Genomic DNA, 221,966 nt, shown 5'->3' on the forward strand with positions numbered 1-221,966 from the left:
AAAATGCATGTATATTCTGTTCTTATTTAAGTATGAATATAGGAAATCAAGAAAAAAGAAATAAATCACAAAGTGAAAATGCAAGGATTGAACAAATGTTTTAAAAAAAAATAGAGAATTACCTTTGAAAGAAGCAAGTACAAATCTGTTAACGCATGTGCCTAAACTACACACACACACACACACACACACACACACTCTATTGTAAAATTGAGAAGAAAGTAGTTTATCTAAAGCCTCTCTCCTGCTCACCACATCGTCCGTTTCTCCATTCTTCAATGTAAGTTTCCTTCTCAGCACATGCTTTCACATAGTTGCCTAAAATTGTACACAGGCAGTCTTGACTGTTTTCACAAGTACAAGTGTATTTTTTGCATTCCTTAAAAATAAGAAACAAATTTATGTTACATTATGAAACTATTCAGAAGAACATGTAGACTGGGTAGAATGATTGGTTCATGACCACTTCTGTCCCCGGAAAAAAAAAATCTGTCCTTGAAACTTTCGGACTTATTTCTTTTCAAAAAAATGCCAAATAACAAATCAATTATTAATTGAGTTTTCAAAGAACTTAGAAAAGACAGAATGAGAAACTTATTGAAGATTTTTCTCAGGTGGGGTTATTTTATAGTATCTTTCTTTTTAAGTTGGTGTGTATAACAATTGATTAAAATAAGTAGAAACCAATGTTAAATTTAAACGTATATCTTAATCTACTGACAATGGCTCCTGTTTGAAAAATTTTAATATCTACATGTTTCTTTTAATATCATCAAAATATTTCTCAAAAAAACTGTTAGTGTTAGACCCTCACATACCTCATGGTACAATTTAGGATTCACAATTGGATGGCAGGAAGCAAAGGGCCCACTTGAATCAAGAAGAATTCCACAGTGCTTTTCAGCAAACCTTTCTGGAAGAAAATTAATGCACTCCAAATTAGATCAAAATTTCATAATTTTTTAGCTGAAAGAGAAGGTATAAATTTTTATTATATATAACTATTTATAATAGTTCTGTCCTTATTAGAGCAATTGTGTGTTTTTAGGGTGTTTTGCTGTAATTTGTTATCACTACATACAAAAGTAGCAGGATATAATCAGAAACAACGTGAGGCAAATCTGTATTAGCTTTGGACTTTAGTATTTAATCAGTTAATCTTCGGAAATGCAGTTTCTATATAAAAATAGGAATATAGGAATAAAGGGACCAGATTATTCATTTAGGTGTCCTTTAATTTAAAACAGATATTTATGTCTGAATTATGAGAAGTTGGTGAATGAAGCCACCACCACCTCGCCACTGTCACCCCAGAAGGTCAGATCAGTATTTTTGAAGGTCATACATTATGACAACCAGTATCAATAATTCAAATACACTGATTTTATTTTTTAATGCCTTAACTGATGGTTGGTTTATAAATAACTAGTCTCATTGTAAATTAATAGAAAAAAAAAGTCACAAAAATAGCACCTAAGTAAAAAATGTTTTGTTCAATGATTTGCAAATTCTTTAATTTGATGACCATAACTAGGACAAACATTGCTCAAATTTTTTTTAACTGTTTGTTGATTGGCTTTTAAAAGTTACTGCCACCAGGAATCAATAAAGGAAGATGACTAAATCTATTAAAAGGACATTGAGGCCAATTATTACTAAAATTTTGACAAACTTTTAACCAGGTATTACCACTTTTTATGTAAACATTGTTAACAGCTTATTGAAGTATAGTTTAATTTTCTGTATTTTATTTTGTTAAGTATATATAAAACACTGAAAATTGAGAAAGTTAATTTATATACCTCTCAGAAGTATCAACATATAGTCTACTTCACATAAATTGGCTTGGTTTCTTATAAGATATACATTCTTTTCACCTATTCTCATTTTAATTGTTTTCACTGCAACACCCACAAAACAAGATAATGACAATTAAAACCCTGAAATATGTATCACCATGCTGATATAAATGCATTTATCAACTCATCTTTCAAATCAAAACAAGTACATGAAACTTACCAAAGAAATTGCTTTAGTATTTTTAAATGTTATTATAAGCTGATCAGACATTTCTTTCAAATATGCAGATTAACATAGAAATCTAATTAACACAGCAACATGATATATTTTAACTTACCTTCCACTACATTCCATTATTTATGACAGAAGCAGCATAAAATGAAGTGTGTAATAAAATCAACAATACTGCGAACAATCAGAGCAAGACTTAGACTCAAAACACTTGAATTACACCTTATTATGAACACTATATCTAATCTCCACTATGGGCATTTACATCAGTGGGGGTCATAACATCATCCATGTCCTTCACGAGTCTCTGTGGAAATTAACTGAACTAAAATGTATGAAAGTCTTTAGTCAGCTAAAACATGAGCTGAATCATACAGGTGTACAGTTTATAACTAATACACATGATAACAGTGGTTAGGAGACCTGGATCTAGCTATGGCAGTATCGTCGTGTCTCACGGTTTGGGTGAGGCTTGCTATTCCAACCGGTGATCACTTCCACCACTAAATTAAAGACAAATAATAATAAACTAAGTGATCTGTAAAGTCTCTTCTAAACCTATTGTTCCATAACTATGGAGAAAACTGTACAAAGAGGAAGAGTTGGTATAGAAAAAGACATCTGTGTCTTTTTCCTCCCTTCCCTAATGAGAGACGTGTTTTCTGAGAGTGTCCTCAGCCAGCTAGACAGTTTCTCCGCTGTTCCCTATAAAACTGGGTCAGTACAACAAACACTGCTAAAACCAGGATTACCTGACAGTCCCATACTATTACCAGGATAAGCATATAATTCCTAGCACCTAATTTTTGACTACAGAACCTGATGTTCAGTTAACATTACCTGTTTCTATGCTGATGCATGAAGCAGAGCTTCCTTTAGGACAGGACATCATTTCCCAAGAACTCGCAAACGCCTGAGATGTCTTCTCTAATATATTCTGACTTGACATGAAATCATCCTCTGCTCTGTTGTTGTAGGAACCACAGAGTCCTGTGTAGAGCACAGAACAAATTTTAACATCCTCTCAACCACTCAACTTTTTGCATTCATATTCAGGTCTTTGCTCAAATCAAAACATGTAGAAAACACCTGAGAATTGTCTTAGTTAGTATTTACACATACAAGTAAAATTTCATGACACTTCAGATTGCTACCCCCTTTTGTAGTCACATGAGCACTGAAAGAACATCTGACTTGAATATTATGTTTTTCCTGTTTGTTGCTGTAACTTAACCTCCTTTGACAACATTGTAGGAAACATGCTTTATGACTGCGAATTTTCAGTTTCGGCCTGGAGAGGTGAATTATGTTAAGGGCTATCTGTCTATCTTATCTGGACTCTTATGACCCATGAATTACATTTTTTCCTATGCATAAAAAAGTCACCTTCTTAAGCGAAAGTATATTACAAAAGCTTAGATTGTTCTAAATGAGTAATTGTGGGATTTCTATTATTTTTTTTGCTTTGACATTCAAGACAGTATATAAGAGCTCATTTCTTTGATAGAAAAACTCAGTAAAAGATATGACCATGTAATATATCAGTAGAAAGGCAAATTATTATGTAGCTTGTGTTTGAAACTTGATTTTTTTAAAGATTTATGTCTCTAATATTTTCATTTATTCTTCTACAGGGCAAAACTTTAGTAACATATAGCAAAGTGATATACAGCAGAGTGATATATTATCAGTGATATATAATGTACATTATCAAAGTGATATATAAAATATATTATTAAATCTCACCTAATTTAAAGACCTTAAAATGGTTAAATTGTTGAAAATCACTTGGAAAAGATTTTGTAATAAATAAAGCTGTCTTCACTGTACGTCATAATTATTTTACTGCAACGTGGAAAGGAAGATTAAGTAAACATGCTTTATGATCCTAATGTCATTAATTGAGACAATTGAAAGTTGCAATAAATGATGGTCACATTAGAGACTTGGAAATAAAAACATACCTAGAGGACTTACCTACAGTGTCTGTGAATTGGTTGGGTGGCATGGAAATATATAATTGCATCACAGGAGCAATTTGTATTTGTATTTTTGTATGAAAGTATGTTTCTGCTTGAAGGTATGAGGAAGATACTTTGAAGATCTGTATTTGGTCTGTTAAAATAATTTTAACATTAATAGCAATAATAACATATTAAACAGTTTTTATTTCTTAAAATGCTTTTATACTTTATATATTTTAAAAAGCAGAAACGTTTACTATCTTAAAAATTGAATAAATTAATGTACTTTATGTTTGTTTTTTAATGATATTATTAAACTTACCTGAATAGTAATAACCTTGATTTCTAATCTTGTCATTTGTGACTGTTCCATCTCTATTGAATATATATTTGTCAACTGAAACAGACTAATAATTAAAGCACATTGTTAGTTCATATTAATTTACAATATTCATTCATTTTAGTGTAATATATGAAACTGAAATGTGTCATAAAATGTTTAATTTTATTGGATTAATTTATAAATATCTAAAATATAGAACATTTTTAAAGCATTTCTTATACCAGTTCTTTGAGCAAGATTATAAAGGACTTTTCATCTCTAACGTGTAGATGAGGAGACTGAGACTCAAGAAGGGACCTTGGATTTCCAAAGGTCAAGTGGCTTATAAGTATCACAGACCAAGCTAGGTGGCCACCCTCCCTATTTAGGTCATCTCCAATTAAAATGTCAGTTCCAAATACATGACAGTCTAAATAAATACAGTTGCCTTCTTAAATGGTTCACAGAGTTTAATAATTTAATAGGCACATGAGGTTGATCTGTGATTAGCACATTAGCTGTATGCCTAGGGTATACCTAAGAATCCTTGGAACTATCCAGCCCCTCCATGGGTTTATCAGTCTTATTTATGCTTTTAGTTTACACAGTAAAGCCTCTCTTCTCTAACCTCAAAAATTCTCAGTTTGTGAAGTAATTGATTTGATTTTGCTCTGAATAAACTTTAGGAAGCTGATTACTTACCGAATTCAAGAGGAGTGTAACACTATTTAAGCACGTTCCTGACTGACCACTCGGACATGGACGAAGCTCAACGCTAATAGACCAGTCTTCGTCCTGTATAAAAAATGCATTTCATTTAAATGTTTATTGAAATGTCATGGATTACATGCCATTACTATGTGATTCATCCACAATGCATGTTTGTCTTTTCAGTGTGCAAAAGGTTTACATACAATCCATCTGCTCTGAAACTAGAAGCCTAGTTCAGCTAATGGTGCAGTCTAGTGTTGGCCAAGTGCTTTACGGATGGTCCAAGCATCTTGCTTAAGTTATACCTATGTAATCTACAACTGGTGGATTTTCACAGTCATCATTTTTCTCTTTTCTCTTTATTTTTGTCTTCTCCTCCAGGGGAATTATGCAGAGTTATTGAGACTAACAGGATTTAGCCTCATAATAAAGAAACTAAACATAAAATATAGCTTGTTTATTCACTGGACAATCCATAACATCTATTTAAATCCAATGAGAGAGGTATTTAATTTGTAAGCCCATAACATAAGTCATCCAACGCTGACTTCCAGTTATCACTTCAAGATCTAAGAATATCTACTCTATAAGAAGCAAATATACCACATATTTGGATATGTTTCCCTCTCACTTTGCCCGTCCCCTGTCCTCATGGATTATGTGAGGGGCATACAAAGAAGGAAAGAAGATTTGGAAAACTGACTTTTAGCAACTATACTTTTCAGATTCCTGCACATTGACCCACATCTCTCTCTTTAGGAGCCACAAATTCTGCTTATCACTTTTCCTTTCCAGGAAGATTAAGTAAAATTGCTTATTCTCCTGCTAGCTACAGGCACAAGCTACAAAATGGAATCCTCCTCTTACTGAAATGTAGATTAAAATGTTAGCACTGAAAAGAGTTTAAATGTAAGGACAGCCTCTATCATAATGGTGCTATTGTATTATAAAAAATAAATTAAATGTAAAAGAGTAATAAGGAAAGAGGAAGATGCCATGTGGAAAGTGAAAGATACTTTCACTTGCGGCATGAGTGAGCACATGCAAAAAAAGTAGAAAAAGGAAATATTTTTCCAGTGTATTCAGAAAAATATTAGTTATAAAGGGATTTAGATTGCTTTTGTTTAGCAAGGAATTTCTAGGGAGTGCAGGTAATACTGATTGTCAGTGTCAATATGTGACAGAAAACAGATACTGAAATATATAACCAATAATTGAAGGGCTGTCTGCTATTTTTTTAAAATGGTAAATTAAGTAGAAGATAGTGTTCTAAGCTGATTGAAAAATATTTTGGTGTCTGTATTAGCTTTCTCAGGTGTTCTAGACTATTACATACGTGGATAGCCAGATAGTGACAGTTTCCAGGATGGTTGTATTTAACACCATCAAAAGTCGTAATCAAGCTTCCTTCCACCTTACATCTTCCAGGACATAACAGTTCAGTGCAGGACCACTTTGCTTCTTGGCACGTGCTGTTAAAATGCAATGGTTATGTTAAAGGTCATCGATTGTGTTTTCTCTATGATGAAAATAAATAACAAAACATTTAAAAAATTACAGCTTAACCTAAGACATCTAGTCAAGCTTTATTAGACCATCTTCTTCATTCCCTACGCAACATCTCAACTCTGATAAAATGTCTCATTGACAGCGGTATCCTCATATTTTAAAAGATTCTAATTCTATCGACTTAAATAATAATGTCTGCCTGCATTAAACATATAAAAACTTGTAAACTGAATTTCAGGGGGTTGTTTGAGTAGAACACATTTCACTATTACTGTTAAAACACCTGCTACGTGTCACGTTGTAGACCTGCATTGCCCAATATAGTATAGAGACGTATGGCTATTGATTACGTGACATGTGGCTAGTCAGTCCAGTCCAGATTGAGACCTGCTATGAATGTAAAACACACACAGACTTCTAAGAGTTAATACGAAAAAAGGTTGTAAAAAACTCTCTGTGTTTTATACTAATTTCATGTTGAAATGATGGTGTTTTGGATATGTAAAATACATGGTTATACTTGATTCCACTTAGTTTCTTTTTTGCTTTTTAAAAATGCATCCACTAAAAACTGTTAAATTATTTATGTGTGTTATATTTGTGGCTCACATCATATTTCTCTTGGACAGCACTGCTATCCACATTCAATAAATCACAGCTCTTGTTATTCATAATTATTATTAATATATTATTACCAGACTAATGGAACACTGCCTATTTATCAAGAAAATATTACAGTATAAATAATATATTAGTTTTCACTGAGTCAGATTATTTCCCCACAAGGAAACAGTACATTTCTAGAAAATCCTTTGGAATCTTGCAGACATTTGAAGTTTCAGAGAAAAGTCATACTGAGAAATAAAGAAATCTCTTTGGTCAGCACATTGTTCCTGAATTCAGAATGAATAATCAAGCTATTTAACTAAAAGAGAAATAATCTACACTAACTTTCAGCACATTAAAATCCACTCAGGATTAAATATATCTTCACCAGTGTAGCCACATGTAAAATTATTTGAAAAGTGTTGGGTTGTTTCTAATTGAATATTTTTAAATATTCTTGGCAATTAGCATAATTATTGTTTTATTATTATAACCATACTTTTGTATTATTCTTTACAACCACCAATTTGGTTTACTATTCAAAATGTTATTTCAGTTAGTGAAAAATATTATCTTTTAAAGATACACAGAAACTCATCTACTTTACATAAAACACACTAAACTTTCCTCAAATAAGAAAGCGTACCAACACAGAAAATGCAGTGAGGTTGCTTTTTGCTTCTGAAACGTTTCTTTTAAGTGTGGATTTAAGAATTATTTTAAGTTACATTAAAATATTTGTATGACGTCACTATCAGTAAAATGCAGACAGAAAGTACACACATACCACTCCGAACCACAAGGACCTTCACGGACTTCTCCTGCCTGATACACTTTTCCATTAGATTCACAGGGACAGTCAGCCTTCAGCACACATTTCCCTTTCTCTCCAATGTCATCCAATAGATAGCCTAGAATACATCATATAAGATTAATCTCAAAGCTATACAAAGCTCAGTCAATTCTCAAGCAACGGATTGTGAAATCACTTCTGAGATCGTCCTTTCAAGTGTAAACATGTACTTAAAATGATGATTTCTATTTAAGCAAGAACTGGCAAGAGTGGAGATAATTGTCTGAGCCACGGAGCAGTCCTGTTGAGCCCAATATAGGACTAGTGGATCATCTGTGTAGGACCATGGCCCTCAGATATTGTAGAGATACAAATGCACATTAACATGATAAAGTCTCTCTTCCCCTCCCCTGCAGTTTTCTAGACGGATGGATTATGAATAGATAATAATTTATTCATTAAATATCTTGTTAGAAACAAGAGTCCCACTATAACTGAGGCACTTCATTTTCAACTGTTTTAGTATAAATACTATTACCTTCTAGACAGGTGCAGCCACTCACACATTCAATGTCTTGAAAAGGAGCTACATTAGAACAAGTTGCAGGATTTGAGGGACCACATTCTTTGTAGATATGGTTTTCTGGGCATGTCGGTTTTTCTGGAGAAATACACAAATACGTATATATGGAAATTAGAGGAAAATGAATGTGATACATACATGATATTCTAATGGGGATCTTTTCAAATGGGATTCCTTGAGTAATTTTCAAGATATAGGTCAGTTTTTTAAGATACTAGGTAACTAAATTATGCCAATTTCCTATGCACCACATTATCTTAAGATACAATATTAATTTGGAGGAAATGTATATTATATAAAATCATTTTATCTTACTTTGAAATTGATATTCTCCTTGTGTTTTAACTTACAAAGATTGTGTTAAGTATACATGGAAACTATATTTATATCTGTATGAAACTCATTTATGTTTTTTAGTTTTTAGAATGGAAAAAACCAACATACTTTTGATAACTTGTTCAGCTATTTTTATAGAGTTTTTACAATTTTACAGAATTATTCACTTTTCCCAGTGAGTTTTACTGATTATAGGGTATAAAGTCCCTAATTAAGATCTTAACACAAAGCACTTGTGGCAATGTCACGCCACAAAATGAACCTCAGTTTCCTCATAAGTACACGTCAGAGACAAGACTATCACCTCTAAGTTTCCTTCCAGGGCAACAGGCATTTGAGAAGATTACTTTGAAACATGGCTCAACTTTAGAGCACTGTGGAGACGTCCTGATTTGGAATCTGTAATACGTCTAAAACCTACCACAAACCACATCGGAATCATCTCTCCAGGATTCATAGGTGCCAGGACCATCTGAAGCGCAGAGGCGGGACAGCTCTGAGTAAGTGTCAGCACGTGGAATTTTTGTCTCTATTTTGACAATACTCGCTGATGCAGATCATTCTGTAGTCATTGGATAAAGCGCTAACCTTCCCACACTGCTCAAAGTAGGTTCCAATAATTTTGTCACAGTACTACAAAATAAAGCACAAAGTTTTATTAAAAGATAAGAAAAATGAAGAATCAAGTGACTATTCAAGGAAAGATAAATTCAGAAGTTTTTTTTTTTTTCTTTACACAATATCGCATGGCTTTGACAGGGAGAGTTGTTGAACACGGGTTGAAATGGAGAGCTCTGAATTATCACGTTGGTACAGTGACTCCTAAGGGAAAACTTCACCTCTGGCATCTCAGATTGCTATACAACTTCAAAAGTTGTACCAAACTCATCAAAACTTTCTCTAAAAGTGACATGAAGTTTAGAACTCAAGAAAATAGAAAGAATGAGAAAAGGAAAGATTGCTGATGCCAGAGATCAGGGTGGTGAATGATTGATACCACAATAGACAGAGGGATATAGGCCCTTCCAACTGTTAGTCTGCCTGTATTTGATGGGTAAACATGAAACAGAGTGATTCTGTGCTTCCTTGGTGGGGGCCATGAGTGTTTGCTCTGAAACAACATATTTGTTCCCCTGTTGGTGAAGGAAATAAAGACACATATTATCAAGCATAAAAAGTTCAAATTTCAACATATTTTAACTACCACATACCTGTTTTCTATCTTAACTATGTTTGTTTTCAGAGAAATATAAAAGCTACTGGCAAGCAAATGCATGGTTTGCACCAATTAAGCCCTAGGAACACTGATAACCTTCTCCAAGTGACATATAAAATTAAGTGAAATGAAATCTTCAAGGGTTGTTTTTTATCTATGACTCTTTGTGTAACTTTCTCACTAGAGTGCAGGTTCCTGTAGGGCAAGAAATAGAATTTTGTGATCTCTAGGCTTAACACAGTGTCTTGCACACGGTAAGTTCTTTCTAAATTTGCGTTGGCTTTAACATATATTCATTCAACGAACATTTCTGAGCAAATAGAAGTAAGTTCTCACACACTGTGCAACTACCACAACAGATAAAACACGATCCCTGTCATCACAGGCCTCAGAATCTCATAGGAAACATGCAAAGAAAACATGGGGAGTGTTTATAGGCTGTATTTCATCGTAAGTAATAATGAGTGGCATAGGGTGTCAGAGGAAACAGAAAGCTACTCTAACTACAAAGACGAAAGAGCATTTCACAAGGAAGATAGCAGATGACCTTTCATAACATCATGGCTTAATTTGCTTTGCTAGAAGATGACAAAGCAGTTATAAATACAACACCCATTGTCCATAAAACACAAGTCTCCTCCTACCTATACCGCCTACACATATTGCGATCTTGAGAATTTTGTGCTAGATTGGAATAGGAATATGCGAAAATGCCGTCAGTCATCAAATGAATGCAAACTATCAAATTCCACGTTAACAGAATTACACAAGTGCAGAAAATTCAGAGCAAATGACGACTATTTTCAAGGGTCATCGTCAAAAAGATAGTCTGCAACTTTTTCAAAACGAAGGTCAAGTATACAGGAGGTGACAATTCAGACTGGCTATCTGGGGCAAAACTCAGGGAGTGAGAGCAGAAAGTAGGTCTTAGGAACACGGTACATTGATTTGTAAACTGTAAGAGTCAAGTCAGTCCCCATCAAGAGATAATCATGGAGAGGTGAAGTGCCTCAGTTTACCAACAAACTAAAACGTTTAAGGAAGTTAGAATTGTTACACTGATGTATAGTAAACATCATAATGTTTTAGGGAAAAAGGCACTTATATTAGAATCTACAGCTAGCCTAAAGCTTAGAAACAGACCACAGGGACACTGGAGAGGGAGCAGTTGCAGAATTCTAAGAACAAGTTGCTTAGAAGAAAATGTGGGCTCTCTAAATCGAAATCAAGGGGGAATATTGCTGAAATCTGCTCCTGGATGAAATGTTAAGTTTCTTACCTCTACTCCGTCTTCACAGACTTCATAGCTTTTACTAACAGCATTGGGACAATTACCAGGAATTTTACTGTTGGCAATGTGCTCATTGATATCGTCTCCTTAAAAAAAAAAAAAGCAATGTTTTCAAGATACTCATTATATACGTACACTATTTTCAAGATAAATGTGGACTTGACAATATAAATATATATTTTTTATTTTAACAATTTCTCATTCTTTAGACAAATGCAAATTGTTAGTTGTTAGGTTTATCTAAATATGAGTAATTACTTTACAGTTTTCTTTGGGGAGATAATTTTCTTTGACATGAAATCTTACCTGGAGTGCTGTTGAAGTTACCACAAAGACCACAAGTTGGATATTGCTTGTGAAGAGTGAGCTTTTAAAAAAAAAATTACATGTATGTGTTTATAAAATATTGAAAATATCTCAAGATGAAGTTTACCCAAACCAAAGGACAGGGGCTCTCCATGTTCAATGTCGCCTAAGCTGCTTACTTAGAAATAAACTACAGGGCCTTTTCTAAAAGATCTGGATCTAGAATTTGGAACGGTCCTGACTTCACCTCTTACTAACTGTGTGTCTTTGGGCCAATTATTTAATTTTGGATAGTCTGAATTTCCTGAGTTCTATCATCTGTAAAGTAAGATTAATAACATTCTACTTAAAGGTAGTTTAAATAGTAGACAGTGCTTAGTACAGTGATCAATACATAGAGATTTCTCAATAAACGTTAGCTCTTATTTTCCTTATATTGCATTATTTTTATAACCAAAGGTAAAAACCACAAAGCACGGGATTATAAGAAAAATCATAGATGGACTTACTGAGAGCTTGTTAATTTTGTCCCACATCAGAGACAGGATTCCTCTACGGCTATTCAGAACATTATGTTCTCCGTATTTTTTAATGTGAATCAACTTATTGTTATATGGTATCTGTACACTGAAAAGCACAAAATACAAGTACATATAAAGGTAAGAATCGCATTAATTTGACGTGTTTGTTGTGATAATCCATGTTTCTGCATTTAGTATAATAAATATCATACTGGCTAATAAATATTAAAGTTTTCTTATTCTGATCATCACAGAAGAAGAGACACAATGGCTATTGGTCCAATTTTGGAAAGACTTCTAAGAAACAATGAATAGGTCCTTGGGGCTTCGGAGGCACCAACAAGAAAAAAGTGGTTCAGTGTAAGAATAAAATGATGAAATAATTTGAAATGTCCGCAAGTAGAATATCATGCCTCATTTTCTTATCCTGAAAAGTATTGAAATAGTCATCCTTCCAAATTCAAATCGCTACTTCTGAAAATAATGGCCTAAGTTTCAATATATTGTAAAACCTCAAATTTGTATTTAGTGTTAAACATACAAATGAAAATTGAAACATCCTATTAACAGTTTTGTTGAATATGCATGTTGCCCCAAATCTAGAGACTCAAAATAGCCGAACAATAGAACCACTCTTTTTTTCCCCTTACTTGTTATAGGAATAAATATAATATCTTACAATCCCACATACCGCAAAGTCTTATACATTTAAGAAGAATTTATTAAAAATATCAACTTGAGCACCCAAAACAGGAAAAGAGTACTATCTCTTCCCTATTCAACCTTTTGTTTTTCCTTTTTGCTCGGGTTGCTTAAGTAATTCTACAGCCTTTATTCAAAACATTATGACATTCACCTTTCTCCGTTAACTAAAATGATATCGCCAAAAATAGAGATGTCGTTATTGTCAATTATAACTGCGATTTTTTCAATCTCACTATCATTGCTTCGCTTGACCTCAATATTGAAATCTCCTCCAGAGTCAATGCAGTGACGGCAGAAGGTATACGTGCATGATGACTCAAAGGAAAAGACACGGCCATTGAAAGCTTTGTATGCTCCTGTGCCCCACGTAGAAGCTTCACCTACAAAATATTCAGGGTGGAATATTCATCGTTAGTTAGAACAATTAGCATAGCTTCTAACTCTGATTTTTTAAGTGCTTATGTATCAAAAAAGAAAAAAATCACTGAAAGGTTCAGTTCTCACACTTTATCACATACTGCAAGGTGTGCTAAAAGTAACTTGGGAACACCCAGAGTTGGCTATTCCGACTAAAACAAAACATGAAGAAAAACATCTCGTTTCCCAGTGGAAAAGGGTAACTGTCTTGACTCTGGGAAGGGCCATGTGGAGGGAAGTTGTGGTCCGTTTACTAGTTTGTTTTGCTTTTTGTAGAGATAGTCTTACTAAGGTTGTCTGAGTGAGTTACTATTTCTATTAAATAAGCGTAAAGAATTTTATTATTTCTCTCCATACATATGTATGTATGTGTATATGTTTATGTATAAAACAGATGATGGGAAATTTTTTTAAAACTGATTTCAAATTTTGGTTATTTTGAAACCTCACTAGGTACTGGCTGGCCTAGGCATAGAAATATGGGTAGAAATCAGTCATTTAAAAAAAAAAAAAAGTCAGAGTCATTTTTACTTACCAACAATTGCATTTGTTTCTGAGTATTTCGGGGTTGCTTCTGGAATATGGGATCCTTTTTCTATTTAACACAATGCATAGATTATTTAAATTTCAAGATACATATTGACTTTAAATACACAGGATATTGTCTTCTACATGGGAATTTTAAAAGTTGATATTGAAGGCCATCAATGGGTTTTTTTTTAATCCAAAGTGTATAATTTGATTTTGTGAGAGCTGTGATTTGCCAAAGTCATACGCATTATTATCTCTGAAATCCGTGATTTTTCTTGTAGCAATCAGCCACAGTATGTTCAGAAATCTTTTAGAGCTTATTCATTTGGGGTCACGTACAGTTACTAACATATGTGGCATCCCTTACAAAACTATTTCTTCAACTTTAAAAATAGCATTTGGTAGCCTATTTTTATCAGAAAACCCTATCCAAACAAGTCCAAGGTTGATTTTACTAAATCAGTCTACGATATAATACTAGTAACTCAATTACCTATATATGAAAAAATTAATTCACCTCATCAAAGGGAAAAGTTTGTATACTTCGAAACTTTAAGTTTCCCACAATTGTTTATTTCTAATGCACTGACCCTTTTATGTAACCAAGTAAACACATGCAATCTTAGAGCAAGTCTAAAAGCAAGCAAAATAGAACAGCAACAATTTTAAAAAGTGAATTATTTTGATAGAATTTTAAAATATTTTTCACAATGCCATTTACTGTGTATCTTGAGGTCACCTCTCTATTACGTGTTGTCTTCACTCAACTTAAGTGCAGACAGATTAAACTCTTATTTATAAAGTCATTCCTTAAATATTATATCTAAAATGATAAAAGAGAAGTTGTATTGTTTTATTTAGGTTCTCTTAAAATATAATTTAATCTTTCTTATTCATAAAGTTGTTTCAGATACCCGATTGGTCATTTAAATTGAATATTCAAAGAGAGGAAGCACCTAGAAGCTCAATTTCACATGGGAAACACATAATAATATCAAGTCCTAATAAATCAATAATCAACAGAAATTTTTCTTTTAAACATTGGATGTTATAAATCAAACTACCTGGAATACTGAGTGGTCCAGAAGTACTGTTGTCAGATGAGCCTGTAACACCTATTTAATACAAAATGATTAGGCTGTTTCCGGGTATAATCTTATTTATTAAAATATAAAAAAAAAAAGATTTAAATCTGATGTATAAACCATCGATCCAATTTCGGCAGTGCTCATGTTAGCAGACTTAGAATGATGTGAAGCTGTATGAGAAAAAAAAATCATTAACTCAAAAACCTGCTGAAGTAACAAAATTATAAGCCTCATCACTAAATTGATTTATTCCAGATCAGTTGCCTGAAAACCTGTTCAGGGAAAGAGAAAAGAGTTATACAGACAGGGTTCCAAGTCTCCTATTCCAGGTTCAACCAAACTTGCTCCCACTTTGAACTGTTACTGTACATTTGGGAAATCTAGGCGCCATTTCAAGACGTCAATTGAACAAAGCATTCTGCGTTAAGAGAAACTGAAAGCATTAAAACCACCAATCTACATAAACTGAGATGTTCAATCATAAGGTATCTAATGTCAAGAGACATTAATGTCAAGAAGTCCAGAACCTGCCATTTCAAAGACACTAGATTCAATACCATTAGATCCACTACCAGAGAGAACACTAATTAATAAACGTCTATCATCTCATTTGAAAAAATGAAAGCAGTCAAAAGCTAACATCCAAAAAAAATCTCAGATTGGTAACTACCCCACAGTAGAAAAAGAGACAATTACTTCTTAGCACATTTCTCAGGAACAAAAACCTAAATTTGAATACCTGAGCTAATGGCAGCAGATCCGGGGTTCATAATTTCAGTGTCTCTTAAACCACCTGTATCAGCTGTCCTTAAACAAAATCAGTGGCAATGAATCATGAATAATTAAAAAATTTTCAGTTTCATTAAGTTTTGACTTCAAAATTTATGTCCAAAGGTTAAGAACAACAAAAAACAAAATTGCGATTTCTGTGTGACCAGGCCTTTTCAGAACAGATTCATTCATAGTCAGTCGTGCCTGAGGTTAACCATTACTACACTACACTTATATTTCTTACTAATTCAATTCTATTTCTTAAAAAGGTGTTAATTATAAATTTAAGTTCCAAGTACGAATCATGAATATTTTTCAGAACACTTATGTCATTAGAAAGGAACCTACTGTCCACAGTTCTGTGATCGGTTCCCAAGACCTTCCAACATTACAAGCAGCATCAGAATAGTCCCCATATCATTTTTCTTTTAACAACGTGTATCACAAATTTGAAGACTATTTAATCTCATGTTTCCATTAAGTGGAAATACTAATTTTATCAGATTTTTTTTAAAGGATGCATCTTATTTACTCTTTTCAGGAATGAATCTGCCAAAAAAAAAAAAACTTAAGCCACCAAGACGAGATCCAAAATACAAAGTTCAAGCCCAACAAGTCAGCTGCTACTCTTCACCTTATACAACTCCAAATCAATTTCACATGAAGGCAACAAAAATTATTCCACATCAACAGATCCACAGCAACAAAACTAGTTCCACATCCGATGCCAACAAATATTAAATGACTTCTGCCTGATCCTGTCCATCATTTCAGGATTCTGCCTTGCTTTTTATGTTATTAGGAGTATTCATGATTTTCGCTGTTACTTTAAAATGTATGTTAGAATCCTGAACTTCTAATTAACGGAAATAAATCTAACTTCCTAAGCCACGGGAAACAGATCCAGTAACATCTTTTCCATTATCACAGGTGCCTGCACCACTAAGGCCAGTTTCATCAAATGTGTTTGGTCCAGATGCCCCAACATCAAGTCCAGTTGTACCCTTCCTTCCTTCACCACTTCCAGAACCAGAAGACCAAATGTTTCCTCCTAGTGGAAAATTAAGTTGTGATTAAAAGAAATAAAGAAAGAAGAAAATAATTTGGATTTCTTGGGAACAGAGTCCAGGTTAGGGTACCTGAGGCACTGATATCAGATCCAAGACTCAAGTACTCAGCCCCAGCAGATCCACTGTTACTGTTTCCATTCCCACCAATTTCACCGACTTCAAATCCTTGCTGGTCAGATGACCCCAAACTGAGTCCTGAATCTTCAGAAATACCACCAGGATATTCACTCTCATTTTTGGCATTTGAGCCACCTGCTGAATACAAAATGATGGTCATGAGAACTACTTCAATGCATGCCATGATTTAGAATTGTTCTGTGCACAGAAATTAGCCATCAATGCCTAGAGCACTGAAACTTGAGCCTAAAGAACGACCTACTCCATTTCTATCTATGTCTGTCCCACTGTGACCATTGTCACCAAATCGACTTGAACCAGAATCTCCAAAATCAAATTGAGTTCAACCATTCCTTTCTCCCTTTCTAAAGTTAGAAAACCAGATCCTGATCTCTATCAGAAAAAATAAACTGTTATTTTAACAATAATAAATATTTGAAATATATTTCAATTTCACTGAAAGAGTCCAGGTTAGTAGAATGCCTGTGTTAAGAGCATTAAACCTGAAATTCATGGATCCAGGCCCAACAGACATTGCTGCCCCATTCCATCAATCTCCTGCCTCCAAATTTCTTTTCATCAAATGGTAAAACACCAAATTCCAAATTTCCAAAATTACTACCAGCATCTTCACCCCTTCTTGAACCAGCACTCCTACCAGAATATACTTAATAAATTTTATGATTCAGAACATTTTTTTCGAATGTCTTTCCTTCAAGTCCCAAATCAAAAAACTCAAGCTTTCCAACAAATAGAAAAATCAAAATATTATTAAAGAAGATAACAAATATTTGAAATCCATCCAGTTGGATTTCCCAGGAACAGAGACTGAATGCAATACCTGAAGTACTGGCATCAGGGGCAAAGCCTTTGAGTCCATCCTCAACAGATTCACTGGCACTCAATCCATCCCCTGCAATTTCAGTGATTCCAAATCCCTGTTGCTCAGAAGCCCCTAAATTGGATTCCGAATTTCCAAAGCTATCATCAACAAATGTATTCTGATTTCCCAAACTGATGTCACCTGGAGAATATAAAATGAGTCACAGAATACATCGAAAACATTTTATGATTCAGAAAGTTTTATGCACAAAAATAAGACATCAATACCTAGATTATTGAAAATGGATTCTCCAGATCTAACCACTCAGTTTCTTTCAACTAGTTTGCTACTAACACCACTGGCACCAAATGAACTCAAACCAGAAGCTCCAAAACCAAATGCAGCATTGATTGCCCTTCCCTGCTCCGAGTTCCCAACCAAAAGACCTGGTTCTAACCGATGGAAAAATCAAAATGTTATTAAAAATTAATCTTTATTAATTAATTAGTTTGTTGTTAAATGTTATTTAAAGAAAAGTATTTCAACTAGTTAATTTAATTAGTTTAAAATTTTCCAGAATGAGTCTTTATTGTAATACCTGAATTACTGGCATCAAGTCCAAGGCCTTTGAATCCAGCCCCAATATATCCACTGCCACTCAGTTCATCCCCTCCAATTTCATTGATGCCAAATCCCTGTTGATCAGAAGCCCCTAAATAGAATTTCAGATTTCCAGAGCTACCAGCAACAAATGTATCCTCACTTCTCAAACTGGTGTCACCTGCAGAATATTAAACGATTGTCACAGAATATATTGGAAACATCTTATGATTCAGAAGTTTTTATGCACAAAAAATGAAATATCAACACCTACATCACTGGCAGTGGATCCTCCAGACCTAATCACTCGATTTCCTTCAACTGTTTTGCTACTATGCCACTGTCACCAAATAAACTTGAACCAGGAGCTCCAAACCAAATGCAGAATTGCCTTTCCCTGCTGTGAGTTCCCAACCAAAGACCCAGTTCCAACTGATGGGAAAAGCCAAAATGTTATTAAAATTCATCTTTATTAATTGGTTTATTGTTAAATGTAAAGAAAAATATTTTAACCAATTAGTTAATTAAATAATTTTACATTTTCTGGAATGAGTCTTAGTTGGAATACCTGAGCTACGGGCTTCCAACCCAAAACCTTTTGCTTCACCTCCAGCAGATCCCCTACTGTTTATTTCAGTCCAACCAGCTCTACTGATTTCCAATCCCTTTTGACCAGATGTCCCCAAACCAAATGCTAAATTTCCAGAGGCACTGCTACTAAATCCAAGCCCCTCTTCTTGTGTTGGTGCTGTCTGCTAAAATTGAAAAGAAAGATTGTCACCAGGGAATATTTAAATACAGTGTATGACTCAACACTTTGTATACACACAACCTAAAGAATAACCCTTAGTCCCCTGGAATTTGATTTTCCAATGCTCCCTACTTTATTTTTACCAAAGCCTTTTTTTTCAAGACCACTGACATCAGCTACATGTGAGTCAGAATTACATGGTCAAATCCAAATTAACCCTTTTCTCTTTTTTAACCACCAAGTCCAAAATCAAATGGAAAAGTAAATGGAAAATTAAACTGTTATCAGGAGCAATAAACAAAGGATGTAAATCATTTGTATTTTTTCTTAATAGAGTCTAGATCAGATTCCTGAGCCACAGAAGTGAGCGCCAAAGCCCACTGATTTATCAACAAACTCCTTGCTGGTCTTCCTGCTTCTACCAATCTCCACATCTCTTAAGATAAATCACTCTGACACCAAAATACTTAGATTTACTGTATTTTATTGACCCTCACTTCTTTCACTGACTTTACCTTTCAAATATAAAATGCTATTTATCCCCACCTTTTTTGTTTATTGAAAATATAAAACAATATTGAAAAACATTTTGAAAGAAAAATCACTACAACAAATGTTATCCCTACTGTTCTGCTCATCACCTCTTGACCCTTGACCACAGATATAGATTTTTGACAATTTTGAAAGCAAACATTCTGGCATTCCTTTTCAAGGAAATTAGATCAAACAGGAGTAATAGAACTTAAAAAGCTAACATCTCAAAAGTCATACAGAAATTGAGACCACAATTCTTAGGTTCCTAATTACCTACCGTTCCCCCCCCCCCGACCAAAACTTGAAATTTTAAAGAGTTCAATAACTTGTCTAAGATCACATAGTGAAATCTGGCAAGAGACCCTTTTATCTTAAGCAAGAAATATATTGCTTTTACCTTGCTTAAAGATAGATTGTCTACACAGTTCTTAAAGATAAATAAAATATGTTCCCCCCCCTTCACAGCTTAAAGATAGGTAAAATATATTTTTTCTATTTCAGAGTAAGGTCACACTATATTTTGCATACATTTTGCATGGGTTAGCTTATACTTCAGCCCTTAGGATGCAGTAGAAAAAAATAAATAGACAGAATTCTGTTCCTCCATCGCCACCCCCTGGAGAAAAATTGCTAGATCAGAGAGGAGAATGTGGGTGAGCTGTGTGGAAGAGGGGATTTGAAAAATAATGTTGCCAAACAAGTCATGCTGTCTAAAATTGATGAATATCAAAAACAGAAAGTCCTACAGTGGCCTACGGATCTTTTTCTCAAATATGTGAGTCTTGGTCTCATTTAGGGATGATGGTTGTTGGGGATAACAGAGCTCTGGAGTGTATCCAGTTTTACGTGGGCTGGTTGAGTGGTTGGCTGGGGCTTCCTTGCTTGGCATTTTTATTCATCCAGTGCAGCTCCAGCATTAGACACCCTCATGGCCCTCCTCAGTAAGACCTGGGAGGTTCCCTGAGAGACACAGGAATAAATTCAATTGCTCATAATTTCAGAGGGTTCTCCAGAAAACTAAAGGAGAATGCTAAAGACCCACACGCTCCACTTTATTCTAACTCACAACCAGATTTTGTACACTTGGAAGTAGAGACGCTCTTGCAGTCATGACGGAGCCTAATGGGTCCTGTCCATAGTTCTGAAGAGGTGACTGCTGTCCCCAGGAGACAGCTGACCTGCTGCTTATTTTCAGTTTGTGTTTTACCTCAAAGAAAGCATTTCCCAAGGACATTTTATTGTATTAAGATTGTAGAAAGGTCTAAAAAAACAAATAAAAGTAATATTGGGCTATTTTGATTGCTGCGTACATTAGACCAGAATCAAATTGAGCCAAACTGATATCAGCAAAAATCCTATTCTTACATTTAAGAAAAACTCCCTAAAAGTAGTCGTATTTGCTATAGCTTTTTTTTCATTTGGCTGATAGGGAAACAAAATAATGGATCATAGCACCCTAGTTTCCTGCTAGACTGAAATAATGAATCATAGTCAATGATACTCAGTTGCCCAAAGGAATCTGTAATAAAACTATTGACACTAAGATCAACTTTAAAATAGCTCACTAAGAAATTAATCCTAGAATATAAAGTAAAAACATATTCTGTCAATAGATATATGGGAAAGTAAAACTTTAAATCTACATTCACATTTCTCTCCTAGGTTTAAGAAATTTTTTAAAAAACAAGTAACCAGAGCAATTTTCCATTTCAAAGGTTGCTACCTCCATAAATACCGATTAAATATTAAAAAGTCTGGCTCAGATTACACACACACAAAAAACCACCCTAGGATGTATTTGTTTGTACTAATAAGTACAAACTATTTCATTTTAAATGTTTTAATGATTTTTCCATGGAAGATATGCCATCTCCAAAGAGAAGCACTGCCCCTCTATTGTTATTTAGAATAAATAGAAGAAAAAAAAAAAGGAATTTACCTGCTTCGCTTTCAGCTGTTTCATCATCTGAAGGAAAAAGGGAGAATTGCTGTCATTAGTAGCTTCTCTGGCAGATTTGTCAACAGAAAGTAAATCTTGATTACAGCCACTTCTTGTCCTGAGAGGCGTTCCCACAAACATCTGCTCACTAAGTCAATACTCAGGCAAGAATATAGTAATCGTCCTTGACCATGGCATCTTTATACCCCTCCAGGCCAGCTCCATATAGAAGAATGGCTGGGCTAGTCCATTTTTACATAGTTTACAGAGCCCGTCTAGATGCATGAATTAGAACAGAGCAAAATATACTTCTCAGAGCACTGAAAAGGTGCTTCAAAGCATTCATTATTATTCTGTTGGTGAAATGCAGAAGTTTTAGTTTAAAGGAGTCTTTCATGTGACAAAATACTGTATACACTAAAATTACTAAATGTGAATCAAATGGCTACTTAAAACTACTAAAATTTCTATTTTACAGCTGGATGCCAAAATTCATGTACATACAACTTAAAATGATTTGAGGGTTATTATCTGAATCAAGGTGAATTTTCTTCATATTTCAATAAATAGCCTGTAAATTTGCAAACGTGTCAAGCTATGGTAAATATAACTATATTGTGAGTCAAAAACTCACGCTAAGAATGAGTACTTTACAAGTGGCACAATTTACATGTAAGCACAGATATTAAGTAAAATTTAGAGATATCAAAATATTTTTATCAAGAACATCAAAGCAGTGGTCTCCAAAAGAATTCTCATTAACAATGTGAAATAAAATATTTAACAATGGCATTAGAATTTTGCACAAATTACCAATTGATCACATATTCAAGAAACCTCCAAAAATTTGGGGTAACATTTTAATTTTGAGACTCAGTGGATTGCAGGTTTCTTTTTCATTTTTTAATGCTTCTCTATGCTCCGTAATTCACAAATCCAAACTGACTACATTATTCAAATAAAAATTCAAAGTATATGGTCTGATACTAAGATAAAATTTAAGAAACTGGAATTGTTCCAAGAAACCCAAGACTTATTGTGGTCAGCAGATCAATTTCTGAGCTCCAGGTGCAAATTAAAACAAATAGCAAATAGAGTTACTTAAAAGATAAAGGGCTTTCCATGTGTTCTGATAAGCTGTTATCAAATTGAATTGTGTGTAGTTACACACACACACACACACATACATATTTAGCCAAAAGATAAGAAGACGTGATTTACAGATACCGTTCAGGGACATGTAATATTGTCTCTAAAGTAAAATTGTTCAGTAACATTCCTCATTCCCTATTCCCCATGTAGGTTAAAGCCTGGAAAATTCTAACTATCTGAAATGTAGGTTACAGTCTAGGGTCATTCCTAAATCCTCTTGCAACAAACAGAGATGTCACAAAACCCATGCATGAACTTTACCATCAGGAAAAATCGCTGGGGTTTCACACAGAGTGCACAATTTTACCCCACACACAAGGCTAATGAGCTGGGAATCAAAGATATTCTCATCCCATCCTAGACTGAAGGCACTAAGTAGGAATTGGAATTGAGTGCTATAAGTAGACATAATGATCTTCTAAAGATATAAAGCTAGATGTTAACAGAAGTGAGGAGACAGAAAGGCAAATTAAAAGCAGATATGGAAACTCAGAAACCATTTCTAGAGTAGTTTCCAACTGTCACACATATATCAGTAAATCCCAAGGGCATCATTGCATGATATATAATATAACTGGCATCTTTTTTTATTTTTTTTTTGATGTCCTCGAAAAAAGGTTACACTATGTTCAGAAGTCGCGTGTCTTCTTGGGTAAGAAGACAGACTATCTGTGGTTCATTTCAGGAAGTTTAAAGTTTACCTTATAAAGGATTTGGTTACCTTCATACTGAAAATTTTTGTATGCAGAATAAACTGTTTATCAATGATCCTGAATTATTTTATTAATTCAAAACAAATATACCCTGAGCCCCACTGCAGCTGCTGTTCTCAGCATTGTGAATACAGAGCAAAAGCAGATCAAAATCCTCTCCTTGAGCACTTTACAATCCTGTGTGATAAATGACTGAGGCGTCCAGGTAGTTCATTCACAAAATCAAGTATGAGTGAAAATTGGATACATCAATTTTCTGTATTCCATGCTGGTGAAAATGTAAATTGGTACAGTTATTAAGGAAAACAGTATAGAGCTTCCTCAAAAAATTAAAAATAGGACTACCATATGCCCTGTCAGTTTCACTTTTGGATAATGATCCAAAGGAAATAAAATCACTATCTCAGAGATATCTTCACTCCCTTATTCATTGCAGCATTATTCACAATAGCCAAAACATAGAAACAACCTAAGTGTCCATCAGTAGATGAATGGCTAAAGAAAGTGCAATATATACATATATATGCCATATATATATGTAATGGAATATTTTATTTATACACACACACACACACACACACACACAATAGAATACAATTCAGCCATTAAAAGGAGAAAATCCTACCATTTACGGCAAAGTGGATGGACCTTGAGGATGTTATGCTAAGTGAAATAAGTCAGAGAATGATAAAAACTATGATTTCCCTTCTATGGGGAGTCTAAAAACATCTAACTCATAGAAACAGAGAGTAGAATGGCGGTTGCCAGGAGGTTGGGGGGTGGGGGAAATTGAAAGGTCTTAATAAAAAGTACGAACTTCCAACTATAAGGTGAATCAGTTCTGGGGATCTAATATATAGCGTTGTAATATAGTCAGTCATTTTGTATTATGTACTTAGAAGTCGCTAAGAGAGTAGATCTTAAGTGTTCTCACCACACATACACAATTATTATTGTGTAAGTTGATTGAGGTGTCAACTAACTTTATTGTGGTACTCTTTCTGAAATATATAGGTGTATCAAATTAACCATCACACTGTATGCTGAAAACTTATGCAATGTTGTATGTCAATTATATATATATCTCGGTACAGCTGGGGAAAAAATGTCTGTGTTCCAAAAGCAGGCTCAGAATAAACCTTGATATCTCAAAGTAAATATTAATTTCTGAAAGATACTTACCTGAGTTTAGCCTATAAAATAGGGCTTCCCCATCTATAAAAAGTGAACAAAAGTTGAAAACATTTAGGTCATTTTATACTTCTCTTATAATGGAAATTTTCTTATTTCCATTCTTTTTTTAAAAAATTCAGTATAAACAATCTGCTTTTTATAGCTAATACTTATTACATCAATTCATTATTTTGGAGCTTTCCTTTTTAATAAATTTCATCTATATAGGTATAAGTAATGCATTTACCTATCAACATATTCAAAGTTTTCAATGTCAGTGCATTCTTGGGAATATATATAGTCAAATAAATGAAACTCACAAACTAGTATTAGCCAATACTTTCTGTTTTTCACACTATCCAAACCTTTTACAGCTGCCAATCTGAAGTATTTTTTCTGATCTAAATTTCACTTGATTTTACTTTCCCTAAACATTTTCTGGTTAATATATTCAAAAGCAATGAATTAGACAAAAAAGGGAAAAGGGAAAAAAGGCAATTAACTGTACAGATTTTACTCTATGGAGAGGACAAAATGGCTTGGGAATAAAATCAGAATTGATTATGCATATCCATTTTGTGCCAGACCTTCACCTTGTATCACTGAAGGGAACTGGCTTTTTTCTTTCTTTCTATATTTTGCTCAATTTTTACTTAACATTAATTCATGATATCATCTTTCAATTGATTTCAGAAATTAATTAATTGACTTCCTAAAATATCCAGGAAAGTTGTTAGTTTAAGAAATAGTCTCCCTACAAAATTTTCTTTTGGTGATGAACCAGTCTTTTAACTAGTGATCCTTTCATGATTTGTGAAAACTGAAATTGCTGGTGTGAGTCTTTAGTCTTAAGGAAGATGCAAGTTCGAGACAGAGTCATCAAAAACTTGCTAATATTTCTAAGTGTATAGATGTAGATATCGCCTTAAGGCAAGCTTATTAAAGCTGAAATAATACCCAATAAAATGAAAACCTAGTTTTCTTACTTATCCTACACTTAGGTATAGAAAAGATTTCCCAGCAAGAAAAATATTTGAAATAGAGAACACTGAATATTTAAACAAATATATGCATGGATCTATCAAACAGGGAAGGATTCTTTCAGTTAGTCCCTTACCTTTGCAGAAGACACAAAGTGCCACAACCAAGTACAAAAACATGGTGATTTGGGACCTAGAAACGGGGACCAGTCATCCTGGAGAATCAGATCCGCAAGGGCCCCTCTAACTGGAGTTTTTATACTCACTGACCCCTCTGTCTCTCTCATCATGGGCTAGGTGTGGTCAACCTAATGATGACAGAGCGAAGGTAAATATCAAAGCACACCAGAGATGAAATCCGTCTCAAGTCAGTTTAGTGTCTCATTTGTGTGACTTCTCCTTCCTTGGATCAAGTCCATCTCACGCCAAATCCAGACCCTGCCGTCTTGCCGCCCTGTGCAAACATCAAAGGCAGGAACTAGAAGTCCTGTGCTCTATTAAGCATTGGAAAAGTCTTAATACCTCAAGAAACTCAAATACTCTGATTAAATATTGTAATTGTCTCTCCCTGAACAACGAAAAGTATTTTAAATATTAACCTACCTTGAAACAAAGAACTCTTCAGTTATTGATACATTAATAGGTATTTCCTTAGAGAAATACGTAATCATCCCATCGGTATAGGTACAGATACAGACATACTAAGACATTATTAAGTGCAATATGGCTCAAGAAAGAAGAAGAAAAATACCATATGATATCACTCATATGTGGAATCGAAAAAAAGAAAGAAGACACTAATAAAGTTATCTAAAAAGCAGAAACAGACTCGCAGAGATAATAAACAAACATGATTACTGGGAGGAAAGGGGGTGGGAAAGGATAAATTGGGAGTTCGAGGTTTTCAAATATTAATTACTATATATAAACTAGATTAAAAAAATTTCTTCTGTATAGCACAGGAAACTGTATTCAACACCTTGTGGTAGCCTATTATGAAAACGAACATATGTGTGTGTATATATATATATATATATATATATATATATATATGACTGAAGCATTATGCTGTATACCAGAAATTGACACACTGTAACTGACTACACTTCAATAAAAAATAATAATAAAAATTAAAATAAAATAAGCCGTGAACATTAAAAAAATACATTTTACCATCAACTTTGTAATCAGATATATAAATAAGTACGAGACATGGAAACAGCAACATCAGAAAATTAATGTTTTAGGACAAAAATTAAGTTAAATAGCAAACATCATCCATGAATTATATATGTAGATATTCCAGAGTAGAGGGTGGAAGTTCAAATTAGGTTCTAAGAAAAGATCCAGTCTGTGTTGAACAGGGTTGAGAGAATTGACAGAGGAATCCCTGATACTGGTCAGGTGGCCCTGAAAAACAGAAGGGCCAACTCCACAGCTCTGATGATGCCATCTGCTTCTCATCTGCTCCCAGTAACTACCAAAGAAAGACTTCAGTAGTCAGAGGAAAAATATCTTTGGTTTATTGTCTCCAGAAAGGCAGAAGAAGCTCAAGAAAGGGAAAAAAAATAGACAAACATTCCTAACTTTCCTTTATCCACTCATGTCTCCACTAAGCTAAAGGAAATGTGGTTCCCCCCCTCTTCTGGGGCCTCCTCAGGACATAGCGAATGCTTGTACTCAGGTGCTCCCTACTCCTGAAGATCTCCTGTCTACTCGCTGATTTCTCAAATCATTTCGAAAGGGGGCAGAATTCAGCAGATTTCAGTATTTAAAATTCAATTTTCTGTTTCAGGTAACCCATTGACTGAAGGCCATACATTTTTATCCTGACATCAGTGAAGGTACCAGAGTTTTCCCCGTGGGGCTAAGACCTGGAGAGTGCAGGGACAGTAGACCCAGGAGTGCTGGAGGGGAGGGCTGCTCACCCCACGAGCAGAGAAGGAGGTACAGAGGTTTCGAGGCTCAACACTGACTTCACTGACGGTAATTTTTCCAAAGCCCATCTCTGATTGTCTCAGAATTCACAAATAAAGACTATGCATGGGGGATTTTTCTCCAACACAGAAAATAAAAATGTAATTGAGAGAGAACATTGCCACCACTAACACCACCATTGATGACATTCTTTACCATATCATACACGACTTCATGTGAAGGAGATTTGGCCCTGGAGCGCCCATTTTTCAGATTATCATTATGACGTAATTATTCTGTTACATGCATGACTGTGGGCTAAGATAGCTAGGAGACCAGAATAAAACATAAAGTTACTTAAAGGCTTTTGGGGGAACCAAGGATACACGGAAGATAGAAGTTTTCTCTAAGGACTGTTCAGTCAGAAATGCTATGGGAGCTCCCAGGAAGTCAGGGTTTCTTTTAGCTTGGGAGAATCAGGGAAAATTGCCTGATTTTGTAGTCTAAGGGCTAGATCAAGACTTGGACATGCAGAATAGGGGGAGGGTTCCAAGTCATAAAGGCAAATGCAATCTCAAACTTTCTAATGTCCTCTCTCTTTCTAGATCACTCCTTCTAGCAGTCTACTGGCTCCCACGAGGCCCTATAATCCATTGATCCCGTTTACTTTTCATTCACCTTCACTCCCCTCAACAATTCAAGTACCTTCTTACTTGACTTAAAGTCTATGGTCAATCATTATCATCATTCCCCTGAATGAACCCTCAGTTCCACTGACCCTCCCTATACTTGCTTGGCAAAACCACAACCATGGCATAAATTAAATTATTTCCTTTTCCCTACTAATGCCAAGCAGATAAATATGGCAGATGGAAAATACATCATCATGCTCTCTTGGCTCCCTTAAATCCATTACCCCAAGTGGATCCTTAAGACAGTTGGGCAATCATATTTCATATTCCATGTGCTTTTATGCCCTTCCAATTCATATTTTCTCTCTTCCCCAATAGCCAACATCTCCTTCCCATCCTCCCTCTCATTAATGACCTTACTTCCAAATTTGCCAAGAAAATAAACTCCATCAGAAGAGAAACTCCACATGCCCACATAAACACGTCTAGTTGTATTTGTACCCTGATCTCTGCCTACCTTCTCATTCATACAGATGAACACTATGTCCTGCCATCTAAGCTGACCTCCCATTTATGTACTGGATTCCATCCAGGAACAATATGCCAGTAATTTGTTCATCTCTATTCATATGATCCTGATTTCCCTCCTCTTGGGGATTATTCCCAACAGCATAAATCCATGCTGTTATTTGTCTTTATTTTAAAAAGTGAATAAATATTATAAAACAAATAATTTTGTGGTTTCGGAATTATATCTCAATAAAGCCATTATTGTTTTCTAACTGTTGAAATCTCTTCCCTCCCAGCTCTACCCATATCTCCACCGCCCTTAATGTTTAAACTTCACAAGTGAGTTACTTGTGCTCATTGACTCCAGGTCCCAACTTCTCATTCTCTCACAAATTTACTAAATTCCATTCAGCTTTCATTCCAACACTGCAGAAAATGTTCTCTTTTCAAGGACACTAGTGATCTCCTTTTGTGAATCCAGGGGTCAGTTTTCAGTCCTTATTTTATTGACCTCAGCAACATTTAACACACAGTTAATCAATTCTTCCTTCTGAAGAATTGGGTACACTTGGGTACACTTGGGTACACAAGGGTACACTTGGCTTATGGGACTCCAGCCTTTTCCTGTTTCATTCGTTACTCTTACTCTCTTCTGCTGCTTCATTCTCATCTACAAAATCTCTTAACATGTGGGTCTTAAGGCTTAGATTTGGACCTCTTCTTTTTTTCTAGACACTATACCTTGCTGGAAGTTGTATTCAAGTTCTATAGATTTACAAAGCCCTACTCCATCAGCCACAACTCTGATCTCACCTCCTACTAACCTGCTCTTACTCTTTTTGCTCCAACCTCAGAGACCTCTCTGCTGTCACGGATGGAGCCCTGAAACACAACCCCAAGTCAGAGACTTTGAATTTGCTCTCTCTGCTCCCTGGAGTACTCTCTCTTCAGCTATCCGTAGACTGTGCTCCCTCACCTCATTAAAACTTAAGTTTTAATGATACATTTGGCGAACAGCTAGTGTCCACTTTTGCATGCTATAATTATTTCCCTCCAAAAATAACTCTTTCCAGGGTTATCATTAAATTTTAGCCTTAATGAGTTAAAGCCTCTCTACATGTAAGAGATTTAAATTGTGGATAATTTGCATATATTTTAAACAGATGCTCAAAAAGATGGTTAGATAACATGATTATTTGGCATGATTCATATTTTACACTACTAAATTTAATATTAATTAAAATTAGTAGTTTTATTTCAAAGTAAATTTTAAAATCTTTTAAATGTTTTCTAAGTTATTTTATACTTTTATGCAATTGCTCATTCTTCCCCCAAATATGACCCCTCACCTCATTTAAATCTTTGCTCAAATACTACCTTCTCATAGACACCTTCTTGGAATACTTTACCCCGTGGTACTTCTTCCCTCTCCCCTCTTTCTGCTTGGTTTTTCTCCATAGTTTTTACCACCATCTAATGTATACATTTTGATTTAATTTGCTTAATACATTTAATTATTGTCTGTCCTTAGTACTAGAATGTAAATTCAATTAGGACAGGTACCTTCATGTGTTTTGTTCACTGCTAAGTCCCAGGAGAAGAGCCTGGCACATACTAGGTGCTCAATAAATACTGAATGAATGATTTAATGAATAATTTTTGTTGAGTTCAAAAATAAAGATTACAGTAAATAAATATGGCAATAATAATAATCATAAATGTGTTAGTACTGAAGCTATTTATATTAAGAGATCTAATTCAACATAATATAGCATGCATTGAGTTGGACACACTGTACTAAACAGGGAAAATATTGATGGTTAAGAAAAGGTTCCCATCACTTGAAACTTCTGGTCCATATGCATTCTCAATAAATGACGGAGAGAAATTGCTATTCTAGCAGCATTAATAGTTTTGTTTGATTGCATCAACTCAGATTTGCCTAGTAGTAAAAAATAGTTATAAAGTTTTAAGATGTTCCCTAGAATTTGCTCACGAGAAATTTAAGAGATGAAATTTGGTTTATAATGGCACTAAAAGACAAGATGGCAATAACATGCCAATAAACTATATTTATATTTGTGGTCTTTCCATGAGTTTTTAAATTTTCATTAAGAATCAATAATTCAAGGATTATGTATGAAAGCATGGAAGCTACAAACCACATTTGTTTGCTCCTGGTGCCTCTGTCCCCCTCACACCACTACTTTTAGGATTTCACTCCAGGTTATTCTTTTTACCTTCTATGATTTCACAGTATCCATGATTGATATTGTAAGAGGAAAAGTATTTTTAAAGGAATTAAAACTACCAACTTAGCAAATTTTAAAAAATCATTTTTCTTTTTTTCCCCCATTTTTACTAGGGAGATAATTACGTATCTTTATTTATTTTTAATGGAGGTACTGGGGATTGAACCCAGGACCTCCTGCATGCTAAGCATACACTCCACCACTGAGCTATACACTCCCCCTCAACGTAGCAAATATTAAGCTGTTAAAAAATAATTTTTCTAGGAGGCAGACTCACTTTCATTCTGGAACTTCTCTTTATGTGGCTTGTTTTTACAAGGAAATTAACCCCTTTAATGCTTTTGTAATAATACATCGTTTGGCTATAACCCATTAGTAATACTAAAGCATATACTGCGTAGCTACTGTGCATAGCTTAAAAACATATCCATCAAAAAGAACAGTAGTCAAATGTTTCCTTCTTGATTTAAAAGGATGTGGCTTAACTGTCTGTACACAGAATGATATTCTGTCAGAGGAAAAATCAATAATTGAAAGAACAATAGTATCAGTATGGGCAAGGTAGTTTGTTTTTTCAATGTTTGTACCGGAAGCAAATACAGAAACTATTACAGAGTATCTATTTGGATCACGGAGCAAGTTGCTTACTTTCCACATATTATGATCTGAAATTATATTCAAAAATTGAGTGCCTGAAAATTGGAACATTTTTGTTATATGGGAAGCTTCATACCAAAGAAAATAGAAATACAATTAAATTTTGAATAAACGTTGTTTAAATTGACATAATCAATTAAACTGATATATGCAACATTAGATATAAATAATGAATACTTTTCTACAGTCTATTACCACCTCCAACTTAACTTTCAAAATTTCTTAACGTACTATTTAGTAAGCAGAAGAATTTGGTAATGTTGGAACAGACTTTGAAATAGTAATTTTATGAGAGTAAATGAGAAAATTTGTTAGGGTTTGGAGCAGGGTGTTATAGTGGCATCGATATTTATAGCTAGTATGTCAATTTCTCTAAATAAAATTTTAAGACGAATTTGAACATTGGCCTTTTGATAGAGGTTTGTTGTAAGCCTGACAATAGCTTTATGTCTGTGTTGTTTCTCTGTATTTGTATCAATGGAATGGCTCCTTGTGCTCAACCTAAAGTATATTTTTAAAGATCGTACTGTCATTTGTCCTTCAAAATCATCCGTCTACCCCAGGTGTTGTATCGGTTCCTTCTCTCCAGCTTTCTTCTGCTCCTTAACATTCACTGCTGTCTTTTCATGCCCGTTGCGCCTTCTTAGTTAGACAAACTCCTCTACCCACTTTCGTCAGCCATCCACTCTACAAACTCTGTTCTCTAAAAGGTCACCGTGTGCAGCGTCATCACATTTATTTGTTTTGTTCAATCCAGATAGATCCTTATTGAATGTTCTGCCACTTTTGAATCCACTGATGACCTCCTTTAAACTGTCTCCTTCTCCGCCTGTCCTCTTCTGTCTCTTCTGAATGCAGATGTGTCCCAGAGCCTTCTTTCTCCAACGTGCCCTCTGCATTGGCTCTCTGATACTCTCAGGTTTTAAATTGATGGTGTTATAGGATGAATTGTGATCCCTCAGAAATTCATATGTTGAAGCCCTAGTACCTCAGAATGTAACCATGTTGGGAGATAGGGTCTTTAAGAGGCAATTAAATTAAAATGACTGTTCCTTCAGAGAAGAGGTAAGTTTACTTTTTCCAGGCTCCCAGATCCAGCATCCTAGACTCCCCCACCTGCCTGCTTCCCAGCCATAATTCCTTTCCTTCTTTACAATCACGATCTTGATGTTAGTAACCACCATTTCTTGACTTGCTCATAGTTTTGCCATCTAGCTACGCATCCTTAACCAACGGAGGTTAGTTTTTCTTTTCATTTTTATATGAATGGAAGCTTACTGTGCATACACTTTGTGTTTTTCTTCTCTTGTTCAATGTAATGTTTGTGAAAATCATCCAGGTCTTTTTATCTAATGTTCTGTTCTTGTTTGTTTGTTTGTTTGTTGATGACATACAGATAGGTTTAGTTCTGTGCCCTCTATTCTGTTCCTCTTGTCCAGGTGCCTGTTTTGGTGCCAGTACCACACTGTTTTGGTGACTGTAGCTTTGTAATGTAGTGAGATCGGGGAGGGGGAGATGTCTCCAGCTGTGTTCTTCTTTCTCAGGATTGCTTAGGCTAGACAGTGTTTCACTTTGGTGTGTCTATGTGGAGATGTCTCTTATTTTACCCTAACTTACATGCTCGAGGCTTCTTGTGTAAATGCAGGTGGGTATCTTTCAGCAGCTCTAGCCATTTCTTAGCCATTATCTCCTCAAACACATCTCTCGTCTATTATTCCCTCCTGATACTCCAGTCAGAAAAATGTGATGCATTCTTACTCCATCCTACAAGATTCCGGCTTCTCAGTTTGTATTTCCATCTATTTTTTCCATGCTGCATTATAGAAAATTTCTTTTGACTCATCTTCCAGCTTATTACCTTTTTGTTCATCTCTAAAATGCTATTAAATCCATCCATGACACTTTCAATGATAATTATTGTATTTTTCATTTTTAGAAGGAATCCACTCGATTCTTCTTCAGATATGCTTAGTCATCCTTATGGTTTCCTGACCCCTGAAGAAATGTTCAAGTTTGCCTTTATTTCAGATTTTGTGTTTCAAAATTCTAGTATTTGGATTCAGCCTCCTTCCACTCTGAGCTGATCCTGAAGCTTCTCTCTCATGCTGTCTTCTTTTCTTGTGTTTGAACATTTGTTTATGGTATTTGCAAGAAAGAATATCTATTCCTTCAGAGAAGATGTTAAGTTTTCTTTTTCCAGGCACCTAAATACTACCAGTGGAATGGCTTTCAATAATCTCTTTGACGTTTTGGGGGGTAACACATGTGATGTAAATTTGTTCTGTAACTCTGTTATGGCTTCAGAATTACAATGTCTCAGATTCTTTTTTTCATGCCACCTTACTATGTTCAACATCAACACAATTTTGCTTGGAGGGAGAGGCTGCAAAAGTGGGAGATGAGTGAGGTCTGGTTTACCTTTATTCAAAGAGTACACTTCTTTGGAGTTGCAGCTTTGTTTGCGGAGTGCATCTCCATTTAGACTCCCCATGTTGGGTAGGACTTCATTTATATCTCCTGTCCCCATAAATCCTTCAAAATCTCATCCAATTTCACCAGAATCAAAAATGCATTCAGGTAATGGGTTATTTACACATGTGTTTATTATTTTCAGGCATATCAGGATTTTAGTGAGCTATCGTACATGCCATTCAGTGCCCCCCAGGACTGATTCCTCCAGTTGCTGGGAAGGGTGCAAACTTCCTGGCAGCCCTCTCCTAGAGAGGCCTCTGCTGAAAGTGTTGTCATGCCCAAGGTCACTCTGCCTTCTTCAGGATATCCCACATCCAGTAACTGGCCTGGACCCCTCACGCCAACCTAGGAAAACCCCAGGGGACTAGAGAAGCTTCAGAGCTCTCCATGAGGTTAAGTGAGGCCTTGTTATACTTGTGACACCATCCAATTTTTCCCTCTGCCCCATCCTGCTTCCCTTCCCCTCCCCTTCCCACCTCTGACACGTGTGGATCCAGGGAGCCCACCCTGATGAACTTCCTGCACAATAATTTCTGTCTCTGTCCCTGCTTGCCAGGGAACCCAACTTGTGACAGCTTTTTGCAATAGATTTTTATGTTAATGGCATTCTGGTGAGAGAATAAACTTGTATGGTTTCAGCCCTTTAAAATTAAATGATTACATTAATGACTTACAGGCCAATTTATGGTCAGTTTTTTAAGTGTTCCTTGTGCCATTGGGAAAAACATATACAGTAAAGATATTAGTTGCACTGTTCTTTTTCTCTTTTTTTTTGCAATGTTCTTTTCATGTCCATCCTATCAGAGTTAACTGTGCTGTGTTACACCTCTGTCCTCATTATTTTGTTCTTCTGTCTTGTTGTTCCAACAGTTACTGAGAGAGGTACGTTAAAATCTCTCACTGTGATATGTCTAATTATTCGTCATAGTTTTGCTAATTTACACTTTTATATATTTGAGAATATGTAATTGTATCAATTCTAATGCATATTGTGCATATAAATTTTAAAGTTGTAACTTCATGGTGAATTAAACATTTTGCCATTATGAAGTGATCCTCATTATTTCCTGTAATGATGTTTGCTTTAAAGTCTTTGATATTAATAACTGCCTTGGCTTCATTTTGGTTACTAATTATGTGTGTGCAACTTTGTGTGTGTGTGCATATAGTTCTATTATTTTATTTTCAACATTTATGTATATTTAAGATTTAGATGTATCACATAGTGTACAGATAGATTTTTATTTTTTATCAAGTCTGAAAATCTTATCTTAATTGGATCATTTAGTTTATTTACATTTAAGCACTGGCATGTTTGATTTTATACCCATTATATTTTTTTCATCAGTCCCATTTTTTCTTTCTATTTCAGTCATTTCTTGCCTTCATTTGGATTAAAAAATATTTAAATTTCTTTTTTCTCCTCAACTAGTTGGGAAATGACACACTCTGTACTTATTCTTCTAGTGGGTAATCTAGAATGGACAACACATACATATATATCTATTAAAATCTAAATACTTTACCCTCTTCTTAGCTAATTCAAAGGCTTTAAAACATTTTTCATTTAATGAATAACTTGGATGATTTAAAAAAATATATAGATAATATGGATTTGGATTGTAACTCCAGGAGGGACCACTTATGGGCCTTCCCAGGACCTTGCTGTCCTCCGTGGGGAGAGGGCAGGGCAGGTCTGCTGCTCCTCACCCACACGGAGATGTGTCTCAGCCTAACAGGAATACCTGTCTCTTTGACCCTAGACCTTGGAGTGTGCTGGGATTTGTCCTCTGTCCTTCAACCTTTTTGAAGCTGAGGAAACTGTACCTCAAGTTCACTAGGATCAGCAAATGCTCACAGGAAAAAAAAACATCGTCTTCTCACCCGCATCTTAATTTCGGCCTGATAATTCCCTGCCACCTTACCAGATCTTTCCATTCCTTTTACTTAGCCTTTTTAGTTTTTAGCACATGGACGTCTCCAGTCATTGCCACGTTACTGGAAACGAAGCCCAAGCCAATTTGTTTTCCTATTACTTTTACTAAAGTCAGTTTCTCCCAGCTCCCACTAAACAAATGCTAAGCAAATATTTAAAGTGTTAGTTTGATGGGATGTCAAGCTACTAGCTTCCTCAGTCTCTGATACCCATGATGTGTAACTCAGAGACCCGAGTCTGTACTAAAGTAACACAGCAGAGTGAATCATCAGCAGAATATTGTCTCCAGCCGCCAGCTTCAAAATGTAAGAATTCATCTTTCTCTCATCAACAAATGTAAAGCAGATCTTTAAGGTCAGGGGATAAAGGGAGTCTGATAAGCTATACTGCCCACAACAACTGCATGTGATATTATCTTTGTCCCTTTTGACAAATGAAGGCATTGACACAAAGACTAAGCAAGGCTAGGAGATGGGGCCCAGAGGACATGTTCCTAACTTCTGCAGTTTCTTTGATTCTGACACACAAAATGAGAAAAAGGATTAATTCTTCTGTCCGTGTAGACATACAATGGAGATTTTCCCACAGGTTTTTGACAGGTGGGCCTTCAACTAGTGATTAAAGACTTAGGTTAAATATTTTGTCACTTTTTCCACGATGTGCAACTACACTACGAAAACCTCCTTCAGTCAATGTTTCAAATTATGTCAATTTTCTTTCTTCCTATTTACATTGCCTTGAAATGTAAAAATCATTTGAAGGAACAATTAAATAATTTATAGACCAACCTATATCATGACATTTAGAAAGCAAATTGAAACTTGGAAAATCATTTTCTTTAATATAAAGTCAACAGCCCCAAAGGTGGACGTAAAGAGTAAAATGTCTGTAGTCATGCATGAAGGCCAATTTATTTTTCTGTTAACTGTCTAATTATCTTTATGGTACACCAAAGTGTATGTAACAATTGAGAGCATTTAATAAAAATGGGATTGAGTTGACTCAAAAGCTTAACATGAGTTCACTGAGGGAATTACTACATATTGCTACCACTTGTGTTTAGCTTTGAAATAAATATATAAATATAAATAAATATGTATTTCAAAATATGTATTTCAAAAGTATATATAATATATATATTATTATTTCAGAATATATATATTTGTTTCAAAATATGTATTTATTTCAAAAGTATATATTATATATATTTATATTTATTTCAAAAGTATGTATATATCAGTAAAGATATTCTATTGAATGTGGCTGAACTCACATTTATCTTTGAAATAAAGTCCCTCTTTCTAAACAAAGATACTCCCAGCTTTATTCAAGCATGCTAGTCACAAAAAACTGAAATGATCTCATTTATTTTATAATTTCCTACTGCAAGAAGAAAGAACTGACCAGAAATTATCAGCAATTCATAGAAGGTTTTGAAAGCCAAATTTAATTTCCGATATATAATTATGTGCCAGAGGCATTGTGCTAGTCAGTAATGTAACTCAGACATAGTGGGTATGAAACAGATAGATAAATTTAAAAAAAACATATTGTAGGAAGGGAGAGACACAGAGAGAGGTTAACTGTAATATATGGAAGTTTTATATCTAATATATAAAAAAATAACTCTGTGCTAAGGCAGGAGAGTTTTCATCAGATGACCTTCAGTCTCAGCCTTGCTCCCCACTCCCATTCCACTACCCCCCAACAACAACAAATCAGAGCAATCTCACTCTCTTCTGCTGCACAAAACAGCACCCAGCTCAGGATAGGGATGCACTGTTAGGAAATCGGCAGTTGCAGGCAATTCATCGGAGTAGAGAAAATCATAAATCTCATCAATTACACTATTCTTCATATTAACAAATTAAGTATGTTCATAGTTAATACCATTGATAGAGTTGCACTTAATATGTTTATTTCAGTAACTGCAAACAAACACACCAAAAAATAAAAATAAAAACAAAAAGCCTGTTAACTCTTTGCAACTACTACTTTCGTTTTGACACAAGGAAATCCCCTTGCTGTAATAGGCTGACACGGAATTTAGACCAATGTAGGATAGAAAAGTGAGTCAGTAAGTAGCAAAGGAACTGGACAAGAAGGCAATCTGTTTTGTTACTTCTGCTCTGTGTCACCAATGTATGTCTTACTGTCTTGATGAGAAGTGGTTTAAATAGTTCACACAGAATCAATAATGCTTGGCAGACTTAGAGAAGCTCCCTTTCCTTTCTATCTAAACTTCCCCAAAAGTGTATTTTCTGTTAAGACAAATGCTTATGTTTTGATAAGAATTAACAGTTTATGTTAAGAGTTCTAATCAGGAAAAAATTTAAATGACTGTGTCTATTTTTTTCAATAAATCAGTTATTCTAAAGTCTTTTTTTTTTTTGTACAGCACCTAAGAATGAATGATTCTTCTTGAGAAAATTTATATGAAAACTTGAAAATACAATATATTATGCCTATTAGGTTTTATCCTAGGGTCCTGACAACTTGTATTATAGAAAATTAAATAATCTTCAGGAGAAAACTTAAGTTAGCAATTCCTATGGTGGAATGTTCTATGCATGATTAATACAAAGTTTCATATTAGATGGAGTACAGACTTATTTGTGAAAAATGAAACATTATCAGCAAGTTTTAAAATTCATAAACATGCTTTAAAAATGTTTATTATTTCATTTAAATACAATGTTCATTTACATATTTCTCCGTAATTGACTTTTGTAAAAAAAATTGCATATAAATACAAAGTAACAGTGAGAAATATCACAGCTCCATCATTTTTGACTTTTTTTTTGAACTACATAAAAAATTAAAACATAGGTCCTTTGAAAAATGGAGAATCTTTCAGGGTTAAGAATTTAATTACCCTTAATATAAAGAATTTAATTACCTTTAATATAAATTTAAAGTCTTTATATAGTAAAAATCTCAGTTCTAAGAATATCAAATGGGTTAGTTATCCTATCAGAGGGAATTGCTTGAAATGATAAATATTGGCCAGGGCCAATGGATTTACCAAAAATGTTTTTTCTTAAAGCAGAAATGACACTTCCATTGTTACCTAAGTACTTGGCCCTGGTACTCCTACTATGCAAATTTATGCAAACAATTTAAGCATAATTTAGAAGACAAGGTTATCAGGTACTACCATCATAACTACAAAGTCCCTTCCTTCTTCAGCAAATTGAAGAGTGCTACATACTTGACCCCATGGTCTTGGTGGGATTTGTAGAATTTCTGTAATTCTGAAAATAGAGTTTCTAACTGCATCATGAAGGATTTGTAAGGTCACAAATTTAGGACGAAGATGAGTAGAAACATTTGGAGTGAAAAACATTAGGAACAAGTAGCCAGTGGTCTGACTTAGCACTGAGAATTAACATTAAATAAAACACAAAAAATATCACTTGAAGGACTGAACATTGCATTTATACCAATTATAAAACTTCAGGGTGTCCACATTAAAAGACAGAGTTGCAAAATAAGAGAAGAGAGAGTGGTTATGTCTTTCCCAGATATAAGGACTTAGACTAAATGTTACGTTTTCTGAACGGTAGGTTTCATGGCATTTTCTCTTAGGTAAGGTGATGTTCTGTGAGGTGCACTGCTTGCATCAGTAACAAAAAGAACTCACGTCCCAAGAAAGGGCTTTACTGGTGCAAATTCACTGACTATTTGCAAGTGTATATGATAACTGCACTTAAAAGCAATCTAAGAAGGAATGTATTACATAGGAAATTGGCCTGATATTTTTATCTATTTTGCAGAATATCTAGAAAGTAATCCAGCAATAGTACTATCTTAATCACAGAATTTAAAGTTTACCGCCACTATGGGTAACGAAACCAAAAAATTATTCACTTTGTAAATTTCAGTATAAGTACTGTAATTAAATACTTTTTTGATCTCCTTTCATTACTTAATTCACAAAATTAATTAAAATCTTTAGGAAATATTACATTTTAAATAGTTCTTTAAATTATACTTTCACTGGCAACTATTTTATACATTTTTATAAACAAAACTTATAAACATTCCTTCATATACATATGAGCAAACAGCATATAGTGGAAATACCCTTTTCATATGTAAACATTTTTAAAACAAATATTTACAAGAGAAGATAATTCTCCCATCCGAGGATAAAGATTTACAAGATCCCTCTTATTCAACAGATATTCTTCTCATTTTTTCAGCTAATTCTTTCCTCACTTCAATATGTTTCTCTAAATTTTGCACTTCATGTGGCAGATTGATGTCCCAAACAGACAAGCAAGACTGTATTTCTAGAAAATTAAAAAAAAGAAATCATGTTTCAAAGATCTGCCATAAGACATTTTTATTTTATTTTAATTTTGTTAATTTATATTTAGTTGCCTTAGACAAATGTATGTCTAAATACAGCTATAAATAATGCACTAAATTATTGCCATTTATAAGAAATTACATTTGGAATGTAAAACATAGAAATAACTACTAAAATTCAAAAAAATTAAAAATTAAAAAAAATGGATATAGGTAAGATATAAGGAAAAATATCTACACTTAGTTTAAATTTGAGCTAGTTCTCATAATGTAGGAGTTGATATCTCTATTTCACCAGAAAAAATATTCAACATTATTAGATAACTAAAACTTAATTTTGAAGATTTGTATCTAAATTATTTGCACTATAAAGAAACTACTAATTAAAATGTGTCAACATATAATACGTTATAATCGACCATGTCACTGCACTCTGTCTGGAATACAGTACCCCATTAAACATTATCATTAAACATTACCTTTTTGGTGTTGCATACCTTCAGTATTTTTCCGATTATATCCCAGAACCAGCATGACATTTTTAAGGTTTCCTTTACAAAAAAAAAAAAAAAGTTTTCTGTTAAAATGATATAATATGTTGGACTTTAAAGAGTACAACTGTTCATATTTTAAGACACAAAAACTTTGAAACCTAACTTATAATACTACAATTTTGGAGATCCCTCAATTACATTGAATAAAAAACTCTCCAAGATGACCAGCAATTTTTTAAAATTAGAAAATTTATGATCTACTCCTTGCTACAATTCTTATTAATTGTGTGAATCTGAGGAAATAGCTTAAGCTTTCTGCAAAATGGGTTCAATATTAAACATTACCCTTCCACCCAAACTTACATATTAAAGAAGTGTGTACATAATTGCTTTGGACACTATAAGACACTGGTCACATGTGAAGCATTTGGATGGAGATTTGCATGGATGGATATACTGATACTCTGTCACATAACCATACTTTATTCTCAAGTCATTCAGTAATTTATTCCACAAATATTCATCAGAAGACTTCTACGTACTAGATCCTAGGCTAAGCTCTGAGAATAAAGGGAGAACAAACACATGCAGACCCAGCCCACATGGAGCTTATGGTCTAGTGAGGAGATTAGTTACTAATTACTAACTAAGTTAACTGGTAAAAAATGAAACAGCACATGCAAAACCTTGAGGTAGGATGAAGTATGGCATTTAAGTGGGACTGAACTTTCTTCTAGACAAGAAAGAGCAGAGAGGAATACGGCAAATGACAGAGACTAGAAAGGTGGGGTGAAGCCAGATCGTGTTGCACCTTGTAGATTACATTTAAATTATTTTAAAAAATCAATTAAATCCATTGAAATCCCACTATATATAATATCAGCAATGAACAACAATTTGGATCCCAAAGTACATACAAATTAAATTAGGGGATATGATGACATTGGTGAACAAGATAAGACAGTCCCCTACAGACCTTCTGCCTTGCTGGTGCAGACATGTACCCTGGGTACCAATCACTAGCAGCACCTAATTCTAACTCCTATTCAAAATTTATCTTACAAAATTTCGTCATGTGAACTTCTGAGACTTCACATGACACTAGAAAGTGAAGAGAAAACTTAAAATTTAAAAAAAAAAACATATTTTTATGGTCAAAGAGAATGTGAAAAAAGAAGAAGGAAGACACAAATAAACTTATCCACAAAACAGAAACATAATCACAGACACAGAAAACAAATTTATGGTTACGGGAGGAAGAGGGTAGGAAGGGATAAATCGAAAGTTTGAGATTTGCAAATATCAACTACTATATATAAAATAGATAAACAACAAGTTTATAGTACAGGGAACTATATTCAATATCTTGTAGTAATGTACAATGAAAAAGAATATGAAAAGGAATATACGTATGTATATGTATGACTGAAATATCATGCTGTACACCAGAAACTGACACATTGTAACTGGCCATACTTCAATTAAAAAAAAAAAGAAAGATCCAAAGGAAAGAAACTTGCCTAGCTGTGCTGTCATCATAACTCTAACAGAATCACAAAAGTTGTGAATTATACGTATAATTCGACGCGTTGAGAGATCAAGGAGTAAGATGTGGCCCCCTCCAGTTCCTATCCAGAGAGCAGTGTTCTTTTGCAGGCTGAGAGTTTTCACTCTCCCAGAATAAGACATTTTGTGTTTTGATTCCTTGTTCACTTTTACCAGTTCCTCCCTAAAACCATAAAGAAAGTCTGCATTAACACTCTTTTCAAAAATAAAGAGATTAATATCCCCTTCTGTATATTAGGCACACACATATAGATATAACTTTTAAAATTATGAATACTTGACAGTATACGATGGATATCATTAAAACTGTACAAAACTAATCTTGCTGAATACAGAATGCCAAACTGCCGCATTTCTCTACTTGAAGCATAAATTATCAAAGATAATACAACAAATGCCTCTTAACTTCAAGAAATTCTGAAATAACTAGATGGGTACAATTTTTATAAATAGGCCTATGTAATTTACCAAAAGAGAATAAATTTGCCCAATATGAAGGAAAAAAAGTCAGGTTCAAAAGCTTTTCATGAAGTCTAAAAGTTATAATGGAAAAGAAAATGATAGTCATTTATATGTAAAAAATATTAATACAAACCGCTAAATTTTTCCCTGGGCTAATGAATGACTCGTGACCAAAATGAGGTATCCAGAAATCAAAGAATCCTAATAATTTTAGAACCTCAGAAATTAAAGGACCCTTTACCTGGCAGAACTGTCGGCTCTTCTGAACATCAATCTCACCACCCAGAGAAAAACTAAGAAGATTCTAGGAAAGTAAACTTCGAAATCTTATTTATGGTTATGGTATATAATCTAAATGTTCTCCAGCAGGTTAAAAAAAAAAAAATCTATTTGGTAAAACCAAAACCAAATAAAACCAGAAAATGGCTAGCAAATCAGGTTGGCCAAGCTCCCGTTCCCAGCAGCAGCACACAAGGGATGTGCCTGATAGGAAGTCCCCGACACGCTCCATCAGACTAAGCACGAGGCTCTCAGTCTGCCATCTTGAACCTCCCTCCCCAGCGCACTGGTCAATCGAGTCGGTTTTTTCACCCATATTTTATGTTGTTTTGTGACTTTTTCTTTGTAATGCCTTGAAGAAACCATATCTATTATTACTTTTTTTTTTCCAAAAATGAAATTTCTTGGATACCAACAGATGGTACTGGAAAGCATTAACAACTTTGTTTGTTTGTTTTTAATTTCTATTTAGAAGTAGAAAGGGAAAAAAAAGCTACACTTCCTCCCTCTGTGAAATCTGAAGTGTAGAGACAGCATTAGCAGGCATGAAATAACCAATGCCACTGCACCTACAGGCAACAAACACCACATTGCATGTACACTTGAAAATCTGTTAAGCAAGTAGGTCTCGTGTTGTATTCTTTTCACAATAAAATAAAACTTTAAAAAAAAATTCATTTACTTTAAAAAGTGCACACAGTCTATCAGTTCACAGAGTTTTTCAGTCTTCTTGTCCCACACTTCCACAAATGGGCTATTTTTCTTAGCAACATAAAGAACCGTGTCTACCACCACTGCTATGATGTTGGAATCACTGTAAGATGCATAAGAAAACCTATGGGGGAGAAAAGAACGTCAGCAGTAGTCATTTTTCTACTATTTCAAAATGTAATGCAGCCTTCTACTAGTTCTTAATGCATATAAAAGATTAATGCTGTTTTGAAAAAGAAACTGGCTAGAGTATTTGGCAATTATTTCAAATTCTCCCCTAACCATTCTGAACAGAATATATAACTTACTTAGGTACGTTAGTTACATTTGGTTACTTCATAATTTTCCCCTGATAATAAAATAAAGATTAACCAATGTTTATTTCTTATTTTAACTTTAATTACACTTTTATCTTATTCCCTATAGAATTTTACACTGTCCAAATATGCAAAGTATCTTGACTTCTAAAAAAACACATAATATCTGTACCCTTATGATACTCAATAAAATCCTTATTGTCAAGAATGACTGGGAAGTTAAGGGTTAGTCATTTACACCTAGAGTTATAAAACATAAGACATTAAAATCAACTTTAGTGGTAGAGTCTTCAAATATTAAATATATTAAATATATATTATATATTAAATATTAAAGGATATTTTGCATCAACACAAGCAACACAAGGTATGAAAATAAATCCACATCTTCACCCAAACATAAACAAAGAATAGTGTCATTTTCCTCCTTTGAAAATAAAGGAAAATGACAAATATTTTTAAACATCTACCTAGGACATTGGGCATTTTACACATTTTTTTACAAACAGACTGGCTACCAAAGGTGCCATCTGCATGGCAAACTCCTAGTTAGCCTTTGAGGCTTAACTTAGTTGTCAGCTCCCCAGGAATTCCTCCCTGACTTAACAAAATAGACCAAGCATTCCCTTTCCCCAACTGGTGTAGCTGTAATATCACAGACCTTATTAAATATAAAATTGTATTTATTAGTGTGTCCCTGACACTAGACTGTCCCGTTGCCATGAAACCTGCTTACTGGGAGGGAGATGTACGCAACAGGAGACAACTTCTGAGAAGCAGTAAATACTTTCAATTGTCTATGAAACTGGGTCCTAATCTCTTTTGTGAAATGAACATCTTTGAGAGCCCAGTATGTATGGACATTCTATCCGGTAAAGCATCTACTCTAAATCTTACGTGGAATTTTAGGGGGTTAAACGACACCATGACCTCGTAATATGTTCTGTGAAATAAAAGAATTGGGGTCCCTCTCTTCTTAAGTATTTTCAAGCTTGTATAGGTTGGTTAAAAGTAGAAATTACAGAATGAAAATAAGTCCATCCAAATATTTGCCAAATGTAAGGAAACAAATCAATAAACAAAACAGAAAATCCCCATGCATGAAAACTTACAATGTATGGTAGTATATTTGAACTCTTGACTAAAAAAAAAATAAATCTATTTGTCTGTCTGTCTATATCTCTCTATCGTGAAAGGGAAAAAACAGGTACATGAAAGAACAAATCTAAGGCATCTAATCCCCACAGGTGGGGATCAGACAGACATATAGAGGAAGTGACATCTGGACTGAAACAGGCAAGAGGCTAAGTAGTGAGCCAGGAAAAGAGAGAATCATGCAAGGTTGAGGTGAAAGGGAACAGGTTGTCCTCAAGAACTGAGACAAACTCAGTTTGGCTTCGGCACAGTTTGGACCCTGCAGCCAACTGTTTCAGGAAGTGGCCCCACCCACCACTGATTTGACACCTGCTCAGTAAACCCTTGGCCCTGCAACCAGAACCCAGGACCTGGCTCTGCCCACTGGTAGGCCAGCACTAGCCCCAGGGCCCCCTAGGGTTACACAATCAGCCAACTCACAACCCGGTAATGCAAACCAGAGTCCAGCAGCCTTCACACAAGGCCAGACCTGGCAGCCAAACAGACCAGAGGCCACCCAAGCCTACCAGACAACCCACATAGAGTCTGACACAGAGAGATGACCCTCACAGCCCTAAATGGGGGAAACCCTAGAGCACAGAGCTCTCGTGATGAGAGAGAAGTGCACCGCTGGGACAAATAAAATGTTACCTACAAAGGCCGCTTCCTCAAGGTCAGGAAACAACCAACCTACTAGATACTTATATAAAAAGCAAGTTAGACAAAATGATGTGACAGAGGAACCTATTCCAAATGAAAGAACAAGATAAAACCCTAGAAGAAGAACTAAGTGAAATGAAAATAGGCAAAGAACTCAGAAGTGTGATGCACAAAGTGAGAAGTTAGAAGTTGTAAAAGAGTTATAAAATATAAAAAACAACCAAACAGAGATAAAGAACACAATAACTGGGGGGTGGGAGGAATAGCTCAGTGTACATGCTTAGCATGCACAACGTCCTGGGTTCAGTCCCCAGTACCTCCATTAACCAAAAAAAAAGAAAAAAAAAAAAGAAAATAATAACTAAAATGAAAATACACTAGAAGAAAGCAACCGTAGATTAAAAAATACAGAGGAGTGGATCAATAAGCTGGAAAGGGAGTAGCAGAAATCACTGATGCTAAACAGAAAAAAGAGAAAAAGAATGAAAGAAATGAAGACAGTTTAAGAGACCTCTAGGACAACATCAAGCACACTAACATTTACATTATGGAGGTCCCAGAAGGAGGAGAGAGAGAGAAAGGGGCTGAGAACACAGCAGAAGATATTATAGAGGAAAACTTCCCGATCCTGGGAAAGAAAACAGACATTTAAGTCCAAGAAGTGCAGAATCCCGTGCAGAATTAACCCAAAGAAGAACACACCAAGACATTGTAACTAAAATGACAAAAATTAAAGATAGAAAACACTAAAAACAGCAAAGGAAAAACAACAAGTTATGTACCAGGGAATTCCTATAAGGCTATATATACACTGACTTTTCAGCAGAAACTCTGTTGGCCAGAAGGGAGTGGAATACATATCTAAAGGGATAAAAGGGAAGAACCTAAAACCAAGAATACTCAACTCAGCAAAGCTCTTGTTCAGATTTGATAGAGAGGGCAAAAGTTTCACAGACAAGCAAAGGCTTAAAGAGTTCAGCACCACCAAACCAGCCTTTCAAGAAATGTTAAAGGAACTTCTCTAAGTGAAAAAGAAAAGGCCACAATAAGAAAAATGAAAATCACAAAAGGAAAAAGGCTCATCAGTGAGAGCAAATGTATAATAATGGTAGAAAATCATCCACGCATAAAGCTAGGAGGAAGGTTAAAAGACAAAAGTAGTCAAATCATAACTATTCTCAATAAGCAGTTAAGAGATATGCAAAACAGTTAGATATAAAATATATTAAAAACAGTAATTATGAGGGGAGGAAAGTGCAAATGTAGGGTTGTTAAAATGCAGTTGAAATTAAGAGATCAGCAACTTAAAACTAATGTATATATAGAGAGACTGCTATATATAAACCTCATAGTAACCACAAACCAAAAATCTATAATATATACACACACACAAAAGAAAAAGGAATCTAAACATAATAATAAAAATAGCCATCAAATCACAAGAGATGAGAACAAAAGAAGAAAGGACAAAAAGATGTACAAAAAAACCCCCAAACAATTAACAAAATGGCAAAAAAAAAATCAATAATTATTTTACATATAAGTGGATTAAATGCTTTAATCAAAAGAAACTGAGTGGTAGAATGGATACAAAAACAAGACCTGGATATATGCTGCCCACAAGAGACTCAGTTCAGATCTAAAGACACACACAGACGGTGAGGGAATGAAAAAACGTATTCCATGCAAATGGAAATCAAAAGAAAGTCAGTGTAAGCAATATTTATTTCCAACAAAATAGATTTTAAAATCAAGACTGTTATAAGAGACAAAGAGGGATAATGATCAAGGGATAAACCCATGAAAAAGATATAACAACTGTAAATATATATGCACCCAACATAGGAGCACCTAAATACGTAAAGCAAGTATTAACAGACATAAAGATAGAATTGATGGTAACACAATAATAGTAGGGGACTTTAATGCCCCATTTACATGAATGGACCAATCATCCAGACAGAAAATCATAGATATATATAGAATATTCCATCCAAAAGCAGTGGAATATACATTCTTTTCAAGTACACTTAAAATATTCTTCAAGATAGATCATATGCTTGGCCATAAACCAAGACAGTAAATTTAGGAAAACTGAAATCACGTCAAGCACCTTTTCTGACCACAGAACTATGAGAATAGAAACCAACAAGGGGGAAAAATGCAAAAATAAACACAACATGTGGAGGTTAAACAATATGCTACCAAACAACAAATGGGTCACCTATCAAGTGGTGCTGGGAAAACTGCACAGCTACATGGAAAAGAATACAATTAGAACATTCTACATCATATACAAAAATAAACTCAAAATGGATTAAAGACATGAATGCAATCCCTGAAGGCATGAAACTCTTAGAAGAAAACATAGGCTGAACATTCTTTGACATAAATTGTAGCAGTATTTTTTGGATCCATTCCTAAAGCAAAGGAATAAAAGCAAAAATAAACAAATGAGACCCAATTAAACTTAAAAGCTTTTGCACAGCAAAGGAAACCACCAACAAAATGAAAAGACTACCTACTGAATAGGAGAAAATATTTGCAAATGATACAATTGATAAGGGGCTAATATCTAAAATATATAAACATCTCCTATGACTCAGCATCAAAATAACAAACAACCCAATTTTTAAAAATGGGCATAAGACTTGAATAGACATTTTTTCCAAAGACATACAGATGGCCTATAGGTACATGAAAAGATGCTCAACATCATTAATCATCAAAAAATGCAAATTAAAACCACAATGAGATATGACTTCACACCTGTTAGAATGGCTATTATCAAAAACTCCACAAATAACAAATATTGGTGAGAGTATGGTAAAAGGAAACCCTCATATACTGTTGGTGAGAATGTAAACCGGTGCAACCACATTATAGAGGTTTCTCAAAAACCTAAAAATAGAACTACCATATGAGCCTACAATTCCACTCCTGGGTATTTATCCAAAAAATAAAAAAACAAAAACACTAATTCGAAAAGATACATGCATCCCAATATTCACAGCAGCATTATTTACAAGTACCAAGATACGGAACAACCTGTGTCCATCAACAGATGAATAGATAAAGATGATGTGGTATATGTGTGTGTGTGTATGTTGTGTATATATATATATATATGTATACATGTACACACACACACACACACACACACACACACACACACAAACAGAATAATACCCAACCATAAGAAAGAATAAAATTTTGCCATTTGCAACAACATGGATGGACTTGGAGGGTATTATGCTGAGTGAAATAAGTCAGGCAGACAAAGACAAATACTGTGTGATATCACTTATATGTGGAATCTAAAAAATAAGACAAACTAGTTAATATAACAAAACAGACTCACAGATACAGAGAATTAACCAGTGTTTACCAGTGGGGAGAGGGAAGTGGGGAGGGGGCAAGACTGTGTTCGGGTATTAAGAGGTAGCAACTACCGTGTATAAAATAAGCTACAAGGTTAGATAGTACAACACAGGGAATATAGCCAATGTTTTATCATAACTGTAAGTGGAAATAACATTTAAAATTGTGAATCACTCTGTTGTATACCTGAGATTTATAAAATATTGTAAGTCAATTATACCTCAACAAAAAAAGGTCAAAGAAAATATCCAAAATACAAGTGTAAAGTCCACAGCTTTAGTGAAATACTGAGTTGACTGCCTTTCAAATTTCACGTTTAATTTGACACAGAGATAATAAAAATGATAAAAATTTAGATTGATAAATACTAACAAATTTTCATAGTTTATCCCAAATGTGATTTAGACAGTGATTTTTTTAATGTTCCTCTGCTTTCTAAGTTTTCTATAACGAATGTTCAAAAGTATAATAGAAACGTAAATTATGCATTTTATAAGATTGTTGTTTGGGATTATCAATAGCATTATTGACATGATTATAAAGAATACACATGAATAAAATGGCAAATTAGTTGCATAAATAAGAGTAACTTACAGCTGATTTGTCCTGCTCTCAATGAGTTTCTGAATGGTGAAATCATCAGAAAATGAAAAAATTTTTGTACCACATCCTCCCCACATGATGTTTTTTTCAGTAGAATTCATAGATTCACTCAGACACATCAGGGGGGTGCTGACATTTCCTATATTGAGTATCTTCAAAGGGGCAGCTCCTTTACACTTTGCCAAAAAGAGAAAACACATTTAGTAAATTGAGTATTTTCAGAATCAAACTGTAAAATTTGAGCTTCCTAAAAACTACTTTCTCATCTTAAATGGTTAAAGGTATTAAAATAAAAATTCAAGGTACATTTTTCAAATGATTTATAAAAATAAGATTTAATTGAAGTGGTTTTCAATGTGTTATCCTTTTATCTGTTATATCCTTGTATCTGTTCACTTCGTACTAAATTTTAAGGTAAGTAATCTACGGATTACACTATAGTTTCTTCCTTGTCTCTCACTAGATAATAAGGTTTTTTGACAACACAGGTTATAAATAGGTAGGATGCTGAATGACTAGATGGAACCACAGATGAGTGATGGATGGGAAAATTAATGCTTTAATGATAAATAAGAATCTTAAGAACAAAAATTTAAATGATTTCTTCAAGGCAAAAGAAAGGTTGGTATTGAGCCAGATTCAACACTTGTTTCCCTTGTTTTGCCTACAATATATTTATAAGAAATTACCTACTTCGTTTATATAAAAACGGAATTATTTCCATCCCTAACATAAATCAGATTTCATTTATCAATTCATCTTTAGTTCATTCATATAAAATAAACAGTTGATCAGCAAGTACTTATAGAGTCTATTGTGTATAAGACTTTCTCAAACAATAGAAAGATAAACGTCAGAATTTATGATCCTTCTTCTCAGGGAGTTTATAAACCCTTAGAAAGACAGTGGTGATGAGTAAACATAAAACGAAGAACTTAAAATAAACATTAATGTAGAATGCGTTCAACATTTACCTTAACAGTTTTATCTTCAAAAATCGCTAAGTTGCCATCAGCAGTTCCCACTAAGAGGAAATTTTTTTGCTTGCTAAAAGAAAAAAATGCCAAAATTGTTACAAAGAGAATGTTCATATTGATCAAGATGACCTTAATGTTCCCCCTAACTTAACTAAACATTAGACAGGTTTCTTCCTGATTATTGGTCCCTGACTTCCCTTTTCTTATAGCATTTACTTGTGAAAACGTAAATTGTAACTTCTTTTGCTGTCCACTAGAGAAGTAGATCTTCTCTCAGCCTCTTGCCAATTTTTCAACTCAAGAATGTCTTTCTCAAGGATCTGGGAGCCCTTCCTTTGAGATGTGATCAAGAAAGATGGCACCACTATCTCCCGGTCTTTGTGGGACCATGGGAGCCTAACTTCAATAAGCAACAATTAGCAAACATAGATGGCCTAATCACAGTGATGCTCCTCCTCCGCAAGGTCCTCCAGTACTTTTCCACTAGCTCATTCCAGGGCTTAAAAACTCCCACCTTTTATTTCAGCAGAGCTGAGTTCAGTCCCTCTCCCCCAGTGCAATCATCTTAAATATGAAGTCTTCCTTACCTATTTGATGGAATTTTTATTTGACAATAGCCAAATAATTTCAATTCCAAAACTGCCAGTGGAGTTTCTGTTCCAGCCACCAAAAATTTGCACTTTACATTTTTCTAATGCTTACTTATTTTTCAATACTGACTTAAACCGGGTAAGTATTATGGGGAATAATCTTAACGGCTCCTGGAAATCATCTTGCCCCAAATATTACAGCAACCAACCTGTTACTCAGACCTGAAATTCTGCCATTTAGATAAATTCTTTTGAGATAAGATCCTTGTGACCTATAAAGGTGAAGCCATTTTCACCTAATAACAACTTATGAATGTATTTACTGGAGTTTTTTTTTTTTTTTTTCTTTTCCAATTTGATAGTAGTGAGTTAACTGACAGGTTTTAGACTGGCACACAACAGGCTATTGATATAAACGTATTCAAAGAAAGAATGAATGAGAACTCATCTTTGAGGAGGCCCAACAAAAGTAAATTGAAGTGATGAATGACAAAGAATTAAGAGACACAGCTGAGGTAAAACCAGAAGCAAGGCTGGTGAGCCTGAAAAAAAATGACTGATCCATTTTATAACTGCCTCAGCTTGATCTGTGCACAAAAAATACAAATATCTTGTGTCCTCCTACAATTCCCTTTAATATATTGCAACCAAAGGAAAAATGTTACAAATGAACAACCTTTGCTGATACTCTTAACAATTTTGCACACAACTGAGTCATCTAAAAGGTATGTAATTCTCCCCCAGTGGTCCAAGTCACTACCTCACCTTTGCCTGGAGAAGGAATGGCAGTACAAGCAAGTAACAGAATCAGTCATCTTTTCAAGGGTATGCCTCTTTCTCTCGTCTTCAGTATTGATGGCGAGGAGCGTGCCAGACTGGGTTCCAGACACGATCCAGCTTTCCTTTTCCACTGGAAGATGCACCAAGGCCAGGCACAGTATTCTGCTGTCAGTAACTTCCTGTTAAGAAAAAAAAAACACATTCAAAAGGACTTGGTTCCAGCCTAAGTGACTAGAACCTATGTAAAATGAAAATATTATCCTATTCACATACATCTCTTCTTTACTTTCTGGCTTTTAATTCTAAAAACAATGCCAATTTTGTTTTTTTCAACAGCCAATGAGTCAAATATTCTGCCTGTCTAGAATGCATCTGAAATTAAAATTAAATATTGAAAATGATTTTTCAATGTCATTACTCATTCCACCAGATAAAACAAGAGGATTGTTCAACCTTAAGAATAATGTTTAAGCACAACATTTATTTCAAAGCAACAGTCAAAATATTAGGTATTTTTAAGTCCAGAAATGTTCCCTTATATTTCCCAATACACTGTATCGATCCATCTTATAGAAGCCACGCCCAGATGGCCTCCATCACTCAGAGGCACCCACTCCCCATCGCTCTGAGTGTTGGCTACTCACAGCTCAGACCTGCACCCTTCACTGCAGTTCTGGGAGCTGGTTTGCTCAGAAATGGCTGAGAGGTTACGCCACCCCTACCCTTAGGCAAATTGCAGCCAATGACTAACTGCTAAGTGGGAGTGAAAAACTGCCCCTTTGCCTGGTGAAGTGATAAATCTATGCCGCTGTTCAAACTCTAGAGCTTCTTATGGGTAAAGACTGAGGCTAGACTTCCTCAAAAACTACATTTTTGCTCCATCTGTCTTCTTGTACCTCCTTAAATTTTCTCTCTCCTTAAATCACTCGCAGAAGATTCTCTATTTCAGGCTCTGTTTCTAGGAATCCTGACCTAAGACACACATACAGTGTGATTTTAAAACAAAACACATGCTGCTTAATTTCATGTGAATACACTTGTTTTAACAGGAAGCTAATTTAATAATATTCCAATATTAGCTCTTATTTAATTTCTTTCTAAGTAACTTTTTAAATGGTTCATGCTTTAAAATAATTTGCAAAGTAAGTTTTCTAAAGTATCACTAATTTAAAAAAATAAAAATAAAAAAATAAAGGGTATTCGGATTTACCTCAGAAATGTATCTTTCAGTATTTAAGTCAAGAAGTGAGAGCAGTCCTTTGTCAGTGTGCCCACAGCCCAGCCAAATGCTTGCATTCTTGCTAATATGATTTGAAGCAACCATGCATTCAACAGTGAAGTTTTTAGGTATTGATATACGTCTCATGAGACAGATTAACTCAGCTGAATTCAAAATGTCAAAGACCTGAGAAAGTTTAAAAAAAAAATAACAAAACAACACATATCAAGTTAACACATGAGCTCCTGAAAGATCATATTATTGTGTATAATAACATGCTAAAGGTTATAGCTCTATCCAGAAAAACCTAAATCTGTTACTCACCCAGAGCAACAAGATTAATAATCAAACTACAGATACAATTACATTAAAATAATATTTATTTTTAAACTGTGCAGGATGCATGCTCTTTTGTATGCCTGGTATGTTTTGTTAACTTGAAAAGAAAAATCTCAAAAATGCCAAGTGAACAGAAACCAGGGAGCAGAGCCAGGAACTATTCCTCACTCAGTTTGATGCTGCAGAGCCACATCACGTTGGAGATAAACATGAGCACCAAGAACAGAACAGACCAGCTACCAGGTGAAGGGAAAAGAAATTTTGGTCTTTGGTAACAAAATCCACAAATCACCTCTAGATTCCATTTTTCCTTCAAGCACCAAAGAACTGGAGAGATGGTACAGAATCACGGTAAGGAAACGGAACCAGGAATCAGGGAACTGGAATTAGACCCCCGTGTCACAGCCACTTGCCTGCCACTCATGAGACCCCGAGAAACCTCCCCTTCTCTCAGAGCCTCATCTGACAAAGGTGATGAGTTTACCCATCTTGCTTAGTGGACACTGTATTTTAAAGGTTAAACAGGAATGTGGAAGTTATTGAATACTGTCATGTACGGTATTTAAAAAACCCTCAAGATCGTTACATAATCTATAAAATACAGGTGAAGTATAAGTGAAAATGAAAGGAAGAAAAAGTAAAATAAAAATTAAGCTTTGGAAAATGTCACTGTGATACCATTTTGAAAAAGTCTGTGTGATGAACATCAGTAGTAATCAAAATTAATAAGCCAGTAGGTTAAGTAGTCAAGATGACTGTCAAGTTTGATAAAGTCAGTGTATACATGTTCTCTGCCACTTTTCAGTAGGAAATTTAAAGTTGAACAAAATGCTTTCAATGGTTTATTATACAAAACCAAGAGTCCACAACATAAAAACAGCTCTTACTTGATCTATTAAAATCTGTTTCATTTAAAACATTCATTTAAAACATTCTGATGATTTGGAGAAAGAGGTATTTGGACAAAACTTCCTGCTGAAAACAACTTAAAATGTTGACGAAGTTATTTTCTTTGAATGTCTTAAAAACATTAAAGCTCTGACAACACCATACAGAATTATCAGGCCAAAACATTCATGAAAGACAGAATCCAGAGAGGTCAGAGGAACCCTAAAGCCAGATCTGCCCTTAGGGCTCTTGTCTACTGAAGCAAAGCTGATGTGTGGTTTTTGAATATTTTATGGGGCCAGTGGGAAAGAGTTAAAATCCAGGGGACAGCTCAAAGTGGAGAATCTAATAACAGTCCTGTTCCCATAAAGCTAGGACCCCAAAGGGCTGCATATTCAGAGTAATTAAGAACCAGGAATAAAGCCATTCCACGCTCCCACTCTCACTGGTCTATAAGGAGAGTTGTCTTGGGACTTCACAGACAAAGGGGGAGAGAACCAAAGAACCTTGAGAAGTTGTCATTCATAAGCTTGCTCTCAAGATTTGTAGACCAGATTCCCATCACTGGGATGGTTCAAAAAAAAAAAAAAAATCTGAAGCCAGGAATTCAGTTTACAGCAATTTACAGCAAGAAAATCCAGAAACAGATGTGCAAGACCTGTACGCAGGATTACAAAACTTTATTGAAAGATATTTAAGAAGACCTAACTAGAGAGATGACCCACATTCAAGAATAGAAAGACATTACGTCACAAGGACATTGCAAGTCCAGTCCAAAGCACAATTGGATTTTTCTAAAAGTTGACAAAGAGATTTAAAAATTTACATGGAAAAACCAGATGAGTAACTAAAGCATTCCTAGAGGATAAAAATAAGAGGGGAAAGGAGACTGTTACAAAGCTACAGGAATTAAGACAGGACAGCACTGGAGGAAGAATAGGTAAACTGACCAATGGAAGAGAATGTGCCTGTATGTACCTTTGTGTGTATATCTTTGACAATTACAGAGTGGAAATGGAAAATAAAAGATCAATGGGGAAAAAAGAAGAAACTATTTCATATATAAAGCTAGAGAAACTGATTACACATACGGAAAAAAGGAAATTAGATCCAGATGAAAATGTCAATTCCTGATGGATTAAGAACTTAACTATCAAAAGCAACACTTTTAAGTTTTTTAAAGAAACCATAGGTAAATATTTTTGTAACTCTGGGAGAGATAAGGCCTTTTTAAAACAGGACCCTAAAAGTAATAACCATAAAAAGAAGCACTGTCAAATTTATCTCAATTAAAATTAAGAAAATTCTGTTAATCAAAAGGCACTCTATAGGGAAAAAAAAATTGCAAACCACACATTGGGAAAAGAAATTTGCAGCATATATAACCAACAAAGGATTAGTATACAACGCATAAAGAATCTCTTTTTTAAATTTCATTTTTACACAAGTAACCCCATTGAAAAATGGGCAAAATGGTCAACAGGCATTTCCCAGAAGAGGAAACATACATATGACCAATGAATATATAAAAAGATGCTCACCTTTATTAGTAATTAGGAAAATGTAAATCAATACACAGACTGAGTCTATTTAGAAAAAAATTAGGAAGTCAGATAGTATAATGTTTGGGGAGAAAATATAAAAAATATCTATCTTGATATATAGGTGATGGAAGTGTTAAGCTGGTAGAGCTTCTTCAGAAAACAGGTTAGACGTCCCCATATCCTGGGATTCTGCACTTCAGCCCCTAGATACAGACCACAAAGCAGCTCTCACACAATGTGCACTAGGAAACATGTACAGCCAACGTGCACAACAGTTCTGTTTACAGTAGGGAAAAAAACCAGAAGCAATATCAACATCCACTGACACGATCAAGGGTAAATACGTTGCGCATTCAAACAAGGAAAGGGAAGAACAGGAAAAATAATCAACAGCTGTGTTCACAGCCTGAATGAAGCTCACGCAGTACTGCTGGGGAAAAGCTCAGAACACTACATGACCGTGATTCTATTTTAATAAATTATGAACACAGGAAAACTAAAGTCAGTAATACGATCATAAAGAGACAAAAAGCAATGATTATCACGAAAATCAGGAGAGTGGCTACATCCATAGGGAAAAGAGGGTGATGAAAGCGGAAAGAGGGCTATGTGTGCTGCTGGGGTGTTGGCCATCTTCTTTATTTTGCATCTGGGATGGTGAGAGGACACAGGAGATATATACACTCACACATATATACATATATATGTATATACATATACACACACACATATATGTATACATATATATGTATAAAGAATCTCTTTATACATGTATGTTCTGTAAGAAATACTGATAAATTTTGGCTATATGAATACCTGGGCAGAAGTAGGTCTTTCTTGAGGATTTTCTTTCAAACACTTTTTAATTAACTTCTCAACCATGGGCCATGGGGCACAACCATATTCTTTAACTGGATCTAGAACATTCAAAAACATATGATGCTAGGACACTGGACAAATCAGAACAATGATTTTTATTTCTTCTCAATGTGTATGAGAGGTCCAGACATTGCAAAGAAGAACACTGACCTCTATAATCCTGTATTTATTATGAACCTGCTTATCACTCTTAAAGCTAATTTTGTTAACTCTGTCTCCACTAGAGACATCAAAAGAGTTCTTAAGTCTTTACAGGATAGAAAGAGTCACTAACACCAAATGAATAAAAATAGATTTTCATTTCATAGCTTCATTTCAAATAGACTCTGAAAACACTTCTGTTCATATAATAATTACACTCCTTTGCAATTACTTTTTATTTTAATATTCAAAATAGGCAAGCATTTAATCCTCATATCCCCATAGTCAATTTGTGCACATTGGTTTTATAAGAGGTATGCCATTCTTCTGCTCGGTGCAGAATAGAGACGTGAAGACTTTCACTGGAGAGCTAACTGGTAAAGTGAGGAAGATGACCCAGACTGTGCTCAAAGTTTATCCAAGTAGTGGCAGACTTCCCTCTGCTGGGAAACTTTTAAAGGTTCCCCAAAAGGAGAGAGTTAAAGCTATACTCCTCGTAGCTGGCCCATAGTATACACTCAAAACTATTTTTTAGATGAAAAGGAAAGCTGAAAATATGAGAAACAACCAAATATACTTAAAAGAAAACTTTAGAATGAAACTAAAGTAATAGTTAAGGAATGAATGACAAAGTCCTAAAATTTCTTAAAAGCATTCAAAATGAGACTTAATGACCTCATTAAGTAATCACTAACTCTTACTAATATTTGCGACTAAAAATTATTATTGTAAATAATTCAAGCTTCCAATCCTGCATAGCAATTATTTCGCTCCAAGAAAATAAAAAGACTCCAAGCTAATGGACACTTAGTAGCTCTTTATGAGAAGAAAAGTCACTATATTTGGAGTTTCAATAGTATTTCCTTTTCTGAGCATTCTAAACATAACACCAAATATGTAAATATTCATTTGTGATACCAAAAAGAAACCCTGAATCTGCCGTCTTTCTCCTATGATTTGTCTTAATGTGTCACAGAATTAAAGAATATTCATGCATTAAAAAAAATCAGCTGTGAAATCAATTGGTATACAATTATAATTAAATAACTGGGAAATGAAGCTGCTAATATTTAAAAAATAGTAACTGATATTGTAGATAACATAAAACTTACCAGGTAATTTTCCTTGTATTGCCAATTCATCAAACTCATTTGGAAACTTCAAACCCTCTGCTATTCTGCCTCCAGTTGTCAAAATGTCATAGAGAAGCAAACCAAATGAATATACATCAGCTTGCTGGTTATAAATAACATTTCCTCTAGCAACTTCAGGTGCACGGAACCCTGAAAGTAAGCAGACATATTAATAAATATGCCCACCCCCAGGGTTCATCCACCCAAAGAGGTGTCTATGTATTTAGGCACAGATGCTGACAAAGAGTCAGGAAGGTGAGTTCTAAACAGGCGGTATCATCTCTACAAGGAGCCCCTTAATCAAGCTGATTAACAGCCCTGTCCCAGGACGTTTCGCCCCAAGGTCAATCTTGAAGAATAATAAGGATAAATATTCAATAAAAATGATTAAGAAGGGGGAAAAAACCCTGCATCATTCTTAATAATAACTTCCCAGGGCAGTGTTTCAAACAGAGGAGGGGTCAGGAGGGAGATTTCCAAACTTTACTCTACATCTCTTTAACCCGGCTAAAATTTTAATGGCCTCGTTATCTTAACACCATGTGACCCTGTTCCTTCTACCCAACTGAACACTAGAGAGAAAATCATGACTAAAACAAATGAAAGCACTCTCTCTCAGCTGTTGGCTCACATCTGAATTTTTTTTTTAAAGGGAAATAAAGTCTTTTATTCCAGAATAGAGATAAATCACTTTTAAATTCTTCAGGGGTAAAAACAAGAGTAATTTGAACATGATTTATGATAGTAAAAATATCAACAATCTAAAGAAATCCAACTAAAAAAAAAATCAATCAAACCAAGAGCTGGTTCTTTGAAAGAGTAAACAAAATTGACAAACCTCTGGCCAGGCTCACCAAGAAGAAAAGAGAGAGGACCCAAATAAAGAAATCCAACTATAAAAGGAAATCAGTTAAATAATGTGTACTACGCAGTAACTTAAAAGTGATTTTAAGATGACACGCTGCAATGTAAATGAAAAGAAAATGAATGTTGAACTGAATTCTGAATAGACAGGAAGTTACCAACTGAATTAATTTTCTTAGCTGTGATAACAGTATGGTGTTTATGTGAGTAAACATCCTTCTACTGAGGAAAATACATGCAAGTATGTTTTAGGGATGACAAAGCATGGCACCTGCAACTTAATTTCAAAGACTCATACCCAAAGAGAGCAAGAGACAGAAAAATTGTGTGGCAAAAAGTCAATCATCAACAAAATATGCGAAGGGTACGTAAGTACATGTTGTGCTATTCTTTCAACATTTCTGTAGGCTTAAACATTTCCAAAATAAAATGTTAACAGGAATGTGAATAATTAAAGACTATAAAGAAATACATCCAAATGTAATAATAATTATTTCCATGTACTGAAATTATGGGTAGCTTTCATTTTCCCTTATGCTTCCAAATTTTCTGCTAATGAACATATATAATTGTTATAGTAAATCTACAGCCAGGAAAATATAACAAGTGTGAATTCATACCCTCCAAGGAGGAAATGACTGCATTGAGAAACAGTGCGCTGTAACAGAGAGCTTCCCAGCAAAAGATGAAGCTCAGCCATCCTTCCCCAGACTAGAAGGAAGTGAAGAGTCAAAAGGATAGAGATGTCAGATTTGAGCATGATCGCTCCTGCCGCACTGTTAACCTTCTCCAGTGAACATTTTGCCACATTTATTACCTCTCTTTCTACACACACACACACACACACGCACAGAATTACCATCTTCCCACATCTGTACCTCTGTCTTCTCCCTCACTTTTTCTCTCATTCTCTCTTTCCCTCCTTGTCTTCGTATGTGTATATATATAATTATATTAAAACTATATAAAATATTTGATATATTATACTGTCAAATTGCAGTAGCAGATACAATATTTCAGCCCTAAGTATAATACACATCCTTAGAATAAGAACATTTTCCTATACAGCCATAACATCATTCTCACACCTAAGCTCAAGAATTGCATAAGTAATTAAGATTGTCCTAAACTGGATCCTTAATAAACTGTACCTAGGACATAATGTAAACATATCACAACAGTTCCTAATTCTTATCACTACAGCATTTTACAGACACCTTCCTGAATATTTTATTCGCTATGCACAAGAATCACCTGTGGTAGGCAGATGAGAACTTTCCACTTCACAAATAACATAATCCTTTCAAAGTGTTACATGATTTCCTAAGGTCACACAGAAAATAAATGGTAAAGTCAAGAGTACTTAAAAATTGTGGCTGGACCTCGCAGTCAGGCTGGGGCCAGCCCTGCCCACCAGTGTGCCTCACCAGCTGCAATTCTCCTACAATAGGAGGGTTATGCAGTCCACAGAGGGGACACCCCTTTAGGACCTGGCGCTGGGAACTAGGCAGGGTTGCAATTTTGGGACAGGACAGGGACAGGGACAGGACATCTCCTAAATAAGGCTACTCCTTCAAGAAAACGAGAGATCACTGACTTACCTAATACATAGAAACAAACATAGAGAATGAGGCAAAATGAAGAGACAGAGGAATATGCTCCAACTGAAATATCAAGACAAAACCTCAGGAAAAAAAGAAAAGAAACTAAACCAAACAGTGACAAGCAATCCACCTGGTGAAGTGTTCAAAGTAAGGGTCATAAAGATGTTCACTGAACTTGAGAGAAGAATGAATGAACACAGTGAGAACTTGAACACTAGAGATAGAAAACATACAAACATACCAAACAGAAGTTGTAACTGAACTGAAAAGTCACTAGAGGGGTTCAACAACATACTGGGTGAGGCAGAAGAATGAGGCAGTGAGTTGGAAGACTGCAGTGGAATTCATTCAGACAGAGCAGCAAAATTATAAAAATGTTTTTCAAATGAACACTCTCTAAAGGATCTTTTAGGACATCACCAACCAGACTAACATCCACATTATAGAGTTTCCAGAAGGAGAGGAGAGAAAGGACCAGAAAAATTATTTCAAGAAATAGTGGCTAAAAATGTCTCTAATCTGGGGAAAACCTCCTTAATCCAGGTCTAGAAAGCCCAGAGAGTTCCAATAAGATGAATCCAGAGGGATACACGCCAAGACACATTATAATTAAAGTGGTAAAAGTTAAGAATAAAAGTAGCTAGAGAAAAACAACTTGTTATATACAAAGGAAACTCCATGAAGCTACTAGACTTTTCAGCAGAAACTTCACATGCCAGAATGGAAAATTCAAAGCACTCTAAGGAAAAAATGTCCAACCAAGAATTCTCTACCCAAGGTTATCATTCAGAATTGAAGGAGAGATTGGAGTTTCCCAAATAAGCAAAAGCTAAAGGAGTTCACCGCAACTCAACAGGTCCAAAAAAAATGTTAAAGGAAATTCTTTGGGCTGAAAAGAAAAGACACTACACCTAAAGGGAGAGAGAGAAAAAAAAAAAGAACAAACAAAATCCAATATTGTAGAAGGAAGGAAATAATAAAGATCAGAGCAGAAATAAATGAGATAGAAATGTAAAGAAACAGTGGAAAAGATCAATGTGGTAGGCATATATAATGGAATACTACTTGCCCATAAAAAAGAATAAAATCCTGCCATTGGCAAAATGGATGAAACTTGAAGGTATTTTGCTAAGTGAAACAAGCCAGATGGAGAAAGACAAATACCATATGATTTCACCCAACAGGATATAATATAAACATACCCATTAGATGGAGCTGAAGCTGAATCTCTCCAAATTACTTGAAGTTGAAAGTTTCCATCCCATATTCACCTTTCAAAACCTTGACAGCTACTGTGATCCTTGCTAATAACCGAGCTGTTTCTACCTTTGCATTCCTGCTGTGATGGTACCTGGCCAGGGGCTATTCTCTCAGGATGCTTGGATTTGCATCTTGCACGACCCTGTAGACATTTTCAATGGTCCCTAAGCTTCAGTGTCCTTATCTGTAGACCAGGAATAGTAATAGGACTTATGTCTGATGGTCATAAAAGATTAAATGAGCTAATCGACCCACACAAAGCTCTAAGCATGAGGCAGACACCCTGTCCGTGCCATAGAAGAGATTTTGTTTCCATCACTCTCTTCCCTGAGACCACAGTAATAAACTCACACTCAGCTGTCCACACAGGGTGAATGCACCACCGTAACGGTTAGTATAAAAATTCACTGAAGCCTAGTAAACACACGGTCTTTTGTTTCTCTGAAAGTTTCCAAATTAAACATTACATTTTGTTTCTCATAAAGTTTCCAAGTGTAACATTAACAGGAACATCCATTACAAAGGGAGGGAAGGAGAGAACTAAAAGCATACGTGAGGGAATGACTTTCTTCTTAAATGTAACTGCTTTGGGGAAGGAAAAGTTTGGTGATGATGGTAGCGGTGGTGACAATGACTGTTATTCAACATTTTAAATCTGAGTTTCAGGCAGAAATGAGAACAGAAGTGCTGTAATATATACAGTCATGATAAAGAGAAGGTCCGAGACACAGCGAGGAAAAATGTTTACCGTGGGCTAAGCAGCCTGGGGGAAGAGAGGGCAGAACAGCCAGGACCAGGCTCTGGGTTTTGCTGTCATGATCCTTCTCATATTTGCGCTACTGCGCACAGCTAGAGCAGATCACAAGGGATCAGGAACAAGTATCTAGCTTGGCACGAAGAATTGGTTGGACATGAAGCTTTAGACAGGTTTTGACCCAAACCTGGAAGTCATACTTAAAGGACCATGAGTTTGAACAGAGCTGAAAAGAGCTGGCTGCTGGCTGGCCCAGCCCACTGAGGGAGGTGGCAGGCTCCAGTCCCGGAGCACAATCAACAAGGACCAGAGGGATCCGCTGCCAGGGAAGGGGTTGAGGCTTCCACAGCAGGATGTCCTGTCCATGAGCCGAGTGCCTGGGCTGGGGGATGGTCAAGGAGAAAAGTGCAGGCCCCAGATGAGCGGCCCAACTCACCTTCACGAGACAGGACAACGCATAGATCTTCCAAGCGAAAAACCCTCATCACATGCCCACGTTTTCTAGGTGGGATCCCATCTTCTGAGATTATTCCTCCAAACCTGTCCTTGACAATATTTGTGGTGGACAGCCCTGTCATTTTGCTTTGCTTATCTGGATTTTAATAACTAAAATTGATTACATAAACTTCTTTGAGTACATGTTAGAGTTGCATGTGAACCAGGAGAGCGACTACAGGTGTACCCTTGGAGATGTTGCCGGTTTGGTTCTGGACCACCTCCATAAAGCAGGTATCACAATAAACTGAGTCACACAAATTTTTTTGGTTTCCCAGTGCACACAAAATTTACATCTACGCTATGCTGTAGTCTATGAATGTGCAACAGTATTACATCTAAAAAACAATGTACATACCTTTATTAAAAAAGGCTTTATTGCTTAAAATATGCGAACCATCATCTAAGCCTTCAGCAAGTCACACTCTTTTTGCAAAGGCAACATCAAAGGTCACTGATCACAGATCACCTTAACAAGTATAATAATAATGAAAAGGTCTCAAATTTTGGAGGAATTACCAAAATGTGGCACAGAGACACAGAGTGAGCAAATGCTGTTGGAAAAATGGCAACGACAGACTGGCTTGATGCACAGTTGCCACAAACCTTCAATTTGTTTAAAAAAAAATAAAAAAAATACAACATCTGCAAAGCATAATAAAGTGAAATAGAGTATATAAGGTCTGCCTGTATAGGATTTAAAGCCAAATAGTGCTGGGCTCAATTGTCATTTAGGGTGAGATTTATCTTGGCCACCTACTGCGTGACTTTGTGCAACTTATTAATCTGGCTGAGTCTCAGCTTCCTCATTTTACAGAGGAGAAGAGAAAAGCTAACTTTGGGCCCTGGCATGAGGATACAATTCCATGCGTTTAATGAACCTGGCCCTGATCCTGGTACACAGCCGGCTGAAGAGATGATAATTTACTATTATTGAACCACCCAGAGACACTTGCAGCGAGAAAATACACTTTGAAATGTTTATGAGAATGCACACTCTACTTCCAACATATAGCTACGTAATATGAAAGAGAGGATATGTGTTTGGAGCAAAAATAAAACCAGACATTGGAAGCTGGCGCCATCTGCTCGTCTAAGGACATAAACGGGGGAAGGGGAGGAGGAGAGGGAACAACCTGGATCTTCTGTCTACTCAGATATCCTCTATTTTCTTCTGCCTTAGGAATGTGTTTTAATTGGGCTTCAATCATCTGGATGATGTCAGGACACCTGTAATTTTATTTACAAACAATCAACCAGGTCAGATATCTCTAAAGATGGAGCTGTCCCCAACTAAACAGACGTCAACCCTTCAATTTCCTATTTCCACTCAAACAAATCCAAAAGACAAGTTGCCTGCACAGATTGCTCGCCCTATGGCAACCAGAAGCTGAGATTCTGAAGAAGCTCAGTCTAGAAGAGGATGAAGAGCTGAGAAAGGAGGATTCCATGTGGAAAGAACGTATCTGAGCCTAAGACCATGAAAACACAAGAACACAGCGAACAGAACTTTCACTGGTGGGAAGTCAGTTAACGGTAAAAGTAAGAGGAGTATTACGACAGGCAGGACAAAAAAGGGTTAGGAACGACCCTGAAAAGCAATATTATAATCTAAGGTAAGTAAAGGATGCCTGTGAAGTTGGGAGATCATACATAGGAGGGTGTACAGAATGGCTATGTTTCACTGTACAGAGTAACCATGACTCATCTTGCTTAACAGGGCCAAAGAGAGATGCTACATTATTTTTAAATATTGAAGTATTAACAACTTATGAATTATGAAGAAAGGAAAATGAAGTCCAGTGTTTAAAGGTTTAAACTCCTGTACCAATCAGTAAGAATAAGACAGTACATTTGTATCAAGAACAGTACAACTAAGATCTCCAGTCCCCAAGCCCTTATCTGAAACTCTTGGCACCAGAAGTATTTAGGAATTTATACTTTTTCATATTTAAGAAAGTTAATAATAATATATATATAACAAATTACATAACCCTTCAGTGGGCTCAGGGCCAGCACCCTGTACTCAGACTTGTTTCTTCTGCCACAAAACATGCAAACATTCACAGTGAGTGTGAGAAATAAAGATCATAATAAGCTTCAATTCAGTCTGACCTCACTTAGTATGCCACCAAATCGGTTGTAAATAAAACTCTGGGTTTTTCAAAGGTATTTGGGTTTCAGAGTTATGAGAAAGGGTCTGTGAACTCTGTGAACTTGAACTTGGTTTGCCTCACTTTTAGGCAAGTGTTAACACCACCTAGATGAAAACTTTGTTGTTCCTTTTCTACCACCTCTGGAGCCTGTCAAAAGTTTTGTTTTTTTTTTAATCCAGCTTTTAAAAATGTAACTTGACATCCAACATACTCTATTTTTTTCATTTGTCTTTTTTTTCCCTAGAAAAATCACATCAGTTGATTTTTTTCGCCCTACCGGATACAGTGTACAAAATCACAAATGTACTGGTCGCGGTCAATCACACAATACACCCCTGTTTGCAGTGTGACAGGCTACTGTGTTCTCTTGACTCTGCTGAACTCACAACTGAAGTCGGTGGGTATTCATCCTGAAGAGGGAATTATTAAACATGCCGCATCACCCACCTGGTGTGCCCTCGGACGTTTTTATCCCCATTCTACAGCAGTACTGGGCAATCCCGTAGTCAGCAATCTTGGCAATGATGGCAGCGTTGGGATACAGGGTGAAGAGCAACACGTTGTGGGGCTTCAAGTCACGGTATATAATCATGGCTGAGTGGAGGTATCTGCCACAAAAGGCACGGGAAATCTTACCAACTGTGATTACATCATAATACATTTTCTCATGATTTGGAAAAATATATGTGTCCATGATGCAAAGCATCAAAAATTCTGTGCTAAGTGTGACCTTCAAAGTTAAGAGATATTGCAGAAGGAAATCAAAACATTCAAGTCCAATGTTACAAAGCAAGCTTATGCTTTTAGAACAAACAAGACATGTCAATCCTTATAAGTGATTTAAACTTTTAAGACACAACTACTTCAAGCAAAGTATCAATTTTTGGAGATTTTTTTGTGTGTGTACTTTAATAATTAACTGAAAGGAATTCTGAATTCTCTCAATGATCATCTGAATATTTTAATTAGTTTAAAATGGGAATATGCTAAATAAGCATTGATAGTAATTTGTTATAACTCTCATTTGTTTAACAGTTTTGATTTCCTTAAAATCACAGTTTATCTTAGTTTTTATTTTTATTATTTTTTACTGAAGTATAGTCAGTTTATAATGTTGTGTCAATTTATGGTGTGCAGCACAATGCTTCAGTCATATAGGAACATACATATACCCATTTTCATATTCCTTTTCACCATAAGTTACTACAAGATATTGAATATAATTTCCTGTGCTAAACAGTATAAACTTGTTGTTTATCTATTTCATATATATTAGTTAGTATCTGCAAATCTTGAACTCCCAATTTATGTCTTCCCACTCCCTTCCCCCATTGGTAACTATAAGTTTGTTTTCTATGTTTGTGAGTCTGTTTCTGTTTTGTAAAGAAGTTTGCTTCTCTTTTTTTTTAAGATTCCACATATAAGTGACATCATATGGTACTTTTCTTTCTCTTTCTGGCTTACTTCACTTAGAATGACAATCTCCAGGTCCATCCATGTTGCTGCAAATGGAATACCATATTCTTTTTTATGACTGAGTAGTATTCCATTGTAGAAATATACCACAACTTCTTTATTCAGTCATCTGTTGATGGATATTTAGGTTGTTTCCATGTCTTGGCTATTGTAAATAGTGCCGCTATGAGCACCGTGGTGCATGTATTTTTTGAATTAAGGCTACCTCTGAATATATGCCCAGGAGTGGGATTGTTAAGTCTATGTTTAGTCTTTTGAGGAATCTCCATACTGTTTTCCATGATGGCTGCACCAAACTACATTCCCACCAGCAGTGTAGAAGGGTTCCCTTTTCTCCACAGCCTCTCCAGCATTTATCATTTGTGGGCTTCTGAATGATGGTCATTCTGACTGGTCTGAGGTGATATCTCATTGTAGTTCTGCTTTGCGTTTCTCTGATAATTAGCGATATTGAGCATTTTCTCATGTGCCTATTAGTCATTTGTATGTCTTCCTTGGAGAATTGCTTGTTTAGGTCTTCTGGCCATTTTTGGATTGGGTTGTTTCTTTTTTTGTTATTAAGTTGTATGAGCTGTTCATATACTCTGAAAATTAAGCCTTTGTCAGTTACATCATTTACAAATATTTTCTCCCATTCCATTGGTTGTCTTTTTGTTTTGCTTATGTTTTCCTTTGCTATGCAAAAGCTTTTAAGTTTAATTAGGTCCCATTTGTTTATTTTTGCTTTTATTTCTATTACTTGGGTAGACTGCCCTAGGAGAACATTGCTGAGATATATGTCAGATAATGTTTTGCCTATGTTTTCTTCCAAGAGATTTGTATCTTGTCTTATGTGTAAGTCTTTAAGCCATTTTGAGTTTATTTTTGTGTATGGTGTGAGGGAGTGTTCTAACTTCACTGATTTACATGCTGCTGTCCAGTTTTCCCAACACCATTTGCTGAAGAGACTGTCTTTACTCCATTGTATGTTCTTGCCTCCTTTGTCAAAGATTAATTGGCCAAAAGTTTGTGGGTTCATTTCTGGGCTCTCTATTCTGTTCCACTGATGCATATGTCTGTTTTTGTACCAATACCATGCTGTTTTGATTACTGTAGCTCTGTAGTATTGTCTGAAGTCTGGGAGGATTATTCCTCCAGCTTCATTCTTTTTCTTCAGCACTGCTGTGGAAATTCTGGGTTTTTTGTGATTCCATATAAATTTTGGGATTATTTGTTCTAGTTCTGTGGAAAATGTCCTAGGCAATTTGATAGGGATCACATTAAATCTGTAGATTGCTTTGGGTAGTGTGGCCATTGTAACTTAGCTTTAAAAATACTCTCTACTACATTTCTCCTTTGATATTTATCTTTTTCTGATGAAAATCTTTCCTAATTTTTTGAAAAATAATCTTCACTTTGTTCAATAGGGACAAACAGAATAAAAGACTTCTAGATATCAATACCATACCATTTGAAGATGTAATTTACTTTAAACCCAATTCTATTATAAATTAACAAAGAAAATTTTGGACTGAGAGTTGGAATGAATAAAACATTGTCTTAGGGAAGGTGATGTGGGGGATTTTAAAGTCTTTCCTTTTATAAACTGATCTATTCAACCATAAGCAACTAGAGCTGGAAACTCACTGTAAGTAAAGAATAAAAATTAGTTAATATAAAAAAGAACAAAGTTTTAATCTCAACCAGGTCTTATCCATTATGGAAACATGGCCAACGAGCTATTACCGTGCCCTAACTGCTAAAATAATTCAATTGCCTTTCCTTACACATCCACAAAATTCAGATTCTCCCCAACTCTGTTTCTCCTGTCCCCTGATGTCAGCTTTGCCATAACTCTCTGCACGTGATCTCACAAATATATCTTGACCTACGTAGAAAGAACAATTGTTCATAGAACATAGAGGTAAATTTAAATCCTTTGCTTGGGGCTTTTGGTTTTGATTCACATTACATCAACCAATATTTACTCCATTACCCAGTACCAATCACTGCTAGAGGGACTGGGAGCAGCGTGGCAGCAAAACCCTGAACTTCCCATTGATTGAAGGCCTACAGTGAATCATTTAATTGCATCAGCTAATGCAATAGAAGATTCTTTCTCTTCCAGGATGTAGTTATCACATTTGACATTTGGCCTATTCCTTTCGGTAGACATATTTTTGGCTGAAAAGTAAGATAGATGTACTAATGAAGTTGACCTTAACAATAAGTAATGGTCTTAGAAGAAAAATTTACCAAGGGCTTACTGAAAGGCCATTAGCTACTCCTGCCCTTCTGAAGAGAAAAGCTGGGAGATTAAGAAGAAAAATAGTTAAAGCCAAGTCATGCATAATTGAATAGCAGCCAAATCCTTCATAACGCATGCCTCTGTCAGAATATTTATAGAACAGACTCTCTTGGAACACTTTCCAAAATTACAAAAATCAGTTAAACTTAATTTGAAATCATGTCAGTAGGAGGAAAAGATTATCTGGATTAGTTAAAATGTTCAATTATAGAATTTAATCTTAAAAGTGCAGTTTTAATAGCTTTTAAGAGGACGGCAGAATAGCTCTCGAAATATTAACAAGTGCAGATCTTGCCTTACTGAGAATCATTCAGCCATAATTCATGTATCATATGACAATGAGCATTGTCAAATATTTTATTAAAATGAACTGGTCGAAACTCATTTTGTTTATTGTGATTGTCATCAATGTTGCTAAGAAACCCCTTTCTTTATAACTTAAAGTTTGGGTGGGAAGGGATAAACTGCAAGTTCGAGATTTGCAAATGTTAACCACTATATATAAAAATAGATAAAAAAAACAAATTTCTTGTGTATAGCACAGGGAACTGTATTCAATACCTTGTAACCTTTAAAGAAAAAGAATATGAAAATGAATATATGTATATATATGCATGACTGGGACATTTTATTGTACACCAGAAACTGAAACATTGTAACTGACTATACTTCAATAAAAAATAATAAATAAAATAAAGTAAACTATTTCATCCTACAGAGAATTATTCTAAAAATAGAATGCATCCATTCATTTTAACAAATATATATGGTGTATCTATGAGGGTCTGTCACTGGGGGTCTAAAGCCATCTTTGTGTCTCTGCTTTTAAGGGCTCACATTCTAGAAAGAGAGACAGCTGTTTGAACAAAATCGCAGAAATGTGGTGAGTACCAGACGCTAGAGACGTCAGAGGGAGAAAAGCAGAGGGGTACAGATAGAGAAACAGACTCTCCCACTAGCCTGTAAATGTTCAGCCTCAATCTTTCCCTCTTCATGGGCCAGCACAAAGTCCTGCCTGGAGCAGACTCAAGAAACACGTGTTGCTGAGGCCAAGTCCTCAGGGTGCAGTCAGGCATCATTGTGGAGCTGGTATGTGCGGGAAGTTCTAGACGGAAATGAGTTCTCCAGACAATTTTGTGAAAAGAGAGGAAGGACCAACGCAAAGATAGACATGGATGCTGATGAGAAGTCAAGCCCTTCCGCGTGGATGGATGGCGGAGACAGGACAGTGGAACAGCAAGGAGGCTGGAGAGGCAGGCACGAGGCATCCGTAAGGAGTTCTGACGCTGTGCCAAGGACTTTGGATGTACTCTGCGGATAACTTGGAACTGCCAGGGAATTTCAAGCATAAGGGGATTTTATTTTAGAAGAAATATTCTGATAATCCCCTGAAGGGACAGGACAAAGGCCGTAATAGTGGCATAAAAATAAATGAATGGATTGGGGAGGGTATAGTTCAGTGGTAGAGTGCCAGCTTAGCACGCAAAAGGTCCTGGGTTCTATCCCCAGTACCTCTGCTATAAATAAATAAATAAATAAATAAACAAACAAACAAACAAACCTAATTACCCCCCCAATAAAATTTAAAATAATAAAAACATTAAGAAAGAAAACAATTTTTAAAGAATTTTTAAAAATGAATGAATAAATTAAAAAGACAATGTAAAGTAGTCAAGGATTTGGTGGACAAACTGAGTACTTACTTTTGGAGGGTAGAGGTTGGTCTGGATGTCACTACAAAGATTTTTGCTAGCAAGATAAAGAACAGATTCATGGTGGAAGGAAGTAGCAGAGAAAGTAAATTCAATTTTGAAAATGAATGAAATGGAAACTTATGTGAAATATAGGTGACTATACCTTCATAGGTAGGTGAGAATTATAATAAAGAGCTCAAAGGAGCGGACTGAATCAGAGACGTCAGCTAACAGTTGAAGGCAAGACTGCAAAAGAGGGAATACGTGACATGAAGAAGGTGTGTGACTTTGCTGTCTCCTTCCACCTCTGCAGTTACAGCTCTATGCTACAGTATGTTCGGGAAGACAAACCTTAATGCTGAGTTTTTAAAATACATTTAGAGGACTGATAGCTCCTGAAATCCACCAGCCTCTTGTGGCACAAGACCCAAAAAGCTGTCCTAGCTTTTGCTGAGAACAAATCAGGCAAATGATAGGAAAATATGCTGAGATTTCACTTACTTTACCAGAAGCTGCTGGATTGATTATTTTAAAGGGTCTCCAAGAACCAGATTAAGTTATTTTAGAGATGAGGTCTTTTAAAAGCAGTGATGAATTTTTCAAAATCAATTATTAATTTTATGAACGAGCACTTTGGGAATTACGTGGAAGATTTCGGGGAAACCCAGGACCGGGAGTTAGGTAAATTAAGGAAGGTGACCCATATCAGCTTTTAAATATATAAGACATGGCTGCACTTTATCTAGATTGATTTAGTACATGGTTCCCCCTGCTGTTCAAAAGGAATTATAGCAACCCAGATCCAAATCTTTGCTTTTCTGTTCCATTTAATAATCTGTATGTTTTTCAATAGCTTCTGGACTCTTCTAGGAGAGAGAATCTGCTTATTTTATTTTCTCATTGTATCTCCTATACAGTATGAATAATTATATCCTATATCAACAGTTTGGTTTTCATTGTTTATGAGCAGTGTTTGTTTTCCTTCCCATCTATTCCATTTACATTTCTGGTTATTGTCAGAAAGGAAGAGACACAATTCGAGTAGGGAAGGAAGAGAATGAAATTCGCACCCACTTTGTGGCTGCTCTGCCCCAGGCACTGTTTCCTTCCTTCCCCTTTTCTCCTTCTGTCCCCAATGCCGACACGTATTTACCGAGGACGCACTGTTCAGAGTGCTGGGGTACAATGGCGAACAAGATGAAAAGTCCCTGCTGTCGTGGCACTTAGACTCTGGCAGCACAGACAGACAACAAAGAAAGGTTTTAAATGAAAATGTAAAGAATACCGGGCAGTGATAAGTGCTACAGGTGCCAGAGAGATGGAAAGTAGTCGGGGACAGCCTCTCTGAGACCAAACCTGCATGAAATGAGACATTAAGAACTCGGGGTTAGACATTAAGAACTGGTATAAAGGTTCCGGCACAGCCAGGAAACCTCAGGGAGGCGAGTGGCTGAGCACAGTGACCAGAGAGCGCGATAGGAGAGGGCCGACAGCAAGAGAAAGACTTGCTCCAACGTCCACGTTAGAACAATCCGGCTGCCAAGTGAGGGACGGTCTGTACGGGGCAAAGGTGAAAACAGGGAAGCCAGTCGGGCGAGGAGAGACGCCAGCGGCTCAGACTCTGCTGGGAGGGAGAGAGAAGTCATGAGAAGGAGCTGCACTGAGACGTATTTTGATGCCAGCGCTGAAAATACTTGCAGGAGGGTTAGGTGTGGGATGGAAGAGAAAGGAAAGAGTGGAGGGTGACTCCAAGGTGACACAGCTGGGTGGCCCGGGGAGGGGGAGCAGTGGAGATGGGGAACACCAAGAGTTTAATTTGGGATGTCTTCAATTACTACAGAAGTCCCAGAAGTAATAATTGAAGATTAAGTATCAGTCACAGTTTAGAGATTAAAAAAAAAAAAAGAATCCAAGATACAAAATCAGAGGTAACTAGGTGTATGGAGGGTGATTTTTCTGAGTCCCTCTGACTCCAAGGGCCATGGTCTTTCCACTCCATTGGGCTGCCTCTCCACAGCTCCGTCTGGGTGCCTTGTGGCCACGGGGCTGGGGGTCACTCTGAGACTGCCGTCTTGTAGAACAACCTGACTCGAATCACGGTAGTGCCTTCAGAAATATGAACTGGTCTTTCCTTACTAGGATTATCCATGACACCTGACATTCTTGCTACTTTGAAGGCTCGCCTGCATTTCTTAGGGAAGGGAGGTCAACGCAAGGGGAAGAACGTGGGCTCTGGAGCAGAACTCCTGGGTTCAGACTCTACTTCAGCTACCTATGAGGTCTGCAGGCTCTTCCTAGTCTGATTTGATAAAAATGACAAAATCTGATCAGGGAAGTGGTGCTTTTACACCCAAAAAGTTGGTGAAATACTTCCGGGACACAGTGTTACAGGGAAGCGCTGTTCTCCGAGCCCAAGAGTAAGTCTGGGCTCACACTCAGCACGCGCTGAACGGCAAAACGCAGGACCTGATCAACTACCTCAAGCCATCAGCCACGTGGAGCGCGATCCTGTGCTGCAGCGTCCTGGTGAGGCTGGCTTTGTCTTGCTGAAGCAGGCGATCCAGGGACCCCTTGGAGGCCAACTCCATCACCAACATTCGAGGACGAATCCCAGCCGCCAGCAGAGATACTAAGCTGGGATGGTGGAGGTGGCAGAGCACCACCAGCTCCTGCAAGGTCAAAAACCAATTTAAGAGCAATGGACCGTCAGCTCTTACCCAAGTGTCTCTTCCCTGAAGCTCGTCAACACTCTGAGCACGGTCTTCTCTGGGTGACTGGACTATGGGCAAACTTCCCATTTCTTCTTTGAGCTTTTTTTATATTTTCCACATTTTCAGAAGTAAACCGTGGGTTTTGCAGCTATATTCTGAATTAAAATGTTAAGGTCTAGTTTTCTCTTTGCTTTGCTTTATCAGTACATTTAATGCTGGCACAGTACATGCATTATGGTCACAATAATGGGTCATGTCACTCTTACCTACTGAATCCTGCTTAGCCACCGAATCCTCAGCCCAGCATCCTGAGCAGCCAGGACTGATCAGCTACAACTGGCCTGTGAGGTTCAATCTGCCTATCATTTCTGGCTTAGTGACCAGAAAGGTTTACGAACGGTAGTGTCCAAGTTTAACAGAAATACACGGCATTACCCCCACTGAAAACTCTCTAATGACTTCCCATTGCTTTTATTTTTTTTAAATCTTATTTTGGGGGGGGGGGGCGGGGATGGTAATCAGGTTTATTTATCTATTTATTCTTAATGGAGGTGCTGAGGATTGAACCCAGGACCTCGAGCATGCTAAGCACGCACTCTACCACTGAGCTGTACCCAACCCCCACTGCTGCTTTTAAATTAAAATCTCATACACGACTATTATAGCCTTCATGGCCTGACCTGATCTGGCCTTAGCCTATCTCTCAGACCTAATCTCCTTTCTCTCTCTTCCCTATTCACCAAACTGCTGCCACATTGGTGCTCATTAAAATCCCCAGCACCGCACACACCCAGCTCCCTCCATTCCAGCCCCGGGCTATCTATGCCCTTGCTGATCCCTCTGCCTACAAATCCCCTCACCCTTCACATGGCTGCTAAGGGCTTCCTGCCATTCGGATCTTAGCTCAAATACTCTTACTTCCTCAGAGAGCCCTGCCTTGGACCCCCTCTTACTAAAGAAAGCAACCCCTAGGTGTAACAATCCCTCTTGAATCCAAGAAGTGAGCTGGAACAGAAAGGTCTCCATCCTGATTCCTGGGCCACATTACGCGAGACTTTACCATCTCTCTGAGGATACTGCTGCTTTTGAATTCCCTATACACATTATTTGGTGTATTGAACTCTACTCTGAAACGGTATGTCATGGAAATTTATCACTTACGTGACAGCAAATTAATTCCTGTTTTAAACTGTGATTTCTGCAGAAGCCCTGCTTCTTAAAAACCAGCTTCAAAGATGGGGATTATGGGTGCCAGCTGCCTTTATCAGGGAACTGAAGTGTGGAGAATTCCACAGGCTGAACAAGAAAGGGTCAGTGCCCTGAGAGGGAACTTTCCTAGAACAGGAGCTTCAGACTGCAACCATATTTCCTTGATAGATAAAAATCTTTCTTTGGTCTCTGTCTGATTAGCTCAGTTGGTTAAAACTGATGAGAAAAAGTCAAGTTAGCTCTGTTTTCTTTCACAGGCACAGACAGAAGCCTAAGCCTAATTTCCTATCCTAGAAAAGCAGTTTACTGACTGCAAAGATAAAGGAGCCGGAGAGTGAAACAGATCAGCCCTGATTCCTGACCATGGGTAGAATGACCCTCCAAATGCAGCACCAAACACTGAAGTGCTTTCCTTTCCTTTCCTTCCCTTTTTTAATTTTTTAAAGAAGCATATTACACACACTCTACTGTTTCTGTTTCTTCTACCATTTCCTTGGTTCACCTAGCTGCCTAGACACTCATCAGTCCCACATACATTCTGAGTGTTCTGATTTCCAACCGGGTTCCCTGAGCACATTACATAAAATTTGAAACTTACGTTGAAGACGAATGACCAAGACTCAAAAATCAATTTAGACAACAAACTGCCTACAGATAGAAATAGACTGTGCCCAGATTTGGTTCACAGTCTTACTTCGACATACAAAATGTTTATTAGCTTATTCTTAGAGCTCCAGTGTAACTTTTGGTAGTAATAATCAAAATTACTGCAGGATATTTTGCACAGACATGGAATTATTTTCATTATTCAGAGTAATTAATGTAATTGCAACTGTATTTTTTGTTGTTGTTGACATTAAGTTATTTAGAGTCAGATTCAGGCACAAATTTTTTTTAATAAATTGAGAAAAAAAAATAAGAATGAATAGATTCAAAAACAGAGTTGCATTCTGGTTGTAAGATTGCAGAATTCACATTGAATTTTACCTCTCCTCTCACCCTGTCTCTCTCCCTCATCCCTACTGTCAAGAAAGATTCAGAAAAAAAGACATGAATCCCCACCTGTAGTTCAAAACGAGAGGGTATTCGTGACCACTCTTGGTTATTCATTCACTTTCCATTCAACTTTCTTTCTTCCTAAGGGGACCTTGATTCTGCTGAGGTATCCAACCCTCACCCAGGCAGCCCAGGAACTTTAAGGGGAACTGACCCCAGCCTCAGCCTCAGGGAGAGGATGGAATATTCTAAATAATACCCTCCTCATCACCAGATTGGATGGTTCGTAACACAGGTGTAAGCCAATCAGCACTGCCCTGAACATACGTGGTTGCTGAGCAAAGAACACGTGACTTAACTGAGGCCGAGAAGTTTCTAAACGGGTTAATGTTGCAAGGATTTTGGTTCTTTTGAATCACAAAAATGTGAAAAAGACACCCTCTTTTCTTCTCTACTTGTAGTCTCTAACTGTGAAGCCTGGAACAAGAATTCTCCAAATACTACTGTCTTTGATTTTCAACAGGAGAAACAAAACAAGACTTTTTTACTCCACAGAGAAAGGACAAAAGTGGGATTTCATAACTAAACTCAAGTTGGCTTTGGGGGGAATCATCATTTTGTGTTCTCACAAACGCATGCAAAACAAGAGGTCCGGGAGACTGACGATGCACGATTCAACGTAATAATGTTATCAGATTCCTTACTTGTCTTAGCAGTCTGAGTGATGTATGTTTATTAAAGATCTTCACAGCCACTTCTTCTCCTTCATAGGTTGCTTGATAAACGGATCCAAAACTGCCATCGCCTTTTGAAAAGAATGTACACAAAGCACTTAGGTTAATCTGTGCAAGCAGAAAAACTAAACAAATTGTACCTGGTGTAATTATATCTGTTTTGATGAGAAATCTGACCCCCCAGTGTCACTGAATCAAGGCTCCTTTAATGCCTCCCTCTTTCTTCTACTCCATGAACTAAGATGCACCTAAAGGTTTGGTAGCCAGCCTCCCCATCTTCCATTTACACACTCCTCACTCAACTACCTCATTCACTCCCCGACTTCATCAATCTTTATATGTGGGGAATTTTCACATTTTCATTTAGAGCCACAAGCTACCTCCCAAACTCTACCCTATATTGACTACTCTGTGTGGGAGATTTCCACCGACATGCTCCTCTAAATCTCAACTGCAAGCAATCAAAAGTCACATTCATCATATTTCTCCAAACTGGTTTTCATCCCACCTTCCATATATCTGATAAAAACAAAACAGGGAGGAGAGTATTGCTCAGTGGTAGAGTGTGTGCTTAGCACGCACAAGGTCCTGGGTTCAGTCGCCAGTACCTCCATTAGTAAATAAATAAATAAACCTAATTACCTCACCTCCCCCCACCAAAAAAAAAGAATCAAAAAAAAAAAAATTAAAACTTGGTGGGAGGGTATAGCTCAGTGGCAGAGCACATGCCTACCATGCACAAGGTCATGGGTTCAATCCCCAGTACTTCTGTTAAGTTAAAAATAACAGTAATAAATAAACCTAATTACCCCTCCAAAATAAAAAAAAAAATTTTAAAGTTCTTTCAAACCAAACGAATTACTTTACGCCCATAAGATAACTTGCCTTTGCCCAGCCCCACAGCTAACCGGCTCCACTTTGCTGCCTCTCCCACGCCCACGCCTCCCCTTCCATTCCCACTGCCACTGAGCCCCGTGGTGCCTCCCTGTCTTCTTCCTGGACTGTGGGGGCCTCATGAGTTCATTACCTCCAACTCATTCTATCTCTCCTACAAAATTAACTGCCCTATAATTATACTTCCTGTGGCCCTCTTGCTCAAAAGCTAATTATTCTATATTGTATGCCAAACAAAATTCAAGATCAAGTTCATGTTCATACTGTGGCCCCGAATTCCCTTTGCGCTTCCCCTCCTTCTCTGTTTCCCATTCTCTAGGCTCTAGGCCAGTAGTTCTCCTCCCAATTTTAGCTGCACAGTGTATCTGAGGAGCTGTTTAAAAATACTAATGGCTGAATCTACTCTCAAAGATGGTGCTGCCCTAATTAACCCCAGGAGGTACTGGTCATTAGGAATTATTCGTCTTTTAACTCTGTTGATGATAACAGTAAACAACCAGGGTTGAGGACAACTGATCGAGACAAACTGGAATAGCCAAAATTTCTTGAATGAACATGCTTTGTATCTTCAGGCCTCCGTACCTTTGTTCTCCAGGACTTAAAAGAGTTCTGTTAGTCCACCATCTCAACCTCTGGGCTGTTTGTCAAGTCTATACAGCACAATATGCACTGAGAAGCCAAAGCCTGAGAAACAGACCTGGATCAACGCTACAGACTATCACTCCTCACTGACACAGAGTATATCCTTATTTGTACAGTATTTATGTTCTCAGAGAGCATCCTGTAATACAGGCACTTAACTAATAAAAGTGAATGAACCCAGAAAAATCAACAAGGAATATAACAACGTTAAAACCTGTTATTCCTAAGTGGTGAAATTATGCACCGAGGGGAAGCTTCGATATTTTCTATTTTTAAACACTTTTGTATTTGTACCAATTGCATACTTTTAAATCTCCATAATAAGTATGTATAAGCATAGATTATTGTATGCTTGGAAATAATGTTCATTAAAAATAAGAATAATAACTTCTTTATTTGCATCTATGTCGTAATTTTGCTAGATTGTAAACATGTGGAAAGTATTTTCTGTATATTATCAGTCTTGGTATCCCCCCATCCCTTCCCTCCAATATTCAATATTCAACTTTTAAAATACTTAGATAATCTTGTTGGTATTGAGAGAGTTTCAGGGGAAAATGAAGGCTACAGTAACAGGTAAGTATTGGAATCAAAATAGGATTGGATAAACAAGAGAGGGGAAAGAGAAAGAAACCAAGCGGAGGGAAGGGAGAGAAAGGACAGAAGAGACAGAGACTGAAAATAAGAGATGCACCTGTTCTGGTTCCCCTCAATCTGAACAGCTACTGATGACAAAGGAAAATGTAAAGGGCAGAGAAAAGAAATGCTCTACAAACATTTCAGGTGGGAGTAGTAGAGAGGTACAATTTTTTAAAGCCCTTCCCTATTCCATAACGACTGCTGTATTAAAATGAAGTGTGGGCTGTCGTATCCTTCAGGTAATTTGGAGCAAAAATAAAGTTAAGGACTGCTATTGTGCCTTTTTGACAAGAAAATGTTAAAAAGAAAAAAACTGACAAATAACACCAGTGAAGTACCTTTCTATTGTGGCTCTCTGGAAAAAAACAGTCCTTCAAAGAGAAAATCTTCAAAGAGAAAATCATCTCCTAACTCTTCAGAGAGACACACAAAACCTCATACATGTGTATTTTAAAGTATTCAGTGGGCCCTTGAACAACACAGGGTTAGGGGTACGGCAGCCCTGACTGCAGTGGAAAATCCACAGACTGCTGGCTCTGCCTCTGGACTCAAACCCTAGTTCTGGCAATTAAATCAAATGCAAGGACAGATTTCATAAATACGTGTGCTTCCATGGTGGTCCCATACCATCTCAAACCCAGCCTACAACAATGTGTGCAAAGCAAATTCCAGATATGTAACATCATCCGACCTTAAAACAGATTTTTTCCAAAGGAAAAACATTGCAAAAAATACAGGAAGACACTAAAAACTATGACAATATAATTATATTTGAATATTTTCTAGATTATAAATAAAAACTGTACCCTACTTTTGATTCTCAAACCAAACAAAACCAGTTACCTAAGAGAAACTCTGGAGCTTGTTCAAATTCCAGTTCATCATTGTTCAACATAATGCTTCTAGGCAGGTCAGCCAAAATCAAGTCAGGGGCAATCTGAGATATTGGAATGGTGAGCCTTGGTTGATCTGGATTTATTAGAAGGTCTCCTGAAAAGTACATAAAATATTTTTTTAAAAGACAAACTTTTAAGGTTGTACCTAAGTTTGTCCTTTGGATTTACAGAAATAATCACATATGTTCTATGATTTCTAATCACTCTTTAGGTTTTCTTACCAATCTTATCTTTTCTCTAGGAAATTTTAGGAAGGTTGAAAAGTTGAATTCGTATCTACATACTTGGTATTTTAAAAGCTCATTCCTAGGTTCACTCATTAGAAAGTAGAATTTAGAACTGCCTTAGACTATTGACACATGAATAGGAGATTATCCATCCTTTATTTTATCACATTTATACTGCACTTAGCATGGCTGACACGTTGCTAAGTTACTTCCATGTATCATCTATTTTAATGCTGATAACAATTCTATGATGTAGGTTTGGTAAGTATTCTCATTTCACAGAAGGGATTATGTTACACAGCAGCCAATATTTAAACTGTCAAACTGACATTTTTCTGAACTTATCAATACAAGATCTTACTGGTAATAAATATAATCTATTTTTGTGAACTCTCACTGCAACTGGATGCAGCATCCTTTAACTCATCCCTATGGATAAGAATTTTTTTTTTAGTTTATTACAAAACTCACTTCGCGAATGTTGAAAGGATCACTTAAAAACATCTGTTAAGTTGTGGCAACACATACCTTCTTCTGCTTTCTTCATCAAGTCGTCAAGTAAGATTTTTTGATGCTCTTCCCCATCGTTAAAACTATACAAGGCCCATTTCTTCAACAGAGTTTCTCCTTCGCCACAAATATCAATCTCCAATAACCCAGGAAACCACTCTTCCATGAGAGAATCAATGTGGTCCACAACTTGGCCCAAAAGAATACAGCCTACATAATCCAAGAAGAAGTCATCAACACCCTAGCAGACCCTTACCCTTCACAGAACTGGAAAGGGGAACTCTCAATTAAAAAAAAAAAGTTTAGATTTCTTTACTGGTACAATTCAAAGTTTTGTACTCATTTCCTTACCTTTTCTACAAGAAGGAACTGTAATTTTTAAGAAACTCTCCCCGTGATTGTCTAAGACTTCAGATCCTACCAGGCAGTAAGCTTCAGGAGACCAGATCAGGTAGATGCCTTGTCGCCAGTACATTCTGTTTGGGCGAAGTGCTTGCTCTGAAAGAAGTTTAAAGGAACCCCAAAATATCCCTGAATTAGTAACTGCTCCATAAATAAAGCAGAAAAATCACTGTGTACACCACAAGTGATGGTAATAGAGATACATTTCTTTTGAAAGAAAGTTTTGGTGGGGAGGGTATAGCTTAGTGGTAGAGTGCATGCCTAGCATGCACAAGGTCCTGGGTTCAATCCCCAGTACCTCCACTAAAAATAAATAAATAAACCTAATTACCCTCCCCCACCAAAAATTAAAAATTAAATAAACACCTTCTTAAAAAAAAGGTATTGTAACCATTAATGGGTCTTCATCCATGTATATTAAATCCACTGGATCTATTTAAGTCTATTAAATGTTTTATTCTCAATTTTGCAGTGAAGTAAACAAAATGACCAGGAGATAACCTAAGACAGATTTCAGGTTCATGCTGTTAGGTAGCTTAATATGTTTAATAGGTAAAGAAAGAGAATCGTAAATAAGTTCCCATAACTTTTAAAAAGAGGTCGGTGGTCATGCTAAAACCAACACTTTGATGTGATGTAACTACTTATATGTTGATTAATTGCAAGCTAGATAAGGTTTATTTCAGAATACAATACCACCTCCATATAGCTGATTTTTTAACCACAAAACAAAATTATATTTTCCCTTTGGACCATTAAGATCTCTCTTTCTTCCAGGAGGAAGAGCTAGCATTACAAACACCCATTTTTATTCTTTTCTGTAAACCCCTCAGCGATTGTGCAGCAGAAGAGAGCTATTATAGTGCCACACTGAATGCTCTGAATGGTCAGGACCTGTTACACTGTTAAGTAAACTCCTTGACTCTGCAGTCGTGGTCCTTTCTAGTTTTTCTCTGATCGTGGGGGGTGGGGGTGGGGCAGGGTTGGTGTGTATAAACCAATGACTCAGAAATGTCACCTTTTAAAACTGCTATTTCTAACAAGTTCATGCTGTATAGCACAGAGAACTATATTTGACATCTTGTAGTAACTAATGGTGAAAAAGAATATGAAAACGAATATATGTATGTTCATGTATGACTGAAGCACTGTGCTGTACGCCAGAAACTGACACAACATTGTAAACTGATTATACTTCAATTAAAAAATACGTATATATACACAGAAAACCCCTGCTATTTCTAGTCACTTTAGCTTGAAAAGCAAGATACTCATACTCATTGTAAATATGTCTAAAATAAGTACACGTGAGCTTTGAGGAGTATCTGAGAAACTTCCTTCTTAACAAATTGCATGAACTTATTTGAGCAAATGAGGTCTTAGGAGCTTATTTTCTGATTCTCAACTGTCTTACAAATAAGTCAATTCTAGGAAAATGACATAGGAATTTTAACATTTTAATATGCCTTCCTCCTAACTTCTCTAAATATTAAGTCTTCATTAAATAAATACTTACCTCTTCCTGAAAGCATGTAAGGTGAAATTTCAAGTAATCGATTGATTAATCTCGACCAAAAGCCCATTGGAAAATAAGGCATTTCGTAGAGCCGAATGATAATTTCAGAGTTCTCACAGTGCGGGAGCTCTATCACAGGCCTTTGGTCAGACAGACTAAACAGAAAAGGACACCGGCATTTTATGGCTACATAAAACACTCAACCATGTTGACCAAAGAACTTTACTACCTGCAGTCAGTGAATTGAAGATAAAGAGTCTAAGGGACTGAATTTTTTTTTATAATTTTTTTTGCTACATGGTCTTCCTACTTCAAAATTCAATGGTTATTTAATCAATTCAAATGCATGCTCAGATGTAGACGATCTATGAAGAATTTTCAGCCATTCATTTACACTAAAATAAATTACTACCGTTAGTTATGCATAGACAAAGGGATTATATAAAACTTGAAAAAAGTGCACGTCTTAGAAAAAAGTGTGTATCTATTTTTAGAATTAGCTACTGGCCACCCATCAACGCAACTGGCACTACTGAATGTCATATTACTTTACAACATTTCCTAGGTGCTTATAAAGCAATAAAAAGAACTTCTACAATACAGGGCGAGAACCCACACCTCCACTGTGTTGCCCTTCTCCTCTGAAAATTCACAGCCATAAATTATGATAAGACTTTCAAAAACTCACCATCTCCCCAGAATCTGCCTAATAACATAACTCTTTCAGTACCATGTAAGGAAACACACACACACACACACACACACCTCCACTATTAACCTTTCTTAAGGAAATTAAGCTGTTGGTAAATCAAACAGTAATTATATACATGAAATCCGTCATTTATGGCAAATACCATATCTTTAAAATGTCAAATGCAGTGTTTTCATTGAAAGGATACTTCAGCACAAAATTTACACAAGAAGAAAAAAAAATCACTACATTTATCATAGACTAAAGTTACTTCGACAATTAAAACAATCCAATATAAGGTTGAATTTCCATAGGGTAATTAAATGTTCAAGTTTTGGCTTACCTGCTTGGGACCAGCAAATTTTCTTCACCGTTTGGCAAGGCAATCTGGAATTTCTCTAGGAGTTTAAAGTATTGTGACATGTAGTTCTTTGGAAATCTCTTTTTCTTCGAAAGAAACTTCTCCACATCTCTACGTGAAATAATTCCCTTAGGATGTTTGGGACAGCCTTCCACTTTCACTGTCAAAATCTGAAAGATTTAAATGTGTAAATAATCACTGGAATTCATTTTCTGGAAGGTTTGGAATTTAAAGCATCTCCTTCGCTCAGTAAAAACGATCAAACAATTTTAGTGTTGGCAAGTACAACCCAGGACCTAGTTTCTCTAGCTAGCCGCTATGCAGCCTAGAAGCCCAGTGAGGCATGCACTCCCCCCCCACACAAAAAAGATTATTAAATTAAGGGAGTGAACTCAGCTCAGAAATTATGGAGATCCTCTGAAACCAGCGAACCACAAGCCAGCCTCAGCTCCAACTAACACATCAGCTCCGTGCCCCACATTCTTATTACAGTCTAACCAACAATACATTCCTAGGGAAGGTATCTTCCAGACTGTCGTCGCTACGGGTTTGCAGTAGAAATAGAACTTTGTATGTACATAGTAGGGGATGGTTTCCATCAATGGGAAGAGAAGCAGTGGAGCCCAGTTCAGTGATTCCCAAAGTCACCACTGAACTTCACTGGACTCCACTCAGTCTGGATCAACAGGTCTGGGATGAGGCTTGAGAACCTGCTTTTTTAACAAGAAACTGTGGTGATTCTAATGTGGAGAATGTACTTTGAGCTTTGATCATCATCACAGCAATTAAAAAATACAAGTTCATACTATAATGTGCCAGGCCCTGTTCTTTTTTGTTACTCTTATAATTGAGGGGAGACACACATATGACATACATTCAAAGCTACTTGTTCGTTTCAAAATTTTTTAAATCTCTATTGTAAAGTTAAATATATATATATATATGCGTGTGTGTGTGTGTATACATATGTGTTTTTGTATATATTTATATATGTATATATATAAAGTTCAGAAGAACTCAGGTTCAAATCCAGGCACCACTACCAACAGTGTGACCTTGAGAAAGAAATTTAACTTCTTTACCCAATTTCCTTCTCTGTAAAATGAGATAATGTAAGTGACTGTCTCTTAGACTGCTGTAAGAACAACACACATAAAACATGAGAAACACATACGACCCTTTTTAGCAAATAGCGAACCCTCATATATTAGCCACTTCTGTGTATTCCTATTCATTTTACTTCGCCACATTAATTTTAAAAAGAAGTTTGTGCTTAATTTTCTTTAGTAGATCTACAATGTTTAAGGGATACTGAAATAGGAACAAATATTATTTACATTATCATGTAGCTGGGTAAAATAATGGACTGTAAAATCTTTAGGCCCAAGGACTTGTTCTCTCATCTCTATATTTCTATTTTATATGTATGATGTTTATTGAATCAATAAATGCATAATTGATTGAACATAAGTGCAATGTATAATGGGTCTTAAATAATAAAAACCATAATTTGGTACTTCTCCCATATTGTGTACTTTATAGCCCAAACTGCTCTTACAATTTAAGTAGTGAGGAAAACTACCTAAGTGCCTGTATAGTTGCTAAGACCTTGACAACCTGCCCTCTATCCCCAACCATGGTTCATATTTCCTTTGTAGCACTCTGTACCACCTAACACATTAAGTGTTCACATATCAGTTATTTCCTCTCATTTGAACATCAGCTCCACGAATGCAGGAACCTTGTTTTGTCTACTGCTATAGTCCCAGCACCAGAAAAATACATGGAACATCGTTAGGTGCTGGATAAATACTGCTGAATGTGTTCATTTGGAGAAAATAAAGTTTGGAGCATTTTATCCTAGGGTTAGGTTTATAGGCACTGGAGTCAAACCGCTTGGTTTTAAATCCTAACTTTACTACTTCCGGAATATGTAACTTCGGATAAATTGTTTAACCTTATTGTCCATCAGTTTCTTCATCTTCAAGGTGGGGGCTAATAAAATACCATTTAAAAGAGTTGTTCTGAGAATTAAATTAGATAATTTTGAAAAGCGTATAAGTAACCTCTCATATGTCAGCCATTACTATATAGTTAGTCTAATTTATTTTACTTAGATGAACAAACTGATTTTAAAATCGAAGTTGGTGTTTGACTTTTTTACTAGATCTATGGTGCACTACCACTATTTGTAGCATATAGTTTCCAGAGATGGACACATTGATTTTTTTTTCCTCTCCCTACACATGCGGGCTGCTTAATCCTTCAAGAGAACAGAGTCCATCCATTTCCCCTCCCCTTAAATCTGAACAGGACTTGTGGTTGCTCTGCTCACTAGAACGCGGCAGAACTGACATTTTACCAGCTTAGCCTTTAAGAGGACTAGGCATACACAAGAGGCCACACGGAGGTGCATCAACACACCAAGAACGTGAGTGTAGCCTTCCTGGGCTTTCTAGCCCAGCTCAAAGGAGGAAGACCAGTGAATGGGCCCTGCCAACGCCACGTAGAGCAGAACCACTTGGCTGGACCAGTCAACCTATAGAACAGTGAGAAACAATAAACTGTTGATGTTTTACTCCAAGTTTACTTGTCTACTCTAGGTTTGGGTACATTTTTGTTAGAAAGCAATAAAAAAAAAATACCTGAAACTTTATCTTAATTTTATCACCTTTAAAAGATCTCCTAATATTCCTCCAGCCTGGTAACTTATCAGCCTAACTTGTGCTCTTACACAAGGAAATAGAATTTTCCAAATTCCTCATACAACTTTTTAACAGGATTAAATGGCCATGCAAGCTTTTACTGCTCCAACTGATTAATCCAATAAATCCCTTTCACATTTCTTTTATCATATAGTTAAATGAGTTTTGCAAACTTCTCTGTGTGTTGATGGAAACATCTTTAATAAGCTTAGTGACCTAACAGCTCAGAGCACAGAGAGGTAGGTGGGCTCCTTAGAGCTTCTGCACCATGAAATTATTTCTGCCCTCATCTTGGTGATTCATGGAGGTGAATTCCCCTATTTATTTTTGCTGATCTGGCGTCAGGCAAGTCATTCTTGTTTTCAATTGAGTAGCCTTCATTCTCATTAAACCTTAGTAAAAATGACATTACATTTCAATATATAAGCATAAATAAAAATAATGGCATTTATTTTTAAGCTAATAAGAAATTTGAATTATCATTTTACTGACCCTTTCAATCTTGCAAAATAATTCTGAACTTTTCAAATTCTTGACTTAATTTTCAATTAAATGAACATGTTTATAGTACAATCATGTTAATGAGAAGAACTTTCATGGCGTTTCAACTTAATTGCTCCACAGACTCTTCAGGATTTTATGGCAGCCATGGTGGGAATTTGTTTCTGTTAAAAGATAGCTATTCTGTATGCAAACCACTTCGTTACTCTGTTGAATAGGACATACCCATCCTAATACTATCCACATGTGTGCAACTCTAAGTGTTCCCAATTCACATGGAAACACATCACTTTGTGGTGCAGCTTTAGCCTTTTCTTGACTATATAGAGTTTACTTATTTTCTGATACAGTGCGCCACCTAGGACAACAAAATCTGCAGGGTATCATTAACACTCCCTTTTCTCTCCAGAATGCATATACCTACACATCTGAAGATTTCTTTTCACATCCTGAAATAATGTCTTTAATTACCAAATAGGTCAAATATAAAATTTCACTAAAATGCTCTGCTCACTTGTACTGAACTAGGGAGGCAATGTAGAAAGTAATATTGTTATTTTCCACATTTTACAAGTGAAGAAACAAAGGCTTAACATGTTAAGAGATGTCAAAGCCAGTAAGGATTTAGAAGAGAACTGGGCACAGGTCTCGCTGACCCTTGGGCTCTCGACCACTATGCTTCCTGGGCTCCACTCTTATTTAGCAGGTGAGTAAAATCACACTTTCCACGGCATACACGTAGCAGAATGAAAAGCTACTTTAAAAATATCTACCAGATTAGTAGTAACTGCCCCATTACAATTAAGTGCCAATTTCAATGTTCCAATACGTTCTCAAGTTCCGTGGTATAGGATTTTTGCCCCAAATGAGTTCCCTCTTCAAAATAGCTTTCTTTTTCCCTTTAGAATGAGATACTATCATTCAAGATTATCGGAGGGAACTGAATTACTGTTATGGCTTGATTAGAAGAGAGATTTCTAACGTAAAAAGATATAATCATTTTATGGACTCAGGGAGCCACACGCCAACTACGAATTACACTCATAAACAGACTAGCTGCCAGTGAGCACACATGCTGGAGATGCCCCCCACCCCCAGCCCGGCCGCGGGCTCACTTCAGTTCACGATTAAGTCAGAGGCAGCTGTTCTCACCCAGGGTGATTCTGCACCCCCCAGCAATATTTGGCAATGTCTGGGCACATTTTCACTTGTCACACTGAGAAAGTACTATTGGCATCTAGAGGATAAAGGCCAAAGAGGCTGCCACCAACCAGCAAGGCACAACAAGGAATCACCTGGCCCCAAATGCCAACTGTGCCAACGCCGAGGAACCCTGAGCTAGCATGCTCTGTTTGAGTGCTCTTCTCAAGAGGAGGATTAATGCTAACGAATTACCATCAACTCGCTGGTAACTGTTATTGGGAGAAGAAATAATTTTCCATATGAAATAAAACTAGAGAAAAGACAGCCATAATCACCACCATCCAGTTTTTAAAAGGGTAAACATGTAGAGCTTCCAATTCCACTGGACAGAGATTTCACAGGCTCATCAACCCAATCTTCTTACATGTATTTACTCCAAGGTTTTCACAAAGCTTCCATTCAACTGACTATGTCAATAACTCAAAGCTAACATCAGGGTAGAAAAAAGCAGTCCGCAACAGAGTACAGACACCTGCCTGTGACTTGAAAACAAAGACTTTAAAATAAACTCTAAAATACCTTCCCTTCTTCCATGAAGCTCTTCTTTTTAAAATTTTTTTAATTCTTTTTTTAATTTTAGCTTTAAAAAAATTTTTTTTAATTGAAGTATATAGTCAGTTATAATGTGTCAATTTCTGGTGTAGAGCATAATGTCCTAGCCATACATATACATACATATATTTGCTTTCAAACTTTTTTATTAAAGGTTATTATAAGATATTGAATATAATTTCCTATGCTATACAGAAGAAATTTGGTTTTTCTCTATTTTTATATACAGCGACTATCACTTACAAGACTCAGACTCCCAAATTTATCCCTTCCCATCCCCTTCCCCACCGGTGACCCAAAGATTGTTTACTACATCTGCGAGTCTGTTTCTGCTTTGTAGATGAGTTCATTAGTGTCATGAAGCTCCTCTTTATGCAGTCTTGTACAGAGATTGCTCTACAGTGTTCTGTATTGACATCAGTTTCTACCTTAATTGAACACAAACTCTATAATGCTCAACGCACCTAGAGCTTTCTTTTCTTTTCTTCAACCATTATCCCCATGCCACAAAAACATAATACACCAACCTGTGCCATGACTTTACAAAGCCACCTGGGTTCCACAAAATATAAATCACTTAACTGCAGTGCTGGGTCTTGAAAATGAAGAAGAACCCCTGTAGTAAAAAAATCAAGCAGTGAAACATGGAATTTAGAATATACAAATATCAAAAGGCTTTAGAGAGAAAGCTAGTCTAACCTCTTTATTTTACAGATGAGGAAATTTCAATCTTGCTAGTGGCAGAGCTGAGACTAGAACCTGGGCATTCTAGTTCCAAGCTCTAAAGTCCCAATATTATTTTTTTAAAAAAGTATCTTTTGAACTATATAAAATGATCATATGTATAAGCATATTTGCAATAAAGCCATACACTGCACAGCATATACTTACAAGTAAACTGAAATTCATAAATATTTGGCTTTCTAATTGAACACTATAAAGACATACTTTATTTTCAAATATAGGTAAGAAACAGAGTATCACAGGAAACTACTTGTTTAAGAATGATGGGGAAAAGGAACAGATCAGGTTCAATCCATCTGAGGATTATTTTTCATACAGAAGAATCGGCATCAACAGCAACTCCCCAGCCACTTACTCTAGTACTACAAATCAACTCAGACTTTTCTAGCCAGGTTCTTACTGATCAAGTTCACAAGGAGCACCAAAGTCGCTTTGCGAGTGTTCATCTGTGAGACCACGCTGGCAGTGTGTGATGTAACAGAGTAAAAGATCATCCACCGAGGAACTGCACCATCTCAGGGAACCACTGATTCTCCAAGTGCCCAGTTGAATCATCCCAATAAAAATTCTCCTTGACAGTCTGCATACACTAGATTCATTTGACAAAATGAAAAGATACGGCTTGTGCTTAGGGTCCCGTAGTTCCTGAAGAGTCAAGTTCTAGAACCCACATGTTTTAACTCCTCCTCAGAGACTTTGTCCACTACTGCCCTTAAATGATTTCTAATTTTTTTTCTTATGATGTGACATATGATTCAGCATCAAGGTACATGATGATCTCTCCGAAAGAAAGAAAAAATCAGTGACCTATTAAAGAATTTTGTAGATATCCTGTCAAATTTTGAATGTAAATTCTATACAAGATTCAGGCACATTTTCATAAATTACCGCAGCAGAGTTTTGAAAAAAATACACCATAAACAAACACACAAACCTGATTCATTTAGGAAGTGAACTGCATGAGGGAGCTCATTTTCATCCAACTGCAGCTGATGGTCTTCCACGAGCTGTAATAATCGTTTCCGGTCAATTACAGGAAATTCAGTTGGCACATTTTTACGCTCCGATAAAATGATTTTCTCAAGTTCTACATAGCAGTCTGGAATCAGCTGCCCAACAACAGGCTGATCTCGGATCTACAAAATTACAAATGACAAGCTGTAAAAATCCATTTTATTTATCTCTTGGGCCAGGAGGTTGGTAAATTCAGTGCTAATAGTTTTTACAGAAAGGGGTATATCATTCAGAATTGTATTCTTTAATCAAGTCAAAATGTTATGTAAAACTAAATTGTGAGGAAAAAATAAGGTGATCTTAAAATAAGAAAAATATGAACACAGAAGCCAATTTGGAAAGAATGATCAAATAATATAGTATGGAAATATTTATGGAGCTATTCAGAAAATCCATGGCAAAACCCAGGAAAAGTCATTAACCATAAATAAAAGCCTTAGTTTTCTAAGACATTAGATAGATACGGTAGCATAAGAAGTCAGTCAGTATTGCAAGAGCTTTTGGACCTTATTTATTAGATGAAAATATCCACACCCCAAGGTGAAACATTAACTTTTGTTCTTGTTGTTTGCAAAATGTTGTACGAGTGGAATGTACATAGCAGCTGTGAGGTCTGGAGAATGAAGTCTCCTCACCCAAGCTAGGCTTTTTCATGGAAACTCGAACTTAGGAAAACAGAAATCATCTAAACCCAAATGACTGTGACACAGGAGGATAATTTGAGGTCTGTTGCACTTAGAATCGAACAACTGTCTACTCATTGAGAGATACACAAAATAAACGTCTTAAAAGAATGGCCTTAAGATGATCATTTCGACAACGAAAATCTTTTCCAAACTAATTTTTTCTGAAAATCTAATTTTAAATAGAAATGCAACTCCAATAGTAACTAAAATGCCTTTGAGAACCACCAGGTGGCAAACTCTACCCATGTCTCAACCCAGGAATATATTACTGTATTTTCTTTTTATCTGACAATAACTAACAAAATTTCTACTTGAATTCTTAAACTTATTACAAACAGAAATTGGTTTTATTCCACACGTACACACACACACACACACACACACACACACAATTTAACTTGCTGTTTTTCTTCTTTTAACTGGACCTTAAGGAACTTGATTTACAACAGCCATAACCATTTCTTACATATTTACCTCCAACCATTCAAGACTGTTTCGATGTACCCCTTGAACTAGGAAATTAAATATAATTTCACTAACCTCCATGAACCTTTTCATATTCCCTCTCTTCATCGTTTATAAATTAAGATAAAGTAGAACTTCAGATTGAAGTTTATGCCAAAAAGGGAAACCCACCTATAGAAGTAAACTAGAGTTCCCAAGAGAGCAAATCAAGTCACAAAGGGATGAACTTTACAGGGCGGATTAGGGGCCAGCAAGGGTCCCACTCGGCTAAGGGGCTGGGCAAGACTGAAAGGGACCTTGGTGGCAGAGAATTCTGTTTTGTTCTACTTCTTTTAGCTTTATTATCAGGTCACCAACAGCCAAAAATTAAAAAAAAAACAAAAAACCCTTTATTCTGAAACCTGCACAGACATGTTAATAAGGGTGAGACAGAGAAAGATTAGAAAAGGGCCAGATAAAAGGAAAAGATGAAAAACAATGAAAGGGCAAAAAAAAAAAGGTTTCTAAAAGGTTTCTAATAGATTAAAAGCTGTTGTTTGAATACAGGTTGAAGCACCCCAGGGAGGAATGAATATTCAAGTTCTGGCAGGCTTATGGTTTTGGGGTCATTTAAGTCACTTAATTCTGCAAAGCAACTGAATGGGTTTTCAAACCCATATGCCAGAATGATGCATCCATTAGCCATAATACCACCATTTCTCAAAGCATTTTTTTTTTTTACTTCTTTATCTGGCATTGCCTTCGAGTTCATTTGTAAGTGCAGGCAAAAAAAACAAAAAACAAAAAAAAAAACCAAAAACTGGTCTTCAGGACTGACAGTGATAACTTGCTGTTAGACTAAAGCATTAGCAATCATGCTTGATGAACCAAGCACTCTATCCTCAGACCCTGCTTCAGCTATATTCAGGCTTTCTCAAAATGAACTCACCCTCCAAGAAGTCTTTGTTAAAGTATGACATATGTTCTGACATTTATGATAAAAAGAGAAACCATTAAAATATTGCAAGTGAAAACAAAATTCTGTAAGTACAGGTATAGTGTCAGAAGAAAATCACCTGGGTAAAGAGAGTATTTAATTGAATATATGGATTTTTGTATACTTGTTTCTTAAAAATCATACTACTCTTTAATCATACGTCTTACAAAAGAGTAGGAAAATATATAAATTCTTCTTATATAAAATGCCACTGATCCACCACTGGTAAAAAAAAACTTTTAGTGACTGTGATAAATGTGTCGAAAGAGACAAACGTGCAAATCCCCTCCCTGGGCCCACCAAGACCAGCACATTTATAAACGGCTCATTAGGTTTTGGACAGGCGCATAATCTGCGGAAATGGAACGGAACTAAGCTAGCTGGCCCCCACGCAATAACCAAGGTGACCATGTAATTTATCATCCAAACTGGAATGCTTTTGAGACTAATTATGCTGAGACTGTCCAGGCAAAACAGGACCCTTGTTAGAAACCATGGTCCTGATCATCAGTGCTAATGAGCTAAACCTACAGGGACCAACAATGAAATCCACCATTGTGTTTGTCACATTGAACTATTCCAGGTGTTTTTCAGTACCATTTACACCACACTCAGGTAAAATTTCTCTCTCCTGCAATTATTAAAAACAAACGTTCTCACTGATAACCAATTTATTTGTGTTTTATGAACCCTATGAATTACATCTGGCATACCAGAACTCTGGAAAACACACACATAATTCCTAAAAATGAAAAACCCAGTTTGTAGGAATTAGAAAAAAATGCTTAGACATTGTTGAAAACCAAGTTAGTGACCTTGGTGACCAGACGAAAGAGCCTCCTCACAACACTGAGGAAAAAATATTCGGAATGGGGATCACAGTGACAAGAGACATGAAGGAACAGCAAAGAAGGTCAAAACGAACACAAAGTAAGGACTCCAAAAGAAAGGAGGAGACAGAGGAACAGCAGTCAAAGAAAAAGACAAAAGATCACCCCAAGACCCCAATATTCATCTGCATCATTCTCACTGAATCAAAACTACAGAAAGCTGGGAGACAAAAGGCAGCAGAAATATTTCCTCCGATTCTCTCAGGAACATTCTTTCTGCCTCTCAGACAGTCTCTTAGTGTCTCTCAGAATCTTCTAATTATTTTTATTCCCATTTCTATGAGTTTGAAAAGAAGTATAGCATAAAAGAGTCATTTTAAAATTGAAAGTACTTTAATAATGCCAACAGCTATGAAAAAGACATCTTTTTTTTTTGGTAGTATAGTCAGTTACAATGTGTCCATTTCTGGCGTACAGCATAATGCTTCAGTCATACATATACATACATATATATTCCTTTTCATATTCTTTTTCATTATAGATTACTACAAGATATTGAATATAGTTCTCTGTGCTATACCGTTTAAAGTTGTTTTTTATCTAAGGCTGCGATTTTAAGATAGCTGGTCTCTTCTCAACACTTCTGACATTTCTGAGCAGTTGCACAACATGAGAATTAATAAATTCTATTTATCTCCTACTTGCAGTGGGCAGTGAAACACGTTACCTTGAAATTCAGGCTCTCATTAATGATGGTTTTCCGAAGTTTTGCCAAAGCGTCGGATTCCTCCGTGGCATTTACAAAGTGGTAATCCCGTATGGCAGGAAACCCTCGCTTGTTCAAGAGCTCCTTGGTGATTTTACCTATACAGGCTTTGCGCTGCTTCTCATCAGAAACATCCAAATGTGTGCCAACAAGAATCACGGGCGAAGAAGAAGCACGCGCCTTCGGGAAAAGACACAAAATACTTTGGTGTTTGCTTTAAAACCAAGGCTGCTTACATTTCCATTGCTATTCATTGCTATTCATGTTCTATGAAACTCACTTGAGTGGAAATGGGAAATTAAAAGACTTCGAGAAGAAGTAAATAACAACTGTCTTTCCTACCTAAAATGTAAGAAAAAACATAAACTTAAGAAATTTTTAAAAGTCATTTTTATGTCCCTTGCTTAATCCAATTAGTACTACTTTTCAGATGGCCCGTGTAACAGCAATAGTGTATTTTTCTTTTCTTTTTTTCCCATGCCTTAAAATGAGTTACTCTTTAAGTATGCCTTGGACTTCTAAACAAAATAAACATTTAATAAACCCCCAAATTATACCAGAGTAATACAGTTTTTTTTTTTAACATTTTCTCTCCCTCATCTGTGAATTCAATCTTCAATTCATATTAAAGTCATTCAATTTGGAGTCTACAACAGAGAAAAAAAAAGGCACGAAAAGCAAGTATTACTGTGACTATGATATTTGCTCACTTTGGCTATAGCTTTAATAAAGTCAAAAAAAGGAAGTTAAAAATTTATCAAAATGACAAAACAAGCTGCTTGTATGCAGCCAAAATATATGCCAAAATGTCCTGATGTTGGGGGAGAATAGCTTCTTGCCTCAACGCAGGAAAGAATTCAAGAGCAAGACATGGTAAAGTGAAAGCAAGTTTATTTAGAGAGAGACACACTCGATAGACAGAGTGGGGTCTGTCTCACTCAGAAGGGAAAACGGCTTAGGAGAGACACACACTCCACAGGCAGAATGCGGGCCACCTCAGAAAGGTGAGAGGGGAGAAGCCAAGAGGTGTGGGGATGTTTACTTTAAAGTAAAAGCAGATACACACTTCGTAGACAAAGTGTGGGCCGACTCAGAAGGCAAGAGAGAGAGGGACCACCAGGTGCGGAGTTGTTAGGTTTCAATGGGCTCGGCAATTTCATATGCTAATGAGTGGGATCATTCCAACAACTTTGGGGAAGGGGTGGGTATTTCCAGGAATTGGGGCCCCTTGCCCACTTTTTGACCTTTTACGATGGTCAGCCTAGGAGCCATCAAGGCACCTGTGGGTGCGCCATGAGGCTCAAGGTCTACTGGGAGTTGAATCTTCCGCCATCTTGGTTCTAGCCAGTTGGTCCTGTCCTCAATGGCTGTGTCATTCCCTCAGTGGTTGTGCTCTGTCCCCTTTCCTCCCACTTCACTGACAAATCTTTCTAAGGGTTTGCCTCACAGAAAAGCCCCCTGGGGCATCATTCAAAGATCATTCACTTCTCACTCTAGTCTCCATTTCTAAGAAGTCATATATATTTAAAACCATATATACATAAAGGAATAGCCAAAAGCAGGACAGCAAGTGACAAATTGGAAAAATTACAGAATTCCAAACATAAGAACGTATTAACCTGGAACAATTTAAAACTGTAAGATCTGAAGGACTTCACACTAATTGCCACGAGGACATAGCTGCTGGTAAACAGATTGCTTTTCTTTAATAGAATGTCCTAAAGCAAAATTTTAGAGCTTCTAACTTTTAAAAATGTATTTGAAGAGACTCTTTGAAGCAACTGTTTGCCCAAAGTAAATTACCTTATATATAAAAAAAAGAAAACCCACAAGAATTATTTTCTATTTTCAGATGATTAGAACAGATCACCTTTATATTGAAGAGCCAAGGCTTCATGGCGTCCACTTCAGCTTGCCCTTTGCTGAGGTCATAGACAGCAAGATACAGGGCTCGCTGGGTCATGAAGTGGGGATGAGTGCTGTAGAACTCCTCACGACCTGAGCAAAGATTGGAGAGTGTGTCAGCCTTCCAGAAAAGAGGCAAGAGTCCTTCTTCCAAAAAAAAAAAAAAGGTCATGCCATCCACTATTTAGCATACGCAAAAGAGGAAAACAATCAAAAGATACTGGTTACAAGACAATACTGCATTTTCACTAGGAATTGAGAGCTTCGCAGATCTGTCCGCTACCAACCAAGAATTTAACTTCAGGGGCACCTAACATATCCTTCCATGACTTCTCCATTCTGGTGGCAAGGGTAAAATTAGGAGAAATATAATGGTTTTGGAATAATTCCACAGGCTCCACCAGGTCTCTTTGCAGTATTAGAACAGAAAACTCAGTTTTCAAATCCCTGTTTTAAAAAGAAGATACATGTGAATTTAAAAATTTCTAGCAAAATAAATACCTGCAAAATCCCACACGTTTAGAATAAGGTCTTTCTTCCCTTTGCCTCTTACTTGGATGGGCCAGTCTTTCACGTCTATGCCAACTGTGGCACCTTGCATCCCAAGATCTGATTTCTTGATTTTCATTAATTGCTGCAATAAGGTGGTTTTACCGCTCTCAGTATTTCCCACAATCATAAGCTTCATTCGGTTATAAGGCACAGCCTTTTTTAACCGCTGCTGAAGGAACCTGGTATTTGAAAAACAAAAATAAAATAAAAAACTGCTTAACAGTGTACTTACGATGTAGGTGAATTCTTACATATTGAATTCTTTTAAATATCACACTGTTCTAAAATACAGTATGCAAACGAGTGCACAGATCATACAGCTAATAATGTATGCGTCTTTCAATGCACAATTAATATGTATATTTTGTAGTGATGTTGGTGTAGTTGACGATGACTGTTAGTATTATCACAGATGACACTCTATCACCAGAAATAATCAAAATGTCAAAATGTTTGTAATATTTATTAGAATTTTATACATACATATACACAATTTCTTTAAATAACACAAATAAACCTCTGAAAATTATGAAGTATAAAATTCGAGATTTGCAGATACCAATATATAAAAAATAGATAAACAACAAGTTTATACTGTATAGCACAGGGAACTATATTCAGTATCTTGCAGTAACTTATGGTGAAAGAGAATATGAAAACGAATATATGTGTGTTCCGATATGACTGAAGTATTGTGCTGTACACCAGAAATTGACACAACATTGTAAATTGACTATACTTCAATAAAATATATATATATATATAAATTTTTTTTCAAAGCCCCATGACAGAGAACCGAGATAAAGTATATAAGCATACTGCTAATCTAAACCTTGACAGTGAGGTCATATTGGGTACATTATGTATGTGTATGTGTACATATATATGCATATATGGTATACATAACACATATGTGCATATATAATATATATGAAAAGGAAGAGGATATTGGTTACATTATAAATTAATACATATAAGTGCATAAATACAAAACAGAAATAGACTCACAGACATAGAATATAAACTTGTGGTTGCCAAGGGGGTGGGGGGTGGGAAGAGATAGACTGGGATTTCAAAATTGTAGAATAAATACATATAAGTGATTATACTATCAGCAGATAATATGTTGCTACTCCTAATAATCTTAATGTAAAAACAACTGAAACTAATTAAAGGTGACTAACAATACCACCTCTAAATTGATAGTACATTTTAAATGTTCTCAAAAATAAAATGGATATAGAAAGATATACTTCAACTATCTTAAAATGTTGCCACAGCTTAAAATTAGAAAAGCAAACTAAATTGTAAGTGAATCTCAGGGAATACCGACTGATTCATTCCCGCAACTAAGAGGACTCTGACCATTCCTGATGCACAAAAGGCAGCATTACATTTCTTGAATTATTTGATGCTTCAGAAAACAAGATCTGACAGATGAGATCTTGTACCTGCTGTTACTGAAATCAGTCATTGTCTCACGTACAAAACTTAAGTTCTGTTTTCATTACCAATTAAACAAGAAAATCAGTGGTCCCAATGCCTATTTATTAATAATTCACCACTCTTTGTCACTCTTTAAAAGAGCAAATGAGGCCTACAATTTCTAAACTACTCTACGTCTATGTCCTCTCTAAAACTATTAAATACCTTTAAAACCTTTTGTTATATAGTAGCCTGATAATATAGCATAATACACAGAAAACTAGTTCTATTAAATGTTTAGTAAGAATTAAACACATTTTTATAGGACCATATTTCCCAGGTTCAGGTGAAAAATCATGTAGGATGAAGGGTAATGTTTATTTAGGATAGCTGGTGACAAACTCTTTTTTTTAAATTCAAATTAAATCAAGCTCAGGAGAACAGAAAACCAAATCTTTGGTCATAAAAAGAGACAAAAAGTTGAACATAAATTTAAGGAAATTTAAGTAGAAGAGAATCAGGTAACTGTGCAGTTCACTGGTAATTCGACACTTACTAACTGCATGTCAGACTCTGAGTTTGGTGCCAAGAATTGAATAGTGAGTAAACGCAGCCATGCTCCCTGACTTAGTGGATATTATAGTCACATCAAGGATACACCGAGATGTGATAATTGAGCTGAAACATATAAGATTAAATATAGATAAACACAGATACTGAAGTTCATAAAACCAGAAACGGTGATACGTGGGAAGTTACGGTGGTTTCAAAATTGATCAAGTTGACTAGGTTATCCGTTTCAGAGACAAAATTGAAGTTAGTAATTTTATATCATTTAAGTAACTATAATGTCTTAAGATATAATAGACCTATAGTAACTATTTGCTATATGAAATGCAGCTTGAGAAGTTATTATAAACCAGGGTTTATTTATTTAGATTGAATAATTGGTAACAAGAGACCCAACAGTAATAATCTCGTTCTAGAGTCCATTTGTACTGAAAAGCATGAAAAAGAGGACAAGCCATTCTCTCGACATTAACTTGGCTGGGAGGAAATGAAAAGCCCATTTAATAGATAAACCTGTTTAATAAGTAAAATGACACATAGTATATCAATGTTAGATAGTACTACAAATTTTTTCCTAAATTGCAACTGTACATCCATCAAAGTCACAGAAAGAGGAACTCTGAAGCAAATTTAATAAAAACAAATAAAATTATCAAACCTTATGATGTCTTTGGCTTTACATCCTATATGTTTAAAATCAAAATTAAGATGCAGTTCATCCAAAGGAAGATCCCATATTTTGCTTAATTTCCCCATTTCATTGGGAAAAGATCTCAGTTCCAAGTTGTAACTAACATCAAGAGATGTCAGGTTTTCCAGACAGCCAATCTCGGGAGGAATCTGAATGAAATAAAAAAGGGCAAATCCTGTTGATGGGAAGGAAGACATGTGTGCTGCCAAAAAAACAGATGTTGACAGGAAACAAGAAAGGCTCAGAGACCCCATCATCAACTTGTACAACCTTTTAAAGGAGTTCTAAAACTTTCTATTATAATTTGCATTATAAATCTGTAAAAAAAAAAAAAAAAAAAAGCATAAAGGAATTACCCAAAAGAGTCTATGTCACTTATTCATCATCTTTAAAAACCCATTCTCCCTGAGTAACATATTTCATCTCTTCACAACAGTGAAAGTAAACAAGTTCTTTATATGAATCCAAATCCAAATATCTGTGGCTTCAGTTTATTCCCTCACACTCCGCTCTTCAGTAAAACTAAAGATCTAGTCCTGACGAATTTATATGCAACTTCCTGTCCTTTAAACACAACTAAATGTTTATACCTTCGTTGGCATCCTAATTGGAATTACTTTTTCTGTTCCAAATTTTTAAGCCAGTAGTCATTACTTTTATAATAGCAAACATTAATTTGCTGGCAAAAAAATAAAAAATCAGGCACTCAAAAATATTCACAGTTATTTTGAAAATCATGGTTTCAGACACTTTTTTTGGCTTTTATAGGCAACAGGCTTGGACTTGGCAAAAAAATATATTTTCTGGTATACATGGATAATCAGTTTCAGATTTATAAAAGAGATTGGCCCATTTAGGTGAGGGTAGCATGGTGAAGGAATGCAGAAATTTAAGAATGTAGACAAGAAAGTCAGCTGAAAAACACTGGCTATATTTGGCCTGGTGACAACTAGAGAAACACATCATATCTGAGAGTCTGTTAACAGATCAAAGATTTTGAGAAAAACTGGCACCCTTAAAGCACTACACACATTCATAACTAAATATATAGAGATATTCAAAATAAAACAGAGCACAAGAAGTGGTATCTTTAAGGAAATTAAGCATTGCTAATATAACCCGGGCAGGATGAGATCTTATTCAAAAGGTAAGCAATATCAAATAAGATTTTGAAATGATAAATGTAATCATACAAATTACGAAAGCGTATTTTCAAGCTGGCAATCATTTTAAACAAATAAAGGTGACCTCTTTACCTCTTTCAGTTTATTATGGGAAAGATGTAGTTTCTCTACTCTAGACCAGGCACAGGCTTTTTCACTCAAGTCCAAGACACTGATCCGATTATGGCTAAACAAGAGTTCCCGTAAGTTCAGAGATCTCCAGTGCACAGGACCCGGCAGATACTGAATATCATTGCTGCTCATATCTAAGGACCGCAGGCTGAAACAATACAATGTGGCGATAAAAATCCAATGAGCAGTTTCAAACACATGAAATAACATCACAAGTAATTTTCACCCGAGTGAGAATAAGACATAACTTTAAAACTAACATTATCTATATGTAAGTATGCATGTGTGGTATTCTGTGCACATAAAGGTATATGTGGCCTAGGAAAAAAGGCATGTCTCAGTAGGAATGACATTTAAATAAGGACCGTTAAAAAAAATCGAGGCCTAACTTCCTTACTTCAGATGCAAAAAAAGTCAATCTCGGAATACAAACCCTTATGATGCATGAAAAATCATAATTAACAAATGCAAAAACGGTCATTAAAATGCCTTCCATACAAGATTTACAAATATGTAGCCCCCATTTCTCTTTTCAATTTCAGTCATGTCTGGATTCTTCAGAGGTTGGGTCCTCAAGTTTAGTATCATTTTTACCAGCTTGTCTCTGTGAAAAATAACATATTAAGCATGGTGTCTTGTATATAGTAGGCCCTCAGTGCAAACTTGCTTTCACACAGGAATAGCCACCCAAACTTAGCAGGAAATAGCAGAAAAACACATGTCATATATAAGCATACACGTATAGGAAGAATAAAGACAGTCAGTGCTTGTGGTATAATGGACTACGTAAAAGGTTGCCTGGACGTTTACAACTGTATACTGATCCCTTCCTCCGGCATATTTGAAGCACGATGAATTAACTGTAAGCTCACAAAGCTGTACTGCCTGCTAGACCAAGATTCAGATCTGCACAGCAACATTTTCACTCTTATTTTCAAACAATACTAGATTTGCCCCAGTTATCTTATAAAATGTGTGAAAACACAAAAATTAATTTGACTGCATTAAAGATAAGACACGTATGTCTAACAAACAATGCCACTGAGACAAAGTTGAGAATCATCAGGTTGCTCAAAAGCAGTGCCTCTTAGCTTTAAGAAGAAGCTTGGAGACTTAAGCTGGCCAACTGCAAGCTCATTGGTGAAACAAAAGAATGCTTTTGAAGAAACACATATAAAATGCTGGAAATGTATGCCTGAAGATGGCGTCTAAAGGTATAGAGTAATTAGGGACAGAATAATATATTTTTAGTTCTCTGGGAAGAAACTTTATTTACAGCATGGCTCTCCTAATCAATATTAGGCTTCCAAACACATTTTTAGGAATATATTATATTTAAAATATAGGACTACCTGTATTCTATAGTTGCCTGTATGTCAGAGTTAAGAGTCTGAAATCAAACCACCAATGTTTAAGAACTATGACTTTTGATAAGTTACTCCATTTCTCTAATGAAACAGTGTTCTCATTATACAGGGGAGATGATAATAATAACTATTCTGTAGGATATTAGGAAGATTAAAGAGATGATCCACTATGTAAAAAAAAAAGCAGTTAGAACAGTCTGACACATTCTAAACCTAGATTTACATGAACTATTATACGTCTGTCTGACACCATCTATGGCTAGCTTATAACTAAGTATTCTGTGCCTGTATATGTATGTGTTTGCAAAGGTACATTTATGGATTTTGTTTATAATATATAACACTAGTGGAATAGCATTTAAGATGACAACACATTTGAAATCTAATTAATGCTGGAATTTGCAGTAAGCAGGAAGCTTTTTTTTTTACTGAAATTAAGCAAAAATATCACCAAATACCTGCAACTACATAAATTGTCCTAATCGTCACCAAAAATGTCACTCAAACTTAAGTATAATTTCAAAGTGAACAGTATCTTAGCAACATAATGCCCAAGATCAAGTGAAATTTTGAAAGTTAAAGTGACAGCCAGTACAATCTCATTTGATTATAATAATGCAACAGTGAATTAATCTTAAATTGTTTCTACACAAAAGCACACTAAATTAATATAAAAGTTAAAAAGTCCAAGTAACAACTTAGGTCTTTTGTCTAGTAAAAGTCAAACGTTCACAGATTTTAAAACATTAGGCTTAGTAGGGTTAGAAATCAATTACATTTAACTGTCTAAGTCAAAACCATATTTCTGAAGGTTCTATTCCAGCTTGCAGTTTATAAAATTAAAATAATAAACTTACTGTGGAAGACTTAAAATTGCTTCCGGAACACATGTGAATCTGTTCTGAGATAATTTTAGGCTTGTCATGGAGGAAGGCAAAAAAGGCATAGCAACTGAAAAAAAAAAAAAAAAAAAAAAAACAGGAGTGAGATAACGGACACTTTAATCACTTTGACTAGATTTCCATTAAATTCTACACTAAGAATAGCTACCACAAAGATTTGTCACGCTTTAATTTCCAGTCTCACACTGACAGTAAAAAAAATATCTACTTCTAAATAACACAGCAATTCACATCAGAACAGCGAAAGATTCAAACCCCAATAGACCTTGAGGCTCAAGACAGTGGGAGATTTGACTTCTAGTAGACCTTGAGCTTCATTATATGTTCCTTGTAACATATTAGCATGATAAACAACACTCCCACAGGCGCCATGACAGCCCCAAGGCTAGCCACAAAAGGTCAAAGAGTGGGAAATGGCCAACTTCCTGGGAATCTCAGCCCCTTCCCCAGGCTAGTTAGAATGGTCCTTCCACTTACTAGCATAAGAAGCTACTGAGCCCTTAAAAACTGACAGCACAGCGCCTCCTGGTGCCTTTTTGCTCCCTCCTCTTCAGAGATGGCCTGCACCCTGTCTGTGGAGTGTGTACCTACTTTTACTCTAACCTGAGCACCCATCCCCCACACCTCGGGGCCCTTCTCTTGCCTTCTGAAACCGCCTCCACTTTATGCAGTATGTATCTCTCTAAATCTACCTTTACTCAAAAAAAAAAAAAACCTACTTTTAAAATAAGTCAATACTATCACTAAACATTAAAACAATACACCAAATTACAATACTCTTTTAACCTGAAAACTGTATACATGTCTAAATATAAATTCATCTGCTGGTCTGGACAAAGTAGAAATTTTTAGAATATTCACTTCAAATTTTGTGTGGATTTTGTGACATACATTATACATTAATTCAAATTACTCTGAAGAAAGTCCAACAAAACACTTTGGAATATTTTACTAATCCACAATAGAATATAAAAACAAAAATTCTCTACAATACCATCTTGTAAAGAGTGTTCTATGGAATAGCCGTTATGGATGTTACTGAATAAAAGTATTCTTTGATCATGTGATCTTACGAGATTGCAGAAACACTAGGCAAACTAAAGTGAAATATCTCAGAGTTCTCAATATTCTGGTATATTTTATGAATTTCCAAAAGGAAAATACAGTGTGAGGTACCTCCAAGGAATAAGATTCTACGGAACACAATTTTGGAAATTGAGCAAATCATACAGCCTGTTTTCTCATCTGTAAAAACAACGTGGCTAGACCAGATGAACTCTGAGATTCTTTAGAGATCTAAGAATCTGGGTTCTGTGCAAGTGGCTTGAGAAATTATTTCTTAGTATTTTCAAGGTTAAAAATATGGGTTGGGTTATGCCTTATCTACAAAATCTTCCGGGGTCAGAATGTTCCACGACATTACTAGAAGCTATTTCCAAAAAGTATTTGTGGCAAAATAAATTAATTGAAATGATTCTCCACTTAGGAATCAAGAGTCTGGAGGTTCAGATTCTATATGGAAAAGACTTATAAAATCAAAGAACTGAAACTTCATTTCACATGGGATTATCTGCCATGGTTAGTGGTCCCACTCAGATATTACCTCCACATGGCATCTTTCCAAATATAAGACCACTTCTAAAACTATTCAAGTTGTGTAGTGCAAAGCAAATGGATTTTTTGAACCTAGGTATATTCAAGGTTTCGCAACAGCTAATTAATTAATTCTATGCCCCTGAACATGTCCCACGAAAATCTCAGCACTTCAATTTCCTCAATTAGTCAAGGAGAGCTCATACCTGTCCTACCTTCTAAGATTTTTGTGAGACTGCACTGAGATGACATATTGACCATAAGCTAGCCTCAGGCTCCCTCGGACGCTCTTCTTCCCAGACCCAGCTTAATTAAATGTCACAGACACAGAGATGCTTCCCTGCCTCCACAGTCTGGACCAGATCCCCTGGAGGTACCCTCGCAGCGTCCTGAAACTTCTCCGACATCTATTTGTGCCATCATTATTTAATGCCTGTCTTCGGAACTTAACTACTAAGGCCAGGGACTGCACTTGCTTTGTTCACTTGTGAGGAAATCACTCTATCCCCAGTTACAGGCTCATAGTAAGAACATGGCCAATACCTAAGAAGGTGGAAGTAAGGGAAAAAGGAGGAAAATTCTACACAAATTAATAAAGATTTTATTGTTAGTAGTTTTGGAAAGTTCTGGAAAACCAAAATCTTTTAAAATAAGTGATCGAACTGTATTCTGCGATTAAACAGTATTAAAAGTTGTTTTACCACATCAGGTATAGGACAGCCACGTGGGTGGCAAGGTGTACGTGGCCTCCAGTAAGAAAGATAAAATAGGGCAAGTTTCCGTTTATTTCTGTAAAAGTATTTTGCCCCTCATTATCAGAACTTTCAGGTAGGCTACAACTGAACATGGTTCCCTGTTGTCTCACACAGAGCGTTCCAGGACTTTTACTAAAAACAACAATCATATTGAGTATTACTGTAATATTTTGCACAGAGCAAAAGCCCAATGACACACATTAACCTTAAAAATTTGAAACTTTCAAATGATTAATTTTATTTCTAAAAAAAATTTTAATAGTACTTTAACCCAAAAAAATTGCTGAAACTTCAGTAGGAAGCTCAGTATTTCTGCTTCAACCAGCTCACGACAGCTACATGAATTTTTAATAGAGTAAAAGGAACCACAGTTTAATGACTATTTGTAGTCCAAAATAGTGACATTTTAGCCTATGATAATAACGTATTAAATATTGTAATTAAAATTTTAATGTTTTAATATTTTAAAAGTAGACTAGTTTTAGAGCAGCTTGAGGTTTATGGAAAAATTGAGCAGAAAGTACAGAGTTCCTACATCTACCTTCTCCCCTCACCACCACCACCCCACACACATACATCTTTTCCCTCTAGTGAACAAATGGCATAGTTTGGTATAAGTTATAATTGATGAGCTTATATTAATACATTATTAATAACAAAAGTGCACAGTTTACAATAGAGTTCACTCTGTGTACTGTATTCTATGGGTTTTGACAAATGTATAATGACATGTATCCACATTACAGTATCACCCAAAATAATTTCACTGTCCTAAAAAATCCCCTATTCTCCACCTCATCATCACTCTCTCCCTCCTTCCAAACTTCTGGAAATTACTGATTGTTTTACTGTCTCCTTAGTTTTGCCTTCCCCAAAATGTCATATAGTGGAAATTATTATACAAAGTGTAGTCTTTTCAGATTGGCTTCTTTCACTCAGCAATATGTATTTAAGTTCTCTCCGTATTTCATGGCTTGACAGCTCATTTCTTTTTATCACCAATCTGCTAACTTTGTATTTAAATCTCCAGCATAATATTTAAACTGAAGCATCACATTTAAATCCCCATCTAAAATGTCTATATATCACTCATCCTGTAACAACTCAAAGGTATCGGAAGGGGAAGGCTCACATAAAATGCTTACCAAGAAAATTCATCCTGGCACTTAAACTCTCCACTTTAGGACAAGTCTCCAGAAAGTCCTCCGACAGAGATGAAATGTGGTTTTTACTAAGGTTTAAAATCTTCAGTTCCTTCAGGCTCAAAGGGGAACATATTTCTGATATTTTATTGCTACTCAGAAGAGACAAAATGAGGATTAAATTGTATAAATTCACACGCTTTGAGTGAAAAAAAAATTAAAACAAAATGCCTTCAAAGAATAGCATCAAAGCAGATTTATTAATTTTCAAATTAGTTGTAAAAATGTAAATCAATTGATAGGAAGCTATATTATGAATGGCCTCGGTCTTTTATCACATTACCATGTAAAAAGCCATGGCTCTGGAAACATCATTGTATGTCAACTTTATGAAACTTCAATGTGAGGCAACCTTTCTGTCTGCAAAGTACCCTTTTCTTTTCTTTTAATCATTATTATTTTTTTTTTTTTGCAGGGGAGGTAATTAGGTTTATTTATTTATTTTAATGAAGGTACTGGACTTGAATCCAAGACCGCGTGCACACCAAGCATGCACTCTACCACTTGAGCTATACCCTCCCTTGTCTTCTTACCCTTCTAAAATGAGCTGCTCCAGTTTCTCTACCACATCACCAAGGTTCTCAGGAAGAGAAGACAGCTGATTATAGGAGAGGTTAAGCTGTTTCAAGGTCGGGCACTTCACAGCAGGATCCAAAACTACTGAGGGTCCAATGTCGTTTCGAGAGACATCGAGGTTGGCAATACAATTCATTTTCAACAAGTAGGGAGGAAATGATGTAAATTTATTACTGTGCAAGTCCAAATGTGTCAAACACTTCAGAGTCTGGAAAGACAACACGTTAACATTCTAAAATGAACCGTCTGCAAAACTTAAGTTCAGCTCCTATTTCTGCCTTCCATACCTCAGGTAACTAGAATCATTTAAGAATTTTCCAAAAAACTTGAAAACACAACCTATTGAAGGAGAACTTCAATAGACTGACTGGTCCTACCAGCTCTGCTGTAAAATAAGTAAACCCAGGAAAAATTTAACAGATAGACTGGCAAAAGAAAGATCACAAAAATAAGGCTTAGAGTTTAATTCAGCTTTTTGGTAAATGATTCCTGCAATGAGTAAACTGGAAGAATAATACACTCCAACAAACATCTGAACTGATAATTTAATGAATAAGCAGTACAATATAACCCTGGGAATACATTTTCTTAACACTAGCTTTTGGAAATTGAAATACATTCGAATATAAGACTTAGCCTTAAAACAGTCATGTATATAATAATACATGTTTCATTTTATAGCCTTCTCTTTTAAATGGAACTTTTTGTTTCAAATCTCTATTTTCTCTTTTGAAGCAATTTCTAATTCTACTATGATAATAGCAAAATTTCCCTATTCTCCTTTTTATATATCAATATATGTATTTATCCTCACATGGAATTCTAAAGACATGATTATAAAGCTTATAAATGGATCTTTGCCCCAAAATTGGTTTCAAAATTTCTACCACTGTTTCAGATCCTACTGGATTATTCACAGGAAAGATTTTTGCATTATTTATTCCCAAGGTTTAATCAGCAAATTTTGCTTGTAAAGAGACACAATTAAAACCAGTAACAAAAAGTTCCGTCTAGTAGTGCTGATGTGAAATTTCCTTAAGAGCAGATGAGCTGGTCCAGTCTTTGAATGCCCTGACATAGCTCACTTTGCCAAGCTCTCCTCAAATTCCCTTTGTTTTAGCTAGGCTAAATCTAGTTTTCTTTTACTCACTCTCTAGCAAATATTTACTGAAGATCTACCAAGTATCAGTCAGTACTCCCTTCACAAATTAGTTCGGTAATCATCTACTGAGCTAGTAATGACCATCGGAGGAAAAGCAGTGGGTGCCATGGAAATGCAAACCAGATGGTAGCCAAGCTAGTCTGGAGCGGGAATGAGGAGAAGACAGGAAGCAGAGGGTAAGGAAGTGACATTTAAAGTGAGGCCCTTGTGGGGGGAGGGTAGAGCTCAGTGGAAGAGCACATGCATCGAGGAGGTCTTGGGTTCAATCCCCAGTAGCTCCATTAGAATAAATATATAAATAAACTAATTCCTTCCCTCCCCCAAAAAATTTAAAGTAAACTAAAACAAATTTTAATTAAAAAAATAAAATTAAAAAATTAAAATGAGGCCCTTGTGACTCAAAGGACTTAAGAAAAGAGGAGGAGAGAGAGGACACAGTGTAGACACTGGGCTAGGGGTAGGGGTCACCTTTCTTCTCTCTCTCCAGATATACAAACTGTAGGGGAAAGACACCACTTACATATATTCTAAAATCATACAATGTTGCCTTTAAAATATGTAAAAATTATGGTCAATTTTATAAGTTAAAAAAGGGGGAAAATGCATTTACAATAAAACTAGTTTAAAAAAAAACAGGTATAATCCTTTATCAAACTTTGCAGTTAAATCCAAGAATTCAATTGAATAATTTAAAATTTGTAGTAAGATCATTTTAGTTTGTCAGGATATTTTTGTTGACTTCTGACAGTATATAAAAATGAATGACAAAGACAATCATCAGAGGACTACTTGATCAGCAAACTGTTTTATACTTTAATTTTTATGAAATAACCTTGAGCAAAATAAAATCAATTTTTAAGTTGTAGATAATATTAAAACTCAATAAATGCCTTGTGGATAGTTCAGTTGAGCCTCTGTATTTTGCAGACAAGAAAATGAGGGCCTAGAGCAGTCGGGATAACACGTTCTTATTGTCACACGGTTGGTAGCTAAGGAGAGCCGGTACCGCCAGACCAGGTCTGATTCTAGTCTGCTTAATTGAATTTAAACAGTTTAAGTCGTCTTCCTAGAATTAAATAATGGAAGGCATAATCAACACACAGCCTTGCTGGACTTTAATACGTACCATGTATCATCTGGACAGAACCTAGAATTCCTTTCTAATCAGATTTCCATTTCCATTTCCATCGCTTGCCCTCACACATGCTTCTGAACACCACACAGACTACAAGATCCTCGTGTGACAGCCAGAAGAATGGGGGAATTACTGTCCAAAGACACAAAAGTAGAACCTTCCCTTTAAAGATTTACGCCTGCGCGTTAGATATACGTGTAAAAGCCCCACAAAGATCCTGAGAATTGTAAGAGTAAATTAAGTTTACTTCACAGAGTTGTTGTGGAAAGCTCGTGAGTGCATTCTGGTGAAGCTCCAGCTTTTCAAGGTGCTCCAGATGACCGCTTATGCAGGACTTCTGGCTCAGGGCGTCAATATCTCTGAGTTCATTGGCTGAAAGGTCTAATGATGTAATACAGTCTCTCTCAGAAGCCAGGGAAGAAACGCTGTCTGAATGCCTCACATGTGACTGGAGTTTTGACATTCCTTTGGTCACAAACAAACAAACAAATGAAAATATCAGCAAGTAATTTAAGTTCACTTGGTAAATGCACTTTGACCCCCTAATAGTGTCAGGCGCTCTTCAAGGCACTGGAGATGCAACAGAAAACCAAACTATGGAACTTACATTCCAGTGGCAGAGATGAACAGGAAATAGCAAATATTTAATCAGGTGGTATAAGTAGTGTTAAAAAAAAACAACAGACTTGGAGGAAAATGTGAAAAGTGGCACTCGTGAGGGTATTATTCAGGTTTCAGAGAAACAGGAGGAAGGATACAAGTGTCCTAGGTAAACATCATACAAGCTAAATTTTTAAATCTAGAATTGTATTTCATTTTTCTAGTTTATGGAATCATTAGGCAAATATTATTTGAAAGCTACGTGAGATGAAACTGGCACCAAGAAAATCTGAACAATCAGAGGAAATTTAACAAAGTGCTGTATCCAGCTCAAAATATCTATTTGCTTCTGATTACTTTCAAATACTTACTGAGTGAATCATCTGAGGACAGTATTTTTCTTTTTCTCTTCAGTAAATCTTCATGATCAAAAATGGGTCCCTTTTAAACAAACAGACATTTATTATAAAATTATCGTCATTTTTTAGAGCAAAGGGAACATTTTTCTATCTGGTTTCTTTAGGAGTTACTATAAGATTACTAGCTAACGTATTCATAAAACCAAGCCACACCGTAAGACACAGACCTAGTCTGGGCTCCACAGATTTGAAGCTGTAAAAACAAAGAGTAAAACCATTTTAAAGTGGGCAGAGTACTTATATACCCCAAACATGCTGAAGTCTACAGATGTAAATTTAAAATAGCATACACACACACACACACACACACATGCGCACACACACATATTCTGTATACAAAGTTTTCATACATTAGGGAATTTTTGCACCAATAGCTCCTAGCTTTGCCATACAATTTCAGTTATTGAGAGACTGTCAACAAAATATACAACATTTAATCACAATCTTCACAATATAACTTACCAACGAACTGGAATGTCTTTGCAAATTTGGTGAGCAACGCTGCAAGGCAGGATCTCGGTAAAATTCTCCTACGCTAATTGAATTTGATTTCTTTTTCACAAGAAATGAGCCTTCACTTCCTATTTTTAAATGATAAAATAAAGGCAAGTAAGAAATGCTAACCTGAACATATGATGCTAGCATCATCGTTCAATCACCAAGGATTAAACACATTTCGTGACTGGAAATTGCCCAATTCCTGTTGTAACATCTTTAAAACAGAAATGATAAACTATGTCGGCTTTCATTTTCAAACTCAACCACATTTTTCTTCATTCATAAATATTTATTGAATGGCTGTCATAGACTAGACACTGAGTAAGCACAGGATAAAGATAAGTAGAAAAAATAATCCAGACCTCATATGAGCTCGTAGTACTCATATGAGAAAGAGCCAAGTGAAAAAAAAAAATTACAAATACTATAATAAATACATGCATGTTCAGGAAGCAGAGAAAGTTCATACATAAATCCGATCAATGTTATTCCTTTCTGTTTTGCTAAATTCTTAGAAAATTTTCAAATCTTGTTTTAAATACTGGAATCACACTTTAAATTATTTAAAATTCAGCAATTTTAGTACATCTCTATTAGAATTACATCTTTTATGGTTTCATTTATGGAATGACATTAAAATAAATACAATGAGTTTAGGTGGTAATTATTTTGAGAATTGAGATACTTTTAAAATTACAGATTTTCAAGAAAATAAAGATAAATATTAAATCATATTATTAAGGATAAATAATGGAGCCATTTTTGAAAAATCATGAGATTTTAAATTCTATCACTCTTTATCTTAAAAGCATAAAGAACTAATTGTGTCAAAAAATTATAAAATTTACATATCCAAAAATCAACTGTTTTTATCTCAGCATTTCTGATGTTTTCCTTCATTTAAAAATACTTAATGAGGTTCCTACTTTAAGCCATGACAGAGTGACAAACACTGAACTTAATCTTCTCACAACAAGCAACTAAAAAATTGGACAAAATATTTTAAACAACTGGTTTCAGACATTGGACAGCAGACAGTGCAGGACTGTGTAATCCCTAAAAGGAGGAAAACAAAGTATGTAAACCTTATGATCACCCTGGCTTTCTGCTGGAGGCAATTTAAGGGCCATGGACACAGGGAGAAGGAATTTAAACAAAGCCCAGTGGCTTTCCTGAGATGAGAAGATGGAAATCAGTGTTCATGGAGACTAACTTAACTGGGAGTTCCAAGACAGAGTCATGGGAAAAAGAACTCTAGTAATCTGCACAGAGGTTTCCTATAACTCTGAACTATAAAAAATGTAAAAAGGAGTTCTTCAGGATGAAGGAAATGATACTACATGCAAATTTCGATCAATATAAAGGGGTTAAGTCATCAAAAAAAAATTACAGTACTTAGTGTTTGTGCACCCAATAACAGAGATTCAAAATACACAAAGCATAAACTGATCAAATGGAAAGCATTATTAACAAAACCACAATTACAATCTCGACATTTCTTTCTTAATTATACTAAGTAGAGAGAAAAATCAGTAAGGATATAGAAGATCTAAAAAATACTACCAAATAATTTGACCTAACTGACTTGACCCATCAACAGCCAAATACACATTTTTTTAATTGCACATGAAACATTCACCAAGATAGACCACACAGTAGATCACAATGAATGTCTCAAAAAATGTGAAAGGATAGAAATCATCAGAGTAGGTTCTTTGATCATGACAAAGTTAAATTTGGAAACAATAAGAGAAAGCTACATGGAAAAATGTCCAACTATTTGGAAAATAAACAATACTCTTCTAAATAACTCATGAGTCAAAAAAAAATCACAAAGAAATTTTAAAATTTCAAAAGTGAATGTAAATAGAACATAAAAATTGTGAGATGCAGCTAAAGTGATGCTTAGAAAGATCTGCATGGTCTTTAATGTTTATACTATACGGTTATAAAGGTCTAAAATTAGTCTTCTAAGCTTCCAAGTTAAGAACATATTTTAAAAGAGTCAAGTGTCACATAATCAAAATAAGTAAAATAAAAGGAAATAAAGACAAAAACAAATATCAATGAAAAAAAAATGGACAGTCAATACAGAAAAATCCATGAAACAAAAAATTGATTCTTTGAAAAGATCAATAAAAGGGATAATTCTTGAGCAAGACTGAAGAGGAAAAAAAGGAAAGACAAAAATTACCAATTTTAAGAATTGAAGATCAGGTATCACTAATGACCTTATAAATATTAATAGGATAATAAGAGAATTACTATAAATAACATCAAATAAATAAATTTGGCAACTTATGTAAAATGGGCAAATTCCTTGAAAGTTGCAAATTACAAAAACTGACACAAGAGCTAATAGAAAATCAAAATAACCATAAACCTATTAAAGGTATTATATTTATAATTAAAAAGTCTTCCGCCTGCCAAGAGGCTAGTATTAGCCTCAGAGTTACAAAGAAACATATAACTAAAGACCAGTGCCCCTCATAAATGCAATATCCTTAAAGAAATTTTAGAAAAACAAACCAAACAACATTTTTAAAGGATAATAAACCAAGTGAGATTTACCCCAGAAAAGCAAGTTTTGTTTAACATTAGAAAATCAAACAATGTAATGAACTAAACACAGAATAAAGGAAGAAAATACGCCCATTTCAACAGATGCAGAAAAGCATTTTCCAACACTCATTATGATAAAAAGTCTCAGCAAATGATTACTAAATACGAGCTTCCTCAACCTGATGAAGAATGTCTATTAAAAAAAAAACAACCTATAGATAACATCATACTTAATGATGAGAGACTGAATGTTTTCCGCCTAAGTTTGGAAACCAAGGAACAATGCCTACTCTTACCACTTCTATTCAACATAGTATTGTAGGTCCTAGCCAGTGCAATAAGGCATGAAAAAAAAAAAAGATATATAGATTAGAAAGCAAGAAGTAAATCTGTCTTTATTAGCAAATGGCTTTATTGTGAACATAGAAAAATTTATGGATTAAACAAAAAATTGTTAGAATTCATGAGTTTTGCAAGCCCACGGGATACATCAATATACAACAAAATCAACCACATTTCTATGAGCCAGCAGTGAACTACTGGAAATTTGAATTCAAATAAAATACTATATCCAATATCATCAGAAGACATACAATACAAAACATTGGTGGGAGAAATCTGAAATGACAAATAAATGGAAATATATACTACAATTATAGTCAGAAGACTCATTAAGACATCAGTTCTCTCAAATTTATTTACAGATTCAATCTAAAGAAATTTTTATTTATATGTTAATTTTGTTATTTAGCTAATATATTATTTATACATTAATTCTATATTGGATGTATGTATAGATTTAATTCTAATAAAAATTCCAGCATAAAATTAATTAGTTGATTTAAAATGTATATGGAAAGGCAAACAACCTAGGACAGTAAGAACAGTTTTGAAAAAGAACACCACTAGAGATTTGCAGGCACTAACTACTATACATAACTACTATACATAAAATAGATAAACAACACGGTTTACTGTATATCAGGGGGAACTACATTCAATATCTTGTAATAGCCTATAATGGAAAAGAATGTATATACATATGTATAATTCAATCACTATGCTGTACACAAGAAATTAATGCAACATTGTAAACTGACAATACTTCAATTAAAAAAAAAAAAAAGAAAAACGAACACCACCAGAGAACTTATGCTACCAGATTTTAAGGCCTCTATTGATTAAAATAATCAAGACTGTGTGGTATTGAAAAAGATAAATCAATGGCACAGAATAAAGAATGCAGATATAGGACCACACCTATATGGTCTATTAAATTGGACAAACATGCCATTAATTCAATGAGGAAATATAGTATGTTCAATAAATGATGTTAAAACTGGATATCCATGTGGGGAAAAAAATGTCAATTCTTCACTGACACCGTAACACCAAAATTAACTTAAAATGAATTGTAGACCTAAATATTAAAGGTAAGATTTTAACACTTCTATGAAGAAACATATGAAGAAAAATATTCACAAATTTAAGATAGAAAAAGATTTCTTAAGTGGGACAGAAAAAGCACAAGCCGGAAAAAACTGAAACATTGCATTTTTCAAAATTTATAACCTCTGCTCTTTGAAAAATCACATTAATAAAATGAAAAGACAAGCTATAACTGAAAGAAAATATCTGTAATTCAAATAACTGGCAAAAGTTTCCTACTTAAGAGTATATAGAAAAGTCTTACAATACTGTAATAAGAGAATAACCCGGTTAAAAGTTAGCAAAGATTTGAACAGACACTCCACAAAGAAAACATACGAACGGCCAATAAGAACATGAAAATATTCTCAATATCAGTAGTCTTCAGGGAAATGAAAATTATACCGAAATGAGCTAGGAGTACACCCACACTGGATGGCTAAAATTAAACTGACTTACAACACTGTGTTACAGTGTGATGAGGATGCAGAGCAACTAGAATCTCCATACACTGCTGGTGGGAGCATGATGTGGTGCAACCACTTTAGAAAACAGCCAGACTTTTAAAAGAGGACATACTGTATCCTATTTATATGAAACGTGAGAAAATACTAATTTAATCTACGGTGACAGTAAGCTAATCAGTGGTTGCCAAGGGCCAAGGTTTTTGTGAAGAGGCACAGAGAGGGACTTTTTGGATGACAGAAATGCCACATAACTTAGGAGTGGTGATGATTAGATGGATGCATGGGTTTTCAAAACCCATGAAAACATATACTTAAAATGGGTACATTTTACTTTATATTAATTATATCTCAATAAAGTTGGTTTCAAAAAACACTTGGACTTGAGATATGAGATTCTGGAATAACCCTTACTTTTTGCCCTCTCAAATGCCTTTATTCTATCATCCACAGTCTTTACTCACATTGTGTTAATAAAAAAGCACCTCACACCATTTTTACCAAACTGCATTGTGTTAAATATGTCAGCCTTAATCACTGTCATTAATATCTTGCCATGTCAATTTTTTATCTTGTGAGTTATTGAAATATTAATATTATTTTTAATTCGAATAAAGGTAAAAATATGTTTATTAAGCACTTCCTATTTGCAAGCACTCTCCCAGATACTTAATACACATTTTTCCTATAAATAATCCTGGAAGATTAGCAACATTACCTTTTTTAATATTAATTAATTTTTTAATTGAAGTACAGTCAGTTTACAATGTGTCAATTTCTGGTGTACAGCATAATAGCTCAGTCATACAAATACACACATATATTCATTTTCATATTCTTTTTCATTATAGGTTACTAACAAGATATTGAATATAGATCTCTGTGCTGTACAGTATAAACTTGTTGCTTATCTATTTTATTTAGTGGTTAGTACCTGCAAATCTCGAACTCCCAATTTATCATCTATTTCTGTTTTGTAAATAAGTCCGTTTGTCTTTTAGATTGTCATTCTAAGTGAAGTAAGCCAGAAAGAAAAAGAAAAATACCACATGATATCACTTATATATGGAATCTATTAAAAAAAAAAAGCAACACTACTTTTAATAAGGGTAAGGGGCTTCACAAGCCACAAAAGGATCTAGTCAATGATGGAACATGGAACCTAATTCCAGTCTGAATCAGAGTGTTTTCATTGCACTAGTCACCATTCACTAACGATGGGCAGTATTATAACACGTCTAAGTGCAGAGAGACATTTTCTTGACAATCACTGCCTTAACTAGTAGCTAAATAATAGTTAGCAAGCATTAACTATTTCCAATAATGAACAGTTTTCCTCAAGTTTTTCTAAATGAATTAAATCAGGTTTTAATCTCAATTTCTATTGTTCAATGCCAGAGGATAAGAATTTTAAAAATTAATAGGAACTATTTTTTTTTTGTAATTATTACCTTCACTATCCAGGTCATCACTTTGACCAAACACACTGTCCACGTAAGACTCAGGAATGAAGGTCCATTCGTCAAATTTATCCAGTATTTCTTCAGAAAGATTGCCATTGCTGCCTGAGGCTGCTCCTTCTTCCACAGCACTTTTCATCTGATATCTGAGCACCATTCTTGCTAGGGTGGAGCCCATATCTAAAAATAAAAAGATACACAGCAACTTAGAAATCAGCAGTTATACAAAAACAAACATATCTCATACCAAAGTTTCTCATGTATTCTCATACTTTCAGAGAATGTTTTATTCTTACTTCAGACTCACTTTACAATTGTGATAGTGTATAAGTAGCAGACAATGAATTTAAATTTCTTAACAATCATCCAAATTTACACGAAGTTTTGGTGTAGGTGACAACCCTGAATCTTTATAAAATAAACGTGCACTAGGAAAGGGCGTGGGCTTTGAAGCCAGCCAGGCCGGAGCTGAAGTCACTTGCAAGTTATACCAGCTCCCTGAGCGTCAGTGTCCTAGCTGGGAAGAGGAGACAACAATATTCACAGCACAGGATTATGGAAAAGATGAAAGGAAACGATGCAGCTTAAGTTTTTAGTACGATGCTCAGAACATGGAAGAAACTCAATTCTTATTTTTATAAACTCTTTGCTAAGCGGTTCATTCTACTGGGAAATCTGCTGAAATTTCAAAGTTAACATTCTTGCTATTTTATTGCGTTTTACATTATGCTCTGTTATGAAGACGTAAGTTGGCAGAGTCCTCCTTGTTGTACCTACAGCCTGGAAAATGTCTTCAAATCTTACTCTCCTCGTCTGTATTATAACGTATATGTAACTCAGTCTAGCAGTACCTGGTAAGTGTTCTAAAGCTCTGAATTCACAATGCTCTTTAATCAAAGCAGCTGTCAATAAAACGATGGCTATGCCTTCCAATCAATCAAATGACATTATTTCATTTTTTAAATTAGGTAAGACATGTCAATACTTCTTAAAAAAAAAAATTCATACAAAACTAAAAGAATACAGTGAATGGTAAATCTCCCTTATACCTCCCCAAAGGGCCAACAACTCCTATCAGAAATCAAAGAATAAAGTAAATAGGCGGTTGGCATGAGACTAGTTGAAGAGATGAAACACAGAATCTATTCATCTTTCATTAGTTTCCAAGGTCCCAAGAGGCAACCATTTCTGGAGTTTTACTTCTGACATAGTCTTTTCATATTCAAATACTTATGGACTACCATATCCCAAATGTGTTTTCACCAATATTAGTATACTAAAACCACTGTTCTGTGCTTTTTTTTTTCCCACTTAAGATTGCTTTATATATGTGGACTTTTGACTTTGTTTGATGCTTGTTTCCAATGACAGCAAAGCATTCCACTGTATGAATGTACCATAATTAATTCAAATAGTTCCTTTTGGGGAATACTTAGGTTTTTTTTCCCCCAGTTTTTTTTGTTGTTGTTGTTATTATGAAAAATATTTTAGAGTGAATCCTTGAACATAATTTTTGCTGCACATTAAGAACGCCTGTATTGTGGATTCCTATTATTATATTCCTGGGTCAAGAAGTATGGATGTACATTTAAAATATTAATGGATGTCACCAAATTTTCCTCAAAAGAGAACAATTTAAATTCATGTTAATAATATGTGAAATGCCGGTTTCCACATATGCTTACCAACATAATTTATTACCATTTTTCACCTTTGCCAATATTATAAATATTTAATGAGCACTTACTATGTGCAAAGCATCAGTATAAATGCTAAGGGTACAACAATGGAAAAAACTGACATTGACTTCATGATGCAGATAATCCACCGAAAGGTATACTATAAAAAGGGAAAATACAATTATATGATGCGGTACGTGCTATACAGGTAAGAAATAAGATGCTAAGGGAGCATGTGGGAGGACCTTCCACCCAGACTTCATGTGGGCAGGAATGTTTTCTCCTAAAAAACTGATGTGGTGCTGAGGCAGGAAGAATGAAGAGACAGCCAGGTGGGGAGAGAGGGTGAAGACATTCAGGTAGAGAGAGTACACTGGGAAGCTGGAAGTAAGAGTATATGAAGACTTAAGAAACTGAGAGAAATCCAGCCTGGGTGGCCCTTCTGGGGTTCCCTGGCAGGTCAGAGAACTTGAGTTGATGGAGGTACCAATATTCAAGGATAGATACTTTAACAGCATTCAGCTTTCCTGGTGAAGGGGACAAAAAAAGCATACTGTTGGACTGACCAGGAATAGAGCAAATGAATGCGTCAGGAAGAGAACAGCAAAGCAAACATGTTATTAAGAATAGGGTCCTTCCCATGAAGAGTCATGGGGCATGAGCCCTGAGGGGAGGATGTGGGCATGGAGTTAGTTAACAGACAGAAAGCTGGGAGCTCAAGCTTTAAAAACACATTTTATGTGAGTAAATGAGGGACAGCTGAAAAGGCAGAAATGTTCACAGAGAACGATGGTGATTGTCATCAACGTACTTAATATATACTTAATATATCCAATGTACACATATTAAGTTGAAAATATACCCTTAAGAGAAATAAGAAGTATATTAACTTGAAGATGCAAAATATATATGCTTTTATGTTTTTGCATTTTAATGCATATGTCAGCATATAAAAAGTATAGGGGAATAAAAAATCTACATTGATTACCTGTAAGTGAAAAGGTAAGTTATTGTTATTTTCTTCCTATGATTCCTCTGTATTTTTCTATTTTTAAAATGCACATGGATTATTTTCATAATAAAAATAAAATACATGAAAAAAGAAAGGAACCTCACGGAAAGATCCCACTATCTTGCTCTATCCTCATAAAATACATATTTACTGGGTCATAAAGAACTTATATATAATGTCAGTTTCCAGCACTTCATATCCAAAAAAAAAAACAATGATATTCAAGCCTTTACAATATTTTTGGCTTAAGCGGCACCAAACTGGAATGAAAATTAACTAAAAGATTCATGACTTTTAAAAAATACTACTAAAATAAAGAACTGTACAAAATGTTCCTCTTAATACTTACTTGTTTCTTTCCTTAACTGAGATGTCTTATCTGGAAATAAAGGACCCAGCCAAGAAGGTTCAATTTTGCCCATACAAAATCCTCCAAGGCAAATGCTATTATTGGCCAGATCCAGGGCAAGCCTCCTTAAAAGTAGGCTGATGATCCGGCTGTCACCTTTCCCAATGCTGACTGTCAGAGCTCTCCGCACATCTTGTTCCCGGGACCCACTGTCCAGTAACAGTTCCACCAGTTTGGGACTGCTCGCTTTCTCACACACCTATTAAAGCAAAAAAGAAGTAAGCATATTAAACACCTGTATTTCTTCCTTTGGGGAGACGACTGGTCATTGAACCTGGTGTGATTTTTCCCTGCACCCTTAAACTCAGAATAAACCCAAAATAAGGCAAAACTCATCCCTGAAACAGATAAGGAAAAATAGAATAAGATCAGCACGACCAATAGGATAAGTCAAACAATCTGCCACGTGAGAGTCAGTTACCATGAAAAAGGCAACTAGATAAGGAGTAAGACCCATTAGGCTTGAAGTCAGAGACTTGAGTCTTTACAAATTGTACCTGTTGCTCACGCTGTCCGGACTTCTCTTTGCTGACTGGAAGACATCTGGGAAAGCGGTACCTTAAATGCTACTGCCCTGCCTTCATGCGTGACACAGAATAACTGAGTGTGAATATAAACATGAAAAAATCCGTTAACGCCACATGCGAAGGACAGTCATCATTCACTTCTGGTTTTCCAAGACAAGAACTTCAATTTCCACAAAGATATATCTAGCCTCTCAGTTTTCTACCTCCCCCTGAATGTTATGTTTTCAGAGCACGCGCTCAAGGTGGGTTAGCGTGCTCGGTGCTCCAAACACTAGAGAGACCACAGGAAGCTGACAGAAGCCTTAGCAACCTGCCACTCAGCACGCTGGCCCTACAAGTAACAGCTTCTGAGAGGCGACGGAATGTGATGTTTTTAACTAGAAGATGGAAGTGATAAATAATATAAATGTTACATGCCAGGTACTGTGCTAAATTCTGTACATACGTGTTCTCTAATCTTTATTTTAAAAAACCCTGTCATAAAAGTTAGTACCTGACTTTATAGATGAATATTTAAGAAAAAATATGTGATCTGTCCAAACCCTTAGAGCTACTCAATGAAAGACTTGGATTTGAAATCAAATCTGCTGGCTCCAAAGCTTGGGCCCTTTTCACTACCCAATATTAAGGATTAGAAAAGAAAAGGAAAGAAGACCCTAAAATTCAGGATACCAGGTCAAGGGAAGAGAAAGGTAGGGGGAGATTTCTGAAGTCTTCAGAATTAAAGTGTGTCCAAGAGGTCGGAGGGGATGGTGCTGTGGTCTGAGGGCACCGATGTAAAGCCCACCAGTCCCCAGGATCACCCACCTTCGACTCATTCTCCCTGGAACCACTACAGTTCGTTTCTGGTCTAGATATGATCAAGTCATTGCCCTATTTCAAAATCTGCAAAAACCCTTCTGCTCCAGGACATTCCTCCCAAAAACAACATGCAGTTTTTCAAACCTCATTACCTTCATTTACACTATTTCTATTGGCTCGATATCTAACTGCACTTCACTCAGCAAAAATGATGTTCATTCTTGAAGGAATAGCTTTAAATCCTCTTGCACATGAAGTCCTTGCTATCAACCTCCCAGGCCACACACACCCCTTTCTCCCCCAGGCTCCCATCCCATTTTGTTCAACGGAGCACTTAGCACACTGAGCCAGACACGCTTATCTGTTTCGTAACTAGAATGGAAGGCATGATGCTACTGCAATTCAATTTGTACCTCTGCAGCCTAGCACAATGTCTATTTAACTAGCGAATTACTAAAATCCTTTAAGATCCCCCAGGACATTTTAAAAGAAAGAAGAAAAGAAAGAAGGGAGGAAGGGAGGCGAAGGGTTGGGAGGGAGAAGAGGAGCCAAAATACTCAATCACAAATGCCTTCTCTTGGAGCCCAGCAAACTTCTGTCTCTAAACCACGGCACCAGCTGCCTACCTTGTATTAAGGTGATGGATGTTTTATCCTCCCCCATCTCCCAGGAGACACTTAGAAACCATCTGGAAACAGGAAACCCCTTTTATATTCACTAATTATCTAGCTCTGTGATTGCCACAGAAAAGATGCTCAATACATTCCATAGCAGGATTTTCCTTGGGGGACCCAAACTATCCAAGCTGATTTCAGGCATATGGTGCCACAAAGAAAGAGCTATATAAGAAAGTGCATCAGACAAAAGAAATAAAATTATAAATGTAATTTCAACTTCATGAGAGGAAAAACAAGTACTGCTCGGAAAACAGTTTTGTATTTAATAATGAAGATAGTTCAATAAAATCAGAGGCTACGAGAAGTAGGAGGTTAAGGTATAGCTCAGTGGTAGAATGCTTGTTTGGCATGCACAAGGTCCTGGGTTCAATTCCCAGTTACCTTCATTAAATAAATAAATAAACCTAATTACCTCACCCTCAAAACAAGCAAAAAAAGGTATAGTTTACAGTCCTTTGCCATCTTCTCTCTCATTTTCCAATTTATCATTAATGTAGCCCACAATCAAAACCAAATATTTGAAACTAGCATTCAAGAATGAAGGTAAACCCCGCCCCCCACCACACACCCCACCACCACTATCATGAATCTGTTGTGTAAACAGGAGATTAAAGCAGGAGGGAGGCAGATTTTCTACTACTTGCCAGGAGAGTGTCCTCAGGCAAGTTACTTAACCTCTCTGTGCCTTATTCCTCACCTGCATAATGGGGATAATACTAGGCCTTATTCCTAAGGTTGTCGTGAAGATTTTATTGTGTAAAGAACTCAGAGTGGTGCCCAGGTGGTAATGAACACCAGAGAATGTTTGCTATTACTTTTATTCAAACTTCATAACTTGTGCTTCCCACTATGATTTGATGAGTCTTATCTCCGGGTCTCTATTTGTGCATTTTCACACCCAATATTAATCCTCCATATTCTTCTCCACCAATCATGCACATAACATCATTAAATTCTCCTCAGAAAACCTAACAAGATTAACTCTGTCCTTGCTTGGAATAGCTCTTAATTATACAGCATTGGTACATGAATGGTCTTGATTACGTTAATTTGTATCGGTAAAAAATAAGGTATGTTCAATCAATCTATCCACAGTATTTAATCAATGTTTATTATTTGTTAGATACAATTAATCGCTGACAACTGGGATAAATTCTTTACATTTAATACAGCCACAGACTGAAAAGAAAATTTGTATATATGTATGTATATGCATAACTGAATCACTTTGCTGTACACCTGAAACTAACATTGTAAATCAATTACACTTCAACAAAAAATTTTAAAAATATATATATCCATGGATATAAAGGTCTGATTTTAAGAAGAAAAGATACAAATAAGTGCATTAAGTCCAAAAGAATTTGGGAAGAAGAATAAACTAAAAAGCTTTTTGTATAGAAAGATTTGGATAAATTGAGAGAAAACCAGAAAGCACTCCTTGTGGGGAAAGGGGAGTAAGTGTACTCCAGTGCTTTTAGGTACATTGTTTCCCTAGGAAAAATCTGAAGGGGAAGTTTCTTTTCAGTTCTTTGGCATATCCAAGTTACATTAATGCAATGATCTGAAGACCACACAGAAGATATTCAATAAAATCATACTAAATTATTGAGGAAAATAATTTAATTACCTTTAATAACAGAGAAGCAACTATTTTTACTGTTGCTTGCTTAAATGAAATTTGACTAAATTTAAATAATTTGATTATGCATTTGGTTTTAATGCATAAATTAACTGTGCATGAAAATGAGTTACAGGTTCAGTTTCTCTTTATGTAGATTGCTAATTAGTACTAACTTAATCTTACAGCTGACAAATTGATTTGAATCCATAGGTGAGTGGGAAATTAAATAAAGTGAAGATTTAAAAGTAAATTATTGGAAAACATAGCACTCTGCTGGTTACTTAGTATATATTAAATCACTACATAATTGCTCTGTTGGAAATATCATTAAATATCTAGAAAATACACATGGTGCTACCTGGATGTATTATGAACTCTAAAATTTATACAACGAAGACAAACTTGAAGCAACATATAACGAACTTGAATAAATACCTATTTTAGTGCAGCCATTGTGGAAAACAGTATGGAGAGTCCTCAAAAGACTAAAAATAGACTTACCATATGACCCAGCAATCTGACTCCTGATCATATATCCAGAAGGAACCCTAATTCAAAAAGACACCTGCACCCAATGTTCATAGCAGCACTATTTACAATACCAAGACATGGAAACAACCTAAATGTGCACCCACATATGACTGGACAGAGAAGCTGTGGTGTATTTATACAATGGAATACTATTCAGCCATAAAAATGATAAAATAATGCCATTTGCAGCAACATGGATGGCCCTGAGGAATGTCACTCTAAGTGAAGTAAGCCAGAAAGAGAAAGAAAAATACCATATGACATCACTCACATGTGGAATCTAAAACAAAAAAAGATAGATGAATTCATATATAAAACAGAAACAGACTCACAAACATAGAATACAGACTTGTGGTTGCCAGAGGGGAGGCAGGTGGGAAAGGACAGACTGGGAGTTTGAGATTTGCACATACTGACTGGTATATATAAAATAGATAAACAAGTTTATACTGTATAGCACAGGGAAATATATTCAACATCTTGTAGTGGCTTACAGTGAAAAAGAAAATGAAAATGAATATATGCTTGTTCATGTATGACTGAAGAATTGTGCTGTACACCAGAAATTGACACAACATTGTAAACTGACTCTACCTCAATAAAAAAAAATTAAATAAAATTAAAAATTTTAAATACTTATTGAATTGATACTGTATATAAAGCAGTGTGTTAAATATTCTAAATGATACAAAGATGAACACGTCTGCTTTCATATAACTCACAAACATACAAGAGGTGTACATAAATTGTCATGGACTTACACAGGAAGGAAATCTTTATTGTGTATGAAGGTCAGGGGGTGTGGGGAGGGCTTTATGAGGCAAATGAATTCTGGTTCGATTTTCTGTAGGTGGAGCAAAGAAACAGGCAGATGTTTGCAGAGTGCATGAGGGGAAAGGGGCAAAGGCAGGAAGGTCAGGGCCACACAACTGCGGAGTGGCCAACAGTGACCCCAAGTGTCCAGAACACAGCCTACAAGGCCACACATAGCAGCCCTGAGGGGAGAACTTTCTAGGCAGAGAAACTGAAAACACAGAGAAAACAGCAGAAAGATGATCAAAACAAAATAAAAGGTGTGTTGTGTGGTGTATGGCTGGAGAACCATTTGCATGGAGATGCACAGTAAGAGACACACTTGAAAAGCTATTTATCAACTTAACAAGGCAGGTACAGAAGTAAAATGAAGGACTAGACGACAATCCCTAAAGGGTCCCCCCACCTCTGAAATTCTGAGAACCTGAACTCCTATGCCGGATCACAAGCAATTACACAATAAACTGGTACCTTCTGCAGTGAAGAACAATGGGGTGCAAGGGAGAGCTATACAATGGCAGAGTCCCAGAATAGAAAACAGGCAAAAGCGGGTCCTGGAATATTTTTACCTGACAAATTAAAGAGGTTGCCTCTTTTGCTCGATTGGCGTCTGCTCCCAACAGAAGCAAGCATTCAACCATGATGCTGTTATTCTGATCACACGCCCTCTGGAGCATCACGCTCTTTAATTCATCATCCAGAGCTAGTTTTGCAAAGCACTTGCAACAGAGGCTTAGAAACTAAAAAGAAGGAAAGTGAGGATTAGAGTCCGCTAAATACATGACAGTGAGCATACAGGTGAAACGCACGGTACCTGCTGATCCTTTTGTTCCAGGACACCGGAAGACATCTGATGGAATATTACTGAATCAAAGGAATGCTGCAGCAGTAGCTTGGAAAAAGACACTGACAACTCCAGTATCGTAAAGATCGCCTGAAATCCCTGAAAGGGTGACCAAGTATAATATAAGCAATGATGGACAAACAGGAATAAATAAATAAATAACATAAAAGAGAGATGGTACATGGTACTTAAAACTTGGGATGCTCACTTAGCTAAGTAGACGTATTTATTGGGTTTGCACTTTGAAGCGGCAGCCCTTGAAACAATCCAATGAAAACATCTTACTCTCATTACTAAGAAATAAGCAGATGCACAGAGAACAAAATGCTGGTTAACAACCTACCATCTAATGAAGCAGGAAAAATACCTAATCCATCAAAATCTGGTTTTTAAAGACCCCTGCGTGAAACCATACCCACAGGTTGAAAGCCAGGTATTAATCGGGACTAGAACAGTGGTGTCAGCGGTGCTACAAACCCAAATCGGTGAGTGAAATGAATTTTTTATTATGAGATTGCTATCAGGATCTCTAGATAGCCTAGCATTCTCCCCAGCTCTTTTGTGTCATCTTCTGAAATTTTAACCTCAAAGAGACAAATGTGAGCTCCTAGATTTTTTTATTCATCTTAAGTGCATTTGAGGGAAACTCCGAAGACACTCTGAGGTTTACATCCTTGAAGCAAATTATTTAGAAAGAACTGATGAGTCACACCGTTACTTTTCAGAACCACCCCCAGAGTTGTCTAGGCTCTCTATCCATGAGATGTTTTAAAGAACGAGTGAATTTTTGACTTCACTATTATTTAGTTGGATAAACTCGCCAAAGAGCAGCTTAACTTTTTAAACTTTTATTATCTTTCAATAACATATTAACAAAATCATCTAAATGTTAAAACTATTATTTTGAACCCCTAAGATGCTGAGTTTCTACAAATTTTTCCTATCATTTAATGAAAGAAGTAGTCTTAATCTATGCAGGTCTAGGGACATGCAGTCCACCCACCTCTGGAGCAGAGGTTCTTGCAAACTCAAATAAATGCAGCAGCTAAGCAGGTAATACAACTGTGTAAAAGGCACATAATTCAAATCAAAAATTTGTAACACTGAACTGGCCAAATGAAATATGTTGACAGGCCAAATGTAGCCCACTGATCACAATAGCTTACAATCTCTACTATAAAAATCCTAGAAGGTATGCCTAGATGAATTAATACTGAGTAACTGAAAGCTCCATACCTGAATAAAATTTCCTTTCCCTAGGATTACTTTCCATCAATTCTGCCTTGGTTTTCAACAGCCTAGACGGAGGTACATTACAAAAAAAGGATTTATAAAACATATTGATTTTTAATCTAAAAATGTTGTGTGTTTAGCACTTCATAATTTAAAAGTGCACATGCATTATCTCATTTACTCGTAATGTCTGTGCAAAGGTTAGCACCTGGACATTCTTATTCCTGGTCAGTGCTTCCACTGAAAATATCTGCTGAGTGTGGTTTATGAAAGTTGTAAACTCCATTACTAAAAAACTACAACCAAGGCAGAAACTCAAAGAAACTGTTCTGCTAACATTAAAAAAAAAAAAAAAAAAAACTCTGAAACAATTCATTTCTTATTTCCTCCTGAATTATCCCTAAATCAATGCCTTGGATTCCTTATAGACAGTTAGTAATATCACATTTTAAATTTTGCTTGATGAAAAATGGTTAAAATATTGTTTCACTGCAAGAAAAAGAAATTGAGTGGCAAAATTACTAGGTAAGCAGCCCACAATGAAACACAGAGAATGACAAACTTCGGAATAATTATAGCTTTCATTTATCTAAAATCTAAGCAAATAAAGCTCAGTTAGCTAAAACTGCTTTAGCACACCGTCCGCTCTCTCAAGGAAAAGACAAATGACAAGTAAACACATTAACTTCAGAAATTTAGTAATGAAACACAAGATCTTTTGAGATTCAATCCAATTTTCTTCACCCACTGTAATTAAAACACCACAAAAATGATAAATGGTTTTCAATTAACTACAATACACCCACTAGTGCAAAGTGGGAGTTATACCAGCTTCTCAGAAAGAAAAATCTGCGCAAGATCTCAAATTCCCTCCAAGATAATGCACCTACTTTAATCTGTACTTCACCAATATCCTTAAATCGTTGTAAGCTGGAAATCAGAATTTTTGCCAAAAGATGCCCAGTCCCTGTGCATAAATTCTTCTTTGTAATCAAGCATCCTATAAGACTCAAACCCAGACACTGAATTTCTAGAAAAATAAAAGAAAAAAAAATGGAATTTATTGTTTTAAATCTCAACACTGAAGAAAAAACTTAAACATGTCCAACCAACAGCTAAAAATCTATTCTAAATCCTGAATTCAAATGGACCAACCTTGGTCATCCGGATACATCTGCAGCGTGTGGAGCACCGAATCAACAGCACCTTCCAGGGTTAACACCTCTAATGCATCAGGAAAACATGCTATAGAAGAAATTACTTTTAATCCACATTTCTGAATCCCAGGATTTCCAATGAACTGGAGCCAAAAGGACAATTAAGAATATTTGCTGTTAAAAATGAGTTCTTAATACTCACCTTAGTTAAAGCCAGTTATAAGCTGATAAAATATAAATTAGTCTAAATAAAGATAAGTATCCTTGATTCTGCCTTACAGCACTAATTACTTCTATTTATTACCAAGATTAAGAGCTAAAACTGTAATATTTATTGAGTCCCTGTTCCATGCCAGGCACTGCGCTAACTACTTTTACATGCAGTTTCTTTTTAGGGCAATCTTATTAAATCCATACTGATATGATTCCCATTAAAAGCTGAGTTCACCGAGGGTTAGAGGGGTTGAGAAACTATTCCTAAAGTCACACAGATTGTAAAACGGCTGAGAAGACACCAAATCAAGGACAACTGCTCCCACAACCTAAATTCTTAACCAGAAAAAAACGAAATCTTGCTTCTCATCATAGAAAATACTAAGTGAGAATTTCCTCTTTACTCTGTGTGTTTCATATGCCTTATCTCATTTATTCCCCCCTCAACAGCCTCAGGCAGTAGGTTCATCAAACTTTAAAGATGCGGGAACAAGGGCTCAAGTCACACAGCTAACAAGTGCCAGGCCTAGGACTTGAATATAAATGTGTCTGCCTTAAAAGCCCGGAATCTTAATCACCATCTCTTCCAAACTTTCCATCTCAGTTCCTCCAGGTGATGTGACATTGTTTACAGGTAGTCTAATAGGGCCCCTTGTGTTTCTAGGCCACCCTACTCACTGAGAAGAAAACAGGCAACAACACACTTTCCAACCAGGTGACAATCACTGTCACACTGCCCCTCTTTTGATGTCTGCGACACGTACCTTACTCTTAAGACTCTGCTTCTCCACTGTGCTCTCCACTGTGACGGGAATGCTCAACTAACAGCTTTCCGTTTTCAACATGACAGAGCTCTCTTTCTGAGGACTTTTGCTTTTACAGACACGAGTTTCACGATCTCTTTACTCTGAATCCCGGACTGACCCACCGCAAGGTCACCATACAGCTGAAATAGCCTCGAGCCAGACCTCAAGTTCTGACGTAGCCTTTTCAACCAAAACCTTCTACCTTCCGGCCTTCTCAGCTCCATACTGTCAATGAACAGATTTTCATTCACGTCCCAGTCCAGTCCCTCAATACCTCTCAAGTGTCCTGGCTCAGCATCTTGCTTTGTACAGGTTACGGGGAGAAGCATCATCTTCTTACCCTGTGTCCTTTCTCCTCCACCCCCAAACTGCTCGGCGTGGACATCATTTCAGCTGTCATCTCAACAAGACACTCATATCCCTGCCTCTTTTGGCACGTTTTCTTGCCATTATTTCCATCTTACCACCTCCCTAAGCAGTAAAAGTAGATCAGCTTTGGAACCAATTAAATTTGGGTTTAAATTCTGTCCCATCACTTAATAGTTCCACAAATCTGAGGACCACTGAACAATGAATGAAATAACATTGACTGAGAAGTGCTATTTATTCAGAAGGTATTAGAAATTCAAAGTGGTGCAAAGCGAGGCTGGAGGGCTAGCGCAGTGTCTGTCTCGGTTTCCTTGCCTCTAAAATTATCCTAATAATGCAGGGTTGTGAAGAGGGTGGAATAACTCACCATCCATGTAAAAAGCACTGAACGACGGCACTGTTCAGGCTATCCACCCGCGTCAGAAATGAAAAACTCCTAACTGGGAGAGAGTTTCCCTAAATTGGTCTTCCATTCCATTAAGCTACCACGTTTCCTTCATTTCTAAACTTATTAATAGAAAAGTCTATAGCCACTGCCTCCACGTTTTCCCCAGCCTCTTCATTTCATATAATCAGCCTTCTGTCCTAACCACTCTGAATTAAAACCATTCAAAGGAAAAAGTCCTTGAAGGACTCAATTGCTGCTTTTTCCTCCAGTGATTTCCATGACATAGTACGCCCCTCATTATCTCAAACTTTAAAACCATTCATCTACTCCTCTCTTTTACTATCGCGCCTTTCAACTCCAGACTTTGTTCCAAGAACTTCTCTTAAAACTCTTCCCACAACTAGATTTTAAGGTCAGAGAGAAACTGGCAGTTACAAGTGACCTCAAGCTGAGTGCCGGAATGTTGGCGCAGGTCTGTGTTGAGGAGTCAGCTGGACTCTGATGATGGAAGAAGACAGCGCGTGTATCCTGGGAACAGGTGGTACAGTGTGGTGTGCTAAGTTGTATTACAGTTAAGCACTGTCATCAAGTCACTGCTTCCGTTTTGCTCTAGTGTCATTCTCAGTGCTTGTAGTACACGGCTCTCAATGTTTCAACATTTATCTCCTTCATAATTAGATGGAATTTGTTCATACTCCTAACCAGACCTAAATCTTGAATTGAGATGTCCTACAACAAGGATTAGAGATCCACTTCTGTGACACTAAAAATCAACACAAGTTGGTGACTGTAATTTGGAATCAATGATCAATGCTGGCCTTTCTAGTGCAAAACAAAGAATAAAATTTCTTTTATTCAAAGCAAAAAAAAAAAACCTCTTCTCTTCATGGATGGAATTTCATACACTACCATGGCTTCAAGTCACCATAACAATAAGAACAACCATAAGGCTGGTGCCAAAACCTACGTAGCATCTTCAATGTGCCAGACATTCTTTTAAGCACCTGATATGTATCAACTCATTCAATCCTCACAAAACCCTTTGATTATAGATAATTACTATCCCGCTATTACTGATGAAAAAAGTGAGACACAGAAAGCTTTGAGCAGGTAACTCAGAGCACAAGCTTAAACTCTCTGAAGCTCTGAGCCCATGATTCTCTGTGCTGGACATCAGTATCTTAGACTCAGATGTTCGAAGTTAAACATTAATTATCTTCTGAAAAAAAGAAAACTCAGATTGTCTTTCTGAACTTTCTGTTTAATTAATAATACAAACATCCCTGCCTCCTAGGCAGGGCCAGCTTCAGGGGTGCACACTATGCAGTCACACAGATCTCTGGTTTAATGCTCTGCTCCCACCACCTTGAAACTTTTCATAATTTTTAGACAAGGGGTCCTGTGTTTTCATCTTGTAATGGGCCCCACAAGTTATGCAGCTGATCTTACTCCCAAGCTCAAAATGCATCCATAGGCTTATGTTTTATGCTAAAAATTAAGTCAAATTGATATTTATAAAGTACCTGCCCTTGTCTTAATGCCATCACCTCTAACAAGTTTCTACTCAGGTACTGGCACTGCTAGCTTGAGCTCCCCCAATCGTTATTTCAAGTGCAGTTGGATGAGGACAAATGACTAGCAACAGGAAATCTCTTATTTGTCCATGCAAAAACAGAATGCAGGGTATCACATTAGTACATGGGATGAAGCTCAAATAAACTATTCGATTTCTGACAGTTTCATAAATTTGAAAAAATACATACATACACACATATACGTATATGTGTGTGATATTTACAAGCCTACAACAAAATTTCTTTCATTTATCAAATGTTCTCTCTTGAAAACAGTGATTTATTGTACTGCTATTCAAATAGGGATTAGAATTAATTGACTGGCAAGTGTTGTCCACAAGAAATCTTTTAAAGTGCCCACAGAAGAACAATTAGAAACCACCTATTAGCTATGCTCCATGATTTTCCAAGTTTTTATGAAGAATACATAAATAATTAAAATAGTTTCTCTAATGAGTGAGATTGCCAGCTCAAGGGGAAAACGCCCACCCCAGGTTCCTTCCTCACTGCCAGCTAAGTTGATTGCAATTCAGAAAAAAAATTTCCAGAAAAAAAAAAGAAAAACAGATTGAATGTATAGCTAGAAAGAAGAGACCATAGTCCAGAACTAACACTGAGATAACATCCGAACAAAGTGGATTTCAAGAAAAGAATCTTTTGGGCACCCAGGTGAAAATATCAAGTCATTTAAAAATGAGAAAAGAATCAAGCTGGTCTCAGACTTCTCCACTAAAACATTCAGTACTAGGAGACTGTGAAATGCCAACAAAGTTTTCAAAGACAGAAAATAAAACCCCAATACTTTGCAACCAACCAAACTGTTTTTCCAAGAGTCCAAATATAGGAAAAAAACAACAAAATATTCAGGAAGTGAATATTTTTTTAAAAGAAATTCGGATAACTAAATGATGAATGGGAAAACTCTAATAAAGGACTTTGTAGTGAACACTGAATCCACGTGACTCTAGGAACAAGGTGAAAACAAACTCACTAAGTAGGGTTACAGAGCTGAATAGTTTAAACCCTGTCAATGTAGAACTAATTTATTTAACAAAACTTGGTGAGAAAACAGGTAGAAATAGTGGAAAACAGTATGACTACTTCGATTTTCTCATCTTTTATAGTCAGAGGTCAAAAGATACTTTTAAATCTAATAGTAGTAACATTAACTAGCATTTATTGACTGCATCCTATGTGCCAGGCATTGTACTGAGTACATGGCATCAATTATCTCATAAAATTCTTCATAAGAACCCTAAGTGGAAAGCCATTTATTATCTCCATTTTTATAGACAATGAAACCAAGACTTTAAATAACTTGTCCAGAATATGTTAATCAGTAGGTGGTAAGGCCAGATTTAAACCCAGGTATCCTGATTTCAGGGCCCAAACACTTAAGAATCAGAAAACGTTGTACAGTTAAAACTATGTAAGAGTAAACTCTATATAGTCTGCTTTAATTGAGTGATACAAGGGAAGGAGAAGACACAAAGTAGGTGGAAATACACTAATTTCATCAAAAAGCATGCATAATATGCTAACATATATGAGGGGAGAAAATGAGGACGTGGGTGATACATTCAGATTCATGGAAAACTGGAGATAATTCCACAGCAACACATTAGGAATCGCACCTAGTTATTTTTAATCCCTACATAGAACTACATAATTTGGAAATAATTTAACTTATTTAATTAGGACCTATTGATAAGGACTGTATTGTCAGGACAGACTAAATCAAGCTGCAGTAACAACTTCAGAATTTCACAGGCTGGAGAGAGGAAAAGGTTCCGTTCTTGCTCATGTTTCATGTACGTTACAGGTCAGGAGGGGGCTCTGAGCACAGTCACTCCGGGACATCCACTAACGCAGCAGCCACCATCTCAGTCGCCTCAGGTCACAGTGCCTAACCAGCAATTAAATGTGTGGTCCCCAAATGACAAACGTGACCTCTACTTAACAATACCTTGGCCAAAACCAGTCACGTGATGCAATCTAACTACAAAAGGGACAGTAAATACGATCCCAGGATCACCAGAAGGCAGAGAACTGAAAAATACCTGGCAAACAACACTAATGATTACCATGCAAAAACTTAGTTCATTACCACATTTTTCTTACTGCAAATAATGCCACAATAAACATTCTTATCTTAAAAAATAACTGTGTACCTGTACAGGTATATTACAAATTTTGACAGTGGAACGGCAGTCAGAAAGCATGTCCATTTTAATTTAGAGAAATATAACAGAATTTCCTCCAGCGAGGTTCTTCCCTTTTTAGTTTACATTTCTTTAGTAATGATTATGCTTGAGAACCTCTTCATATGTTTATATACCAAATTCGTTTTTACTTTCAAATCTCATCCACATGAGATTTAATCTTTAAACGAGTAGGGTTAATATGCAGCTTCCTTTGCCTTCTCCAAACGGCCAGAGAATTAGTTGTTCCAAACACAAGTTACTGAGCAATCTCTTCCCCCCACCAGGGACTGGGAAGCAGCACACAGGAATCTGAACATCTGCATTTGAGTCTATTTCCTGAATCACCATTATCCCTGGGGACACTGATCCACCTCCTCCAGGGTCAGTGTTAACACCACTGTAATCACTCAAGCTTTATAATACATTTGATAATCCATTCGTTAGGCCATATTAATCAGCCCCTTTTTTCAAAATTCTCCTGGTTAGTCATATATATTAATATTTTAATTAATTTTTCTCAAAATTTTATACTAGCTTACCTAGTTCCAGAAAATACTATTGCTATTTTTGTTAATGGTTCATAAATATAGATCGATTTTCATGTTTTAAAAATCATTTTATCAAAACAGAATATATATATTTTTCCTGTTTTCAGCTTTCTTTGTACCCTCAGTTGAGTTTCATAGTTTTCTTTAGAGTAGTTCTGTACACTTTTATGTATTTTACTCTTACGCAACTCCTTTTTTGCTTGTTTGGTTTTTGTTTTGTTTGGTTTTGTTTTGTTTTGTTCAGGTTTACTTATTTATATATATTTAATGGAGGGAGTGGGGATTGAACCCAGGACTTCGGGCGTGCTAAGCACGCACTCTACCACTGAGCTATATACCCTCCCCGCTTCTAGGTAACCTCTTTTTGTTGCTGTTACTGTTGTTGCTTTTGCAAATGGGCTCTTTCTTTCACTATATATTATTTACAATTGAAATAAATATCTTCAGTATTTAAACTGAGTATATTTTGCGTTAAGGTTTTAGAGAGGCACACAAGTGTCCATTTAATCAGAAGACTGGTTTGACTTCAGAAATTCCCCAGATGAAGACAGCCACAGTGTTACTGCATACAAAAGCGCAGATGTGACCAAAATGCTGAGAGCCCTATTTTCTATTTTGTTCTCGAGACCACCCTGGGCAAACAGATCTCTCTGGAACAGGTGACTCAAAGGTTTCATGTGTGGAAAAGCTAAAAGAATCAAGCATAAATGGAATGTCAATATTTCAGACAGATTTAACTTCAGCCTGAGTGTTACTGGAATTTTACATATGTATATAAAATCAATCCAAATATTGATTCACTTTAATAAATACTTTTCATAGTCCTTGAAATCTTAGTTAAATCTCAAATTCTATCTTATTTGGAATTCCGCTCTCCAAGAACAGACTTGATTTAATGGTAATTCATTTCATTGTGTCTGCAGTATTTGGACCTAAAATCTCGGATGCCTTGTAACATTTATTCAGAGTGAGATATGCGATCACAGAATTTTAGAGCTAAAAAAATTACTTACATTCCTCTTTCAGAGCAATTTTTCTCAACCATGGTGAGAGATTAGGGGAATTGCACAGGGGAGAGTTTTTAAAATAAAACATTGTCCCTCTTGTTTCCGCATGACCTAAACCCCTTGCCCCCAAATGAATTCACTGTTTAGTGAGATGCTGTGTGTCATTATTCAGATGTGGCATTGGAAAAAAAAAAAAGGAAGGGATGGGAAAGTCTCAACCACTTCTGAGATTATACAGCGTAAGAAAGTAAGACCTGGGAGCAGGGTGATTTTCTTGGCATCACAGGACTGACGGCAGCAAGCACAGCCCTTCTCCCCTGACTCTGGACTCCTTCCACTCTATCAAGCCCATACTCAGTAACTTTAGGAAAGATGGGATAACCAGAACCACAGTCATCTATAAGGCTTTTCTGTGTCTCTTCTTTCTCACTCACACATACACCATAAATGAAATCAACTATTTTCCTAAACTAAAGTTCATAAAGCTAGTGCAGTTCATAATTGCTGAAAACAGAAAAACCTCATGCATTTTTTATGTTTTATGGATGGCTGTTACTCCCGCTGCCAGACTATGAGAGCAGAAGGGTACAAAGCATACTCATTTTTGTCTTCCCTGTGCCTAACTCCGTTCCTTCCATATACTTAACTTTCACCAAATATTCCTGGAATTAAATTCAACCCATTGCTATACTCAAGAATCATATTAAGGTTTGAGCACAAGGGACTCAAATATATCACAGGCAATTACATTATAAAGTTCCGTTTAAACTGAATTTTTGAAGGCGATCTCTCTCTGCAGGCTACTCTAATTAATTCATGACATTTTTCAAAGTGGACTAAATCACAAGGAGTCATTTCCATTAACTACTTTGACTACTCTCTCCCTATCAAGAAACAGTAACCCTAATCATTCTTTACATCTTCACTTGTATCTTTTTTTTTAATAGACTATTCTTTTGGAGAAGTTTCAGGTTCACAACAGAACTGAGCAGAAAATACCGAGAGATCACACATAGAAACAACCAATTCATCTTATGTTAAACTTCCAAGCCATCTTAATTCCATCAGTACCTTTTGCACTGTACAATATGAACATGAGTCTCCTCTTTCTCCCTTTTCATGCTTCATGCGTGAAATTAGTAATTTAGTAATTTATAATTAGTAAATTAATACTAATTATCTTATTTCAAATATACATAGACACGTAAATAGCTACAGACGGGAAAAGGCAATGCACACTGAGCCATTTCAGAGGTTATCTCTGAGGAGAGCAAAGAAAGCAAGCGGAGAATCAAACAAGACTTTCACGTTGTGCCCTGCGCATCTTTATGGACTGAACCTTGCAGCCTGGGACCAGAAAAGAAAGACAAGCAGCCGGGAGCACAGACAGAGAAAACAGCTGCCCGTGGCTCCTGACATCCCCCGTGAGGCTCAGCTGCACATCTGGAGTTCTCTCTCTGATGGAGCAGGCTGCAGTGGATTTATGTTACCCATAAACCAAGAGAACCTGCCTAAGCCTTCTCTTAGCTGGCATGGCACACCTCCTCACCCCCTGCACCCCTATTGCCATCTTGTGTCTCTAAACATACAACCTCCTACTACCCCAGTAAACAGAATAGGGAAAACTTCAGATAAAAAGAGCCTCCCTACTTCCCCAGATTTCATATTCTTGTTAACAGTATAAAGGCAGAAAACGTAGATGATACATACCCTGTTCACGGCTGCTAGGACCAGTTTGTGAATATCATTCCTGAAACATTGTTTTTTAACCATATTTAGCTTATGTTGATATTCACAGTCTTCCGTGGATTCTTCTGGGAAGCCTGCATCCAAAAATAAACACATAAATAAATGTTTTTCTCACAAAGATCTAGGCTGAACAGATTGTCACTTATTAGGAATGATTAACCCAATATATATACACGTACTTTTTCTAATCCATGGCTTCTTATCAAAGAAATAACAATTAGCTTTAAGAAATTTATAAACATTTCTTTTTTTTAAAACAGTTCATTACTGAATATAAAATAAATAAGAATGTGTGTGGATGTCTACTGAATATAAAGTAGCAAGAAGTTACTAGAGTGGAGGAATTTTCTGTAGCAATCTCTTTTTTGTATGAATAGGCTCTACTTATACAAGAAGCCAGAAGATTTTTATACAACCATGGACAACTTGAGAAGAGCTCAAAGTTACTTGGACTACAACATAAAAAGGTCAGACATGAAACGTAGACATAAAAGAGCAGCTGCAATAACAATGAAAAGAAAAAGATTTTAGTTTCAGCATTATAATGCTAAAGAGTGTTATTAAATGTCCTCTTGAGGTACAGGAAGTCAAGAAATACTGGCTATACAATAGAAAATGTAAGTAAAATTTTTATGAATAAACATTTCTAAAACCTAGGACTATATGAGTAATTATCAATAAACAATTTCTTATAACCTTTCACCTCAATAATTTGTATTAACACAAACTATAAATTGGCTGCATATAACTTTTCATTTTCTTAGCAAAAATTTGACTATCAACTACATGCGGGGGATTTTGCTACATGCTGAGAATACCACAATGAATAAGACAGGCATGATTTCCACCCTCCCAGAACTTTCAGTCCTCAAATTACAATTTATTCAAACAGGTTCTGACACCCACTACAGCTGTGTGACCTTGGACAAGTCGAATTCTCGGTGTCTCATTTTCAAGACCAAGACCACATTCATTTCTAAAGCGGCCCATATGACCATTAAAAGCAGTTCCGTTGAGAAATAAAAACTTCATGCCGCATGTAATGAGTCTTATTAAATGTCTTTCTTATATTAAGACCAAAGGAACATTCTCAAAATTTCATCTCTGGTCTTCGTTGTATCTCTTGAAGGTCTACTATCCAGAATGGATATAATTTCCTTTCCACATAATAGGCCTTTAAATTGAACTACATGCAAGGCAGTTTGAAGGCAGGATCCATAACCTACTCATCTCCGGATACCCAGAGTTCCAAGCATAGCGCCTCAGATACAACAGCTGTTCAATATACACCTGTTGCACCAATGTGCCTTTAAAAGCGCCTATTCTGATTCTGGATGCATAGGGTGAAAATCTGGCTCCATTATTTAAGTCGTGACCTTAAAATCTCTGTATCTTATGCCTCAGTTTCATCACCCAAAAAATGGGAGGTGGGGGTGGGGGAAGTACTATCTGCCTTACGGGCTGCTGCAAGAACTTTAGAAGTTTACATACACAAAGTACTTTGAATAATGCCTGCCACATTTTTATTAACAATAAATGAGTGGGTTTTAATAGTTTCCATAGCTTTCTAAGTCACCTCCTCTCCGGATTAAACAAATTCAGTTTCTCTCATTGTTCTTAAGGATATGGTTTTAGATTCATAATCACTTTCCTCTATACACTTTCCATTGTGAGTATATCCCTCCCGAAAGAATACACAATTTCCTCTAGAACTGACACTAAGTCAAGAAAGAACCAGTCAAATGATATTTTATTAAAATTACTAGGTCTTTATTTTTACTTTATTAGAGCAACAGGCTCAATCACTTCAATAAGATATTGTTATAGAAAAGAGGAGGAAGTAAATTCTACTAGATTGAAAAAAAAAAAAGAGAGAGACATAACACTAGTTGTAATACATGGTCCTGAACTGGCTATTAAATGATACAAATTTACTATACTGTGTATCTTTGTTATAATTAAGATAATCCGAGTATGGTCTACTTCAGAAATCAATACACATACATCCTGATATTTTATAAATAACTATCTCAACTTAATGTCAAAACCAGAATCATCTTCAACCTCAAAACTACTAGGGTACCAATATTATAGTTACTCATTGATATATAGAATGGTATGACATAGTATGGTAAGGTACAGTAGGGTACACTTGTACTGTGGTAGGGTATGGAATATTCTGGTGCAGTGTGGTAATGCGGTGTGTTAGCATAGAGTGAAGTAGATGGTTAAGCGTTCACCTAACAGAGAAATGTATTTATATATTGATATGTTTATAAAATATGTCTACTAATATGTATTTCCATACATAAATTATCATCACAAAGTTAATAAATTATTTTCAAAGGCATGTATTTAATATACTTATAAACATCATTATAAAAACATTTTATCATTTAAATACATCATTTCATCTAAACTACTACTATTAATGTCACTTCAAAGTTGAAAAACAATAAAAGAAAAGAAACACTACATTCAAAACTTGGTTTTGAACTAAGAGTATTATTTTATTAACTAAGACTCGATTATTAACGTCTTTTGTTTATCTTTAAAACTCAAATAAGACTGACACCTTTAAGGCTAATCAAAAGGGTTTGGTTTGGTTTTGTTTTTTAAAATAGACAAAGTTCAAAAAACACAATATTTTCAAGCAAAATTATGTCTGTTACATTATATTTCAAAAGTTGCCTGACAACTATGAATGGGGTATTGTGATTCAATTCAAAATATATTTGTTGAATAGCTACTTTTGTTCAAGTTACCAGGAGATTAAAAAAGAGACGACTGAAGAAAGCCATCTCCTTGAAAAAATGTGTACTTTTTACAGAGTATACTCTTATACTTAGAAACATAAAATATCAATATGACTACAGATAATGGTAGATTTAGAAAGATTTTATTTAATAAGGACCAAAAAATGGCTTCAAAAGAACTGGGAATTTTACAGAGCAAAAGGAGTAACAATAACATCCCTAACATTCAGGAGTCAGAAAGGGATGTCAAATGTGTCTCCTAAGCATCTCTCACATCCATCCTCTCTCCTCTGTTCCTGTGCTGGACCCCCACCATGGCTCACCTGACCATCACGGCCTCCAGTCTACTCTCCTTGTAGGAAGCTCTCCCCCGCCAATCCGCCTCCACACCATGGTGTTATTGTTATAAATTGTAGATCTGGTTAGGACACTACAATTTTTAAGTGCTTTTACTAACTCTGAATTTACTTCCATTAAGAGAAGCACAAATTGCTCAGCGTTGTGTTCAAGGCCCTTCCCTCTCAGGCCTCTGCCTGTTCGTCCACACTCCACCCCCAGGCACCACTCTGCTACCACGTCACGCTTCAGCCACCCCTGACCACGTGCACTTTCTCTTTCTGCTTGACATGTCCTTCCTGCCAGGTCGGCCAGGTCGGCCTTACTCACCCTTCAACGCCAAATACCACAATCTCTGACCTACTCTTTTGAATAAATTATTTGTGCCTCCATCAATACATATCTCTATAATAGCTCCTCTTAACTGTCCGGTAATTAACTCTCTATCTGTCTACCTCTCAGCACCTATAGATAATACCGTCATATCTTCTTTTCATTTATCTTTCATACTTTTGCAGTCACCACAATGTTTAGAACATAAGAGGCACTTAATAAGTATGTGTTGAATGAACAGAGAAGCAGATGCTTTAAATGGGCTTCAGAGGAAAAATAAGGTCTTAACAGGTGTAAGCAGGGGGTAAACGTGGGAGGATGGAAGCCATTGAGGTTAATGAGTAAAAGACGCATGGTTATATTTAAGACAGAGTAATTCAACTGCAGAGAGAAAGAAGGACTACAAAGAGGCAAGAGAGGAAGTGTGAAAATTAGTTAGCTGTTATTACAATTCAGATAGGGAAAAAAAAACAAACTGAAAAACTTGGACTTGGTAATGGCAACAGAAACAGAAAAGAATCAGCAGAGATGACACTCTCCTTGGAAGGAAAGCTCCATGCTACACTGCAGTTATTTCTTCTGTAAACCAATTATTGAGTTTTCTTATTAGATTTTCATGTAAATTAAGCTGACTCTCCCTCTATTTTTATTTTTGGGCTTGTGGATTTGCATTTAGTTGGCAGAAACAGGTCCTTTAATTTCTGCCTAGAAAGTCTGATATTTCATGAAAAGTCAAAAAATCCCTGGAAAATGACATTTCTTCCCACAATAAGTTACGTAACTTACCTGGAACTATAAAATGTAAAATAGCTCGAAGTGCCTCCAGCTGCACTGATAACGATGTCTGATGACTTTTCATAACTGTTATTATTTTGGGGGCCACTGCTGCCATTGTATCCAGGGAGGTGTTACTGGAGATACAATATTGAAATGCTTATTAAAGGTACAACCTGGTTCCCATACAAACATCAACTTGAAACAAGTACCAGAAAACAGAACCGTTCTATTTTATTAGAAAAGGCTATATGAATTCAGTAATCTGAGCATGCATAATTTAAATTATTACTTAGTTAAATTTTGACCTCAAGAACTTAAATTCACAGTAAACGAATTCTTTTGTTTCCCAGAACTAACAACTTCCTTTGGATCTATATACATGGGTCATTGGCAACAACTCTGGAAAGTAGGAGTTATTATGTGCATTTTCCAGATAAAGAATTTGGGCCAACAGAGCTTAAATATCAAGGTCCTATCACTAGAACATGACAGAGCCAGGGCTGGAACAGAACTCATCTGACCCCCAAGTCCAGGGCTGTTTACTGCAAATCAATCTGGCTCTTCCTAATTAACACCACTGGACTTCTTATATGGGATTCTTAATTGGTTTTATTTGCACTAAACTCTTGGTTTCCCTAAAGTATTTGAGCTATTTTTCTTTTACATATAAATAAATGCCACCAGAATAGATTTCACCAGGTCCTACAGACTTTAACAGAGGCAGCCCTTGCTTTACAAAGTGCCATATCAACTAAAACTCGTGCAGTATCAGAAGCATGTCCTCACTTCGCATGGGCCTGTGGTCCCTGACATATGGTCCCTTTTTTCCACTTTGAAGTCTCAGTTTGAACACATCTCCTCTTTGTAGTCTCTCCTTTAGTCACTGTAGTTGGGTTCACCAAGACACTGCAATTTTACACATGCCTGCCATTGAATGATCACAATGTACTGTCATTAGCTGTGTACAAATTAGTCTCCCCAACTAGACAATGAGATCTGACAATCCCCAGAACTGGTCATTCACACATTTTACATATGAGAAAAGAGCTAGAAACATTAATTGCCCAGAATCTACAAAATCATAAACTGTAGGTCATTCCACTGTGTTTTTTCCTCATTTATAAAGGTTCACACATTGCCAGGACCATAAAAATCACAATTTAAGAGAAACTTTTCACTTAAATGTCAAGAGCAACATTTCAATAAGAGAAATGCAACTGAAAGACATAATATATAAAAACATAAATAGGCAAGCTAAACTGATCTTAAAAACAATGTAACCCCATGCCTTATAAGTAAGTCTAAAACTGTGTGTGTGTATGTATTATATATATATATTTCTTTGTAGTATTTCTCTTTCATTACTGATAATAATTAATTGATTCGTTTTTACTGTTGTCAATATGTATGATAACGTGGATTTTGGAGTCAAGCATAACTAGTTGGAAAACCAGATTTTCAACTATGTGTGAAGATTTGGAAAAGTAACATAGTTTGTCATGCTACATGCATTTCAATATTCATATTTAATATTAATAATAGTTATGCTTTACTGAGTGCTTAAAATGTACCAGTTGTTATCTAAGCTCTTTGTAAAAATTAGCTTATTTAATCCTCACATTACAAACTTAAAACTTATGAGATTGTTATTACCCCTCTTCACCAATGAGGAATCTGAAATTTAGAGATCAAATACTTGGCTCAAATTAGTAGGAAAGCCAGGACACAAAAATCAGTTTTTACTGCAACATCTACGTCATTTAGTTTTTCCTTCTACACAGGACAGTTTCCTAATGTAGCCTCTTTTTTGACTAAAATTTATTCAGACAATTCCATGGTGACCTCACATTCTTTGGCTGAGTAAAGGGCAAAAAGGCACTGGACACACACCCTGCAGCAGACACTTTCTGTATGAAATTCAGTTTTAGTCTTTTAAACAAGTTTTTGAATAGGTTCCTTCCCACCCCATCCCCACACTACTGGCCAAGCCACCCAAAACCCACACCACCCATCCCCAGACAAACAGTCGGTTCTCTTTGTGCCACAAACCGGATGTGTAATCTTATCATCTCTGGACACGGACTAGATGTGACTAAAAGCTTCCCCAGCTAAGGAACGAGAGCAGGAAGAGAAGACAAAGCTACTTCAAACAGAGGAATATTCATAAGTACTAATTGCGGAAAAAAACAACAATTAGAAGCCGTATCTTGGTTTTATCTTTATACCTTTCACATTCCATGATAACTTGAAAAACTGTTTAAGGTTATGGGCTGTCTAATTGTCATTTTCAAAACACAGTCAACACCAAGCACAAAGCACAAAAGCAAACCTTCAAAGTATTTCTATAATCTCAACCATCCCTTTTAATATGCAGATAAGATAAGTCAAGGTTATCTCAATGACATGAGATTATACTGCAAAATGTTTCAATCTTCAAATGCCTTATGTTTATCTTTTCTTAGCACAATGCTCAAAATATTGATATTCTGCCTGGTCCAATATTCCATATTCTCCATAAATTCATGAATATGTATTACCTTCCTTCAAAAAGATGATTTAGCATTTTACAGCCGCTTTCAGCCGCCTCAGGAGAATGTATATGCTTCTGCATTAATTCCAACACATTCAGATATATTCCTTTTGACAACAGGATTTTTCTGAAATTAACTACAAGATTTTTAAAAAGTTACTTGTAGAAATGAAAGCACATTTTCGTAATCTTACAGTAAGACATATCCTATTAAGATAATCCAAATTCATAGAAAAGTGTATGTACAAATACATATTTAATTTAAATTTCATTGACAACTTAAAGATCATTAATTTTTTTCTGTAAAATATATACCATTTCCAATTTTTTCACACTTATTAACTATTTGTTGAGGTCCTAGTGGTAAAGTTTTATTCACAGAGTAAACTGGTAGACTGTAATCCCCGTGCATGTGGAAGGAGTATTTTTGTAGATACACATTCTTAAATGCCTTCCAAAGAAAGAAAGAAACTTAAATTTTATTCTAGCATTTAAAACAACTGCACATAATCACTGCACCTATTTCAGCTAAGACACATTAACGAGTTAGGAATAGGTTCTAGTTGTGTGTGGAGGTACTGGCCATCCTCTCAGCTTTTGGTGGATACAGGAAGTGGGGTGGGACCAGGGGCCGGAAACCAGGCTAGGTTGCCTTCAGTCTTGGGCCACCTTCTCCATTTACCCCAGTGGAAAATATAGATATACGTTAATTTATTGATGAAGTTAAGTGAAAGAGGTCATGAGTATTATGTAGTTAGCTAGTAAATGAGAGAAGATGTGTAAAATATTTTATGATCTCTAAAGTGACTCCAGGATGTAATTTCTTCTCCATGGCCTACTGACTGATGGGATTTCTATTCTTAGTTTTCAAGTCTCAAATTGGGTTAACATCCAGGACAGTGGTTGTTAAAGTGTGGACTCTGGACCAGCAACATTGTTTGGGAACTTGTTAAAAATGTAAGTTCTGGGGCCCCATATGGACCTAACGAATCATAAACTCTGGAGTTGGGATCCAGCAATCTGTTTTAACAAGCCACGTGGATCATTTCTGGTGCACACTGAAGTGTCAGAACTGCTGGTCTAGGGTAACTTCTGTCTTTTGAAGTATCTCCTTGGTTAGCATTTAGCCATTTGGGGAGAAATTATTAAGACTTCTGATGTGAAAAAATAAACAACTTCTTCTTTATTAATTAATTTAAATAATTAAAAAATGGTATTGGGGTAAAGTTGGTTTATAGTATTATGTAAGTTTCATGTGTACAACATTATACTTCTACTTTTGTATACACTACAGTGTGCTTACCACCAAAATTTTAGTTTCCATCTGTCACTATACAGTTGATCTCCTTTACATTTTACCTCCCTGTTTCCTTTACCCTCTGGTAATCACTACTCAGTCTGTTTTTTTTTTTTAATTAGTTTGTTCATTTATTTTGTTTTTTGTTTTTTAATTCCACATATGAGCAAAATCACACAGTATTTGTCTTTTTCCATCTGATGTATTTCATTTAGCATAATACTCTCAAAATCCACCCATGTTGTTGCAAATGGGAAGATTTCATATTTTTTATGACTGAGTAGTATTCCATCACATATATATGCCACATCTTCCTTATGCATTCATCAGTTGTTGGATGCTTAGGTTGTTTCGATATCTTGGCTATTATAAATAAAAAGCTTTTGCCCAGTAAAGGAAACTATTTTAAAAAAATGAGATGGTCACCTACTGAATGGGAGGAGATATTTGCAAATGATACATCTATTAAGGAGTTCATATCCAAAATATACGAAAAACTCATACAACTCCAAACCAAAAAAACAAACAACAAAATTAAAATATGGACAGAGGACTTGAATAAAAATTTTTCAGAGAAGACTTAGGGATGGTCAACACACATATGAAAAGATGCTCAACATTACTAGTCACCAAGGAAATGCAAATCATAACTACAAAACCACCTCACATCTGTCAAAATGGCTATTATCAAAAAAAAAAAAAAAAAAACCCAAAAAACCCACGAAGAATAAATATTGGTGAGGACATGGAGAAAAGGGAACCCTCATGAACTTTTGGTAGAAATGTAAATTGGTGCAGGCACTATGGAAAACAGTATGAAGGTTCCTCAAAAAATTGAAAATAGAACTACTATATGATCTAGCAATTCCACTCTGGGATATTTACCCAAAGAAAACAAAAACACTAATTCAGAAAGATAATATGCACCTCTATGCTCATTGCAGCATTATGAACAACAACCAAAATATGGAAGCAACCTAAGTGCCCAGTGATAGATAAATGGATAAAGATATGAGATATGTGTGTGTACATATATATACTCACATAATATGGAATATTACTGAGCCATGAAGAATGAAATCTTGCTATTTTCAGGGACATGATGGACCTAGGGGTTATGCTATGTGAAATAAGTCAGACCCAGAAAGACAAATATCATATGATTTCACTTATATGTGGAATCTAAAAAGCAAAAGAAATGAACAAACATAACAAAACAGAAACAGACTCATAGATACAGAGAACAAACTGGTGGTTGCCAGAGCAGAGGACAGCAGGGGTAACTGAAATAGGTGGGGGAAATTAAGAGGTACAAACTTCCAGTCACAGAATAAACAAGTCATAGGGATGAAATGGACAGCAAGGAAAACACAGTCTATACTAATGTAGTATCTTTGTATGGTGACTAGACTTATCATAGTGATCATTTTGTAATGTCTAGAAACATCAAATCACTGTTATGCACCTGGAACTAACACAGTATTGTTGATCAATTATACTTCAAAAACAGACTCAGCAGAAGAGATCATATTTGTGGTTTCTGGATTTGGCGTGGAGGGTGGTAAAGATGGGAGGGTGTGGGAAGGGGGGATTGGATAAAGGTGGTGAAAAGGTAAAACTTCCAGTTATAAGACAAATGCATGCTAGGAATGTAATGTACAACAAGATTAGTACAATTAACACTGCTGTATGTTCTATATGAAAGTTGTTAAGAGAATAAATCCTAAAGCATTCTCATCACAAGGAAAAATTTTTTCTCTTTTATTTTCTACATGAGACAATGTATGTTCACAGAACTTACTTTACTAATCATTTCATGATGTATGTAGTTCAAATCATTATGCTGTACACCTTAAACCTATACAATGCTTTATGCCAATTATATCTCAATAAAAATAGAAGGAAAAAAAGGACAAGAGATAAGCAGTCTTTTAGAAAGTAAAAACTATACATCCTCCAACCAAAATACCACTGTCCTGCATGGAGCAGGACAGGCTTTCACTACCTCATCAGAGCAGGTGACATCTACCTGGCCATTTTAGGCAACTTACGCACTGAAACACCAGTTTAAAAAAGGAGCTGCTCTCCTGGTTGACATAACTGGTCCAATTACCAGGAGGGGACAGGTTGCTGCTACACAATGGTGGCAAGGAAGACAGTCTGAGATCCAAGCTAATCTCTAGGAGTGTCTTGATACTTGCATCCCCAACAGTAAAAGTGAATTGAAAACTACAGCAACCAATAAAAGCAGTATGACTGAGGACTCAGAACTTTTGTAGATGAAGGTTTGGGTCTCTCCAGAACCAGGAGTGACTGAAGTTCTGACTGACAACATGGGAAATGTGGAATGAGGAGATGAAGACGGAAACTGTAGATACTATGAGCAACAATGAGCAACCATAACCTGGTGGCCAAGTAAAGAAATATAGGCGCATTGGCTAGTCTCTCCCATGACTGTTACATACATAGGTCAATTTGTATAAAGTAATCCCTCTCTTAAAAAAGAAAAAAAAAATGGCAGCTTAAATCTCACAAAACCATTGGTTGGTTTGTTGGCAAAGCTAAGATTTCCAGGGAGCTAAGAGTTACAGCCCAACACAGTGTTGTTTGAACATGGTAAGGGTTTATCTCTGCTTTCAGGTGCCTCACACAAGAGCAGAAAAGCCCAGTGCTCATTTTCAGGAGTGAGATCCCCATCCAGGTCTCTGCACAACAGAGGAAGGGAGACTCAAGAGCAGTTTCCCTTTCTGCCACCAACCCGCCCTGATTCATTATCCTGTCTGTCTCTGCTCTTGCCAGACCAAGCCTTTTATGACGCTTTTTCAGTGCCATCAGAGGGGCGAGGTACGAAAGGGGGAAAATGAGTAAGTGATTTTCCTCTTGATTTGACTTAAATAATCATATAAAGAAACATGCACGTGGAGATTTCTTTATTCTTTTCGCTCCACCCAGGTTCTCCACTAAACGCTGGGGCTTACACTGGTCTCTTTCTCAAGCTTGCAGTATTTTTCTCTATTTTTTTCCCTCCAAAAATATCTTTCAAGAGCTGCCAAGCCCCAATGCCTTTATGATGAGTTTTATCCCAAGATTTCCTGGCAGTATTTCCTGTTTATTTATGGGGCAGGAATCAGAGCAGCCTGAGCCTTAATTTCAAATCTCAAGAGTTCTTCCAAAGTTTTAACAACGATTGTTCTCTCCTTCATAATGCAATGCTATAAGAGTTACATGTAAAGGACTATTTTTTTTAGTTTTATAATGGGCAATTTTAGCAGATTTTATAATGATGACTGTCTCTCCACCCACTGAATTTCTAAGAAAATAGCAGGAACGGTGTATAAAGGAAAATGGGGGGAAAAGGTGACCATTCAGCAATTATTATTCATACTAAAAACATCTTACTAGACACAAGCTGAAAGTCCATTAACAAAAAATTGGTTCATAAAACAGGATACAGGCATATGCTGGGAAACTACACAGCTATTAAAAATGATAACGTGAGAATTTACATTTACCAACGCACACACAAAAAGAGAAATGTAAAGATTTGGTTATAAAAGATTGTACCATGATCCCATTTCTCAAAAAAATATAGAATATATTGTGTATGTCATGTGTGAGTACATATACAGAAGTGCAGAAGAAAAACATCAAAATGTTTACTTTCTTCCTGATCATTTTACCTATATATCAATATATCTATATAGCAGATTATATATTAACTTATTTGAATTTTTTACAATGTATTGCTTTTGCGATTTAAAAAATACCAAAAAATGTGTTTCTTTTTATTAAAAAAATACGGAGTACCTCTTACCATTTTGTTCTAACAGAGTTGACAACGCATTTGCAGATGCCTGGAAGACTTCTTTTGAAGAAGAATGCATTAGCATGGACAGCATCACTTCCCTGTGAGCCGGGAACCTGTCACAGATTCGACCACAATACTGATAGCAATCATTTTAACAATTAGCTCAAATAGTCACTTACTGCTATCTAATCTCTCTAACAACAAATAAGGGCGTACAAACAATATTTTATGCCACCCCGACCTACGAGAGAATTATAGTTAAACAGTTTTATATTTAAAAGTTAGATTCAAATCCATTAAATACTAATAAACTAGGACTTCTGTTTCTTCAAAGCAGATAAGCGACAGAGCGGGAAAAAAGACTCAGCAGATACATGAACAGGTGCTAACAGCTCAGAGATTAAGTGAAAAAAAAAAAAAGATGATGGAATCAAGAAAGGAAAAATTTAAAAAACTAAAGCAGCAAAGTAAATTTTTTAAATGTAGAGCATAGATATGTTTTAATGTATTTATTTTAACAATCGCCTATGGATTTTGAGGAATTAGTGTGCTACAAACTGAAACTTCTAAACTAAAACATGAACCAGTCTTACTCTAATTTCTTTAAAAGACTGCACAAAGTGGGTTAGAATGCTGGTTTGACATATATTTTCCAAAAATTACTGCTTCCTTTCAAAACGGAGACATTTAAATAAACAGCCTCTGTGTCATTAATTCCCTTCTGGCTGGCGGCGGATCATTACGCAAACAGGCTGTCAGGATTTCAGAATATTACTATTTGAGTTTACAAGATAAGTCATTCAAATTTTAAAATCCAGAGGGTATGCAGAGCAAACAGTAAAAATATAAGGGATTGCTGATGGACATGAAACAAATCTGATTACACACAAAACTCCTGGTTACAGTGTGTACCCTTGGGAGAGAGGGCTGGTTCAAATGATGCTCCCACAGAAAGCACCCTCAGGGGCTAACAGCTACAAATGACCCTCTCAACACTGCCGCAACAAGTGGGGACCACTGCAGGTTTCTACCCACAGCCAACTCCTCAGAATGACAACCGCTGGCTAGAAACCATGGCAGACAGGTCACAGATAGCTCTGCCATTTCCATCACTTGAGATTAATTAATATGGCATTTTTAAACAATCAGCCAGGAAGTTGCAAGGTTCTTTCTTGATGACTCATAATTTACTGAATGACTCTTGATTCTAAATCTTTCAGTAATGAATCCCAAACACACCAACTTTTTTTAACTAACTACTGAAGGCAATGGGATCGAAATATTATATAGACTCACAGTTATTTGGTGGCAATACTTAAAACGTAAATGCCTACATCAAAAATATTTCTAACAATAAAGCTGCAGTTACGATATTTCATGTGGACTGACTGAAAACATAAACTGAAATTTCCTATCATACAAAATCAAAACTACTGACTGGCCATCTTCATCTCCAATCTTCTCGTGTAAACTGTTTTGATACATGAGGAGATTGTTCAGGGCCCAGCATGCGGCCTCCTGGATTAGGGGAGGAAAAAAAGAAAGCTGTCAAAAAAATAAATTATTGAACAAATAATTTTGAACAACTCTAAAATTTACAAAAATGAGTCCAAACCTGCACATGCTTGTTCTTTCTGTGCCATGTCAATGCTTTGTAACAGGCTTCCAGCCAAAACAACTTTTCTTCTTCCTCCTCCTCCTCATTCTCCTGATGCTCATTCTTTTCCTCTAAGTCTTGATTTAAGAAAATGGTCTCAGCTTGAAAAATAACGTAAACATATGATTTTCTTACAGTTTGAACGGCTAACTGTAAGTCCATGTTTTGAAACATTCTCAACAGAGTGCTATATTCTTTGGTAGTGGGCTTGGCTAGTTAAATGACTTTGTTAATATATTTCACACTTCATAATACAGCTCTCCCCTCTAGATAAATTATCAAATGAGGAAGAGGGTATCAAACAAAACTAATAGATGAGAGGAAGATTAATTATGAAGATTGACTGCCCAATAATAAAGCTAAATCAAGGATGCATTTATTGACGTCTGAACTGAGAAGGGTGTACTTACTACAACTGTTATTTCCCTTGAAAGTATCCTCTATTGGGAAATGAGTTACATTAGGACAGAGAAGGCATTTAAGGCTTCCTTCTCTACAAATGACTTGTTATAATGTTACCTGGTTATAAAGTTAACATTCAAGATCAAACGCATCTGTAAGAATTTCCTTTTTAGTAAAGCTACTTACTGAGGAGCGCCAAACAGCTGAGTGCCGCGATCTGTAAGTCTGCGTTCTTTGAATATCGCTGCACGGCTTTTACCACGAACTCATGCACCTCGTTTAACACCAAGATATTAAAAAAATTACCTGAAAGTTAAGTGAGATATTAGCGGAATTCTCATCCATGGAACTTAAATTACCTTTAGTTACATAACAGTTTATTTAAGTCTCTCTCTCTCTATATATATATATAGATATATATGTAAAACATTTAAGTCAATGAATTTGAGCAGTGATGACTATTCTTAATGGTATTAAAACATATTTACTTTAAGTAAAATAGCTCAATAGGATTGTATAAAGTATTGAAAATTTATTTCATGCAGTCATTCAATTATCTTGCTTAGACAGTGGAACTGACCAGGCTCAAAAAAAAAAAAAAATATATATATATATATATGCTTGGGTGGTATTAACTTTGTGTTCTCTGATTCCCTCTCATGTAGTCATCATACAAAACAAAGTGTCTATTACGTATGGCATTACAATATTTAGTATCTGTAACACCTTAAATTTCCTGCCTTCTAAAAGATGGGGGGAGAGCTCTCCCTTTAATGAAGCTCTCTCTTCATTAAATGCTTTTGCTGAAACATTCTTCTTTCACGTAAAGAATATTGTTCAGAAAACTCACTGGCACTTGATTTTGTCTATGATAATCTTAAAATAAAAATAAGAGACTATGCCACTACCTGTAACCCAACGCAGGAAGAAGTCCCACACATTTTTACACTTGTTCTTCTGATCATTATACAAAAGCCTAAATCCTTCCAAGGAAAGGATTTGTAAATGATAGTTCACAAATATGTGTCTCCTTCCACTCAGTTCTCCGTAACTAATAGTCACCAAGCTTCCTTCCAGGAGTAAGAATGGAACTCCTGTACATGTAGTTCAATGATCCCTGAGACACACAGCCAGAACTGAAAAAGATCCTAGACCATGAAAACCCTAATTATTAGTCAATGGCTTCAAAATCAAGACAGTTCAATGAGGCACAGCTCTTGGTTATCAATGCCTCCCTATGTTCGCGCCTCCCCCGACACTCACTCATTAAGCAGACATTTTACTCCCCAGCCCTTAGTGGTCTCTAACACTGAGAGGCATTTCAAAAAAAGTTCTTTTCCTCTTTTACCAGCTTATCTAAACGTAGGCTGTCTCACCCTCTTTTCCTTACTATTATGCCCATTGCACTGCCAACAGCTGCTCTACCACTGACCAACTGGGTGACTCCAGGCAAAACCAATAAGACCTGGCCTTATCTTATATTCAGACAATATAGGTGAAAATACATGGTCAACTGTAGAAGGCCTTTAAATGTATTAACCTCATAATTATATTATATAATTTGACAAAATGCTAAATACGTATTTATTGACTTTGGGTTTTCATTTTAATTATGAGGAGGAAGTTAAAAGTTTTATCCAGTTTCTTTGAAACAATAATGGGGACAATAAATTCTCTAGTCACTAAAAAAAAAAAAAAAAAAATCCTTACCTAAAGATCAATTTGATGGCTTTTATTTTCAAAAAAAAGTTACAGAACAATATCAAACTTATAAAAAATATGACTGTTTAATATGGTTTATTTAATTTCAGCAGTATAATATCAATCATTCTTAAAGTGCTATTATAGACCTAATTTGATAGTCAAGTACCATTTCCTAATCATGAGTTAAAAACCACTTCTGCCTTTGACTCATTTAAGGGATTAAGGTAAACTCACAGCCTGAATATAAGTTATGCAAGTTATGACTTGAGAGCGGTAAGCTGCAGAACATGAAACAGAGAACCGCTTATCAGTGTGCTACATTATTAGCCAGATTTAGGAAATCACCTTTGGAATTATGTTAAAACATTCTCAGATATTAGCTAGCTTGCACAACTTTGTCCTTCTTCATGAAACTATGAGGAAAAGAAATAAACTAGTAAATGGCTACAACATTTTAAAAGAAATGCTTTGTTTTGTTCAGGGATGCAGAAATCTGGATTCTCAGCCTGTTTTCACTCCTCCCTGACAACATGATCTTGGGTAACATACACAGACCTGCTGTAACAGGTCCTCATCTGCAAATACTGACTTAATAACAATATCACATCTCCCAGGATTGTTTCAAGGATCAAAAGAAATAAATTATATATATATATGAAACTTATGAAACTACTTTAGAAACTATGAAAGAAATGTACAAATGTTAAGACATTATTTTCATCTCTCCATAGTTTTGGTCATATGCTAAGCATTCAATAAATGTTTACCGTGGAAAGAAATAAACTGAAATTGTGCATGCAAATTACAATTCAATTTACAAAAAACTTCATTTTAACCAAAACTACCTAGGGACATTCCTAATGCTAAAGATCAACGGCAGAATTATACAAATTCTGAATTATACAGGAAATATAGTCATATTTCTAGAAGTGAAACTATAATTTAGTACAATAAAATCTTAAAAATGAGTTTTTTCAAATGAATTACGATGTTTTTTCCCAAGGTGGTAGTGATGAAAAGTTGAATGTCTATTATAATAATCCTGATTTTGCACAAAACATTTCTGGTGATCCTTTTCAGAAAATGTTGTCAGAAACAATTTCCGACAGTTAAGGATCCTACCTTATTATTCACCAACCATTTACTTTTTAACGCTTGGTTCTGCTCACAAAAACATCAAGGAAATCTCTCAGGTGTGTACCGAGGGGGTAGGGGAAGGCTCAAGAAGGAGCTGTAACAAGAGCTGTGAGCTGAAAGCAAATGGACAAACCAGAGTAGCCTTGTGGGAAAGTATGGTCACTGCGATCAACAGACTAGCCTTGAACTCGCCCCAAAGTAGGGTCGATCAATCAGTCTCCAACTTTAAGCTGGGACCTTAAAAAGATTCCAAAGTGCTCCCAGGTCAGTCTTGCACCTTGGCTCCTGGCAAACATCTCTGGAAGAAACGTTTAGGTCCTCAGGATTCTCAAGAGATTAAATTCCACCAAAGAGAAACTCACAAGCATACAGGAAAACAAGACTCCAGACAGACAAGCAGTCAGCATACGAGCAGTCAGTTTAAAATCTCAAAAATATTGGAATTGTCAGATACAGAACACAAGATAGCTATGTACTGATGATTAAAGAAATGATAATTAGAAAAAAAGCAAAGAGAAAGGGGGTAAAAGAGTGAATAAGCAGTCAAAAGTTATGCGGCAGATTTGAAAATAAAGAGATTTTTTTTACAAACGGATAAAAAAAAAATCTAATAAACGACCAAGTTGAATTTATTACAGAAGTACAAAGTGTCTTACTATTAGAACACCTGGGGGGAGGGCATAGCTCAAGTGGCAGAGCACATGCTTAGCATGCACAAGAAGGTCCTAGGTTCAATCCCTAATACCGCCTCTAAAAATAATAAATAAATTAATCTAATTACTCCCCCCCAAAAAATTCTGTAAATAAACATTTCTGAAAAAAAAGAAAACTTGTATATGTAATTCTAATTCTCCATATTCTCAAGATAAAAGGAAAACAAATGATCTTAATCTCTTTTAGTATTTGATAAAATTCAATACTCATAATTATGTTTATAAAAAGTCCACATATAAAAATACAAGCAAACAAGAAACAGAAGGAAACTTGTTAACTTGATGAAAGCTATTTGTCAAAAAACAAACAAGATTAACAACAACAGCAACAAAAAACCTTATAATACGCACTCTTCTGCATGGGAGCATATTAAAACATTCCCTTTAAATTCAAGAAAACGACAAGGATGGCTACTGTCACTCGTTCTATTCAACACTGTACTAGTAATTGTGGGCTATGCAAGAAGACAGGGAAATCAAATTAAATTAATTACTACACAGAAAACCTAAGAGCATTTATAAGCAAATTTTTAGAATTAGTAAGAATTTAGGTAAGATCAATATGCAAAAAATCATTTGCATTTCTTTATACATACACAGCTTAAAAATACAATTTTAAAAGAGATACCATTTACAGTAACAAAAATAAGGTATCCAGAAATAACAAGATGTACAAGACTTGTACAGAAAAATTGTGATGTAAAAGTGTCAGTTCTTCTTAAATTGATCCATGTATTCTGTACGGTCCCAATCAAAACTCAAATGGAGTTTTCCAAGGCACTGGACAAGTTAATTCTAAAATTATATGGAACAGTAAAGGCCCAAGAAAAAGGCCAAGCTGTACCCAAGAAAGAAGAAGGTATGAAGACTTGACCTACTAGCTTTTCCGGTATCAGGACTTGTAGAGCTGTAATAATTTAAACAGCTTGATATGGATCCAGATAATCAAATTAACCAACACAACACAACAGCAAAAACAGAAATATATATTATATATTATATATTATAGACCTATAAATAATACATATATACGTTATATACATATATACTCAATGTATGATACCACTGGGAAATGGATGAACCATATAATAAATTATACTCCCCATATTATAAAAAAGGGAGGGATTGAATTCTTACGGTTAAAAAAAAAAATTCCAGACAGATTTGAACACTTTAATGCTTAAATAAGAAAGACTGGGGATAAAATGTGGAATACATCTGTTATCTTAGGCAAAGGAAGAATTTCTTAAAATACATAAAAAGGGTAAGTCACAAAGCAACTGATTATTAAATTAAACTATATTACAAAAGCCACCATAAAGATGATAAAAAGCTCACCAATCAAGAGAAGATATTTTCAATACATATAACCAACGGGTAAAACATTATCAGCCCGAACTATGAATTTTTAAAAAGACAGACTCTACTATGGAAAAATAGAAAAAGGCAAATCAGGTATTTCACAAAGAAGGAAGCACCAATAGCAGAGAAATATTTGAAAAGATACTCACCTCCATTTACATTTTCATAGCAACACAGAAGATAGTAGCATAAAACAAGAAATAAACCAAATGTCCATGGATAGGAGAATGGATACATAAATTGCGGTTTATCCATATAATAGAATACCACATACAATTACATGCAAAATTATTCACAAGTCCTATAAACATAATGTTAGGTTTTTTTTTGAAAACTGCAGAAGACAATATTCAGCATAATGCCATCTTTATTAAGCAAAAGTGAGCAAACATTAGCAATTTTGTTTAGGGAGATATGTGAATGCAGTAAAACTTAATCTAGAAAGCAAAAGATTTATTAACCCAAAACTCTAGAGAGTGTTAACCTCTGGAGAAAGCGGAAGAAGGGTGGAGCCCAGAGGAGCTTTATCAGCATTGGTAATGTACTAACACTCAAGTTGTGTGGGGAGTTCTTTTGCACTGTGCTTTACATTTTCTATACGTTACGCTTATTCTTTTGCACGTATCAACCATTTACATAATAATACGTTAACTACAGCACTAACAATAAGACTTCTCCTATATTGCACACGTTTATTTTTGACACTCCTTTTAAAATTTCACCCAAGCACGGCAGAACAGTTTGCTACTTTATACTATTTCCATCCAATGCATGTCAAAATGCTACTTACCCATCAACATACAACATACATATGCTATATATGCTTACATCATATAAACTGTGGTACTAAATTAACCAAGAGTTGTAACTTACCTAATGTAAGCCTATGCAGCAAGCAGCAACTCACTTCTTGAATTTTTTCATTGATAGGGAATGCTTTCATGGCTTCTACCACAATATTATAACATCTGACATTGCCACTCATGAGGACTTCAACATTATTGCCTAAATTTAAAGAAATAATAATTATCAATAAGGTAGTAATCTCCCCTTTGAAATATGCATACAAAGATGCCTTATATAGATTTTAAATGTGTGGCAATATAATGGTTACATTTCCAAATTTAAATATCATGTACTGTCAAATAGCTATAAAAAATACTATGTTGTTGAGTGCTAATATAATTGGATTTAGGACTCAAACATTAAGGGAAAGTTGCTCTATTCCTGTTTCTTGGCTTTAAAACTTAAAGTAAAGGGAAAACTGAGAGTGCTTTTTAAGTCAAAATATGCGACGTCTTGGCCATAAGTTTTCAAATAAATGAATTTGGGGCTTGTTTCCTAATGAGGCATCATTCCATTAGATGATGGCTTTTTTGTAAATTTTTTTATTGAAGTATAGTCAGTTATAATGTGTCAATTTCTAGTGTACAGCATAGATACATATATTCATTTTCATATTCTTTTTTATTGTAGGTTACTACAAGATATTAAATATAGTTCCCTGTGCTACACAAAATAAATTTGTTTATCTATTTTATATATAGTAGTTAATATTCGCAAATCTCAAACCCCCAGTTTATTCCTTCCCACCCCCTCTCCCCCCAGTAACCATAAGTTTGTTTACTATGTCTGTGAGTCTACTTCTGTTGGGTAGGTAAGTTCACTCGCGTCTTCTTTTTACTTTTCATTAGATAATGGCTTTTCATTGTTCCTTCTCCTCAAACCAACAGAAAGCAAATCAAGATTATATCACATAGTAGACCAGCTAGACTCAGCTATGATCTATTTCCTGCTCATTTCAAGAGGGCAGGAGAAGAGCCGCCGGCGTACAGGCAGCAAAACCAAGCTTCCCTAAGGCTCTGAGACAGAAGGGAAGAGAAGAGACGAAGGGGAGAGGGGGCATAATATTAATATAATGGCTAAGGGACAAACAGGTGAAACACAAAGGAAGGAAAGAATCCACTGGGAAAGGCAGTTAAATCAATAGAGAGACGAAGTGTGTGAACCTATGTGGAGAAAACTAATTTATATCTGAATGAAATGTTGACTACTCTTAAAACAGACCCCAAAAAAATAGTATTTGCAAAGCATTTTCCTTTCTTTTTTTGGCACAGCCAAACTCACCGTTTTCCAAACAATATATTTTTAATGTTTATGTTATGTTTTAAGAAACACTAAATATGGAAAGACACGTTGTAATGAAAGGAAATGGCCTCTTAAAACAATGACTTGCTTCTACTCAGAGTCGCAGGTATGATTTTGCTCTAGACCCAAAGGCAAACTTTAAAACACTTGCTTTTTTTTTATTTTTAGTTACTGCTTTCTTTAACCTTTGCATTATGAATCAGCACATTTTACACTGGAGTTATGTCAGATGTGGGTGGAAAAGAATGAATTCCAAAATAGCCCCAAATAAATAAATAAATGTATAAATCCAGCAAAGGAAAAGTAAAATGAAAAATATATTCGGTTTCCTGGCAGTAGATGACTCAGAGAAGTTTAAATGTCCATTCTCTACTGCTTGTATTGTTTGTCTTCTGAGGGGGAGGTAAGTAGGTTTGTTCATCGATTTCCGCTTGGAGGAGGTACCGGGGACTGAACTCAGGACCTCTTGCGCGCTGAGCTTGCACTCTACCGCCGGAGCTAGACCTTTTCCCCCCGTTCATTCTCTATTACTGTTCTGCCCCATCTACTTTTAAGTGCTTAATTTTCCATGGATAAAAAGGTGGATTTTACAACCGTCACCAAAAAAAGGGCAATCTTTCACTAGGGGATTGGGTCTTTACTGAAGTCTCACATTTGCAGATTTCCATGTCTGAAATCATATATACATATTATATGTAATATACTACACACATATGAAATACAGATTATGTAGTAATACTGTCCATGTTTTTACAACACTTACCACAGTATATTACCAGGTACTATTCTACATTTTTCACATTATTTAGTCCATTTAATCCTCACAATGTCACGTGTGTGAAGATGAAAACATTACCAGATAAATGCATGTGTGTATCCTATACGCGCTCAAACAGGTAACACATGAAATACAAAATGTTTATGTGCGTTTACAAAAGTAATAGAAATCTGAAGCATTATTTTAGTCCATTAGCAATCATTGGTAGCATACACAGCTAATTAATTTCTTCTTATTTGTACTTTCTTTTTTGCTGTAAAAGTGGCTAGATTTCAAAACATCACCAAAATGCTAAACAACAGGGGGGAGGGTACAGCTCAGTGGTAGAGGGCCTCCTAGCATGCTGGAGGTCCTGGGTTCAATCCTCAGTACCTCCATTAAAAAACATAAATAAATAAATAAACCTAATCCCCACCCCCCACCCCCAAAAAAACCCACAAACAAACAAAAAAGTGAGAAATCAATATGCTAAACAAGAATCGCAATCAAGTTCAAACTACTTCCTGAGGCTTTTCAGGCCCTTTACGATCTGGTTATGCCTCCAGCCTCATCCACTGACTCTTACCAAGCCCTTTCCCCACTGCTATTAAATGGCCCACATGGGGATGCTCAGGGCTGTGCGTGGGCATTACACACACGCATGTACTTATAAATGCACAGCCTGCTGAGCTACTTTTAGCTTCCAGAATGTACTATGCTCTCTTCTGCTCCAGGATCTTTATGCTTACGATGCGCACTGCCTGGGACACTTTGTCTGTCTACCTAACCTCACACCGCCATCATTCAAAACTCTGCTGAGAGATCTTGCCTCACTCTCTGTATGTCCTCACAACGCGAGATACTTGTGCCAACGCTTGCCTTACGTTACTCCGTCATCACCTCCATGCTTATCTGTATCTGGTGTGCTATTGTGGGGTCTGAAAAGGCAAGAAACACCTTTGTGTTTTCTGCTACTGTTTCTCCAGCAACAAGGCCAGAGCCAGCAGCAGCATCGCCTCAACACATTAAAATTAATTAAATGAATAAGTAAGTGAATGCGCTGAGTACCTACAAGGTTCTAAATCATAAAAATATTTCTGAAACACACTCAGAAAGAAGATCTATTGTAATTTTTCAGATTCAAGAAAGAAATTATGTATACAGGCTACTTACAAGGAATCGCTAGGGAATGTAAACAGTGCAATACATGCAGCACAATTTCCTCTTCATCCTTAAAACTGTTTAACGCACTTAGCAGTATCATATAATCTTTATTTTCGACAAATTCAGTCAGTTGCTCCTCTGAAACTAAAAAGCAAAAGACACAATACTGAAAAAGCTTTAACTTGCCACAAATGTTTTATTGCTCAAAAATACAGCATTTATGACAGTTGTCTAAGACACCGTAGAAACGAAGATGTAAATTAAAAATTATATTTTAGCAAAAAGCCCTTCCTAAGAATTGTATAGTGGAAAAAAAAAAGGCTATTGAGCTTAAAATAATTTTGTCTTGATCTACATTAGTTATTCCATGTTTTGAAGTATAGTGACCAAACAGTTCTCAGAAAAACAAAATTATTTATAATTTCATTTGAAAGATTCCAGAGAAAACGAATCAATGACTAATCAAGATGGCAGACGGAAGTGTACATATCACAGTACTTAAAAAGGAGTGGTTTACGGTACAGCGTTGAAGGGGAGCTCAGCTAAAAGCATCCGTTCAAGAGGGATGAACGTTAGCAAATGACAAGTAATTAGATTTTGAAACACTCTCTCTTAATGGTCTTGATTTCATCAGAGATCAAAACTTGTCATTATTAATTTCCACAATTAAAGTCTTCTGATCAAGCCAATGAGTTTCACTTGGAGATATTTTATTGGGTGGGAACTTCAACAACATGTGTAAAAATCTGCTTTACCGAGCCTGAGAATGACAGTGACATAAATGTCAGAAAATGCAGCACTCTTCAGGCTCAACATTACTTTTTATTTTTCAACTTGATACCAATGGCCCATATAATATAATGTGAAACTGATCCTTCTAGTATATGGGGAATATCATCACACTTTCTCACTTTCTGAAACAGTTTCCACAACATTCTATCAAATTTTGAAAACTAACTTTACAGCTACCACTGTGTCCCAGGGAACCTGATATTCCTGAAAGCTTCAGAAACGTTTCTACTCTACATTTACAATCGTAATACTGTTAGTCCTGATGATCTTTCTACTGAGTAACATCTTTTTAACATTCCCTGGTGCTTCTGCCTGTGTCCTAGGTGGGTTCCACGATGCTGGTGAGAGAATGATGTAATTAACTCATCTTTCATGAATAAGAATGTGCCCATAAACTGCAGCACAGACGACTAAAGGCCCTCGAGACAATAATTCCTCAAACTCTATTCTGCCCAATTCTTATCAAAAGCTTAGTTGCAAGATATTACATTTATAAAAGACTGCCTGAAGGACACACACAGTTCCTCCACCAACCCCGACCACGAGAGAGCAGAGGCCCAGGCTCATGCTGTTCTGACTCTTAATAGTGTCTCTTTCACTGAAATACACTTTGTATTCCTTGCAAAATGTGTGTATTTTATCATCCCATGGAAGGAAACTCAGGGACGATTTTTCCCAGGTCTCCCGAGAGACCGATTGCTTCTTCTGATAAATGGGTTTACTTTTATCTCAAGAAACTTTGTAACCAATGACATTTACCCCCTTTTCTTTGTCTTATAAGAAGCAAAGAACCAAATTTCTGGTCCATTCTTTTGCAAATACATAGGAGTAAGCAGTAAATTTAACCTAGCTTCGTATCATTTCCCCTTCACCCACTTCCTCATTCAGTTTTTGCCTCTAATGTATCATAAATACTCCTAAGCTATTTGAAGTCCTTCTGGAATGAGACAGGGAATTCAACAGTATTAACTGCAGGCACTGCGGGCTCTCACCATGATCCAAAAGGTGCTCTCAAGAAACGTGGTAAATTGAGCTGTAATAGGGGTAACTGGCTGTATGCCCTCAGGCAGGTTGCTTATTTCACCTCGCTGATTCATTTCCTCATCAAGTAAGTAGAAGGACTAAAGGTTCCAACAACTATAAAATTACATGGTAATCTCTGTCATCAGTCTCGGGGCCATATGATAAAATACATATTAGTCTTTCTCCTAAGGGACACTTTGTAAACCTCCTGGTTCTTTATACAGAGCCTTTAAGAATTTCTAAAATCTCTGGTGATGACTCAACGTCATAAACACAAATCTAACCTACGCTTGGCTTCAGTTTTATTTTTTCTTTCTTAACACCCACACATCTGGTTTGCAAAGTGAACCTATGCCTTGTTAAGCAATGGAAGAAAGTCCAATGCAATGCATTTGTAGTCCATGAATGCAATTCCTTCCACAAAAACAAGCAATGTTTCTGAATTAACCCCATTACTTATCCTTGACTGGCAACTCCCACCTTTTAATAAATAGTACAATTTTAGACATTTTCTTATTATCATAATTATATCCTACTTTTCCCATTTTAAACCCTTTTTTCTTATATAAATATCAGAATAAAGAATTCAACATTTTTAAGTACCTTTTTCAAACAGCACATGTAAAGCTTTGCATCCAAGTTTCTGGATTTCATCATTGGCTGAAAATGTGCGCATGGCATCAAAAATTAACAAGAAAATATCATGTTCTTCCTCCAATATCAGCAAAGTGATTTTACCTATTTTGAAGAGAACAATATGCCCCAAGTAAATAGCTGCTTTAACATTTAATGTGTTAACACATTGTAAACTGATATTTCAACTAAAAAAAAAAAATTTCATGTGTTAATTTTAACATGAAGACTCTGAATGATCTACGGACTTTTTGATAAACCACTTAATTGCCTCAGATGTTTGACCTATCAAGGGCTACGACCTTCCTAAATGAGATAAATTCTCAGTACGCTTTACTATAATTTTATGATTCTTAATCAATACCCTTAACCAAGACCTCCTGCCCCAAACTCCTTAACATTTCTATCTGCCTCTTAGATAGCGCCGTGCATATTCCTCAGCCACCCCAGACCTAGCTTATTCTGCTCCCTATCTTCATTAATGATACCACCGTCCAATAGTTACCCAAGAAACTACAGAGCCATCATACTTCTGTTAGGTAAGTGGGGGCACCAGGCAGATAGGTGGGGGAGAGGGAGATGGTCCAGAAGATGGCAGGATGCTCACCTCCAGCATTAATGGATTTTACTTCTAATTGAGCACCAGCAAGAAACCTGTTAGAACCTGAAGCCGCAACCGTAGGGTAGAGAAGGACCTAATGGGACGTGACCCAGTGCTCACTGCAATATAATTAGCACTGCGGTTTAGGCCCCCCTATGAGTTATCCTGTGTGCATCATGGGGAAGGACATGCGCAAAGGGGACAAACCTGACTAAGCATTCCAGGGGCAGGAGCTGTCAATGAACCAAAAGACCACCTCTAAGCGAGGGTCTAAGAGAAACGGTCAAACAAAGACCATTGCTGTCCGGCCTTGGATCAGTCAGCCTCCCGTTCTTGGAGGTGTACTGTCCCTTTGCTAATAAATCCTTTAAAATCATTCACAATACTCCTCCATCTCCCACCTGAATTCTCATCTTTCAGGTAAGACAAGAACGGGGGTCTTTTCCCTTCCCTTTTTGGGGTAACACTTCTTCCAACCTCCCTCTCTCATCTCATTCTCTGCCCAACCAAAGAATCAACTCATTACCAAGTCTTTCAAGTCTACCTTCTAAATATCTCAAAAATTCCTTTTGAACTAGGCCCCTCCTTCTCTATTGTGTTCTGGGACCATCATCTCTCATCTGGAATGCAAACGCAATTGCTTAATTGCTCTGCTTGGCCCACATCCCTACCTAACTCATTGGAATCCAGAAGTATTTCTGAAACACAAATGTGATCCTGGAAATTCCTTGCTGAAATCTTCTGAGGCCTTCCCACACTCCTCAGTCTGAAGAACAAGACTCTTCACAGGCTGCACGGGTCTGAGCAGACTCACATCCCTCCACGCATTGCTGGCTCCAAACAAGCTAAACTCCCTGCTCATCACAAAACACTCCCTTCAGCATCCCTTTGCACTGCACTAGCTGTGTGGGGTGCCCTTGGCCTTCTCTACAGCAAATATACTCCTATCTTCGGTCAGGAAGTAACACAAACAGCAACCATTCTGTCAATAAAAACTGTAGTCCAGGAATAGGAGGGTGGAGGGTACAGCTCAGTGATAGAGCACATGCCTAGCATGCATGAGGTCCTGGGTTCAATCCCCAGTACCTCCTTTAAATAAATAGATAAATAAACCTAATTACCCCCAAAAAAATTAATTAAATTTTTTTAAACTTCAGAATAAAGGAATAGGAGTGGTAGCAAACATTTATATAGCCATATAACGGGTCAGACGCACATTGAAGTGGTTCACTCCATCACGTGTGAACCCGTCACAGCACCATGAAGTAGGTGCAATCCTCATTTCAAAGATAAGAAAACTGAGGCACTGAAATGTTAAGTGGCCCGGCGACTTCGCCCAAAGTAGAATAAATAAAAGACAGAGATGGATTAAAATTTAAGCAGGTCACATTCATGCTCTTAACCCCTACAAATGAGCTTAGCTGCCGTCTTCTGTGTCCCTGTGATGGTTTCCTTCATATCTCTGTTATAGTAGTTGTCTCACTCAGTTGAAATCATTAAATGCTTTTTATCTCTTTGCCTGTGCTGATCAATTCTTTAGCCACTCATTGCATGCGGCAACTTAAAACTGAATTTTAAATTAATCTAAAGTAAGTAAAAATATTCGGTTTCTCACATTTCAAATGTTCAATACTTGCATGTGGCTACTGGCCGTGATTCTGAACATATACAACATTTCCTTTATTGCAAATGGACAGTGGTGCTGGACTGTGCATTTCCACGCCACGGACACTTTGCCGCATCTGTTTAGAGAGTCCTCTGGCAGTCACAGCACATCAGAAAGCGCCCACTATTACATCAGCTCATGAGAAAGCCAAACAACAGAAATGACTCATCCATTAGCCTCTAAGAAGTATCTGAAATGAACTTTAAAACACATTGCCAACGTTCCTAAAAGCTCAAAATTCTGAATGTCACATGGAAGGTGTTAACTGGTCTTTTCAAGACACGTGTCAAATTTTCTGATGGCCTGCATGCTGCTAACCTCAATAGACTCCTGTGTTGGGAGATTTTTCAAGCTCGTAAACCCTCAGCTTCCTGTCCACTGTCCAAATGGAGGATAAATCCCATCCCACCCCACACACCTCCCCCACGAATGGCTCCCAAGGATGAGTTTAAAATAAATCATGGTTAAGGTTGCTCAGTGAGTCCCATTACAGATTTCAATAAAAGGCTCTGGTGAAGTGGCGGGTACCTCTGACCTTTCCAATCCCTCTTCCTTCCTCCTCTGATCTTCACCCTCTTCCTTCCTTTCTCTTTCCCCTACTGGGTCTTCATCACTTGGCAGGGCCAATGAGCGCAGTTAAAATCTTCCCCTACACATCCAGCCCCTCTCGTGCCGTCCTCCAAGGCCTCTGCAACTCTGCCTGTGCTGTTCTCTTGACCGAGAGCACCCTTCACACTCTGAAGGAGACCCTCCCTACCTTTCATCATTAGCTTCCCTGTGAGCAGCCTTTCTTCTCAGAACCTCACATCACAGCCAGCGTCTCTCACAGCGGTGATCACAACTACGGCACCAGAGTAACATGCTTTGTTTTCAGGTTCGTTATCTGCCAGGCAGACGTTTATTCGGGGAAAGAACCTGACATGTGAAATCAGACCCTGGTTCTCTGAGTAATCTGTGTCTCAGTATCCCTCATCTAGAAGACTGAGATAAAATACAGAACTCAAGGGATGTTTGGAGCATTAAGCTTTCAAACGCATGTGACGTATTTTACATGTGAAGCCTAGCACCTAGCAAGCACTCAAGTAATGCTATGTATTTTTAAAATATTACTCTTATGTCATACTCTGAAACATATTCTAAACATGTCAGAGATATAATGGCGAATAATACAGTAATAACAAGAACACATACGGCCAACAGACTAATGGGAATGGGAGATGTGGGACCAGATTTGGGGAGCAAAGCTGGGGACAGATCAGATTTGGGAGTAATATATTAGGTGATGTTTAAGGCCAAGATGTTTGGTGGGATTTTTGAGCTAAAAAGTGTAGAGAAAAGAGATAAGGAGAGAAAATAAAAAATGGAAACGTGCGGAATTTTGGAAATCATTGATATTATGGTATACTACTATACCTTAAAAGACATTACAACATACTTATTAAATGGTTTAAAATATTATTTTGAGTCAACATTAAAAATATATGTGTGTATATATTACCTGATGTTAGAAGGAGATCTAAGGTCTTCAATCCAACCGTTGACAGGGTGACACTGGCATTATGAACTGTTAGCATTTTAAGAATCAGTCTGTCATAAAAACAAAAATCAAGATGAGGTGATTAGGATGAAATATCATACCTAGATGTTTGCTTTTTTAGATACTGCTTTTCACTCACCTCTGTTTTTATTCATCTCATTGTACTTCATTCCCTGTACTGAAGCTAGCATATTTTTTTCCTTCCTGTAAACCTGAGCCAGGCTTATGATAATTAACAGAGAATTATTATGAGTCTCAGAAGAAAAGCTGTAACTTTCTCCTCTAAATATTCATATTCAATTATTAACTTTTACACCCAATTCTATATTCAAAATAATATCAAGAGCTATATGTACGAAGAGATCAAGCCCATTTTACATGTGATATAAACTTGGGAATTGTATGTTACACATGTTGATGTAATAAAACAAGAGAGGTGTAATTAAAATGTTCATCTGTATATATAAATAACGAACCATTTGAATATGTAAGTGACTGATTTTTACTATTTTTGAAAAAGAAATTTCTATTTCATGATAGAAAGTGAACCAAAATGTGACAGTGAATATATGTATGTTCACATATAACTGAAAAATTGTGCCCTACACTTGAGTTTGACACAACATTGTAAAATGTCTATAACGCAATAAAAAAATGTTAAAAAAAAAAGTGAACCAAGTATTTCAATAGTATTCAATTAGTTCAAATTCATTCAGTTGGAGCCCCTGAGTTATCAATTCTAAAATATACAACCTTTAGCCTATTCCTACCCAGTGCTGTTTGGCTTTACATTGTTAGGAGAAGACAGAGCCTGGTAGCATCCATGGCCTCATCTAGATCCAAGAAACTTGGCACGTGGCTTCTAGTTGGTGAGATGAGGGCAGAGGGTATAACTCAGTGGTAGAGCGCAAGCTTAGCATGCACAAGGTCCTGGGTTCAATCCCTAGTACTTCCATTTAAATAAATAAATAAACCTAATTACCTCCCCCTCAAAAAAGAAAAGTATTTAGTTGGTGAGGTGAGGAACTGATGGACCCCATCCTTTAACTCTCTGTCAGTTCGCCTCCTATCTTAGCTGCCCCTACCTCTCCCTGCACCATCGCCACTACTCCTGACTTCACCAAACAAGAGATTTCTCCTTTAGTACTACAAGGCCTTTGATGGGGGGAAAGTCCTTGAATATATATGGAGATCAGTTTTACAATAAATTTTTGCTGAGAATGATCTAATGCACTCACTCCACTGTAGAGAGCAGTGTGTATATCCTGTGCACACTACTTCTGGCCTGAAGGAGGTTGTAATAAATATCTGATGAACAGAGGATGAATGAGGAATGAGTGACCAAACAAATGAGTGAATGAGACTCTCTGTAAAAAACATTTATGTAATTTAATCTGAACATTTGGTTTGTATTAGAATATGACTAGATGAGTTTTTCAACACTCCCTAAAGTTACAGACTGGTCACCTTTGGGGATCTTGGAAATTCTCATCCAAACCAAGGGACACATAACATTACAATTACTAACTGCTGGTGTGTTTTGCCTAATTTCTTGTTAATGCTGTATTCTTTACTACTGACTCACAGAATTTCAGAGATTAGTTTGGAGACGAGAACATATATTAACAGTAAATTGTCTCTTTTCAAAGCATACTCTTTAGATGTTGGAAACTGAAGACAAACATATTTACCAAAGATGGAAAAATGTATAACCACCGATATGCTCACCTATGGACAAACAGCTCTTATTTGTCTAAATCTGCAGCCACAGTTGATACTAATAAACAATGCAAAGATGTAAAATTTATTTTTGCATTAATTATGTTTTTCTCAAGCAATATGTATTCATTTCTCTGTGGTAAAGAAGTCATATTGGGTATGAAGACCACGTAAAGTTGATGACAGGAGATTTTTTTTTCTTAAATGGCAAGAGACAAAGTTATCCAAAACGAATTTTCCTGGAACCACATTTTTCTTCAGAAAAATTTTGCTCAACTAATTATGGCTAAAGAAGTAGTCCCACTTAAGAAGTCATTATGTGGCAAACTGCAATAATATACCTTAGTAAGTAGCCAGCAAGATTGGGCTGCAGATGTGCTGAAAGATAATTTCCTGTTTTTTCCTTCATTTTGAAAGCTGTAGTTTAAGCTCATTAAAGATATATGCATGAATGCACATAAATGTACTTTTTAAAGACAGTAAAACATAAACTTCTAAGTTCCTATTTACAGAACTAACAGTTTAGTTCCCATATTTTTGTTTTAAAGAACTAGTGGTTTGTATCAGTTCTACTATTAAAAAGCAAAAAAAAAAAAAAATCTCTTCTTGGTTTGAATTCATAAGCAATCAACAATCTACAACTTAACCAATTGTATAACTGTATTATTATTTTATTAAAATAATAATAGCACCTGACATTTTACCTCAAATATTAGTTTTCTAATTCAATTAAGATAATATACTTCGGAGCTGACAGCCTTCTATAAATGTAAATCACTGATTCAAGGAAAACTATTTGTATTTTAAAGGATTTTTACCAGATTGGCTTGGATCGCAAATACAACGTTTAATCAAGGGAAGGGTCGTCATATATAGAGACAAATATTTAAAGCAGTTTGTTCTTACACATCTGTCATACTTACTGGTGAACCCCAAGAACTTCCCAATCGTTTCCAATATCCTGGGGTCCCATTAAGCTTTGCATTGTATTTGGACAGATTTCTATTAATTTGCATAAAAGTGACCAACCCACCTAAAAACAAGAAATGCAACATTTTTTAGAAGCATGCTAATGGAATATATTCAGTCAAAAAAAACCCTCTTCATTCTGTATAGAGTAGGTGGCAACATTATTTTTAAATAATTGAATTTCCATTCCAAATTGGAAATTAAATGTAACTCACTCTTCCTGATAAATTTTCCTCTTTAAATTTAAGGACTCTTCAATTCTTTCTACTATATTACAGAAGTACACTTGATACGCCCAGAAAAAGAAAAACCAAAGAAAATAGAAAATGCATACACATGTAGACCAAAGATGAATGAAAAAGTGCCCACGTATGATGTGCAATAAATATCCATATAACATGAAACCTGAAAGCAAGATTCACTGTCAGCTAGAATTACTCAGGGAAGAATACATCACAGAAAAGGCAGGATGTTAGCCAGACTTCAAAAGAATGACACATTTGGTCACTCTAAATAGGGAAGTGATACCTTCTCAAACTGATGTGAAGAAGGAAAAGTAAGATGCTCTATGGTGAGGAAGCTGCTGGGGAGGGGGCCACTGTTAAATGAGACTGGATGTGTGGGTGGAGCTGAGTGATACAGAGAGTTGAATGGCAAAGTGAGAAATTTCTACACCTCCAACAAGGAACGATGGCACAAGTTTCCTACTTGGTTACAGGAATAAACAAGGGGTCTTTAATAAAATAAAAGCAATTACACAAGATCTCTTTACAATATTGTTCCTAGATCTTTTTTGGATGGAGCATGAATTGCTTCACTCTGTCACTACTTCCTCTTATGCAATTTCAAATTCCTTGAAAGGGAAGCAATTTCCGACAGCTATTTTTGCCTATATTTAAGTAGGCCACCCTCCTCCACGTAAGCTCAACAGATATTTGACAATCCAGCTGTCATAGAAACTGGCTATTTTTGTGCTGTCATAAAATACATAGAGACTTTTTCCCAAGTTTTTTTTTTTTTTAAATAACATTTGGAATGGTATCTGGTGGGAAATAAATCATAAATCACATAGGTTGCTATATGCATCTCGGTACCAGCGTGGCTACCCAAGGAGAAAACCTGTTCCGTTTTGGTTGGTGAAACAGCAGTGTCAGTAATTGCTTTGCAAAAAGATTGAGGCAACTGATTAAATAAAATCCCTGGCAGCAAAACAGAGGTAACAATTGATCCATTAACGTACTCAATTAAAAGCCTATCTTTCAAAGAGAGAAGGTTCCCATTCTGCCCAGTTGTAATACAATTCAACTGGTAGTTTCACTTTATTAGAATGATTCCATAAACTCAAGCATCTAATTAACGCACAATGGTGAAGAGGTTAAGGGTTAAGGAAAATTTTAGTCACGTGGATATATTTCACTTACTTCAAAGGCTGAAACGTTGTGGATAGAGACGTAACATAAGACTGAAGACACAGAGAAATGATCAGAGGACCGGCAGCAAAAGAAATGTGTAACACAGCTAGCCTACCAATTCTCTGAAAACTGTCATTTATCAAGGAGAATTAATAAAATATGAAAAGACATTGAAAATAAAAATTCACTCTGGAATACCACATTAAGTGAATTTGGAGAACAAACCTTAATGTTTACTTCTGAAGTGTAATTTACCATAACCCCTAAAATTCATCATTAAGAGCTTTTAATTCAGCACTTCCAACTGATTCAACATATAAAGCATTAAAGAATATCTGTACTAATTATACCAGTAATATGAAGAAATCTGAAGAAAAAAAAAAACTCATTCTTTTGAGTGTAGTATTAAAACATCAGTAGAGAGACCCCACTGTACATCCCTTTGATAAGACCAGTGATCATTTAAACTGGTAACGTCATTGTGGGGATCATGGCCACAGTATTTGTCCCAAACCATTGCACTTTTTACTTGTGCAAAAAGCTTGTGAATTCAGCAGCTAATCTATGATGGAAAGAGATTTAGAAGGTGTGTGAAGAACTGAGTCTTGACTCTGTCACTAGCTTCGTGATCTTACTGAGCAATTTACACTGAGGAAAAAAATATTCAGTGAGATTTCTAAGAGGGCAGTGAGATTCCAGCGAGAATCAAATGATATGAGACACATAATGCCCTTTGCAGATTAATATGCTAATGGTGCTGAAACTAATAATTCTATCCCATTAAGTTACCAAATCAAAAGACAATTCTTTATTTTCTTATATACTTTGTCTCTGGTACCCACTGGGCAAGGATACTAACTGACAGTCATAACTACTCCAAACAAACATGTCCAGGCTTGGGCAGTGTCCAAAAGGAAGAATTAGGTGGTGGGTATGTTCCAAGCTCCCCTGGATTCTCACATCTAGTGCTGCCTCCCCTAGACCCTGCAGATCAAAGCCCACTCAGGGCCCAAATGTTCTGAGTTGCATCCGGTAGAGAAGACTCAACCAAGAACAGAACACAAGGAACGGAGGCTGCCAGACAAGGCACCGTTGAACTCAAAGCAGAGGCCAAATAAGAAGGCGTGATGTGGGTGGGGAACAGCGAGCAATATAGGCCACTGCTAAAAAGTGACTCATATTTCATGGGCAAAATTCAGCCATGGAGTGCTAAAAAGAAGTGTCTTTAACATGTCTCCATCTTTTCATGATTCTATTTGCTAACAGCCTGAAAATCATAGCCAGATGGGAAATATTTCAGTTGAAGAAAAATTTAAATATCCCTTTATCTGAGATGTAAAAATCTTCATATAAAAGAAGCTAAGTATATGGTTCACCCAGACTAGACATAGCTGGACACAGAGATGAGCAGAAGGTAGATTTAGAGATCAGATAATTCTTAACAGCTGTCTAGCCTCTCAAGTAGATATTTAGAAACACTGCACTTCGATAAAGTTCAAAGTTCAATTTTCTTTCCCTCCAGGACCTAACATGCAAATGAAAAAACCAATTTCAGTTCTCCAAATCTCAAAATCTACAAAGTAAGTTAACCTCAGACAGTAATTTTGCTTTGAGTGTAAATCCTTAATTATCATCTTAAGGCTCCTTTTAAAATATATCTAAGATATTTAACAAATGTCTGGGTTTCCTATCGTGCAGACTCTAAAAGTTCCACGTTTACATTCATTTAATATGAAAACAGTTGAGAAGTCTGAATCTAAACTTAGACAGGAATCATTAAACATCACTTTCTTCGGATAATACAAGGCATACGACAACTGAAGAAGGTTACGAATCTATCTTCAGTCCTGGGTTTAAATCCCAGGGCTTCCATTAAAAAAAAAAAAGAAAAGAAAAAAGAAATTTGTCTTCAATTAAAAAAAACAAATAAATAAAACAAAAATAAAAACGTGAACCTATGAGAGTTTGCCAGTAACTTCATTTTATTAATTTAATTATGATTAGTTCTATTACCGTTCATAATTCCTCTTTCCCAAACTACTCACAACAATGTCATCTCTAGGACATGCTGTACATTGGGAAGATTCTTGGAATAATTTTATGTAAACAGTGATGAACTCATCTGACCCCTAACAGAACCAAACCTCAACCGACCCCTTCTTCTTCCCCTCCCATCTCCATCCCTACTCTGTCGGTCAACTGTATAAGTTACTTACTTCCTAAAGACAATTAGGGAGCACACAGTCGGCCCGTTTACACAGTTAACACTTGATAATGATTTGACAATGCTTCCATCTTAAAATCAGAGTCAGCGGTTTGTCAAGCCAAATCTCAGAAATACCTCAGAACTCGGGTTATATAATAATGACAGAAAAACATCTATTTCCAAAGACAAAGGGGAACGGGCGAAATGAAAACAACTCTACCTGCTGCACGCTAGCGACTCTCATATACGAGTCCAAGACGATCAACAGAGGCACGTGGACATTTTTGTCTTGAAATAACTTGGAGGCTGGAAAAGAAGGGGGTTAGGGAAAAGAAGCAAAGTCACGATTCATGGCACCCCCTTTTTAAGTCTGAAAAGGTGGGAGAAAGCAAAAGAAGTGACTAAGACCTTCCTTAAATTGTCAGCTTCTTTCTGCCCTAAGCAGTAAAGAGTTTGTGGCTTCTCAAAGAGTCCAGCTTGGTGCAGCCACAAAGTTTGGAGGGAGAAAGTTTGTTTTAAAAAAAACAAAAGGCAAGGGGAGAAGGATGGGCAGCGGGGAAAGGGACAGTTTCCTTGCAGACCATTACCGTAGTCGGCATAAGTGAGCACCAGCATATCCTCCAGGATTTGGACCAGCGTCTCTATCTGTTTTCCTTCCTGGACATTGTTCAGCCTGACTATCAACTTCTTCAGAGTTTCCTCGTCCTCCTCCTCCTCGCAGCCCTGGCAGCTGCCACTGGCCATGACAGACGCTGCTCCAAACCTGCACCAAGGCCGCGGCTCCGGGAAGGGTGGGAGCGCAGCTCCCCGCCCGCGGCCGGCGCGCCCCGTCCGCACGCACGCCCGCCCGCGCGCTCGGGGGAAGGCGGCGGCTCCCCGCCCCGCGCCGCCCCGACCCCGCCCTCTCCCGTCGGCCCTCCCCCTCCCCAACCCAGCCCCCCCACCTCCCCCGCCAAAAAAAAAAAAAAAACGATGCGGCGCCGCGCAGAACGCCGAGGGGCTGCCGGGACGCCAGGCCGTGGTGACCGTGGCCGTGGCCCCCGCGCGGCCTCCCGGGACCGGATCCCGCTCGCCGCGGGAAGAAACTGACCCAGCGGACTCCGCCGAGCGCCCGGGCCCCCGGCCCTGCAGCGGCCGCGGGGGCGCAGCCCGGCTGCCCGGCGCGACTCGCCGGCCTGGGCCCCTGCAGCCCCGCGCCAGGTCTGGAAAAGAGGAAGACGGAAAATAAAAGCCACCGCCGATCTCCAGATCTAAGAATAGATAGCGGGGAGGTGGGAAAGACGCCGCCGCCCACCTGGCCCCTTTTAGGAAAACATTGTTTTTAGAGTTCCCCCTATAGGGAGATGCCTAACCCCCTCCCCCCCCATCACCGACAAAGGATGGAGAGAGATTTTAGCAACCCAGTGAAATGCTTTTCTGTGGTTGTTCTGGCTATCTGTGGGAGAGGAAATAATAAAATTTTCCCTGTCAGTTATCTATACAATCTCTGTTGGCCAAAAAGGCCACTAAAATTAACTTTTGAAAGTTTGTGTTGCACTCCGTGTGATCCTGAAAATGAGGGCACATCGAAAAGTAATCGGTTCTCAGCTCAATGAAAACTAAAGGAGAAACACAAGGTAAATGAAATGAAAAGGTGAAAGCAGAAAAGATGAGAAATACAAACGTAAACATTGTTCCCTTCAAAATTACTTAAGTGTTTAAAAAAAAAAGTACCATAAAAATGCGTTTTTCAGGAAGAGAAACCTAAACGAGACAAGGCTGGACAAAGATGATCTATTGCCTTCAGAGGATTCGTCCTGGGATAGGGAGTGGGGTCATTCACAAAGGAGAAGATAGGACTGGAAGTTAGTACTTCACAATTTTAGATCCTTTGTTTTCACTTCTGTTACCCAATTCTGATGACAGTTCTGAAACCGACCAGACAGCTACTTATCCTTCCTTTGCTGATGAGGAAATGGAGATTTAGCAATTAAGAAAAGAGCATTGCTGGAGTCACACAAATGGGAAGTTGAGAGTCAGGACTTAGATGCAGGTAGATCTCCTAACCCCAAATTGAAGGCTCTTTGCAGTCGACCACTTTAATCAAGATGAGCTAGGCTTCCTTAATACTGTAGAATCAGTTAAGACTGGAAATTCAAATTCAATCTGGATACCGTGAATATGTTTTGTTGTCATAAAGACTTTTTCTCTTCTACAGACACATGCTCGGATGTTCACATTTGAAATGACAGAAGTAATCCAGTGGTGGAGAAAGGCGTGGTGGAATACTTGGAAGTACAGAGGAAACAATACCAACTTTTTTTTTAAAGGATTTTTTTTTCATTTTGGGAGGGGGCAGTAATTAGGTTTATTTATTCATCTATTTATTTTTAACGGAGGATTGGGGATTGAACCCAGGACCTGGTGCATGCTAGGCACCAGTTAAGAGGGAGCTATACCCTCCCACCGATACTAAATTTGAACTGATAGCTCTTGACCAATAAGTGATGGGTTCATGTATTGTACTATTTTTCTCTGTATATAATTTCCCATATTAAACAGTCAAAACAAAACAAAGATCTTTTAACCTTGTCATTTTTACCATACCTGAAGTGTATCTTCTCCTAATTGAACTTGTTTCAGCATCTGACTAACCAGTCAATATTTCAAACATCCTAGGAATGCTCCCTTTCAAGCCACCTTTCCCTTTGCTCTGCATCAGTTTCTCCTACCCAGTTTATCAGATTATTAATTTGTAATATATACATATATGTATATATATACATAACTCCCTCCCAAAGAAAAATAAATCTAAAAATGTGTCTCCTCTGTTCCTCTATTCATTCAGTTCATTCATCCATTTATTGCCTTTTTATTGCCCACTGTATATCAGCATTCTAGGGGTACGTTGTGTGGGGACATGAATTCTCTGCTGGGAGTTTTTTCCCAAACTACTGCAATGGTAAGGCAAAGTATCTTCTTAGCTTTCAAAAATATTTAATCAATTGACTAAAGTCCCAAGACTTCAGATAGTTAATAAGACTGAAAAAGAAAAGCTCCAAGCATAAAGTCATGGTTAAGTGTTTAGTGGAGAATAAAAAGGTTCTGGAATATTTGACTAACTTTCTGGGAAGAAAAAATAAAACAGACGTTGCCAGTTACAGCCAATTACCAAAACAAATTCCAGATGGATTAAAAAGGTACATGAAAATAACTGAAAAGAAATTATAGATTAATAGTTATTTAATCTGGGTATGGGGAAACATAAAAACTAAGAAAGAGACTATAGAAGATCGATATACGTAACTCCATAAAAATTCACATTTTCTGGAGTCAAAGAAAAGAACATAAATGAAACTAAAAAGCAAAAGACAAACTGAAAAAAAAATTTGCAATTCATCTGACAAAAACAATTAGCCTTAATATTTTAAAATTTCCTACAAGGGGGAGGGTATAGCTCAAGTGGTAGAGGGCATTCTTAGCATGCACAAAGTCCTGGGTTCAATCCCCAGCACCTCCTCTAAAAATAAATAAGTAAATAAACTTAATTACCTCCCCCCCCAAAAGAAACAAACAAACAAATAATTAAATAAAAGTTCCTACAAATCACTGGGGGAAAGAGGACACTCCACAGGTACTCCAGAAGAAAAATGGATTAAAGTTTTGAATAAGAAATTCACTGGGAATGGACAATAAATATAAGAAAAGTATATTCATAATTATACAAAAATTGTGTAACTGAATATCAGTAACACAGTTATAAATGTATTTTCATGTGTGTGTGAGTGCACAATAACTACAACTAGAAAGAGAAAACGGGAATAGATCTAAGTATTTAAAAATCATTATGAAAAATTTATTAAACTATATTAAAAAGCATTATTAACAAGGCATAAATAAATGAATAGGCCATATCAATTAATAAGGAGATTAAATATCAAAAAGACACTAATTCTTTACAAAGTAGTAAACAACAATGCAAATCTAATGAAGATCTAGCAAGATTTTAGATAGATAGATAATAGATGGATAGATGGATAGATTGATTTCAACAAGAGTAAAGCACCTAGAACAGCCAAGACACTTTCGAAGAAGGACAAAGCAGGAGAATTGGCCAATTAGACATTGATTGAGGGCCTCCATCAGGCTTTATAAATTTTCCAGAGGAAGAAAAAGTGCCTGACAGCATCTTCCTGTGAATTAGAAAAATGTTCCCTTCCGTCCAGGCAGACACAGCCCTTCCAGCAGAGACACAGGGTGTACAAAGCAGGATTTGGATTTCAAACTACCCATCCCTTCAGCCTGGTGTCCTAACACAGGGCATGACTTGTACAGCGTGTGAAGCAGTATGTTGAGTCTTATTACAATGCTATAGGAACTAATTGGCATAGTCATTGGCACAGCTGTGCAAAATATCCAATGAAAGAGAATTAAGAAGCTAGAAACATACCCTTATACACAGGGAACTTATATATGAGAGCTGTTGCATTGTGTATCAGTGGAAAGAGAATGTACTATTTAATAAATGAATCTGAAACCACTGGTTATAGAAAAAGCATCAAATCAGACCCCTACCTCACACCATATTAAAAAGTAAATTCCATGCTGGAATAAAACAATTTACATGAAAAATAAAACTAAATGTTTTGAGGAGAAAATGACCTTTTCATGACCTTAAGGTAGGGAAAGACCAGACACAATCATCACAGCCCATAAAGGAAAACACTGTTAACTTCAAATACATTAAAATTCAAAACTGAAAACAAAGTTTCATCAACAAAGTTAAAATATGACCACAGGCTGGAAGATTTTTGCAATGTGTATGAGCAAGAAAATATTGATAAGAATATGTAAAAAGAGCGATCACAAATCATAAAGGAAAAGATAGTCTAGTTTTTATAGAAGCAAAAGATAATGAAAGGCAATTTACAGAAGAGAAAAAGGCCATTAAAACTATCAAAAGATGCTCAACTCCACTAAGGATAAGAGAAGTACATGAAATAGGATTTCACACCCCTCAGAGGAACAAAGCATTTAACGTTTGACAATGCCAATGATTGGCTGGGATGTGGAGCAACTAGCCTCCTTGTCCAGCGCTGGTGGAAGAGTAATTCAGAACAATCACTTTGGAAATCAATGCAGTAAATATCCAGTAGTGCTGAAGTCGTGTGTGCCCTGTGACCCAGCTCTTACCCTCCAAGGATATTCCTTGGAGACACTCTCACATATGCATAAGGAAATATGTGTAAAAATGTTCAGTGCATCATTGTTTTCCTTATAATGAAAATGAAAACCACCTGAATATCCATCAACATTTACACTACATATATTCATATAACAGACTTGTATAAATCTGAAAATTACTCGACTCGAGCTCCGTGTGTCAGCATGACTAACTACAAAATGTATAATACTGGGCTTTTAAAAAGTTGCAGTAAGATACATCTTTTATTGTGATATCAGTATTCTAATACTAAACATGCAAATTTGCCTAGTAAAAGTATGAAAATTATACGTGGGGCCTAATAAATTCTACCTAGTGTTTACCCCTGGGAAGAAGAAAGTGGAAATGCATCCAGGAAGAAAATGTTGGCGGCTACAACTGTGTCTGTAACTTTTTTTCTTAAGTTTATTATTGGGTCATTGGATGTTCATTATGTTATTATCTATGCTCTGTATTTCTAAGTTATTTCATAATAAAAATAATTAAATGTATGTCCAACTTCACTGGTGCTCAAAGTAATAGAGTAAAGAATTAATTCCTTTTATTCACCAAATTGGCAAAAACAAGTCCTTGAAATTTATGTGTGGGTGTTTATATAGAGAGGAAATAATAAATTGCTTACAATGTATAAAAGTAGTACATACAATTACAGAATTTTGATCCAAATTTTGCAAAAATAACCCAAAAAGTACATGCCTAATGAAACTACTGAAAGTAGATTAAAAAAACACATGTGTAAGAGGGGTTCCTGTGGAGTAATAGAAGTATAAGTGACTTTCGTGTTCTGTAGAGTTTTCTATATTTTTCAAATTCTCCACAGTAAATAATGCGTCATAATAAGAAATAAGACAAGTGCATTTATGAACTACAATCTTTTACTTTAAAAGTAGAAAACTTATTTGGAGAATATGGCTTACCAAATTAATAATGATAAGATAAAATATTTTATATGGCACAAGAAAAATAGGAAAATTCCAACTGGATCCTGGTAGACTCATTGGATATATGCTGTCATTCAAAAGATCACATAGCCCGCAAACAGTAGCCCAAGTAATGTAGCGTGTTCTCAGAAATACTTCATTGATGGCTGTAAATTTCACAAGGACATCTTGGGTTTTGTTCCATATCCCCAGTCCAGAACAGTTCCTGGCCCAGAGTAGCCAATCCATGAACATCTGTTACTTGGATGAGTAACTGAAAGAATGTACATGGAAGACCAGAGGAATAAAATGATGTCCCAAAGTCCTCGCTAAAAGACAGAACTGAACTCTGTGACACTGAGTTCTCAGACTCTCAGTCCCAACCTTTGCCATCATTGTGCTGTTCTTAGGTGATTTCATTAAACCAGAGAAAGGCCGTCTAATCACTGAATCTGTGCTTACCCTTTATCATCTGCGCCTTATAGCTACAGAAAGCAACTTTTTTTTTTCCTGGTTTCTGAACTAGAGATAAAAATTACAAATGTGCTTGTGGTGTAATTTTCTCCCTCTATCAGTTGGAATAATCTCTCGTTAAAATCAAATCCGAGTTACTCTGAGATAAGAACAGCAAAATATCCACAGTCTTCACACTTGGTTTGCTCAGGAAATCAGTCTCCAAATTTATATGCTAATATTATATTCTAGTTTAAAAATTTTTATGTGCATGTATATTAAAATTTTTTAAGTGCATGTATATTATAGAAAAACAGGAACAGTGTCATAGAAAACCAATCCAATGTCTATTTAACCCTAAATAGATCATTGCCCTTATGTTGTTGGCAATGATCTATTTTTGGGTGAAATAGACATTGGATTGGTTTTCTAAAATACTTCTTGGGTTAAATTTAAAAATTATGAAAAATGTGTCTTAGATTAAATAAAATAAATTATTATTCAGAGAACTTAATCTCTACTCATAAAATAATATTAAGAGTAAGAAAAATTAAATGGTGATTTTTTTTATTACATTTCTTTATAGGAAAAAAAAGTAACCTGAAATTTCTTTTTAAGAGAAACATTGTTTATACAACTCAATAATTAAATGGTATCTTTAGAACATAGTTTCATATACCTACCAAGGGCAGTTCTAGAGTAAAGGCTCATAGATGCTTATGTTCCAAGTGAAGAGGTATGTATGTTAATCGCTTCTTTCAACACCAGTACTAGAATGTCTGGAAAATTTAGATGGCCATCAGAAGTGAGTGATTTCATTTAAATCTATTGTAAGAAGCGTACATCTTTCTAGGCTACTTAAACATTTGTTTAATTAGTTTAGAGTGCTTTTTTAAGGTTAACAAGAAGGCAGATTTGGCCTTTAAAAACAAACATAGGTTCCAGGATGTTTTGTTATTAAGCCAAAAACTATCGTGTAGCTACTGTGTTTGAGCCCTGCTTTGTGTGTTAGGGACCAGAAATACACAATCTTTGTAACTGAGCAGGAACCTGTGGGGCCTTCCTGGGACAGACCCCTCCCCCATATCCTCTGTTGTAGCTCCTCTCTGAAGTACCCAGATAATAGTATCTCATATATATTTCCTGAGTTTTTCAGATGCTAAAAAACACCACCAAATGGAAGAAGTTAACTACTTGATAATCAAGAAAACAGGGCCCCCAGAACTCCTGGCGCCTAGGGGTTGCTTGTGCTGACCACCTCGTCACCTCCACATCAGCCAATCAGAGGGCTGTGCACGAGCTGATCACGTACCCTGAGACCTTCCTCCCTCAGTTGGCCTTAAAATGTGCTTTGCTGAAACCCTTCGGAGAGTTTGGGGTTTTCTTGGGCACAAGCCACCCCACCCCCTTACCCTGTCCTCCTTGCTCAGCCCTGCAAAAAACCTTTCTCTGCTCTAAACTCCAAGTTTCAGTTTGTTTGCCTCACAGTGCATCAGGCATGTGAAGTTGCATTTGGTAACATCTAGTAAGACAGACATTCAAACAATTTTGAAGCAAAACAACACAGTGAAAGTGGAAGATGAGGCCAGGGAGGTACAGTGAGGGGGTGGGAGGAAGAAAGAGGGAGAAGGGAGGAAGAATGTAAAAGGGAAGTGCTGGCTAGTAAGGTAAGAGCAGGAAGGACTGAGAAGTGCCCCTTGGGTTGGGTAACTCGGAGACCTTACTGAGAAGGGCTCTACCCAGGCTGATCTCCAAAGCCCAAGTGCTGTGCCCACTGAGTGGGGAGCACGAATGGGGAATGAGTGCCTTACAAGTGGGGTTAGTCTTCAGGTATTGTTTTTCGGGGGGATATTAACAAGGTATTATTTTCACTTCTCAAGTATCTGAAAGAACATTCGGAATCTACTTCTTGCCTCTTATTGTCTCTCCATTAGTGTCACCTTTCCCCCCAAACTAGTATTTCTTCCCATGAACAAGCAAGAATCCTGCTAAAAAACATAAGTTGCTACCAACTGTTAGAAAAGGTATTTGTTTCATTGCAAAGCAGAAAAAGCCCGGAGAGAAAAAATGTTAATAAGGTCCTTGTTGTTACTGGCAGCCAGAACATGGGAACCATAGGGGAGAGCTCCCAAACCCCACAAGAGCTTGGGGGGAAAAATGAAGCATAAAATCAACAGAGGCAGATGAGATAAAAAGTAATACATTAGAATCTCTGCAAAAGACACAACCACACCCAGGCTGGCAATGCTATGTTTAACTAGTTAAATATATTAACATATCTAAAAAACAAATACATGTCTCTCAAGGGGATTGGTGGTCAACCATAAAAACACAGATAAAGAACAGAATAGGCAAAGTTGGATAATGTCCACCTGGGAGAGGTTCTCATTAAGATAAATTTTAGTAGACAAGTGGAGCAAAAGCAGACTGCACTGTTGGAGAGTATGTCTTGACCATTGGATTTTGGACCCTCTGATGAAGCTACCCTGTTATAAGTGAATGAATGAATGAATGAATGAATGAGTTTAACAATTGTTTACTGAGCATCTGTCATGTGCCAGGCACTTGGGATATGAAAGTAAACATAGAATTTACAACACAAGAATGTTATAGTGCTAAAGTGATAAGTATTATGATGAGGTACGCATAGGTTACTATGAGAATACATTAAAAGGGGAACTTTCTTGGAGGGGAAGATATAGCTCAGTGGTAGAACAGCACATGTTTAGTGTGCACAGGGTCCTGGATTCAATTCCTAATACCTCCATAAATACATATATACATACTTAATTACCTTACCCCCCCCCAATTTTTTTTTTTTAAAGGGAACTTTTTGGAATAGGAAAACAAAATGAGAGAAGGCTTTCTTTTAATCTGGAAAGCACAGGGCTAGAAGTGACAGAGAAAGACAGGCATTCTAGAAACTCAACAAGATTCAGCATGAAAAGAGCTAGGAGTGCAAAACAGAGTTGATGATGGCTGGATTCCTCAGGAGGCAGATTCTGAGACAGAGATCAGTTTGGGGGAGGTTTAGTAGAGAGTGCTCTTTACTAGGGAGTGTGGAAGGGAGGGAAGGAAGCAGGATTGAGCAGAGAGAGGAGCTGGGCTGTGATACAGTCAACAGAGGGCTCAGCCAAGCCCGCCAGGGCCCTGGAAGCTGAGGTGACTCTCAGAGTGGTTCTGAGTTGAGATGATGGGACCAGGTCTTCACTCCTCCAAGTGGGCCAGTCATTGGCTAGTGGTAATTCTGGGAATGGGGAATGGCACAACCTTGTGAGAGAATTTTTTTTAACTAAAGCATTCTGAAAAGGAATGACAGCTGAGGGCTGTCTGCCAACAGTAGTCCCAGGAGCTAGCAGGATAAAGCTTCAGTCCTCAAGGCAGATCTGGTAGCTGAATTACAGCATGATTGCAAGACAGGTGGGAGATAAATAAAGCAGGGAAGATGAGCCAAGATCACGTCACGAAGGGCATTGGGAGTCACGTGAGGGCCTTTGGACTTTACCTAAGGAAAACAATGTGGCCACTGCAGAGTTTTGCTTAAGATAGTGACATGCGAAGATTTGTGCTTTCAAGTGATTTCTATGTCGAGGGTATTCTTTTAGGATGGGAGAAGATACTGAACGGACTGCGTGGGAGGAAAGAAAGATTGTGTTTAGAGGCTCTTAAAGGAATCCAGGAAAGAGATGATGATGGCCTGACTGTGGCCATGGCAATAGTAGTGGAAAACAGCAATGAATTTGAAAGAAATTTCAGTCACAGGATGGACTGAAGTTGGTTATTGATTTGATGTGAAGGTGCAAAGGAAGAAGTAGGAAATGTACCAGTTAAGTGATGGTGGTGCCGTTCGCCAAGCCAAGAACCACCAGAGAAGGAGCAAGGCCCAGCAGGGAGGGGAAAGGAGGCAGGGAACAAGTTCCGTTTGAGAATCAGGGATGTTGCATGTCTGTGGTGCATACAAGTAGTAAGTGGCTTTATCTAAAGGTCAGGAGATAAAAGGAAAATGTGGGCCTGCACATTTTGGAGGGTTGCTTCTGACTGAAAAATCATAAATGATCCAGAAAGAAAAATGAAATCTCCTAGAAAAAGCTGTAGAAGAAAAGAACACGTGGGACAGGAAAGGAAGAGCCCAAAAAAAAGGTGATAAAGAAAGAATAGCCAAAGAGCTAGGAGGAAAACCCATGGAGAACAATGCGTGAGAGAACAAGGAGACCGTAAGCTCAAGGCGCAAGGGTGCCACCCCGTCTCAGCATTCCCAGAAGAGAGATGGGGGGTTCCCCTGGCAAGAGCTATACCAGGAGAGTAGTGTGTGCTGAAGTTCAGACCACAGACCACAACTGAGCTGAATTCCAAGTTCAATCCAGCAAAGAAAGCAAATAGCCTGGAGGTGGGGTTGGGGGTGGCATCAAGAGCGGGGCATTTTATATTGCCTTACGATACAGAAACTTAGAAGAAAAGGCCAAGAGGGGAGAAACTATTGAACGGACTCAAGCGGAGGCCTCGTGGGCATGGGATCTGGAGTATAAATAACAAGACCTGAATTAATCTCAGGAAGGTTTTGGAATCAACTAAAAGAAGGAGGAAGGGGCACCCGTGGAGGCAGGTAAGTCTGTAGGTGGAATAACAGGGAATCAGAAGAGTTCTCATTGTCACATGGAAGGTGTGTGAGGTCATCTGTGAATGTGAAGGATGGGACATGTTGGAGTTGGAACATTAGAAGAAGGAAAGTTTTGAATTTGTGTTGAATGGGAGAGTACCTTAGCTAGGTAGCTTGTTGCTTCTAAACATTGGAATCATGTAGTCACTTTTCTGAATTCATACTCAGCAAACCACTAGTGTTTATAAGTTGACTTCCCTGTAGTTTTCTCAAAAAGTTTTAGTCTTTGTTGTTAATAATACAGGGAAGAAATGCACTATGCAGGTGATATTGGCAATTGTATTTCTTACTGTAAATCAGTACATTAACATTTTTGTTTTGCACTACTTGGAATGCTAAGTTTGGTTTATGTGAATGCCCTTGAACAAGTTCAATGTGAATGTGTTGACTGTATAGGGCAGGTGTGTGGACCATCAAGTCCAGGGGCACAGGGGACCATGCCAGGTTCGCTGCACACTCTGGGAGAAGGAGAGCCAGCCAGACTGTGCCTGTCTTCCTCTGCCTGGCATTTCATATATTCTTTTAAACTTTCCAACATCAGTCATGGGACGCACCCCAAACCAGAGCCGAACTAGGAAAAACAGAACAGGACGTATCACACCAAGATACAGAAAGCAGTTTAAGTCAATTGCCAAAGAAAAGGCTCAGAAGGGGGAAATTCTGATAGAAAATAGAATCAAACTTCTGATGTACTGACAGTCAAGGTGACCGTCTTCTTCTCTATGTCAATTTCTCCCTTCATTTACTCGTTCAGTGTATATGTATTGATCACCAGCTACCGTCCTAGGAAGATGATTACGAGCAAGTGAGATTAGCCCCTTTCCTTACCTTATCTACTGACAAATACTGCCAAGATAAAAAGTCTGCAGAGGGAATGAGAGAATAGAACAGAATAGGAAGGATTTTTAGCTATGTCAGTCTCTTGCTGACAGATTTCTTCTGTGACTCAACCCAACTGTTGAACAATTAACAGAGATTACCCAAAAAAATCTTGTGCTCTGTCTACTGTAGACGGTAATATTAAGGTACTAAAAAATCTTTTAAAAATAAAATAGTGTTGCTTGAAAAGAAAGTCAGATAAGACATCAAAGAATTTCCACCTTTATTTTTCTGACTTGAAGAATAAACAGAAGAGGACATTTCTATACAAGTTAGTACTAATTGCAATGGAAAGATACGTCTCTATGATAAAAAATAAATAAATAATACGTTAATATAAGCATCCAGAGTCGGATTTTATCATCAAAATGTATTCTGTCCTTTAGGAATATTATAACAAGTTCTTTAGACACAAGGCTGAAAAAAGAATACTAAAAAAGCGAATCACAGGGGAGTCATACCAATACAAAAAAATCACATTTCACCATTTTTATTATTCACTAACATAGAAGCCTGGCACGAATAAGAGAAATAGGGGAGATGTAAGTGGTAACAAAAGTTCTGCTGGCTGCAAACGCTAAATCAGGTTTTTTTATTGTTATGCATTTATGTGCACACGCACACGCACACACACACATACACAGTCTGTCTATAAACGATCCCAAAGAGAAGTAAAAATTCTTTAAAAATATGAGCTCTTAATGCCCAGAGCACTTGCTACAGAAGAGAGAAGACAGAGAAACCACAGCTTGCAGATGTAGACCTAGCCAAGAGAGTAGTGACAGTGCGCCTCATGTAAGGGCTATTTCTTCATACTTTTGGCTCAAAAGACATCATGGAAACATCCTGGGGGAAGTTTAAAGCCGTTTTCCTTAGCGTTGAGCAATGACTACATAGGGCAGGAAAAATTTCTTGTCACTGATGGCTACATAGAAAATAGAAGGGGGGATGGATGGGCCACTGGAAATAATAGGACATAACATTTACTGAGCACCTATGAATCCTACTTTATGCAAGACATTTTACATACATCATTGGTTTATGTAATTCTAAGAGGCAGCTATCACTCCTACTTCTCAAGGAATAGTGATCGAGAAGCTATAAATTCCCTCAGGAAGAGATGGGCCAGGACTCAAACATGTAACTGCATAATTTGGAGATGATTCTTAGCAGGAAGGACTGGGTTGTGAGGAGTCATCACTCTGCAGAGGCAGAAAGGGAGGAAGCCCCCGGTGACATGGCAGGTCCAGGGACAGGTCATCATCATGGAGGTTGACAGGGTTTGCTTTGGCTGAAAGCAGATCAAAACCTCAGGTAAGAGCCTCTTTGATTCACGATGCAGAGTCCACAAAATGAGAAGACTTGTTCTGAAAATTGAGAACTGAATCTGGGTTCCTACACAGTGAATTTACACACCATAGAGTGTAACCCCACATTTTGTTGGCCACACCAGACAGGGGATCCACAGAGAGTCACAGCAGACAAATAGCAGTTCTCTGGGGCTGTCACCCCCTGCTCTGGGCCAGCGTCAGTCTCTTCCTGTTCTTCCAAATATTCCTGGAGTCCCCAGGGTGTACAGCACACGTGCCCCCTAAAGTTTTCTTTTGGCTACCAAGTAGGAACTGACTTTATTTTTGACTGCTCTGCATTGATTGGATTGCAAATTCTACAATACTCCATGAGTTTTTCTCACTCCTCTGTCCCCAGAGTTTAGTTAATTTCCTTAATTCAGTGAATATTGAGTGAATGGGGGATTGCCCATGTTTCTGCCACAGCAAAAGCAAGATGATTACTGCCGCCCACATGCTGAGGGCACGTGGGTCTCTGTTGCCTGAGCCAGGGACGCCACCTCCGGTCCTGCGAAAGCAGCAGCCACGTCCTGCTATCATAGCCATTTCTGCTGATACCGAAGCTGCGGATGCCCTCTGTACGCAACATATGCCTCAGCAAATGTTATTAAAGATTTAGTGATTTTCGTTTTATTTACCTGATTCCTGCAGTCCTCAGACTAGAGGACAATCTACATAACAGATACCACAGTATTCTCAGAAATACCTCCCCCAGTGGGGAATCTTGTCTCATTGTCTTTGAAATAAATCTGTCTCTGAAGTTCCTTTAGCTTCTTGGAATACCCATTGTTAAATTTATTATATATTTGTCTGTTATATATAAGTTTAGCATATAAATATATACATATATGCAAATAGCATATAATATATAGTACACATTGCATGTTTATTACATAATATATAATTATAATACATAATTGTATATTATATAGTACATATTTTATTATATGCCATATAATGTACATATTAAATTGATATCTGATGATATTATATAGTCGTTATATTATACAAAAATTTTATGATATTATAGTGCTAAAGAATGTACTACGTATACATGTGTACACATGAATGTATATATAAAATCATATATATATGAAAGGGAGAGAGGGAAAAAAATTTAAATAAAACACGTGTATTTGGGTTTTAATTTCCAGATGTTCTTTTCTAGAAATCGGTCCCCGCTTTAGCTTGTACATGAGGGAGGTGGTTCGGATCCTCTTTGCCCATCTGCACTATCTCTGATCCTGTATCTAACATTATGTACATCCTGGACCATCAAGCCCAAATCGTCACCTAGGTGAGTCAGGAGGTGGCAGAACTTTGTAATTATCATCATTGTTTGAAGTTATTTTGGATTTTTTACTCTCCGTATTTTTCCTTCCACTTCTCATTTCTAACTGGTTATTTATGCCCTTTGTGTTTCTTGCTCGAGATTTATGGGACTCAGAAAAAAGATTCCTTCCCTCCTTTGTTATTCTAAGGCCTACCCTATGTTTTTATAATTAAAATACAGTCCGTTCACAATGTTGTGTCAGCACAATGCTTCAATCATACATATACATACATATATTCGTTTTCATTGTAGGTTATTATAAGCTATTGAATATAGTCCCCTGTGCTATACAGAAAAAAATTGTTGTTTATCTATTTTATATATAGTAGCTAATATTGGCAAATCTAAAACTCCCAATTTATCTCTTCCCACCCTAGCTCCCCTGGTAACCATAAGTTTGTTTTCTATGTCTGTGAGTCTGTTTCCGTTTTGTAAATAAGTTCATTGGTATCTTTTTTTTAGATTCCACATATGAGTGATACCATATTTTACTTTCTCTTTCTGGTTTACTTTACTTAGAATACAGAAGTTGTGGTGTATTTATACAGTAGAATACTACTTAGCCATAAAGAAACAATAAAATAATGCCATTTGCAGCAACATGGATGGACCTAGAGATCATCATTCTAGGCCTACCCTATTGTAAATGATTAAGTTAAGTGCCAGTGGAAGTGAGAAGGTGTTATTTGGGGGAGAGAGGGAAAGGGAGTGGGGGAGGTAAGATTTCCCAAAAACCTCATAAAAAAAAAAAATCCAAGCTGAGGGATGGGAGAGCTGAGGAGACGGGGCAGTGATCAGGCTTTAAACCAAATTCCTTCCAGGTGCAACTAGGAACTCTGAGCTCTGGTCAGGGGCTTCCCAGAAGTAGCTCAGATCCCTGAACCCCTGTGTAGCCCAAAAGCAGAGATGGGGAAGCCTTCTGCAGGCCTGGACAAGGAGCAGGACCAGAAGGACCCCAGGGCCCATTCAGCCATTTCCTGGGTCACATATACAACTCTGATTCTGTGCAACTGTGAGGAAGGATCTAGCCCCTAAATGACAGAGACTGAATGGCCCACCATCCGGTGGAATGGCAGTGTGGGGTTAGAATTCAGCTGACTTAAAGAAAATAAAGATTGCTGTGATATTTGCACAGTCAACTGTGCCATCTGAGATCTGACCCTGCTGTTAAGATTCTTCAAATTTTAAATGTACACTCCTTAATGCTTCTGCAGTGAACTCACTCAGTCAACAAATATTTACTGAAAGACTTCTAGAGGCCAGCCATTTGAGATAAAATGGTGAACAGCCAAAGCTCACAGCCTAGCAGCCAGATAAGCTAGTAAGTAGAATTAAAGAGAGGACACTAAGAATAATGAACAATAGGGTAAGCTACATTTATTAGGGGAGATGTAGGAGACCACTGAACTCAGGCTTAGGGAGGCAGACAAGAGAATGTTCCTCCCGGGACGTGCCTGGGGAGGACAGAGTGCACTGCATGCTGGAGAAAGTGAGATAAACGTGGAGTCTAAGGTGGGGAGTAGCAAGAATGAATGAGTCTGTAGAAGCCACCAAGTTTACCAAGTCTCAAGTCACTCATGGCCTTGAAAATAGTGCCAAAGGGCTTGGGCTTTTAAAAATTACTTGTTTATTTATTTATTTTGGTGAGGAGGTAATTAGCATTTTTATTCATTTATTTTAATGGAGGCACTGGGGATTGAACCCAGGACCTCATGCATGCCAAGCATTCGTTCTACCACTGAGCTACACCCTCCCCACTTGGGCTTTTGAGTGATTGCACAAACTTTTAATACCAGCAAACTGTCATCAAGTCTTTAGAGTTTTCTTTCCCCCATTGCCTTTGCATACACGCTGGCTACAGCTACTCATTCAGCAAGAATAGCCTCTGAGATTTGTAAATTTGCTGGTTTGGCTCTTCATTGGTGTCAGTGCTGTGGCGGGCAATAAGCAGTAAGAAAAATTTTGAGTCACAAGTGTGTTTACCGAGAAAAGGGCCATTTCCAGTCTGGCTGTTACCTGAAAATGGCCCCTTGTTGCACAGGATTCCTTTATCTCTGTTTCATTTCCTTTGTTGCAATATCAAACATCCCCACGATTGCAGCAGCTCAGGTCGGCTTCTGTGTAAAATAAGGAAGGGGAAATGTACTTCTACTTTCATTTTAGGTTTGTATCATCACCTTCTAATATTTCGGTTCTAAAAATGAGCCTACCTTCAAACACTAAGCAGATTAACTGATTTACTAGATCAGACAACAGGATCTTACAACCCACCCAGAACTACACAGACCCAAGCAACATGGAGCTTGGCACTGGTGGTGGTTTGCCCAAGGGAGGAGTAAGTTAAGCCCTCCTAAAGTAAAAATGTGATACAGTCATATTAAAAACACACAAAAAAACTTTCAACTATGTCATCAACATTTGGAAAATTAAAACCTGTTTAAACATTAACTTTGTAGTTACTGGTTCAAATGCAGGGACTGTTGCCTTACCCATAGCCCAAAATTTCCATTTTCCAAAGGTTGGAAAGATTCCAAAGAATGCTCTACCTGTTCAAGGCAGCTGGATGAACGGACCGTTGTTATTCAGCTGAATTTCTGTGCACAGTGTGTGACAGAGTTGTAGCTTAAAATTTAATGAAAGTTACAAACACTGGAGAGCAGACAATGGATGCAAAAAGATATTTCAAACTGCCTTTCGTACCCCTGAGTGGTATGAAGCAGATGGAAAAAAAGTCAACCTCCACAATTAATCTCACAGCCAGCTAGAGAGTAAAATTAGTTTATAAGATGATGTGCTCGAGTTTATTTAGCCTGATAATGTATCTACTACTTTGTTATATTTAATCTTTATCAGCTTGGGTTAATTTTATTTGGGATCCCTGAGATGGACTACCAAAGAGTTGATGTAAATGCCATATTTTCCCTGCTCTGTGATGTCCAACGGTGCACCCACCAGGTCCTCATGACATAGGCTGAAGACTACATGATATTGTCTAATACCTACTAACCTACTACCATGTGGTCTGGTCTTCTGTGGGTAATCGAGGCAGTCTTTGTGAGGGACCTGCATAGCCATAGGTTGTTTTATGTGTTTCAGTCCCTGGTCCTTGAAAGCCAGCAAGCTTGCAGTTTGGTTGAAGTCACTGACTCCATGTATCAACTCTTTGATTTCAGTTGTGTCGATGGGGTGGGAGCCTTCGCAGACTCTGGTCATCTTCCAGGGTAAGAGACAAGACTGAATGTTTCATGATGCAGGATTGCTGTGACACAGGAGAAGCAGAGCTTTAATCCACAATGATCCATGACTTCACGGTGACTTTCTTAATGTGAGATCCATTCACAGCAAGAGTTTGAGGCGAGTGTGTCTTTGTGACCTCTCACATTAATGAGAATGGGAAAGGCGAGGGTGCACCTCAGTGGCAGAGTGCATGCTTAATATACACAAGGTCTTGGGTTCAATCCCCAGTACCTCCATTAAAATGAGTAAATAAATTTAAAAAAAAACCCTAGTTACCTCCCCCCAAAATAAATACAAAATTTTAAAAAATAAGCAATGGGAAAAAAATCTTTCATTCCAACAAAGTTGTAAGCTTTAGAACCTCTGGGCACCATAACTGGAAGTCAGGGGTTTATGGAAAAGTAAGCAAAGAAATTGCTAAGTTAGGCTTATTTTAGAGATTAAGGCTGTACAGAAATAATTGTAATATTAGAATATATTTGCATTTGAGTTTTGCTGAAAAGGACGATTCTCTCTAAAGCTGAATTAAAATACAGATCTTCTGATTAAATCAAATTCAAAAATATCCTGAGATAAGGATATAACAAAAGAGATCACAAAGTAATATGCTAGTCAGTCACAATGCTCTTCTCTACCACAGCTGCCTAAAATAGGTGCATTTGGAAATTGTCATTTACCTGGAAGAACATGAGTCCTTTGAAGACAATAGTGAAGAACTGATAAGTCTAGAGTAGAACATAGTGTGTATGAGAATTTAGTAGTGATCAGGAAACATCATGAATCAACAGAGAAGAAATAAATTATTAAATTGTCTGGAAGAAACTCAAGTTGTTGGAGGATGGTATCAAGTTTATTCCTCACATTAGAATAAATATCACAATAAACTCTAGGTAGATTATGGGATCACATGTGAAAAATAAAAGTGCAGAAATGCTTTCTGAGTATACATTTTTTAAGGTCTACCATGAAGGAGAATATTACATTCAGTTCGATTTAAAATGTTTAAATCCTATACGTAAAAATACACTAAAGTTTTATTTGGCAAAGGACAAACAGAAGGAATATATTTGCAAAATATATGGTAAGTAAAAGGTTAATAGCTTTTCATCTTTCTTTTTTCTCCTTTCTTTCTTTTGACACACATGTATTAAGTTCTGGCTGACATCATATAGGAACTGAAGCTGCAATGGCCCACAGCACAGATTCATCCCCGCGCTGCTGCTACCCAAAAGTTTCCTCTGTAGAAACTAGAGACAAAGGTGCTCCCTGTTGGTTGCAGATTGTGGACTTAAGAAGGGTTGGAGGTCAGGCTCCACTGGTTTTCCTCAATTGGTGCCCCTGGGCACAGAACCCATGTACAGCCCTGTTTGGGAAACTCTCCAGTTCTCCTGCTCATAGCCAAACCAGCAGAAAGGTCAGCTGAACAATCACTTGCAAGGATACAAGGCAGAACAGTGTAGGGGGTACTTAACCTGAACTGAGGCATCCCGGGAAGCTAGCTAGAAGTGGCATTTAAACTGTGAACTGAAGAAAGAGCAAGATTGATACATGGAGACAGGACTGCATATGTGCAAAGGTGAGATCCTCATTTGGTAAAAAGGTCTTGTAAGCAATAAAGAAAAAAATTGCATTGCAAAATACACTAAAATTAATAGAATATTAATCAAAGCACATGAAAAATTGCTTATCCCCCCAAGTAATCAAAAAAATGCAAATTCAACCAGCAACTGAGATACCTTTTTTTTATATAAATTTGAAAATACTTCATAGTTTGTGTTAAATGCCCTGAAAGAACTCATACTCTTTATTCAAGTAATTTTACTTCTAAAATTCTAATATCAAATAAAACAATAATAATAGAAATGTAATGATATGTGTTAGGTCATTTAACGTCAAACATTGTGCATGCTGTCAACTGATAAAAGGATAAGCGAAAGGTGGTGTGTCCAATGGAATAAGGTTCTAAGACATGCTACACCATGGAAGATCCTTGTAAACACTATGCGAAATGAAAGAAGCCAGTCACAAAAGACCGTGTAAGGTAGTGGCGATTGCTTAGAGTTAGGGGGCAGGAAGAAATGGGATGGGTGGATAGCGGGTGGGGGTAACTAAAAAGGCACAGAGTTTCTTTAAAGATGATGATGTTCTAAAATTGATTGATGGTTTTTCATATTTGTAAAAATACTAAAAACCATTGAATTGCACATTTTAAATGGAAGAATTTTATAAACTTTTAAAAACCAGTATGCACGATAGCAAATGAGAAAAAAACAAGAAAAAAAACTAATATCCCCAAAATTGAAAAGTAGACAATGTCATGGTACAAGTTGGAATAATATACTTGAAACACTGAATAATATGATGTTAAGGTATAAAAACAGAATATTATTTATACCTACCTTAATCTATCTATACACTGACTATAGCTATTTCTGGGTATTGGCATTTCTGGGTAGTTTTAATTTCTTTCTCTTTTTTTGCTCATTAAAACTCTCCTGTAGCCTAGGCATCTTATTATTTTTACAATTAAAGGAAATGACACATTAGGAAAGAAAGATTAAAGGAAACTTGTAAAATTTACAAAAATGCCCCAGACAAAACTCCTGGAAGAAAAATATTGGAACTAGAAGTTAAAATATTAAAAGCTTAGTAATTCATTGGGTTTCCTTTTCATTTGTTCCTTTTTTTAAAAATGTGTGTAACATTTTACGCAATTAGTTTTATGCCCTACTTTCCTGTGTGAGCCACAAACTATTTAAAACTTTATTTCTCTCATGCTAGTCATTCAGAAGAAAAAACAAGCTGTTCGTAAATGGTACACAGCTCTAAAAATCCTATGTTCTTGAAATTTCAGTATTTAAAAAAAAAGAATGATTCAATAAGATTTCTAAGCTGCTGATTCACTTAGAAATGAAAAAATGTAAATAACTATTAATAAAATTTTTGAAAGCATAATACACCTTCCTCCCAAAGTGTGGACTTTGAGCAACTTAGAAGCAATCTTTTCTAAAATCATCTTCAACTTTTCAACATGGAAAGAACATATTATGACTATGTAAGGAAATAGCTATAATTTTAGAAATTTATATGTAGGGATGGAATAAGATAATGTCTATTATTTGCTTTAAAATGCTTCAGCAACAGGAAAGAGAAGGAAAAATGGATAGATGAAGCACATGTGCCAAAACTTTGATAATTATTAATTTTGAGTTATTGACATATTTGGATTTATTTGTGTTTTGTAATTTTCTTATAACAAAATAGTTTTTGAGAGGAAGGGGCATTTTAATTTTTTTAAGAGTATAAGTTTAACGTAAAGAAAGAGATTAATAAACTACACACGACATGAAGGAAGTTTACGAATCTTAGTTAACATAAATATGATCATGGTTCTTGACACTCAGGCCTTGGTGATGCCGAGAGCTGACCTGGCTCTCACAGCTAGGTCTTAACTGTTTTATTGAGCCTAAAATTCATAAAACATTAACATCAGACAAATCCACTCTATGACTATGATAGATCAAGACAAAAACTGGAACACTATGCAATCATGTCTGAACACATACAAAAACATGAACTTTGTCCAATTCACCAAAATAACCAAATATTCCCTGTCTGGCAGCTATAGACTGTTTGAATTCATATGTTGAAACCTAATTCCCAATGTGATGATATAAGAAGGTGGGGCCCTTAAGAGGTAATTAGGTCATGAGAGTGGAGCCCTCAGGAGTGGGATTTGTGCCCTTATAAAAGAGACCCGGAGGGCTCCCTTGCTCCTTCTGCCATGTGAAGACAGCAAGAAGATGCTGCCTGAGAACCAGGAAACAGGCTTCCATCAGACACTGAATCTTGGACTTCCCAGCCTCCAGACCTGTAAGAAATCGATTTCTTTTGTTTAAACCACTCAGAGTAATGATGTTCTGTTAGAGCAGCCAGAACAGACTAAGACACTGGCTAACAGGAGCGATTTCTGCTTCTTTACCAATCATATCTTTAGCCTAGATCTAGCCTTTTCACCTAGATAAGATCTATTTAGGTATCTATTCATAGAATTACTTCTACTCTCCAACATTTATATTTTTATTTTTTATTTATATGTATTATTGGATACCAATGCAAAGCAAAACCTCCTTCCTAAGACCCTCTGCAACCCACCTAATGCAAGCAAAAATTCTACAGTAAGTATTTTTTCCTAGCCCCTTACTGAGATCCCTTAGTTTTTCAAGGCTTGTGTTCTCCTGTGCTGCCAAAAACAATAAATCAAAAGTCCTCAGCCACAGGTGTTCCTAGTCTTTGACTGGAAGGCATTGACAGAGATATGACAGAATCCCTTTTCCTTCTTGCACTGCAGACATTTTTCTCTTCTCTTCCTCCTTTCTCTCAGCATATAAACTTTTACAGTAATAATGCTTACAAAGTAGTTCCCACATACTAGCACCCCTTTTATCCTCAAATGCCCTCTGTGGCGAGCAGGCAAAGGCACCGTGAGACTGAGGAACACAGCCCTTGAGCATCCTGGGTTGAAGAGCATGTGATCTTAGTCTCTCTACAAAACTGCATCTTACAAACAAGTTTCTTCTGTATAATAGCACAGGGAACTGTATTCAAAATCTTATAATAACCTTTAATGAAAGGGAATATGAACACGAATATTTGTATGTATATGCATGACTAGGACATTGTGCTGTACACCAGAGATTGACACATTGTAACTGACTATCCAACAATAAAAGAAATAAATACACATCATGTAATAGAAAACACAACAAGGTGGCATCAAGAATGGCCTCATAGAGGTGAAGCCTACAGGTGTCCCTCTCACTCTCTAGTATGGCTTTACCTCTACAGCAGTAGAGTATTTAGGGCAGGGACAGGAGTCACATGTGATTCATGAGCTTGATGTAGCAGAGTCAAAGCCACTCGCATAAAATCCCCCATCCAGCTCTAGAACCACAGGCATTGTTCACTACTCTGAGACAGTTCAATGTTCAAGCCCCAGAATTTACACTGGGAGATACAATCCTGTTTGTGAGATTTTAGAGACTGCTGAGATTTATGTTCTTGAGCATGACGTAGGAAGGAAGATGAAAAGATATTAAGTAGTTTGAGGAAGGCATTCTCTTCCTCCTGCTTTCCCCTTGAGAATATGGCAGTTCCTAAAAGGTAGCAAGAGCAGTTATCTGTGAGCCAAGCAACGCAGCCAGGCATTAAAGTGTCAAATAAGGTTCTGTCGGGACAAAAGTGGCATAACCTATTGAGGTAACAATAGTCCACACTCTATTATAAGACAATGACTATGGCTCACCTCTTAGCAAAGACAAGAACATCATTAGGCTTTGAAAATACCAGTGTAGGGTGAGCTTTGGCCAAAAGAATCAATAAAACACCAGCTGCTTTTAGGAAGGAAGCAAGTTGTGAAACAGGAAGCTTGCCTTATTTAGTTTTTTTTAAAATGCATTTTGACTCTAAGACAGTGAAGAGAAGTTCTGGGTCAAGAAACTTTAAAAATGACTTAACAAATCTGGAGAAGGTGAGAGAACACATCACTAGAGTAATATGAGGATAAAGTAGCTTCTGTATGAGAAAATACCTATGATTGTTTAGTCTGAATAGATGAAAGAAGATGAAATCAAAGTTCATAACACGATGGCAGATTTATACAAGACACATGGAGATGTCTTCAGATCACTGAGGGCTAGAATGGGAGGGGGAAGACTTGATGGAACATTAGGACTATATGAGAACTTAGACGTCATTCTAAACCAATCCTCTTATTAAACATTAGGGAACTGAGGAGAGAGGGTATAGCTCAGTGGTAGAGCACATGCTTAGCATGCACGAGGTCATGGGTTTGATCCCCAGTACCGCCATTACAAATACAATAAATACGTAAAAAAACCTAATTACCTCCCCTCCACAAAAAAAAAAAAAAATTAAGGAATTGAGACCTGACTCTATTCACACCTCATATTGCACCCTGGCTGGTAAATGATGCCTACGATGGGGTCCCTTTCGGGGTCTGTTAAATTCATTCTCATTTTGCAGCCCTGAATCAGAGTACAGGTGAATTAGTGTATTCTGCAGTGCAAAGAGCAGTACCCAGATGCCTTCCCTCTACCGTGGATTTCCACTGAGCACTCTTCAAGAGGGAAAGTCCGAAGACAAGTAGTCAGATGTCTGCATCGTGACTCTTTGATGTGGGAGCTAATGAGAGCCAGGGCCACTCTTTTGGACTTTCTAAAATTATGCAACCTAGATACCAACAAAGTCCTATCAAAAATAAAGAAAACAGGCTCAAAATGGAGTCATTTACAGGAAGGCCCATGTCATCAAACAGATTTAACATAATCACAGTTTTGGCTCTCCCAGGAATGGAATCTTAAGCCACTCAATCAAGAATCACCTGATCAGTATTGGTGGTCAGCCTGATAGACTCTTGCCATCCTCTCTCAGGAAAGTAAACTTTCAATAACCAATATACTTTTTAGCCTCATAAAACTTCTTTGCTCCTGCTCCCTTCTGCCTATAAAATCTCTTGCCTTGTATAGCTCTTCACCCTCCTTTCTACCTGCTAGATTAGATGCTGCCCGATTCATGAATCACTGAATCTTGGTGGTGGCAGTGGAAGCCAGAGTTCCAGAGACAATGAGAAATGCAGGTGTTGATACCCACTGAACCCTTTGGGTTCTGTCTTTCTCACTGTTTTGAAGAGCCAGCTGTGGGTAAGTTCCTCTCGGATCTGAACTCTGTTTTCGGAATCCATGCTCTCGCTATCATTGGCTTTCCAGTCCATGGTTAACAGGTCAGTCTAGACTGACAAGAGGCTCTCTCAGAGCACCTGTCCTTAGACCTTGGATGGTCCACAATTGCAGTCCAGGACTTAGTGGGTTAGCTTGAGCTGGCAGATCAGTCCACCTGGAACTCCAGTCCCTAGCCCTTGCCCAGACCACAATACCATTTTTTTTTTTTTTTTTTTGGTTATTGCTGGTGTCCACATTTCTGCTTCCTTCCTTACTATTGGTTTCTGCTAATGTGCACATATGGTAAAGGAATAATAGACCTGTTGATAATGGGAATCTCAGAAACCATAGCTGCAAAATTTGTGGGTAAAGATCATGTGCTTAGAGCATTGACCACCTAAATCTAAGACTCTCATGCTGGGAGAAGTTAGTACACTGTGAAACACCACAAAGCTCCCAACCCAGCGGCACACCTCTCTTAGGTATTCATTTAATTCTGAAGGACCCGAGACTCAACTGAAAAAAAAGCATCTTCAAGTTCCAAAGAATTGAGTTCACCACCTCCCAGCACAGCAGCTTATTTTAAAGAACTGTGATCATGGAAGCTTTAAATATCTTTAACAATGGGAAAAATGTACTAAATAAATGCACTTGAAAGCAAGGGTTCCCAAATCAAACAAACAGAACAGGATACCTATTTTAATTGGACTGCAGAAGTCTCCAAAAGGTTTCAAGATTCCGACATAGCTTCATTGAAATACTTATCTTGCAAAAGGCTAATAAAAAATTAAAGACACAAGAGGTACTCAAAACAAAAGTCTATAAGATGGATGTGACTACGTCAATCCTGCTTTACCTGAGTACTCACACTCTACTAAGCCTTGCTCTGAATTGCCTTTTCACTCTACAGAGAATGTTGATCAGTCACCTTTTAAAATAAGGCTACATCCTGGGTATCCACCTTGGGTAGGTACTTCACCTCTGGATCAAGGACCAAACTAAGGGCCAGAATTATAGAATTTTCTAAACACAGAAAGGATCCTCAAAAGTTTTCTGAAGAATTTAGTCTTCATCGGGATCTATGACCCCAGACGGGCAAATCTTTACTAGCTTGCGCACCTGCTGGTAGGACCTGAGGAAGCCCCAAAGTAGATGAAGGACGCAGAAAGGCATTACCATAAGAGTGATATTGAGATCACTCTCCAACACGGTCCCCTTACAGACCAGAAAAACATCATGGACTAGTAGCCAATATTTTAAAAGCTATTCCTAGAGTTCCCTGCTCACACTGATTGCTCGATTATTCAAACCTGCAAACAAAAGAAAGATGAATCTGTGCCAGACTTTAAAGTTTATCTGGAAACAGTTTACCTACAGCATAATGAAAGGGCATGGAAAGGTAGGCAAAGACATGCCTCAAGAGAAATAGCTTATTTCCCAATTTTTGCTGGGTTTCTGAGACTCTTCTTATTCTTGACAAAGCCATCATAGCTTTGGAAGGAAAAGCTGTCATTGCCTGGCCTTTTCTTAGAGGTTCTCATTTTAATCAAACTGTAAATTTTAAAGCGTTAAAAACAAAACTCTCATCAAAATGAACAGTGAGCACATGTTGAAGATATTTAACTGCTTAAGCAGGAAATAAGTTGAATGGTAAATCTGGTTCCAAAGAGGGAAGGAGAGACTTGTAAACAGTCCATGGAAGAAAGAACACTGAAAATAGATTGCTAAGTTTGGTTTCTAAGTACTGATTGCTACGGTCTAAATGTTTGTGTCCCACCCCAGATTTCTATATTGAAATCTTAATCCCCCAAAGGTGATGATACGGGGCCTTTGGAGGTACTTAAATCATGAAGGTGGAAGTCTCATGTGTAGGATTAGAGCTTTATAAAAGGGACTTCAGACAGATACCTAGCTCCTTCTGCCATGTGACCTGGAGGAGAACCCTCACCCAACCATGCTGGCACTCTGGTCTCAGACTTCCAGCATCCAGAACTCTGAGAAGTAAATTCTGTTGCTTATAAGCTACCCAACTGTGGTGTTTTGTTATAGAAGCCCTAAAGGACTAGGACACTGATTAATATTCTTCAGGATAATAAAACTATAACCTTTTGGGCTATCTTTTCTACTAGACAGACATCATTTGATTCCCTACCAGACAAAAATAATTTGCAACTTAACAATCATTGACAAAGTAACATTTAATTTTGTGGAGTCTGGGCCCAATTAACAGCAAAGAGTGAGTCAAACAATTGCAATTTCTAAAATTCCCTTAAGCAGGCTGATTGGATGATGCTTTGGTACCACAGTGAAATCACACTCAGTGACACTTATGCCTTATTTTTAAGTTTTAGGTAATTTTTCTCAACAGCCTTTTATAACACAATCCATGTATAAATTATTTCCTGTGTAAAAGAAGTAGATTGGTATGGCCCATAACTTTGGGCTTTATATTTGATGGGGAAACTTGTACTTAATTTGGAAAAAAAAATAGTATATACATACAGGAAAGATCAAAAGATATTTACGAAGACATTTAAAAGTTTAACCTGATGAATTGTCTACTGAAATAAATGCACAGCCTGAAAGTTGAGAGTTATATGTTTCATTTGGTGGACATTTCTGAGGACTGGAACCCCTTCGAGCCGGGACGACAGCCTCTCGGATTGCTCTGAGGGACTGCTCCAAAGAGGTAGGGGAGGAGCCAGGATATATAGGAGCTTTACAACAAAGACCAGGGAGTTGGAACAATAAAAGATTACTTGTTATCTAAAGAAAACCAGGCATCTCGAGTTAAAGAATTTAGCGCTTTTCTATGTATGGGAGGAAGCAAACATTTGGGCTCATTGAATTCATTCCTTTGACAAGCACCTCGCTATCTAGGGCCCATATCCTGTCCTTTCTTATTCTGAGTCCCCTCAGGGTGCACCGTTGTGAGCAGGCGGCAGAGGCTGGGCTGCAGGCTTGTCTTCACTGGGGGGTGGCGGCAGCTGCTGATGACTTGATGGCTTCAGCATTCTTTGTTTACTGATATGGCTTGCAGTATTTTTCCTTCACAGAATGAATAAGTAGTTGGAATTAGCCCCAACTTAATGTAGGTAATCAGAAAAAAAATCAATAAATATGATGTTCACACTTAAGACATTAAACAACAACTTTTGAAAGAAATTACATAGCTTCAAAATGCATACTATATCAGACACATTAAAAACTTTGTATTTATTTTATTATATTCAGAGTTTATTCCAAAAGATTTCTGTTTTAATCCATTTTTTTATACTAAGCCAGTAATTTTTAAGTTCCCTCTTCTCTTCTGCTTTCTCTTTATACAGAACAAAACACCAGAAAAGCCTGCTTTTTTCTATGAAGAGGTAAAATTCATATGCAACTATAGTTAGTGTATGAAAGAACACATATTTCACAGGAATGTTTAATTTTTTGTTTGCTTATTTTACTAAAAGCAATACCTTTGCAAATATGCATTCCAATATTGCAATACCATCCAGGTAAAATAAGCAATTCTGGTTTTGGAAAAACTTTCTTTAAAATGCTTTTCCAAATAACCATGCTTTTTCTTTTGAAAATATGTGCTTAAATACTGAACAGAATGTCTGAAAAGACTCCAAAAGACCACCAAGCCTACTCTACCTCACTGCATTGTAGGAAATGTAACCTTGAGTTAAAACCTTATAAAAGATCTTATAAAAGAGATCAGACAAGTCAATAAGAAAATACAGAGACACAAATCAGTAAGAAGGCGAAGGATATGGAAAGAAAAGAAAAAAGAGGAACTATTGCTCTGCAGTTTTATGGAAAGATGCTCTTAGCACTCAAAGAAGGGAAATTAAAAAAAAAATAGCAGTATTCACCTTAATTAGTACATTATTTCCTAGGACTGCCTTAACAAATTACCACAAACTGGATAGTTGAAAACAACAGAAAGTTATTCTCTGAGTTCTGGAGGCTAGAAATCTGAAATTAAGGTGTCAGCAGGGCCGTGCTCTCTCTGAAGTCTCTAGGGACGAATCTTCCCTTTCCTCTTCTGAGTTTCTGGTGGTCGCCGGCAATTCTTGACTTGCAGCTGCATCACTCCAGTCTCTGTCTTCATCTGCATATGGCCCTCTTCCCTCTGTGAATGTGTCTCTGTGTCTGAATTCCCTCTTCTATAAGGACATGTAACTGGATGAGGGCCCCTCCTAATCCAGTGACCCCATCACAATTTGATTACATCTACAAATATCCTATTTCCAAATAAGGTCACATTCCAGAGATTCAGATGGGCATGAACTTCTGAGGGGACACTATTCAACCCAGTACAATTAGCAAAGCTTGTTACTTAACCGTACACCCTGTACTTGGAGTCAGTTGAGACTTGTCTCTGTCTCTCCTACCACATGCGATCATCAGCAAGCCTGTTACTCTAGGTTTAAATGTCTCCTGACTCTGACTTCTCACCATCCTCTCTCCATCTGCACTATTGTAGTGGTCACCTACTTGGTTTCCTTCTTGCTTCCTTGTCCCCACTGTGCCAGGGTGAGCCTTCAAAGCCTCAATCATGAAATGTCACCCCTTTGCTCAAAATATGTCAGGGATAATCAGCTTCGACTGGAGTACCAAGTCCTTGTCAGGTTGTACGAGGTCAAAAGCTCCAGATCTTGATTCCCTCTTGGGTCTCATTTCTTCCTCTTGTTCATGCCTGTCAGGTTGCTCGGCCCTTCATATAGGGCATCTATATATGTTCCCACTTGTAGCCATGCTTGCTGGTTATTCCCTCTGTCTGGACTGGCCTTCCTCAAGATCTTACCATGGCTACTAATGCACTGTATTCAGATCTCTGCTCAAATGTCACTTTCTCCCTTGATCACCTTTTCTGAGTGGCACTCTTTATAAACATTATCTATAGCCTTTCTTTGCTTTATCATTCTTTTTAACACTACCTTTACCTAGTTACCTATATATATAAATGTATGTGTAATATAACATGTATAAAATAAGCAGTAGAAATATATATTATAAACACATTATATCTAATTTTACATACGTGTGTTTCATTTTGTTGTTTTTATTCAAGTGAGCTCTCTGCCCACCTAGGACACTCTCCAAACATAAGTTTTGTCCTTCCTCTTTAGAAGTCTTAATCCCCATGTAGGTCGGGCTGATCAAATACACCATGAAGTAGACTTGCAGGTGGCCATCCTGTTATCTTAGGGTTTCTAGAGAAGAGGTGCCACAAAATAAGATAGAAAACATCTGCATGTTGTTGGAACATGCACAGGATCACAACCTAAATGAAGAATGAAGTACTACTTGATTAAACCAGATAAGCATGCTTTGATCCCTCTAAATGTGGTGCTTCTGGTAAACTGCATTGGAGAATGCAGCTTATATCTGAAGCTGGGGGGAGGGCATAGCTCAGTGGTAGAGTGCATGCCTAGCACGCACAAGGTCCTGGGTTTGATCCCCAGACCCTCCATTGAAACAAATAAGTAAATAAATAAACCTAATTACCTCCCCCCAAAACAAGAGCAAAAAAATAAATAAATAGATCTGAAGCGAAAGTGAGGTTTTCTGTTCTCTTCCCTCTGAGTTGAAGGCAGCTCATTCTGCAGTATAGGCCCCACTTGAATTATTTACCCAGTTGCAGGAAAAGTTGTAACTGAGTCAGAAAACAGAGATTGCTTCTCCTGTGTGGGTAGACCTACTGGGTACAAATGGCTCTCAGCCAAATGAAGCACAGCAGAGCCACTTACTCCTGGATGCAGGAAATAAATGGGCCTGGTCTATTTTCAAGCCCCAACTTTAGGGCAAAAAGAACTTGCGCACTGTTAAATGTACACCAATAAATGTCAAGTTCAGGGAAACCAGAATTACCAGCTCCTCGCTTTTGGTTGAATCCTGTCCCCCCAAAAAAGATATGTTCAAGTCCTAACCTCCCCAACTGGTTCCTGTGAATGTGATCTTATTTGGAAATAGGGTCTTTGTAGATGTAAGCAATTTAAGATAAAGTCATACTGGCTTGGGTGGCCCTAATCCAATGACTAGTATCCTTACAAGAAGAGTGAAATTTGGTCACAGACACATACGCATACACCCAGAGAGAAGGTCATGTGAAGAAGGAGGCAGAGACCAGACTTATGCAGCTGCAAGTCAAGAATTCAAGGTTTGCCAGTAGTCACCAGAAGCTAGGAAGAGGCAAGAAAAGATTCTTCTCTCCAACCTTCAGAAGGAAGCATGACCTTACTGACACGTTGATTTCAGAATTCTAGGCTCCAGAACTGAGAGAGAGTAACTTCCTGTTGTTTTAAGCCACTCACTTGTGGTACTTTGCATGGCGGCACGAAGAAACTAATAACATAGGGAGGAATAAGAAATAGGTTGCAGAGAAGCTCTGCAAGTGTTCCTTCCCCTTCAACTCTCCCTCAACTGGAGGACAGAGACTTTTGCCCAGTGGATAAGAGATGATAAAGTATTGCAGAGTAAAAATGTGTCTATTTCTCTCTTGAATTTTTGCTTCTAACAATAGCTTTGCTAAAACTTCTACAGCAGACTTCCCTTTTGTCTCCATGGACCAGTGAACTGTGGCATACAGCAGTGGGCCCCAGTGATCTCTGAAACTGGTCACCGTGAGATCTTAATTATTTAACTCTACAAATATAGCACACCCTAAGCAAAAAAAATCGTTCATTTTCTTTTCTATTTCCTAAGTCAAAATACGCTCAACCACTAGTCCTAAAATACCAGAGATTAGTTATGAACTAGAATAATATCCTCAGCTCCAATTTTGAAAACGAAAGTCTTGTTTTTATTATTAAATTCCCAGAAAGAAATAAAAAAATCTAAAGGTAAAGCCTAGTTTGTACATTTATGTTCAATAAAATTAAGGTTCAATAGTCTTCCCTTTCTAATGCTGTTTTCCCCTCAGTCTCAGCACGGAGTCTCTCTGGTGCCCTTGGCCTGGGCTACCAATCCTTGCAACAGGTTGATGCCTTCCATCCCTTGGGAGGTGATTTAACCCAATACTAAATCTTTCATGTGTCCTACTGTGAGAGGACAACTCTCAATAGGTTTTTGGATCTGAGTTCCTTCAGGGAAGTCATTCTACTTTGTTCCTTGAGAACGTGCCTCTTCTGTAATTATCAGTGTTGTTAATATCAATAATAATATAATACTAGTTATCTTATAGAATGCTTACTATGTCTTTAAACATTGTTCTAAGGTCTTTATGCATTTTATCTCACTTAATCCTTTCAATAATCCTGTGAGATCTTATTATACCTCTTTTTTTATAGATCGGAAAACAAAGGCATGGAAACTTAAAAAAATAATGACAACCACAGCTGAGAGTCATTGGCACTGTGGCTGCAGAGGCCACAGTCTTAACCATTACACAATATTGCTTTTACAGACCTTGTTTGATTCAGTGGCGGTGGTGGGCGGCGAGGGGTTACCTAGGCATAACATTTTGATCTAGGCACAAATAAATTTGTCTCCTCCTCTGAGCTCCATAGTTTAAAACAACTAGATATAAATGTATCTCATTATCTTTTTCTTTTCTCCTAGCTTGCCATCTAACCTATCCGCATTTCTCCTAAGGAAAGCTTGTTTCTTTTAGTTCTGTCAATAAGCCTTCCTTCATTTCTGCTTCATGTCGCTACTGTTTCTAGAATAACTACTTGTCTTTCATTTCTGACTTGTCTTTGACATCCTTTCCATGAGATACACATAGGCATAAATATTTATATAAAATTATTTCAATTATTTAAAGGAATAGTGATTGATATAAAACTTTCACAATTGTTAAGCAACATTGCTTTGTTTTTTCAAATATAGGTATTTCAACTAGTTTTTTTTTTTCTTTTATATTTTTCTTACAGTGGCTTTTATAATGTACCTAAAATGTCTTCAGAAAACTCTTTTCTAATCTTTGTGGAAATCCTGAGTGAGAAGGTTTATTTGCCCAGTAATCTACTGAAACTATAACAAATAGCTACGTACATAAGTATGTACAATTTGTGAAATCAAAGAAATACTTTAAACCACTTTATTGTACAAATATTCCTTTAAAAGAAAATTCCATGTGCTTTATTGCAAAACAGAATCTGGTCATTGTCTAAGTGCTTAAGAAAACCACCAAGCCCTGGCAATTGGCCATATTCTGATATTTCCTTATGCACTTATGTACACTATGAAGTTTTCTTTGTTGAAAAAAGGCAGATTAGAAAGACCCTAATTTTGGAGGCAAGGTTCTATTTATACCTTTTAGTTACTTGTAAGGAAACACACACAAATCCTAATTATGCAAACAATTATATTTCATAGCAGCTATATTGTACAAATGAACATAAGTCTATCCATTGTGCAATGTATCAGAACTCTTTCATTTTATTTTATTTTATTTATTTTATTTTTACACGGACAAAACACTTTAATCTAATTCAGCAACTTTCCTACGGAAGAAAAAAGATATGATTTAAGTGGTTAATGGCTAAGTTTAATATGATCTCCACAGCTTCTAGGTTAGGAAACAATACAGCTTTGCCCTTGGGTTCTTCTTAGATTTAGCTGTCCTCTGACTAAGGCAGTTGTCTTCTGAAATACCTTTTAATTAGCACCTGAGTAATCTTATAAGAGGGTAAATTAATGTAAACTAACAAAAAAGTTATGGAAAGATGCTCAGAAGAAATTATACAATCCAGTTTTATCTAAAATCTAGGGGGGAAGGGGTGGGAAGGGATAAACTGGGAGTTTGAGATTTGCAGATACTGACTGTTATATATAAAATAGAGAAACAAGTTTATACTGTATAGCACAGGGAAATATACTCAATATCTTGTAGTAGCTTACAATGAAAAAGAGTAAGAAAATGAATATATGTATTTTCACATATAACAGAATTGTGCTGTACACCAGAAATTGATACAGTGTTGTAAACTGACTATGTCTCAATGAAAAAAAATCTATAATAAAAGTATGCTCTTTTACATGAAAATTATATTTCTCTTTCATTAACAGCTGAGTTTTTCTACAACCAATTTTGCCCAGAAAAAATAGTAATGCAATTAAATTATTATGTAAAAAAGTAACTAGTATCATAAGCGTTTAGAATTTCCTGTCTGGATACTAGAATTTGATTTTTATTTCCCTCAATTCCTGATTTAACAGACCTCAATTTATATACAATTATTTATTGCAGCATAATAAATTAGCCCCAAACTAAGTAACTTAAGATGATAAACATTTATTATGTTTGGAGTTTCTGTGGGTCAGGAAGTTTGGGAATAGATGAGCTAGACAGTCTTGCCTGGGGGCCTCTCATGAGGTTGCAGTCAGAGATGACAGGGCTGCCATCATCCGAAGGCTCGACTGAACCGGAGATTCCAGGTGCAAGTTGGCTCACTCACATGGCTGCCAAGTTGTTCATGGGTTTTGCAGGACTCCTCAGTTCTTCACCATGTGAGCCTCTCCATAGGTTACTTAAGAGTCCCATGACACAGCAGATGGCTGGATTCTCCAGAGCAAACAATCTAAGAAAGAGCAAAGTCATATCTGTAATATCATTTATGACCTGAACTCAGACACTGTCACTTCCACCACTTTCTGGCTGTTAGAGGCCAGAGACCAACTCACATTTAAGGGAAGGGAAGTTAGGCTCCACCTTTTGAAGTGAGGTGTGTCAAAATATGTATAGACATGTTTTTAAACCGCAACAGTTACACATCACCTTATTTATAATAAAGAAAGTTTAATAGAAATCTAAAATTATAGTAATATATAGTTTATCTTATTCTCAAAGAATTCCCCAAATTTCTCAACAAACTTAACAGTGTTGTATATCATGCAAACTTTTTCTCACAATTTTATTGTTATTCAGCTTATAATCCTGCTCCTACTTTCACCATCAGCTCAATAGTGGTTAAACACAAATGCTTTTTTTTTTTCCTTTTCTTCTATTGAGTTATAGTCAGTTTACAATGTGTCAATTTCTGGTGTACAGCACAATCTTTCAGTCATACATAAATATACATATATTCATTTTCATATTCCTTTTCACCATGAGCTACTACAAGATATTTACTATATTTCCCTGGGCTATACAGTATAAACTTTTTATCTATTTTATATATACCTGTCAGCCTCTGCAAATCTCAAACTCCCAGTTTATCCCTTCCCACACCTCTCCCCACTGGCAACCACAAGTTTGTAAACATGAATGCCTTGGTGTACTAGCTTGTGTCGCTCTTTGTTAGGCTTTGAGATTTGAAAATTTTTGTCCTTGTTAATTAATTATCCTTGCAGCCTCAGAGTTTGCATTGGGTATGTAACTTGGTTGGCACTAAAGTATTTGGTGAAAAAATAAATGAAGCATCTGTATTCATTTTTTGTTTGTTTGCTTAGGATTGTTGAGTGTAGCATCACCCCTCATATTCATAAATTAAAATCAGATTTTATTTAAGAAAATATTACATTTTGTGCCCTGAAAAGTTATGGCAAAAATATATATGGTGAATTATTTTCATAAGAAAATGGGGGTAAACGATAAAACGTAATAAAGTGAATGGGGGAAAAATTAATGAAATGAAAATTAATAGGGAGATAAAAGTATTAAACAGAAGAAACTGGTATATCCATCTGTTGCCTCTCTCTCTTTCTCTTTATCTCTCTTTTATATGAGTGTAGACATGACCTGAGAGGAAATGTAAGAGAAGGTTTCAAAAGAATAAAACTCAACAGTCCTGAAAAATTAGGACTGAAGTGTCATCAGCATAGTTACCACCTGAAAGTGAAGCCTACAAAGGGAACTGAAAGTTTGAAATGAGAAACAAAAGAGAGAGTTGTTTTGGAGAAAGGAAGAGTATGGGGTCATTAACTAGAGAAATGTAGTAGATTGCAGTGCCAGACAGAGGCCCCCTTGTAATTAGTGGCCGTGAATTTAAAGTGACAATAATCAGAGTAATGATGTGTCTTTCTCCAGCCACATTCAGCTGCTTGGGGACAGACAATGAATAGAAAGGGAGTTCAGTTTGAACTATACTTGGGCATTTGCCAGTGGTAACCAGAGGGAAAGCAAGACAAGGGATATGTTATGATAAACCATAGGATCTAAATTGGGTAATAAGATGTAAGGACAAGAAAGAAATGATGAACAGTAAAAAGGAGGTAGAATTAATGGAGTGGAGGTCCGTTGGGATTGAAGAATTTTAGATGCAGACTTTTATCTGGAAAGATAGTGGCGGTGGGACAGTGGGGTGTCTGAGATTATGATACGGAAGGGTTGGTAATGACAATGTCTAAGTCAAGACCATGGAAGTGGGTGGTTGACATGATATGGAGAACATGATTACTGGAGAAGTAAAAGAACTAAGAAGACAGGTTCTGAGAACAATTATTTAAACCTAGAATTCTGTATTCATTCAGATTATCAATCAGATATAAGGGAAAATTAAAGGTTTTTACCTGCAAATACTTAGAAAACATACCGCCCATATACTGTAAATGAAAATACTCCAAAATGGACTACAGAACATTAAAACCTATATTCCCAAAACAAAACAAAGTCAGCCCCTGAGTATGACTCAAAAGAAGTGAAGGAAGCTAGAAAATATTAAGAGGGTCCATTATATTCAGACACTTGGAGATTTTCCTTCAAATGGGAAAATTTAAATGATACAATATTATATTTTTCTCTTTTCTTTGACTCTAATTACATCACACCATGAATATTACAGTGAATTAATTCTTCCATGCTTCATACATAAGTTGATTATACAAATTGAAGCCAACTAGACAATACTTATAATGTGAATATATGAATAATAATTATAGTTACAGCAAAATGTAATCATTATAATTCCTAACAATGTAAAATAATAACCAAAGGATAATAAAAGAAGAGAGCTGGAAGGAAGGACAAGGTAAGGGTATTAATTCTTTCATCTTTCATGGGAGAAGGTGGTAGATACTAAATAAATCAATATAAATAGGAAGTTCAAATGCACTATTTCAAGGAGAACTAATATTGACACTAAAAATAATAATTTGGAAACCGGAAGTGCAAATGAACCAAATTCCTCATCCTTCATAGCAGTAAAATGCAACAAGGAATTGGTGTAAAATGACTACCATATATAGGTATAAATGTAACCACAAAAAAAGCAAAAACAAAGTGTTAATTGTGGTTGCCTCTGGGAAATGAAACAGCCTGGTGCGTGGGAAGAGGAATTACTGGTTTTCACTTTCTGCCTTTAAAACGCTTTGACTTAAAAAAAAATGAACTTTGAAAAATATATTATTTCTATCTGTGGATGAAAAATGTCATCTGCTGTATCAGCAAACAAAGGATACTGCGACCATCAAGGCAGCAGCAACTGCAACTACCCCAACTGTGCACCCTGAGGGGATTCAGGATGGAGAAAAACAGGACACTGGCCCTAGATAGTTAAGGTGCTTATCAAAGAAATTATTTCAGTGAGCACAGACTCCTGCATCTTCCCATACATAGAGAAGTGCTAACTTCATTAACTTGAGATGTCTGGTTTTCTTTAATTAACAGTAATCTTTTGATGTTCCAACTACCTAGTTTTTATTGCCTAAACCTCTATACATCCTGGCTTCTCCCTAATTTCTTTGAAAAAGTCCCTTAGAGCTATCTGAGAGGCTGTTTCCCTTGCTTAAGTCTTGTTTTGTCCACTGAATAAAACATAATTCTCAACTTTTAGATTGTAAATTTTCTTCCAGTTGACATATCTTTTTTAAAAGTTAGCTCAAAGAAAAATGGAGAGTGAAGGGGTTGGGGTGGGGAGTAAGTCACACACAATTTCTTTTTTTTAATCTTATTTTTTTAATTGAGTTATAGTCAGTTTACAATGCCGTGTCAATTTCTAGCATACAGCGCAATTTTTCAGTCATACGTGAATATATATACATTCATTTTCAAATGCTTTTTCCTCGTGAGCTACCACAAGATCTTTTATTTATTTCCCTGTGCTATACAATATAAACTTGTTTATCTATTCTATATATACTTGTCAGTATCTACAAATCTCAAACTCCCAATCTGTGCCTTCCCACCCTCTTTCCCCCTGGCAACCACAAGTTTGTATTCTGTCTGTGAGTCTGTTTCTGTTTTATATTTAAGTTTATTTGTCTTCTTCTTCTTTTTTTAGATTCCAATGTTCATAGTAGCACTATTTACAATAGCCAAGACATGGAAACAGCCTAAATGTCCATTGACAGATGACTGGATAAAGTTGTGGTATAGTTATACAATGGAATACTACTCAGCCATAAAAATGACAACATAATGCCATTTGCAGCAACATGGATGTCCCTGGAGAATGTCATTCTAAGTGAAGTAAGCCAGAAAGAGAAAGAAAGTTTCATATGATAACACAATTAATTTCAAATTTACTTTTTTGCATGTCATCAGGATATAGGTAATTTTAAATTTACTAATATTTATAAGGATTTAAATTACTTTATCCTATAGAGATAATGATGAATAAATATTATCACCTTTTAACTTAAAAACTACCTACAGATGTCACTTTTTCCTTTCTTTTTGATCATTATTGTTAGCATTACAGCATCCTTTTTCTAAAAGAGAGGGGGAGAAAGGAAATGAGAAGAGACAGAAACTCAAAGCTCAAGTAGAAGTTTGAAAGAAGCAGATCTGAGAGTTAATCCTACAGAATAAAGGCAAGATGAGCCACATAGCATCCATTGTCTTTAATAATAAAGCTTGTACTTGTTAACAGTTTTGCTAGCAAAGTGATATATTTTTCACAAGTCTCAGTGGGGCATGCATAAAGAGACTTACAAAACACTGCCAAATAAGTTTTGCATATTAGATGATTCTTCACATTGTATTTAATGATAGATTATGAATAATTCAATAAATGTAATTAAATTGATTATAACTAATGTAATTGTTCAAATGAAAGTTTACTGATCTGTTCAGTGAGCACTTTGACTAAATGTATTAGTTATTAGTTCTAATAGTTCACAGATCTACTCTGGAGCAATTTATTCCGCTTTTATGACTTAAGCTCAAGTTGGGAGGAAAGTGGGGAAAATGTCCCCTTTATTCTTGATCCTATACCCCCTACTACTTCTCTTTTTCTTTTGTTAACTCCTTTAATTGAATCAACAGTTCAAGGCCAGGGATCCATTTGAGTAAAATAACCAGCTGGTGAGAGCTACACCACCTTTTTTATTTCATTTATTTGCTTATACCCCTCCTCCTACCTTGTGTGACAGCTTCTTTATTTAAGACAATTTTCTTCCTCACCAAAATGCGATCATTCTTTTTAAAAAGTATGATTTTCTAAGTATGTATAAGTACTCCCATAATTTATCTGGTATTACAGTTCTGGCCTTTTAAGAGTAAACATGTTTGTTTTTTTAGAGAAATCTTAGCTCATAATATTCTGGCCATTTTTTTCCAAATTTTATTTATTCACTCGTACATTATAAATCTAGAAAGAATAATTAGCTACTCCCCAATCTCTGTCTTTACGTGAATAATTCCAATATCACAAGTAGAAACCAGCTAAGAATATGGTCTTGTGATCAATTCATCAGAGATTAATTTATGATATATAAGCTGTATTGGAAAAGAAAATCAAGGTGCTAAATTGTACGACAGTAAATGTATTTTTACTACTAATGTGTATTTACTTTAAAGACAATTGTATTCTTTAATGAATGAGAAGATTCATATTTTAATTTTATATTTTGACACTAATGCTTTCTTGTTTGCTTTTATTGACACAAAATTTAATTAATTTAGTTTGAATTGTGTGGGCAATACAGGGAAGGTTGATGTAAATTCTTAACTAGGAAGTAAAGATGCAAAGCACTGAGACAAGAATGACTCTCTTTGTGTGGGAGTTAGTAAGACACACACAAAAGTACTGGCCTCTAGGGAAGGATAAGATACAAGAAAGAGTAATAAGGAAACCTTGCCATTTGCAGTAACATGGATAGACACTGAGGGTGTCATGCTAAGTGAAGTAATTCAGAGAAAGGCATATATCATATGATCTGACTTATGAAATTAAAAAAAGAACTGAACTCATGGTACAGACAACAGATTGGTGGTTGCCAGAGGTGGCAGTGGGAGGAGTGGAAAGGGGGGAAGTGGACAAAATGGGCGAAGGGTGTCAAAAGATACAAGCTTTCACAATAAATTAGTTCTGGGGGTGTAATGTACATCACAGTGACTATAGTTAATAATACTTTATAGTACATTTGAAAGTTGCTAAAAGGGATCTTAAAGTCCTCATCGAAAGAAAAAATTGTAACTGTGCATTGAAGGATGTTTACTAGAACTGTTGTGATCATTTCACAATATACACTCACATCAAATCATTCTGTTGTATACCTGAAACTAGTATAATGTTACATGTCAATTATATCTCAATTTAAAAAGGAAAGAAAGATTGATTAAAATACGTATCTATGAAAGGAGATTCCAGGGAAAAATAATAGAGAAACCAAAGAGCAACTCTATGAGATTAAAAAAGTAATAGAATGAGAAGAAGTGTGAGGGTGAACACAATGAGATAAAAAGGAAAAATGCTGAGTGTTACGGACTGAATGTTTGTGTCCTCCCCAAGATCACATGTTGAAGCCCTAACCCCTCTGTGGCTGTATGTGGAGGTGGGGCCGCTAAGGAAGTAATTAAGGTTAATGGAGGTCATGAGCATAGTGCCCTGATCCAACATGATTAGTGTCCTTCTAAGAAGAGACCTCAGAGAGCTCGCTCTCACGGCGTGTGCCTGTGTGCAGAAGAAAGGCCAAGTGCAGACACAGTGAGAAGGAGGCTACCAGCCAGAAAGAGAGGCCTCATCAGAAACCAACCACGCTGGCATGTTGAACTTGAACTTGGATTTCTAGCCTCCAGAACTGTGAGAACATAAATGTCTGTTGTTTAAACTACCCAGTCTGTGGGACTTTGTCATGCAGACTCAGCCAGACTCATATGCTGAGATTAGAAAGTTTCTGCCAGGAAAACCAAAATACAAAGAGTAAATTAAAATCTACACTAAAGACAGAAAAAGCAGAATGTATATTAAATAAAATGTAATCAGTGTTATAGAGTGGGTTTCTCACATGTCAGTGCATATGGGAATCACCTGAGGTTCTTGTTAAAATGCAGAGTCTCAGGGTAAAGAGTGTGCATTTTTAACAAGCTCCACTGTGACTGGTCTAAACTCCACATGCAGTGTGATATGGCTGCTGAGAACAAACTTGAGAAATTCAGAAGATGACAGACATGGGTGATAATGAATATACAGATGTTCGTGATTCTAAAGGAAAGAGCAGAACAAATGCAGCAGCAGAAATAATTAAATGTACAATTAAAGAAAACTTTTCTGAGATTCAGAGAGAACTTCGGGTGCAGAAAAAAGGCACTACCGCTTTATGTGCAAAATTCAGTGAAATGTTCTTACACCTATTCCAGCAAACTAAAGAAAAACAAAAGAGAACAAAAGCACAACAAGACTAAAAAAAACTACAGTGAACGTAACCAGAAGAAGAAAAGAAAAACGGAAGAGGCAGATTTTGAAGTGAAACAAAAAAGTAAGCTGGCCTCAGAACTCTAAACCGTTTCACCTAGCTAGAAAAATATTTATCATAAGTTCAAAGCAAGGGAAAATGCAAACAATCCAAATGTCCAACAATGAATTATTTAAAAACGGTAGTACATTCATAAAGTAGATGCTATGCTACAATTAAAATTACACAGCATAAAAACATGTAAAAAATAGAATATATTCACAATATATTGTAGAGTGAAAAAAGAAGTTTCCAAAACAGCATATGATTTCCCCCCTGTAAAATGTACATGAACGAATATGTGAATGCATGCCAAGAAAAAAACTAGAAGGCTCTATTCCTACTCCTTGATATGGTATTACAGGTGATTTTTAATTTTCTTCTTTCTTTCTGGTATTTTCTAAATTCCACACAGTAAATATAAAATGTGTCTATAAAAATGTCTAAAAGATATAAATCACTAAAATGTCTATCACTGGGCACTTTATGTCCAATACCTTCCTTCATATTTTGTAATAAATATCTAAATGGATTTTTAACATTAAATAGACTTCGATGGTGTTCAGGGAATGTTAATTATGATTCATCTTCAGGAAAATTAGCAAGGCTACCATGGATAGTACTGTTATAACTGGACTTAATTTGTTTGAGAAAATGGTTTTCTCGTCCCATTTCTAACTTTCTATCTTATGAAATTTTCAAATATTCAAAAAGAGAATAAATAAATTATATTCTAGATGGTTTTAGTCCATGGCGCCTTCTTCAAATTAGTTTTCAAATCAAAATTCACTTAAATAAAATTAAGAGTAAAAAAATATTCTCAATTCCACAATAAACATCATTACTGTTACAATATCTACTGAGCAACAGATTTCCTAAAGCAAAAATGAGAAAAAAAAGTGGGTAGTGGAACAGACTTTGTTTATGTGCAGGTGATGATAGAAATCTTTTCTCTTTCTAGTTAAAAGAAAAAAAGGGTCATATAGCATTTTGGAAATAGATTTTTGTAACGTTTTTCCCTAACTGTACTTTAACTTTGTTTTCTATAGGCATTTCCTAAATAGAATTGCATATTCTGAACCATGAATTATACACATTTTCCCATATATATCCAATATAGAATTTCAATGTTCCATTAAAAGAGCTAATAAGCTAAACATAATGTAATTTATATTCATTCTTACATTCAATCTCAACTGCTCTTTTAAAAATAATAACAAAAACAAAACCAGTCATCTCTTCTCCTGTTATTTTAAATATTAAAATGAATTTATTGCTTCTGAGTTATTTTTTAAGTTCAAAGTACCAGTTTAGATATTTTCCAAAATTGAAATAAGACATTTGAACTCATCTATGTCATTTCAGATAACTCGTAAATAATCTCTTTCTGGAAATGAAACACTCAGGTTATTTAGGTGGTAACTGCCTTTCTAACGAATTCTCACTTTCTTCTCACTGCATGATAGATTTTTCAAAATGACAGAAACATGGTCTTTCACTGCCTTTAACTACTTTATGAATGTATCCTTATACCCATGTCCTCTTGCACTCTGACGTTAGGCTTAGCCATGTGACTGGCATTGGTCAACGGGAGGTTAGATTTGGCGATGCAAGCAGATCTTGAAAAGCACCTGTACTTGCCTTTTCTTGCCCTCTTCCACTGCCATGAAAGCATGTGCCAGCTAGCCTGCTGGAAGACAAGAGGCATGTAAAACACAGGCAAGCCTCCACAATGTGTCATAGGCGAGGTCCTACTGAATCAGATGACAGCCAGTTGACACCTGGACATGAGGACAAGCCCAAACAAGATGAGCAAAGCACATATATTGTCATATGTCACTAAGGTTTCATGGTTTTTGTTGCACCTTATTATCGTGGTGATGCATAACTGATACAAAGGTAACATCAGTACTGTGTTGGCACTATTTACAATAAAGTGAACTGAAGAGACTTGGAATAGCTTGTAAAAGAAGCAAGAATGAGAATTTCAGAAGTGATTGACCAAAGAACCTTCAGCAAGTTCAGAGAAACTGATAGATGTTCATCAAGACATTGAAGTTTTCCCTGTGGATTCTCAGAAATGCCATGGGTATGGTGATAGACACATGTCACTTGGTTAAAGAAAATTATATTCAGGTATTACTTTTTAAAGAGGGAAATTCTACTGAGGAGGAATGTGGCCAAGATGGTGGAGTAGGAAGACCCTCAGCTCACCTCTTCCCATAGGCCCACAAAATTATAACATTTTACAGAGCAACTATCTCTGAGAAAGACCTGAAAACTAAAAGAAAATATTTCCCACAACTAAAGATACAAAAAAGGAGTCACAATGAGATGGATGGGAAAGGTAGAGAAAAGGTATAGTAAAGACCCACACTCCCAGGTAGACAGCCAGAAAATGGGAGGATAATCATAATTGTGGAGGTTCTGCCCAGGGAGCGAGGTGTCTGAGCTCCATATCCCCAAGCCTAGGGGGCTGCACCAGAAATATGAGCCCACAAAATGTCTGGTTTTGAAGGAAACAAAAACTGCACTATTAAAGGGCACTTGAAAAATCTCACACACTCCACTCCCTACTACAAGGCAGTAACTTGAAAAGAGCCTGGGTCATACCCACCAGCTGATTTGTAGAGTTATCCAGAGAGTCAGGAGGTAGCTTGGAATCCTCCTGGGGATGGAGACACTACAGCAAACAGTTTGGGAAGCTCCTTGTACCCCAAGGGCGCTGGTGCTGGCAAGTACAATTTTGAGTTCCTCCCTTTAACCTACTAGCACTGGTGCCTTGCCCGCCCACCAGCAGGCCAGCATCAGCCTTGGGACCCACCAGCCCCAGAACCCCCAGGCCCACAATGGGCCTGGAAACCACCTCGGCCAGGGCCCAACAACACTCCCCTGTGTGTGCTCAGTGGTTGGCCCTGCCACAACAGAAGGGCTCAGGTAGCCCACATGGGAGGCACCCCTAGAGCTTACAGCTCTGGGAACCAGAGGAGAGTGTGCTTCTGGGCCCCGTAGGATGTTCCCTGCATAAGGACATTTCCCTAAGATTGGGAAACATAAACGACCTACACAGTATATCAAAATAAGCACAGAATTAAGCAACATGAATGGACATAGAAATAGGTTCCAAACAAAGGAACAAGACAAAACTGCAGAAAAAGCACTAAAAATGAAATGGAAATAAGCAATCTACCTGATAGAGGTCAAGAAAATGTTTATAAAGATGCTCAACAAATTTGGGTGAAGAATGGAAGAACAGTGAGAAATTTAACAAAGAATTGGGAAGTATAAAAAAAGAACAAAGCAGAGATAAAGGATGCAACAACTTAAATAAAAAATACACTAGAAGGAATCAACTGTAGATTAGAGACACGGAAGAATAAATTAGCAAACCAGAAGATAGAATAATGGAAATCACTCAAGCTGACCAGAAAAAAAAAAAAAAAAAAAAAAAGAACTAAAAAATTATGGTAGTTTAAGCGACCTCTGAGACAACATCAGATTCAGGAAGCACAAAGAGTCCCAAGCGAGGTGAACTCAAAGAGGCACATGCTAAAATACACTTTAATTAAAAATGGCAAAAATTAAAAATAAAGAGAATATTAAAAGTAGCCAGGGAAAAGCAACTAGTCATATGGAGGAAGCTCCCATAAGACTGTCAGCTGACTTTTCAGCAGAAATTTTGCAAGACACAAGGAAGCAGCATTATACTTTCAAAGAAATGAAAGTAAAAAAATCCTATAGGCAAGTAAGAATCCTACCAGGCAAGACTATCATTTGGATTTGAAGGAGAGGTGAAGAGTTTTCCAGACATGCAAAAGCTAGAATTCAGCACCAAATCAGCTTTACAAGAAATGTTACAGGGGCCTCTCTAAGCAGAATAGAAATGACTACAAGTAGAAACATGACTATTATGAAAGGAAAAATACCATTGGTAAAGGCAAACATACCGTAAAGGTAGTAGATCTGCTACCTAAAGCTAGTAGGAAGATTAAAAGTAAGGGAAGTAAAATCATCTGTATTCATATTAAGGTGTAATGGATACACAAAACAAAAAGAAATAAATAACAATGTCAAAAGTATTAAGCATGAGGGTGGGGGAGTAAAAATGCAGGGTTATTAGAATGCATCTGAGCTTAAAAGATCATCAACTTAATAAAGTATATATACTTTACACGTATATTTATATAAGTTGTGAGCTGGCCTTGAGATGAGTTAAGGCCGTGAGGCCCAAGGCCACGGCCAGAGCCTTGAGATAAGTTAAAGCCGTGGGACCCAAGGCCACGACTACAGAGCATATTTGTAGTATGCAGTAAATAATTGCTCCACACATGCGTCAATTATGTAAGATTTAGAACAAAGAAAATAGAAGTACGCATGTGCTAGAGACATTCTGTAAGCCTAATGAACAAAGAAACTCAGGCTGCGCATGTGCTGACAGAAAACAGATAAAAGCAGGACAGGTGCATCATAGGTGCGCCTCCCTGTGGCAATAAAGCATTGTTAACCCCATGGTATCTCCAGCTGAAGTCTGTCTGGTGGTATGGCAACTCCTCGTGCATTTTTTCATTTGGGCTGCTCACCTCCTAAAACCCCACGTCAGCCTCCCTCGGCTGACATAAGTATATACAAACTTTGTAAGTTTGTATATATATAAAGTATATACACTCAAAACAAAATATAATATATATAAACAAAGGACCAACGTGTGTGTCCTCCTTTTTTGAAGCCTCATTCCCCTCGACTATTTGAACTTTCTATAAAATTCGGGGAAGGAGGAGGTGTGGGGAAATAAATCTGCTCTTCTTGCCTCTCTGGGTGGTAGTGAGAGTGAACTGTGTCGGGGTATGTGAGAGCCATGCAGGCAGTACACAATGTGATAAACCATCATCTTCATTATTATGGTGACACTAGATTAGGGCACACTATGTTCTATGTAACATCATACTTACCTAGCTCTAACTCTAAGATGTTAAAAATTCAGTCCCCTTCTTTTATTCTAACTCCAGAGAACATAATACACCACCTTCCAAAAGAAATCTCAACTGCCCTTCAGCCAGGGGTGTATACACAGACACACCAAGGACTCCCTCCATGGGGTCCCGCCATCTTCGGTCTTCAATCTAAGAGTCAGAGATTGGACTGGCTAAATTGTAAAGACAACTTTAAGTAACTTATAAATGTCTTTTTACTTGACTATGCACAATTTCCCTGTTTAAGTTGATGCGATACTTTGAGGAAATTGTGTATGAATGCAATAGTTGTAATAAAATCAGTATGCAGCCTATTCTGAAATTCAGTAGGCTCACCAGGAAGGGCCAGAGTTAAATCCTTGATATTTAGTAAAAATACAAAGAAAATTCACAACAGAATAGTCTTCCTCTGTGGAATTCACGAAAGAGAACACTAATAATATGAAAGAAACAGTAAGTGTGAATGATTACCTAGCAAGCACAATGTAATGAGAAAAATACTGGACTTACACTAAAAATTTTGTGTTCATATCCCAGATTTATCCTCAGTTATAATGTGATCTTCAGCAAGTTACTGAACATTTCTTGTCTCCATTTTCTCATTTATGCAGTGAAATTGGTACCACCTACCTTACCAAATTGCTATAAAGATTAAAGGCAAGGCTTATTAAATGAGTAAAGCATATCATACTTTTTTAGTTTCCTTTTTTTTTTTTTTTATCGTCCCTGAAATTTGGTTAGAGCAAACCCTGCTTGAAAGGACCAATGTGTGTGCCCCCCCTTTTTTTGAAGCTAAGGCCATTCTGGTGAGCTTCTGCCCATCCAACTGTGTAATATAAGCCCCATATTCTTTCTCCAAATAGAGGCTTTTGTAATTTGCAGCATTTCTTTCTTACCTATACATTCTCCAATTCCGGATCTCAGATTCTGGCTCAGTCACATGAAAAATACCTTCCACGTGCTCACGCGTGAGCATGCTTTATCACCCCTTACATGTCACCTATATAGGTAGAAACTGCAAAGTGGTTGCGCTTACCACACTATCATCTTCGTTCTACTTCTTCTATCTTATACCTCCGGACAGCTAGCGGACCATTTTTAGCCAACCACAGTCTTTAACTAGAAAGAGAAGAAATATAGTTTCAGGTTGCTGATTCAGTTTTTCTCTAATTTAACTTTATTTTTATATTCACGAGGTTTATGCATAAAAAAAACTGAAATGCTCAGAGACGAGCCAATGATTAGCATCTAAACATACCATATGCTAAGGGAGAGCTGTGTCTGCAGCTATCCGAAGTTATCCAGGTTACTCCTGACAAGCAGCTTCCCCCAGAACATAAGAAATCGACAGCCACCTGCTCCTTCTTGGCTGCTAGAGAGAAACAGACTTTATCGTCGACTGGCTCTGCTCAACTGTGCATTACAGGTGAGCCAAAGCCATTCCGCTGGCCGTTGAAAGAAAAATGACTTCAAACTCAGCAGGAGGAATTCCCTTTACCAAAAGAAAGGAGATCTAAGAAATCATTTAACCCGAGACCCTCATTGTGTAAATCCAAATGCAGGTTAAGTGCTTTGCCAAAGTCATAAAACAGTTGCGAAAATAAGATGAGTAAAAACCTTTCTGTTTAAATTAAGGATTCTTCCATAGTGGGAGCGTGATGTACTGTGGTAAAATGTACAGACATAAATATACATAATGTGTATTTTAAGAGCACAGTACCAGTATTGAGTGAGACTGCTTTGGCCGTATTATAATTCTTCAATTATATTCAAGCTACCAGGTTCACCTGTAGGACTTCAGTTTTTTTAAATTATCTTACAGGGTTATTCATTGTGAGGAGCACATGAGACATTCCACATAATATCCATGGTCCCAAAATAACGTATTAATATCTTCACCAGAAAAGGAACATCCTATATTCAACGGAACTGTAAAACCAAATAAATTTCCAAAATGTAAAGCTGTATCTAGATCACCAGTTATTCAGTCCCTTTAAAATCCTCTCTTCCTTATCTTTGGAATGACTGGCCTAAGCTTTCAGCAAATTCATCTGGCTCAGACCATAACCACATATAATATAGAGATTAAAAAATAAAGGTTTATATTCCATCTAAAACTCTCATTTGAGCCTTTAAACCAGATTCTAGCTATTTTAAAGAAGTAAAAGGAAAAGAAACACAATAAAACAAAAATTTATAAAGTATGAGGAACTCTGCCTAACTTGAGCCTTGAGCCACGGTTTAAACATTCTGTTAAGGAAAAGCGTCTTTATTCCTTTACCTGTGGGTGAGCATTTAGGTTGCTTCCATATCCTGGATACTTCAAATAATGCTGCAATGACATAAGGGTGGTTATATCTTTTTGAATTAGTGTTTTTGTTTTCTCTGGATAAATACCCAGGAATGAAATTGCCTGATTGTACATTAGTTCTATTTTAAATTTTTCGAGGAATCTCCATACTGTTTTCCACAGTGGCTGCACCAACTTATATCCTTACTAACAGTGCACAAGGGTTCCCTTTTATCCACATCTTCACCAACGCTTATTTGCTGTCTTTTTGATGCTAGCCACTCTGAAGTAATATCTCATTGTGGTTTTGATTAGTATTTCCCTGATGATGAGTGGCATTGAGCATCTTTTCATGTGCTTATTGGCCATCTGTAAGTCTCCTTTGGAAAAATATCTATTCAGATCCTCTGTCCATTTTTCAATCAGGTTGTTTTTTGATGTTGAATTGCATGAGTTCTTTGTATATTTTGGATATTAACCTCTTATCGGATATATGGTTCCCAGATATCTTCTCCCATTCAGTAGGTGGCCTTTTCACTTTGTTGATAGTTTCCTTTGCTGTGCAAAAGCTATTTAGTTTGATGTAGTCCAATGTGTTTATTTTTGCTTTTGTTTCCCATGCCTAAAGAGTCATATCCAGAAAATATGACAAAGATTAATATCAAACTGTGTACTGCCAAGAAAGGGACCAAGATCGATGAGTAGGAGAATACCCGACACACCTCCCCTCATAAACACATCAAAATTACAACTACATATAGTACTCCTGCTGAAATCCACCTGGAGACCAGCAGGACGGCTCTTCTGCAACCAAAGCTGTAAAAAAAGATCCACACAGTCTGGTAGGAAGGAATGAGGAGTGATCTGGTTAGGACCTGCAATCTGTCTGTGGGGGGACAAAGAAGAGAAGGCAGCCACCACAGACTCAGGGATCCTCCCTGGGGAGCAATGGGCTCAAGCTGCATATCAGGAACCCCAGCTCTGGGGTCAGACACCAGGAAGACAAGCCTTCTCAGCTTGCCTGAAAACCACTGGGGCTTACTGGAGTGCTGCAAGGGAATCAAGACTCTGCTGTTAACCAGTGCAAGCGTAGACTCGCTTCCTCCCAGTCACAGCGTGAAGGAAGCAGGTTGAAAGCTCCTGGGGCTCTGGCCGGCTTGCCAGGACTGATTTTGCATAAAAGTTGCTACTATGTTCAACTGCAAATGTGGGACAATAAGTCCTTCAAATGGAATAAAAGATCAAAGTAAGGCATGAATTTCTATGATGAATTTACTGAAAAAGGCAGTTGTCAATTTGACTCAGCAAATAACGTTGAGTCAGGAAGTTAAGGGATGTGGACAAATGAAATAAAAAATGGATAACAGATTGATAAGATCTGGCACAAATATAGAAGTGCTGATAACATAAGCC

At 36.5% G+C, this 221,966-nt stretch overlaps 3 protein-coding genes across 5 annotated transcripts in view; all 3 read right to left on the reverse strand.

Moving 5' to 3' along the window:
• The window catches only part of LOC102507673 (apomucin-like), a 37,500-nt gene extending 28,173 nt beyond the window's left edge, over window positions 1-9,327 (reverse strand). The window contains exons 1-8 of the mRNA XM_032493808.1: window positions 9,264-9,327; window positions 7,931-8,054; window positions 6,365-6,500; window positions 5,020-5,112; window positions 4,318-4,402; window positions 2,872-3,021; window positions 819-913; window positions 253-379 (exon numbers count right to left, since the gene is read on the reverse strand). Of these exons, the coding sequence (XP_032349699.1) occupies window positions 253-379; window positions 819-913; window positions 2,872-3,021; window positions 4,318-4,402; window positions 5,020-5,112; window positions 6,365-6,500; window positions 7,931-8,054; window positions 9,264-9,327 (874 nt within the window). The remainder of the gene's footprint in view (window positions 1-252; window positions 380-818; window positions 914-2,871; window positions 3,022-4,317; window positions 4,403-5,019; window positions 5,113-6,364; window positions 6,501-7,930; window positions 8,055-9,263) is intronic.
• Window positions 9,277-25,961, reverse strand: MUC19 (mucin 19, oligomeric). 2 transcript variants are annotated; one of them, XM_032493304.1, is made up of 13 exons: window positions 25,691-25,961; window positions 24,583-24,615; window positions 21,536-21,562; window positions 18,310-18,492; window positions 17,730-17,912; window positions 16,841-17,023; window positions 14,907-14,957; window positions 13,847-13,906; window positions 13,046-13,274; window positions 12,178-12,295; window positions 11,669-11,729; window positions 11,351-11,448; window positions 9,277-9,488 (listed from the first exon to the last, which is right to left on the reverse strand). In XM_032493304.1, the coding sequence occupies exons 1-13, from the start codon at window positions 25,731-25,733 to the stop codon at window positions 9,363-9,365; spliced, it is 1,395 nt and encodes a 464-aa protein (XP_032349195.1). In that variant the 5' UTR covers window positions 25,734-25,961; the 3' UTR covers window positions 9,277-9,362. The 2 variants fall into 2 exon arrangements, with proteins under 2 accessions (XP_032349195.1, XP_032349194.1); XM_032493303.1 differs by having other exon boundaries at window positions 16,841-17,026.
• An 11,394-nt stretch (window positions 25,962-37,355) lies between these two features.
• LRRK2 (leucine rich repeat kinase 2) lies at window positions 37,356-172,824 on the reverse strand. Of its 2 annotated transcripts, none has more exons than XM_014566825.2 (51): window positions 172,553-172,824; window positions 172,186-172,271; window positions 168,302-168,411; window positions 165,621-165,709; window positions 161,826-161,960; window positions 159,417-159,551; window positions 156,212-156,343; window positions 150,609-150,728; window positions 149,979-150,121; window positions 149,802-149,881; window positions 148,370-148,476; window positions 143,266-143,395; window positions 140,738-140,862; window positions 136,488-136,600; window positions 127,667-127,811; window positions 127,402-127,541; window positions 125,249-125,377; window positions 125,004-125,174; window positions 119,402-119,660; window positions 116,353-116,541; window positions 110,412-110,530; window positions 109,902-109,971; window positions 109,178-109,395; window positions 106,591-106,841; window positions 106,001-106,149; window positions 102,463-102,556; window positions 100,200-100,386; window positions 98,911-99,092; window positions 96,207-96,436; window positions 95,671-95,798; window positions 93,762-93,980; window positions 89,998-90,199; window positions 88,847-88,935; window positions 83,341-83,528; window positions 82,307-82,461; window positions 80,740-80,886; window positions 80,407-80,598; window positions 79,599-79,745; window positions 76,551-76,651; window positions 73,409-73,599; window positions 65,921-66,081; window positions 58,320-58,490; window positions 57,004-57,104; window positions 53,408-53,602; window positions 52,183-52,376; window positions 50,825-50,897; window positions 49,842-50,026; window positions 43,727-43,879; window positions 42,258-42,466; window positions 40,741-40,794; window positions 37,356-40,224 (listed from the first exon to the last, which is right to left on the reverse strand). In XM_014566825.2, the coding sequence occupies exons 1-51, from the start codon at window positions 172,707-172,709 to the stop codon at window positions 40,103-40,105; spliced, it is 7,572 nt and encodes a 2,523-aa protein (XP_014422311.1). In that variant the 5' UTR covers window positions 172,710-172,824; the 3' UTR covers window positions 37,356-40,102. The 2 variants fall into 2 exon arrangements, with proteins under 2 accessions (XP_014422311.1, XP_006193725.1); XM_006193663.3 differs by having other exon boundaries at window positions 40,723-40,794.
• Between the last annotated feature and the right edge of the window lie 49,142 nt (window positions 172,825-221,966).

The sequence above is a fragment of the Camelus ferus genome, chromosome 12 (genome assembly GCF_009834535.1).
Source record: "Camelus ferus isolate YT-003-E chromosome 12, BCGSAC_Cfer_1.0, whole genome shotgun sequence".
NCBI lineage: Eukaryota > Metazoa > Chordata > Mammalia > Artiodactyla > Camelidae > Camelus > Camelus ferus.

Bases quoted from the DNA above. Each gene is read 5' to 3' on its own strand.
- LRRK2 (XM_006193663.3), bottom strand. From the start codon at position 172,709: ATGGCCAGTGGCAGCTGCCAGGGCTGCGAGGAGGAGGAGGACGAGGAA. The intron at 150,729-156,211 runs GTAAGTTACAAC...CTTAACTTTCAG, and splicing joins GCTGCATAGGCTTACATTAG to GTAATTTTTTTAATATCTTG. The intron at 82,462-83,340 runs GTAAGCCAAAAC...TTTTCTGTTTAG, and splicing joins AATTTGCTGGTCCCAAGCAG to TCTGTCTGACCAAAGGCCTG.
- MUC19 (XM_032493303.1), bottom strand. From the start codon at position 25,733: ATGTTTTTGTACTTGGTTGTGGCACTTTGTGTCTTCTGCAAAG. The intron at 13,907-14,906 runs GTAGTTTGATTT...TGTGTTAAATAG, and splicing joins TGGACCACTCAGTATTCCAG to AAAAAGGATCCCATATTCCA. The intron at 11,730-12,177 runs GTAAGTCCATCT...TTTTTTTAAAAG, and splicing joins ACAAAATTAACAAGCTCTCA to CTCACTCTTCACAAGCAATA.